The 245603-nt window shown below is 51.1% G+C and overlaps 1 protein-coding gene across 1 annotated transcript; it reads left to right on the top strand.

Moving 5' to 3' along the window:
• The first annotated feature begins 60510 nt into the window (after positions 1–60510).
• NKAIN1 (sodium/potassium transporting ATPase interacting 1) lies at positions 60511–241099 on the top strand. The gene is made up of 7 exons (XM_077838166.1): positions 60511–60564; positions 203366–203503; positions 207478–207558; positions 216819–217016; positions 220798–220858; positions 232206–232287; positions 240952–241099. The coding sequence occupies exons 1-7, from the start codon at positions 60511–60513 to the stop codon at positions 241097–241099; spliced, it is 762 nt and encodes a 253-aa protein (XP_077694292.1).
• The last annotated feature ends 4504 nt before the right edge of the window (positions 241100–245603 follow it).

The raw sequence follows: 245603 nt of genomic DNA, 5'->3' as shown, positions 1-245603 counted from the left end.
ACAGGAAAGGGGGGCCTGGCAGAGCTAATCCCCAGACCACCAGGAGGAGGCACTGTCCGGCGGTGAGCAGAGCATCCTGTCGCAGGCCCATTTTCCCTGTGCACTACTGGTGCCTGGTGGAGTAATGCGGGAGCAAACTGCCTTAAAGTGAGGGCTGCATTATGCACAATAAAACTGGGCCATAAACATTAACAGTGAGGGGGAAACTGCAGGGATCAAGTTGCCAAGAATGAGGCTTATCAAGCACCTCTGACCAACTTCCCCATTGTGCAGGTTTGGGGGATCTGTTAGACTGCAGCGTCCTATCCTTTACCCCATCCCCAGTCTGCTTACCCCAGTTCACAGGAACAGCTTGCATTACAGCCCCATGTTCTTAGAGGTGGTTACAGATTTTAATGAAACAGTGTCAGAAATCCCCCCTGAATCTCTTGAAAAATGCAGTGGGTCAAATTTATCCCTAGGTTAATTCTCCTGAAGCCAGTGGAATTAGAAGCCAAGGGTCTGGTTTGCTAATCCTTGATTATTACATTCACATCAAGTTGAGGGGAATTCAGCACAGACTGGATTGTGTGTGCTTAACAACACCATGAAAGTTGTTGGCTGTATGTGCATCTTTCATTGAACACTTCACTGTAGACAGCTGGAGGGGATGTCTTAACATGTTAAGTATCAACTTTGAAAGAACTACGTTCCCTGGAACCCCATGTTCAAATCCTGGTAGGACTAGTTTCATGCTGGGGTAAGGAATTGGGTTGGCTTCTGATCCCACACCAACTTCAGACGGATGGAGCAGGAGGAAGTGAGAGTGCAGTTGGGCTCTCTTAGACAAGATCTTAAAAAACTTAAGTCCTATCTGCCCTGGGTGGAAAGTACAGATCCGAGAGCACTTTCCCTAACAGTAGGTATTTGCCCTGGTGTGAGGTCAAAAATTTCCCTCCGCTCCTACTGTGCACCATGCTGTGAACCTGCCTGCTGTCCTCCACCTCAGAGGTAGCTGCACTCCAGTGCTGCTGTTTCCCTGGGCCCCAGGTCTGCCATCTCACACCATTGTACTTTGGGCATAAATCAGGGGAGTTACCCGTGGGGGTGAGTGAGAGGAGAATCCGACTCCTGGATCTGTTGGGATGAAAGGCTCTACAGAAATGTAAACTAATGACCCTTCAGACACAGAAGCAGGAAGGGAGAGGGTAGGCGGGGAAGATTCATTTTGAACTCTGCATCATATTAAATAGCATGCACTGAAATGTACGTAAGTTAGGGTTATGAATCCATCCATCATGGGTGCAGTGTGGAGCTGGAATCCCTGCTCAGGAATTACAGCTGATCTCTAACCAGTGATCAGGAACAGTCAACATGGATTCACCAAGGGCAAGTCATGCCTGACCAACCTGATTGCCTTCTATGATGAGATAACTGGCTCTGTGGATATGGGGGAAGCGGTGGATGTGATATATGTTGACTTTAGCAAAGCGTTTGATCTGGTCTCCCACAGTATTCTTGCCAGCAAGTTAAAAAAGTATGGTTTGGATTAATGGACTATAAGGTAGATAGAAAGCTGGCTAGATCATCAGGCTCAACAGATAGTGAGCAACTGCTCTATATCTAGTTGGCAGCTGGTATCAAGCAGAGTGCCCCAATGGTCCGTCCTGGGGCCGGTTTTGTTCAACATCTTCATTAATGATCTCGAGGATGGATTGCACCCTCAGTAAGTTCATGGATGACACTAAGCTGGGGGGAGAGGTAGATAGGCTGGAGGGTAGGGATAGGGTCCAGAGGGACCTAGACAAATTGGAGGATTGGGCTAAAAGAAATCTGATGAGGTTCAACAAGGACAAGTGCAGAGTCCTGCACTTAGGACGGAAGAATCCCATGCACTGCTACAGGCTGGGGACCGACTGGCTAAGAAGCAGTTCTGCAGAAAAGGACCTGGGGATTACAGTGGATGAGAAGCTGGATATGAGTCAACAGTGGGTCCTTGTTGCCAAGAAGGCTAACAGCATATTGGGCTGCATTAGTAGGAGCCTTGCCAGCAGATCGAGGGAAGTGATTATTCCCCTCTATTCAGCACTGGTGAGGCCACATCTGGAGTATTGCGTCCAGTTTTGGTCCCCCCTACTACAGAAAGGATGTGGACAAATTGGAGAGAGTCCAGCAGAGGACAACGAAAAATGATTAGGTAGCTGAGGCACATGACTGATGAGGAGAGGCTGAGGGAACTGGGCTTGTTTAGTCTGCGGAAGAGAAGAATGAGGTGGGATTTGATAGCTTCTTTCAAATACCTGAAAGGGGGTTCCAAAGAGGATGGATCTAGAATGTTCTCAGTGGTAGCAGATGACAGAACAAGGAGCAATGATCTCAAGTTGCAGTGGGGGAGGTTTAGGTTGGATATTAGGAACAACTTTTTCACTAGGAGGGTGGTGAAACACTGTAATGCGTTACCTAGGGAGGTGGTGGAATCTCCTTTCTTACAAGTTTTTAAGGTCAGGCTTGACAAAGCCCTGGTTGGGATGATTTAGTTGGGGTTGGTCCTGCTTTGAGCAGGGGTTGGACTAGATGACCTCCTGAGGTCTCTTCCAACCCTAATCTATGATTCTATTCCTTCGATGATGCACATTGCTGGTGTCCCTTCCTTGTTACTATCATTGCTGAACAACAAGAAGGATGCAATCACTTGCTCTTCTTAGCTTTTAATAACCCTATTATAAACTTCCCGGGATTATTGTTTATATATATATATATACACACACCCAAGTGTCAGGGGAAAGAGAGAGATTCAGCTGAGAGCAGCTGCTTTCCCAGGCTTATTTAGTAGTGATGATATGATAATCCTGCGGGTTTCTGAATCATCTTTGTTTTTAAAAAAGCTTTTTCATAAACGCCAGCGCAAGCAGCTGCAGAGCCTGCAGCATGGAGCTGAACAAACCGGAGCTGAGCTGGGAAGCTGTGAGAGGGAGGTTTCTCTCCCTGCTGCTCTGGCTCAGATAAATTTTGTTGTTCAGCTAGACTTTTCCCAGTGGCTCCATAAAGGGGAAGCAACATACCTCTCTCTTGTGTCAGAAACAGCTGGCCTAGTAGCCTTTCCACCACAGCAACCATGGGATATTCTCCTGGGTTAGGCTGTAATCTGATATTGAGTGGGGTGTCCCTTCTCTCTTCACCCACTACATCTGTGCACATCAAGAACGCAGTTTCAGACTGACCACCTTTTTTTCAAAGAGGCAAAGGCCTGGAATAGCAGCTGATGTCAGCAGTGGCTCCCTGGGGCGGGGGGCACCGGATTAGACAAGCAGGGGGTGCTATGCAGCAGGAGCGAGGGACATTGTCAGAGCTGTGTCTGGTGGTGGGTGCGATGTCCCAGGAGAGAGGTTCAGTGTGTCACAGCGGCTGTGTGTGCAGGACCTTGAAGAGCCGCCGGCCACGCACTTGTTCACATTACAGCCAGTGGGTGCGGTCGGCGCTCTTACACCAGAGACCGGAGAGAACAGCAGCAGCAGTTTAAGCTGCAATGGCGATTTTCCCTGTGGGTGAAAATTTTACTATTTCATACAATGGAGAGATCTCGGACTTCCCGGCTGTCCGGCCAGGGGAGAAGCAGCACTGAGATTTGCCAAAGCGCACACGGGGTACATCTACACTGCAATTAGACACCTGTGGCTGGCCTGTGCCAGCTGACTCGGGCTTGGGCCAAGGGACCACTTAATTGTGGTGTGGATGTTTGGGCTTGGGCCCAAGCTCTGGGACCCTCCCATTTCGCAGGGTCCAAGAGCCCAGGCTCCAGTCTGAGCCCAAACATCTACACGGCAGTGAAATGGCCCCTTAGCCCGCGTCAGTTGGCGTGGACCAGCTGCAGGTGTCTAATTGCAGTGTAGACATACTCATGGAGAGCACTGGGCAGGGCCTGGTGTCTTGCAGTGGAATGAGGGAGGCAATGTATTTAGTTATTTGACGTTGTTGTTGTTTATCTTCCCATTGCAGCCTAGTGCTTGTTCCACACAGTGCAGTGAAACACAGCATGGATCTTGCTCCAGTTCCCCAACACAGATCAGTGTGAATGGAAAAAGGAAAGGATGGCAGTGGGAGGTGATTTGTGTTGACCTCCACAAACTCCCAGCAGGGCCAGGGATACAGATGGCATTGTGGCTAAAAGACTGAACGGGGAGTCAGAATTCCTGGGTCTCATAAAATCATAGAATCATAGAATATCTGGGTTGGAAGGGGCCTCAGGAGGTCATCTAGTCCAACCCCCTGCTCAAAGCAGGACCATCCCCAATTAAATCATCCCAGCCAGGGCTTTGTCAAGCCTGACCTTAAAAAGTGGGATTGTTTAGTCTGTGGAAGAGAAGAATGAGGGGGGATTTGATAGCTGCTTTCAACTACCTAAAAGGGGGTTCCAAAGAGGATGGTTCTAGACTATTCTCAGTGGTAGCAGATGCCAGAACAAGGAGTAATGGTCTCAAGTTGCAGTGGGGGAGGTTTAGGTTGGATATTAGGAAAAACGTTTTCACTAGGAGGGTGGTGAAACACTGGAATGTGTTACCTAGGGAGGTGGCGGAATCTCCTTCCTTTGAAGTTTTTAAGGTCAGGCTTGACAAAGCCCTGGCTGGGATGATTTAGTTGGGGATTGGTCCTGCTTTGAGCAGGGGTTGGACTAGATGTCCTCCTGGGGTCCCTTCCAACCCTGATATTCTATGCTTCTGTGATCATCCAGATCATTCATGAAGATATTGAACAAAACTGGCCCCAGGACCAACCCTTGGGGCACTCCACTTGATACCGGCTGCCAACTAGACATGGAGCCATTGATCACTACCCGTTGAGCCCAACGATCTAGCCAGCTTTCTATCCACCTTATAGTCCATTCATCCAGCCCATACTTCTTTAGCCCATACAGCCCATACGTCTGTCGGGGCCTTTCCTGCATGATCTTGGGCTAGTGGCTTAGGCTGGAGGAAGCTGGGCCAGCGATAGCCCTGCTTTGCCATTTGCGCTGCTCCATGCTCCTGGCTTTCCTGTCCGAAGACATTTGCCCCTTGCCACCCCTCCCCGTCATGCAGTGAGGAACAGGAAACTGTTAGTTTAAATGCCTGTCGCCTCTGCCAGTTCTGCTCTGGTCCCACTCCATTAACTCCACTGGATCTTCTTTAGTAGAGTTAGGAAGCTCAGCAGACCAGATCCTTTCACAATGGTGAAACTCAGGAGAAGATCTGGTCCGCTGAGCTTCCTAACTCTACTATGCGTTTTCCCGATTTATTGCCAGATTCGGCCCTCTCTGTAGCTGCCTCTGATCTAACTGTTCATACATCCCCATCCTCTGTGTAAACTGGTCCAACCGGCTGTAAACTCCACCATCAGGGTATGGCACTATCTCTGCTTAGCAGTGTTAACCCTTTGATTTTCGGAGACATCTCCTTGTCTGGAGACATCTCCTTGTGGATGGAGAGATCTTTATGAGCTCCTGCCGATTGCAAAATTACTAACTCAAGTGTGAGAGCCAAGCCCCCAAAGTTTGAGACTGGTGTTTTTAAAGATCCCATTATTTGTAAGCCAAAAGTTTGGGTTCTTTTTATTGGCCTTCTGGGTTTGGCACCTGTTGGGGTCATGTCTCCAAGCTTTTCTCCTCCGCCAGTTGGGCTAGAAACTTCTCCTCACATGGGTAATGGAAGCTGAAATGTTCTGATAATCCCCTGACTCCAGAAGCTCAGGCTTTAAGAAGAACACACACTATTGTGAGTCTTGGGATAAAATTGCAAGAGTTAGTGAAGCTGGTTGGGTGGCATCTTGGGTCTTAGCAGCCGCTTCACTGAAATTGGAAGAAGCTTAGGGGATCCAACGTTAGAACCGCCGGTGGTTAGGAATCCCGGTGGAAAATGTGGGGCGGGGGCAGTTTGGCAGGCAGGCAGGCTCCCACTGGCTAGGTGGTAGGAGCTAGGAGAGCTGCTATCCTATTGAAATGGATCAAGGCTCCCTGGCCGGAGCCCTTGGTGGCAGGATGTTATTTAAAAGCCCCGCTGCAGTATACAGCTCGAATAGTTCAGTCTCCACTACACTCCCAACCCCACCGTGTCCCACAGGCCCACCTTCCCCAACCAGAGGGAAGTGGAGGACTTGGGGGGACACCTGACCCATACCCCACATTGGGCCAGCAGCTAGGATGTCTCCTGGCAGTCTCAGGAGTGTGGACCAGCAGCTGCTCCTCTACGCCTGGCCAGCTCTGCTGGGGCCAAGGCCTTGAGGGGAGGCTCCGGGCCGCTGTCAGTCAGGTCTGGGCCCTGCCTGTGTGCATGGGTTCCTTGGGCACCCTCACAGGGCTGCAAGAATGTGCAGGCCACAAGGGCAGCAAACCCACGGAGGCTGGGAGCCAGTTCCAGGAACTTCCAGGGGCAAGGAGCCACTGCAGAGAGCAGCCCCCTTCCATTAAACCAGGCCCCTGTCACCTCTGCCTCTGCTCTCCCCTGCAGGGTACTCAGGCCCAATCCTCAAAGGTATTTAGACACCTAACTCCTATTGGTTTAACTGGGAGTTAGGCACCTAAGTACTTCTGAGGCTGTGGGCCATAGTTCTACCGTCCAAAAGCCCCTTGCCTAGAACAGTGTCCACCTCTGTCTAATCTGACTGCTGCACATCTGAGAGGTCCCTGGGGCAGGGCTGGGGGGCAGACAGCATGCGTGCTCAGAGGCTAACTTTCTTCTCCACCCACTGTGGATGCTTCCACAGGATGTGTGAGAGCAGAAGAATAAACCCCACAGAGGAGGCTGGGCCACCCAGGGTCGCAGCTAGCCAGGGGCGAGGGGAGACGGCTGCCTCCCTCACAGAGCCCAGCTGCAGTTGCATTCTATTATCCTGGCAAAGAATCGCCCCTCTCAGTGTGCGCCCACCTTGGATTGCATATGGGGCTGCTGCTATCACCTCTGTCTGCATAGGTAGCGGTGTCTAGGGGGTAGGAGCTGACACACAGATTTCCTGTTTCCAGCTCTGCCAGCAACTCGCCAGGCAGCCTTAGGCAGGGGAATTAAATTCTCCTTGCCTCAGTTTCCCTATCTGTAAAGTCGGGGAACTAATAATCCTTCCCTTCTGCCCAGGAGGGTTGAGCAATTTCATGGATGTTTGCTATATGCCAAGAACTCCTTGTTGGGAGGGACAGTGTATTTGCAATCATTCTATAGCCTCTGGCCCTTTCCTCGACTCTGGGCTTTTAAAACCAGGGAAAGCTTTGGGGGGTGGGGAGGTGAGGAGGGACTCACTGGTCTTGTCTAGGGTGGATCTGTCCTGGTTGGTGGGAGCGGTATCTGAGCTGCACACATCCGCCACATCCCAGATGGGTGCCAGAGGGAGCCGCGAGCCCTGCTGCAAGAGAGGAATGCCGGGAGAGGTTTAGCAGAAGCGGCGGCCTCAGCTAGATGTGTCCAAATGCTGCATCTCTGCTGGAGGAGCAGGCGGTGCCATGGGGAGGGAATTGGGGTCACGGGGCACCCAGCTGCACTAGTAGCTGAGCTGTTCTCATTGCCCCTGCCCCCTTGAGAACTGCCACAGGGCAAATGGGGGCTTCCACCTCAAGGAGCCAGGTTCAAACCCTGTGCTGGTCCATCACTGACAGAGGTGGTGAGTCTCATGCTAGTCCCTAGTGGTCAGATGCCCACCTCCAAGCTGTGAGTGCAAGGAGGGTTCACACAGCCAGCTCCCCACTATTTGCCGGCTAGCAGCAGCGATTGTTTCTTGCATCAGTGAATCATTCACGAGTGGATAGAGCCAGGCCTCCACTTGGGAATGATGGACACAAGTTGTAGCTATCACCCTTCTCAAGCCTCCTTATTCTGTCCCTTGCAGGGTATAAGTAACCTCGGGAGGTGGAGGAGGAGACAGGCTCCTGTGCTAGTTTCACTCCGATGTATTGATCATTATGGGAACACTTAGGCCCCATTGTGCTAGGTGCTGTACAGTGAGAGACAGTCCCTGCCCCCAAGTCCGGACAGACAGGCCGGCCAAAGGCAGCTGTATTATCGCCATAGGGCCGCTGAAACACAGAGAGGGAGGTGACGTATCCTAGGTCACCCAGGAGTCTGTCAGAGTTGAGACTTGACCTCCAGTCCCCTGAGTCCCAGCCCAGTGGCAGGCTGGTCAAGCCTGGAGCTGACAGTGTCTACCAGGACTAGTCTCCCAAGTGCCCACTCCCTCTCCAGCTTCACCAGCCCAGCGGAGGAAGGGCACCATCCACCTCTAGACAAGAAGGCTATTTGCTGCTTCCTGCTACTGATCGCATTTGCTCCTGGCTCCGAGGGGCTGAACAGGTGCTTCCCGCCCCCGCACTAGCCCAGGCTCAGCCCTATGCTGCTATCAGGGCAGGTTTTGTTTCCAGAGTTGCTCTGTGATCGTTTGGGGGTGGCGGTGGGGTGAGAGAGGCCATTTTCTAAAGCAAATGGAGCCCTAGGAATGGTCACACTGCGCGCCCCATTTACACACTCCTGGGTGGGAATTTAATCCTGGTGAGATGTAAGTATGGGTTGCAGCACCATTGAGTTTTATTAGCCTGGGGAAGGGGAGAAGTCCTTGAGTCCGAAGCCATCATTTGTCGGGGTGCCCTTGCGAGCCAGCCACCTCCACAATAATTACCACTGTAAACCCACCACAGCTACCCAATAAACATGAACAATGTGCCTCTTCCTAATGAAATCACACAGCTGGGGACTGCAGCGTCACTCAGCTGCAGGAGCCCTGTGCTAGTCTCTGAAAGGCTGGCGATCAGGGGGGTGCTGGAACAGAGCTGGCGGAGTCAGGGCCAGCCAGACATTGCCCAGGTGAAAGCAGCATTCACAACACGTCACGAGCCAGAGGGGCAACCAATGGAGCAGACCCAGCTCAGTGGACACCGGAGCTCCTGGCATGTGAGACCCCATCCTGGGCCAAGCTGCTTTCTGGGGACCTGGGGACTGCACCTCTGGGCTAGTTTTTAATCTCAGTGAATTCAGTACTGGCGAAAGGTGCCGAAGGATCAACAGCCCTGAGGGCACACGAAGCAGGTACAGCACAAACTCTGTCCGTGCAGGCTCCCCCTGCCCTGCCAATATGCCCCACACCAGAGCCAGAGGGATCCCTGCTAGGGTGACAGGCTAGGGAACACCCGGTCGAAAAGGGACCCTGGTGGCTCCGGTCAGCACCACTGACTGGGCTGTTAAAATTCCGGCTGACAGCACAGCAGGATTAAGGCAGGCTCCGTGCCTGCCCTGGCTCTGTGCAGCTCCTGGAAGTGGCGACATGTCTCTTGGCTCCTAGGCGGAGGCACAGCCAGGGGCTCCTGCGTGCTGTCCCACCCCAAGCGCCAGCTCCACAGCTCCCATTGGCTGGGAACCTCAGCCAATAGGAGCTGTGGGGGTGGTGCCTGCAGGTGGAGGCACTGTGCAGGGCTGCCTGGCCACTTCTGTGCCTAGGAGCCAAGGGACATGCTGCTGCTTCCATGGAGCCACCTGAGGTAAGTGCTGCCTGGAGCCTGCACCCCTCACCTCCTCCCGTGCCTCAACCCCCTGCCCCATCACTGAGCCCCCTCCCACAATCAGACTCCCTCCTGGAGCCCATACCCCAAACCCGCTCCCACGCCCCAACATCCTGCCCCAGTTCAGAACCCCCTCCCACAGTTTGAACCCCTTGGCTCCAGCCCAAAGCCCCCTCCTGGACCCCAAACTCCTCATCCCCAGCCCCACACCAGAGCCCGCACCCCCAGCCCAGAGCCCTCACCCCTCCCCGCACTCCAAGCCACTGCCCCAGCCTGCAGCCCCCTCCTGCACCGTGAATCCCTCATTTCTGGCCCCATGCCAGAGCCTGCACCCCCAGCTGGAGCCCTCACCCCCTCTTGCACCCCAAATCTCTCCCCCAGCCTGGTGAAAATGAGCAAGTGAGTGAGGATGGGGAGAGTGAGCAACTGAGGGAGGGGGGATGGAGTGAGCAGGGCGTGGGGCCGCAGGGCAGGGGCGAGGCCTTGGAAAGGGGCAGGCCAAGCGTGTTAGAAAGTTGGCAACCCTACATGGGCCTCTCTGCTGAGTCTGCGTTTAACTACAGAGTGGCACTTTCCCAGGCTTGCGATGAGGCAAGAGTCCTGCCCCGCAGCGTTGCCAGGGAGCTCCAACCTGTGGGGCGAGGCAGTGTGAGCAGATGGGTGGAGGTGCAGAAACAGCTGGGCCTGGCCACCACTAAAACCTCTGGTCAGTATGATAATGTTGCCTAGGGGTCTGAGTTCTCATGACACTTTTATTCCGGAAAAAGCCTAGTGTAGACACAGTTACACTGGCCAAAGCGCTCTCTTGCCACTACAAGCTGCATCTCCACTAGGAGGCATCGCAGGCAGAGCTGTTGCCGTATAACCCTGTATCTGTATAGCTGGGTAAACCTGGCCTGGCTTTGGAGGAGAGGGAAGGCTTAGCCCATGGGAAGTGGCATGAAAGGAGGTGCAAAGCCAAGAGCGGAGATGCCCAGAGGTTTGAATGAGGGGTAATGAAATGTTCTTTTACTTCTTGTATGAGAAAAGGGCAGAAGAACTGGACTGAGCTTGTCCTGATTGAGAGGGTTACCGCTCAGTGCTTAATTTTTTGCCAGGCCTGAGCCCTGGCACATCTAGGCTTGGCAGTTCATAGCCTCAGGACCTTTGGGCTTTCCCCATTAGTTATGAAAGTAAAAAACTTGCTTGAGCCCCGGCACCTCTTTCATTACAAATTAAGCACTGGTCACCCTCAGCTGAACTGCGCTCCCTAAGCAAGAGGCTTGAATGGCAGATCCCGTTGGAGAGAGAGAGAGCAGGTGGAGACAGGGGTTTTGCTTGGTGATGTGGGCTCTGCCTAAAAGTCACAGGCACTATTTGACCTGCCCCTTTCTCCTGTTTAAAGATAGAGCTTATTAGGCTCCATAGAGAGTCTTTTGGTTTTGTTCAGTGACCCCTAGAGCTGAAATCACCTCCTACCCTGTGGGGGAGAAGGTACCTGGCTCGTTCCTCCAGCTGCTCGCCGCTCGCTCTGGCCGCAGTTGTTTGTCGTGCCACCATTCACTCCACCACTCCATTGCCGATGGCCTTGTGCCATCACCTTCTGCTGCCACCAGCCCCTGTGACCTCTGAGTCGGTCTCTTGAGGTTTCACCAGCTCTCAGTGCGGGTGTGGTGGGTTGGATCACAGAAACCCCTTTGGGAAATGCCATCTGTTCAGTTTTGACAGTCTCTGAGTGTTTTCCTGGCCAGCTTAGGACTTCAGTGCCCTGCCTGGTTTAAGCCAGACACACTTGCCTGCCGCAAACACAGCCCCAGGACTGAACCACATCCTCCAACAGCTACAGGCTTAACTGAAAACAGCTTAAGAAGTGTTCCTGTCTCTAACACTCAGATGCCCAACTCTCAATGGGGTCCAAACCCCAAATAAATCGGTTTTACTCTGTATAAAGCGTATACAGGATAAACTCATAAATTGTTCGCCTTCCATAACACTGATAGAGAGATATGCACAGCTGTTTTCTCCCTCCCTCCCCCGGTATTAATACATACTCGGAGTTAATTAATAAGTAAAAATGATTTTATTAAATACAAAAAGTAGGATTTAAGTGGTTCCAAGTAGTAACAGACAGAACAAAGTAAATTTCCAAACAAAATAAAATAAAACACACAAGTCTATGCCTAACACAGTAAAAAAGTGATTATAGATGAAACCTCGCCCTCAGAGTGTTCCAGTAAGCTTCTTTTACAGACTAGGCTCCTTCTAGTCTGGGTCCAACAAACACTCCCACCCCCATGGTTACTGTCCTTTGTTCCAGTTTCTTTTAGGTATCCTTTGGGGGTGGAGAGGCTATTTCTTGAGCCAGCTGAAGACAAAATGGAGGGGTCTTCCAGGGGTTTAAATAGACTTTCTCTTGTGGGTGAACACCCTTCCCTCCCCCTGTGTAGAATGCCAGCTACAAGATGGAGTTTTGGAATCACATGGGCAAGTCACATGTCGATGCATGACTCAGAACTTATAGGTAGCAGCCATTGTTCACATGCTACTTTGAACGTCCTCAGGTAGACTTCTTATGTGGATTGGAGCCTTCCAAGATCCATTGTCCATTAAGTGTTTCTTGATTGGGCACTTAACTTGCAAATTCCTTTCTAAATGTAAGCAGAGTCAGAATGAGCTCCACCCTGACATCTGATGGTGAGGTGTGGCAAGTTGTGGAAAAGAACTTCAGGGGCTGATCTCATTTGCATAGGCACACCCACCCCGCCTAGAATGAGGCCATAGCTGCCCAAATGGTCACTTTGGCTCTTGTGGGATCCCTAGTGTCTCTGTTATTTGGGGCAGGAAGAATAAATTGTTATTACCCTGATTATGGGAACTGAGCTTGGAACTGTACTTGGCCTTTTGTTATGATGGAGGGACTCACCATCAACTAAGTAGCACTCACTAGGCAAGGGACATGGGTTCTAAAACTCTGTGAATAGAGAGGGCTGGTGACATTCATTCATTTGTACCTGGTGGTGCGCACCCCTTTGTGAGGGCCTGAAATGCCAATTGCATCTCTGTCTCTCTCCGCTGTAGAATATCATAGCTAAATTTGGGTCTATTAAAAGTCTTGCTACAGCTACTGTGCTGAATTTGCTTTGGCCTTATGGTGCACCAGCATTAAGGCTCCCACTACTATGAGCTGAAATCACTGAGCACTGTGTCAAGTAGTGGGGAGCTAGAAGATCTAGAGTGCAGTGGTGCTGTTTGTGGCTAGGCTGGCGGAGCATTTGTGAGACGCAGAGCAGAGCAGAGTGGAGCTGTTCATGGCGGAGCGGAGCCCTGTGGGGCAGTCAGCTTCAGGTCACGTAAGGTGCCCCTTACCTCTTCTCCCCCTCCCCCCCCACACAGGCACATATTTAGCCAGACTGGGGAGTAGCACTCTGCAGATGAACTTTTGAACTCTGGGGCTGGACTTTTTGGACTTTGGGTGATTTGTGGATTGCTGGACTCAAGAGATGTTTGGGTTCTGGGACTCAAGAACCCGAGGGAAAGGATGTGGCCCAATTTGCTGGGGTGGGTCTTTGCTCATGGTTTGGTTAATGAACACTAGTTGTGGTGTTTCCCCAATTTAATGCTGATGTCGTTTACCTCATGTTATTAAAGATTCTCTGCTACACCAAGACTCTGTGCTTGCGAGAGGGGAAGTATTGCCTCTTTGAGGCGCCCAGGGGGTGTGTAAGATTTTCGCAGGTCACTGGGTGAGGGCTCGAGCCAGTTTTGCATTTGCTTTGATGAGAGGGAACCCCTGTGTACTGAACCCGGCCCTTGCTGCTATCAACTTGGCCTGGCAGAAGGGTTACATAAAGAAGCTGCCCAAATACCTTACTAAGGTTACTTAAAATCAAACAAGTACACAGCCAATATTAATAACTTTAAATACAAAAATGATATATGCACACAAATAGGAGGAATATATGCAGTAGATCATAACCTTTACAGAGATATGTTACACGGCATATGTAGCATAAAACGTATTCCAGTTATGTCATATATACATTCATAAGCATATTCCCATAAAACATTATGAGGTGCAACGTCACAGGGGGAAACCTCACAGTGAGTGCAGGCTGGGCCAGCAGTGTCTTCCACAGAAATGCTGTCCCATTGCACGTCTAAGAACATAGACCTGATTATCACTTGGATCAATCAGAAAGAGATCCACTGAAAACGTACTGGAAGAAGCAAAGACTTTAGTTCAGAAGTTGACCAACTAAGGCACTTATATTGACTCCTTAAGTGAAGAGGATAAGAAGTGTTTGTTAAACCAGCTGAAAAAGTAAAGTACACAGTCTTGATTCTTACAAATCTAGAACAGCAACTTCTGGATTCTACTCAGCCTCCATGTAGGTTTTACAGATGCCTGTCTTATAAAACACCAGCAGTTGAATGGAGTGGAGTGGAGTGGAGTGGGGCACTACCTGCAATGGGGTTGCTATGTGATCAGGTCAGAATAGAGAATTTGAACACAGAGTGGAATATCATAAGAACAACATAAGAACAGCCATACTGGGTCAGACCAAAGGTCCATCTAGCCCAGTATCCTGTTTTGTGACAGTGGCCAATGCCAGGTGTCCCAGAGGGAATGAACAGAACAGGTAATCATTGAGTGATCCATTCCCAGCTTCTGGCAAACAGAGGTTAGGGACACCATCTCTGCCCATACTGGCTAATAGCTATTGATGGACCTATCGTCCATGAATTTATCTAGTTCTTTTTTGAACCATGTTATAGTCTTGGCCTTCACAACATCCTCTGGCAAGGAGTTCCAGAGGTTGACTGTGCGTTAGTGAAAAAATACTTCCTTTTTTATGTTTTAAACCTGATGCCTATTAATTTCATTTGGTGACCCCTAGTTCTCATGTTATGAGGAGCAGTAAATAACACTTCCTTATTTACTTTTTCCACACCAGTCATGATTTTCTAGACCTCTATCATATCCGCCCCTAGTCGTCTCTTTTCCAAGCTGAAAAGTTCCAGCCTTATGAATCTCTCCTCATACGGAAGCTGTTCCATACCCCTAATAATTTTGTTGGCCTTTTCTGAACCTTTTCCAAGTCCAATATATCTTTTATGAGATGGGGCGACCACATCTGCACACAGTGTTCAAGATATGGGCATACCATGGATTTATACAGAGGCAATATGATATTTTCTGTCTTATTATCTATCCGTTTCTTAATGATTCCCAAAATTCTGTTCACTTTTTTGCTTCCCGCTGCATATTGAGTGGATGTTTTCAGAGAACTATCCACAATGACTCCAAGATCTCTTTCTTGAGTAGTAACAGCTACTTTAGACACCATCATTTTATATGTATAGTTGGGATTATATTTTCCAATTTGCATTACTTTGCATTTATCAACATTGAATTTCATCTGCCATTTTTTTGCCCAATCACCCAGTTTTGAGAGATCATTTTGTAGCTCTTCGCAGTCTGCCTGGAACTTATCATATGACGAACAAATGAAGATTTGACTTCAACTTCTTCTTTATCATCCCTAGTGATTTGACCCAACCTTTGTGCTATGTTTCCTGGGGTGAAAGAAGTAGGAACTCATCCCTGTTATTCCTAGTAACAACAGCTACAGTTGAGCGTTCTATTTCCTCATTGAATAATGTTAAGAATGAGAATATCCTCTGCTTATTGTGAACAGCTGGGGCCCAGTTCCCCTGCTGGGATTCCAGAAAAGAAAGTGACTCTTGAGGGATTGACTGGCAATGAGTGAGCCTTTTAAGGTCCCCACTTCAAACATAGCCTAGGCTGAGAGAGTCTGAAATGTATGACCAGGAGATGGGTGCCCAGTGTGAACTGAGTTGGAGGGTTCTCAGCCCATTTCCTAGGGGTTAAGCATCTAGCTAAGGTAGTTATACAGCAGTCTCCATTAGCAGAGTCTCCCAAGTTGTAGGCAAGTACCCAAACCACTGGACCATCCTTCCTCTGTACAATGGTTACATCACAAAATCCATCATCAGAATTGGCACTAATTATCTCTCTCACACTTCCCCCATCCTCCACGCCTTTGTTGACAGTCTCAGCTGAGAAGCCAAGGACTGAATGAGCCCTAGTGACTGAATTCCCTTTGTGCCTGGAGGGGGTTTCTTCATGGGAAGGGTGAGGGACACTGCTTTGGGGCTGAGGAATGGGAGCTTGCATTGACCTGCCTGCTGCCTGTGCTCTCCAGAGCTCTCGAACCTGCACTAACATTCACATCCAAGTGTAATAACCTAAATACACTAATCTGGATCTAAGATGGCATAAATGTTAAAAACACTGTAACATGAGTCTTATGATTGAAAAGATGACTAATTAAATCAACTCATTAAACCTCAGCAGCCCCTTGAGAAAGTGAAGGATATGCAGGGATCATTCACCCACTACTGAAATGCAGCCACCCCTAGTGTGGAGCACATCAGCTGTGCAGCAGCACACAGCATCACTACACACCAGATGAGGACAGGACATAGAATCCTGTATCCAGTCAAAGCTGTAGGCAACTGTAGGTGGGCAGCATGTAACGACCCAAACTGGAATTTGGCTAGGACACTGAGGTTACAGAAAGCGCCATGGGCTTTAATGACCACAGGTGACTGGGACTCTTGGTATCATGTTTTTCCTGAAAGATGCCTCCTCCCGCAGGAGTGTGCCCCTGACCACATGCTGGGGAGTTGGTCAGTACAAGGAACAGTGCTGCCTACTGACCCTCCATCCCACCAGTGCGTTCAACTCTCGGGGAATGGCTCCATCCCACTTCAAGAACTGAAGAATTGTCTCCCAGCCTCTGCCAAGCAGCCCCCGAAATGGATGGTGCAAGTCCAAGAGCAATGTATGCAGAGGAGGGGGACAGGCTATTTTACAGGCCAGGGGTCAGTTTCTGTCTTAGGCACTTCTCTTCTCTTTGATCAGTGCTTTCCCGGCTCTTATTTGCATAATCCTTATGTAACCCTTCTGCCCGTCAGAGTTGGCAGCAACAAGGGCCGGGTTCAATATCTAGGGGTTCCATTCCAATAACAAAATGCAAACCGGCTCGAGCCCCCACCCAGTGACCTGGGACAAATATATACCACCCCCGCTGGGCGCCTCCAAGAGGCAATACTTCTCCTCTCGCAAGCACATAGTCTGAGTGTAGCAAAAGCCTTTTAATAACAGAGAGAAACAATGTGGCATTATGTTGGGGAAACACCACCAACAGGATTCATAACACAACCCATGAGCATAAAAAACCCACCCCAGGCAAATTGGGGCATGCCCCTTTCCCTTTGGTTCTTGAGTCCAGCAACCCCAAATCACCCAAAGTCCCAAAAGTCCAATGTCCCAAAAGTCTCTGTCCCTGGTCAGGGCAGCCCCAGAGTTCGAAAGTTTATCTGCGGAGCTTTACCTCCCAACCTGGGTGGAAATGGGACTGGGGTAAGAGGCACCTTACGTGATCTGAAGCTGACCGCCCCATAGCGGCACTCCACTCCGCCAGCCGCCCCACGAACTCCTTCGCTCCGCTGCGCTCCGCTCCGCCAGCCGCCCCACGAACTCCTTCGCTCAGCTGCGCTCCGCTCCGCCAGCCGCCCCATGAACTCCTTCGCTCAGCTGCGCTCCGCTCTGCCAGCTGCCCCACGAACTCCTTCGCTCAGCTCCACAACCCACAAGCAGCTCCTGCCATCCACACACTGCTCCGCGTCGAACTGCTTCACCAGCCGTCCCGCAAACTGCTCCACAATATATCTTCAGGCTCCCCCACTACTTAACACAACACTCAGTGATTTCAGCTCTTAGGTGAATTCAGCTTGTAGTAGGGGAGCCCTAGTGCTTGTGCACTGTCAGCCCAAAGTGAGCTCAGCAGCCTATAACTAGACTTCTAATGAAATCAAAATTAGCTCTGATATTCTACAGTGGAGAGAGGAAGAAGTGCAATTAGCATGTAAGGCCCTCACCAAGGGGCCCACACCACCAAGTATTAATACTTGTCCCCAGCCTCTCTCCATTCACACAGTTTTGGAACCCATGACCTTTGCCTAGCGAGTGCTACTTAGTTGATGGTGAAACCCTCCATCATAACAAAAGGCCACGTACAGTTCCAAGCACAGTTCCCATAATCAGGGTAATAACAATTTATTCTTCCTGCCCCAATAACAGAGACACTGGGGATCCCACAGCAGCCAAAGTGACCATTTGGGCAGCTATGGTCTCATTCTAGGCGGGGTGGGTGTGCCTATGCAAATGAGATCGGCCCCTGAAGTTCTTTTCCACAACTTGCCACACCTCACCACCAGATGTCAGGGTGGAGCTCATCCTGACTCTGCTTACACTTAGAAGAGGGAAGGAGTCCTTGTGGCACCTTAGAGACTAACTAATTTATTTGAGCATGAGCTTTCGTGAGCTACAGCTCACTTCATCAGATGCATACCGTGGAAACTGCAGCAGACTTAGAAGAGGGAGCATCCTCACCCAGCCCTGTCAGAAGATCCCCCTCTGGCAGGAAGCAGCCAGGCAGTGGGTTGTCAGTGCTGAGGGGCTGCCTCGCTCCATGGAACTGGGACAGGAAAGGGGCTCAGCTCAGGCTGCCTCCTGAAAGCATCTTGCCTTCTGCACAGGGGCCAGAAGCTGCTCCCCCTGAAACCGGTGGCAGCGTTTTGTGTTACCCGCCACCAAGTTCAGCTGTGGACACGAGGGCAGCCATAAGTCAGCCTCCAGCCCTCCTTTCCCCTGGCCCTTGCGTGTGCAATGGTCCAAATCCCAGCCCCTTCTCCTGCAGAGGGCACTGATCCACATGCAGATTCTGCAGCTGGAGAGCTGGAGAGGAGGGATAGGACCCCACAAGGGGTATCCAGGCCTGCTGCCTGCACTACAGAGCCTGTGTTCAGACTGGGCCCAGGCCCGGGGCAGGGCTGGAATAATCTCCTGAGAGTCAGCAGCAGTTACCGTGGCAATCCCCTGCCCCCTGCTCTCTTGCCAGGCGCCAAGACTGGTCCCTATGTAGAGTGTTCAGGAGAGAGCAGAGCGGGTGGGGTCAGTGCCCACGATCTGGGATGTTTCTCCCCAAACTTGTCCTCAGTGTCTTTGGTTAAGAATCGCTGGGTTGAGGGGCTCCCGCAATCTGCTCCCAGACTGAAGCGTTTGCCCGCAGGAAACAAGCCCCTTGTAGGCAGGGCGTGGCAAGGACAGGTTAATGGACTTGTGACCAATATACCAGTTACTATTATTCTGACGGGCCACCGGATGGTGAGCTTCGTATAGACTGGTGCTTCTCAACCTTGCCAGGCTAGCGGCCCCTTGATGGAAGTCAAAAATGTTCGCGACTGAGTGGGTACAGCTTGTACGTTTGCTATAAAAGCATAAAAAAAATGTCAGTCATAATAATGCTTAGCCCACTTCATTTATGTTTGTGTGTGTTTCAAGGGTTGACAGGGAGTACTGGACTTTGACAGGTCAGGCTCTGTGCTTTAGATTGTAATAAAATGCAGATTTTCTTTGCTTTAGATTGCAATAAGATGTTCAATACCTAGTAACCTCCTGATTGCCTTTTGTGACCCACCCTGGGGGTCATGACCCACTGGTTGAGAAACCCTGATATACACTAACTAATAGAGCTGGTTGGAACATTGTCAACTGAAGTTTTTCACCAATATGCTGTTTTGTTGAAATGTATTGATTTCAATTAAGTTTTTGACAGGAAGGTTTCTGGTCATTTCCAGAGAGAGAGAGGGAGATTGACAGCCTGACCTTTTCGGTCCAAAAAATGGATGTTTCGACACAATTCCATTTTGCGAAAACATTTGAAGGTTTTGTTTTCAGTCCAATGCGGAACGAAAACAGATGTTGACATCTCAAAAGTTGTCACAAAATGGAACTGCCGTTCTCCAGCCAGCTCTGCTAGCTAAAGACACACGTTTCTGTAGAGAAATTGCTTATGTTGCACCTCTCTGATTAGCAGTCTCAGAGAAGAGCTCTGAAACTTTTCTTCCTCATGGCTTTGAGAGTGCTGCACTTCACCAAGCTTGCAAGGCCAAATTTTATTGACACAGACTTTTGCCCAATGTAAATGGTAGGCTAGCTCAGACCAGTACATTCTGCAGTACTGATCAAAAAGTCCATGTGGGGCATGACCAGCTTAGTTCACATCTAAAAGTTAGGTTTTGTAGGACTGGATTTAGAAACATTTTCAAGAATGCGATTTCAGTGGAAACTTGGTTTTTAATAGTTTTTAATGTAATTTCCCTCATGCTATTCACAGTGTTGCTAACTCTTGTGATTTTGTCATGAAATTTCTGATATTTGCTGTTTTTCTAAAAGCTCCAGCCCCTGGAATCAGGTGATTATGTGAGAATCTCAATTTTCATTTTTTTAAAAGAAAGTTTCTCGCCCTGGTGTGAACTTGAAAACGTGACTCCCTAAAGGCTCAAAATGCAGAAGGCCAATAAAAAGGACACACACACACCCCGTATTATTTTTAAAATCTCATGATTATTCAGGCAATCTCATGATTTCTAAGGGGGCTGGCTCATGATTTTGAACATTTGGAGCACAGTGCTGCTACTGGAACCGCAAAGGCAAGAGCACTGTGATAGGACAGGGGACCCAGCAAGTGATATTGTCTAGTAACTAAAGTGAAACTGGACACTTCCATGTGTGAGATGGATGGAAATAAAATGAAACAAAGAGTGAGCAGCAGACTTGGGCAAAACTCAGGGTCATTTTGATTTTGCAAAATCTTGTTAGTTGGGGGTTAGCTTTGCAAAGCCAAAGAGGGAGGGGTAATGGGTGGGAGAGGGGAAGGCTGCAGCTTCTCTTGTGGGCTGCATCTGATATCTTATCTGATATTCCCTCCCCCCAGATACATAAATAAATAAATTCAGGCAGTTCAGAGAAAAGGTTCTGGTTTGGGTCGAATATATTAGGGACTAGAGCCACGTCTGGTGCAAAGCAACGTAGCTCCAATGAAGTCAATTAGATCAGTTTACACAGTTCAGGTTCTGGTCCTAGGTATTAAAACCCCTTTCCAGTTTGCAGTCTAAGGGGCATCGTAACACAGGGAAAGACAATGGACCAAATCCTGCACTGAATTACTCCTATGGAAACCTCTTCCAGTGCCAGGACTTGGGTGCAGGCAGAGGAATGATTAGACACTGTTAGTATTTCAAAAAGAAAAGGAGTACTAGTGGCACCTTAGAGACTAACCAATTTATTTGAGCGTAAGCTTTCGTGAGCTACAGCTCACTTCATCGGATGCATTCAGTGGAAAATACAGTGAGGAGATTTATATACACACAGAACATGAAAAAATGCGTGTTATCAATAGCAGACCCGACTGGAAAGCATCCAGAACCCCTAAATATCAGCCTCTCCTCCTCTCTTCCTGGTCTCTCTGTTCCTTTTAAATTCAGATTCCTGTTGCGCTGGTTCCCTACATTCCTCCTTGGAGCAGAGCGCTATACACCAGTCCACCTCGCACGGCTGTCTGCGAGCAGAGATATGTCTTGGCTGTCATCCCAACCAGCAGCAGAGAAATCTCCAGGGCATTACAGCAGAAAACTGTTAAATGCATAATCCTGGTGCAGAGAAAATTGTTTTCTTAAACAGGTTTATTCCTTGAAGGGAGGTATTTGCTTAAGAGATTTTCCACTATAAATTAAATCTGTCTTGGGATCCAGATAAACTGCCTTTGTGAAACAGAGTTAGTCCCTGCAGAGACTGGCTGCCGCTATCTCCCTGCTGCTTCAAGGGACCTGGCTCTTTGGCCAGGATGAGCTGGCATTTCAAACCGAACACCCCCTCTCCCTTGGTATTCTTCCCCCTCTGTCGAGGGGCTGAGTACGGTCCCTGCTAGGGCTGGGTCTGATGCATGCATTGCATATGGGTCACAGTTGGAAGGGTAGCTGGCTTCTGGCCTCCTGGCTGTTCTGCTTCTCATGGGGTGGGCGGTATAAACAGTTCGCCCCCTCCTCCCAGCTCAGTGGGGCAGTGACTGAAAGGTATCTGTTGGTTTCATTGCAGTCACCCGGCAGTGCCCATGGCTCCCAAGGGAATTACTGGAGAGTGCTCAGTCCTGTGAGGTGTGCTCTGAGTCGCTGCAGGTGGCCTGTCGCAGTTCCCATGCACTGTCCGTTCTTCCCACTGGAACCGCTGTGCAATGTCTATGGTTCTTGCTGCAGTCACTCGACCCGGCCCATTGGAGCCACAGCCCCGACCTTCAGACCCAGTGCGGCACCCCGGCTGCCACCCCCGCCTCAGAGACAGGGAAGGAGGGAGCTGATATGGAGCTTGTGCAGCTGCTCCTGGTTAAAGGAAAAGTGCTGCCTTTGCGGGACCAAAATCTAAACTGCGATGGGCAACCCGGGTTTGGAACAGAACCGAGCACCTCAAGTCTGTGCCCATTTCGAGAGCTGTGACATTCCCATCTGCAGGGCCAGGAGCCGCTTGTGTCATTGGAACTGCTTGACCAGAGCAGACCAACCGTTCAGCTAGGCCAGATTCTCTCCCCATTAGTGTCCGGTATGAGATGCTTCAGAGGAAGGTGCAAGAACTTCTCTTGTGGACAGTTATGGAATAACCTGCTCATAGAGGAAATTCCTTCGTGACCCCAGGCAGTTGTGGCTGGCTTATGCCCTGAAGCAGGTGGATTTATAGCCCTCATAACTATTGCCCTATGCTCACAGTGGGTATTATTGTTCATATACTTGTCTCATTCTCTTCAGAATCCTGCTAAGCGCTTTGCTTCATTGCTGTGCAGTGGCAGAGAGTTCCACAGGTTCTCTATGTGTATTGTGTCAAAAAACATGTTTTTACTCAGTTTAAAGTTTGTTGCTGTTCAGTTTCAGTGAACATCCCCTGGTCACATATCACAAGAAGCGCTGACAAGGCTCGCCTTTGGCAGTGCCAGTCATTTCTTCATCTCTCCACAGGGGTTTGGTGACAACTCAGCCCCACCTGACTGGTAGAATTGTAAAACTCGGTGGAATGTTAAACTTTAAAAAACATAATAAAAACCTATGACCTCTTGCTGGGGATTCGGAAGCGTTGGGTCCCTTTTCCCCTCCCTCGCACCTCCTCCTTTCTGTGTGGTCTCTGGGCTGTGGCCATGACCAGCTGCAGAATAATTTAGTGCCATGTTGGCAGCCCATTCCCATGTGCTGCCCAAGCCCAGCTTGTGACCCAAGAGGTTTGGGGAAATGTCCAATCAGATTCAAAGCCGGTGTGAGGGGTCGGCCAGCCAGATAGCTGCCTAGGACACCTGGATATTTATGGGGACCCCCCATCCAGCCTCCCCCCTCAACCACTCTAGGTAGGAGCAGCAGGGACAGCTGGGAACTGCTGCAGCAAGTAGCTCAGGCCTGGGCCAGCGCCTTGCACAGAATTTCCCTAAGGTGGGGGGAAGGGCTCTATCATTTTAAGGGAAGTGGACCAGCAACTGCAGCAGGGGACAGGAATCGTCATAGCCAGCCCGCCATTCCTATGGCTCTGTGATAGTCGGCCTGTCTCAGCGTGGCTTTAGGGAGGCGTCTGCCCCTTTCTGGGCGCCCACTTGTTTCTGCACCAGAGGGGCTGGCTGCTCCCTTTGGAGACACATCAGGTGTGTGGGGGAGACAGGGTTGTTGCCTAGGGCGACAGAGTGGCAGCCCTGCCAGCAGGTGGGTATTTCCCAGGCTGCGAAGGGCCCACGCCGATAATGCTGCTTTGCCAAGGGAGAGGCATTTTCTGCTGTAAATAACTCACCGCACAATCCTACAGGGGAGATGCCAGTGACACATAGCACTTGTGCAGTGACCCTCCCAGCAGCTCTCCCAGGCAAGCAAGCGAGTGTTGTTAGCTCCAGTTTACAAATATGGGCACTGAGGCAGAGCGGGTAGGCCATGTGCCCCAGACTCCGAGGTGACTTCAGCCGCAGAGTGAGGACTAAAACCCAGGTGCCCAGCCTACTAGTCTCCTGCTGTACTCACTAGACCACACTGCCTGGCCATGGAGCTCTGGGAGGAAGGGAGATAAAGTTGGCTCTAAAATGTCCCTTGGAGAAGGGACAAGTGAAAGCCACAAAGGGCACAGCTGAGGTACTCGGTGGGATTGAAAACTGGCCAGAAAAAGCAATGGGGGCTCCAAAGCAGGGATCATCTCATGGGGCCCATGGCGGCATAGAGTAGAGCTGTCTTTCAAGATGCCATCTTGAGCTCCAGAATCTTCGCTGCCCGTTAAAAATAACAAAGGAAGTCTCTAGCCGTTAGAGTTGCAAATAGCCTTAAGGAGAAGTGAAGTGGGTCTGATCAATGCAGTGACATCTGCCTGAGTCTGCAGAGAGCCTGAAGCAAGAGCAGTCAGAGGGGTGACCTGCCCTGTTCATCTCAGGTGCCCGGCAATGATAATTTTAATGTCAACATTATTAACGATCTCACTACTGATCACAGCATGGAAGGAGGGGAGGGACAGGGCTGTTATGAAGACATGCAGAGTCTATTCTGAGTGACAGCTCATTTTAGCAAGCTGATTGAGTGGTGCTTGGGAGAGATACCAGCATTTGTATATTTATCCCCAGTCCAGAAGAAGCCAAGTCCCAGGAGCCCTGCAGTGCAGCCAACCTCAAAGTTTCAAAAATCATGAGATTGTTTTTAATGCCATGATTTTTGGGTCAGAAAAGACTATCACACTTTTTGGGACTTTTTTGATTTATGAACTCCCCCGGCCCATCACCCGTGTGTGGGTGACAATAGTGTTGCCCTCTCCCAAATGTATCGGGTAAAGGGATTTTGGCCACTGCTGCAGGAGCTCTCACCCCACATCCGCCCATCCCATACTCAGCAATTAATCCTGTTCCCCAATCTCCAAATCTATCTTGTCTTCCCAGTCCCCACATTAGTTCTGCCCCATCCCCCCACCCGTACATCTGTCCAGTCCTCTATGGCCCCCACATTTTTGCCCCCCAGGCCCCACTCAGTTCCCAGATCAATTCTGCCCTCTCAGCCTCAACTCTGTTTTTCCTGGGGCTCTCCCCTGGCCCCGGGGGGCAGCAGTGGCTGTCAGGAACAGCATGGGAGTGCCACTCACCTGCTGCAAACAAATCTCAGCCACTCCGCTTCGAGGCCTAAGCATTGCACAGCATATTGCCCCATGCCTGCAATGGGCTGTGGAAGCTGATTCAGAGCCATGCAGGTGATCCCACTGAGCACCCATTCAGGGATACGCCAGGGGTGGGCAAACGTTTTGGCCCGAAGGGGAGGGGAGAGGAGGGCAGAGGGCTCTGTGCACTGCCCTCGCCTGCAGGCACCGGCCTCCGCAGCTCCCATTGGCCGAGAATGGGGAACTATGGACAATGGGAGCTTCGGGCGAGGTACCCGCCGGTGAGGGCAACGCTGAGCCCTCTGCCCCCCTCAAGGGCCGCAGGGACGTTGTGCCGGCTGGTTCCGGGAGCGGTGCGGGGCCCATCCTACGGGCTGGATCTAAAGCCCTGATGAGCCTGATCCAGCCTGCAGGCCATAGTTTGCCTACCCCTGTGCTAAGCGTAAACAGGCTAAGCAATTGCTTCAGGCCCAAGCAGGTGAAGGGGGCCGCAATGTAGGACCCCCTTTCTGGGATGCCACCTGATGTACTGGGATTTCACTGAGCCTCCCCTGCTCAACCAGCCTGGGTTCCCTCTCCCTGATTTGCCAAATTAGGCTCTCCGGCTTCTTGCAGCGCACATGCACACGCACACACACACACACACAGATAGGGCCACACCCAGCTGCAGACACAGACTGAAGTCAGCTCTGTGTGAGAGGACTCCCCCAGCACTCACATGCACACTCCTTTTTGGGAGATAAACCCAAAATAATACTGTCTTGCACTGTATAGAAAAATCTGCACAGCGCAAGCTCATAAAAATCCTCCCTCTTCCTCAACATGAAGAGAGATATGCACACCTCTTGACCCCTGCCCTGTTAGAAATTGCATAAACTGGGTTTTATTATAAAGAAGTTTATTAACTACCAAAGGTGGCTTTTAAGTGAATACAAGTGATACCAGACAGAACAAATCAGATTATTAAGCAAATTAAACCAACAAGCAAACTAAGCTAGTTTCACTAAAGAAATTGGTTACAAATAGTATTTCTCACCCTAGATATCCTTGCAGGCAGATTACAGAAAGTCTTGAAAGGCTGGTGCACTGGTCTCCCTCTTGAGACCTGAGGTATTATTACTCACAAGCTAGATGCCCTTCCAACTCTTCTCCCCTCAGTTCAGTTTTTGCTTCCATGTCTTTTTCAGTGTTTCTTTGGGTGGAAAGGGAGAGGAGAAGCATGATGATGTCATTCTCCTGCCTTATATAGCTCTTGTGTAAGGCGGGAACTCTTTGTCTTCTAATGGAAAACCACAGACATTCCAAAAGGGGAGGAGGGGTATCCAGCACCAGGTGACTCAGACCCCGCATCCCCTGTCTCACCCCAACCCCCTATCCCAGCCCAGACCCCACAGGGCAGCACCCAAACTTCCTCCCAGAGCCCACCCCCTGCACCTCCTCTTGCAACCCAACCCTCTGCCCCAGCCCAGAGCCCGCACCCCCCACCCAAACTCCCTCCCAGAGCCTTAGGTAGGTGTGGGGGGGGGGGGGAACTTGGGCACCACCATGTGACATGTAAATATCTTGCAATGCCAGCTACAACAGTGCCATGCAAACACCTGTTCTCACTTTCAGGTGACATTGTAAACAAGAGGCAGGCAGCATTATCTCCTACAATTTGTAACCAACCTTGTTTGTCTGAGCGATTGGCTGACCAAGAAGTAGGACTGAGTGGACTTGTAGGCTCTAAGTTTTACACTGTTTTATTTTTGAGTGCAGTTTTTTTTGTACATAATTCTACATTTGTAAGTTACACTTTCATGATAAAGAAATTGCACTACAGTACTTGTATTAGGTGAATTGAAAAATACATTTTTTTGTTTTTTACAGTGCAAATATTTGTAATCAAAAATAAATATAAAGTGAACACTGTACACTTTGTATTCTGTGTTGTAATTGAAATTAATATATTTGAAAATGTAGTAAACATCCAAAAATATTTAAAATAGATGGTATTCTATTGTTTAACAGCGCAATTAAATTAATCGCGATTAATTTTTGTAATCGTTTGATAGCCCTAGTTTATTTAAAAAAGAAAAAAAGAAAGGTGAGAGTTAAAATTGGTTAAAGAAATTAAATACATACAATAATTGCAAAGTTCTTGGATCAGGCTTGAAGCAGTGATGGAATAAACTGATGGCTTGTTAAGTTTCTGGGTGCTTCCAGTAATTAGAAGGTCCTCTGTCCCTTGGTTAGAATGCTCCCATTAGTGTAAGTCCATAGTCCAGAGATTATAGCAAGAAAGAGGCAAAATGGAGCTGTTTTCAGGGCCTTTTATAGCTTCTTCCCTGTGGAGGGAAACCCATTGTCTCAATTTGTGGAAAATATGCCCTTGCATGCGTTGATGAATCAAAGCAGAGGCCATTACCCAACTAGAAGGTCCACAGGAAGGTCCATCAGGTATAGATAGGCTTCTTCCATGGTCCACTGTGAGTTAAGTGTTCTTTGATGGGCCATTCAACTTGAATAGTCCCTTCACAATGTGCTGACTCAATACCTTGTTACCCAGAAGCAACACATTTGAAATACAGGTATAGGGCAAATATTCATAAGTTTAGATATAAAAATGATGCATGCATACAAATAGGATAATCATACTAAAAAATCAGAACCTTTTTATAGATACCTTACATGACATACTCTGTACAAGATTTGTTGCAATTATATAACAGTGGTAGCAACAATGAGTTACATGGTCATATTTTGATCATCTAACGTCACAGAACCATTAGGAAAGGGATAGATGGTACGACAGTAAATTTCATAATACTACTATGTAAATTCAAGGTACACCCACCCCTTGAATATTGCATGCAGTTCTGGTCGTCCCATCTCAAAAAAGATACATTAGAATTGGAAAAAGTACAGATAAGGACAACAAAAATGATTAGGGGCATAGAACAGCTTCCACATGAGAAGAGATTAAAAAGACACAGACTGTTCAGCTTGGAAAAGAGATGACTAAAGGAGGATGTGATAGAAGTTTATAAAATCATGACTGGTGTGGAGAAAGTGAATAAAGAAGTGTTACTTACCCCTTCACAAAATACAAGAACTAGGGGTCACCCAATGAAATTAATAGGCGGCAAGTTTAAAACAAACACACGCACAGTCAACTTGTGAAACTCATTGCCAGAGGATGTTGTGAAGGCCAAAAGTATAACTGTATTAAAAAAATAATTAGATAAGTTCATGGAGGATAGGTTCATCAATGGCTAATAGCCAAGATGGTCAGGGATGCTGCAGAGAAGCTGGGACTGGATGACAGGGGTAGATCACCTGATAAATTGCCTTGTTCTGTTCATTCCCTCTGAAACTTCTGGTACCAGCCACGGTCAGAAGACAGGATATTGGGCTAGATGGACCATTGGTCTGACCCAGTATGGCCGTTCTTATGCAGTGTCCCCTAGAGGATAGCAAACCGGGCAATTTCTGTGAGCATGCAGGGACAGGGTGGGACAGGGCAGGAGCACTCTGAGGACTCGGCGGTTGAGGTGGGCCTTTCACGAGCCTGCACAGAGAGAGTGAGCTCTGTGGAGGCCTGGAAGACAAGGCATGTGTTGCCGGAGGCTGTTGGTTGCAGGGAGCTGAACTACACCAGGCACGGAGAAGACTGCTTCATGCTAAGAGCAAGGGGTGGTGAGGTGCCTCACAACTGTGGGTACCCTCACTGCCTCCTCTCCCTCTGGCCCAGTGTGGCACTTCGGGGGGAGGGGAAAGCTCCTCCACTTGTGTGATCCTGTCTGTCAGGAGCCCTCTCCCCCATGTCACTCTCCCATTTCAAATCTCCCCTTGAAGAGCTTCCTTTCCCCTTTGGTTTGTGGCTGGCTCTGCGGGGAGCCCTTGGTGAGAAAGCAGGGGAAGGTGTTCTGCGGGAATCCATGGTATTTCACTGTCTGCTCAGAGTGCCAGTAGATCTTTAATGAGCACAAAAGCTCAGGGATTTTGGTTCTACAGCTATGTGAAAAGACAGTCCCCAGCAGGACCCAGCAGCTTTGGGTTTATTATTAACCCAAAGAGAAGATGGTGATTTCCCACCTAAGTACTAACCCAACCCCAACTGTGTTTACTTGTGAGTGCTAATAAGAGCATTGCTAACAGTCAGACATTTCAGGAACACAAAGGTAGGAACGTTTTTTCCGTTGTGATTAGCTACACAACCCCTTGATAGCCTGACACACTGTGAATTGCTTCATCATGTTGCCAACTCTGATGATTTTATCCCAAATAACACAATATTTGGTTTCAGAGTAACAGCCGTGTTAGTCTGTATTCACAAAAAGAAAAGGAGTACTTGTGGCACCTTAGAGACTAACCAATTTATTTGAGCATGAGCTTTCGTGAGCTACAGTTCACTTCATCGGATGCATACCGTGGAAACTGCAGCAGACTTTATATACACACAGAGAATATGAAACAATACCTCCTCCCACCCCACTGTCCTGCTGGTATTAGCTTATCTAAAGTGATCATCAAGTTGGGCCATTTCCAGCACAAATCCAGGTTTTCTCACCCTCCACCCCCCCACACAAATTCACTCTCCTGCTGGTGATAGCCCATCCAAACTGACAACTCTCTACACAATGTGCATGATAATCAAGTTGGGCCATTTCCTGCACAAATCCAGGTTCTCTCACCCCCTCACCCCCCTCCCAAAAACCACACACACAAACTCACTATCCTGCTGGTAATAGCTCATCCAAAGTGACCACTCTCCCTACAATGTGCATGATAATCAAGGTGGGCCATTTCCAGCACAAATCCAGGTTTTCTCACCCCCAACCCGATTTGTGCTGGAAATGGCCCACCTTGATTATCATGCACATTGTAGGGAGAGTGGTCACTTTGGATGAGCTATTACCAGCAGGATAGTGAGTTTGTGTGTGTGGTTTTTGGGAGGGGGGTGAGGGGGTGAGAGAACCTGGATTTGTGCAGAAAATGGCCCAACTTGATTATCATGCACATTGTGTAGAGAGTTGTCAGTTTGGATGGGCTATCACCAGCAGGAGAGTGAATTTGTGTGGGGGGGTGGAGGGTGAGAAAACCTGGATTTGTGCTGGAAATGGCCCAACTTGATGATCACTTTAGATAAGCTAATACCAGCAGGACAGTGGGGTGGGAGGAGGTATTGTTTCATATTCTCTGTGTGTATATAAAGTCTGCTGCAGTTTCCACGGTATGCATCCGATGAAGTGAACTGTAGCTCACGAAAGCTCATGCTCAAATAAATTGGTTAGTCTCTAAGGTGCCACAAGTACTCCTTTTCTTCTTACAATATTTGGTGACATTCCTAAAGCCTCAGCTCCTGGATTTGGGTGATTGCATGAGTATCTAGCGCTCATGGTGGTGGAGAAAAGCATGGCAGTGTGAACAGAGTGCTCCATAAAGGCTGAGACACCAGGAACCAAATACCAAGTGTTCCAACTGGTTTTAAACCTCGAGATTTTTAAGCCAATCTCATGATTTTGGGGGGGCCTGACTCATGATTTCTGAATGTTGGGGGCTGGCAATAGTGCAATGTTCATAAATAGAGGAAGACTGGGAGGTAAAGAAAGAGTCTGGAGATAAAAGGGAGAATTGGGAGGGACGCTGTTCATTATGGAATAATAAATGCTTTGCTCAGTTGTGTTTAATGTTGGCTTTGTAGTTTGGAAATAGAAACGTCTTTGTTGGTTTAGCCAACACCAAACTTCCTTCTGTTTCTTATGGAGCTTGTGTAATGACACCCATGCGGGTTGTCAGAGCAGTTTGAGCTTTCAACTCTGAAAGCATAGACCTTTACTACTTGAGCTGAAGGAGTTATTATTCTCCACCGCTTATTCTCGGGTGTGGATCAGCCACGAGAGGGACACATAAGGCATGAGATGAATGGGGCAGTTTGACGTTTACCTATCCACTGCCCCTTCTGCTCTGGGGGATGTTCAGGGGGCAGCTGCAGTGTGGGGAGCCCCTGGGTTCCATGCACGTGTGGAATGGTGCCCATGGGGGTTGTCAGACCTGGTCCAATATTTTGCTGAACAGAACTTATGGAAACTGATGTAATGTGGAGCGGGGCCTGTTTCTAAACAAGGACAATAACTCCCCCGTGGGTGGGAAGGGAGTGAAAGGTCCTGTAATGATCTTGGGGTTCCTTAAATAACAAACCCGTGAAGGAAAAAAGAATCAAACAAACCAGAGAGCTTCTGTAGCGAGGGGCTGCAGTGCACACAGCCATGCTGCGTTCCTACCCCGCCCCCAGGGCACATCTCCAAATTCCCACACTCACAACACTGTCCCTTCTGAGGGAGCGTCTCCAAATCACAATCTTTCATAAACATATCTCTACAGGCCCCTGGCCCCAGCCCTATGGAGCGCCCCCACTTGGAAGCCTGCCAGGGGTGGCCTTCTCCCTTTCAGTCAGCAGTCACTCCTGAGTGACACCAGATTGTGCGGGCATGTTCCTGCCTGCAGCCGGGGACCGTTTGCCGATGGCTTAGGGGGAGCAGAGGGCCCAGCACAGTTGGACACATTAGCCCTCAGCCTTGTGTGCTGCAGCAGAGGCCTGAGGACAGGGCAAGGGAAGGAGGGGCGACTAGGGACGGGCCCCAGGCCCTTCTGCTGGGGTTGCTAGGTGAGTCCATCTCAGGCCAGTTGCGCCCTGTCAGCCTCCCAGGGGAGCTAAATTTGGCAGCCTCAGTGCAGCTTCCAGAGGAAAAGGAATCCAGAGCCCACGTGCCAGCCCACCGCTGGCACCCTCAACAGGTGCTGAGCTTCCCTAGCCCCCAGCAGGCTCCAGGGCCCTTTGGCAGCGAGTGGGGGGGGGAGGCAGGAGTTGTCTTGAGCCACAGCATGTGACTCTGGATTCCAGGCACCCCCAAGTCTGGATCTGGGGTTTGGATCAGGCCCGTCTGCAGAGGAGAATCTTAACTGGTTGCTGCTCAGGCATCCTGCTGGAGGGGGCCAGTGTGTGTATATTGGGGGGCAGGGTAATGTATATTGGTGTGGGGAGAGGGGAAGTTGCCCTGTGCCATCCCTGTTTGCTGGAAATGGGCATGTGTAGGGGGGAGCTTGCCTGGCTCTTGCTTGTGCTGTCCCTGCTCTGTCCCCAGAGGCCTGCCGTCTCCGGTCGGCCAGGCACCGTTCACAGGCCCAAGGCCGTGTCCATGAGTGACGTGGTTCACAGCAAGCAGGCCGGAGCCACGGGCCGAGGCCCCGGTGTCTGGCTCGTCTCTGTGCGGGGACCAGCCAGGAGCCTCGCTCTGGGTGGCTTTCATCATTGCCGAGCTACAGCCGAGCCCCACGGCTCCCGGGCCGGCAGCTCCGGCTGTCAGGAGACTCAGCCAGATCAATAGCGCCGTTTGTTTGGTCTTTAAGCTCAATAAGCAGCATTTTCTCTCTGGCCAAGAGGTCTTGTCACTTGCTGATAACCAGACATTGCGGCTCACTAGCTGGGATGCAAGGGCTCCCAGCTGCACCCCAGAGCACAGCAGGGGTGCTGGGCTCCTGCTTGGTGACAAGAGGAACCAGCCACAGGCTTGTGTCTCACAGCAAATCCCTTGTCAAAGCAGCTGCTCATCTCTCCCGGGCGCCCTTTCAGACAGGATTGACCCCAGGGCCTGGCCACTGGACTCCGGCTGCGGGGAGCCACACGGAAAGGTACCCAGCCTCCAGTGGTGGAAGGGGAATGGGGAAGAGGCCTGTACTGCAGCTTTCCACGCACCCTCTCCTTTCCCGTCTCTCCAGCTGCTGATATGGGGTACGGCTGGGCACTGTATAGGAGAGAGCGGTTTCCAGGCTCCCCCACGCCATTCTCCCCTTCCTGGGATGATGGGCTCTGCAGCCATGTAGGGAGGGGGTTTGCCACCTGCTGCCCACAGCGACAGTTTGTCAGGTACACTCTTCACCCTGGGTATGAGTGAGAGATCGAGGTACGTGGTAAACAGGCCCAGCAAACGGAGGAAGGATGGTCCAGGCGTTAAGCCACTCACCTAGGACTTGAGGTCATTGCATTTCTCTGCCACAGCCTTGCTGTGTGACCTCAGACAAGTCACTGTGTCTCAGCTCCCGCCTGTACAAATGGGGACATTAGCATTGCCCCACTTCACAGGGGTGTGTGAGGGTAAATGCACTAAGGATGGTAAGCCATGCAGGTACCGTGGTAACGGGGGCCTGTAAGTACCATAGATCCCAATGGGCCAGGCCTTGTGTTTTTTTGCTCACCCGAAACTGCCACTGTGGCTCTCAGAAGATCTGAACATGCCCAAGGAATCCTGGCTTAGACCCAAGGTAGCTTGGTCTTTGCCTCCTCAAAGATTCATCCTGCCTCTTGTCCACCAAACAACCTCTCTCCTCCTTTCAGCACACGTCTGCCACAAATCCTTCCTAGTCTGGTCTTTCCACCAGTAATCGATCCACACCCTTCCCTGACTGAGCTTTGCCTCTTCTATCCTATCTGTCTTAGACCATAGGGCCTGTGCCTTGTCCTGCATTTGACAATGTGCTATGAACGTTTTACTGTTCTACACAAATAGTCGTTATTATTATTAAACAATACCACACTTTTCATCGCCAAACTCCTTTGAAACCAGCCACACACAGGGATCCCCACAATAGCTGCCACCAAAATGCAGTCAACTCTGGGGTGGAACATGGTAGTTTAACAGTGCACAGCAACACTGCACAACAGCTTAGGGCAAGAAGTTAGACTGGATACAGTCTTCGAATGCAGGGGGAATTAGAGAGAGACAGAATGTAATTATTCAAGCTGGAATTTAGCCAGGGCTAAATCTACCCTATTGCCAATGTACCACAGCATCATTAATGACTACACATGGTCAGGGCATTGGTTTTAGATCCCATGCAAAGACAGCACCTGCCATGGTGGCAGCCCAGGCTGGTGGTCTGATTCAGTATTGTCACAGAACCTGAAGTACCATCTGCTGAGCCACTGCCTCCAGCAATAACGAGGTGGCCCCTACAGGTGTCCCACCCAAGCAGTATCCTACCCTGGCGCTGGTGAGGTTAGGAGAGCTGACAGGCTCCTAAGAGCAAGGCAACACAGTCAGTGACTGACGGGGGGCAGCAGCCTGCCCCTTGCTGGTAGGAGCAGTATTTTATGATCTTTCTATTTTCTTTTGTAAAATAAAATTTGGCCATACGGCCGCCCCAATAAATGGTTCACTGGGTGACGAAAGAGTGGGGAGGTGGCATGTAAATCCGTCACTTTGATGGGGACTGACGTGGTCCCCAACCCCTCTACAATGTTTGTTTGGAGCAGCTAATTGTACTGAATGAAAGGACGGTAGCAGAAGCTCTGGCTGTCAGGCTGCTCCGGGATCTCCCTCCCCCACCTTCCTTCTCCTGTGCAACTCCCTATGCTCACCTAGCCTGAGGAGGGAGTTCTGCCCATCGATTGCCGTTGTTTCTCCAGAGCCCCTGGAACGAGCGCACTTGAACTGTTCTGGGGATCATTCTGTTCTCTGTTTTTCTAGGCTTTTTACCTACCTGCTTCAGTGAACAGCTCTGAGAGAGGAGGCATCAAATGTGTAATTCAATGAATAATGCAGGCCCCCCCCCTCGTGAGGGGGCCGGTTGGAAGCTGATATATGAGCCGGCTGTTGGCTCTCCCCCCAGACACAACTGGCCAAAGAGGAGAAATGTGTGCTGGGCAGGCTGGATTAGTTAATCATGGCACTGTGGGTTCTCATCCTCCTGGCATTTGCACAAGGAAGCATGGAGCTGAACAGAAAGCAGCCCACTTTAGCTTGATGGGCAGTGGACAAGGGAGCAGCATCCCCCAAGGTAGATGTTAATGTGTCTTGCTATCCTAAGGTATCAGCAGTGACAACATTCAGCCATGGGGAATCACATTACTCGAGAAGTGATGGTCCTCTGATCCCTCCCCACAAGCTCCCTGGACACCCATCCCTACACACTATCAGTCTGCCTCTGCTCAGTGTCCCACTTGCAGTTTCTCCCAGTTCACCCACTTGCAGGGTTTGATGCAACAGAACAATGCTCCCTACCAGGCACTGAGCAATGCAGGGAGTGGTGGCACTATGAATCATGGGGTATGTGTCCAGCGAGCTGTACTGCTGGCCACAGCCAGATCCAGCACCAGTGCAGCTGCAGGGAGTGACAATGCAGTGATGTGGGCATGCTCTCATGGGTCAGGCTATTGCATGTTGGCTAACCCCACGATTGCTTACCCAGTGGCTAACATGCAGTGAAGACAGAGCATTAGTATGTGACTTTGGTCACTGAATCTTCCTGGGCTGCAGTTTAATGATATGGAAAGTAGATATCAGAATAATTACTTACCCCTCAGGATTCGTCAGTGTTTGTACGGTGCTTTGAGATTACTGGAGGAAAGATGCAAAAGAAGCACAAAATATTAGCCTTAAAAGCCCCAACAAAGTGAAACCACATGGGATTTAAATGCTGGTTCTCAAGTGTATCTGAGAAGACTCCCTGCTTTCCTCTGTCTGGCACGTGAAAATCCCAGGAACCCTTCCCGGAATAATCTTCTGGCTATTCTGAGCTAAGTGTGTGATGAGTGAGCTCTCAGCTAGTAAGGTGCCCCAGGACAGACACATTTACAAACTGCTTTGGATTAAGCAGGCTTCCCTGTAAACTGCTGCCATTCGCTTGTTCCCATCGCGGTGTGAGAAGCCGATTACAGGTGCATTGTGATTATATTAGCTCGTCGCCAGCCAAGCTGTTTTCACAAGGATTCTGGTCCAAACCACTTCCAGCTTGAAAGCCAGCTGAACAGCAAGCCCCGATTCTGCTAACCCAGGTGGCACAAAGGGACGGCATGAGCCAGACTGAGGATATGTCTACACTTGGAGCTGTGGGTGTAATTCTCAGCTTCATACCTGGGCTAGCTCTGATCCAGTTAGCATACTAAAAGTAGAACATAGCTCCAGTGATGTGCCACCCTGTCTACATACCCATCTGAAATGCTAGGTAGGTACTCAGGGGGGCCAGTCCCTCCTGCTGCTGGTACTGCCCTGGGCATACTCCATTTTTCAGAGCAGCTGTGGTATGTCTCCTTGAGGTGGGAGTTGTAGGCCAAAAGCTTAATGGAAAGAAATTGTCTCAAATAAAATTGTACTCCATTTTGCTTATTTTGCCTTATACTCCATTTTGCCAGCTTTGAATTAGTAAGAAGAAATTGTTCTGCGTCTATTTTTTGCTGATTGACGACCCTAAAGCAAAGGCCTACACCCCAAGGACGAGCTAAGGAGTTGAGCCAAAGGGACAGACAAGAAACAGCTGTGGATTCTCCTGGAAACAACTCAAAATAATGCCAAACTGAGCAACCTTGAATACCTCATGATTGACAGCTCCGGTGTGACACAGCAAGGTCCATAGACTTGTGTGGGAATTTATCACTATAAAAGAAAGGTGTATTGCCATGGGACTTTGGGTTCATTCTGTATCAACATCAGAGCTTCGAACATATTCGACAGTGGCCCAGCTTCTCTCCCTCCTGTGCAGCTTCAGCTGGCCACTGAAACTGACCGAGCAACTCTAAGGACTGGTAACTATAAAATCCAGCTGCAGAACATTTTGGGGTGTGTGTGTGTGTGTGTGTGTGTGTGTGTGTGTGAGAATGGAAGCATATGCTGATTTTAATGCTTACACTGTACTCTCAATAGACACAGTGTATTGCCTTATCCCCTTTAAAAGATTCCATGTGCTTCTTATAAGCATAACAGAGTCGTGCCCAACGCTTGAAGCAGAGCCATGCTCTGAGACTCAGGAGATGGGGATTCTCCCCCCGGCTCTGCCACTGGCTTACTGGGTGACCTTGGGCAAGTCACTTCCCTTTTCCATGCCTCAGTTTTCCCATTGGTAAAATGGGCATAATGATAGTGGCCTGCTGATGAAGAGCACTGACTAAGATGTGGGCCCTGGATGCAAAACAAGAGATAGGTGCCTAAGTCCCAGTATTAGGCTCCCCTGCGATGCACAAAACTCCCGCTTAACTGTGTAGGTGCCTAAACTCACTCAGTGCCAAAAATTCCCTATGTTTCCACCTCTGGGTATGTGCTCTGCCGCCTCCCTCTAGGCATCCACCTGCCTATCTCCTATCTAGGCCCCAGAGCGATTCACAAACCGGGGAAGACAGGTGATCTTCGTACACAGTACAAGAAAAGAGCATGTTCCTCCTCCACCCCCAAGGGGTTTCATTTTAATCCTGGTTCTTATGAAAGACTGTTTCTTTCAGTAGATGTTTAAGGCACATTGTCTTGCCAAAGCATGTTCATTACTTTCAAACACATTATCTCGCTCCTTATGGTCCTTACAGTCCTCTTCACTCCGTCGGGTCCTTGGGCAGCAGGACAAGGTATTTCTGATGCATTCCTCACTCACCTAGGGACAGTCTGAAATGCTAGACATGTGTTACTGGAATGTGGTGTGGCCACCAGACAAAGGAAGGCCAGGCTTGACATCTGCCAATGAAGACCCACAGCCCCTCGGCCCCTCCAGCCATCCCCTCTCCCACGGCTTTGAGTTTTCACATGCTACCATTCCCCTGCCTCAAGTCTCGTCTCAGAGCACTTAGCAGTGATGCTCTGGGCTAATTGTGGTGTCAAGGTCCATGATAACAAGTGAGCAGCTGGTGAATCATATCAATATAATGGACCAAATTCATCGCTGCTGACGGGCCATTGATTTCAATGGCAACGCTTTGGGGATGAATGGGGGCTAATTTCTCTGGCCTTTGTACAGATCTCTACAGCCGCTCCCTCTGTTCCGCTCTGAATTTGTTAAAGGGGCAGTTTCTTTTCCTTGGGGAGTTCTGATCATAGGCCCTCCTCACCCCTTCTTATTGCAAGCACGTGGACAGGAGAACATTCCATCTCTCTCCACCCAACGACTTGGCTGTTTGGACGGGTTGTCATTGGATGTGTGCTCCAGTTCCTCCCCACCACCAGGGGAATCAAACAGTCTGGGAATGTCCTGATGTTGATGATGCTTCACCCTCATGTAGCACTTTTCATCCAGAGATCTCAGGGCGCTGCACAAAGGTCAGTCTTATTATCCTTAGGGGAAACTGAGGCACAGAGAGGCACACAAGGTCACACTGGAAGTCAGTGACAGCCAGGAATAGAACCTAGATCTCCTGATACCCAAGCCAGTCCACACCGGGGATGGGGTGTGGAGTAGGAGAGGTAGCCTTCGCATGCAGCCCTCCGTTATTATTAAGACAAGAGCCTGCAGTTCATTGTTGTCCATGAGTTAACCCTGGGGAGTGGACACACGCTGGAGCACAGAACTGATGTGCGTGTTCTCTGTGGTGTAATGGCTTTGCAATGCCCACCCATGCCCCAAAGAGCTGAGCAGCACATCCGTACTGGCCCTATGGGGGCATGAGCTAGACAAAGTGGGTGTTTTGAATCCTGCTATACTGCAGATCCAGCTTCTCTTGTCTTGCTGTTCCTTAAATGAAGTCCGTGTTAGGCAGAAAAGCTCTCACAGCCTGGGGGAGGGGGCAGTGATGCAGAGCATCTAGCAGCCACCTTACATATGGAAGATGTGGAGACGTTTGGCAGATGGATGGATAACGCGAACATCCCTGCACAGAGATCTGCTAATGTAAAGGTTGCAAAGAAAACATCAGCAACCCCCAACCTCAAGCTGCCTGGACGCTCCCTGGAGGACAAATTTCCAAGACCCCATGAAATCGGGTTGGCAGCTTATGAAAGATGTAACGCTGTTCCCAAATGGGTCTCATGCGAACACCATAGAAAATTTCCTCTCTGATCTTTTCCGCTGTGTTTGGAAGCTAACAAAGACTCCCCAGTCAGCCTGGGGATGCTGCACATCAGATGACTGGCCCTCTTCCCTTACAAAGGCCAGGTGGGCACCGTGAGCTCTTAACTGTTGAGGAACACCAGGCACTAAGGAAACCACTGAATACCACCCAGAGCAAGGCAGCTTCCTACAGTGTAACATGCATAAGAAAGGCAGGCAACACACCTGATAGAAGCGGCAAAGAGTCCTGTGGCACCTTATAGACTAACAGACGTATTGGAGCATAAGCTTTCGTGGGTGAATACCCACTTTGTCAGATGCATGCAGTGGAAATTTCCAGAGGCAGGTATAAATATGCAAGCAAGAATCAGGCTCGGGATAATGAGGTTAGTTCAATCAGGGAGGATGAGGCCCTCTTCTAGCAGTTGAGGTGTGAACACCAAGGGAGAGAAACTGCTTTTGTTGTTGGCGAGCCGTTCACAGTCTGTTTAATCCTGAGCTGATGGTGTCAAATTTGCAAATGAACTGAAGCTCAGCAGTTTCTCTTTGAAGTCTGGTCCTGACATTTTTTTGCTGCAGGATGGCTGCCTTTACATCTGCTAGTGTGTGTCCAGGGAGGTTGAAGTGTTCTCCTACAGGTTTTTGTGTATTGCCATTCCTAATATCTGATTTGTGTCCATTGATCCTTTTACATAGAATCATAGAATATCAGGGTTGGAAGGGACCTCAGGAGGTCATCTAGTTCAACCCCCTGCTCAAAGCAGGACCAGTCCCCAACTAAATCATCCCAGCCAGGGCTTTGTCAAGCCTGACCTTAAAAATATCTGGGTACATGTCTGACTCTGTCGATCTGTTTCCTTATTTCCTCGTGCAGCTATCGTGGTTTTGAGAATGCTTGGTGAAGATCTTGTAGGTGTTGGTCTCTGTCTGAGGGGTTGGAGCAAATGCAGTTATACCTCAGCGCTTGGCTGTAGACAAAGGATCGTGTGGTGTGTCCGGGATGGAAGCTGGAGGCATGAAGGTAGGCATAGCGGTTGGTGGATTTTCAGTATAGGGTGGTGTTAACGTGACCATCATTTATTTGCACCGTGGTGTCTAGGAAGTGGACCTCCTGTGTAGATTGGTCCAGGCTGAGGTTGATGGTGGGGTGGAAGCTGTTGAAATCGTGGTGGAATTCTTCCATGGTTTCCTTCCCATGGGTCCAGATGATGAAGATGTCATCAATGTAGCGTAGGTAGAGAAGGGGTGTGAGTGGATGAGAGCTGAGGAAGCGTTGTTCCAGGTCAGCCATAAAAATGTTGGCATATTGTGGGGCCATGTGGGTGCCCATAGCAGTAGAAATAAGCTTAGGGGTTCTTTCATGCGGGTCCCCACATCTGTACCCTAGAGTTCAGAGAAGGGAGGAAACCCTGACACCACCTGATAGAGAGCATCACACCCCCCCCAGCTGTTACCTGTTCTTTGGAAGATACCGCTCTGCCCACAATCACAAAGCTTCAGCTATGAGACAAGGGCAATTACACTTGCCTATATCATGAAGAATGCTGGGAAGACAGACGGGAAGCATTAGAGATATACTTAATCCTGCCTCAGTGCTGGGGCATGGACTAGATCAGTGGTTCTCAACCGGGGATACGTGTACCCCTGTGAGTATGCAGAGGTCTTCCGGGGGGACATCAATTCATCTAGAGATTTGCCTAGTTTTACAGCAGGCTACATAAAAAGCACTAGAGAAGTCAGTACAAACTAAAATTTCATACAGACAAAATGCAAAACTTGGAGGTTGGCCAGACAAATCAGACTCCTGAAAGGGGTACAGCAGTCCGGAAAGGTTGAGAACCACTGGGCTAGATGACTTCTTTGGGTCCCATCCATTTCTATGGCTGTGTGATTATCATCCCCATTTTATAGATGGAAAATTAAGGCCCAAATCCTCAAAGGTATTTAGACTCTTAACTTCCACTGGTTTCAAATACCTCTGAGGGTTTGGGCCAGAGAGATCAACTGACCAGCCAAAAGTCACCTTCCTGTACTGCAGCCAGGGCCGTCTCTACCCATACACAAAGTATGCAGCTGCGTAGGGCACCAGGAAATTTGGGGCACCATATTTCCTGGTGCCCTACACAGCTGTGTGCTGCTCCGCCTCTTCCCCATGGACCAGCCCCGCCCCTGCCCCACCCCCCACTCCACCCCTTCCCCTGAGGACTGCAGCAGGGATCGGGACCGCCCTGCAATCACCGGGCAGCAGTAAGTGAAGCAACCTGGCCCCAGCCCACTGCGCTCCTCCGGCTCCCAGCCACGCCACTGGTGAGTGCTGGGGGGCGGTTCCCCCCTGTCCCCCAAGCCCCAAGGCTGGGAGCCAGGGAAGCAGAGCGGAGCAGGCTGGGGCTGGGTGACTCCACTTCCCGCCGCCCCTCACCAGGCGGCAGGAAGTGGAGCGACTCGGCCCCAAACCACTCCGCGCCACTGGTGAGTGCTGGAGGGCAGTTTCCCCCCTGACCCCCAAGCCTGCTCCTCCCCCACCCCCTCATGGAGGCCTGGGGCCACCCCCAGCCCCCCAGGGGGGCTGTGTAGGGCACCAAAATGGCTAGGGACAGCCCTGACTAGAGCCAGTACCAGAACCCAGGGGTCCGAGCACCAATATAATCCCTTATCCATCAGGTCTCACTTTCTCCCATTTTTACCCTTCCCCCCTGCCCCATTCATCACTAATTGCCACAATGCGTGCATTTGGTCCTCTCCCTTTGGATATTGCTCAGAAGGTGCATAATGAATTTGGGTAACTGATAATTTCTAAAATAATGGAAAACAATGGTTTGCTCTATTCCAGGATTAGATTATGTTTAGTCGCAATTTAATTGAAAACTAATTAAATTACATGAGAAAATGAATAGATTTTTTTTTGTTAATTATGAAGTTTGCAAGCTACAAAGGCTAAATGATGATAGGTTTTATAATCTGCAGGGTTTTTAGCTACAGGCTGCGATACGACGACAACTGAGCAAGAATGAAGGAGTGAATGCATTTTAATTTTTGTATTGATTCAATAACAACATGCTGAATAATGGTCCGTTCATGATGGTCCACAGAAATCCACATTGACTGGGAGACAGGGAGCGAATTATATAAAATCAGTGAAATATTAGTTGGAATATACGTTTGTTTATTCATTGATGATGAAACTGGGCCTTTCTGCACAAATATCCAGCCAGATTTTGAAACGTTAGCAGTAGTGCTGGTAGGAATTTATAACTTCCTGTTCATAAGCATCTTTCCCGTTCCTGCTCTTCCCGCCCCCAGCCCTCCTGGGCTGGGATTCAATGCCGCGCCTCCAGGAGATGCAGAACAGAAGTGCAGCCCAGGGCAAAGATGGCTTTAAGATGCCATGGGATCCTGAGCTGCTCCAGGGGCCAGGCCAACCTCTGGTGTAAATTAAATTAGCCCCATTATAGCAGCCTTCGAAGAACAGTGTGCTCTGGAGATGACACCTCCCACCCCCGACATGCCTCTCCCTGCCCCCAGCTCCTGGCCGCTCAGTTCCAGCCCCTCTAAGCTTCCAGAGCAGCGAACAGGAGCGAGGAGAGGGGCCAGAACCCCTCCCTTGATGCTGGCTCCTTCGATGTCTCCTCTTGCCTAAAAGCTGGATTTGTACTGGCCAGGTAAAGCAGGCCCGAGCACAGAATGGGTAATGAGGTCCCGCTGTATCGCTCTGTCATCGCTACGGCCAGAGGCCCATTGGCGTGTACTGCCTGATTCAGCAACACAGCCAGCGAATTCTCTGACCTGCTCCATTCATGGAAACAAAAGCAGTGTGGGCTTGAAACCTGGCACCAGCCTCTCCTGCTTGTGCTGATGGACTCATACACCTCTGCAGCAGCCTCGGTGCTCAAGGGAGACAGAGTCAGCCCGGCGCCACATGGGTTAAACACTCCTGCAAGACACAGGCCATCAATCTGAGCCACAGAGTCGGTTTGTGCAGCAAGGCACTACTCAGCAAGAGGCAGGATGGTGGAAACTGGCTGTAAATAAACCAGCCTCCCCTGTGCTACGAGAGTCCTCTCTACATTAAGATGCTGCTGCGTGTTGCTCCTGCCATGGGCTGTGGCAGCGCAGTAGAGAAATGCCCTCTCAGGAGCTGCCCGAAGAATTGCAGGCAGTGCAGGATCCCGTAGGCAGTGCAGGCATAATGGATCGGAATAAATATCTTTTTGCCATCACCGTAATCCAGAAGGATGGTTTCCCGTCACAGATTGGTTTGCCAATAAATTTCCCCCATCTTGTTCCGATAGGCCGTTTAATGCCATGTATTACAGCCCGTGTTACTCAAATGCCCTGTCCCAGCAACTAACCACCCTTTGGCTATTGTCTCTCCAGTCAAGTTCCTCCCTCTAAGAATCATAGAATCATAGAATATCAGGGTTGGAAGGGACCCCAGAAGGTCATCTAGTCCAACCCCCTGCTTGAAGCAGGACCAATTCCCAGTTAAATCATCCCAGCCAGGGCTTTGTCAAGCCTGACCTTAAAAACCTCTAAGGAAGGAGATTCTACCACCTCCCTAGGTAACGCATTCCAGTGTTTCACCACCCTCTTAGTGAAAAAGTTTTTCCTAATATCCAATCTAAACCTCCCCCACTGCAACTTGAGACCATTGCTCCTCGTTCTGTCATCTGCTACCATTGAGAACAGTCTAGAGCCATCCTCTTTGGAACCCCCTTTCAGGTAGTTGAAAGCAGCTATCAAATCCCCCCTCATTCTTCTCTTCTGCAGGCTAAACAATCCCAGCTCCCTCAGCCTCTCCTCATAAGTCATGTGTTCTAGACCCCTAATCATTTTTGTTGCCCTTCGCTGGACTCTCTCCAATTTATCCACATCCTTCTTGTAGTGTGGGGCCCAAAACTGGACACAGTACTCCAGATGAGGCCTCACCAATGTCGAATAGAGGGGAACGATCACGTCCCTCGATCTGCTCGCTATGCCCCTACTTATACATCCCAAAATGCCATTGGCCTTCTGGGCAACAAGGGCACACTGCTGACTCATATCCAGTTTCTCGTCCACTGTCACCCCTAGGTCCTTTTCCGCAGAACTGCTGCCTAGCCATTCGGTCCCTAGTCTGTAGCGGTGCATTGGATTCTTCCATCCTAAGTGCAGGACCCTGCACTTATCCTTATTGAACCTCATCAGATTTCTTTTGGCTCAATCCTCCAATTTGTCTAGGTCCTTCTGTATCCTATCCCTCCCCTCCAGCGTATCTACCACTCCTCCCAGTTTAGTATCATCCGCAAATTTGCTGAGAGTGCAATCCACACCATCCTCCAGATCATTTATGAAGATATTGAACAAAACCAGCCCCAGGACCGACCCTTGGGGCACTCCACTTGATACCGGCTGCCAACTAGACATGGAGCCTATGATCACTACCCGTTGAGCCTGACAAACTAGCCAGCTTTCTATCCACTTTACAGTCCATTCATCCAGCCCATACTTCTTTAACTTGCTGGCAAGAATACTGTGGGAGACCGTGTCAAAAGCTTTGCTAAAGTCAAGGAACAACACGTTCACTGCTTTCCCCTCATCCACAGAGCCAGTTATCTCGTCATAGAAGGCAATTAGATTAGTCAGGCATGACTTGCCCTTGGTGAATCCATGCCGACTGTTCCTGATCACTTTCCTCTCATGTAAGTGCTTCAGAATTGATTCCTTGAGGACCTGCTCCATGATTTTTCCAGGGACTGAGGTGAGGCTGACTGGCCTGTAGTTCCCAGGATCCTCCTTCTTCCCTTTTTTAAAGATGGGCACTACATTAGCCTTTTTCCAGTCATCTGGGACTTCCCCCGTTCGCCATGAGTTTTCAAAGATAATGGCCAATGGCTCTGCAATCACAGCCGCCAATTCCTTCAGCACTCTCGGATGCAACTCGTCCGGCCTCATGGACTTGTGCACGTCCAGCTTTTCTAAATAGTCCCTAACCACCTCTATCTCCACAGAGGGCTGGCCATCTCTTCCCCATGTTGTGATGCCCAGCGCAGCAGTCTGGGAGCTGACCTTGTTAGTGAAAACAGAGGCAAAAAAAGCATTGAGTACATTAGCTTTTTCCACATCCTCTGTCACTAGGTTGCCTCCCTCATTCAGTAAGGGGCCCACACTTTCCTTGGCTTTCTTCTTGTTGCCAACATACCTGAAAAAACCCTTCTTGTTACTCTTAACATCTCTTGCTAGCTGCAGCTCCAGGTGCGATTTGGCCCTCCTGATATCATTCCTACATGCCCGAGCAATATTTTTATACTCTTCCCTGGTCATATGTCCAACCTTCCACTTCTTGTAAGCTTCTTTTTTATGTTTAAGATCCGCTAGGAACAGGCCTCCACCCTGCTGAGTACAGGATTTCCCTGTGGCTGGCTGCTGGCAGCATTATAGGCCACCTAGCAGGCTGGGGGAAGGGGTAGCCACCAGTGACCGCGGGATGCTGGATTTGAGGGGCCGGAGGAGGGTTTCGGGACCCAGCTGTGAATGTTACTAGGGGTCATGGAGAGATGGTATACTAAGACCTGAAAGCAGAAAGGAGAGATGGTATACTAAGTATACCATGGAGAGATACTGCTGCAGTGGGTTATAGATGAGCATTTGGTTTGTGTCATTTCAGGGACCTTGCTTCTGTAAGCAGGCTGGGGGACCAGTGCTCAAGGGGCAGGATCTGGGGGTCCCTGCAGAGCAATCCGTGCACAGTGCAGAGCTCAGCACACAGGCAGTTGGCAGGTGTGAGCAATACTGGAAAAGCACTGAACTGGAGCCAAGCAGAGACAGATCCACAGCCACTGAAAGGCCTGAGAGGGATTCTTCTTCCCGCATGTCACCCTTCCATCTTCCCAGCACCCAGCCCAGGCTGGGCACCGGGTGGAGAAGTTTCCTGTCAATGGCCAGTCTGGCCTCCCTTTAGCAGAGTGAGGAAGGTTTTACAGAGTTGGGCCCTTGTAGTCTGACCCTGTGATCTTCTCCCTGATTCTGCCCAGTGGTTGCTATGTCTTGTCATCCCGCAACAAGGCTGGGGAAGCCAATGGGGTGGCTTGGGAGCTATTAATGGTAGAAATTGTTGGTATCTCTCTGTGGGAGAACTCAAGCCTCCACAATGAAGGAAAACCATCTTCTGTCACAAGCCAGTTACTGCCCGGTCCCCAGTTGATTCTCCATGGAGAACATGGTTAAGAAGGTTGAGATGAGACAGCTCTGATGCCATCTGGAGACCTCGATCTGCTGCTGGGCCTGGGTGTGATGCAGAGACTGCACCAGCCTCCTTGATCAACAATCTCTCACCATTATCAATGGAAAAAGGTCGGGATCCAGGCTGTTCTATTCAGATCCGTCAATACGATTGACCAGGCAAGCCTGATGACTTGCCCATGAGGTCTGGCAGGAGTGGGTGGAGTTGTGTGCTGCTGGTCCCATTCTTTCCTTGCCGGAGGAGCTCACAGAGCGGTGGGGGGGGGGTCGCTCTGCCACATGGACTCTCTCACACTGGCCTCAGCGGCGCTCTGTCTCCTCAGGGAGATTCAGGACTTTGGGACGCAAGCTCAAACCTGTCTCTCTCGGTCTTCTCCGGGCTTTTCCTGCTCTGCTTTCCTGAGCCCTGTCCAAACTAGGAGCATGGATGAGAGCATGCTGGCTAGAGATGGCAGTGACGCTCGTGGGCAGAGTAGGTTGGGAAAGGATTTCTCCTGCAAAACATTCTGATCAACCTTTGTTTGTTTTTGTCAACATTTTTCTTTGATGTTTTTCAGCTTTTCATTTAACAGAACATCCCCAAAACATTCTTCCCACGCATTTTCTGCAAAAATGGACATTTTTCTGTCAATTTCCATTTAGTCAAAAAAGCCTTTTTCTGTTAAAAAAAAAAAAGTTTGATGTTTGGAAAATTTTTGACCAGGGAGAAACATAGGGAGGTGGGGTGTAGAGGTGAGATCTCCCCCCTCTATTGTTGGGGGCACACCAACCTATGGTGACTCAGCCAAAGAGCCTGCTTTCTTGTAACAGGCCTTAGACCCCAGTCCTTTGCCACAATCAGCCAGATTAATGACAGGGTTCAGAGTAACAGCCGTGTTAGTCTGTATTTGCAAAAAGAAAGGGAGTACTTGTGGCACCTTAGAGACTAACCAATTTATCTGAGCATAAGCTTTCGTGAGCTACAGCTCACTTCATCGGATGCATACTGTGGAAAGTACAGAAGACGTTTTTATACACACAAACCATGAAAAAATGGGTGATTATCACTACAAAAGGTTTTCTCTCCCCCCACCCCACTCTCCTGCTGGTAATAGCTTATGTAAAGTGATCACTCTCCTTACAATGTGTATGATAATCAAGGTGGGCCATTTCCAGCACAAATCCAGGTTTTCTCCCCACCCCCACCCCCAAACCACACACACAAACCCACTCTCCTGTTAGTAATAGCTTATCTAATGTGATGACTCTCCTTACAATGTGTATGATAATCAAGGTGGGCCATTTCCAGCACAAATCCCGGATTTAGCGGGGGGGGGGGGAGAATAGGAAAAAACAAGGGGAAATAGGTTACCTAGCATAATGACCTAGCCACTCCCAGTCTCTATTCAAGCCTAAGTTAATTGTATCCAATTTGCAAATGAATTCCAATTCAGCAGTCTCTCGCTGGAGTCTGGATTTGAAGTTTTTCTGTTGTAATATCGCAACTTTCATGTCTGTAATCGCGTGACCAGAGAGATTGAAGTGTTCTCCGACTGGTTTATGAATGTTATAATTCTTGACATTTGATTTGTGTCCATTTATTCTTTTACGTAGAGACTGTCCAGTTTGACCAATGTACATGGCAGAGGGGCATTGCTGGCAAATGATGGCATATATCACATTGGTAGATGTGCAGGTGAACAAGCCTCTGATAGTGTGGCTGATGTTATTAGGCCCTGTGATGGTGTCCACTGAATAGATATGTAGGCACAGTTGGCAACGGGCTTTGTTGCAAGGATAGGTTCCTGGGTTAGTGGTTCTGTTGTGTGGTATGTGGTTGCTGGTGAGTATTTGCTTCAGGTTGGGGGGCTGTCTGTAGGCAAGGACTGGCCTGTCTCCCAAGATTTGTGAGACTGTTGGGTCATCCTTCAGGATAGGTTGTAGATCCTTGATAATGCGTTGGAGGGGTTTTCGTTGGGGGCTGAAGGTGACAGCTAGTGGCATTCTGTTATTTTCTTTGTTAGGCCTGTCCTGTAGTAGGTGACTTCTGGGAACTCTTCTGGCTCTATCAATCTGTTTCTTCACTTCTGCAGGTAGGTATTGTAGTTGTAAGAATGCTTGATAGAGATCTTGTAGGTGTTTGTCTCTGTCTGAGGGGTTGGAGCAAATGCGGTTGCATCTCAGAGCTTGGCTGTAGACAATGAATCGTGTGGTGTGGTCAGAGTGAAAGCTGGAGGCATGTAGGTAGGAATAGCGGTCAGTAGGTTTCTGGTACAGGGTGGTGTTTATGTGACCATCGTTTATTAGCACTGGAGTGTCCAGGAAGTGGATCTCTTGTGTGGACTGGACCAGGCTGAGGTTGATAGTGGGATGGAAATTGTTGAAATCATGGTGGAATTCCTCAAGGGCTTCTTTTCCATGGGTCCAGATGATGAAGATGTCATCAATATAGCGCAAGTAGAGTAGGGGTGTTAGGGGACGAGAGCTGAGGAAGCGTTGTTCTAAGTCAGCCATAAAAATGTTGGCATACTGTGGGGCCATGCGGGTACCCATAGCAGTGCCATTGATTTGAAGGTATACATTGTCCCCAAATGTAAAATAGTTATGGGTGAGGACAAAGTCACAAAGTTCAGCCACCAGGTTTGCCGTGACATTATCAGGGATAGTGTTCTTGACGGCTTGTAGTCCATCTTTGTGTGGAATGTTGGTGTAGAGGGCTTCTACATCCACAGTGGCCAGGATGGTGTTATCAGGAAGATTACCGATGGATTGTAGTTTTCTCACTTTTCTGAAGTGCAGAGTCCTGCACTTGGGATGGAAGAATCCCATGCACTGCTACAGACTAGGTACTGAATGGCTCGGCAGCAGTTCTGCAGAAAAGGACCTAGGGATTACAGTGGACGAGAAGCTGGATATGAGTCAACAGTGTGCCCTTGTTGCCAAGAAGGCCAATGGCACTTTGGGATGTATAGGTAGGGGCATTGCCAGCAGATCGAGGGACGTGACCGTTCCCCTCTATTCGACATTGGTGAGGCCTCATCTGGAGTACTGTGTCCAGTTTTGGGCCCCACACTACAAGAAGGATGTGGAAAAATTGGAAAGAGTCCAGCGGAGGGTAACAAAAATGATTAGGGGACTGGAACACATGAGTTCTGAGGAGAGGCTGAGGGAACTGGGGATGTTTAGTCTTCAGAAGAGAAGAATGAGGGGGGATTTGATAGCTGCTTTCAACTACCTGAAAGGGGGTTCCAAAGAGGATGGCTCTAGACTGTTCTCAGTGGTAGCAGATGACAGAACAAGGAGTAATGGTCTCAAGTTGCAGTGGGGGAGATTTAGGTTGGATATTAGGGAAAAACTTTTTCCCCTGGGAGGGTGGTGAAACACTGGAGTGCGTTACCTAGGGAGGTGGTGGAATCTCCTTCCCTAGCAGTTTTTAAGATCAGGCTTGACAAAGCCCTGGCTGGGATGATTTAGTCGGGGATCAGTCCTGCTTTGAGCAGGGGGTTGGACTAGATGACCTCCTGAGGTCCCTTCCAACCTTGATATTCTATGATTCTATGATTCAGACCCACTAGCTTGCTGCAAACCCAGACCCAGGTCTGAACAATGTCCCCTGACAGCTGTAGGCTTAACTGAAAGCAGCTTACAGAAGTGTGCCTGTCTTTAACACTCAGATGCCCAACTCCCAATGGGGTCCAAACCTCAAATAAATCCATTTTACCCTGTATAAAGCGTATACAGGGTAAACTCATAAATTGTTCGCCCTCTATAACACTGATAGAGAGATATGCACAACTGTCCCCCCCCCCCCCGCCAAGTATTAATACATACTCTGGGTTAATTAATAAGTAAAAAGTGATTTTATTAAATACAAAAATTAGGATTTAAGTGGTTCCAAGTAATAACAGACAGAACAAAGTGAATTACCAAGCAAAATGAAATAAAACATGCAAGTCTAAGTCTATACAGTAATAAAAACTGAATACAGGTAAAATCTCACCCTTAGATATGTTTCAATAAGTTTCTTTCACAGACCGGACACCTTTCTAGTTTGGGCACAATCCTTTCCCCTGGTACAGCCCTGGTTCCAGCTCAGGTGGTAGCTAGGGGATTTCTCATGATGGCTGCCTCCTTCGTTCTGTTCCGCCCACTTATATATCTTTTTCATGAGGTGGGAATCCTTTGTCCCTCTGGGTTCCCACCCCTCCTTCTCAGTGGAAAAGCACCAGGTTAAAGATGGATTCCAGTTCAGGTGACATGATCACATAGCCTGTGAGACCCCCCCAAGCCTTCATTCCTTCCAGCCTGACTGACAGGAAGGCCTGCCTGCAAACAGAGCCATCCACAGTCAATTGTCCTGTTGATGGGAGCCATCAATATTCCAAACCACCATTAATGGCCCACACTTTGCATAATTACTATAGGCCCTCAGAGTTATATTTCATATTTCTAGTTTCAGATACAAGAGTGATGCATTTATACAACTAGGATGACCACACTCAGTAGATTATAAGCTTTGTAATGATACCTTACAAGAGACCATTTGCATGAAGCATATTCCAGTTACATTATAGTCACACTCACTAGCATATTTTTATAAAATCGTATAGACTTCATCACACCCTCCATTTGGCATGGCTTGTGCTTAGGGCAGTGCCTCGTCCTAATGCCAGGACATGGGATCCCAGCTCGGAGCCCCAGAGAGAGATTTACATGTGACCGTGGGAGCACACATTCAATTCCCACGCCACATACTCTTGGCTGCCCATACGGACACTCCCACACCCAGTCTCTCTGTCTCCTTTTTCACGGGCTAGCATTTTAGACTCCGGCATTGCTTCTGACTGGTCAGAGCAGCAAACTGGATGTCAGGACTCCTGGGTTCTTTTCCTGTCACTGACTCGCTGTGTGACCTCAGTCGTACACCAAGGCCAACGTTTTCAAAAGCAGCAGCTGATTTTGGGTGGCCTAATGGGGATCCCCAGGGGTCCAGGGGATGTGATTTTAAGAGATGCTGAGCACCCTCCACTACAGCTGAAATCCAGGAAGACTGTGGACACTCAGCACCTCTGAAAATGAGGCTCAGGTGTCTCGGGGGACACCCGGATTCAGGGCACTCAGAAGCAGGAAAACGACGGCTGTTCTGTTCACAGCACACACTCAGGTTGCCGCTTCTGAGGTAAATGACTGGAGGACAGCAAATGTGATGCCAATTTTTAAAAATTAAAGAACCATAGAAATTGGAGATGAAAGCAGCCTCTGGTCATATTCAGCCCTTTTTAAAAGGGCTCCAGAGGTGATCTCAGCCTGACTTCAGTACCGGGCAAACTGATTGAAACTATAGTAAAGAACAAAATTGTCAGATACACAGATGACCATAATTTGTTGAGGAAGAGTCAACATGGTTTTTGTAAAGGGAAATCATGCCTCACCGATCTACTAGAATTCCTAGAGGGGGCCAACAAGCATGTGGACAAGGGGGATCCAGCGGACATAGTGCACTTAGATTTTCAGAAAGCCTTTGACAAGATCCCTCACCAAAGGCTCCTAAGCAAAGTAAGTTGTCTTGGGATAAGAGGGAAGGTCCTCTCATGGATTGGTAACTGGTTAAAAGATAGGAAACAAAGGGTAGGAATAAACGGTCAGTTTTCAGAATGGAGAAAGGTAAATAGTGGTGTCCCCCCCCAGGGGTCTGTACTGGAAAGAGTTCTATTCAACATATTCATAAATAATCTGGAAAAAGGGGTAAACAGTGAGGTGCAAAATCTGCAGATGATACAAAACTGTTCAAGATAGTTAAGTCCCAGGCAGACTGCAAAGAGCTACAGAAGGATCTCTCAAAACTGGGTGACTGGGCAACAAAATGACAGATGAAATTCAATGCAAAGTAATGCACATTGGAAAACATAATCCCAACTATACATACAAAATGATGGGGTCTAAATTAGCTGTTACCACTCAAGAAAGATCTTGGAGTCATTGTGGATAGTTCTCTGAAAACATCCACACAAGGTGCACCGGCAGTCAAAAAAGCAAACAGAATGGTGGGAATCATTAAGAAAAGGACAGATAATCAGACAGAAAATATCATATTGCCTCTGTATAAATCCATGGTACTCCCACATCTTGAATACTGTATGCAGATGTGGTCACCTCATCTCAAAAAAGATATATTGGACTTGGAAAAGGTTCAGAAAAGGCACCACTGACTTCCTGAGGAAAAGGCCAAAAAAATGATTAGAGGTATGGAATGGTGCAGGACTCTGCACTTGTCCTTGTTGAACCTCATCAGATTTCTTTTGGCCCAGTCCTCTAATTTGTCTCTAATGTACTCAATGCTTTTTTTGCCTCTGTCTTCACGAACAAGGTCAGCTCCCAGACTGCTGCACTGGGCAGCACAGCATGGGGAGAAGGTGACCAGCCCTCTGTGGAGAAAGAAGTGGTTTGAGACTATTTAGAAAAGCTGGAAGTGCACAAGTCCATGGGGCCGGATGCGTTGCATCCGAGAGTGCTAAAGGAGTTGGCGGATGTGATTGCAGAGCCATTGGCCATTATCTTTGAAAACTCATGGCGATTGGGGGAGGTCCCGGACGACTGGAAAAAGGCTAATGCAGTGCCCATCTTTAAAAAAGAGAAGAAGGAGGATCCTGGGAACTACAGGCCAGTCAGCCTCACCTCAGTCCCTGGAAAAATCATGGAGCAGGTCCTCAAGGAATCAATTCTGAAGCACTTACATGAGAGGAAAGTGATCAGGAACAGTCGGCATGGATTCACCAAGGGCAAGTCATGCCTGACTAATCTAATTGCCTTCTATGACGAGATAACTGGCTCTGTGGATGAGGGGAAAGTGTTGTTCCTTGACTTTAGCAAAGCTTTTGACACGGTCTCCCACAGTATTCTTGCCAGCAAGTTAAAGAAGTATGGGCTGGATGAATGGACTGTAAAGTGGATAGAAAGCTGGCTAGTTTGTCAGGCTCAACGGGTAGTGATCATAGGTCCATGTCTAGTTGGCAGCTGGTATCAAGTGGAGTGCCCCAAGGGTCGGTCCTGGGGCCGGTTTTGTTCAATATCTTCATAAATGATCTGGAGGATGGTGTGGATTGCACCCTCAGCAAGTTTGCAGATGACACTAAACTAGGAGGAGTGGTAGATACGCTGGAGGGTAGGGATAGGATACAGAGGGCCCTAGACAAATTAGAGGACTGGGCCAAAAGAAATCTGATGGGGTTCAACAAGGACAAGTGCAGAGTCCTGCACTTGGGATGGAAGAATCCCATGCACAGCTACAGACTAGGGACCGAATGGCTCGGCAGCAGTTCTGCAGAAAAGGACCTAGGGATTACAGTGGACGAGAAGCTGGATATGAGTCAACAGTGTGCCCTTGTTGCCAAGAAGGCCAATGGCATTTTGGGATGTATAAGTAGGGGCATTGCCAGCAGATCGAGGGACGTGACCGTTCCCCTCTATTCGACATTGGTGAGGCCTCATCTGGAGTACTGTGTCCAGTTTTGGGCCCCACACTACAAGAAGGATGTGGAAAAATTGGAAAGAGTCCAGCGGAGGGTAACAAAAATGATTAGGGGACTGGAACACATGACTTATGAGGAGAGGCTGAGAGAACTGGGGATGTTTAGTCTTCAGAAGAGAAGAATGAGGGGGGATTTGATAGCTGCTTTCAACTACCTGAAAGGGGGTTCCAAAGAGGATGGCTCTAGTCTGTTCTCAGTGGTAGCAGATGACAGAACAAGGAGTAATGGTCTCAAGTTGCAGTGGGGGAGATTTAGGTTGGATATTAGGGAAAAACTTTTTCCCCTGGGAGGGTGGTGAAACACTGGAGTGCGTTACCTAGGGAGGTGGTGGAATCTCCTTCCCTAGCAGTTTTTAAGATCAGGCTTGACAAAGCCCTGGCTGGGATGATTTAGTCGGGGATCAGTCCTGCTTTGAGCAGGGGGTTGGACTAGATGACCTCTTGAGGTCCCTTCCAACCCTGATATTCTATGATTCTATGACTTGAACAGATCAGGCTTTAAAAGAGCAAAATACGGATGGTTTGGCAAAGAGGCGACTAAGCCATTTGCAGAGATCTGCAGGATCCGAGGCGGGAGAGAGATTGTCAAGGCCAGTGCCAGGGGCTGCACTGAGGAGCAATGGGACGTGAGAAGGAAGGTTTATATTTAATGGTACAGAGTGAGATCCATGAGGAGGCTGCTGGGAAGAGGTTCAGATATTTAAAACTTGGGTGGATCAAGCTGTAGTGACAGGATGGGTAGCTGTACTCAGCTAGTACTTGTGGTGGGTTGCAGACAGCTGGCTGCTCACATGTGGCTGGCTCCTCCTCCTGGTTCCCAGCTGCTAAAAACACAATTCCATGCATCCCCCACCTTACTTCTCCATGGAGGCAATCGCTGCATTTGTGGCAAGGGACATTGTGTAGCTGGGAATGGGAGAGGAAGTGCTCAGAGTCTTCTAGTTCCTCAGAAGCGAGCTACACAGTGAAAAAGTCTGCATCCCCCTGCTGTAAGGAACAGTCCTGCCCTGGCAGGTGCTGGGCTGGATGTGACCAGAGGCTGCTTTCATCTCCAATTTCTATGGTTCTTTAATTCTCTCCCTGATGTGGGATCTGAAAGCAATTTTTTTTAAAAATTAAAGCTTTGAAGTTCACCTTTAAAATCCATTCCCCGCCCGAGGCTGCACATTCATCACTGCTCCTCCTCCCTGGGTGCATTAGGACTCATCTCCAGGTCTGCGTAGAGACGTGGCCAGGTACTGGATGAGAGCATCAGCAAAACTGAGGCTCACCCTGTGGGTAAACTTCTCCTTTTCAATCACCAGAGGTCAGTAATGCTACTGTACAGCGCAGCTCGCAGCGCTCAGGATGCAAGCCAAACTGTACGCTGAGCAATGCCCTTACTGAGAAACTGCACAAATGTGGAGCGTTTCATCGGTCCTGTCTCCAGTGCCTGAGAAAGGAAAACAAACTAACAGCCAACCTCCCTCATCAAAGCAGCCCAGGCTTTACCCTTCCTACACACTGGCAGGGATCAGAACTAAGGGGCACCTGGCCGCAGGGCAGAAGTTGCCCGAGAAAGACAGGAAAGTGTCCTCCACTTTTGTGTGTAAATGTGTGTGTGTGTGTGTGTTGGGAGGATATGAGATTGGGATTCTATTCTTGGGCTTCACTGCTTCACATCCACCCCCAGGTTCGTTCAGGGAAGATTTCATCTCCATTTCTTTCATCTGTGAGACAGGCTCAGCTACACATACTGTTTAACCAGCGAAAGAGATTGAATCCAGGGACCGTATTTGCCTTCAAAATGGAAAGCAATGGAGCAAAGCGATAAGCCTGTTTCATGGAGAAGGGGCTTTGAAATAAGGCCACAGAGCCACTGCCTTTCTCCTCCATACACAAGCGTAACTAGTTATCCTGTAAGCAGTTAAGAGAAATAAACAAGGGGAATATAAATAGATGCCAGGAATAGCAGGTGGCAAGACACATGTTGTGTGGACTAACAGGCCGTTCCTTCTCTGGCAGTCTCCATTTCTCAGTCCTCAGGTGCATTCGCACTGAGTTTGGGGTATTTAGAAGCTGCCATCATTAAAATTGCTGCCCTGTTATTTTGTCCTTTGCAATAACAACCCTAGCTCTCCTATACTTAGATTTTTGGCTCTTTGGACAGGGACCATCTCTTGGTCTGTGTTTGTACAGCCTAACACAATGGGTTTCTGGTCTAAGACTGGGATGCCTAGATACTCCAGTAATACATATAATAAATGATGATAACAATGATGAAGATGTAGCAACTTCACTGCCCTTCCTGTGAGACAGGGCACTGGTACTGGTATCCCCATTTTAGAGATGGGGAAACTGAGGCACAGAGTGGGGGCAGCTGGGTTTGTGTGCTCTCAAAGTAGTGGGTTTGTCATTGCCATGGGGATGGAATGTCATTTGTTTGTAATAAAGTGTGAGCTTAAAAGGCCTCCTCCCCAGCCTCGGACCCACTTCAGAGCTCTCTATTCTTTTGGACCAGGTCCGCAATCCCGTATGACACAGGCCACTTTAAGTCTTGGATTAAATGACTTGCCTGAAACCCCACATTGACTTGGTTGCACTAGGACTCGGACCCCAGGGTTCTGACTCTCGCGGAACGAAGCTCTCACGTTTACCATTCCTACAGCACTGTTGGTTCTGCCAGGTGCTCAGGCAATGGGTTCTAGAGATACAAGTTTTGACCAGGACCTAAGGGAACAGTCACCTTTCCCCCCTATATCCTTGGCCTCTATTATTGCTGAACCATGGCCTGATTGTGCATCAAGGGCCTGAGCCTACAAACTGCTGAACACCTCCAATTCCCATTAACTTCTACAGGAGCTGAGTGTGCTCAGCACCTGGCCAGATCAGGACCCCCCGCCCACCCCACAAAAAAGGCCCTTTCTTGCCCTTTACTCAGCTGGTTTGGTTGTACGGCCATGCAGTGTGGTCACAATGCAGAGAAAGAGGGAGAGAGACAGTTTGTGCACAGTTAGCCTGGGGATCTTGGCCAAAGTCCAATATAGGTTGTTACCTTCAGCCAGCATAAACATTTCCCCATAGTTATGGGTATTTGTGTATGTCTAAACTCTTATATAGCGTTGCTGTGAGCTGATAAACAGCTTCTGTGCTTCACCCCAGAGGCGGCTGCCCTTCTGCAGTGGACTGATTTGGGAAGCATCTCCAAATCTTGAGTCTGAAATTCGAGATGCCCATTACCTTAATCTGAAATGAATCAATGAAACTAAGTAAAGCATCCTGTTAGAAACCGGAGTGAAGAAGTCAGTCCAAAGGTTATAGGTTTATTTCCTTCTGAATTAGACATTCTCAAGGCCTTCCGCAAATGAAGCATTCTTGTTCGCTGAAGCATTCTTGTTCGCTGTTGTTACCTGCTTTAAAACCCCTGCCCCTCCCCAAAAGGAGATGGCCTTGAAATTCTAGGGTTCCTTTGGTGCCAGTGTGTGACTGTTCCCCTAATGAGCAGACAGCTGAAAGCAACGCTGTCATCTCCCGTGCGACACATTACCATTTGAAAAAGCCAGCGATATTAAAAAAGAATGGCTTTCCACAAACAATGTGTCTTGTGTACATCAAAGCACTTATCATCACAGCTTCTTCCCATCTCCATGAATGAATAATGTGACCCTGATTTAATTTCCTCCTATTATTTCCCCCATAATTTGCATGTCATCCATTTTCTTCTTCTCAACATATATACATGTGTGTGTTCTGGAAGGAGGTTGGGGGTTGGAAACCAAACGAGCAACAAAACCTGGATCCCTTTTCCCCTCATTTACAAATGAAGTTATCTCCTTGCCTTCCAGTTAAGTGGCTTGACATGGTATATTGACCTTTTTAATCTAAAATTGATTCCTCACAACACTTCCCTCTCCCTCCACCTGGTTGAGAGCTGGCCAGAAACCCCAGTGCCATTGTGTTGGATTTATCACTTTTATTATTTTATATCAGGTGCCTTTTACATGATGATGATTAGAAGCTTTCATAATCTTACAGTGCCTTACAGGGTGAGTTGGGAAGGGCTAGTTGGGAATTGCTCAAGAGGATGGACTCTTCAGTCCTTTTTCACCCACAAGCAGAGGACCGGTGCAAGGCCTATGTACCATTTACATCTCATGGTCCTCGGCCTGGGGGTGAATTTCCACCTATGAAATAGTACTTACTCCCATCCCACTGAAATCCATGGGAGTAATAATAATAATACCTAGTGCTTTTCATCAGTAGATCTCAAAGCTCTTTACAAAGGAGGTATCACTGGCTCCATTTTACAGAAGGGAAAACTGAGGCACGGAGGGGTGAAGCGACTTGCCCAGCGGCTGTGCCAGGTCTCTTGCATCCTAATCTAGTGCTCTATCCATGAGGCAGCACTGTGCCTAGCTGGATGTGAGTTCCAGCTATTCCCCCTGAGTAAGAGTTGCAGAAACAAACCTATAATATTTACTCGCTTTCAGGCATTTAATGAGGAGGCAGGTTGATGGGATGCAGATAAAGTGGCTCTGTGGCTGGGTGATTGCTAAGAAGAGGGATAGTCTTTCTGGTATATGTATCAGCGGTCCATTAGGGGCCTGACCCCACAAGCGCTTCGTCCTCTGAGTAGTCCTTGCTGATGCAAATAGTTTCCCTGAGGCCAGTGAGGTTCCTCACATGAGTAAGGGTGTGCAGGGTTAACCCTTTGGTGGACCTCAGTAGTGTTCCATGGGTTTACAACAGGGGTCTGATTCAAATCCCCTGGAAGTCAGTGGAAAAATTTCCCTGGCTCCAGCTGAGGATCTGGCCCATTGTTTCTCTGATTTATTAATCCTGGACGTAGGACAGGTGGTAGAAATTCTGTTAAAAAACAACTGTGACATGGATGAACTCAATCTTGGTGTAAAGAAGTTATTGCTGGTTTTTTTTTGAAAAGTGTATATGTTCACAACTAATGATTTCCTCTCCACTTCTCATTCCACAGGAAATGGAGAGGAAAGGCAGTGTTTTCGCCCACTAAACCTGCCCCCTTGGCCTGGCACTCTCATGTGCCATCTGCAGTTTACTGCTCTCAGGTTGATGCCCACATGATATTTTTGTAGTCAAGTTTTTTCACATGTAGAAGCTGAGCCTTTTACATGCAAAGTGCATTTGGGCATGCAGAGCGGGCTGCTAAACCACTCCCGTACACAGGCAAAAACCTCTGTGTGTGTGTGTGTAATGGCTCCCTGCATGGGTTATCGGCAGGGAACCTCAGCCCTTACCAAGCACCACTTGAACTAGCAGAGTAACTCCATTAGCCAGTAGCATTAGTGGGCTGTTATCCTCTAACACACCAGCCACGAGACTCGAGAGTATGACATGGCACACACTCTGCCTCTGTGTTACCCCTGCCAGCCTGCAGGTAACATGTTAGGCCCCCATCTTGCAAACACTTAGGCACATGGATCAGTTTATGCTTATTAGTCCCAGTGAACTCAGGTGAGTAAAGCTACTCAAGAGCACAAGTCATGTAGCATTGAGGCCTTGCCTTGGTTGGGGAATCTCTGAAAATCTAGAGCTAATGGTGTGAGGTGGGCAGAAAGCTGACTTAAACCCAAACCAACTATTCTGGTGTCTTTGTCCCATATGAAGTTTAAGTGAGAGTTTTCTAAAAGGATGTAGAAGCACCATCCTATGGACTCCTAGCAAGACCCATACCCCTAAACCCTACAGTTGGCTTTGAAAACCTCCCCGGCTCCCCCTAAATCCTTTCCTTTTAAACAGGACAAATGACAGCAGAATTGGGTGTCAGACAAATGAGTTTTATTCATCCTGACTGCATGGCTCCCATAACCCAGAACTGGTGGGCTTGGTTTTTCCCCCCAACCATGGTGCTGCAATTTGTAGGGCTGGGAGGGGAGAATCAAGAGCATAAATCAAGAGCATTTTTTTGCAAACCCTTGCTCAGTGACCTTTGTGAGCTCTGTCTCCTCTGCAGGAAATTTACAAATGCAGGGCTGATGACTGGGAAAGGAAGTAAAGTCGACAGGATTTTTCAGGGGGATTTCCATAGATATCTTTTTAAAGGGCTAACCGGATTTCTCTTACCTACCAATACTGGCCAATATCAATGGTGATTATTTGCTCATAGCACTACAATCTATTTGGTCTGCACCTCCTTATCAAATAAATCCAGCTCCTGAAACTGACCAGACAGTCCTGCCCCCCGGCTCTGAGTATATGGGGGCAGAATCCTTCATTTTGGATGATGTTTGAGGCAGTTTTAAAAGTCTCTGGGCAAGCTCCTCCTCACGTTTACACCAATGTAAATCCATTGCCCTCAGGGGAGCTGCTGCAGCATTACCCCAGTTTGAGATCAGAGTGAGGCCTTCTCTTAGTAATGAAGGCTTTTGATCTCACTATGCCCCTTTCTCAATGAGACAGTCACAGCACCATTTTCAAAAACCGGTTGCTGATTTTGAGTGCCTGATTTGCAACACCCAGAAAGCCTCTCACACAAAAACAAGTGGCTGCTTTGGGAAATGTTTGGTCTTAAAAATCTCCTTCTTTCCAACTGTGCCAGCTGGATCCAGGATTCATCCTGTGAATGAGGATCTGTACTTAAAAATACAAAGCGAGATAAGCAAACAAACAAAACCTCATATCCGCACCATGCGTTTCTTTAGTAGCCCAGCCCCTCAGATGCAGACAGGGCTGAAGTTCAAGGCATGCGGAGCTTTTGTTACACAGAATGAAGAGGAAGAAGAAATCCATTCAGGTGCAGAGTGCAGAACTCTGGTCTGGTCTCTCCACGCCCTGAGAAGAGCCAGAGCCACGTGGTCCTAGAGGGAAAGCTGCTTGAATGTATTATTTCCCCAGCTTTGATTGTTAATACAGCTCTGAGCCTGGCTTCCTCCTCTGCCTCTCCTGCCTTTTCCAAGAGCTCTTCATTTTTTGCCCTTCCCTTTCTTTCCCTCTCCCTAGGGGCACAAATCCTGGTTGTGTCAGGGGGTGGGGGGAACAATAGAAGGGGCTTGAGAGCTCCAAGCCAATCTTCCATGCAAAATTGTGCAAAGCAAGGAGAGCTGCTTCTCCCGTCCCCCCTCCCCACCTCGCTCCTCTCTCTCTCTCAGCCATCGCAGAGCAGCTCCTGGGAGATGGATGGCAACATCTGATCATCCGCTGTTGTCCCTGCGTCTTGGAAATGTGGCAAGTCCAGACAGAGCTGTAGAAGGAAGGGGTGGGGGGACAAAAATGCCCCTTTCTGAGCCGCTCCTGCTTCTATGCTATCCTGGCAGCATGCAAAAGCCAGGAGTGCTGCTGTGAAGCAAGTACTGGGTCTGGCAAAGGGCTGGAGACCAAGGCGTGCTGCGGGTTTCCTCCTGATGCTCTCTGAGGGGTATTTTTATTGGCAAAGGGAGGATTGCTGAAGCTGGAGGAAGACAGCGCTCATCCAGTGTGGGGAAAATCCAAGGCTCCAGCCAGGAAACCATGGGGAAATGCAATGGACGATGCACGCTGGTTGGAGTCTGCTGCCTTCAGCTGGTAAGACCAGGGTTTGTGCCTGCTCATCATGCTTTATTGTGCTTTGTGGCTAGCTGTGCACTATCATATTCACCACTCTCTCTGGGATGTGACCTTGCTGCCAGGCCAGGCCAGGCCAGGGGCGGTTAAATACAACCCTGCAAAATGTGACCCTCTTCCCCCACCCTGAATCAAAGGCGCTCCGGAGTTGCAGATGGAACCCTCTCGGAAGCAGTTTTCTGTATTGTGTGCTCAGTGCCTTGGAGTCAGTTTGGAGCAGGTGGGATCTTTGTTTGTAACTGAAATCTGGCCCCTTTGCATAACTGTCACCGAGGCTTTGGGTCCCAGGCTTCCATGCTCAGAACCTCTTATTTTTACCTGCCAGGAAAATGGCAGGCGCAAAACTTAAGCTAATACTTTGTGAACTCTCTTGCCTGCTGATGGGATCAATCTGACTGCACAGAGGGGCGGGTAGTTTTGGGAGGCACACATGTTCTGGAGAGAGCCAAAGAGCAAATAAACAGATCTCATTTTAATAGGATTGTTGATATTTGCAATAATTATATGTCGTGCTTTTCACCCTGCGCAGATCAATCTTAATCAGCCTGGTGACAGTGGTACAGTATCAGGGGCCAGCTGATGCAAGCATGTGGGATATCAGGAGGGTTTCTGATGAAAGGAAACTCAGGAAGGTAATAATTAATTATCCAGGCAGTTTCCTGGACAGATGGGAAACTCAAATGGAGAAAAACACCTTAGAATTTGGATCACCTCTGTGGCAATCCTGGGATTAACAGAGACTTGCCCAGGGCTAGGAAAATGGGGAAATTCCAGAGATTTTGGCCAGTCTGCCTGCAACATTGCTATTGATCACAGCAGGAATTTTACAAGATGCCTAATATCCTGCTTGCAGTAGGTATGGTCAATAAAAAGCATTGTTTACAAAGGCAATGTAGCCAGTATATATCTATGACAGCAATGTTGTGAGGTTACGTTAGCATTCTTGCTGCATTATTAGTTTTTCATCCCAAGGGGTTGTGCAATAGACACTGAAGTAGTGAATGAATTTTAAAATATAAGGAGAAGCCAATGTCTTCATGGTAGGTTATGGGAAACATGAAAGTGAATCATGTAACAGTGATGTCTAATAGCTGGTGATTGTCTGGGAGGCTTACCTGGGTATTGTGTGCAATGCTCTGTGACACAATGTAAGACAGAAAAAGGTTTCTCATTAGAGTGGAACTTACCAGTGATGCTCCAATTAAAGTTCTGTCATTTCTATTAGAAACCACCTTTTCTTTCCCGGCCCATAAAACTTCCTCCCTCATGGCATTTTGCTCTGCAAAGTCTTGATCTTAGATTTGGCATGTTCATTATAAAAATGATGCGTGAATGTCTGTGTGCGGTTATGACAAGAGTACAAAAAACCCACCTGGATATTTTCTCTTTGCTGGGGTCAGTTCCCTTTTCACCCATCCAGGGCTCCAAAAGAGCATTGCTGGTGTTTGTTTTAGGGTCAAATTTTACAGGTTGTTAAAGGGAGAAAAGGGACCTAGACAAATTGGAGGATTGGGCCAAAAGAAATCTGATGAGGTTCAACAAGGACAAGTGCAGAGTCCTGCACTTAGGACGGAAGAATCCCATGCACCGCTACAGACTAGGGACCGAATGGCTAGGCAGCAGTTCTGCGGAAAAGGACCTAGGGGTGACAGTGGACAAGAAGCTGGCTATGAGTCAGCAGTGTGCCCTTGTTGCCAAGAAGGCCAATGGCATTTTGGGATGTATAAGTAGGGGCACTGCCAGCAGATCAAGGGACGTGACCGTTCCCCTCTATTTGACACTGGTGAGGCCTCATCTGGAGTACTGTGCCATGTTTTGGGCCCCGCACTACAAGAAGGATGTGGACAAATTGGAGAGAGTCCAGCGAAGGGCAACAAAAATGATTAGGGGTTTGGAACACATGACTTATGAGGAGAGGCTGAGGGAACTGGGATTGTTTAGTCTGCAGAAGAGAAGAATGAGGGGGGATTTGATAGCTGCTTTCAACTACCTGAGAGGTGGTTCCAGAGAAGATGGTTCTAGACTATTCTCAGTGGTAGAAGAGGACAGGACAAGGAGTAATGGTCTCAAGTTGCAGTGGGGGAGATTTAGGTTGGATATTAGGAAAAACTTTTTCACTAGGAGGGTGGTGAAACACTGGAATGCGTTACCTAGGGAGGTGGTAGAATCTCCTTCCTTAGAGGTTTTTAAGGTTATGCTTGACAGAGCCCCTGGCTGGGATGATTTAGTTGGGGATTGGTCCTGCTTTGAGCAGGGGGTTGGACTAGATGATCTCCTGAGGTCCCTTCCAACCCTGATATTCTATGATTCTATGAAAAGGTTATACATTGTAGAGGGGGAAAAGAAATCCATCTGCGCTCTGAGGGTTGGAAAAGATGCTGCTATGTCTGAACAGTAAAACTTTATGCTGGCCAAATTTGGGCCAAGGTTTCCAGCAGATGTATTTCGAGTGTGTCCCAATACTGCGGCAGTGAAACCAAGAATCTCCCACTGGTTTGAGGTGAAAATCCACCCATCCCTTAGAAGGAGATCTTCAGTAGAGATTTACCCCACTGACCACACAGGCTCTGTCTCAACCAACCTCTGTTGTTTATTGGGTAATTTAAGAGACCCATCGTATATATTTTAACCAGGACCAAGATGGTTTGGAAAGGCATTGTCACGTACCTTGGTGATACATGGTTTTAAAACTGATCCCAGAGGAAGGCTCCAAACAGGGAGTGATCTTTCTGAGATGCAGCGTTCAGGAACAGTGGGGTGAGCTAAGGACAGCGGGTGATACTTACTGACTGTACGATCTCTGTTGAGACCTTAATGTGGTTGATTTAAGATCTCAGAGAAGAAGTTAGGAAGGGCTGAACTCTACCAATGGCCATCACCAAGGTCCATTGCTGGAAGCCTCTGGCCCAGCTCCTGTTGTGAGCCCAGCCTCCACCTAAGATAGAATTGTGTGGATACACTCAGCTGGCCCTTCGCAGTGCTCTGGAGGAAGGTGAAATACTCCTATGTCCTGTGGGGGAAATGTCTTCTCAGCCCCAATGAGGAGCTGCTTGCTGCGGGAAGGCCCCTGTAAGGGATGAGCCCCAGATCCTCAGCACACAGATCAGGAATCAGGGTGCTGTTCAGGAGGCTACAAGCCACGTGAATGGCAGCTGTAGTTTCCAGAGCAAACAGACTAATTAATGTCATGGGAGGTGCTGGGAGCTTTGCCGCCCGGAAGCTGGACTGGTGACGTGGTTGCTAAAGCACAGCTGGGTTTGGTTTTGCAAAAGGCAGTCCATTGGGTTTTGGCTCTGGCAGTTCAGACTGGGGCTTTACTCAGTCCAGACCCGAGAGTGCAGGGGGGAGGGGCAAGTGCACGCATGGTGCTGGCGGGTGCCCAGCCTCGTTGCTAATTATCTGATCATGTTTGTTCGTTATCAAAGGGTCCCGAGAGAAGGGGGAATTGGAGATGAACGCAGAAAGCAAGATGGCCCACTGATGCAGCAGCTTGGCCCTCCTGTGGCTAAGGGTGATGGGAATGTGGAGGCAACGGAGAGCCTGAGCAAGAGGGGGAGATGGAGGAAACCAAGCAGGACTGTGGAGTTGGAGGGAGAATAACGAGGTCCCCTCTCCTCGCCCCCATTGCTGAGAGGCTCCTCACCATGCTGAGGTTTCCATTCGCCCAGTTCACGAGGGGGCATGGGAAAGTAAACCGCCTCATTGTGTTACGATCATACTGCTGCTCTGATTGGCCCAGAGTAAAAGATGGACTGTTTGTCCGGTGCCTAGCACCATGGGGTCCTAGTCCAGGACTCGGGCTCCTAGGTACTACTGTAATACATCTAATAAATACTAATCATGGATTGGACAGCTGTCCCCCTCACTGCCGAAGAGGGTGGAGCAAAACCAGTGGCAAGTGTCAGATTGCAGGAGTGACAGAAATGATCTATGTGCTGAGGATTTGGGTGTGAGCCCTTCGGGAAGGGACCGTCCATACAGAGGGTGCCCCAGCACCAAATATGAGCTCACAAAGACAGAGCGAGCTGGCAGAGGGGAAGAGACAGAAGCCGGAGAGGAAGGAGGATGGCTGGCCTTGTGGATAAGGCTCTGAACAGAGAGCCAGGTTCAATTCTTGACTCTGCCACAGACTTCCTGAGTCAGCGAGGTCAAATCATTTACCCATTCTGGCCTTGTCTTGGCTAAGATTTAAAGGTGTGGTTGCCTTGGGTGCTATATCTCTGCCCATTTAGCTTGGGTTTAGGGCAGTGTGTTTGATATCGACTTTGAAAGCATGTGTTAGCTAGCGCATGCTAACATCAGACTGGAAATCCTATTCCACACCCCGGCTCTGGGCCGCTGTTCTCCATGTATAAAATGGGGCTAACAATTCCACCCCTACCTCACCGGGGTGGTTACAAAGGCAGGAAGCTCACAATGCTGCAGGATGCCTTCCTGCATCGCAAATAGCTCTCTCTATAACTCCAGCTCCTCGAGTCTTTATGTTTGATGTCACTAATTTCCAGGGGGTACTAGATTTGTGCAGAGTGGGGCAGGGAACAAGTGACTTCCCGCAAAACAAGGGACATTTGAGAGGTCAGCTCCCGAGGGCTGTGGCGGGGCTCAGTTCACTAATGTTTAGGAGATGCTCAGAGGCGGTGGTTCTGTGAGCACCTGGATAGACACAGTGGTGATTGGTGCTTGCCATAAACAGGTGAAAGGAGGGGAACTGGGATTGAAAATACACTCAAGAGTGACTGGAGGACGATGAGTGGCTTGTTCATTTCATTTTTTAAGTAATGAAATATGTAGCCCATCTGAATTCCCTCTTAGCTGCCCCAGCCTGGGTTTTATTGTGTGTGATATTAATCCTCCCCTATGGTGTTTTAACCTCTGCCTTGTTTCACTGAGTCAGGTTTGGTGCTGATGGCCTGTGATCTACAGGAGGTCAGAGAGATGGTCTGGTGGTTCCCGTAGGTCTTAAACTCTATAACTCATTGTTGCTATTATTTAAATCTTACTCCCTAACTGATTTTGTTTTCGCTATGGTAACATACATGTTGTTATTGTAATTAGATGGGAGTTTTTACCTGACAGTGTTTTGCTCACTTTCCGCTTCCCAAATGACATGGGAGAATTGGACTTTCCATTTGGTTAAGCCATCTAACTACTCACCAGAGGTCTAAAGCGCAGCGTTTTGTCAGTGGAGGCATCGGGGGTGAGGCAGGTGAGACGCAATGCATGGTCTGTTGGGTTGCATGAGGAGATACTGTGTGCTGGGGGAGAGGCCATGCCCTGGAAGCATTCACCCAGGCTGTGAAAGTGATTGCCTGGCTTTGTCCCCGTATGCCTGTGACGGCAGAGGTCACCAGGTGTTGCTGTCATAACTAGTCTTACAAGTTGTTTCCCTTCAGCATGCCAGCAGGGGACAGTCTTGGAAGAAATGCTGTATTGTTATCAGTTTTGTGACGTGAAGTTTTTTCATGGGGAGCTGTTGCAAGCAGCAACAGGGCTTGTTCTCTGCCTTTCTCCTTCTATTCAGAGCCAGTTTTTGGGGTATAGCTGCTCCCTGGGAACTAGGCAAAGACATTTGAGCTGAGAGCCCGACAGAAAGAATTGCCTACGATGCAGCACAAGTCTGTCTACCTGGGCTGGGAATCACATCTCCCAGCTGCAGTGTAGCCAGCTCTCCTCCAATGGGAAGCATAGGTGCCGACTTCCACTGTTCCCGGTGGGTGCTCAACCCCACCCCTGCCCCTGCACCGCCCTTGCCCTACCCCCATTCCACCCCTTCCCCAAAGCCCCCACCCCCTTCCTGCCCCCATTCCACTGCCTGCCCCCAAGTCCCCGCCCTTGCCCCGCCTCTTGTCTGCCTCCTCCCCTGAGTGCGCCGCATCTCCCCCTCCTCCCCACTCCCTCCTGGAAAGTCCTAAGTGCTGCCAAACAGCTGTTTGGTGGCAGGAAGCGCTGGGAGGTAGGTGGAGGAGCGGGGACGCAGTGCACTCGTGGGGGAGGAGGTGGGGCGGGGGGGAGGGGAGCTTGGCTGCCGGTGGGTGCAGAGCACCCACTAATTTTTCCCAGTGGGTGCTCCAGTGCCTATGATGGGAAGTCCCGACATCTGCTACATAGCGCCTTCCACCCATGCATCTCAAAGCACTTTACAAAGTTCATTAGGCCTATTTTGCAGTTGGGGAAACTGAGGCCCAGAGAGGTGAAGTGACTTGCACAGTTGAAGTTACCGGGAGCTGTGGATGCTTAGCACCTCTGAAAAGCAGGCTGCAGGGTCTCATGATGGATGCAGAAAAAACAGGCACCCCAAATGAGAGGTCACTTTTGAAAACGGTTATGAAGCTATTTACTGAATATGAACAGTTACCCAGGGCAGAGAGGCACTGTGACTCAGGGGAGGTGGCACAACAGCTGGAGTTAGGGCTTGGGTCTGTGCTAGCTCTGCCGCTCACTTGCCATGTAACCCTGGGTAACGTTCCACTCCCTGTCTCCCTGTCACTGAGAAGCAATTAACGACACTCCCCCACCTTTGTAAACTGCTGTGAGATTAAGAGGTGAAAAGTACCAGGCTTTATCATGGGGGGAAAATTTTAAATAAAAGGCAGAGGGCGAGAAAGCAGACAGTTAAGAGTAAAATACATAATACATTGTTTGGGCAGGAGAGGAGATGTGACTGGAGGGGACTGGCTCGAGAGAGTTAAGATCATGATGAGTGTAATGAAATCGAAACTTGTGTTGATGCTGTCCCAGAATTATTCAAGCACACGGGGTCTATGAAATGAGTGATAAGCAGGAGCACTTCTTGGTGCAGCTGCAGAGCTGAATTCACTCAAGGGGGTGGGGTTGGCTGGTTCTTGGTTGCTCATTGGATTGGCACTTAGAATTTAAACTGACTTAAAAAAAGAAGAAGTTGCTCGCCCTCGTGAATGAAAAGAAGCCCTGTCCACCCTGCCCTGATGCTGCGCGCTCTGCGTGTACCTGCTCACAGAGACAATGGCTCCGCTGGGCGTGGATGCTCCTTAGCCATTGCAATGGAGCGTGCTGACTAAAGCCTCCTGGGGATGACTGAATGCCAACACCATTGATCAGCCTCCAGGCCAACCGGAATTGTGGGCGGAGCTGAGAAAGAGTTCCATCGCTTTCCCTCTCATATCCGAATTGACTATTGTTGAGTCCAGGGCTGTGGCTGGGAAATGTTATCAACATGATGAACTTTTGCAAGCATTGGCAGATCTGCCAGCTCAGGCAAAGGAATCGAATTTCATGCTTCCAGGTCTGTCCTGGTGACAGTGGTCCCAAGTGCTTTTCCACTTGTCCATGTGCTGCTCTTTGTCCTTGTCCAGGTATGTGAGATGAGGGCTTTCATCATCTCCTGAAGTGTCACCATTGCTGGAGACAGGATACAGTCCTTGTGTACCCCAAACTCCCAGTGAAGTCACTGAAGCTCTGAGTACATCAGGAAGAGGTTTTTTCTTTCTCTAAATTCTAGGATCAGGGCTCCTGCATAGATCAGTGGTCTGCCCAGTCTGGCTAGTAGATCTAATAGCTCAAGGAAATTCTATCTGTTGCTCCTGAAAAAAGTCTAAAATCAGGCAGTATTTTGAAAGGTGTTGCCCCATTCTGGCTGGGTCACTCAGTCCAGTCCCCAGCCTCTGGTGAGTGGGGTATGCAGCGTTTTTTGCTTTAGAAGTATCAGTTCCTTTGCCGTCCGAGGAGCATTCAAGGACCAGATTGTTAGCTGTAGTACCAGATAGAATGGGCAGGCCCACCCGAGTCCTAGGCCCAGACACCGCAGTGTGTCCAGAGCAGCAATTCCATTTCCTGTAGGACATTCCCACTTCATTCCCTGGAGGGTCCCTGGGCTAAGTTACTTCCTGTTCAGATTGATACCAGCAAGGTCTGCAGACTGTTGGCAGCCACAATCAGTTGGTACTTTTTTTTAACCCACCCACAACTGAGGGCCCCCATAAGGGTTGTCCTTAGGGCCTGAGTCTGATCTCACACACGCTAGTGCAAATCAGTAATAACTCCACCAGAGTCAATGGAGATCCATCGGTGTAAAACTAGTGTGAGAGCAGATGGAGACCATGATTTGGGCCAATGGAACAGAGCTAATCAGACCTTCGTTGCTAATGAGGAAGTGCATTGTCTGGGTCCAAGGGATGCAGCCTAAGAAAACTCCAGGTACCAGCAAGCCCTGCTGCCTCTCAGTGATACTCACTATAGCCACTGCTTCCATCCTGCCCCTCCCACCAGAGGAGAAAAAAACTACACAAGCAGCCCTCTAATGACTCCCCAATGGCACTCTATTAATCTAGCAGGTGCTCAAATCCTGTGGCGATGGGCATCAGTCCAATCTGTAAAATAAGTTATTACTAATTGTATTACAGTAGCAACAAGTGGTTGCAACTGTGATCCGGGACCCTTTATGCAGGGTGCTGTACACACACACAGAGCGAGAGACATTCCCTGCCCCAAAGAGCTTACACTTTAAATAGGGAGAGAAGACAGAGGTGAGACGTAACTTGCGCACAGTCAGATGGCAGGAACTGGACATAGAACCCGGGTCCCCTGGCTCCTTGGCCAGTGCCCAGTGCACGGTAGGATCTGCTGCGTCCAGCTGGTGAGATTCTGGCTGCAGTGAGATGCGCCATTCATGGAGCTGCACAAAGCACAGATAGAGCGCAGGCTGGAGGGCAGAGGGGGGCAAACTACGGGCCACATCGGCCTGCAGGGCCCTCCTGCCCGGCCCCTGTGCTCCTGGCCCGGGAGGCTCGCCCCTGGCCCCTCCCCTGCTGTTCCCCATCCCCCGCAGCCTCAGCTCACTGTGCTGCCAGCGCGATGCTCTGGGCTGGGCGGCTGCGAGCTCCTGGGGCCTGACCCGGTGCTCTGGGCTGCGCGGCTGCGAGCTCCTGGGGCCAGGCCTGACCCGGTGCTCTGGGCTGCACGGCTGCGAGCTCCTGGGGCCAGGCCTGACCCGGTGCTCTGGGCAGCGCGGCTGTGAGCTCCTGGGGCCAGGCCTGACCCGGTGCTCTGGGCTGCATGGCTGCGAGCTCCTGGGGCCAGGCCTGACCCGGTGCTCTGGGCTGCATGGCTGCGAGCTCCTGGGGCCAGGCCTGACCCGGTGCTCTGGGCTGCGCAGCTGCGAGCTCCTGGGGCCAGGCCTGACCTGGTGCTCTGGGCTGCGCGGCTGCGAGCTCCTGGGGCCTGACCCGGTGCTCTGGGCTGCGCGGCTGCGAGCTCCTGGGGCCAGGCCTGACCCGGTGCTCTGGGCTGCGCGGCTGCGAGCTCCTGGGGCCTGACCCGGTGCTCTGGGCTGCGCGGCTGTGAGCTCCTGGGGCCAGGCCTGACCCGGTGCTCTGGGCTGCATGGCTGCGAGCTCCTGGGGCCAGGCCTGACCCGGTGCTCTGGGCTGCGCGGCTGCGAGCTCCTGGGGCCAGGCCTGACCCGGTGCTCTGGGCAGCGCGGCTGCGAGCTCCTGGGGCCTGACCCGGTGCTCTAGGCAGCGCGGCTGCGAGCTCCTGGGGCCAGGCCTGACCCGGTGCTCTGGGCTGCGCGGCTGCGAGCTCCTGGGGCCAGGCCTGACCCGGTGCTCTGGGCTGCGCGGCTGCGAGCTCCTGGGGCCAGGCCTGACCCGGTGCTCTGGGCTGCGCGGCTGTGAGCTCCTGGGGCCAGGCCTGACCCGGTGCTCTGGGCTGCGCGGCTGTGAGCTCCTGGGGCCAGGCCTGACCCGGTGCTCTGGGCTGCGCGGCTGCAAGCTCCTGGGGCCTGACCCGGTGCTCTGGGCTGCACGGCTGCGAGCTCCTGGGGCCAGGCCTGACCCGGTGCTCTGGGCTGCATGGCGGTGGCGGGACTGGCTCCAGCCAGGTGGCACGGCTATAGCGCCGCCGGCCACCGGTGCTCCAGGCAGCGTGGTAAGGGGGCCGGGGGCAGGGAGCAGGGGGGTTGGATAGAGGGCAGGGGAGTTCAGGGTGGTGGTCCGGGGTGGGGGGTTGGGGTGGTCAGAGGGCGGGGAACAGGGGGGTTGAATGGAGGCAGGAGTCCTGGGAGGGGCAGTCAGGAAGGAGGGGAGGGGTTGGATGGGGCGGCGGGGGGCAGTCAGGGGCAGGGGTTCCGGGGGCAGTCAGGGGACAGGGAGAAGGGGTGGTTGGATGGGGCAGGGTTCCCAGGGGCAGTCAGGAATGAGAGGAGTAGTTGGATGGGGCGGCGGGGGACAAACAGGGGAGGAGGTTCCGGGGGCATCAGGGGGTGAGAAACGGGGTGGGGGGGCACAGCCTCCCCTAACCAGCCCTCCATACCATTTCTGAAACCCGATGTGGCCCTCAGGCCAAAAGGTTTGCCCGCCCCTGCTGTAGGGTGAGAGGATTTCCGGGGGCAACGAAGCACAGTGTTCTTCCTGGGCAGCTCAGCACGGCTGTGCTTGGCACCTGCCACGCCCAGCGGTAAATGGCCCCACGAGATGCAAGGGCTTGTCCCTGATAAGGGCCTGCAGCACAGCTGCTGCGAGTGCCGTGGGTGCAGCTGGCTGAGCAGAGGCAGGCGGGACATGCTCTTTCCTTGCCAGTTTGTGGCAGCCCCTCGGGGTGACTTGGATCCAGTGTTTCCTTTGTCTTAGTTTCCTTTTTAGCTGGACAGAAAGAAATCACACCAGCCAGGCCCCTGCCCCTCCCCTCCCAGACAGCCCCGTGAGCCCATCTTGAGGCCAGTGTGTCACATGTCAATCCCAGGCTGGGACGGGGCTCAGTGAGCTCTTGCGGCTCATAACCTAGCTCCGTTGGGAAGGCCTCTTTGGCCCCGTTCCAGCACATGATCCGCATGGTGAGCAGTCTGTGGGCTCGGCCTTCCCTCCTTCATTCCGTAGGCTCCTACCCTTGGGAGGCTGGGGGCAGGAGCAAGGATTAGATGGGCCGCGCCTCCTGACTGGCGTGGGAGGGCTGCTGCTTTTGTGGGCACAGCTCCCCAGACAGCGGGTAGCAAAGGCAGCGTGGCCGGCACACAATGCACTGTGATGAGGCCTGCAGAGCTGTCACTGGGCTGCTCGGAGGATAATGCGGCCCACTCAGAGCGGGGACTCCGGGGGGGATCATGGGACGGCTTGCTCTACGTCACTGGGTGGGAGAAGCCTCATCACTTCTTCCTCCCTCACGTATAATAACCCAGCCCTTCCCCTCTCTCCTGACGCCTGACCCTGCCCGGTCTGTAAGTGCCTCCTGCTTCCATTGCTGTCACCTCCTCCTAAGGACTAATACGACCAGTGGATGTATAATCAGGGGAATCTCGCACAGGGCTAGGGAGGTTACTTTACCTCTGCATTTGGCTCTGGCGTGACCACTGCTCAAATCCTGTGTCCATTCTGGGACCCACGACTCCAGAAGGGTGGTGATAAATGGGAGAGGGGTCAGAGAAGAGCCACAGAATGATGAAAGGGTTAGAAAACCTGCCTCCAGGAGCTCCAGCTATTTAGCTTAACGCAGAGAAGGTTTGGGGTGACTTGACCACGGTCTGTAAGTACCTTCATGGGGAACAAATATTTGGTGATTGGCTCTTCAGTCCAGCAGAGGACGGAGTAGCCTGAGCCAGGGCAAGTAGAAGCTAGACAAATTCAGGCTAGAGCTAAAGGTTACATTTTTCTAGTGAGGGCAATTAACCATTGGAACAACTTGTCAAGGGTCATGGTGGATTCTCCATCACTGACAAGTGGATGTTTCTCTAAAGCTCTGCTCCAGTCAGACAGCAGTTAACTCCGGAAAGCCCTCTGGCCTGGGCTATATGGAGGGCAGGCTGGATGGTCGCATGGTCCCTTCTGGCCTTATAATCTGTGAACCTTCTCTGCCCTCCCTGTTACCCACATCTCTCCCCTGCCCTGCTGTCCAAAATGATCTCCCGGGCCCAGCACTCAGACCCTGCCACTTCCCTCTGGGCCTCCCCCTTTGTCAAGTTCAGACTTTCCTTTGAGGCCTTGCCCAGCTCTGCCCTGGCCTACACCGCAGCCCGTGTCTCCTGTTGGGCTCCCCAGCCCTCTCCACTCTGCCAGCAATTCCAGCCTTTCCCCCTGTGCATTTCCTTCCCCACTCCTGTGGCCTTCGCTGGGCACTGACTGCTTCTCCCATCCATCATCACCAATCCTGTTCTCATGCAGACCCCTTCTAAACCGAAGCACACTGCCCGTGTCAGCTAACGGCACTGCGTCACCCTTTCACGGAGCCGTCCCAACCTGCGTGGACTTATGCCCCCTTGCCCGTCCTCACCCCCACAACACCCCTGCACATTACTCTCGCTCTGTGGCTGGCTCTGTGATGTGAGCTATTTGGTCTCTCTTGCTCCATGGGCAAGGGTCCGTGGTCTCAGAAACCACCGCTGCATCTGGCCCTGTTGGCAAAGTGGCTGGGGCCTGAGCAGGCTGGGCACACTGAATCCAATCTCCCCTTTCCCTTTCTGGGAGATGCTTAGAGATAGACCAGCGGGAAGTGTGGGGAGGGCTAGATTAGTGGTTTGAGCATTGGCCTGCTAAACCCAGGGTTGTGAGTTCAATCCTTGAGGGGGCCATTGGGGATCTGGGGCAAAAATTGGGGATTGGTCTGGGTTGGACTAGATGACCTCCTGAGGTCCCTTCCAACCCTGGTATTCTATGATTCTAAGTAGTTGCAGGAGGATGGGAGAGACCTGCTGGGTCACATGGGCCCAGCTAGAGCCGGAGTCTCCCCTGGGGAGTGTAATGAGCCTGCCCTTTGCCCCAGACCTGCTCTCCCTCCGGGCTTCCTGAGCCCATTTCCCTTTCCTCCGGTACCTGCTCTTCTGGGGGGCGAGGTAACCCCCCGTCCTCCGACCCCCGGCACCTAGGATCCACGTGGGGATGCCTAATTGAGGCATCGGGTGCTGACAGAGGAAAGTGCTGCTGGCCCTGTGGTGCCTCCCTGGACCTAGCACCCATTGGGGCTCGAGAAGCACCCAGGCCCACAGCTCCAATGACCAGAGAAGCTGGCAAATCCCCTGCCCTCCATGGTTAGACAGCGACTGTTCACACCATGCAGTAGCCCCTGTTGAACACCTAGAGGGCCCCCAAAAGAGGGCTGGGGCTTCTCCGGCCTGGGACCTGAGACCCTTTTCGTTCATTCTTCTGTCACAGGCAGTTGGGTGCCCCAGCAGGCCCCCTGGCCAGGGCTCAGTCTCTTTGGGGGTCCCTCTGTGCTGCCCTTCAGTGCCTGCCGAGCTCCATGGCTGCCACGTGGCTCCTGCCAACCGCTGCCCCTCTGCTCGTCTGGTGCCCAGCTGTGACACCATCGCTGGGGCAGCTGCTCTCACCACCGAACTGCAGCCAAGCACCTCACTCCTCCCAGCTCCCCGGCATGCCTAGCCCCACTCTGGCCAGCCGCCCTCCTGAGAGCCTGCCCTAGCGCTCCTCGGCGCTGCTCAGAATATGGCCATCGCAGCAATGTCAGCATCCGCTCCACACCTCTATACATCTCAGTCTGTGTCCTCTTGTGGGCTCCCTCTTTCTCTCCATGGGCCTGATCCTGCTTCCACTCCCCCCGGCTTGCTAGCACATCCCCCTGACTGCCCCGGGTTCACTCCTGATTCAGGCTCCATCAGGCGCCGCACGGCTCTGCCTCTCCCCAGCTGGGCCTAGCTCTGGGCTGGACAATGCTCCCGACTCACACCTAGCCGGTCGGAGGAATGTCAGGCTGCCCCCGCTCTGGACAGCTGGGCAAACAGTGAGCGCCTGCCGTGTCGGTATGGCTGACGCACCAGGAGGGAGGAGACCACCTGCTTCTCGTGTCCCCAGGAAGCTTTTGTCCGTGCGCAGTTTCTGTGGCAGCCAGTGCATGACTGTGGGGCATGAATGGTTGCAAAGAGGCCCAGGCCCAGCACTGCCCTGCGGCTTCAGGCTCTGCCCCGGTTGCTTTTCCCCATACATTGGAGGGGGGCAGGGAAGAAGCCCAGGCTGAACTCTATATGTGGGTTTTCAATTACACAATTAAATGCACAATTAGGTATAATTACCAGTGCTCAGAAGCCGCGACTGTTCATAATAGGCATGTAATCTACTGCAGTCACTGTTTATACTGCTCAGCTCCGCTCCCTAATGATTATGGAATGCTTTCACATTTGCATTGTTGCCATGGAAATTGTGTTGGGAGCTGACAAATGGCATTATGGATGGATGGCCCTGAGATTTCTCCACGCCACATTCTTAGCCGGGCTGGGGCATGAGGCAGGTTCAGGGCTATTCAGAGACCAGACGTTGCAAAGGGCCAAGAGATCTCTGTGCCATGGTCACTGGGGTGGCAGGAAGCAGAGCTCACACACTTAGACTGAAGAGATTGATGGCACCGTCAGCTCAGAAAGTGGGTTCCCAGGAAATTCTGGGCAGGAGGACACAGGGGTTATGTGGAAAGACCCTTAACTTCAGCAGGTGCTATCAGTGTCATTGGTATTAGCCACAGTTGGGGTTACGGTGCCCAAGAGAACATACAAAAGACACATGGCCGGCCATATAGACAGGACTACAATGTGTGTGTATAGATAGACAGATAGATAGGGGTATATGGGGTTAGACAGATACACAGATAGATAGATAGGGTGTATGTGGATAGGAGTGTATGGGGATAGATCATAGATAGATAGGGATGTATGGGGATAGATAGATATATACACATTTATGTATGTATTATTTATATACAGATGACTTGATGGTCTGCTAAAAAGGCTTTATTGGCATGTGTTTGGGAAGGGCTCATTACCCTTGAATGGTGACAGTATGAATGAATATGTAGACCCCACCCCTGCCTGTATGCTGCATGCTCCAGAAAATCTCTGTTTTAGAAGCTTTATTGACACCGTTTTTGTCTCCTCCCCCTGTGAAGTCTTTAGACTAATGTATTATTAAGGAACCTTTAAAAATGGCCAAAAATAGCATTTCTCTACCTACTGCTGCCATGGCTTGAGGGTCTCAGAGCCAGGAATCTCCCCTCTCCACTGTGATTGGTAGAAGGCTCCTGTATGTAGCTCTGGGGGCTGTGAGATCTCAGGGTTTAAATCTGCTGCCAGTGCAGGATGAAGTAGGAGGCTGGTGACGTTTGGGGGAAATTTCACTCTTCAAGGGAATAAGGAAGCAGCTGTTGTTATTTGTATTACAGTCAGACCTACAGGCTTTAGCCAAGATCAGGTGCCCACTGTGCTGAGTGCTGCAAGATGCGTAGTCAGAGACAGTCCTGGACCCAAAGACTTTCCAGCCTCACTAGACAAACGGTTCTCGCACCATTCCCTGGTGACAGGGACAGATTTTTAAACAAGTGACTTTGCAAGAAAAATGTGTTCACTTTGCCTTAGGGAGCCCGTGCTATGTGCTGGATAGAGCAAGAAAGAGAATGTTAGTACTCCTGGGTTCTATTCCCAGCACTGCCACTGACTTGCTGTGTGGGGCAGTGATGATGGGGTGCTCACCCCACACTAGCCCTGGAGGGGTTAATATAGGCAAGAGAGGTCAGTTAGCTATTGTCTGCACCTGGAGGCTAGGATGCCATGAGGCTTAACTGGGGAAGAAGCTCACCTTGGCAGAAACAGGTGGGGCTGCTATGAAGCCAGGGCCCCGCAACAGGGTGTGTGTGGCTGTGATGTGGAAGTAGCAGCCTGTAACAGGCAGTGTAGGAAGCAGTCCAGGGAAGGAGCAGCAAGTGCTGGGAGAGTAAAGCCCTGAGCTGCTGGGACGAGGGTCCCTGGATTGGTGTAGAGGATGGGCCCAGGTTCCCCTCCAAGCCACAAGGGGCATGCTAGAGGAGCCTATCTGGGGACTGCTGGAGACATCTGCGAAGGAGACTTTGGTAATACCCCGGAAAGGGGGGAACACCATGGGCTAGGCCATGGAGAGGAAAGTGCTGTGGCTCCAGGAGTGTGAGAGAGGCGTGTGAGCGGGATGATGGGCTGAGCAACCGCAGGACAGGGCGTGGGACTATGTGGCAAGCTAATTCCCCCGATGGGCCACTCGGAGGCAGCAGAGTGGTATGAGAGTGCGCCCTGGTGCAGGTGGCCTGGGAGAAAGCAGAAAAGTGCTTGTCTGAAAACTTATGTGGGTGCTGGAGGCGGGAGTTGACAGCTCAGTAGCGAATGAGAGCGGGTAGGTGGGGCAGGGATACACCTGGAAGGACCTTGAAAGGGAAAACAAGCTGCTTGGTTTTGATGTGAGAGGGAAGGAGGTGGCCAGAGACAGGACTGGATTAAACTTTTGTGGGCCCTGGGGGCCCCCTCCCCACTCTGCCCTGAGGCCCTGCTCCACCCAGTTCTGCCCTGACGCTCCACCCAAGGCTCCACCCCCGAGTCCCTGCTCCACCCCCGAGGCCCCGCTTTGCCCCGAGGCCCCACACCCCCCACTACCCTACGAGGCCCCACTCACCCTGCTCCCCCACACTCTGCCCCGAAGGCCCTGCTCCCCCCTACTCTGCCCTGCAGACCCCGCCTCCCCCCCTGCTCTGCCCATGCTACGCCCCCAGGCCTCACCCCTAATCAGCCTCTTACCCCCGAGGCCCCGCCTGCTGCTCGCAAGGCGGAAGGGTGTGGAGAGACGTGAGTAGGGAGCCGGGCCTCGAAGGGAAGAGGTGGAGTTGGGCCTCAGGGCAGAGTGCAGGCAGAGTGGGGCGGGCAGGACCAAGGGGGGTGCTGAGGCCCCTTCTGAGTGTGGGCCCGGCACCATTGGTGCCATTGTAAACCTGGTACTGCCCGGAGAAGAATGCAAACAGAGGGGTGACGTGGTCAAAGTGACAGGCCACGACACTGGGCTTTGCAGCAGCTCTCTGAATGGACGTGAGCGGGACAAGACGGCCTTTGTCCCGGCCAGGGAGACGATTGTTGCTGTAATTGAGCTGCGAGATGATGAGAGCGGGATGGGACTTGTAACTGTGTGGATGTAGGAGAGGCCGTATCTCAGAGACGTTATGCAGAAGGAATCAGCAAGTTTTAAATGCAGCCAGCCCCTGAGAACCTAGAGAAGGGCCTGAGTCGAAGGTAATGCCCAGGTTGCAGGGCTGAATGCCAGACAGCATGATGTTGTTGTCCACAATGCCTGAGAAAGGAGGTAACAGGAGGGACTTGCGGGGGAGATTAGGAGCTCTGGTTTAGCCACCTTGAGCTTGAGCTGATGGCTGGACCCCCCTAAGGGGATCTGACAAAGATGGACTGAGATTTTAGTTTGAACAGCAGGAGACAGGTCTGGAGGTGAGAGGTAGATTTGTGAGCCAGGAGTTGAACTTGTGTTTGTGGATGAGATTATGCAGAGATAAGGTGGAGAGAGAAGAGAGGGGACCAAGGCCAGAGCCCTGTGAAACTCCACCCAAGAAAGCTGGTGGGGGGTGAGGAGGATTCTCCCAGGGAGAATGAAGGGGCAGTTAGAGAGGGAGGGGGAGAACCACGGAGTCATGAAAGCCAAGGGAGGATATGGCCGACTGTCTCAAAGGCAACTGAAGGTCAAGGAGGTGAGGATTGGGAGCACTGGTTCTGGGCTTTAGCGAGAAAGAGGTAACTGGCGACCGGCTGAGGGTTTCAGTGTAGGCCAGGGGTGGGAGCTGGACTGGAGAAGGTCTAGGAGGGAACTGGGCGGGAGGAGCTCCAGACAGTGATTGTAGACAGCACGTTCAATGAGTTCAGAGAGGAGAGGGAAATGGGGCCGTAGTTGCAGAGGCCAATGGTGGGTTTTCTATTGTGAGGGGAAGAGCCAGAGGAGAGGGCAAGGTTAAGAAGAAGAGTAAAGGAGGGAGATCAGGAGATGGGATGGGGTCACTGGAGCAAGCGGAGAGGTTAGCGGAGGAAAGCAGACAAGAAACTTCTATGTCTGTGAGAGGGGAGAAGGTAGTGAGAATTGTAGGAGGGAAGGAAATGGGGAATCATCATCCAACGGGGGTGTTTCTAGAGGGGTTCTCAGGGATCTGATCCCAGTCAAGTGCTAGTCAAAATTTTTATGAGTGAGCTGGAAGAAATTATAAAACCTGTGCTGGTAAAATTTGCAGATGACACAGAAACTGGTGGAGTGGTAATTGATGGGGACAGGTCAGTTATACGGGGCTGATCTGGATCAGTTGGTAGGATGGGTGTTTAGAAATTAACACAGCCAAATGCAAGACCACACATCTGGAACCCGTGCATGGTGCGGGACTGTATGCTGGAGAACGGTGACTCTGAACAGGACGGGGTCATAGTGGATAACGAAGTGAACATGAGCTCCCAATGTAGCTAAGTGGGTGAATGTGATCCTTGGATGTAAAAGCAGGGGAATGTCACGTAGGAGAAGGGAGATAATATGACCTCTGTACATGGCATGGGGAGACCATCACTGGATACTGTGTTCAGTTCTAAAGTCCTCACTTCAAAAAGGATGTTGAAAATTGGAGAGGGTCCAGAAAAGAGCCAAAAGAATGATTTGAGGTTCGACAAACGTGCCTTATAATGAGAGACTAGAGAAGCTCAAATAAGTTTATCCAACAGAAGGCTAAAAGGTGACTTGATCACGATCTACAAATTCCTATGTGGGAAAAAATTTCTGATAGTAAACGGCAGAAAAAGACGGAACAAGATCCAATGGCTGGAAGCTGAAGTGAGACAAATTCAGATTAGAAATAAGGTGCCCGCCTGTAACAGCAAGGGTAATTAACCACCGGCACAGTTTTATCTAGGGATGGGATGGATTCTCCATCACTTGAATTCTTTAAATCAAGACAGCATCTTTCTTAAAGACATGCTACCACTCAGACAGAAGTTATGGGGCTTGATCAGAAATTACTGAGTGAAATTCTCTGGCCTGTGCTCTGCAGGTGGTCAAAACAAGATGATCATAAATGCTTCCTTCTGACTTTTAAATCTATGAATCTACATTCCACCTGGTAGTTTTTTCAGCTCTGATTTCTTGGTCCTTACGTGGCAGAGCTTGGGGCCTGGCTAGTTATCACACACCATTACATTGCTGTGAAAGTTAAGTGTAAGGGTTTTAGAAATTAAAAATGTATTTTATTAGTTATTGGCATGGAAGAACAGCAGTCATGTTTGTTTGTTTTGCCGTGGAGTAAAGCGGGAACTAAAAGGTTTGTGGATCAATAAACATCTTGGCCTGTATCCTCTGCATTTTATTTATTCACCAACTCTGAACTCTGCCTCCTGACAAACTCCTGGGAAGGAGATAATTACTGCTTAATAAAACTAGATAAGAAGCAACCCCCAAGGCGAGGCCTGATTGAGGCAATTTAAGCAGAGAAAGCTCGTTGTCAATGAGCTCTGAAATGCTAGAAGAGGAATTTTTTCCCTTTGCGCAGCTAGTGCATGCAGAAACACTGTTCAGTGGTTAGAAGGGGGTGGAGGGATCAGGATTCCTGGGTTCTGTGCCTGTCTCTGGGAGGAAGTGAGGACTAGTGGTTAGAATAAGGCACTGGGAATTGTGTATCTGGGGATCGATGCCTAGCTCTCAGGGCAAAGTGTGGTTTACAAGTTAGAGCAGGAGGGAAGGAGCCAGGATGCCTGGGTTCTGACTCTGGGAGGGAGCACAGACTGGAGAGTAGGGGACTGGGAATTTACACTCTTGAATCTTACTCTCAGCTCTCGCATTGACTTGCTGTGCAAGTCTTGGGCATGTTGGTACCTGCGTGCCTCAGTTTCCCCAGCTGTAAATTGGGGATAATAATACCAGCCCTTCTGTAGAGTGCTTTGAGATCTTGGTGGAGAAGAGGGGCTCTTACCTATTCCCACTGGGTTTTTTGAGGCTTGCCTGCCTGCCCTGTTTTGGAAGTGGTGCTCAGTGTTCTGGCAAATACCAATTGCACGGTTGTGGGTGTTCGTGTGGGAGGTGCTGTTCCTTCCGACTCCATACTGAACCCAGTGGCACGGGCTGTTAATGCGCTTTGAAACGTGGCTCTGGCGCCAGCCAGAGCAGGGACAGTTATTATGTATTGATTGCTGCAGCGCCTCTTGCAAGCAGGCAGGTGATTTTCCGGAGTGCCGTATGTAATGATTGCTTTACCCAGCAGGGAGACGCAGCTGCCTCTGGGGGATGGGGAGCAGGGCAGGAACCTGTCATTACCCCATCAGTGACTTGGCACAGCGAGTTTAGGACAGGAAGCGATGGCAAAATATTCTCTCCCATTTACCACAGGCCACTTCGTAAGTGCTGAGGACCTTGCTTTGATAGGTCCTCTGAAAGCACAATGCATCTTACCCTGGCTCAGAATGGGTTCAAGAGGAAGAGCGCATCTTATTGCATCACCTGCATGCTGCGTTTCCCTTAGAATATGTCTACACAGCACACTGAGCCCAGGTTCTGACTCTGGTTTAAGCCCAAGCCCCCCTTCCATCCACACACAAATCAGTCTGACTCAGGTCAGCAAGCACCTAGGTCCTAGGAGCCTGCTAGGGGAGGAGAGTCAGAGCCCGAGCCATGCTGAAATAAGGGCCCAAGCCCTGCTGCTTTGCATCCGCAGTTCAAGCCACAGACCTGAGTCAGGTATGGACATGTTAGCACGGCTGGGAGACCCAGGCCCAGCAACTGTAAGCCCGGGTTTACAATGCAGGATGCTGACGCGTGGGGTTGGAAACACCGTGTCCACAAGCCCGGGGCCCGCAGATCTGCGTTTACGATGCAGTGCAGACACACCCTTAGAGGCCTCCCAGCCAAAGACTGACCACCTGAGCCGGTTGGACATTTTTGCATTGGAAACTGCAGCTTTGGAGACGCAAAACGTTTCCCGGAAACAGGTCGATCTTGCTGAAATTTCGTTATGAAAAAAAATTGGACTCAAGCACTTTGATAAGGTGAAAATGTCTCGCCTTGACCTTTTCTTGGGAATGTAACATTTCGATTTTCCCTTTCAAATCGGCTTTCCTTTTTAAAAAAGATGTTATACCCCATCACGTAAGCTAAAATGGGAAGGGAACATTTTGTTTCTGTCGAAATGCAGCACTTCCATTGCCCTAAATGCATCGTTCTCCAGCCTTTCCTGGATGCTGTTCTTTTTTCGTCCTGATTAGAAAGAGAAACAAATGTCAAAACCGCAGATTTCCCTGCATAATGAAAACTCCACTTCCTGCCGAGCTGGACCGCCTCAGCCTAGCCTGCTGGCTCGCTGCTGGGCTCCCTCCACCACCAGAGGCTTTGGGAGAGAACAGAGCCTGGGTGTGAGCTCAGCATGCTGGGTGCTGGCTGCATAGGGAAGGCCAGGTGGCTGGCAGGCTATGGGCTGGCCCTGGCTGGAAAGCTCGCTGGCAGGGCAGCAGCAGCAGCAGGAAATTGGAAGCTCTAGCAGGGGGCAGTGGTGGGGGCCCCCCGGCAGGCGGCTCTCAGAAGTGACTGTATATGTTGCAGCCTGGGGACGGGTCGGTCTGATCTAACCATGTGACAGTCCCAGGCAGGAGCAGGGCATGTGTGATAGGGATGGTAGAGTTGCAGGGCTTGTGTACCCCCCTGGGCACAGCTCGCAGCCGATGGAATCTGTCACGTCAAGGGAGAGCAGCACGAAGAGACGCCAGGGAATCCAGCCCAAGGGAACAACAAGCTGATCCCTTATTGCCCCCTGACAGAGAGACGGATGAGGTTGGGCAGCTGGGGTACCAGCCCCGAGGAGCTCGGGGAACATGCTTACCCCTCCACTGGGCTGCCCCTAGAGGCTGAGTTGGGAACTGCTGGGTTTTGTCATTAGCAGTAAGTGATTGAGCCCTTGGTCTGAGGGTATTTGCTCCTTGTGTTCTGCAGCTCTGGTCAACAATCGTCACACTGACCCATGTGCCCTGGCACTTATTGGACCCGAGTCATGGTGTACCTGGCACTAGCAAATAGCTGAGGGAGATTAGGGCCCTGGGACTCCCAGCAGCCCGTGGGCTGGGGCCGGTTACACTGCAAAGCTTGTGAGATGTACCGGGGTGTATCTGGGCGATGGAGCCCCTGCACTAACACCAGGGGGCCTGAGTCTGGCTCTGTGTGTAGGGGGTGTTTTCTCCTGATTATCCCCCCTTCCGTGTCCCCTGGCTTGCATGCCACCTGTGCCCATGGAGCTGCACTGTGCTGGTCCAGGCCATGTTTGGACCCTTTTCTCCATAGCCATAAGGACTCTCCAATGGAAGCTTGAATTCCGCTAAAATGTCAGGCCAGCCCCGTCTCCTTGGCCAGGGGAAGCTTCCAGTTCACCATGGGCAGGGCAGGGAGGGAGCGCATGGATTGGCCTGGGCAAATGCATGTGTGGATGGACAGACGGACACACACACACAGACAGGCACCAGATGGGCTCATTGCAATAATCGACCCAGGCCTCCCTGCCCAGGTCTAATTATTTCCTTTCAGAATTGGGAGCTGGTGTGTGGCCCTGTGCAGCCAGCTCCAGGAGGGCAGCGCTCATGTCCCCACTGGTGTAACTGGTCTCCAGAGCTCCCTCAGGGGTAGCTCTGTACAGCGAGGGCAGCCTGGTGCTGGAGCTGGCTGTTGTCCCCTCCCCTTGCTCTCCCCTGTCAGTAGGGCTGGCACATGGCTCCAGCATGTTTTCCATTTCCCTGACAAGAGCAGGAGCAGGTGCCAGGGGGAGGGCTGGGCAGGGGACCCTGGGGCCCACGCGAGAGGCACAGCCCCACCACGCATGCCTGCCAATGCCCCTCAGCTTCTGGCAGCAAAGAGCTGCACCCCTGTTGAGACGGCAGCACCGGCCGACTAGCACTTGCCGCTCTCCCAGCTGTGCGAGGAGAGGCATGGAGGGGTGCTTGCAAGCACTTGGGGGTCATTTGACTTCTGTCCTGGTGGGGAGTTCGAGGGGGTTAGAGAGTGGAGGAGCTGGAGGAAGGCTAGCACCTTGGAGCTCCATGTCTGGGGAAGGACGTGGCCAGCCGAAGGCTCGGGTGTGTGTCGGTGGAGGGTGGGAGGGGGCAGCAATCCAGACTGAAACGGAGCATTTTTTATTTTTCTCGCCAAAACGATAAACATCTAGAAAAGCCCCTCTTTGTGCGTTGAACAAAAGATTTTGTTTGACCTGAAACAATTTCTTGGAGGGGGAAGGGGATTGTTTAGTTTTGGGTCATTTCTTTGGTTTTTTTAATTCGCTAAATTTCACGATAAAGCCTAAATGCTTTCCATGTAGAAGTGGCAGAAAGGAATTGCTTTGACCTGCTTCAAGCATTTTTTCAGCCCAAACTGTCAACCGATTTTGACCTGAATTTGCAACTTGTTTCGGTGCCCTGACTGACCCACTGACGTTGGCATGATCCCCCTTGAAATGGGCAGGCAGGAGGCACATTCATGGGGAAGGGAGGCTGGTGTGAAAAATGTCCCATGATAATAATTTTGTCTATAAATCCCCCCTCCCCCCACGCCCCCTGAGGATTCTGAACAACAGTAAATAAGACAATCTCTCACTCCTCAATGAAAGAACGTCTGGCCGCAGCAGTATTATAGACAAGATGGTTAAATTAATCCAATCAGAGCAGAGCAGTCAAGCAATCGTGGCAGTAATTTAAAAATATCTCTTGACAAAATAACCAGAAGATTTCGGCGTTTTTTAAAAGGGAGGAGACATGCAGGGAGATGGGTTTCAGGAGAGAGCAAGTCCCACCGCAGCAAAAGCTCCGTCATTGCCCGAGTTCAGGCACAATGGTGGAGGGCGAGCGCCAAAACCTGCCAGGAAACAGCTCAGAAATCTGTTCTCTGGTGCACCGCGCCTGACAAGCTCATCCGTCTCTGCTGGCTGCTGTCGCCCTCCCGGCCTCGGTTGGCAGATATCCCTTGAATCAGTGCGCCTGCCGTTCCCACCTGCTGATGAGCCAGGCACCAATTAAACTCTCAGCGGGGGCCGGCGCAGGGGATTCAGGAGACGTTGCAAGGTGGTGATAAACGGGACTTGTTGTGCTACCGTTAATTAGAGGAGCCACAGGTCGCAGCAGAGGGCTGCAGTACACATTTCCAGTTGCCATCATTAAACTGCAGGGCTGTGGGATGGGGGATGATGGAGCCCCTCCATGCATGCTAACCGGGTTCTCCCCGGGGATGGATAGTGCCACAACACCCCAGGAGTCAATGGGTGCAGGGGTGCAAGCTCTGGGGTAGAGCTGGAAGCATGAGGCTTTTTAGCATTATAAGCCTGGGGCAAGCATTTCTGTTGCATTGCAATAAATAATTAGCTTGGGCCCCAATCTGGCATTCAGCTCCACTGTCCCTTGATTGGGGATTGCCAGGGTGAAGCCCCAGTGGAATTATAGACGGAAAGAGATGCTAACAAGGCTGGTCTCCCTGTCCCAGTTGAGTGACCCAAGCAGTCCTGGTTGCAGGAGCAGGGCCTTTGGGGAATGTGTTCTGAGAGATGCCAGGGCTACGGTATGTTCTCTCCTGGTTTCATAATCACATCGCGAGGCAAAGATGCTGTTGGGAGTAAAAGCAGACATGCAGGAACATTTCCTCCTCTGTTTTCCTAACAGCCCTCAGCTTCACCACAACGGAAAACAATCGGAAAACTGAAGGGATTTTTTGTCAGACACGGTTGTGACAGGTTGGATCGCAGAAAAACCCCTTGGGAAATGCCACCTGATGTGCCTAGACTATTTCTGAGTCTGTTTTCTCGGCCATCTTAGGACTTCAGTACCCTGCCTGGTTTGAGCCAGACATGCTTGCCTGCTGCAAACACAGCCCCAGGTCTGAACCACGTCCCACAAACTGCAGGCTTAACTGAAAACAGCTTAAGAAGTGTTCCTGTCTCCAACACTCAGATGCCCAGCTCTCAATGGGGTCCAAACCTCAAATAAATCCGTTTTACCCTGTATAAAGCGTATACAGGATAAACTCATAAATTGTTCGCCCTCTATAACACTGATAGAGAGATATGCACAGCTGTTTGCCCCCCCGCCCCCCGGTATTAATACATGCTCTGGGTTAATTAATAAGTAAAAAGTGATTTTATTAAATATAAAAAGTAGGATTTAAGTGGTTCCAAGTAATAACAGACAGAACAAAGTGAATTACCAAGCAAAATAAAATAAAACATGCAAGTCTAAGTCTAGTACAGTAATAAAAACTGAATACAGGTAAAATTTTGACACGGTCTTGTTTCTTGACTTTAGCAAAGCTTTTGACACGGTCTCCCACAGTATTCTTGTCAGCAAGTTAAGGAAGTATGGGCTGGATGAATGCACTATAGGGTGGGTAGAAAGCTGGCTAGATTGTCGGGCTCAACGGGTAGTGATCAATGGCTCCATGTCTAGTTGGCAGCCGGTGTCAAGTGGAGTGCCCCAGGGGTCGGTCCTGGGGCCGGTTTTGTTCAATATCTTCATAAATGATCTGGAGGATGGTGTGGATTGCACTCTCAGCAAATTTGCGGACGATACTAAACTGGGAGGAGTGGTAGATACGCTGGAGGGGAGGGATAGGATACAGAAGGACCTAGACAAATTGGAGGATTGGGCCAAAAGAAATCTGATGAGGTTCAATAAGGATAAGTGCAGGGTCCTGCACTTAGGACGGAAGAATCCAATGCACCGCTACAGACTAGGGACCGAATGGCTAGGCAGCAGTTCTGCGGAAAAGGACCTAGGGGTGACAGTGGACGAGAAGCTGGATATGAGTCAGCAGTGTGCCCTTGTTGCCAAGAAGGCCAATGGCATTTTGGGATGTATACGTACGGGCATAGCGAGCAGATCGAGGGACGTGATCGTCCCCCTCTATTCGACATTGGTGAGGCCTCATCTGGAGTACTGTGTCCAGTTTTGGGCCCCACACTACAAGAAGGATGTGGATAAATTGGAGAGAGTCCAGCGAAGGGCAACAAAAATGATTAGAGGTCTAGAACACATGACTTATGAGGAGAGGCTGAGGGAGCTGGGATTGTTTAGCCTGCAGAAGAGAAGAATGAGGGGGGATTTGATAGCTGCTTTCAACTACCTGAAAGGGGGTTCCAAAGAGGATGGCTCTAGACTGTTCTCAATGGTAGCAGATGACAGAACGAGGAGTAATGGTCTCAAGTTGCAGTGGGGGAGATTTAGGTTGGATATTAGGAAAAACACTTTCCCCTGGGAGGGTGGTGAAACACTGGAATGCATTACCTAGGGAGGTGGTGGAATCTCCTTCCTTAGAAGTTTTTAAGGTCAGGCTTGACAAAGCCCTGGCTGGGATGATTTAACTGGGAATTGGTCCTGCTTCAAGCAGGGGGTTGGACTAGATGACCTTCAGGGGTCCCTTCCAACCCTGATATTCTATGATTCTATGATTCTATGATTCTATGAAAATCTCACCCTCAGATGTTTCAGTAAGCTTCTATCTCAGACCAGACACCTTCCTAGTCTGGGCACAGTCCTTTCCCCTGATACAGCCCTGGTTCCAGCTCAGGTGGTAGCTAGGGGATTTCTCATGATGGCTGCCTCCTTCGTTCTGTTCCACCCCCTTATATGGCTTTGGCACAAGGTGGGAATCCTTTGTCTCTCTGGGTCTCCACCCCTCCTTCTCAATGGAAGGCACCAGGTTAAAGATGGATTCCAGTTCAGGTGACATGATCACATAGCCTGTGAGACCCCCCCAAGCCTTCATTCCTCCCAGCTTGACTGACAGGAAGGCCTGCCTGCAAACAGAGCCATCCACAGTCAATTGTCCTGGTTGATGGGAGCCATCAAGATTCCAAACCACCATTAATGGCCCACACTTTGCATAATTACTATAGGCCCTCAGAGTTATATTTCATATTTCTAGTTTCAGATACAAGAGTGATGCATTTATACAACTAGGATGACCACACTCAGTAGATTATAAGCTTTGTAATGATACCTTACAAGAGACCTTTTGCATGAGGCATATTCCAGTTACATTATAGTCACACTCATTAGCATATTTTCATAAAATCATGTAGACTGCAATGTCACAACGGTGAAATTCACCCCTGTGCATGGGGCTGCCCAAGGCTGAGGAGCCACTAACGGTCCATTTCACCAGGGTTTAAGTGATGCTTAGTCCTTGTGCTGGGCTGAATGTCACCCTTGATGTGGTCTGTTTCTGTTTTCCACTTCACCCAGCTGGGACGGTGAAGCCATTGTGGTTAGTTTCCCTTTGTGTTTATAGTCAGTTTCCCTCTCTTGTTCTCTTGTCTCAGCTCAGTGTGGTGCTCACTGATCTTCTCATGTTATAAGGCAACATACAAATCCACTGACTCCTCATCTTTTGTGGATATGTTTTTTAAAAATCAGAAAACTGTTTTTATTAATATATTTAAAAATCCTTTGTACCAGCCTCCTAGTTTGCACCTAAACTGCCTGATGGTAAGGTAAGCCTAGGACATTCTGGGTGGGGCGTGGAAAGAGGTGCTCTCCATGTTTGTCACCCCTGCCCAGAAAGAACGTTGGCAGAGTTTGGACTTTGGTGTCCTGTCCTCCGTCAGTGGAGACCGACAGGTTGGCTTGGTGGGGGAGGGGAGACAAAGAGTTAAAAAGGGAGGGGCCTGAGAAAGACAATGAGGGAAACCAGAGCTCAGCTCACTAGGTGCTGAATTTTCATACCCCGAGAGCGTAGTTGTACTGAAGTAAGTTAGCAGTGTAGACCTGGCCTACTTGACAGGATGTCTTTAAAAGGGGGGTGGGGGTGGGCGGGAGGGGAACAGATAAAAGGCACAGGCACCACACACAATGCAGAAGAGGCAAAGGGTTTGGGGTGCCATTATCGCGCAGAAAGCCATCAACTGCTCCCCAGGACCATCTGTGGCTGTTGTCATGGTCAAGCTGGAGTCATGTGCAGAGGCCGTGCCCAGCTGTGTTGCTTCTCCTAAGCATCCCGAGGTTCCATGCGCCCTTTAGGTGTGGGCCTGTGCCCGCATTAGCATAACGATCTCTGATCTCCCCAGGCAGGAGCGGGACCTGTGCCTGTCCAAAGCCGGCTTCAGGGGTGGCGCAGGGAAGTCAGTGAAACCACCTGGCACAAAGCACTGTCAGATGCACAAAGGGGGGGGGCGGGGGGGGAAAGAAAGAGACATTCTTTTTTCCCTTCTGTTTCTTTCCGTTGCAGGCATCTTAGGTGTGTTCCCTGGAGCCCTACCAGGTCTGAATGTTAGAAAGGGTGTCGATTTTAAGCTAATGATTCTCCTCTCACCTGCTGTTATAAGAACAAGGACATGCAGAAGGCACTTTCGCAGAACCATGAGAAAGGGGAGGAGATGGAAGGTCTAGTGGTTAGCGCACAGGCCTGGGCACCAGGTGAGGTGGGACCATGGGGGCTACCTGCAAAGATTTAAGACTGTCAAGGGAGGAGTGGAGCAAGGGATCAGTGGGGTGGGACTGAAGTCAATGGAGCGGGTTGATTTTCACCAGCTGAGGATATGGCCCTTTGAGCACCTCTGCTGTCAAGCTCTGTATAAGGGCATAGTTTGATCTAGACCACCCTCCCTGTCCCATGTAGGCCTGCACCCTGCACTGTAGTCCCCAGGCCTTCCTTTAGACTCCTCTGGAGCATCCCAGGTGCCAGGGCTTCCACCCTGTCCTTCAGGGAGTCTAGCCCCCAGCGTAAGGTCTGTCTGCACGTGGAGGCAGGGTGCAATTCCCAGCTGGAGGGGACATCCCTGCGTTAGCTCTGATTGAATGGGTGTGCTTAAAGCAGAGCCACCCCGAGTACGCTCCTAACATCTCGAATGGGGACATCCTCGGGGCAGCTGCTCCGCCGGGCTCTGGGTGCACTCTTTTTGGTGATCAGAGCTAGCCCAGGTGCGTCTCCTTGAGGTGGGACTCACACCCCAGCTTCCTGTCTACAGGCACCCTGAGAGGGCCAGCTCTGTCTTGCTCATGATCCAGGTTATTTACTGAGCCTACGATCCCTGTGTGAGAGGGTGCAATGAACTAGGCACAGAACCTCATGTCCCTGAAGCCTTGGCACCCAAAATTCACCCCTACTCCCTCCCTGGTGAGGGTACATCGGACGGGGAGGTGCAGACTAGTGGCGTTTTCATCACCTGCCTGCAGTGACAGAGGCTTGTTTGCTGTTATCTGAACAAGGACAATTGGGCAGGCAGAGAAGTGGAGGGAAAAGCCCTGCCCTGCCCCCTAATGCTAGGGGCTCTCTGCTGGCCTGGTGGCTGCATTTAAGGGCCCGTTGATGTTTTCTCTCAGGAAAGCTCACTCCTCGGCTCTGCTCAGCTCTGAAGTTGCCTAAAGAGGGAGGCACCCAGGATCAGTGGCTGCTTTTGGAAACCTGCCTGTCAAAGGATCCAAAACATACAGGACTACAATGATCATTGGTTGTCGCTAACTGTGCGAGGGGGTGTCGTGCCCTCCTCCCGTGGCTGCTTTAGAAAGGGGCTAGCTCTTGCACCGCTCGCTCAAATAACCAGGGCCCAAGCTAGGGAGCTGAATGTCCGGGAGCCTCCCCCAGCTGCTGATCTATGGGACAGAGGGGGCGTGGTTAACAGAGAACAGACCCCTTGCCAGGGGGGGTTGTGCTTTAAAATGATGAAAAACTGTAAACTTGGGTGTGAATCACCCAGATCAGTGTGTTTCCCATTTTAGTCAGTTATCGGGCACTCTGCTTGTGCGACTCACCACTTAGCGGGTGTGTGAATGAGACAGCGCAAGAGAGGAAGCCTGAGACAGCACCTAGTTTTGAGAGGCAGGTTCTTCGGGTGCGAGCTATAACAGCTTGTGCTTCTTGCTCCGTAGGTCATCGGTTTGATTCCTGCTGTCAGCCAAGAGGGTCTAAAACTTTTGCGTGAGGTGCAGAAGCTGGGGACCGGATTGCCTTGGGGCTGGAGGTGGGAGCAAAAGCTGCTGGAGCATGTTATCAGCGGCACAGTGAAGGTGCAAAGGAATGTCCAGATCTCCCCCCCATGACTCATGCCTGAGCTGCTCTGGTTCTGGGGGCATGGGGTATCTCCTGCTGCAGTCTGCACTGCTGCTAACCGCAGCTTTGGTGGGCTAACATCCCTCCCATCTCCCGGGCAGGCGGGAACACAATGGAGCAGAGAGCAAAGCAGCCCACGCTATGCGCTGCCATGGCTTGTTCAGTTGCTGCCGGGGAAGGCATCAGACCCCAAAGTTTTCTGAGGCGGCCTGGGCCCATGCACTGCGTCCCTTAGGGCCTGCCTGTCACTTCTGCGTGTTGAGCTGATGCCTGTCCCCTTGTCACAGTGCTCGTTTGGCCTGTCACAGGCTGTTTAAACAATTGAATTCTGCTTCTCCGGCTCCTGCCAGCTTTTTGTTTCCCATGTTGTACACGGGCTGGGAGTTGGCGAGGGCTGTCATCTCCAAGATTCACCCTCCGATGTTCTTGTTAAACCCTGGATTTGTGCTGGAAATGGCCCAACTTGATTATCATACACATTGTAAGGAGAGTGGTCACTTTAGATGAGCTATTACCAGCAGGAGAGTGGGGTGGGGGGAGGTATTTTTTCATGCTTTGTGTGTATAAAAAGACCTTCTACACTTTCCACAGTATGCATCCAATGAAGTGAGCTGTAGCTCACAAAAGCTTATGCTCAAATAAATTGGTTAGTCTCTAAGGTGCCACAAGTACTCCTTTTCTTTTTGCGAATACAGACTAACATGGCTGTTACTCTGAAACTGAGTTGACACGGGGATTCTCAAATGTAACAAGGAAATCGCTCCATGGGCCAGACACAGACAAGCACGCAGGGAAAATTAGCATGTCACTGTCACGCCTCTGGCAGGAGCAGGCATTCCTCGCCCGCTAAGGGGCCAGGCATGCGACTCTGGGAAACCTCATTTGGGTGGGTGGAAGTTGCGTGTTTAAATCCTGGTTGATGATCCTGATTGGTCTTCACACCTGGTGTCTTCGGAGTCACTCCTGCCCAGCCCAGCTCTGACTGTGGCCCCGGTGAGTGGATCAGTTCAAAGTTGTTAGAGCTCTTGGTCCTGCGTGTCCTAGAGAAGGCCAGGACAGCAATCATTGCATTTCCAGTCACGTACCAGGGACCTGGGGGAATCTATATCCCTTGGGGCACAGGGAAATAAAATCTTTAGCAACAGGACCCAGTTCTGCAGCTCAGGGTGGTCTGTTTTCCTCTTCCTGGCTGGGGATGCAACCAGTGATGTGTGTGTAGCTTAGAACGCCAGCAAACCGGTGTGGAGAAGTCCCATTAGCTCCCCTCGAGTCAGCTCCCTGCCTGTGCAGGATAGTTCCCTACAGCAACAAGGGACTACAGGTGGCAACAAATTCTAGTGGTCTGGAAAGCAGGACTTCTGGGTTCTGTTCAGGATTCACGTGACCTTGGGCCAGTCACTCAAACTCTGGCTTTGTCTACGTTGCAGTTAGGCACCCGCGGCTGGCCCATGCCAGCTGATGCAGGTTCGTGGGGCTTGATTTAAGGGGTTGTTTTATTGCTGGGTAAATGTTCGGGATCACCCTTGTCCACATGCTTGTTGACCCCCCTCAAAGAATTCTAGTAGATTGTTGAGGCATGATTTCCCTTTACAAAAACCATGCTGACTCTTCCGCAACAAATCGTGTTCATCTATGTGTCTGATAATTCTATTCTTTACTATAGTTTTAACCAGTTTGCCTGGTACTGAATTCAGGCTTACTGGCCTGTAATTGCTGGGATCAGCTCTGGAGCCTTTTTAAAAAATTTGTGTCCCATTAGCTACACTCCAGTCATCCGGTACACATTTCACAGTGGATGGCTACTGTGGCTTCACTGCTCTGGGACACGAGTTAGCTTTAATCTAGTTAGCTTGGATACGTCTACGTGAGGTCCCATCACACCCCATGATTACTGTGTAGCCATACCCTATAAGGTGCTGTGATTCCCTAGCATGCAATGCCCTGCCAGCCTGCCCACCAACGCTTCTTGGGTCATTTGATTATTATGTGGTGTGAAGACCCTTTGCAGCCATTTCTGCAACCTCTTTAGACTGTAAGTGCAGAGATTACACCTGCAGGGTCCCTGTCTGCACTCAGCCCTTGGGGGTAGGTGGGGCGAATGGATGATCCCTGGGCTGAATGCTCCAGCGCAACGGGTGGTGGGAGAGAGTGAAGCATTGACTGGCTGCTTAATTATCCTTAATTGTGCAACTGTCCTTTGTTCAAGCTGTAGAAGGAATTTGTGGCTTCAGGAATATCCCAGGATCCTCCCCAGCTGGGAGCCTGAGGTCAGATTCTGCCCAGTTAAACAGGGGGAAATACACCATCTCCACCATTAGTAATAACAGTAATGATTAGGGTTCGCCACGAGAGCTATAGATATACACACTGGTAGAGCGGTATGGATATATACACACCAGTATAGCTATACAGTACCATGAAAACCTTCCTGGAGGCGAAGCTGATACCAGCAAGAAGGGACTTTTCCCAGTACAGTTTATACCGATTTGGTGAGTGAAACAAAAACCTGGCCAGCAAAAGCACAATTATGTTGGTAAAATTGCATCACATTAGTGCTTTTGCCAGCACAGCCATGTTCCCAAAATCATACCCCAAACCTACCCAACTATGTCCCAGAATCGTACCCCAAACCGACCCAGCCACACCCCCAAAATCATACCCCAAACCTACCCAACTATGTCCCAAAATCGTACCCCAAACCGACCCAGCCACACCCCCAAAATCATACCCCAAACCTACCGAACTATGTCCCAGAATCGTGCCCCAAACTGACCCAGCCACATCCCCAAAATCATACCCAAACCAACCCAGCTGCGTCCCCAAAGTTGTACCCAAAACTGACCCAGCTATGTCCCCAGAATTGTCCTCAAAGCGACCCACATACATCCCCAAAATCATACCCTAACTCAGCTACGTCCCCAAAATTGGTCTCCTAACTGACCTAGCAATGCCAACAAAACTGCTAACTGTCAATCTGGCCTAACTCTGGTAGAGTCCATGGGCCAGACCCTCTGCTGGGGCAAGTCAGAAAGTCTCCATTGACTTCACCGAAGCTACCCACATTGGTGTAAATGCATAAAGATTGACGCCCTGAGAATTCTTCCATCACCTCCATGAAAATCCTGGTCTCAGATCTGGCCCTCTGGAGGGGGAGAAGTGGCCTCATCTGTTTGCATCGGATGGTGGTTGGTTCATGACTGGAATGTATTTGTGACACTCCAGTATCAACACCTAAGCCGGAAACCAGGTTTTGTGTGGCTGTCACAGGGCTTTGTGGGTGAGCCTGGGAGAAGCTCAGGTTACTCTAACCTCCATGAGGTCCTGGGCAGGAGGTGGAGTTCGTGTGGTCATGGGAATCCCCGGGGACAATAAGTCTTGCAACTCCAACCCCAGGCTTGACCCCGCTCTGCTGGTTCAGATGGAGGAGATCTGGCTTGTGGAAAGGGCTGGCTGGGAACTGTTTTCCTATCTCATGAGAATTTTCAAGATTTTGACATTTTCCCATCCCCATTTGGGACAAAATCAAAACCTCCAAAAATTTTGCAAACGGACAAAATGAAAAAAAATTTCAGTTCTGGTCACTTTAAAATCCCAATGTTCACAATTTTGAAATGTTTCATTTCTAGCTCAACCCTTTTTTTCTTTCTTTTAACCACTTTCAGATGAAATCCCTGAACATTGAACATTTCTAGTTGTTTTGCTTGGAAAAAACCAAAACTTTTCATTTTGAAAATGTCAGAATGGGACATTTTGACAATTTCAAATTCCCCGTCTTCCAACATTTTGTGCGTTGGGAAATTTGGCCAAACTTCTTCTCAGCGTATGTGCAACGTGCCGAGGGTGGCACCTGACCAGGATTCATCACTGAATTTGGTCCGCTGGTTGGATCATTAGCTTCCCCGGGCTGGGCATTGACCCTGTGCCGCAAAGATTTGGTTCAAATGAACCAGCGTTTGTTGGTGAAAAAATGGTTTGTTGTTTTCCTGCCCAGCTCCGTTGAGGGTGGTAGAAAGCCCAGAGCAGGATTTGAACGTCACAAGGGTTGTCTGTGCCACCTCACCACTGGACACTAGTGCGGAGCTAATGCAGGCCTAACTGCTTTGGCCATCTCAGGCTCTCTAACATGTCGGAGCTGGAGACCTTCACCTGCGAACTTAAGATGGATGGTGCTTGTCTCCTTGAATCCTGGCCTTCGATTGCTTGAGAGTAATCATTGCCTTCCCTGCTCCCAGAGGAACAGGAGAGCAGAGAGATCAGCTGGAAGTCTCTGAGGCAGGACTGGCCGTGCCCTGCTTTGCCTACCCCTCTGTTGTAACTGCATGAGGCATCTTCCCCTTAAATCCCTGTATTTCACCAGAATATCCGTAGAAATATTGCACCAGATCTGTGGCCGCCTTCGATTTCACAGCTGTCACTGGGCTGCACATCACAGTCACTCAGAATGCCATGGCAACAGGTACAACAGAACACAGGTCTTGCACAGAAAGCCCAGCCCCTGCCACCGGCAATGTAGGGGCTAGGATACACAGCTGAGCATTCTGATCCCATCGAGCAGAGGGAGTGGTCTCTCTCTCTCTCTCTCTCACACACACACACACATGCACGCACACAGAGTTCATTACAATATTGCTCACCTCTTGTTTTCTAAATTGTCCCACGTGGAGGCAAAAGCAGCCTCACTGCAGGGTTTTCTGCCCCTGGTCCTTTCCATGCAGCGCACCTGGCGCCAGTTCTCACGTGCCCTGTCACGTTAGTGAGGTGGGTTTGGGCCAGGCCTTGCCGGCATCAGGTCCGACTGTGCTGAGCTTTTCCTGGCAGCAGCCTGGGGTTTCGTCTGTTGGAAATAACGAGTAAGTGACCTCCTGCCCGTCTTGTCAGGGCAGCTTCTGATTATCGAGCTGTCCGTGGCACTTGTCATCGCTTGACAACTGAGCCGCAGCTGCTGCAGGGAGCTGCTGGTGCCTACAGATGAACCACAAGCTCCAGGACGAATGCACCTGGGATGCTGCACTCCAGCCAGGGCATCTCGACCCTGAGCAGACCTGGCGGATGGAAGGGGGCTCAGGGGCTGGAAGGGTAGATGTGTGGGGAAGGAATAAAAGAGCTGATCTAAGGGAGACTGAGCAGTTTGCAGATATCCAAAGGGTGGGAGCCCCATGCGCTGGAGCGTGTGATCAGCCCACAGAATGTCACACCCTGACCCAGGCCATGGGCTTGGGCTGATTACACCTGCCATCCCAAACCCAGTTGCTATTGATTGGGAGCGATGCTGCGTCTCCGCAGGGGAGTTTTGCCAGCTCTTGCGGAGAAGCCTTTGTTATTGGATTCACATAACAAGCACTGAAGCTGAAGTTTGGCATATGATTTTCTTATGAAATATTAATAAAAGTTCTGACAGCCGCTGGTGGCCCCGGGGTCTGCCTGGCCAAGCTGCTGTCCCTGGGGATCTCAGCTGCAGATCCCTCTGGGCTTGATTTATCTGATTGTCTTCCAACATGTATCAACAAAGATTGATGCAGTTTGCTGAGGGGGTGGGCTTTTGATGGCACTGAGAGCCTGTCTCTTCTGTGGGGCTTGGAGAGATTCCTGGGACACGTTTCATAGAAGTGAGGCTGTGTCCTTGGTCAGATTTCCCTTCCTTGCTTGCTGTGGTGTCATCTGCCACCATTCCTCTTGTGTCTAGTGCCTGATTGTCCCATCACACTGATGTAAAGCAGGAGGAACTCAAGGGAGTTACACCAGCCTACGGGGGTTGTGAGAAGAGACTCAGACTCCCCTGGCTAGTCAGTACTTTGTGCGGGGGCTGGATGGCTGGCTTTAGTGTAGTGAATAAGGGAAAGCCCATTTGAACCTGCGCATCAGAAAGAACACCAGGGAAGGAGCTTGCTTTGCCTGTATCTACAGCCTGCGTTTGTCTTCTTAATGGGAGCTCCACACTCGCTGATACAATAGACAGAAGACTTCCGTGTGGTGTATATGACCTGGCATGCTCTTACACAGAACAACAGAGTCCACGCATACCATGACGTGTGTCTGACCAAATCTTTTGTGTGAAAACATTCATGTAAGTTACATTGTGAGTATACATCCACACTGACACCCACATGCCCGGCTCCTGCCCTGGCCAGCACTCTGACACACCCAGCCGCAAAAAGACACATCCCCAGACCCTCCCACCCCCACCCCTGCACACCAGTAGAGACTAGACATGGCACACATATCACACACACAAACACTTACACACACACAGAGGCCTCTGGGTTTATTAGTGGTGCAAGATCAGATTTCTGAGGTCACCAATAAGCAGGGGAAGGGGTGTGTGGGGCAGTTTAAGCCTAAGAGCCCCCTTGGCTAGGAGAGTGGCAGGGGGAGCAAGGGGCACCTGGCCAGAGTACGACCTGCCTGAAGGATGCAAGAGAAGCCTGAGAAGGGGGTTCAGCCTATACAAGACCGAACGGGTGCAGCGGCCTGGCCCATCTCTCTGATAACCCGCCCGCCCACAAAGCCCAGAGGAGAGCTCCTGCCTAATTCCCCTGAGCCAAGATTAAACTTCCCCTTTTAAGAAAAATACCTCTGAGTACTGGGCCCATAATGCACTGACCTCAGGCGCCCTACAGCCCCAGGCTGAGCCAGCCCTTTCAGATCCAAGGGGTCCAGAGAGGCAAAACTGCACTGTGCCTGGAGGAGCTGGGTTCCCCTGGGGGCTCCATTTCCCTCTGCCAGGCGCTCCCTACAGTGCAGGGGGGGTTCCCGGCCCGGCCCAGTTCCGCACATTGGTACTGGAATCTCACAGGAGCCAGCTGCTCCCCTAGATCATGGCTGGAGAGATGCTGTTGGGCTAGGCAGATCTGGGTGTGAGCCGGCAATTCCCACGCTCTGTGAGGCCGTGCTGCCCGTAAGCAGCTGGCTCCAAATGCCGGCTAGGGGAGTGTGCCCCTCCTGTTCCTCCAAGCCAAGGACAGACAGGTGAGCTTGCAAGGCAGCTGCTCACCGCTGCACTGGGTCACATCTAGTGCTCCAGAGTGGGGGTGGGAGGGCAGGTACCATAAACTTTGTAGCCCTCTAGCTTCTTCCTGTCTAAGAGCTAGGAGAGAACTTAGTGCAGCACCGACAGCCAAGGGCTAACGGCCTTGAGTTCTGGGTTCTCGTCAACACCAGGCCAATGACTCACAATGTGAACCTGGGCCAGGGTTGTCGCTCCTGTGCCACAGTTTCCCCATCCCTGAAACAGAGGTAGTGCTCCTTCCCCACCTTCGTAAGGCCCTTTGACTCCTTTAGATAAAGGCTCTTTGGCCCAAAGACCTTGAATCTCATGTAGGCAGCAAAATAAACAAATGGACTGGGCCAAGAATGGTCTGTGTTGGGGGTCCGGGTGGGAATGTGGTTATTCGGGGTTGCTGCTGGGTGCTGAGCCCTTGGGAATCTGGTCTGTGTACGTGCAGAACAGTATTTGACAGTAAGTGCCTTGGCCATAGAGAGGGTCAGGATTAGGTCCTGATTCCCAGTCATGCTCCCTGGCTGCTAGTTGTCATCCTGCCCTCTGGTGATAATTATCTTTAGTATGGTTCATTTCTGCCCTCGCTGCTGTTCCCAGGCACTGCAGCCCATTGTAATAACAGGGACAATAAAATGGACCCTTTAAAAATAACGACAAAGCAAGGCAACATGTGAAGCAATGAGCCTTCCCAAGGAACTGCCCCAGAAGTAATTCCACGCCGGGGTGCGTCAGGGCCACTGTCACGTGGCATGACAGGCAGACAGGCAGGGGTCAGAGAGCCAAAGGAAGGAGAGGGGAGACCGATAATAAATCATGATTAGGGCATGGAGAGCCAGCCTGGGTTAATGAGGTTAAGATCTGTACCCTGAGGCTAATGGACTTGTTAGCCAGGTAGAAGATGCCTGTGTGAGAGGGGGAGAGAGCCTGGATGGAGAAGCATCTACCAGTGCAGAGGGGAAGGCACGGCAGCCTTGTTTCTGGACCGTATTGAAGTCCAGGGGACCAGGCTGTGGGGCCTAGTGGATACAGCACTGGTTTCAGACTTTGGAAACCTGGCTTCTATTCCTGGCCCTGCTGCTGGATGACTATGAGCAAATTAATGCCTCACTCTGTGCCTCAGTTTCCTCATCTGTAAGGTGTGGGTAATGTGATGAACTCCTGTGGAAAGTGCTCCATAGGAGATAGGTATTATTGTTATTACATTCCACCACTCTAGTTTCAGTCAGATACAGGCTATTTCTTCGCTTCCTGCCGAAAATGATTGTGTAGCATTGCTGCGCATGGGTAAAAGGTCACTTTATGTTCCGGCCCAGAAGTAGCTGCTTTTTAGAGATCGGGTAAGGGAGGTGAGGTTCTTGAGCTGCCAGCAGGATATCACCCTCTTATTTCTGGGGCTCTTCTTATCCACGTAGTGGTGGAGCGTTCACAAGATCCAAACCAAAGTGCTTGGAATAGTGAAGGGAGGGGAAAGGAATGAGAGAGGACAGGAGCCCGGGCACCAAATGTCACCTCTCTGCTCATGTGTAATAATGGCCCAGATTAATTGTGCTCTTCAGATATTCTCTGTAAATGTCAACTCGGGAGGCTTTATCCCCTGTCCTCATTAATCCCCAGCTCCTGTCTTGCTGTGACACTAGCTCCTCCCACTGCTCCGCTCCTCGTTCGTTTCAGAGAAATGCACTTGGGCGTGGGTGTGTGGGAAGAGTGACGGCTTGGCTGGAACGGCAGCCTGAGCACCTGTCAGCTCCCCGCGAAATATTCCTGGCATGCTGCTGGCGCTTTCACAAATCCACACCCAGGTGGCAGGTGGATTTGCCTCTTGGCCTCTGTGCAATGCTTTAGTCGCGGGGAACGTGCAGGAAGAAAAGCTCAGCGAGTGGGTTGAGTGGACAGCCGGAGAGCCAGGCTGCGGGTGACGCAGAGCGGGCGAGTGAGTGGAAAGCAGGAAGGGGGGAGTACATGCAGTGGTTGATTTGTTTGCTGGTGAACTGTCAGGGATTTGAGCGTGCACAGATGACTGGTGAGAGGGTCTTTCGGGTCCCAAAGCCACCACGAAAAGCAGCGACAGGAGGGTTCAGTTGGCAGCCGACAGCCTTGCGTTATCAGTGGTGGTGAAATCTCAGCCTGGGGAATCCCACAGTTCCCAACCTAGGGAATCCTGTGGCCTGCCTCACTCTGTGTGTCCTCGACATGGGGAATCCCATAGCAAAGCCCTGCTCTGCGAGCTCTCAGCCTGGGAAAGGCCTTGGAGCACCCTGGAGTACCTCGGAGCAGGGCCATTTGGTACATGCCTTCCCAAAGGTGCTGATTGATTAGGAAGGAGATTAAACCCTCTCCCCCTCCTGATTCCTGCACCAGCCCTGAGTCCCTTCATCCTGGACCCTCAGCCCGGCCCCTGGCTGCTCCTATGCCTGCGCCATCTGTCTGAGACAACCCAGCTCCCTCCCGCAGAGGCGGATGTGTTTGGAAAGCTGATCCCCACGCACTGGTGCCCTCTGATCGGGAACCCCTGCTCTGTAATCCTGCCTCCAGGCTTCCGCTTCTTGTCCTGTTCTCTTCTCTTCTCTGCAGCCCCAGGTAATCGCTGCAGCGTCCAGACAAGCCGGTCTCCATTGCTCACTTCCCTGCCTCCGGGGTGATTTTCCATTAGCAGCACTTGCCACTTAGACAGGGGAAGGATTTTCCACTAGCAGAAGCTGCGGCTTTTGGATGGAATTGAAAGGAGAGAGGGCCGGGCGGTTAGGCCAGGGTCCAGGCTGGGGGTTCTCAAACAGCTCGCTTCCCTACTCTAGCTCATTGCTTGAAATCTCGGCCAGGTCAGTAGCTGTGCCTGGTACCCCGGGTCTGGCAACCTGGATGGAATGAGTTTGGTAGGTCTCAGTGACGGGTGGCTGTTCCGAGAGCGCGGCATCTGTACGTACAGGCGGTGAGTGACTGGAGAAGGGGCAGGCAGAGGGCGCTGGAGAAGGGCTGTAGGGTGCCTGGGTTTGTTGCTGGCTTTGGCTGTGACACTCCTTCCGTCAGCGTATGACTGTGTCTGCATCACAGCTGCCAGCTCGGCTGCTTGAGGGCCCCTTGCTGGCAGCCTCAGCAAAGAGGCCAGTGGGTTACTGAGTGGCTTCCCCTCACCCCCCGAGGCAGGTGGCTGAGGCCCATTGGCAGGGCAGCTTGTGCTGCAAGGAAATGGGCTGGGGATCAGGTGCCCTTTGCCAGCCCTTTAGCTCAGTCGCTCCCTTCTGCAAGCCCCCGTGCTCTTAAAGGGAACTCACAGAAGTGACGCGCCTCCCCCCAGTTCTGTTACCCCTGGGGCATGTACCCCCCTCTTGCTGTACCATGCGGCGCCTCTCGCAGTAGAGAGGAGACTGGGATTGGCTGTAATGAAGCTCTGGGGGAGTCTTTACTGGGGCTGCCAGCCGCAGACAAACCCTATGGTTCTCCCCGGCTGGGTGCTGCACAGGGTTCCCCTAAATCCAGGCCTGGACCGAATAGTCATGGGAGGGAGTGCTGACCACACTCAGTCACTTCCCAGCCATATTCCTTGGCAAGGGTACTGGGGGAATGGCATGGGAGGAGGAGGAGCTGTGTACCAGGGGCTGCATCCCTCCATCAGTGGAGGGAGCTGGAGCCTGCCCTCTTAGGAGCCCTGGCCTTTGCGGGGGTCGTGTGACACAGGCTGGGCTTTGCTGCAGTAAGCCAAGCTGCACGTTATCCAGCAACCCAGAGGATATTGCACCAGCCCCTTTTATGTCTGTTCCCAGCACGGTGGTGAGGATGGTACCAGTGCTGGACAGACACCTGCACCTGGCTGAGCCAGAGGGGCAGTCACAGGGGAGCCCCCGCCATCCTGCAGCACCCTCGTGCTAGCTGTTGCTGTGGTCACTGCCACTCTGCTAGACAGTGAGCCGTGGCTCCCGGGTGGTGGCGAGGGGCAGTCGTAGTAACAATCTCCTGTCTCCAGGTGGCGTCCTCTCCCCCAGAGGCAGCTGCAGCCAGCTGGACGAGCGATCAGCCAGCCCCACAAAGGGGAGGCTGTTAATGATGTGGCTGTGGGGCGGGAGGGGTACCAACCTGGACAGTGAGGGGGGTAATTAGCCCCTGCAGGGGAAGCCTAAAAGCCAGGCCATCTGGCAGAGCTGGGCCAGAGCCTGCCCCTCAGGAGCCCCAAGGGCTGGCATGTGAAAGCAGCTGTAGCCAGCTGCCCTCGCGTAGTGTGCTGAGAAGCTGGTTGGAGGGTGAGATGCTAAGGGCCAATGCCTGGCCTATGGGGTCACTGCGCCTCTGCATGGCAGGTGCCTTCTCACCCCCTGCACCCACTACCTTCCTTCGTGAAAGAGCCTTTTAAAGCCATTTTTGTCCTCCCTTAACCCTTTTCTCTCCAGACTCTGGGGCAGATCGGCCCTGGGGTGAGCAGAGGCAGGCAGTGCACGTCACTGGAGCTGCCATGCTTCGCAGTGCCGTAGGGGTCTCTCGGCTCCTCAGCTGCCGTGCTCTGGACTCTCTCCCGGTTCCCAGTGTCTTTCCTGGCCTATGATTCCCAAACCAGAACTCAGTCCTGAGTTGATTGTATAGCTGGGAAATGCAAGAGCCTAGTGTGACGGGTTGGATCACAGAAACCCGCTGGGAGCTGCCACCTGATGTGCAAAAACTACTTCTGCCCCTGCTTTCCCTGCCAGCTTAAGACTCCAGCACCGTGTCTTGCTGAGCCAGACACACCAGTCTGCTCCAGCACAGACCCAGGGTCTGAAACACTTGCCCCAAAACTGCAGACTTAACTGAAAGCAAGTTAAGAAGTGTTCCTGCCCTTAACACTCAGATACCCAACTCCCAATGGGGTCCAACCCCCAATAAATCCATTTTACTCTGTATAATGCTCATACAGGGTAAACTCACAAATTGTTCGCCCTCTATAACACTGATAGAGAGTCATGAACAGCTGTTTGCCTGCCCCCCCCAAGATATTAATACATACTCAGGGTTAATTAATAAGTAAAAAGTGATTTATTAAATACAGAAAGTAGGATTCAAGTGGTTCCAAGTGTAACAGACAGAACAAATTGAATTACCAAGCAAAATAAAATAGAACATGCAAGTCTATGTCTAATCAAACTGAACACAGATAAAAACCTCACCAGTTCCAGTTAGCTTCCTTTTACAGACTAATCTCCTTCTAGTCTGGGTCCAACAATCACTCACACCTCCTGTAGTTACTGCCCTTTGTTCCAGTTTCTTTCAGGTATCTTTGGAGGTGGAGAGGCTATCTCTTTAGCCAGCTGAAGACCAAATGGAGGGGTCTCCCATGGGCTTAAATAAACTTTCTCTTGTGGGTGGAGACCCCCTCCTCTTTCCTATGCAAAGTCCAGCTCCAAAATGGAGTTTTGGAGTCACCTGGGCAAGTCACATGTCCATGCATGACTCAGAACTTACAGGGGAGCAGCCATGGTTCACATGCTTCCTTGAATGTCCTCAGGTAGACTTCTTATGTGGATTGGAACATTCCAAGATTCATTGTCCTTTAAGTGTTTCTTGATTAGGTACTTAATTTGCACATTCCTTTCTCCAGGAACTGACCAAATGCTCTACTAAAGTTATTTAGGTTTCAGAGTAACAGCCGTGTTAGTCTGTATTCGCAAAAAGAAAAGGAGTACTTGTGGCACCTTAGAGACTAACCAATTTATTTGAGCATGAGCTTTCGTGAGCTACAGCTCACTTCATCAGATACATACCGTGGAAACTGCAGCAGACTTTATATATACACAGAGAATATGAAACATATACACAATATACACAGAGAATATGAATATAAAGTTATTTAGAAATCAAGCCATTACACAGCCAATATTCATAACTTTGAATACAAAAATGATACATGCATACAGATAGGATTAATAGATTCAGTAGATCATAACCTTTACATAGATATGTTACATGGCATATGTAGCATAAAACATATTCCAGTTATGTCATATATATTCATAAGTATATTTTCATAAAGCCTTATGGGGGGCACTGTCACACCTAGGAATTGCCAGATTGCATCACACTGGTGGGCCAACCAGTCCAGGGTCCTATCCCAGCTGCTTCGGAGGCAGGTGCAGAAATGCGCACTGTGAAGAGTCATGCAATCACCTGCCCACATGAGAACCATCTCTTGGACCCCAGGCATTTAGTGTTTGTTCATGCCCTGAAGCAGCTGGGTTTGTATCCTCTCTCTTTTTTTTCTCCTATCTAGAGTAGCTCTGGATGTTGGGATCCTTTTTTGAATCCTGGTGGGCTATTGGCATTAATGATATCTTGTGGCAATGAGTTCCATAGGCTACTTACAGCCACCATTTTCTGTAATGATCCATTGACGATATACAAAACTGAAGGTAACTAGAAGTATCTCTTTGGATTTAGTTGGGCAGCTGCTGAATGTAATAATTGGTCAGCATCCTGATCCATAGAGCTTCACGTTTGTCTCGCTGCCCTGAGCCCAGGTGCCCACTCAGAGTCCCCTGCTAGCATGCGTAAGGTCTCCCGGAGTCAGTGCTCGAGGCAGGAAAGGAAGCCAGCTCTCTTGAGTGGAGCTGAGCGACATTCGTCAGACAAACCTTGTTTTCGGGGCAGAATGCAGATTCAAGGACCCAGTGGGATGGCACGAATTTGTGTCAAATTTGCCAGAATGTTTCAGTCAGAAAAAAAAACCCTGACAAATTTCAAATGTCTCCGTTCAACGTTTTCCGAACGAAACATTTCGTTTTTTTCAATTCAACTTGATGTTTCGTTTCAGTTTTTAAAAAACATTTTAAAATGTTCAGAATTGAGTCAAAATGTTTGGGTTGACTTGAGACACCTTTTTTTTAAACCTTTTGATTCACTACATTTTTTTTTTTTTAATTTTCAGTTTGGGCCAAAATGATTAAAATATAAATATACTGGATTTGCCAGAGAGACGAAGAATCCATTATTCACAGTCCTGCCCTGAGTGCCAGTCAGGTCCATCCATGGACCCACGCCTGTCCTATCATAGAATCTCAGGGTTGGAAGGGACCTCAGGAGTCATCTAGTCCAACCTCCTGCCCAGAGCAGGACCAATCCCCAGTTTGTGCCCCAGTTCCCTAAATGGCCCCCTCAAGGATTGAACTCACAACCCTGGGTTTAGCAGGCCAATGCTCAAACCACTGAGCTATCCCTCCTGCTGTTCCTTAGCCACCCATCAACCCCTCTGGAGTCCGGGGGGATGTGGATGCACATGGAGTGCAGGATCGTGCCCTGGGAATTGGAATATATTCTAAACAGACCCTCTCTCTGCTCTCTGCCCCCACCCCCGTTACCCATGTGCAGTGCCACTGAAATCCCTGCAAGTGGAGTGTGACTGCTGGCTTGGGTTTATTTAAAGGGATGGTGTAAGGGTGGGGGGCCCACAGCGTTGCCTCCCCTCTCCCCTCACTTTGGATCTGGTTCCACAGTCTGTAGTTGTCCCTATCTGTGTTTTTAAAACAAATGATCCAATGTATTTAAAATCTAGGGATGGAGTCTGCCCCCAGTGACCAGCTGAACAAGAACAAACCAGTTTGCGTAGCCAAGTGACCTGGAGAGACCCTTCAACAACAGACCAGTGTGGGTGCCCTGTGCTCCTGAGCAAACCTACAATGACAAATCAGCATGCGTGCCCTGCATGTAATAACAGACTCATCATGGGCACAGCCCAGTGCTATAGTGGTTCTGAACCCAGGGGTGCACATAGAAAGCACTAGCAAAATCAGTACAAACTAAAACTTCCTTCAGACAATGACCTGTTTATACTGCTCTGCATTTTCAGCGGTGCTCACGCAGTGCGTCGCGATCCCACAGTGAGTCGTGGAGTCACCAGGGCCAGTGTTAGACTTGCTGGAGCCCAAGGCAGAAAGCTGAAGCCTGAGCCCCACTGTGTGGGACTGAAGGCAAAACCTTCATTTTTAAGTGAGATAAAACTTAGGGGTAGACAAGAGAAATCAGACTCCTGACAGGGGTATCATAGTCTGCAGAGGTTGAGAACCACAGTCAGAGAGCAGCATGCGTGCTACCAGTCTCTGCACACACAGTGTCCAGAGGGAGTCAATTTAAGGAATCTTCTCTCCGTTTTCAAGTTTCCCAGGGGCTGGTGTTAGAACTAACGGTGTGTTCAGACAAACAAGCCCTCCCAGGCCACGCGCATGCTGCTGCAGCAGAGCTAATTGAAAGTGTTACCAAACCCCCTTCATCTTCCTCTCCTTTCCCCGGTGGGGCTCAGGGGCGCATTGTGATGCCTGATCAAAGCGGGCAGGTGCGGGGGAAGCGCTTTAAGTTGGCTCTGTTTACTCAAAGCCCCGGTGCTTCGTTTCGCCAGTGCAGCTTGTTAAGCCGGCTGGATTTCGTTGCACCGAGGCCTGTTTTAGGGGCAGCGGGATCAGTGGGATATCTCCTGCTGGAGCGGTCTCCATTGGCTCTCGGGAGCAATTATTTTTAATTCGGCTACCTGCACAAAAGGCTGGCACGTGGGAGAGGTCGGGGGCCGCCTCCTGGGGAGAGAGCACTTATCAGACAAAGCGAAATGAAAACTAACACTAGGGAAAAAACCCCAAACCCAGCACCATGAATATACATGGGGCACCCGGGGCCTGTTGTCTCTCTTCCGTTTGCACTTTGGTTCTGACTTTACTCAGGGTGTACCGTAGCAGGAATGCCCCCTCCCGACCCACCTGTGTGCTGCCCCTCACTCCAGGGCCAAAGACCTTGTCACTCCTTACAATTACCCCACTCAAAATGGTGACCAAACCAGAGCTCTGTCAGATCCCAGGGGCATGGAGCAAATCGCTAGGAATGTTCGGAAGAGAGCCCAGGAGTCCTAATTCCCTCTCCAGGGCACTGCAGGTGTTTCTTTGAGCCCACAGCTAGAGCTAGAGAAGACATCAGATATTGGTAGGTGAGCTAGCCAGCCCTACGGCTGGGTCCCGACAGTCGCCCATCGCCTTCTGCAGGAGCAGCAGTCCATCTGGATGGCGAGTCACTGAAGAACAGCTAGTGGGATGACAAGTTCTCTTAGTGATTTCTGTTGCCATCTTTAGTTATGGAGTCAGTGGAAGACACTAGGGCCTGGTCTACACTATGAGTTTATGACAGGTTTCAGAGTAACAGCCATGTTAGTCTGTATTCGCAAAAAGAAAAGGAGTACTTGTGGCACCTTAGAGACTAACCAATTTATTTGAGCATAAGCTTTCGTGAGCTACAGCTCACTTCATCGGATGCATACTGTGGAAAGATCTTCTACACTTTCCACAGTATGCATCCAATGAAGTGAGCTGTAGGTCACAAAAGCTTATGCTCAAATAAATTGGTTAGTCTCTAAGGTGCCACAAGTACTCCTTTTCTTTTTATGAGTTTATGTCGGATTTAGCAGCGTTAAGTCCGAATTAACCCTGCACCCGTCCACACAACGAAGCCATTTTTTCGACATAAAGGGCTCTTAAAACTGATTTCTGTACTCCTCCCCAACGAGGGGATTAATGCTGAAATCGACATCACCGTTTCGAATTAGGGTTAGTGTGGACACAATTCGAAGGTATTGGCCTCCAGGAGCTATCCCACAGTGCACCATTGTGACCGCTCTGGACAGCACTCTGAACTCAGATGCACTGGCCAGGTGTACTAGAAAAGCCCCGGGAACTTTTGAATCTCATTTCCTGTTTGGCCAGGCGAGCTCATCAGCACAGGTGACCATGCAGAGCTCATCAGCACAGGTGACCATGCAGTCCCAGAATCGAAAAAGAGCTCCAGCATGGACCAAACGGGAGGTACTGGATCTGATCGCTGTATGGGGAGAGGAATCCGTGCTATCAGAACTACGTTGCAAAAGACGAAATGCCAAAACATTTCCAAAAATCTCCGAGGCCATGAGGGACAGAGGCTACATCAGGGACGCAACACAGTGCCGTGTGAAACTTAAGGAGCTCAGACAAGCGTACCAGAAAACCAAAGAATCAAACAGACACTCTGGGACAGAGCCCCAGACATACTGCTTCTACGCTGAGCTGCATGCAGATCTGGGGGGGGGCCGCCACCACTACCCCACCCCTGTCCGTGGACTCCGATGATGGGGTACCCTCTGCCATGGCTGAGGATTTTGCAGATGGGGAAGATGAGGAGGAGGAGGAGGATGAGCTTGGGGAGAGCACACAGCACACCGTTCTCCCTGACAGCCAAGATCTTTTTATCACCCTGACTGAAATACCCTCCCAACCCAACGAAGCCGGAGAAGGGACCTCTGGTGAGTGTACCTTTTTAAATATAATACATGTTATAAAAGCAAGCGTTTTTTAATGATTAAGTAGCCCTGAGGACTTGGGATGCATTCGTGGCCAGTACTGCTACTGGAAAAGTATGTTAACATGTCTGGGGATGGAGCGGAAATCCTCCAGGGACATCTCCATGAAGCTCTCCTGGAGGTACTCTAAAAGCCTTGCAGAAGGTTTCTGGGGAGAGCAGCCTTATTCCGTCCTCCATGGTAGGACACTTTACCATGCCATACTAGTAGCAACTAATCTGGTATCATTGCATGACAAAGCCTGGCAGCGTATGGTCCCGGTGTTTACTGGCATTCAAGCAACATCCATTCTTTATCTCTCTATGTTATACTCAGGAGGGTGATATAGTTCATGGTAACCTGGTTGAAACAGCGGAATTTAATTAAGGGGACATTCAGAGGTGCCCGTTCCTACTGGGCTGTTTGCCTGTGGCTGAAAAGAAATCCTCCCCGCAGTTAACCACGCGGTGGGGGTGGGGGGGAGGATTGATGCTGAGCTGTTTGTGTTTGGCTAGCAGGGATCTTCCCTGATACCAGCCAGGCGGTGGGGGGAGGGGAAAAGCGATCATCCCAGAGAATTGGATGGGGGAGGAGGTTAGTTTGGTTTCTGCTGCTGCACGTTAACAGGAAAACTGCAGCAATAAATGGCCAACTCAACGGGCTTTGCTTGGTATGGGAAAGGAGGGGGCTGTTGTTATGAAGGTTGCAGAAGCCGAAAGACTATGACTTACCATTGCTGCCTGCAAGCCGAATTCTGTTGCCTGGCACTGCGTGTGTGATCTCTAACATCAAAGCCACAGACACTCAATATAAGATGCAAAATGCGACCTTGTACCAAAATCACATGTGCTATGTAATGTGAACAGTGTTGTTCACCGTGAAAGAGTATAGCCATTGTTCTGTAAAATGTATCTTTTTAAATACTTCACTCCCTTTTTTCCTCCAGCAGCTGAAAATGTTTCAAGCATCCCTCCTCCATCCCAAAGGCTAATCTCAGATAAGGCAGCGAAAAAAACGCACACGCGATGACATGTTCTCTGAGCTCATGCAGTCGTCCGGCACTGACAGAGCTCAGCAGAATGTGTGGAGGGACACAACAGCACAGTACAGAATGGTGGCCGATGAAATTGAGGAGAGATGGTGGCAGGAAGATCAGAGGAGGCAGGAGGCAAGGCTGGGGCTACTGCGGGATCAAACGGACATACTTCGGCGTCCAGTGGAGGTTCATAAACGGCAGCAGGATCACAGACTGCCACTGCAGCCCCTGCTTAACCGCCCTACCTCCTCCCCAAGTTCCATAGCCTCCTCACCCAGACGCCCAAGACGCCCAAGGTGGGGGAGGCTCCGGGCACCCAACCACTCCACCCCAGTGCACAGCCCAAGCAACAGAAGGCTGGCATTCAACAAGTTTTAAAGTGGCCTTTTCCTTCCCTCCTCCCCTCCTCCCACACCCCACCCGGGCTACCTTGTGAGTTATCTCCCTATTTTTATAATCAATTAATAAAGAATACATGTTTTTTAAATGATAGTGACTTTATTTTCTTTGCAAGCAAGCTGTGATCGAAGGGGGGAGGGTGGGTGGCTTACAGGGAATTTAGAGGCAACTAAGGGGGTGGGTTTTCATCAAGGAGAAACAAACAGAAGTGTCACACAGTACCCTGACCAGTCATGAAACTGGTTTTCAAAGCTTCTCTGATGCGCACCGCTTCCTGCTGTGCTCTTCTAACTGCCCTGGTGTCTGGCTGCACGTATTCAGCGGCCAGGCAATTTGCATCAACCTCCCACCCCACCATAAACGTCTCCCCCTTACTCTCACAGAGATTGTGGAGCACACAGCAAGCAGCAATAACCATGGGGATATTGGTTTCGCTGAGGTCTGAGAGAGTCAGTAAACTGCACCAGTGACCCTTTAAACGTCCAAATGCACACTCTACCACCATTCTGCACTTGCTCAGCCTGTAGTTGAACAGCTCCTGACTACTGTCCAGGGTGCCTGTGTACGGCTTCATGAGCCAGGGCATTAAGGGGTAGGCTGGGTCCCCAAGGATAACTATAGGCATTTCAATATCCCCAACAGTTATTTTCTGGTCTGAGAAGTAAATCCCTTCCTGCAGCCGTTTAAACAGACCAGAGTTCCTGAAGATGCGAGCGTCATGAACCTTTTCCGGCCATCCCACGTTGATGTCGGTGAAACGTCCCTTGTGATCCACAAGTGCTTGCAGCACCATTGAAAAGTACCCCTTGCGGTTTATGTACTGGCTGCCCTGGTGGTCTGGTCCCAAGATAGGGATATGCGTTCCATCTATAGCCCCACCACAGTTAGGGAATCCCATTGCAGCAAAGCCATCTAGTATGACCTGCACATTTCCCAGAGTCACTACCTTTGATAGCAGCAGCTCAATGATTGCGTTGGCTACCTGCATCACAGTAGATTTGCCCACTCCAAACTGATTACCGACTGACTGGTAGCTGTCTGGCATTGCAAGCTTCCACAGAGCTATTGCCACTCGCTTGTGAACTGTGAGGGCTGCTCTCATCTTGGTATTCTTGCACTTCAGGGCAGGGGAAAGCAAGTCACAAAGTTCCATGAAAGTGCCCTTACGCATGCGAAAGTTTCGGAGCCACTGGGAATCATCCCAGACCTGCAACACTGTGTGGTCCCACCACTCTGTGCTTCTTTCCCAGGCCCAGAATCGGCGTTCCATGGCATGAGCCTGCCCCATTAACACCATGATCTCCAAATTGCAGGGGACCGTGGTTTTAGAGAAATCTGTGTTCATGTCCTCATCACCGCGCTGCCGTCGCCTCCTCGCCTTGTTTTTCAGGTGCTGGTTCTGCATAAACTGCACGATAATGCGCGAGGTGTTTACAATGGTCATAACTGCTGCGGAGAGCTGAACGGGCTCCATGCTTGCTGCGCTATGACGTCTGCTGCTGCTTGGGCAATCCAGGGAAAAGGGCGCAAAACGATTGTTTGCCATTGCTCTGACAGAGGGAGGGGCGACCAACAACATGGCTTACAGGGTTGGCTTACAGGGAATTAAAATCTGGCTTTGCGAGAAACAGAATGGCCCTCAAGGATAGAACTCAAAACCTCAAGGATAGAACTCAAAACTGGCTTTAGCAGGCTGTTGATTTCACAGAAGGAGGGAGGAGAAAATGAATACAAAACAAATCTGGTCTATTTCTTCTTTTGATCCACTTCATCTATCTTTATACACCTTGCTGGCAGCAGACTGTGCAGTACGACCGTTAGCCATCATCATCTCCTGGGTGCTTGGCAGAAGACAGTGCAGTATGACTGCTGGGCATCATCATCTCCTGGGTGCTCACTAAAAGACGCAAAAAGAAAAGGAGTACTTGTGGCACCTTAGAGACTGTGCAGTAGGATGCCGGTAGGACTGAATCGCCATGAGATGAAACTTAAAAGGGAAATGACCTGGCTGAGTCACTCCCGTGTTTGCCCAGGCACCCCTGACCTCATCGAGGTCGGTTAAAAGAGCACTCTGGACTACGTCTACGACGGCTACCAGTCATACTGCACTGTCTGCTGTCAAAAGGCAATGAGCTGCTGCTGTGTGGCAATGCAGTACCAAGTCTGCCAGCAGCCAGGAGACATAGGGTGGCAGTGAGCTGAGCGGGCTCCATGCTTGCCGTGGTATGGCGTCTGCACGGGTAACCCAGGAAAAAAGGAGCAAAATGATTGTCTGCCCTTGCTTTCATGGCAGAGGCGGGGGGCTGACGATATGTACCCAGAACCACCCGCAACAATGTTTTAGCCCCATCAGGTATTGGGATTTCTACCCAGAATTTAAATGGGCAGCGGAGACTGCGGGAAGTCGACGGTTGCCTCAGTACTGTGGACGCACTCCGCCGACTACATGCACTTAGAGCATTTGTGTGGGGGGGGACACACTCAACTGTATAAAAATGCTTTCTACAAAACCGACTTCTATAAATTGGACCTAATTTCATGGTTTGGACAAGGCCTTAGTGCCCTGGACAGGGAGCCAGGCCCAGAACTGCTGGGATCTTCTCTTTAACTCTCCTGTGACTCTAGACAAGTCACCCCCGCCCCTGTCCCACCCCATAGTTTCTCCAGCTGGAGCATGGGGACACAGGCCGCGGCGAGATCTGCGGAGGGATTGTTGGTATATAATTGGACTCCTCTGCAGTTCCCCATCCGTGCGTAGGTGCAGGGCACTGGCACTGGGGCCTCCGCCTTTGCATGCTGCAGTTTCAAAAGGCCTCCAGACCCTTCACCAAGAGTCACCGAGCACAGAGGGCAGGTTCGCACCCTGCGCCGGATAAAGGGGATGATCCAGCATCCCCTCACATTGACCCAGTGTGACATCCATCCCCAAGCATCACTGGCATGTCTCCAGATGGCCGATGGTCCGTCACAGTTCATAAGGCTACATACATCACTGGCAGCGGGGTCATGACACAGCACGAGAGGTTGATCAATTTATCTCCTAAAGCTAAAAAATAGATAGGAGCTGTGCTACATTCCGCTGCTGCACAGGAGTCACTCACCCAGCACTGAAATGCAGCCACTTTTGGGGTGGAATGCAGCAGCTGCTTAACAGCCATAAGGCAACGTCTCTGGCCCAATTTCCCTATCGCTACTCGGGGCTAATGGTACTGACCATTCTTTGTAAAGTGCTTTGGGATCTATAAATCAACCTACTCAGGGTTATTTATTAGAAGCAGCCACCAGGAGGCTTTGCCTGTTGGTCAATAGAATAACTGATGCCTATAATTCTCAGGCTCCTGTCTTGCAAACAGAGCCTTTCCCAGCAGTGTGTGATGTTCCTGTAAAAGACAAGCAAGTCTAATGATTGGCTGGGAAGCCCGGGCACCCTGAATCACTTGCATGTTCAGACACTTAATAGAAGGCTCCTTGTTCCCTTTCTGAGACCAGATTTCTTAGAGTCCCTGCTGGTGCCCAGCACCTGAGTCACCAGCTTTGGGGAAAGGAGGAGCTGTACTGAAGTCACATCCCTGCAATCGCAGCCTCCTCGGAGAAGTTAGGACACCAGTGGGTGTCATTTGCATTTTGCCACCTGCAATAAAAGCTCTGACAAGGAAACAGGCTGGAGGCTCTGTGATTGACAGGACCACCCTGCAGAGCTAGTGCTCCCCCAGACCTGCTGATCCGGGGACTCTTCATTTTATGATGCCCTCTAGCTGGTAGCTGTAGAAGCTTCTTATCCTCTTATGTGGCCAGCCTAGAGAGGGGACATGTAGTCCAGGCTGACCAGTGGCCCAGCTCAGCTTAGTGTGGCTCTGCCGCTAATGTACGGTGTCGTTCTGGGGAAGTCTTTTGAGCAGGGGGTTGGACTAGATGACCTCCTGAGGTCCCTTCCAACCCTGAGATTCTATGGTTCTAAGTCCCTTCACCTCTCTGTTTCATTTAGAGCTGGGTGACATTTTTCAAGTACAACACTCCTCCCCCCGCCCCCCGCCCTTTTATTTTTTGGCCAGAAAATGAAGATTCAAGTTGACGGAAACAATTTGCAAATTCAGCTCGATTTTGGCAAGTTGTTCCAGTTGGGGAAAAAAAGAGAAAAAAAACCCAGCAAGGTTGAGACGGTTCGTTTGAGCCCTTCCAAACCGGAGCGTTTCCCCTTTTCGTGCCGGGAAGACGGCTGGTTTGGAATTTCCCTCCGTTTTCTTTGGAAAGGGCGTTACTGATGGTTTTAAGAGCTTTGGAGTGGAAATGAGCGTCTCAGGTCTGTGCCGACTGAAACGTTTCGCTTGCCATGAAGCGAAACCTTTTTTGATTTTCCGTTCGCTGAACATTTTAAAACGGTTTTGTTTTGAGCTGACCTGAAATAGTTTTGTTTGGTTTTTCAGACCTGCACCTGAACCAAATACACAGCTAGTTGGAGACACACGGTTTTAGCCCCACCTCTGTAAAAGGGAGAGGAAAATCTCTAGTGTCTCATTCTTTCTTCGTGCTCCCCTGTCTGTCTGTAGCCACGTGCTGGTTTTTGCCTTATCCTCAGATTGTGAGCTGGTGGGGGCAGGTATTTTTGTTCTATGTTTGTACCGCACCTAGCACAGTGGGGTCCTGGTCTGTGACTGGGGCTCTTAGGTGCTACTGTAATATAAATCAGAATAAGGATTCCCTACCTCACAGGAGTGGGAGAGCTGTGAATAGAGGTGGCTGAGCAGCCGAGAAACCTGCTACTAAACAGAGTGCTGAATGAGAAACCAGGTCTGGATGGTTTCAGAGTAACAGCCGTGTTAGTCTGTATTCGCAAAAAGAAAAGGAGTACTTGTGGCACCTTAGAGACTAACCCATTTATTTGAGCATAAGCTTTCGTGAGCTACAGCTCACTTCATCGGATGCATACTGTGGAAAGTGTAGAAGACATTATATACACAGAGACCATGAAACAATACCTCCTCCCACCCCACTCTCCTGCTGGTAATAGCTTATCTAAAGTGATCACTCTCCTTACAATGTGTATGATAATCAAGTTGGGCCATTTCCAGCACAAATCCAGGTTTTCTCACCCTCCGCCCCCCCACACACAAACTCACTCTCCTGCTGGTAATAGCCCATCCAAAGTGACCACTCTCTTTACAATGTGTATGATAATCAAGGTGGGCCATTTCCAGCACAAATCCAGGTTTTCTCACCCCCCACCCCCCTTTTTTTTTCCAAAAACCACACACACAAACTCACTCTCCTGCTGGTAATAGCTTATCCAAAGTGACCACTCTCCTTACAATGTGTATGAAAATCAAGGTGGGCCATTTCCAGCACAAATCCAGGTTTTCTCACCCCCCCACCCCCATACACACACAAACTCACTCTCCTGCTGGTAACAGCCCATCCAAAGCGACCACTCTCCCCACAATGTGCATGATAATCAGGTCTGGATGCTGGCCTGCTCACAGCCCATTGTGTCCGTGTCTCCTGAGGACTCGTGCGATCAGTGTTTTGCTTGCAGGAGGCCTCATCTGAAGCAAATCTGGGGGCCTGATGCTGAGATTCATGCAATCAAGCTGCAGAATCTGGCTCGTGCCATGACAGAAGAAATTTGTTTGGGGAGCATGTAGTTTGGCAAGCTCAGTGCCCTCCAATCAAGAAACAAAGAGGCCCGGTCATGTGACATCGGTGAGAAGTCAAAAAGCTTAGACAGGTGAAATTCATCCCTGTGCAGAGACATAGATTTGTCACCTTCCTAATTGCTGGTACTGGACCCCTGAGGCCCCGTCCCCTTCCTCACCCCTTCCCCCGAGGCCCTGCCCTGCTCCACCTCTTCCCCCAAGTTCCCGCCCCCATTGCCACTCCTCTCCTCCCTTCCCTCTCCCCATCACTCGCTGAAGGCAGGGTCTGTCTCGGGTTAGGGTGAATAGATGTCCCGATTTTACAGGGACAGTCCCGATTTTGGGGGCTTTTTCTTATATAAGCTCCCATTACTCCCCACCCCCTGTCCTGATTTCCACACTTGCTGTCTGGTCACCCTATCTCGGTTTAATGAACCGATGCCTCCCCAAGTTAACCAGACTTTTGGTTCGGGTCGGGGATGCCATTTAGGGTTGCCAGGTCCCCTTTTCGACCAGACTTTCCAGTTGAAAACCTGGCCACTGGACACAGAAGCCAAGAAGCAGGCCGTCCCTAGCAGAGAGCCAGCACAAGATTTGTGGGGCCTTGGCGTTGTGTTGTCTCTGTAGTGTGGTGAATTCCACCCATTAGAGAATCACAGCTGAATGCAGACTCGGGCTGCTGCACTCCAGTAGGTTTGTACTGAGGATCTGTACGATTCTGAATGTTATGATTAGCATTACTATTCATTATTTGCACTACCAGAGCACCTGGGAGCCACAGTCAGGACCAGGACCAGGACCCCCTGGTGCTGAGCTGTGTACAAACAGAACTAAAAGGCGGTCTGCATTGTGAATGGCCAAGACTAACAAAGGGATTCATAATAAAATCCTGATCCATTTGCTGGCAATCGGCTACCAGCCAAAGGGTCAAACAGACCCTTGGTGAAGAGCAGGGTGTAAGGGGTTATTGGCTCTTTGTAAAGCCTTGGTACGTGCTGCTGTTATTGTGTCGGCTTTATGCGCTGGGGTAAAGAAAAGAAATAATTGATTAATGAAAACAATTTTTATGGAGGCTGGAGAAGTCTTTAACGAGCTCCCATCCACTGCAGCTGTTAATTGGTGCTTTTAATAACCTGTTGGCGGTTACATGGCATTCTGCTTAACACACCTTATTAAATTTATGCTTTTATTAATGGGGAAGGTGGCGTCATGTTTAATAGCCAATTGTTATTTTGCTAGCACACAGTAACTGTAAAAAACACTCTCAAGTTTTATTAGACCAGTTTCCATTAATATCCATATTTAATATGCCAATGCAATTGGTTTTTCTTTGTATACAGACATCCATTTCCAGTGTCTGTCATCCCCACACTGCAGCCCTATTCTAGTGCAGTGGTTCTCAAACTTTTGTACTGGTGACCCCTTTCACATGGCTAGCCTTTGAGTGCAACCCCACTTATAAATTAAAAACACTTTTTTATATATTTAACACCATTATAAATGCTGGATGCATATGTTTGGGTTGGAGGCTGACAGCTCGCAACCCCCACATGTAGTAACCATGTGACCACCTGAGGGGGCCCAACTCCCAGTTTGAGAACCCCGGTTCTAGGGCACACAGCCCAGGGAGTGAAACAGACAACTAGAAAGCAAATTAAAAGAGACCCAATATCTTAGACGTCACAGGCCTGATGCAGGAATCTCTGGGTGGAATACTAGGGCCTGGATTATGCAGGTGCTCAGCTGAAGCTAAGGGTTCTGTCTAGCTATAAATGGTTTGTATAATGGACTGAGCAATAGCTGAGATGTCAGGAAATTTGGGTTCAAATCCCAGCGCTGCCCCAGACTGGGTGTGTATCTTTGGGCAAGTTGCTCTTTGGCCCAGGCTCCTGCCCAGGGTTGTAGAGGAGCATTGCCCCACTCAGCATTGCAGGCGCTCCCACCCACCTCCTGGGAATTAGGCATTAAATACCTGTAGGATCTGGACTGAAGAGCAGCACAGCTCTTCCTGTATTAGTGGAAAAGAAAAAATACAGAATGCTTCCTGTATTAGTGGAAAAGATTTTTCTGGTGCACTGGAGGAAATCCACCTCTCTGGGAGGAGGTAGCTAGGTCAACGGGGAAAGAGTTCTTCCATCAACCTACCAATGTCTACCCTGGGGGTTAGGTCGACCTGTCTGCGTTGCACAGGGCAGGACATTTTTCCCAGCCCTGAGTGATGTAACTAGGTGGACTTAAGTTGTAGGTGTAGACAAGGCCTAAAATGTCTCAGTCCCATTTTTGGAAGTCTCAGGCCTGGTCTGCAGCTAATACTAAAGGCTGGTCTACTCCAGAAAGTTGGATCAACCCAGCTATGTTGCTCAGGAATGTGAAAAGTTCACACACACCCGTCCCCCAGGGGTGCAGTTAAGTCAGCCTAAGCCCCACTGTAGCATGAGGGTAATGGAAGAATTCGTCTCTCGACCTAGCTACTGCCTCTTGGGTAGGTGGATTTACCACAGCAGTGGGCAAGGTAGGAAGTGCCCACGTGACAGTGCTACAGAGGCACAGTCACAGCCGTAGCTGCTCTAGTGCAGACTCCCCAGAGTCTCAGTGAAAGTGGCCTTTAGGCTCCCAAGAGCCCGTCTTTCAAAGGTGTTTAGGGCTTGTCTACACTACAGGGGTGTGAGTTCTAAAGCACTCGAACATGTTGTGCATTCATTGGTCTCGTAGACCATGCTGGTGTGCTTTAAAGCGCACTAGAGAGCCTGCAGTGCACACCAGCAGGGTCTACACAGACCAATGAATGCGCAGCATGTTAGTGCACTTTAGAAACCGTCCGCATAGAGCCCATCTCCATGCCATGTAGACGAGCCCTGAGGCAACCAGTGAATCTCCCAGGCTCCTAGTGGGATAGAAAAAAGCACCTAAGCAGTTTAAGTACCTAATTCCCATTGAAAGGTGAAGGGCAATGCCTAAATACCTTTCCAAATCTGGGCCTTAATCTCCGGGCCTCGGGTGCCCTTGTCTAAAATGGGAGAAAACGCCCCTACCTCCTGATGTGGCTTGGGGGTGATGCTCAGTCCCTGCTGGGATGAGGACCCTGTAGAGCTTGTTACTGTCCCAGGCCACAACCAAAACTCCATGACTGGTGAAGGGTCAGGTAGACTGAAAACCCCTTTCCCTGTTCCTAGCCCGTTGTATTATTGCTAGCACAGGCCAGGGAATTGGTGTTTCAGAACGTATCTGTGGTTAGGGCTGCAGGGTCCCTTTGGCTGAGGGCATGTGCATGGGGAGCCTGGTCAGTGGGAGACGGGGATTTTACGGTTCAGGGTTTCCATAAGTGAGGCAGTAACTCCCTGACACCTGGAGGGAAATAACCCGAGCAGAGTGGAAACGATTGCTCCCTGCTCCTCTTCCTGCCCATGGGCAAGGCATCCTGCCTTTCAGACCTGTGCGGTTCAGGGCTCTAGAGGATGAGATTGTGCTGATCTCTATGGAAGGTGGTCAAACCACACATGCTTTAAGCAGCACTAAGTACTATATAATGCCTCTTATCTCAATGAACATGTGGAAGAAAAATGCAATCTTCACTCTTAGGTTGTTTGCAACAAGTCAGAGACAATTTATTCTCAAGCAATTGCAAGGGGGAGAATGTGCATGGACAGGGATTCCCCCTTCCTAGGCAGGTCTCTGCCTGATAAACAATTAGGGCAAACATTTTATACCGTTTGTTGCATACAATAATGATCAACAGCTGCGTCTTGTTTACACATATTCCTTCCTGATATCTCACTTTTCTCAGCAGTTCCTGCTACAGTCTGCGTTCCATTCTTATCCAACACAAGGTTAAAACAGCAGCTCTTTCAGTTTTTCCACTCGCTTCCCACTCGCCCAGGCCCTGCCTTAAAGTCTCGCGTTATTAGAGTTAGAGTGAGCCTGACTCTATTCCTGACTCTGTTCCTAAGAAAACTAAGATGTCTGCGTCCAAATCCCCTTTTTTACTTCCACAAACTTTACAGACCAACCACCACTTCTGCCAGTGAAATTCAGCCCCCTCTGGAGTGGAATGGAACAGCTGCTAAACAGCCACACAGCAATGTTGGTTAGAGGTCATACTCCCCAGCACTGAAATGCGGCCCCCTCTGGAGTGGAATGCAGCAGCTGGTTAACAGCCAGACAGCAATGCTGGTTAGAAGTCATATCCCCAGTCCTGAAATGCAGCTTCCTCTGGAGTAGAACAAGGTAGCTGTTTTACAGTGCACAGTAATGCTGCACTGGGGTCACTCACCTAGCACTGAAATGCAGCCACCTCTGGAGTGGAATGCAGGAGCTGGTTAACAGCCACAGAGCAATACTGGTTAGAGGCCATACCCCCCATCACTGAAATACAGCTGCTTCTGGAGGGGAATATGGCAGCTGCAATGTTCCACAACAATTCTGAACGGCTAGCGAAGAGCAGGAAAGCCAGGGGGATATAGAGACAGACAGCAATTACCTGCATTGGCTTTTGGCCAGAATTCTGGGGATGATTTAGGGGGAAATGCCAGATGGAATCTTTACTAATCTATTAAATAATAATCATTAATACCAATGGTACCTTTGATAGATGCCTTCATCCAGAAGGACCTCCAGCTCCTGCCTCCTCCTCCACAGCTGCAGCAGGGCCCCATCCTGCGAACCTGTGTGGCTCTGATGTGGACAAAGCGGGAGGGAGCGAATTTGGGGTCTCCAGAGAGATTCGTGTCATGGAGACACTCAGATGTTAGGGTGAGGAGCGAAGGTGTTCACACTTCAGAACTGTGACCAGGTGTGGGGGGACATTGTGTGCCCCACTGTGCAGGCGAGGAGTGGGGCCAGGGCTCCATGACTGTACCTCTAGCAGCGTCTGCAGAACATCTCCGCTGGGGGCTCCCCACTGCTTGACCCCCCATATGCTGGCTGCAGGCACGGTTTGCAGGATTGGGCCCTAAGAGGGATCCCCCATCCTGTGTTCCATCCCAGTACACAGCTGTCCATTCGCCCTGGATCTCCCCATGCTTCACAGCCAATCACCCTCACAACACCCTGTGTGTCAGGTCGGGGTCACCCAGCTCGGGGGTGGAGTCCTGTCCTGCTCAGGGGGTTGGCAAAGGAAGGGGAGGCACATAGCAGCTCCACCTCCTCTGAGCTCCAGGCACCAAATAGGGCCTGGCATAGGCAACTAGACTTCCACAGAGCTGGTAACACAAAGACCCGCAAAGACACAGCCAGGCCATTCATATGGGGAAGCTGACCTGGCGCAAAACCATACTGGCCCCAAGAGAACAAATGACCAGCCCCGACGGGACCTATCCAGAGCCCTGCTGGGCAGGTCATTTCCCAAGCGCCAAGGCCCAGTGGAGCCAGATTGTGAGCTGAGGGCAGGGGGAGCCTTAAGCCCAGCTGGCCTGCCCAGTGCAAGGGCCAGGGACAATAGCAGTCTTTGTAAATAGGGGGTACAGAGGCTGCTTCCTCTGTGTGACCCAGGGTGCAGACTGTCTCAGCGGGAGCAGGAGGAGGTGTGGGCATGGTCCCAAGGAGCACATGGTAACATCCCAGAGCTCTGGAAGGACAGAGCCCATGTGCTGCCCCTTACCCAGGGCTGTGGGTGAGTGCTACCATCTTGCCTCTATTCCTAAGCCCCCAGCATCTCTGGCACAGGGACAGGCCTGGCGCTGCCAGGCTCCATATTTAACCACTTCCTACTGAATTATCCTTTTGTGTTCTGCCCATGTCAAGATTTATTGACCCACCAGCACAGTGTCTACCTACAGGGGCCATCAATCTCCCCGGCTGACAGTAACTCGCACTTAATACATGCATATGAAACCCGTAACGACTGTCATGCCGCGTATTAAGTGGGTTGAATTAGAGATGTGAAAAATGAACCAAAGCAGCTGAGCCCAAACGGTGAGTGAGGGGATGCCGGCGGATTGCGGCTGACAGGGAGCAGATGGGGTGCGGGGGTTATTGATGGGGTCGTTAGGAGGAATCCATCAGCAGCCCCAGGCCCCTAATTCCTGGCATCCGGGTTGGATAAATTGGGTGACAGCCCAGGCAGGAAGGGAAATCGGCTCCTTCCCTTCAGCCTCCATCCTGCGGCTTGTTTCCAAGAGTTGCTAGGAGCCTTTGACCCCTGCAGGCTCCAGTGGCCACGGAGGGCGCTCTGTCATTTTCACCAGTAGCTCCTTACCTCTGAAGATCTGAGTTCAGAGTATCTTTGTCACTTTGGCAATGCCTGTTTGGCACCCCGAGCGACCAGAGCAGGCCAATCCCCGGCAGTGCCCATGACTGCTACAGCAGCATCAACTCTTGCAGGTGGGAACAAGCCAACCCTGAATTTAGGTCCTGGAAGGTAACCACTGAGATTCTGGCCTTTTAACTGTCTGCAGAGGGTGTTTTAAGTTGCAGTTTGCCACAGTTTTTGGGTACCCAGTCGGGACGGGAAGGCAGCTTTTTATAACATTGTATGCTGCTCATGCACCTTACAGGGTTTTCAATACATAGTATCATCTCAGGGCATCAGTGCAGCTGGCTCAATGGAGACCTCCGCTCTATGGTCAGCTGTGTTCCAAAAAGCTGACAAGTTGTTGGGATGCATAAGGGAGAGGCTGGAGAATATTCTCATGCCTTTATATAAGTCAATGGTGCAGCTCCGTTGAGTACTGCAGGCCTGAGCAACCCATCTCTCAAAGGATATTGAATTGGTGGGGAGCCAAGGAGGGGCGATGATGAGTTACCTAGGGAGGTGGTGGAATCTCCATCCTTAGAGGTTTTTAAGGCCCATCTTGACAAAGCCCTGGCTGGGATGATTTAGTTGGGGTTGGTCCTGCTTTGAGCAGGGGGTTGGACTAGATGACCTCCTGAGGTCTCTTCCAACCCTAATCTTCTGTAATTCTATGTAACAGAAAAGCTTTTCTCCCAGCTGTGTGGCAGGTGTTTGAGCTAGTGTGGGTCAACAAAACCAGAGTCTGAATCAATCTGCAGTGTTGCCAACACTGGTGACTTTATCTTGAGTCTCACGATCATAGGAGGTTTCTTAAAACTCCAGCTGCTGGGATCAAGAGAACCTGATTTCCACTGGGGAAAAAAGGAAGTTTCCAGCCCTCCCGATGGCCCAGAAAAGCTGGAAAATGTGATGTGTGTGCACCTTAAACGCGCAGAAGCTGAATGCAAAACGGATCGTTTTTTAAAAAGCTCATGATGTTAAAGCCAGTCTCCTGATTTGGGGGGCCTGACTCCTGATATGTGAACTCTTGGGGTTGGAGGTACTGAATCTCATGAAAAGCCCCTCCCTTTCTTGATCAATCAGGTTTCACCTCCTTGGCCATCATGATGTTATAACTAGCGTCTTTTAGAGTCTTCCAGGAAAACAGGGTAGGCAAGACCTGAATTGCTAATGGAGATGACAAGCAGAAAACATCCCCCACCCCCACTAAACACACACACACACACACACTCTGTGTGTCGCAAAGAAGCAGGTCACAAGCAACCCCCATTGATTTTTCTCCGCAGGCCACCTTTAACACGATGCCACAGCAACCTGCTCCCAGCAGCATCCACTCCTGTGAGCAGGAATGTCTGCATCAAACGCTCCGAGGTAATATCCCCCGTGGGACCCGTTGGGAGCACGCCTTCCACCCGGCTCTGTGTGTCTAATAACTGGCTATGCCATTGCTCCGCTCCCTCCTGGGGGCAGTCGAAGGAAAACAAACACAAAGAGCTTTCAGCTTCAGTGCTAATGAGGAAACCGCGTTGTAGGCGGCCCAACGGCCTGCATCCTGCCCTCCGCCATCCTACTGGAGTGCTCACGTCCTCGTGCGCCATATGGGTGCCCTTCGGAGGAGTGTGCAATTGACAAGCAGAGATAAGTGCTCAGCACTGGCTCTGGCAAGGCAGTTAAGCGAATGGAAAGAAAAAGAAGCCGTCATATCACGGCTGTGACCATAGGGGAGGCCGATCTCATCAGCACGCTGCGGCTCTCCCAGCACCTTTGTTGTCTCTTTTCTGGGGCTGACGTTAGATTGCTTTCCAGGCAAGATGCTCAGGCTGGGGTTTTCAAAGCGAGTTAGGGGCCCAGTTTCCACTGAAATCCAACGGGGGTCAGGGTCTTACGCACCTTTGAAAAGCGCAGCCCTGAGCCTCAGATCTGATCAGCTGTAACAGGGATCACTGGCAATCCCCAGCCAGCCTGCAGCTCATGGTGAGTTGTGCAGGGAATAGAGCTGGAGAAACAAAGAGCTGGTGGGGCTAAGGTGGACAACACCTGCTTTGAGAAGGTCGGGAACTGTATCTGGGGGGGTTAGGGGTTGTTTCTGGCAGCCCTGCCTCTTATGTCTCCGCCAGTTCCCTCTGAGCTACGGGGCTCCAACACGATGCCAGGCGCGGCTAGCAGCAGCTTCAGAGCAGAGGAATTTGTGCAAGGCTGCTCTTCGGCAAGCTGAGCCCCCGCTTCAGAAGCTGAATGCAGCTGTCTCCCCCCCCCTCTCCCCCGCAGACCGGCCAGGGGTGTATGCACCATCCACGCCCCCTGCAGAAGATGTGCCCATTATTAGCAGTTGTCATAAAGACAGCTAGCATTCCATACCCTCCCTCCCAGGAGGCATGCCTCACAGCATGGGAAAGGCTGATGTAGCTTTTTGCGTTCTGGCCCTCACTCTCTCTTCTTACATGCTTTGGGCAATTAGTTAACACTGATGCAATCAATGGGGCATCTCACACCTCTCCGAGCTATTGGTTCAGGCTCTCTGCAGACTCAGGCAGACGCTCCTGCATCATGTTTTCAAGGGTTTCTTCATGAGCAGAACAGCTAGAGACTTTTCCTTTAAATGAAAGCTGGGCATCTGGAGAACAATTGCAAGGTCTGTCTAAGTTCCCAAAGCAAGTCCTTTGTGCTCCCGAGAGAGGCTCTGGAGAAAGGAAACACTGAGAGAGAAATGCCTTGTTAACGCAGACTAATGCCTGGCTCAGGGCATGTGCATGCACTGCCCTCTACTGAATAGAAGAGGAAGATGGAAGAGCCATACTGTAGTGCACGGTTTCAGAGTAACAGCCGTGTTAGTCTGTATTCGCAAAAAGAAAAGGAGGACTTGTGGCACCTTAGAGACTAACCAATTTATTTGAGCATCAGCTTTCGTGAGCTACAGCTCACTTCATCGGATGCATACTGTGGAAAGTTTAGAAGATCTTATTATATACACACAAAGCATGAAAAAATACCTCCTCCCACCCCACTCTCCTGCTGGTAATAGCTTATCTCAAGTGATCACTACTTTAGATAAGCTATTACCAGCAGGAGAGTGGGGTGGGAGGAGGTATTTTTTCATGCTTTGTGTGTATATAAAAAGATCTTCTACACTTTCCACAGTATGCATCCGATGAAGTGAGCTGTAGCTCACGAAAGCTTATGCTCAAATAAATTGGTTAGTCGCTAAGGTGCCACAAGTCCTCCTTTTCTTTTTACTGTAGTGCATGGCTTTCATTTGCTTTCTAGAATCTGAAAACCCACATAAGCTATGAGCCCTGATACACGGCCCACGACAGTTCGGCTCTGTGGTTCTGGAGCAGAATCCGTTCTATCCTGCAAGGGTAATAAACTGGCCCAGCATGTCTCCCTCTAGTGGTGGCACCAGATTAACTACAACAGCTTGCTACCTGCAGCTAAGAAGTTTACATCTGTAGTCCTGCTGGTAGGGTCTTGTGCTTTTCAGGGTTTGGTCCCTCCTGTTGTCCTGTTGGACACACACAACGCACAGTCAACCTGTGGAACTCCTTGCCAGAGGAGGTTGTGAAGGCAAACTCTATAACACAGTTCAAAAAAGAACTAGATAAATTCATGGAGGACAGGTCCATCAATGGCTATTAGCCAGGATGGGCGGGAATGGTGTCCCTAGCCTCTGTTTGCCAGAAGCTGGGAATGGGTCACAGGCAAATGGATCACTTGATGATTACCTGTTCTGTCATTCTCTCTGGGGCACCTGGCATTGGCCACTGTCAGAAGAGAGGATACTGGGCTAGATGGACCTTTGGTCTGACCCAGTCTGGCCGTTCTGATGTTCTTACGTATGTCAGGTTGTAGGCATGGGTGGGGTAGCTGATGACTGTGGTGTCTGCACTGCGTGCCTGTGGAGTCAGCACATCTCATAAGGGCAGGAGTCCTTTCCTGGAGCGGGGAAGCCGGGACGGCGGGTGCTGTGTGCTGTGCTATGATGAATGTCTCGTTTCATCTCTGATCACGTTGCCAGGGAACCATGCAGCGCAGTGACTGGCCAAAAGGAGGGGGAAAGGAATCCCAGGTTAAAAAGTAGCCCCTTCTGGTGTTCAACAAATGATCCCTCGCTGCCGGATAGTGCAGAGCGCAGCAGCACCAGGGAACGTGCCTGTCCCTGGCCTGCACAGGCAGGGCTGTCACTGAGAGCTCCAGGGGCTTGGGACCTCTGGGAACAGGGCGCAGGGAAGGGGGCTGATGGCATGCTAGGCTACAGTGGGAGGGCTGGAGCTGACAGGTTAACGACAGAGCAAATCGTCCACTTGGTTGTTGCAGCAGTGAGCTAAGTCTGAGAACTAGAAAGCTGAGCCAGCAGATACAGCGGAAATATGACAGCATTAGACAGGCAGCTGGAGGAGGAGTATCACCTGGGAGCCAGGGCTCCTGGTTCTCTTTCTGACTCTGGGATGGCCTTGCTAGTGGTTATTAGGGGGGAGAGGGAGAGGATTCCTGAGTTCTGTCCCTGGCTCTGCCATTGACTTGCTCTGTGCCTGGAGCAAGTCACCTCACTGCTCTGTGCCTCAGTTTCCCTATCTATGGCATAAGGGTGATAAAACTGACCTGTCTTGGAGCCTAGTTAATGGGCCAAAGCCTGTCCCTAGGAAAGCGTTCTGTACAGTGGGGAGTGGTTAGTTCTGAGCACTGATCTGGTCCCATGTTTCCGAGAGGCTCCCAGACCCTCAGACAGAAGGGTGATAGCAGAGTGATGTGTTAATAGGGTGAAAGCTTGAGGTGCCCGCCGGGCTCGGAAGCACAAATAGGCTTCGCTCCTACTAGCTGAAGGAAAACCCAGCACAGGAACCCAGAGGACCCCTGGTGTGTACCGGGGGAGCTTACTGCTAGCACTGTGTGCTGTGGGGTCTGCATAACCACATCTCAATGGAGCAGTCCCTGTTCCCAGCTGGGGGGCAGCTAGCACTGGTGCCTTCCCTGCATGCCATCTGCAGGCATCTCCTCTCGCTGCCAGCCCCACTGAGTTCAATTGGCTCATCCTAGTGGAACAGACCAGGATGTGGTCCGGCATCGCCGAGCGCCTCTCTGGAGCACTGAGATACCAGCTAGAAAATCAAAAGGGAGCTGAACTAGTTTGCAGACATAGGTGGGGAGTGAAGGCCTCTTCCAGCCAACCTCAAAGGAGCTTTTCAGCGGCTGCCTGGCTACGTGAAAAGCCCCCGTGTCCTTGGGAAAGGGCTGGGCATTATGGCTAGAGGTTATGGTTTGCATTCTGCGAGGGGCTACCTATCCACATGGTGGTCAATGGGCCTGATCCCCCATGGGTGTAAATCACTCCCTGATATCAATGGAGCTACACTAATCTGGCCCACAGAACCTGCTCCAAGCAGGATAAGACACGGCTCTGGATTGAGCTCTCTGTTACCCTAGTGTAAATCTGGAGTAAGGCCATTGAAATCAGTGGGATTACACAGAGTATGTCAACACAACAGTGTCATGGTGTAGGCGCTGCCTACAGTGACAGAAGGGCTTTTTACATGAATGTCCCCGCGAGGCAGTAGCTAGATTCTTCCATCAACCTAGCTGCATCGACAGCGGGGGGTAGGTCACCCTACCTATGTCGCACAGGCCAGGACATTTTTCACAGCTCTGAGCGCTGTAGCTAGGTCCATCTAATTTTTAGATGTGGACCAGGCCTTAGTGCAAAACTAGTGTAAGGGGGAGGAGAATCGGACCCAGAGAGTCAGAAAATGTGAATGTAAATTCAAGTGTTACCAGCTAAACTGAATGGGCAAACTGCAATGATCACTGCTGCCCTATGGATAAAGTCCAGCTATACTGTTATGTATGAATTTGTATTGCCGTATTGCCCTGCTCATGGCCCAGGACCCCACTGCGCTAGGCGCTGTACAGACACAAAACAAACAGCCTAAAGAGCTTCCCATTGAAGTGTGAGAGAGGAGAGAACAGGTGGAGACAGACAGGCTGATGGGGGAGCACAAAGAGACAATACTGGTCAGTACAATAGGCAGTGGTCTCAGTGTAGCAGCAGTGGGGTCAGATTTATTTTCGGTGTTCTGCTGGAAGGTGTGAATAGCTTCTGCCCAGTGGGTCTTGGAGCTATAGACAATTACAGTGCTGGTTAAAGTTGGTGGGTTACTAAGCACCTTTCATTCAGGCTACATTGAAGGAATAATTAAATGTCCCATTGTGTAGTGACAGCTGATGCAATCCTAAGCCACTGCCCAAGGCAATGGGCCACATGGCGAAGCTGATCAGAAGTGAAGCTGTGTGGGCGGCGGGGTTTCCCTGGGACTAATTGTGAAATGCAGGAGCTAGGGGATTGATTGATTGCAGGTACGTGTAATCTGAGGGTATGTCTACACTACGAAATTAGGTTGAATTTATAGAAGTCAGTTTTTTAGAAGTCGGTTTTATATAGTCGAGTGTGTGTGTCCCCACAGAAAATGCTCTAAGTGCATTAAGTGCATTAACTCGGCAGAGCGCTTCCACAGTACAGAGGCTAGAGTCGACTTCTGGAGTGTTGCACTGTGGGTGGCTATCCCACAGTTCCCGCAGTCTCCGCTGCGCATTGGAATTCTGGGTTGAGATCCCAATGCCTGATGGGGCTAAAACATTGTCGCGGGTGGTTCTGGGTACATATCGTCAGGCCCCCGTTCCCTCCCTCCCTCCGTGAAAGCAAGGGCAGACAATCGTTTTGCGCCTTTTTTCCTGAGTTACCTGTGCAGATGCCATACCACGGCAAGCATGGAGCCTGCTCAGCTCACTGTCACCGTATGTCTCCTGGGTGCTGGCAGACGTGGTACTGCATTGCTACACAGCAGCAGCAACCCCTTGCCTTGTGGTAGTAGACAGTGCAATAGGACTGGTAGCCGTCATCGTCATGTCCGAGGTGCTCCTGGTCGCCACTGTGAGGTCGATCAGGAGCACCTGGGCAGACATGGGCGCAGGGACTAAATTTGGAGTGACTTGATCAGGTCATTCTCTTTAGTCCTGCAGTCAGTCCTATTGAACCATCTTATGGTGAGCAGGCAGGTGATACGGATTGCTAGCAGTCCTATTACATCATGTTCTGCCGGGCAGGCAAGAGATGAGGATGGCTAGCAGTCCTATTGTACCATCTTCTGCTGAGCAGCCATGAGATGTGGATGGCATGCAGTCCTTCTGCACCGTCTGCTGCCAGCCAAAGATGTAAAAGATAGATGGAGTGTATCAAAACAAGAAATAGATCAGATTTGTTTTGTACTCATTTGCAAACCCGCCCCCCGTCTAGGGGACTCATTCCTCTAGGTCACACTGCAGTCACTCACAGAGAAGGTGCAGCGAGGTAAATCTAGCCATGTATCAATCAGAGGCCAGACTAACCTCCTTGTTCCAATAAGAACAAGAACTTAGGTGCACCATTTCTTATTGGAACCCTCCGTGAAGTCCTGCCTGAAATACTCCTTGATGTAAAGCCACCCCCTTTGTTGATTTTAACTCCCTGTAAGCCAACCCTGTAAGCCGTGTCCTCAGTCGCCCCTCCCTGCGTCAGAGCAACGGCAAACAATCGTGCATCTGAGTTGAGAGTGCTGTCCAGAGCAGTCACAATGGAGCACTCTGGGATAGCTCCCGGAGGCCAATACCGTCGAATTGTGTCCACAGTACCCCAAATTCGACCCAGCAAGGCCGATTTAAGTGCTAATCCACTTGTCAGGGGTGGAGTAAGGAATCGATTTTAAGAGCGCTTTAAGTCGAAATAAAGGGCTTCATTGTGTGGACGGGTGCAGGTTTACATCGATTTAACGCTGCTAAATTCGACCTAAAGTCCTAGTGTAGACCAGGGCTGAGAGACAGGAAACTGGCAGACAGTGAGAAAGGCAGCCATGAGTGTGGCCCTGAGAGGAAGCTGGGAGACAGAGCTCCTTGGGGCACATATTGTGAGCAAGGAAACTGCCTCCTGTTGTGTGTTCCGTCTGCGTCCAGGGGAACGAGACCTCGAGCACATTATATGTAAACATGAGAACAGCCATACTGGGTCAGACCAAGGGTCCATCCAGCCCAATATCCTGTCTTCTGACAGCGGATGTTGCCAGATGCTTCAGAGGGAATGAACAGAACAGGACAATGAGCAAGTGATCCATCCCCTGTCATCCACTCCCAGCTCCTGAAATAGCAGGCATGTTGGCAAAGCAGATTTAAGGCACCCCAAGGCACCCAAGCAGTCTTCTCCCCAACAGTAGCACACCTCACCTAGACGAGTCTAAATCGTCAGATGCTGAATGCACCTAAGAGAAAAGTGATCAGTGTATAGAGAAAACTTCATGCCACCTAAGTGATGCAATCAGCTGCTGTGCCTTCAAAAATATCGTGTGTCCAGGTCAGTTTGCAGGCTCCCAACCAGGAGGCAATGGCCAGAAGCTTCGAGGTAACTCTTAGCTGAATGAAAACTGCAGCCTGGCCTGATCCTGGGATTTTCTAGGAGTATGAGTATGACATAAAGAGCGTCAGAGAGTTGGGCAGTCTAGGTGCCTGACTCCCCTAGGTTCTTTTGAAAATCCCAGCCTCTCTGGCTTAGGTTTTGTAAGTCTCTGCTGTTCGCAGATGGGATCCGTGGGGCAAGATGATGGGTGCTCAGCTGGGCTGGGAGGTACCTCTTGTCCCCCTCTTCTCAGAGGCAGCAGTCACCCCCCTCCAACCCTGCCAGCTCTGCCAGCTCTGCTTTACCTCTTGCCTCTGGTTGGTCTCTGGCCACAAGATTCAGTCAGCAAACTCTCTTCTTTGCTTGTCTGTCTGCCAGGGCCCTCATGCTTCAGGGAGCAAAGCTGGCCACCAGCTGTGGTCAGGCAGAACCACCAGCTCCCCATCGTGGCCATAATGAGCTGCCTGGGCTGAATCAGGCCTGCGGGCAGATAGCTGAAATTATAGAGAGGTAAACAGTTTTTGCAAAAACTTTGCTGACTTTTTCAAAGTTTTGTGAACTTTTCGAACAGTCTGTCCAGATAGTTCATGTGTGCCCAGGACTGCCCTCTGCTGGATGGAATCACAAACACACAGCCGTGTGGCAATGGCCTTTTCCGGGCAACAGCACTGCCCTTTGCGGTAACTGGCAGGGGTCTGCCATCTCAGAGCCACCTCCCTGAAGTCCTGACTGGCCATTGGTTTATTGCAAAGTAATATTGCCCCGCTAGGTGCATTGGCAGGGGCAGAGCCTTCCTCTGAAGCATCTGGCTCTGGCCTGTCTCAGGCCACAGACTGCTGGGCTAGATGAATCCCTGCCTGTTCCTCAGTGGCATTTCTCATGGCCCCTACAGCCCCATGGAGCTGAGAGAAGAGCAGTAAAATTCCAGCTGGCTTTCAAACGCGAGAGCTGTCCAGAGCGTTTGTGTTCCCAGCTCTGGCTAAGACTAAGTGAGAGGACTCAGCGGATTTCACAGACACCTTCCCCAGGTCAAGGTGCCTCTTCAGAATAATCCGTTAATAATTCTTCCGGCATGACAGCTCCTGTTTCCAGCTCTCACTCAAGCGGAGCTATTTATTGAGCAGGCAGGGAACGACAAGGCCAGAGAAAGGAGCTGGAGGCGGGGTGGGTGTCACCGCATGGAGGTGAAAGGTCAGATGGCAGCCAGGGGCCACTATGACCATGCTGCTGGAAGGATCCCACATCCTCCTGCAGTGGCATGTGGCTGATGAATGACACTGCTGTAAGCAGCCATGCATTGGAAATCTCTGCCTCATTCCATCATGCACAAGCCTGGATAACAGGGTTGTCCATTTTGGTTGGATGTATTCCTGGAGGTTTCATCACTCAACATAATCTTTAATGGAAGATTAATCTTTAATTCCTCGAGACTCCAGGACAATCCTGGAGGGTTTGCAACTCTACTGGATAGTCAAGGGGAAATTCCATCAGACAGCCCTCTGTGCCACCGGCCCATCTGGGCACCCTCCACAGCTGACCATTGTAGATGCCTTGGCTAGCCCGTCTGTTTCTGGTCTACCAGCCTCAGTGTGCACAGGAACATCTCTGGCTCTAGGACTTAAAAGGGGATTTTGTTGCTGAGCGGCTAGGAAATGGTTACACTGGAAGGACCGCAAACACACAGCCGTGTGGCAATGGCCTTTTCCTGGCAACAGCACTACATTCCCCAGGCCGCAATATGATCGGTTTTCCTTTCTCCAGAGTGGTAGTGAGAGAACCAATAAACAGTGTGTCCACACTGCAGTTAGACCCCCACCACGGGCAGGGCTTGGGCTAAGGGGCTGGTTAGTTGCAGTGTAGATGTTCGGGCTCGAGCTCTGGGACTCTCCCACCTTGCAGGGTCCTTGAGCCTGGGCTCCAGGCCGAGCCCGAACAGCTACACCGTGATTAAACACCCCCTTAGCTGAGCCCCTTAGCCCCAGTCAGCTGGCATGGGCCAGCCGCGGGTTTTTAATTGCAGTGCAGACAGACCTGAAGTCTCCTAAGTGTTTTGTGGAGGGTGGTCGGCTACTGCTAGATTCCAAGGGTCAAGATAATAAATAAAAAATAACTCTGGACTAGACAGTCATGCTGAAGTCATAAACAATCAGAGCGAGCAATATGGCCGTGTTTATTGTAACCCACTGGTGTGGGTGTTGCAATAGAGAGCATTAGCTCAAGCTAGAGCAGCTCTTGGTTTTAGCTCTGGAGACGCCCAGTTTAATCCCCAGTTGGCCAAGAGGGCAGGTGGCAGGTTCACACAGCATGAACATGCAGGGCTTGGTTCTCCCCCTCCCACCGCATGCTTTGGGTGGCCATTTACATGGATGTGAAATGCCACTGCTGGGCTGAGTACACGGAGAGCCGTGAGGTAGAAAACTTTACCCCACATCTCCCAGGTGTAAATGATGACACAAGGTGCACTATGGCCTCTCCCTCTAGGTATTGTGTGGCCTGTGTCGGGGGGAGGGGGGATGTTATTATCCCCATTGTACAGATAGGAAAACTGAGGCACGGATCAGGGCAGTGATTGCTCAGTAGCTAGCTACACTGGTGTCTCCAGCACACCCAACAGCCTGGTAATGGTCCCACAAAGAGACGGCGGTGGGGCTGGCAACTAGTGGTGGAACTGAAAGTAAGATCCCATATCCAAATACTGAGGCTGCAGAGTGCATGGGGCAGCTTGGCAGTGGGGGCCTCCTTGCGCTCGTCCAGTCCCAGGCCAGCTGTTTCCTGGGCTGGCCTGGAGTGACTCAGAGCACCTTTCAGGGGGCAGGTGAGGCGGCTGGGAAACAGCAGAGCATAGAGAAGACCTGACCAGAGTCCTGTACTTAGGACGGAAGAATCCCATGCACTGCTACAGACTAGGGACCGAGTGGCTAGGCAGCAGTTCTGCAGAAAAGGACCTAGGGGTTACAGTGGACGAGAAGCTGGATATGAGTCAACAGTGTGCCCTTGTTGCCAAGACGGCTAACGGCATTTTGGGCTGTATAAGTAGGAGCACTGCCAGCAGATCAAGGGATGTGATCGTTCCCCTCTATTTGACATTGGTGAGGCCTCATCTGGAGTACTGTGTCCAGTTTTGGGCCCCACACTACAAGAAGGATGTGGAAAAATTGGAAAGCGTCCAGTGGAGGGCAACAAAAACTGGGCTTGTTTAGTCTGCGGAAGAGAAGAATGAGGAGGGATTTGATAGCTGCTTTCAGCTACCTGAAAGGGGGTTCCAAAGAGGATGGATCTAGACTGTTCTCAGTGATAGCAGAGGCCAGAACAAGGAGCAATGGTCTCAAGTTGCAGTGGGGGAGATTTAGGTTGGATATTAGGAAAAACTTTTTCACAAGGAGGGAGGTGGTAGAATCTTCCTCCTTAGAGGTTTTTAAGGCCCAGCTTGACTAAGCCCTGGCTGGGATGATTTAGTTGGGGATTGGTCCTGCTTTGAGCAGGGGGTTGGACTAGATGACCTCCTGAGGCCCCTTCCAGCCCTGATATTCTATGAGTCTATGATTTTTACAGGCCCTGTGCTGGCACCAGAGCAGCTGCATTGGGAGAATTTGGGCCCAGGAGTCCTGCCTCCCAGCAGTAATCTCTAGAGCACACTGTCTGCAGAGCCAAACTCCAGCAGGGCCAGTTTCCTGGAGGACGGGGAGACATGGAGGATTCCCTTGCACAGTGTTGTGCCATTGGGAATATTTGCACATTACGTGTGGGGAAAGCCTCTGAGACCTTGTGGTCTGTTAAAGCTAAAATACAAAGCCGAGGCTCCTGAGTTATCCAGCCTGGGTAGAAATGCCCTCTGTCAGCCCATCTAAGCTACTACTTTGCAAGAAATCACCCTGATTAGAAAGAAACCTGCCAGGGTTTATTGTATAAATTCCTTTTGGACAGCCAGCTCCCTTCTTGTGGGCTGTAACAGACTAGACCTGTGCTGTTGTCTGTTAAGTTAATCTCTTAAGCCTGTGTCACAGAAGAGTTCTATCCAGTATTTTAATGCTAAAAATTGGTTAAATGCTGACAGGGACATGAGCGCGCCCTGGGGCTGGAAGCACTGTCCCAGCGCAGTGGCTGAGTGCCCGTCACTCGCAGGTTCGCAGAGCCGCCTCCCACCTTACGCATTCTGGGAGGGGGTTCACCTGGGAACAGCTGCTGGGCTCTGTATGTTCCTACATCTTAATTTGACATCCTGTGCTAAGAACATCCCAGTCCAGCAACTGACTTACTGTGAATTCCGAGGCCTGGTCTACACATAAAAATTAGCTTGACCTAGCTGTGTCACTTAGGGCTGTGAACAATTCTGTGCCCCGAGCACAGCCGTTAAGTCAGCCTAGCTTCCAGTGTAGACCTGGCTAGGTCAGTGGAAGAATTCTTCCGTTGACCTCACTACGGCCTCTCGGAGAGGTGAATTAACAACAGTGATGGAAAATCCTCTTCTGTCGCTGTAGGGAGCGTCTACACTACAGCGCTACAGCTGCAGAATTGCACTGCCATAGCTGTGACGGGTGGAGCTGTGACGGGTGTAATATGGACATGGCCTGAGAGGGGGTTTGGCCTTTGACATGGCTCCTTGTGTGCAACAGCGGGATACTGAGGGGAGATGTTCTGTTCTGTTTAGGTTTCTACCCTGCCCATTGCTGTGGTAGCTGAGGGCCTTGGATCTGTTACCTATCACAGTTGTATCTGAGGGCCTGGTATCTATTGCTTATTGCTCTAGCCTGAGCTAATGCTCTACGAGGCACTTGCAATGCACACACCAGTGGGTTACAGCACATCCATATTGCTCGCTCTGATTGTTTATGACGTCATCATGATTGTCTAGTCCAGTAGCCCATTGCCATGGTACCCAGTGGTCTCACATCAGTCACCCATCACCATGGTTCCCGATGACCTCACATCAATCTCCCATTTCCATGGTACCCAGTGGCCTCACATCAGTCTCCCATTGCCATGGTACCCAGTGGCCTCACATCAGTCACCCATCACCATGGTACCCAATGGCCTCACATCAGTCGCCCATGGCTGCAGCCGCCATGAGTCTTGCACCAGTAGCTGAGGGCCTTGTGTCACAATAGTGTCATTTTCCTAGGCCATGCATGACAATGTGAACTGGCACACCAAGAGTATCTCCACTAGGCAGGTCTCTGGCAGTCTGGAGTGTGCTCCTGAGACAGCCCTTTGGCATAACACAGCTCATCCTCCCTTCTCAGCCAGCTCAGCAACTGACCTGCGCTGATCCCATTTCCCCACCCCCCTGGGCCTGATCTGATCCATTTCCGCTCCATCAGGTCCTGCCTGGCACCACATCTCCCCCTTCGCATTCCTCTTGTGTAGCTCACTCTGTGGCCCTCCTTGTGCCATTTCCCTCCTCTCTGACCAGGCATCCGTTGCCATGGTGATGTTTGAATTTGCTCCCCATCCTAGCTCTGCTCTGAATCTGTGGCTGGCAAATGCAAACGCCCAATGTCTGGGCCACGGGCTGCAATGATGGCACCGATTCCTCCATTTAGATGGAATTCATTCCTGTCAGTAAAACAAATATTTGCAGAGCCACTCCAGGCCAGGGCTGGGATTCTCACTCCCAGTTGCAGCCCAATAGCCCTGGGTGCCACTGTCATCACAGCTCCTCTGCAAGGGATGGTTTTTTTGCTCCGTTTCCCATTCTCATTAGCGCCCTTGTTACTAGGCAGATTCCTCGCCCGATTTTCTTTAAGCCTTCAGGTCGTGGGAGGAGGGACTGCCAGTTTCCATAGCGATAAGGTTGGCTTTAATCAGTATTTCTTTCCTGGGAGAATTGATTGCGAAAGGTGTCCCTAAATAAGTCCGTAAATTGGATTCCCCCACCCCCCATCGGATCATATTAACAGCGTCTTTGGCTCTGAGTCACTATTCAAAATCTGGGGGAAATTACCTCATGCTGCTTGCACAGGTCGGACTAAAGAATTTATCCAGAAGAATTAGCATCGAAATTGCCTGCAGCTTAATCCTTGTCCAAAGGCCCCCTTTTATTACCAGCCAGAAGCGAGGGGGAAATCTCCCCCTTGCTATTCAGCACCGGGCTCTGCAGGGCAGATAGCTCCAACGGCTTTGAAATCAGCTCCCTTTCCAAAGGGGTGGGGGACCCGTGCACAGTCAGTGGGTTCAAAGCCAGCAATGGTTACCCCCTGACGCCTACGATCAAGAGATTGAATCTCACCTGAGACGCACCGGAGCAGCTCACAGAGCCCCGCTCAATGGAGCGCCTTGAAATGTGAATGGCTGGCAGGTGGACTGGAATTTGGATGAATGGGCTCATTGCAGTTCCCATGAGTCAAAGGTCATTCGTAGCCACTTGTGCTGCTCCAGGGAATGGGCAGGGGTGGCCTGATTGGAATGAACCCTGCCCCGCACAGCTGCCCGACCCCTGTCATACCAGCTCTGGCAGCAGCAGAGCCTTGTATAGCACTGGCGGGGGGCGGGGAACGTGCTTTCAAGGGTCACAGTGCAGTTGCAAGGGGCAGGGGCAGTAGCCTGGAAGCAAAGATGCCTGGGCGCCACACCGCAGGGCTAATCAAAAGTAGATCACTGCATCTGATAAACGGCAGGGGAAGCCCAATAGGAATATCGGGCTCCAAACACCATCCTGCGGGAACAAGGTTTGTCCACTATTGGACCCATTCTGAGGGGAGTAACCCTTGAGGCAGGCAGGTCTCTCCTAGTCTGCTGTATCCCCAGCAGGGGCGTGTTAGCCTGGAACATGGAGGAGCTGCAAAATTACACACAGGTAGCTCCACTCCAGACTTCTCCCAAGCCCAGCTCTGAGCAGAGGCGCCCAGCCGAACTGCTCTGCTCCTTGCATGTTTTGCTCTCCCTTCCCTCAGACATGCTTCAAAGCTGTGTTCTTCTTGGCTGGGGTGGGGGTATGTGTCACTCAAATTCACTGCCCTGCCTCCCCCAAGCCAGGAGACCAATCAGAGCCAAGATCATAGAATCTCAGGTTTGGAAGGGACCTCAGGAGGTCATCTAGTCCAACCCCCTGCTCAAAGCAGGACCAATCCCCAATTTTTGCCCTCGATCCCTAAATGGCTCCCTCAAGGATTGAACTCACAACCCTGGGTTTAGCGGGCCAATGCTCAAACCACTCAGTCCTTATCTAGGGCTCTCCATCTCTCACACCAGCCCCCTACCGGCAGGGCCTTTGCCTCTCAGACAGTGCAGCAATGGAGATGTAAGAAACTGCCCAAGCCAGACACTGGGTAATGATCCTGGGGTGAGGGCAGCTGCATGACCAGCCCCCATTTGGCCACATATTTCACCTCAGCCATGTTATTAGCCTTGTTCCCTTCCCACCTCTCCTATAACAGTATAGTCATTTCTCGGAGCACTCAGCTCTCTTGATATATGAGGCTGCCCTGGCAGGATAAATTCTCCACCTGTGTCCTTGTGGTGCATCATCTGCCGTGCCCTCCTGGGTTTTTGTCATGTCCCACCAGCCTCACTCAGCATCCTCCTGACAGGCTTTGTCTGCACGAGGGACAGCTTGAGACGTGTCCTGGGCCACTGACCGTGGGAGCAGGGCTGGGAGCAGGGGGGCCAGTTAGGAATTTTCCAACAGAAGCTTCCAGCATTGGAAAATCCTGGTTCATCAAGTCGAACAGTTTCACACACTGGCATCGATTTGAATCACATTTTTGATGAAAATGTTTTGGAACTATATGACAAAAATATCGACTAGTTTACTGAGTTTTAACTTCGATGTTTCATTCTGGTTTAAAATTTCATCCCGACTTTCCCGTCTCATTTCATCTTTAGTGTTATATTTTTGTTTTTTTCCTGGGATACTCCTACCCTCCCTCCCCCTGCCTTTCCCTGCAGCAATGGAGTGAAATTAGAATTCCAAATGACCTTGAGTGGACTTCTGAGATGGGTCAAAAAAGGTCCTGAACATTTCGGTTTGACGTTTGTGACCCCAAACATTTCAAAAGTAGCAAAACCTTTTGGTTCCAAATGTGTTGGAATCACCGAAATGCAACGTTTCGAAGTTTCTAAAAAGAAATCTTCCTGGCAGTTTGGCCCTACAAAACATTTTAAAAATTGTCTCTTTTGTCCTGATTTGGGATGGAAATCCTGAAATGTTTCATGAAGTGGAGATTCCATTTTCCAGCCAAGTCTGTCAGCAGCCAGAAGGCCCCATTTAGGCCTTAGGGGGCGTCTATACTATAATCACAGGGTGTGAATGCAGCTCATGTAGACATACCCCACCTAGCTCTAAGCCAGTCAGCTCGGGTACTGGACGGTCAAAACTGCTGCAGCAGGTACTTCTGCGTGGATGACATTGGGAGCAGTTACACAGGGCTCCAGGCAGGCTTGTACAGCCTGTGGCCTCAGCTTCACTGCCCCGCTACCTGAGCTAGCCTGATTAAAGCTATGTCTAGTCAAGCTGTAATCACACCCTGTGTGAAACTGGTGTTTCAGGCCTGCTTTAGGGACACAGCCAAGGAAGTGAGTCAGGGCATGTCTACACTTACAGCGCTCTAGCGGTGCAGCTATTCCACTACAGCTATGCTGTATGTTACCCAGGGCTTTCTAAATCCAACACTCTCAGTAACTTTACTCTTTGTGAGGCGGTATCAGGAAATAAATCACTGGAGACACAGCACAGCTGGCTAATGGATGGCGCAAACAACACAAACAAAAGTGATTTCTCTTCAAGCCTTTACTTTATTAGTCTCAAGCACCCCCACCGGAGTGCTTTTACTCAAAGCTTCTACTTTGTTTAGTCGCAAGCACATACAAATGCAATAGGTTAGAGAGCACCCCACATCAATAGTTATCCCAAGTGTCTGGAGTGGTCTCGAGTGGTCAACGACAGAATTCCGGTGGCCAGCCTTCCGTCTGCCGATGGGGACCTTCGGACAGATACACAGCAAAGTCCGCTCGACCCAGACCCCAATTGCCCTTTTATTCTTAGAAGTGTTCTATAGCTTATCAATCAAAACCAATCAGCAAGCAAGAAGCAAGTGTTACAAACAAAAAAATCATACCACTAAAAAATCCTGTTAGGCAAGCACTTTTGAGCCGCTAGTCTTGCCACTGTTTTTCCCTGTTACCACAGCCCTAAAGATGTAGCCAGGCTTCCCGCTTTTCAAAGACGCACTCCCTCGCAATTTTTAAAAGAGATTTTATCAGGAAGGCAGGCAGGATCATGCTCACTTCTTGTGGTTGCTCAAACCCCCTCTCGCCGGCTTGTCTAGTTATGCTAAGGGAGCTGCAAAGCCTGATATCTAGGTGCTTTTTATTAATAAGCAATACAATTGATATTCCATTCCCGGTACTGGCAGTGGCCTGGGCATCCTGCTGGCTGGCAAAATCATCCCTAACAGCTGCAGGGCATGTGGTGAAGACGCTCTATGCCGGTGGGAGAGAGCTCTCCTGTCGGCATAAAACCCCCACCTCCACGAGCAGCCATAGCTGTGATGGCAGGAGAAGCTCTCCTGCTGATGGGCGAGAGCTGTGCACACTAGCACTTATGTCGTTGTAGCCATACCCTAAATATTAATGACTGAATAAAGGGAAACCCAACGGGAGTCCTTCCTACCAGGATGTAGGATAGGACGCAGCCTTTGGAAATGAAAGCTGGCCCCTGGTGTTTACTGGGTTATCTCAATGCAAGTCAGATTGGCAGAGACCTTGGGGTTTTTTGCCTTCCTCTGCAGCATAGGGCATGGGTCACTTGCAGGTTTAAACTACTGTAAATGGTCAATCCTCTGTGACTTGAAGTCTTTAAATCATGATTAAAGGACTTTAGTGACTCAGCCAGAGGTTCTGGGTCTATTATAGGAGTGGGTGAGGTTCTGTGGCCTGTGATGTGCAGGAGGTCAGACTAGGTGATCATGATGGTCCCTTCTGCCCTTAAAGCCTATGAGCTTTTACCCAGGCCCCCCCCCCCGCAGGCAGTGGCGGAGGGGCAGGGTCCACACACACGGTTGATGGTGATTTTATCCGCGCTGCGAGTTGATCTCATTTCTGCCTGTTCCTGGATGTCACCAGCCTCTGCGAGTCCTGGTAGCCTCATCCCTGGCACAGCAGCAGCAGCCCATTATTATCTGGGGAATTAACGGCAGCCAGGAGTTATTTGTTTCCATGCACTTCAGAGAGCTTCATGTTAATCTGGTAACGAATGCAGGGCTTGCCTGGCTAAGGAGAAGGACTTTTCCCCTTCTCTGGATTACTGCATGCCATGCTCTGAGCTGCTGTTCTGGATGGGTTGATGCCATGAGCTCACAGGTAAGGACAGGGACCCAGACACTTGCAGGGATTATCAAATGGGAGTGTTATTCCAGGCAAACTGGCACGGAAGAAGCAGAGAACCCGAGCCCTCCTGGCTGGTGCATTGTGAGAGCTGCACATCGGGGCCTCTGGGCTGGGACTGAATGCGGCATTGGCACATGGATGAGATGGCCTCGCAGCCACGGCATTCTGGGGCACTCACCCCATTGCTCTGTTCAGTTCAGGGGGGCAGGAAGACTCTTCATCAGCCAGCAGTGAGAGTCACTGAGCTTGTGTAACCTCCGGGGGGGTTGGTTATCTGGTTCCCCCCCCCCAGCGTCCAATCCAGACGATGTGGGTCTGTAACAGCCCCAGTTGCGCTGCCTGTCTCATGCTGTGGAGACTCAGGTTCTCAGCTCTGGATGGCTCCGGTTTGATTCCTGATCTCCACCAGGGTGGCAGCTATCACCCTACCCAGTGCTGGGAGCAGTGGCCTGGCCCAGGGCTGAGGGCCCCAGTGTGCCAGGTACCTGAGTCACCTTCAGCTGCTCAAAGGCAGAGACACCCTCGTGTCGTGGGGAGAAGCCCACCCCAGGCCGGGGGGAAGGGATGCAGCTGGCCTGGTGCTGCCCTGAGCCATTGTTTTCATAGCAAATACGGACCATTTTTCATTTTTTTTGGAAATTCGCTGCATTTTTTTTCTTTTTAAAATGAAAAAGCTTCCCTCTGAAAATGACGGGTCCCTCCCTACATCCCTCTGAAAATGATGGGTTCCTCCCTACATCCCTCTGAAAATGATGGGTCCCTCCCTACATCCCTCTGAAAATGATGGGTCCCTCCCTACACCTTTTCTCCCTTTCCCCGCATCCACCCCTGTGCTGGTAGCACCATGGGAAAATGGAGAGGGGAAAAGGGGGGAAGCCCAAACACCAAATGGTTTGCATGAAGCAAACGTTTTCTTGTGAACACGTCTGTGCAGGAAAAAAGGCCATTTTCACGGCCAAATGATTTGGAAGGGAAAATGCAGCTGCAGTCTCCTGTTCTGGGGCAATATCTGGAGCCCTGAAGCCGAGGATGAGGAGCCCAGGGTGTAGACTGCGGCTCAGAACAATCCCCAGCTCTCAGGGCACTTTTGATCAGGAGATCACAAAGACCTTTGCGAAGGACGTCCAGCTCATTCGGCCCCGTTTACAGAGCAAGGGACTGGAGCCAGCAAGAGACACTGGCACTGGTTTCACAGGTCCCTCCTGCTGGAGCACCCTTCGGACACCATCCTGGGGATGCCCAGCGTTCCCCGCCCCGGCAGCACCCACACTCCGTCCTCCCAGTGGGGGAGGCTGCAGTCAGCCGTCCCTTCTACGACTGCCCAGTGCAGACTACGTCTGAGGGACACCCTGGGTGGTGATAAGAGCTGGGCAAAATGTTTTGACTGGACCTTTTTCGGGGAAAATATGCAGATGGCTCGATGGATCTTATCTGGTCCCCATTACCTGAGCACCTCACCATCTTCAACGGCTGTTTGGTCCCTGATCCATTTCAATAGCTCACAAAGCACCAGGCCATTTACAAAGCAACCTACTGAAAAGGCACCCGGTGTGGGAAGTTCTTATGGCCCATGGCTCTAAACGGTCCTGATCCTGCTTCCACTGAAGCCAGTGGTGACTCTCCCATTGACTTTCAATAGAATAGGATCTGGCACCACCTGTGTTTTATTGATAACTTCCTTGTAAAATAAAATCCAACTCCTATTAATAATTTGAAAGCGCCTTCCTCTGTCATGCAAACGCAGGACAAATGACCTCCTAGGCAGCCTGTGGTAATGGTTGCACAGCTCAAGGAGAAGGCTGCATCTCTCCCAGGCTTAGACAATAATATTTCCTGCATTATCACTGGTTATCGGGCTTGCCATGTGCTCTCATGTGAGATCACTGCTCTTTGAAAGCCAATGGTAACGGGCTCACTCCTGCACCCACTGTAGCCAATGGCTAAGGATCCAATTATACGATTCTCTCACAGAGGGCACAGATTCCATGACTTTCCAGGACTTCTTCTGGGGTAGGGCTGGAGCAGTTCTAAGCCCCGGGGCTGCTGAAGCTGCGGCCGGGTTTGGGTCAGCCCCCCTGGCAGCACTCTATTTGTCCCCCCTCCCTGGTATTTTTAGTCAGGGACAGGTCATGGACTACAAAAATTTACAGAAGCCCACAACCTGTCCCTGACTTTTACTAAAAATACCTGGGACAGAATCTTAACCTTACCAATGTCTAAACTCCCATTACACAGGATAAATCTTGTTCTCTGTGTCGGAACATTTCCCATCAGCAAACTGTGCTGGATAATTTCCGGAATCAAACATAAATTCAGCATGGACCTGAATCGACTTCCTAACGTCCCCCAGATCTGAGCAAGTCCAGACACAGGGGGAGTTCACATCTGGGACTTTGGGGACACATCCCAATGTTTGTGGCTCTGGACAGAGTTTGACAAGAAGTTTGCAAAGCACCAAACAAAACTACTAATAGACTTTGCAAAAACGATGTGAGCAGCTGTAGCCAGGACACCCTGATGAAGCTGGTTTGTCCTGGGGGGACATATTCATATAAGTGGCAGCCCGGTGATACACTACAGACAAGGCGCTTGCTGAGTGATATTTACACTGGCAAGTATAGTTGTTTGCACTGAGCTGAAGTGACTGCTTTACAGCCAGGGAGAGATCTGGGCTCTGGTGCTGGGAAGTGTCCGGGCAACAGACATAGACCGAAGAGGAGCAGCAGCTGGATGAAAGCGAGGCCTTTGCTGGATTGCTCTCGTGTCGTATGCGTACGTAGGGGAGACCTTGGGAAAGGGAACGGGCCCAGCAGCGCAGTAGGCCAATGTAAGTAATTTCCCCACTCACACAGCAAACTCCTGCGGTGGCATGGGCAGAGCCTGATTCTGATCTCCCATGTCCTGGTTTGAATCCATTGCAAATGCCTCCTTGCCTTGCATTTGGGTCAGCATTTACACCTGTGCAATGTAGGAGTGAAAGGCTGCCAAGCCAGGCCTCTTCTCCCATGCTGGGGCTACGGTTTCATACCCACTTTTCCTGGTGCAAATCACTTCACCAGGGGAACAGCAGTCAGAACCAGGCCCATGCACCTTCTGCCCCCTGCTGGCAAAGAGGAGGAAGTGCAGGACTGCTAAACATTTCCCATTTTAGCAGCTTTTAAAGTTTTTTGCTACTTCTTAATTAATTCTCAGCATCTAAGTGCTCGCACCACTAACCTGCTTTCCACTGCGAGTGTCTGACTTAAGCATGTGCCGCAGCTCATCGTACTTAATTGAAGCGTTTGATTAGTCACAGCTTTATTTACACGGAAGCTCATTTGTCTGGAGCTGGCTTTACCCTAGAGAGTGGAGTTTCTGCTGAAGTTTCATAGAATCATAAACTATCAGGGTTGGAAGATACCTCAGGAGGTCACCTAGTCCAACCCCCTGCTCAAAGCAGGACCAATCCCCATTTTTTGCCCCAGAACCCTAAATGGCCCCCTCAAGGATTGAACTCACAACACTGGGTTTAGCAGGCCAAGGCTCAAACCGCTGAGCTAGCCCTCCCCCCCATCCTGGGCTCTCCTGCCTTGGAAGTGGAGCTGGTTCTACCAGCGGTTGCTTGTTTCATGTCGTTAATGTGGGTTCAACTCCCCTCCCCCCGCAAACGCTTCTTTCCCCCCTTGCTCCGAATCAGACAGCGGGCAGGAAGGAAGGGCAGATGTGTGGGGGAAGGCACATCTCAAGGTCTTAGGCTGCTCCTGAGCATAAGTCATTGTCCCCCCAGGTGACTAGATCATGCATAGGGGTGATGAGTCTGCTAATGCCTCCCCTGCAACAGAGCTGGTCCTGTAGCTCAAGTGGTAAAAGCTCCTGTTTTGAGCTGTGGGTTGAATCCCTGAATGCTGCCAGGCCAGCACTGCTGTTACATAAGTACTGGCTCCATGTATCAGGTGGGATTAGCAAAGCCAACAGCAGCTCTTGAGTGCAGGTTCTGTCCCTTTAATTATCTTCCTGAACGTGGTGGCTCCGCAGGCTGACACTTTCAAGAGTGACTAACGGTCTTAGGAGCCAGACGTGAGAGCCATTCGCAGGGCCTGCTTTCCAGACAGTGCTGAGCACCCATCCTCTGGCCTCCTTAGTGTGCCTCCAGCTGGACAGCGAGACAACCGCAGTCAGCAGCTCCTTGGCCCCGACCTGGGCTAGCCGAAAAGGGGCGCCAGGCTGGCCAGTGAACTAAAATGGCATATGCAGGTCCAAATTGGTCTGGACAAGATTTAACCCTTGGTTTGTTGGGTTGGCAAAGTGGCTTCCTGGCCAGCTGGAGGGAGTGTGAGCTGAAGGTTAGAACAGGGGTGTGGGTGTCAGGATTTCGGGGTTCTCGTCCCGGCATTGGACAAGGAGGCTGTCACATGGCCGAAGTGGAGCGTAAAGAGCACTTCTGGGTTCTGTTCTTAGCTCTGCTGTGAGACGTTTGGTGAATGGTGTCACCTTCCTTTCCCCAGCAGGAAAATGAGGATGATGAGAGTAGCGACCTTCCTCCTGTGGGGTTGGGACCTTTGTTGGTAAGAGGGAAACGCTGCTATTTATGCCTGGGAGTCTGCGTAGCCATCCCCAGACCCTGGTCCTGGAAGCCACGTGGTTCGCACTAAAACAAGCCGCTTTGCTAGACATCGATGGAAGCAGCACTCCAATTACCGCAGCTCAGTCACGGGACAGTAACCGAACCAAAGACCCTCCAGGGCCCTGGCTGTGTCTGGGGCGCAGCAGGGGCAAGCTGAGTGCATAACCCTCCCCAGAGAACGGGGACAGCTTATGCCAGTCCCCAAGACCCCTGGGAGGGGGACAGAGTGGCCTAGTGGACAGACTCCCCTGCACTCTACGTCTACACTGTAGTCAGAGGTGTGATTGCCTCTCAGGTAGGCGCATCCCAGCTAGCGTGCTTCTCGCCAGCATGACTGAAAACAGCAGTGAAATGGGCTTTAGCGCAGTCTATACAAGCCTGCCTGGATCGCTGGGGACACACTCTGGTTGCTACTTGTGCTACCACATCTTCACTGGTATTTTGAACTGCCTTAGCAAGAGTAAAGCTAGTATGGGTACGCCCGCGAGCTGCAGTCCCACCTCTGACTGCAGTGGAAACATACCCTCGGAACTACACTTTGCCTTTCCTTTCTGGGGCGGCGACAGCCCCTGCTTGCAGCTTCTCCGGCTTTGTGCCTCGCTTGATTGCAGAACCCATGTGCTGTTGCATTCTGTAGTTCTACTGGAGGGCATCCCTTCCCCTGGGCCGTGTTCTGGCTGACTGGGTAAAGAGCCCCGGAAAAGTCTGGGGTCTGCGTTCTACAGCACGATCAAACACCTCAACACTTTCCAGTTCATGGGAATTTGAAACCATCTTGTGTTGTTGGCCCAATTCTCTACCTCAGCCAGGGGCGTCCCAAGACTAGGGATACCCCCCTACCAGCCCGGAGCAACTGGGACCAACTGGAGCAGAACTTAAATTGCCATTTGCTCCCAGACCAGAGGGTAAGCAGACTGCAAACTCACCAGTCAGAGGCAGTCAGACGTTCTGCTCCTCCTTATAATATGTGGATAACCCCCTGAGGTCAGTGGAATTGCACATCTCTCTCTCTGTGCCTTCGTACATATCTGTCTATCCATCCTGTATCCCAACCCCTGTTATTATAATCAGAATGAGCCCCAGAAACTGCAGCCTTCAGGATCTATGCAGCAAACCCCGTTTATAATCGTTCCATCCACCCAATGAGCTCACAGAACTTTACAGAATTTAATGGATGGAGGCTTTTAACCCTCTGATGAGGCAGTTATTATCCCTGTTTCAAACTGGGGAAACAGAGGCACAGAGAGGCCACAAGGGTTGCCCCGCATGGGCAGCGGATTTCCACTCGACATGCATCAGTGGCACTGAGAGTGGATTTAAGTTTAGTGGCACAGGCAGGTAAGTGCATCTCAGCGCGGTGACATACTCCCTACCCTGTTCCTTTTCCCCTGGCCAGTGAAAACACAGGAACGATGGTAATACGCAACACTTGCCTCGTGTTTTTCCATTGTCACACTTGATATTAAGGTTACATTTATAAATAGTTTATATAGTTAATAAACGCTCACTAGGTGTTTCAATAAATGGACAATCAGCCAGCAGTAGATTGCTCATAACCATCTTGCGATGGGGTGACTAGGCCTAAAGGCCCCCTGCTTGAGGCCTCTGGGTTCTGCCACCCCCATCCCAGGAAAGGAGCAGTGAAAGCCGGCTAGAGTGGCTGCAGGGGAAGCAGCCAATCAGGGCCCAAGAGGGCCATATAAAAGGAGCTGCAGAACAGAACAGAGGAGAGCAGCAGTTAGTTGCTGCTTGGAGCTGGAGAGGAAAGGACTGTGCCTCTGCTGGCAGGGACTGGGGGAGTGAGAGGCTCCTGTTTGGCTGCTAGGACTGAGCCAAAGACAGTTTACTAGCAGGGACCAGGGGAGCAATGAAAGAGCTCCTGGCTGGCAGTCGGGACTGAGTAGGGTCTGAGCCTGGGGAGGGCCATAAGAAGATAGTGTCTCTAGGGAGGAAGCCCTGGGGATATGGCCCCATTCCAAGGCTGGACTACTTAAAGACCAAAGCCAGGGAGGGTTAGAGAGACACACCAGAGGGGTACTGAGAGAGGCCCTGGTGGACTGTATACCCCAAAAGGGGTCTGTTCTGGTTAACATGCAGACAGTGTGTGTGACTCGGCTGGAGGGCTGCCATTGAAAAAAAACACCTGAGAAACACCGAAAAGGGTCACCAGAACTGAAATAACGCAGACACACCCAACCAGAGGGGGGGCTCATGAGAGGGAGGTGCCGACCCCATTACACATCTCTGGCACCTTCTGCTGATGTGCTTGTAGCCGGCTAAGCACACACCGCCTGTGGCCGTGTCGTGCCTGTCACAGCTAGCCATTCTCTAGTGACCCTTTCTAAATAGACTTGTGTTCTGAGGCAGGTCCTTTTGCACTTGTGTATCTTGGAGTGCTTTACCAAGAGGGGTCAGTGCCCTTAGCCCCCTTGCACAGAAGACAAGGGGAGCGTCTTAGCCAAGCTCATGCAATGGGCTAGTGGCAAAGCTATGACCAGGACCCAGCAGTTCTGACTTGCCGGGCCGGGCCCCTGTCCACTAGACCACACTGCCTCTTACTGGACTGGACTGACGGGAAGGGAAATATTCTGGCTCTGGAGGGGAGTCTAACTCCACTCCCCTTTCATGGCTGCTCCTGAGAGCGAAAAAGAGTCTTTGGCTGTACAGCCACAGATCTCAACCAGCTCCGCTCTCTTTCCCTTTAAAAGCCACTTAAGAATGTTCGCTGGCTCTTCCCATCTGCAGCTGACTCCCCCGTGATTCACCTGTGGCCTGTGGTCTGTGCAGCTGTGAAGGTCAGGCCGGTCCAGTGTAATTGTGTAGCAGGGAAGTGTGCTCAGCAAAGTGGCAGGCCTAGATTCATTTCCTAGGATGCCTGTGTAATATTTTGGGGATCACCCAGACCAATAAGGGGTTCTGTCACCACCTGCCTTGGAACTTTGGGTGCCTTAACATGATGCTGCTATGGCTCAGCACGCCGAGACCAGTAGCCAGCCCACAAACACACAGTCCCACCGTCTTCCGCCACCTAGTTATTTCTTGCAGGGCATCCTCAACAATCCCCTCTCGTCCTGAGTCCCCCAAATCCGTCTCCCCGAGCTCTGAAATACCTGAGACTCAGCCTATTCCTCTGTGGGTCACCACCCCTGAAGGTGCGAACGCGCGCCCCAGCTATCCGCTTCCTTTGGCACACCCATGCCCCAGGGTTTGCACAACAGAGACCAGCTTGAGGGAAAGAGAAACAGTTTATTTACTAGAAAAATCCTAGATTCAAAGATGAAATAGTGAGGAAAAGCAACACATACAGGTTGAACCTAAAGAGGCCATCGCAGGCTTTATACATCTACATTAGCTAAATTCCCTTTTCTAATCCCATTACCTATTGCCTCTGGACGGTTTCCAGAGAGGATCCAGCCCCCTGCTTAGATGCTGGCCCTTTAGCTTCTGGATAGTCTTCACTCCCCAAGCCCCGCCCCTTCTAACAGGTTTGCAGTCCCCTGCCCCTTTTCTGAGACTCTTGTAATTCATGGTTACACAGAGCAGGGAGGTTTTCCAGTCTGGGGTTTTCATTTCAGTTTCAAATTGTTTCAATGTTTCCCCATTAACTTTAATGGCCCAGCATTGTCTCTTCTTGGCTGGACAATGCTCAGAGTTTGGAGCCTGGTTCCATGTGAACACCTGGCCTGGGAGGTGCTGTCTCTGCCTGACTGCCTCCCCACACTGCTGGGAGATGATGCTGTGGTTACAATTACAATTTTCTACACATACATACAGGCATGTATTCATAACCATAACCTGGACACAGACCTCCTAATGACCACCAAGTTCAGGACATTACAAGCTTTCGTCAAGGACCTTACTTGCCTTATTTTGTATACACAAAAACATTCTTTACATCCAGTTGATTCATTTGTGGGTTTTGCGGGGGGTTCAGATTCTCTGCTCTGCCCGCCAGGTGTCTGGACCCTGATTGTCACAGCCTGGTACAATTCAGTCAACCCCCACTTTGCAACCCCCAAACTGGCTGCTGTAGTTTGAGCATCTCTCCCTGCGACTGGCCTGGGAGTAGAGCTCTGCAGTGGGACTGGGATCCCACGGGTCCCTCAGGACCCGCTGCCCTCACAGCAGGAGTGGGCACCATGTACTTTGTTGTGGGTGGGATTGGGTGGGCAAAAAAAACAGACTGCAGGAATTTGGGGGAAAACACAATGCAAGTTGAGCAACACCTGCTGTTTACATTGACCTTATTATTGATCACTTAGTTTGAGCTTCTATTTAAAATTAATTTCTATCAAAAACCTCGTGCTGTGAGCAGTTTTTCCATTAAATGTTTTTCAAAAAGCAATAATTATCCTGACATTTAAATAACTTGAATGGCTGGTTTCAAAGTTCTAAAAACAGTGCTTAAGCAGTTTAAAAAATTCCAGATTTTTTTAACAACTTTGTATAAGAATTTTAAAAAGCCTGCACCTCTTAAGGCAAAGCGGTGGTGCAATTTGTTTTGATGTTCTGTGTGATTGTTCTGTCTGATTGACGACAGCAGTTTGTCATCAATAGCATTTCAGCAACATAACGCAGTTTTTCTTTATTTTTCAAAGAAAGGTTCTAATATTTAAATATAAGCGAGGGATAGAAATAGATTTAATGTCTATTATAACAGGAGTTAAAGTATTTTTACAAGGTTTAAGCATGTTTTATTCTTTTAGTGGTAAAAATTGTGTCTGAATTCCATTTATATTGATAATATATTAACCAACCAGGTTTTTTGTTTGTTTGTTTCGTAGCATGGGGAAATCTGTCTCTCTTGCGGGATTTGCAGGATCTAAGGTTTTTGCAGGTGGGAGTGAGATAAAAATGCAAGAAACAATGCTGGAGGAGCAGGTGGGAGTGGGTATGGGGGGAGGGGGTGGGACGGGAGCAAGATTAAAAAAATAGCCCCACACTGGAGTGATCAGGAAGGGGCTGCCAGGGCTCTGCTGCCCCTTGGCGGATGTGATCAGACGTATGGGACTGATTGCATCTTGGACCCAGGAATCAGGAATTTGTAATACAGCCATCAGCCTTTCAGACTGTCTGTAGCAACCTGGGTAGGCTCTGCCCAGGTGTGTGCTGGGGGAGGGGAGAGGTGAGGAGCCAGTCCCCGATCCAGGCCGGTCCTGCCCAGGTGTATACTGTAGTGGCAGGGGAGGGGCTAGTTCCTGATTTGGGCCGGTTCTGCCCAGCTGTTTTCTGTGGGGACTGCACGGCTTAGCCCAATGACTTACCTGGGAGTCTCGTGCCCAGGCCGCCCCGGGCTTTTCTCCATCCCTCAGTCATGTTGGCTGGAGCTACAGATGTTCCCAATGTGGGAGGAAAACCTCTCTGCTCCGCACAGGGTGTGGGTCAGGTGGGGCCCGGCTGAGCAAAGAGCAAACCTGTCCCAAGAGGGGATGCTGCTGTTGTGGACCGAGGGCCAGGGCTGTGCAGGGTGGGGGGTAGGACAGCCACCCTCTCAGACATGTTGTTAAGGCAACAGCTGTGGCTGGCTCTGTGTAGGTGAGAGTTGGATACAGCGCAGCTGCTGCGAAGACAGGTGCTCGTGGGGCTCAGGTCTAGTAGTAGCAGAATGAAATGATCAGGGCAGTTCTTCTGCATGGAGACAGGTCAGTCCAACGGGACTGGATTCTGCCTGGACGCAAACTGGCTCTGCTCCCAGATCGATCGGTCAGAGGACAGCTCCGTGCGTAGCTGAGGCTCTCTGCTGAACCATCTGCTACTGTCTCGTGCAGGGGCACTGCACTGCCTCACCCCATCCGCAGCTGGCTGCAGCGGGGAGCATACCAATCTAAGCCCGATGAAATCCCCTCCCAGGGCCTGATTTCCCTGGGAGATACACTAGGAATTGTTATAGCAGGGAGCGTATCGGGGGGATATCTGGAGACTAGGCCCTGGGTATAGAGCTATTCATGTGTATCTTGTCAGTCGGAGGACAGCAGTGGCTGGAGATCACTCCTCCTCCGCCGAGGGTCGCCCTGCCCGCCTCCCTGCCCCGGGCTTAAGTCCCATCCGGCCACCAGGTCACCCCGCCATCGGATGGTGCAGAGATGCTCCAGTGCTGGGCACCTCGGAAGCGCCTGAATGCTGTCTGCTTGGTGGCCTCTGTGAAAGGCATTGGCCTGAGTCCAGGGCAGGCAGGAGTTCAGGTTGCCAACCTGTCTGCCAAGCTGTCATCCCAGCTGACACCAGCCTGTCTCTTCCTCCTTGGCAGTCTCAGCCCATGAGCCAAGGGGCCTGACCTCTTCGCTCATGAGTTCTCCAGGGCAGGGCTGAGTCACAGGGTCAGGGAAACTTGCCCTGTGCTGCTGCAGGAGCTGGGGGCTGAGGCCTGAGGGTCAGGTGGGCACTGTTGCCAGCAGCGAACTAATTTCAAAAGAAACAAAAAGGGAGCAGGGGCTCCCAGATTCTCCCCCGCCCACATGTCTTCATTAGGGGCAACGGATCATTTGTCATTGGCGGAGATTTTATTGGGCCTTTCTTATGGACCAGTTGATGTTTTGCTACCTGTCAAAGGAGGAATGGTGCAGTAGTTTGGGTACCAGCCTGGGACTGCGACCACACTGGTTTGAGACCCTGCTCTACCACAGGTTTCATGTGTGACCTCAGGTAAGTCCCTTATTGCCTCTGTGCCTCAGTTTCCCTTCAATAAATGGGCATAAGAGCAGTGCCCTGCCACACAGGTGTGCTGATAAATATCTTGTGAAGTGTTCAGATACTACAGTACTGGGGGCCAGAGAAGGACCTTCGATAGAGAGATAAAAGCACCCAGCATGCTGGGTATTGTCCCGCGATGGTGCCTCTGTCTCTGCAAACGCCTCCGTAGCTTCCCTTCAGCCTCAGGCCGCGTCTCTCAAACAAAACCCACTGCTGAGTCCGTCACACCTCAGGCCGGTGGCAATGCCTGTGCGGGCAAGTGCTGCACTGTCTGGGGGTGGGCCCCTGAGGCCAGGACTTACTGATTGGCCACTAGCCTCCCACCCATCCCCAATACCATCAGCCTGGTACTGCATCGTCCCACCAGCCATAGGCTTCGGGGTACTTTGTGATGGGGAGATTGTTCTTACCCCATTGGCTGCTGGCCCCTCGTCACATCTGCTCTGCTGCTGTCGACTGTTAAGGTACCACCACGCTCCCTGGGCTTAACCTGGAGCACCAAGACAGGGCAGGTGCCTCGGTTTAGGGAGATGCTCAGCAACAGAAAAGGTGGGAATAACCTAGCTCCTGGAGAAGACAGAGCCACTGGAGAGACAGAGGCCCTGTCTACTCCCATTAAACTAAATCAGTGCAACTCCCTTGTTGGACAATTCAATCAGTTTGCAAGAGCCTTCGATCAATTTAGCTTAAGTTGATTCCTCACCAACTTCAGCTCAGTAGGTAGAATGAGAGCTGCATGAAAGATGTTCAGTGGAACAGTTTTTTTGTCAGAAAACTGCAGTTTTGTTGACATCGAAATATTTTGCAAAATTTCAACTAAATTTTGGGAGGAAAAGTGTCAAAATGAATCACTTTGACTTTCTTGTTTCGATAAAAACAGTTTGTTTTGACTTTTGCATTTCATTTAATCTTTGATATGATATAATGTGAAATGTAATATTGAGATATTTTATGTATAGAGTATATTTAATATCGTATAATTCCAGTTATCTGGAATCCAAAAATCCTAGTCTTCCAGATCCACAGTGTGGCCCCCATGTAGCCCTATGTTAGTTAATCTCTTCAATTTATCCGAATGCCCAGGAGTCTGAAAGGTTTGGATGTCTCCCTGGCCATTTGGCTAACTGGAACAATACTGTATTAGAGATACTGTATTATCATATTTTGACATTATCAGAACAAAAGGATTTGACATTTTTGAGCCAAAACATTTCAATGGTTCCCAATCAATTTTGTTCAGAATTTTTGTTCTGTGGTCAATTTTGACATTTTGTCTTCCTGGTCTGATTCAGGATGAAAACAGGTTTTGAAATGTCGGAATGTCCCAGGGGATGGAAATTCCATTTTCTGAGCTGCTCCAGTGCTGACACCCTTACACAGATCTAAGTGTGCACCCAAGGGGGCTGCAAACCAGCTGAGTTACATGCATAGATAGTGACGGAGAGCCAGCTACCTAGCTATCTTTACTTTGAGTTAACGTGACACGACATTGCCGTAGTTCCTGCAGAGCTCAACCATATCCCTCCCTGGAAGCACTGACCCTGGCAGAATCAGGTCCTACAGCCACCCTACAGCAGGGGCCATTTCCCCTGGGGGTTTCCCTACAGTCCTAGTGGTTTGGAGCTTAGGGTGCCAGGCATGCAGATACCACCTCTGGCCACAGCTTTATCCCTAGCTGCACCAGGCTGCAGAGCAGGAACTGCTGAGGAACCGTGCTAGGTGCTGTACAAACAGAGCATGTCTCTACAGCCAAAAGAAACCCCATGACTACGAATCTCAGCGCCTGGATCAACTGACTCAGGCTCACAGGGTTCAAGTTATGGAGCTAGCAATCGCAGGGTAGACGTTTGGGCTCAGGCTGGAGCCCAGGCTCTGAGAACCCTCCCCCCTCTGTGCTACAGAGCGCAGGCCGCAGTCCAAGCGTCTACGCTGCTATTTTAAGCCCTGCAGCGTGAGCCCCGCAGGCCCAAGTTAGTTGACCTAGTCTCTGAGACTCGCTGCCATGGGTCTCTTTTTGCTGTGTCGATGTACCTATACTGTAAATGAGACAGAGAGCAGGTTGGTAGCTAGCCCAGGAGAGCTAGCTAGCATGGGAGAGTGGAGCCAGCCTGTGACTATTCTCATGCAAGACTTAGGTATCATGCGTACATTTAAGGGCACAGCATTTCCCATTTACTTAAGGAACCAAACCTTGGTGGTGTATTCCCAAGAACCAGGGCTGTTCTCCAGCACAGTTCCTAGGAGACTGTTAGAGGGCTTTCCCTTCACCCTCTCCCCTGGTTCTTTTCACGCAGATAGAAAGCAGAAAACCAGAAGTCCAAAGTGCAGGCAATGAGATGTTTATTGGGGTTGGTTTCCAGCAAGCATGGATACCATAACCCTGTCGCCTCAGAGCCGTGTTTCCCAGTGTTTCCTCCTCATCAGCAGGCATAATTATACCTGAAATGCACACCCTCGGTCTCACCCCTTACAACTGGTCATGTTCCATTTTAGGGGGTTATGGGTCTCGGGTCTTCATCCCACCTCTTTTGTATCCCATGGAAGGGGTAAGGAGCGAGGTTGTGCTACGGTCAGGGGTAGGCATTTCTCTGACCTTTTAGTATTTTACTTTCCCCCCAATCCCCTGCCCCTCCCAACTGGTTGCTTGACCTTGCCTTGAGATAGGTGCTCATATCACAGAAGATTAGGGTTGGAAGAGACCTTAGGAGGTCATCTAGTCCAACCCCCTGCTCAAAACAGGACCAACCCCAACTAAATCATCCCAGCCAGGGCTTTGTCAAGATGGGCCTTAAAAACCTCTGAGGATGGAGATTCCACCACCTCCCTAGGTAACCCATTCCAGTGCTTCACCACTCTCTTAGTGAAATAATTTTTTCTAATATCCAACCTAGAGCTCCCCCACTGCAACTTGAGACCATTGCTCCCTTTTCTGTCATCTGCCACCACTGAGAACAGCTGAGCTCCTTCCTCTTTGGAACCCCCCTTCAGGTAGTTGAAGGCTGCTATCAAATCCTCCCTCACTCTTCTCTTCTGCAGACTAAATAAGTCCAGTTCCCTCAGCCTCTCCTCATAAGTCATGTGTTCCAGCCCCCTAATAATTTTCGTTGCCCTCCGCTGGACTCTCTCCAATTTGTCCACATCCTTTCTGTAGCGTGGGGCCCAAAACTGGATGCAATACTCCAGATGTGGCATCACCAGTGCTGAATAGAGGGGAATAATCACTTCCCTCGATCTGCTGGCAATGCTCCTACTAATGCAGCCCCAGATGCTGTTAGCCTTCAGGGCACACTGCTGACTCCTATCCAGCTTCTCGTCCACTGTAATCCCTAGGTCCTTTTCTGCAGCACTGCAACTTAGCCAGTCAGTCCACATGCCCAGTAATACTTTAACTGCTCTTATCTGTTCCTATTATACGAACAAATCCATCTGGCCAGGCAGAAGCAACACACACAGTGTCTCTGTTCTTTGTTCACGGGTATTAGTAGGAATGTAAGAATGTAATCAAACAGGCAAGCAAAACTCAAAATAATATCTCAGGTGAAAATACAGGCCAGAATCCTACATTGGCACTAGTTCTCCTAACAGAGATGATTGACCAAGTCCTACAGCAGGCTCTACAGATGGCAGTTTGGGCTGTGGGGGTCCTCTAGACACAGCTTTTCTAGGTGGCCTTTGGAGAACTGTCCCAAGTACAATCTGAGTGCAGGAACATAAGGAGATTTGCAAGAGGCGAGAGCCTTGGTGAAACTCCAGGGCCTGGGTCTGACAGTGAAACGGCTTCATACGTACGTGGAGCTGCTTGGAAAACTGAGATGATTTTCTGCAAAAATGTCCATTGACTCCTTAATCCAGATTTCCATCTTTTCTTGGTTTGTTTTGTGGTTTTGGAAAATTATTTTTGATGCAAATTTTCTGTCTATGTATCTTCTCTGGGCCTGATTCTGTTCCCCAGCCCACCAGTGTAAATCAGGAGTACCCCATTGCTATCAGTGCAGTTACGTTGGGGTAGAACTCGCATCGGTGAGAGGAGAAACAGGCAGCTCCAGCACACCTTGGTCTCATTGTCTCTTGGCATCACAGTCATAGCTGGATGCACATTGGAAATGGATGGCTGTGATTTACTCTTTCAAACGAAATTCTTCCTGCAAACACCATTGCCTCTCAGTGGCTGCCTGCTTTCTCGGGGGCTGCGCTCGTTCGTACATTTCTTGGCAGTGTTCAGCTAAGAGCTCTGTATGGAAACTGCAGCGTCTAGAGAGGCTGCTCTCGGGGAAGGCTATTAATAGAAGGGTTTATGGGCAGTGTAATTTCCACCTTGTCTCTCTAATGGACAGGTTTGTCCTTTTGCTCAAGTATTTATGAAGTAGGATCCAGATTGCTCTTCAGAGAGACCCTTCAGAGTAATCCGGGTGCTGCCTGGGCCCCGGGACACTGACAGCATTGGGGCAAGGTAGCTCTATGTGCACTCCCTGTGGCAACCGTGCTGATTCCCAAGGCAGAAATGGGGTTTCCAGCAGCTGCTAGGCTGCTGACCAGAACAGCCAGAGGCAGCTGAGTTTCAGTGGTAGGCGAATTATCCCTTGCATAGAAAGGCCAAGGAATGGAAATGTTACTGGTCAAGGTTCTGTGACTTGCTATACTTAGTCCTAGGGCAGTGCCAAGAAAGTTGCCCTAGACTGAGACACCACTAACAGTTTATAGTCTGATATTTCATAAACTCTTAGGGAATTAAATGCATGTCTTATGCCGCTGAAAAGCTGGCAATCTCGGCTTTCTGATGCCATATGACGTCTGCTTCTAGGCCTAGCACGTCATGAAATATTGATCTGAGAATCAATTTTAAAATTATGTTCTTACAATTACCATCATGCACTGCTTTAATTCCAGTGTAATGTTAGTGAGCACTACCTTGAGTGCTGAGAGAGCTCGTAACCAAAGCTTGATACCCACTGAGTTCAGAATACTGTGTGCACCTAACCCAGATGGCTGCTAACCTCACAGTACAATTGATGGAAAGGAAACTAAACAAGATTGTAATCCGAATGACATGACCGAGAGTTTCAAAAACAGCTAGTTAGTGATTTTGGGCACCCAATCTGAGACACCAGAGCAGGCCTTGGTTTTCAGAAAGTGCAGAGCTCTCACCTTCGGCAAATCAGGCCCAGGCTGACATGCCGTGTGACCTCAGACACATCACTTCACCTCCCTGTGCTCTGAAATGGGGACAGCTTCCTACCTCAGAGAGGGTCTTAATCTCTGATTCATTGCTTGCCTAGCACTTTGAGATCCTCTCAGGGGTGTTGCTGTAGAGGTTGAAGGTTTTACGTTGAGGTTATCCCGAGGCTTGGTTTCTCAGAGCCCCCTCAATGCGCTGACTTTGGCATTGCTCTGTGAGGTGGTTGATGACATTGCAAGAAAGCAGCTGGCGCTATGGACAGTTTCCTTGCTAGGGAGGGCGAGAGTGTAATCAGAGCTTCACCTTGTATTGGAAATGGAGACGATCTGGGGTAAGATTTTTAAAACCACCTACGTCCTGATTTCAAAAGTGACTTAAGAATTTAGGAGCCTAACTCTCATTGACAATCAATGGAATTTAGATTCATAAGTGCCTCAATCACTTTTGAAAATGAGATTTAGGCTCCTGGCTCAGTTAGGTGTGGCAATGCTGGGCACAGTAACACCTAAAAAGCTTTAAAAACCTGAGCCCGGGTACCTGTCTGAATCTTCAGTGCCTTTGTAAATCGGGCCAAAGAGCCTATTGTGGCAAATGGCCGGCACTACTATGATGGGTCCCATGCTTTCTCTTCTTGGGGATGGAGGGGGGGTTCAGGGCACCGTTTCTCAGCCCTGATCTGGGGTATCAACTGTCCCACTAGTATCCCAGAGAAGGGGAGTGGAGAGGGAGGGACCCGGGTCCGCCCTCTACTCCGGGTCCCAGCCCAGGGGCCCTAGGGGTAGCAGCAAAGCACTTGAACTAGCGATTCCTTCCCCTGGGCCACTTCCCTCTCAAGCCCTTCAGCTTGTGGGGCTTCCTGCCCTCTGTCTGCTTGGGCCAGGTTTCTCCCAACCCCTTGTGTCTGGGGAGTCCCTCTGCTCTACACAAGCCGGGTTTCCCTTTCCCTAGGGTCTTGGTCTTCTGGCCCGCCACAGCACTTCTCCAAACTCTCCTCTGCTTCCCTTCAAACTGCTCTCTGCTCCAGCACCAAACCCCTCTGCTTCAACTCCTCCAACCTGCTCTCTGCTCCAGCACCAAACCCCTCTGCTTCAACTCCTCCAACCTGTTCTCTGCTCCAACACCAAACCCCTCTGCTTCAACTCCTCCAACCTGCTCTCTGCTCCAGCACCAAACCCCTCTGCTTCAACTCCTCCAACTGGCTGATTGAAGCAGGGGGGTTTTATCAGATGACTGGCTTCAGGTGCTCTAATTAATCTATAGCAACCTCTCTTCCCTCTACAGGGAATAAGGCTCTCGTCATCCTGGAGCTTACATATCTCCCCTCTATCACCCTCCTGCTGCCCTCTGGCCATGCCGTATCACACTATGATGGTTTTGAAACTCCTACACCTGGGCTTTTTCGGTGTGATCCTCTTGGCTAACGGAGTTGGTCTGTGAAATAACCCCTGGAGACGGAGGTGTGTGCTTTGAGAGCGAATCGGGATCCTGGTAGTTCTGCCTTTGATGGATGGTTTATAGCCCCTCTGAAGAACATTCTCTCTACATCCCCTGGTCAGTTGCTGAGATTCCTCCCTCTCTTTTACCCATGGGAAGAGGCACCAAAGAGACAGACCCACTTTTCCCTGTTATGTTTCACCCTGTGTCCAGACACACTAACTGCATTAGGGCTGAATGAGGAACAAACAGGGAGTTGGAAATTGCGGGGAGAGGGGCTCTTCACAGCCAGATAATAGACAATTTTGTTTCAGTGACTGTAGAGCTGGTGGAAGGTCCCTGGTTTCTCGGCTGAGGCTGCCGGCCGCAGGACTGAGTGTCCTGGCTGCAAGAGGTTCATGTGTCACCACCTCCCCGATGCAATCTGGGAATCAGCTGTCACACATGAAGGGCCAGCCTGTGCCTCTGAGCTGCCCCGCTCAGGCTCTGGGCCTTCGCTTCCTCTGACCCCAGCAGTCCTGGAGCTGCAGGCACCAGTCTTTGCCCCTGCATTATTATTTTGTAGCGCCAACCCCTGATCTCAGTGGAACTGGGGGGCTCAGGGCAGGGGCTAAGGGGCCTGGATCCCTTCCCCTTAGGAGGCTGGCTCAAGTCCTGCCCAGGCAGGCGGGGATTGGATGCTATTGTGTAACCCCTGGTGAGTGTGTGTTACAGATCCCGCACTGTGCCAAGCCGCAGAGGGTCCCAGTCTGTTACGGCCCCCAGCTGTGGAGCGATGGCTCTTCATCTCACACTGTAGACGCTTATGGTTTTAGCTGTGGGGGTGCCTGGTTCTTCCCCAGCGTGTTGGCCAAGATGGCAGCCATGTGTGCCTGGAGCCTGTCATGATTTCCATGAAAGGAATGGCCGGCACTAGGCATGGGCATATGGGAATGGCCAGCGTGGGGGGCTGGGTAGTCGGAGTGGCCAGCGTGGGGGCTGGTAGTCGGAATGGCCGTCGTGAGCAGCTGGGTAGTCGGAGTGGCCGGCGTGGGGGCTGGGTAGTCAGAGTGGCCAGCGTGGGGGCTGGTAGTCGGAATGGCCGTCGTGAGCAGCTGGGTAGTCGGAGTGGCCGGCGTGGGGGCTGGGTAGTCAGAGTGGCCAGCGTGGGGGCTGGTAGTCGGAATGGCCGGTGTGAGGAGCTGGGTAGTAGGAATAGCCGGTGTGGGGGCTGGGTAGTCGGAGTGGCCGGCGTGAGCGGCTGGGTAGTAGGAATGGGCGGCGTGGGGGCTGGGTAGTTGGAGTGGCCAGCGTGGGGGGCTGGGTAGTTGGAGTGGCCGGCGTGAGGGGCTGGGTAGTCGGAATGGCCGGCGTGGGGGCTGGGTAGTCGGAATGGCCGGCGTGGGGGGCTGGGTAGTCGGAATGGCCGGCATGGGGGGCTGGGTAGTCGGAGTGGCCGGCGTGGGGGCTGGGTACTAGGAATGGCCGGCATGGAGGCTGGGTATTAGGAATGGCCGGCGTGAGGGGCTGGGTAGTAGGAATGGCTGGCGTGGGGGCTGGGTAGTCGGAATGGCCGGCGTGGGGGCTGGGTACTAGGAATGGCCGGCGTGGGGGCTGGGTAGTCGGAGTGGCCGGCGTGAGGGGCTGGGTAGTCGGAGTGGCCGGCGTGGGGGCTGGGTACTAGGAATGGCCGGCGTGGGGGCTGGGTAGTAGGAATGGCCGGCGTGAGGGGCTGGGTAGTAGGAATGGCCAGCATGGGGGGCTGGGTAGTAGCTGGCATGGGGCACTGAGAGCAGCTGGCACAGATCACACGGGTACAGCTGACACAAGGCACTGGGCACCTGGGAGCAGCAAGCATGGGTGGCGCAGTGGCTGGCATGAGGCACTGGGCATGCAGGAGTGGTTGGCGAAGGGTTGCCGGGGGCTCATGCCTTCCTTCTCTGGGTGACCCAACCCAGCCGCTCCCATGCCAGCTCGCCCGGAGCTCATGACACTGGGAAGGTGGGAGTGGCTGAGATGGGGCATCAGGCGTAGAGGAGGAGCTGGCACCGGGACCATGGCAGCTCCCTGCCTCCCACAGAGCTGCCCATTTGCATTATTAATTTGAGCCCTACCCTGGCTCCTGGGGCTCAGCGTCTAGACAGACAGAGCATCCTAAGGAGCGGGTCGCCTGGCCGGGGCTCCGGGCTGCAGCCATCCCCATGGCAACGGCCGGCAGATCGAGCAGGCAGAGATTAAAAAAATAAAATAATAAAGTTGGACAAAGAGCAGGGGGGACACGAAGGGGGATGCTGGCTAAGAGCAGGAGGGAATGGGGATTACCCAGAGAGGCTCCAGGGTCGCTGGGCAGCTAATCCCCACAGCCCAAGGAGCTCCGCTGCACGGTTCAGAAACCCCCAACTCAGTCGCTTGGCGCCTTGTAAATAATGCGGTGGTGGAGGCCTTAGAAATGCCAGAGATATGCAGGAGAGAGGGAGTGAAGGGGCTGTCCAGTGATAGATAGATCGATAGTTGGGCTGCCAATTAATCGCAGTTAACAAGTGATTAACTCAAAAAAATTAACTCGATTATAAAAATCAATCACGATTCATTGCAATTTTAATCTTTTTAAAAAAACTTTAAATTTCGGATTGCAAATATTTGCCCTGTAAAAAGATAAATAAAAGAAACAGTAGTTTTCAGTTCAGCTCAGACAATCTCTTTATCGTGGAGTGCAATCTCTTTATCGTGAAAGTGCAATTTACAAATGTAGAATTATTTTTTTTAACCCAACTGCACTCAAAAACAAAACAACGTAAAACTTTAGCGTCTACGAGTACCCTCAGTCCTACTTCTTATTCAGTCAGTCACTCAGACAAACTAGTTTCTTTTCATTTACTGGAGATAATGCTGCCTGCTTCTTATTTACAGTGTTACTTGAAAGTGAGAACAGGCATTTGCATGGCATGGTTGTAGGCCTCACAAGGTATTTACCTTCCAGATATGCTAAACATTCGTTTGCCCCTTCATGCTTTGACTTGTTTATCTTTTTTACAGTACAAATATTTTCAATAAAAATAATAATATAAAATAAGCATTCTACACTTTGTATTCTGCATTGTAATTGAAGTCGATATATTCTGAAAATGTAGAAAAACTTCCAAAATATTTATAATAAATGAACATTGGTATTCTATTATTGTTTAATAGTGCGATTAAAACTGCGATCAATTGCAATGAATTATTTTAATCTTGCGATTAATTGCAATTAATTTTTAGACAGATAGATAGGGTGTACGGAATAGATCAGGGGTGGGCAAACTATGGCCCGTGGACTGGATCCGGCCCGTCAGCCATTTTAATTCAGCCCCCAAGCTCCCGCTGGGGAGCAGGGTCTGGGGCTTGCTCCACTCCGGTGCTCCAGCCAGGGAGCCGGGTTGGGGGCCGCTCCATGTGGCTCCCAGATGCAGCAGCATGGCCCCCCTCTGGCTCCCACGCGTAGGGGCGGCCAGGGGGCTCCGCTCTGCACCCTGGGAACTGCGACCAATGGGAGCTGCAGGGGTGGTGCCTGCAGATGGGGCAGCGTGCAGAACCGCCTGGACGCGTCTCCATGTAGGAGCCGGAGAAGGGACATGTTGCTGCTTCCAGGAGCCACTTGAGGTAAGCGCCACCTGGAGCCTGCACCCCTGAACCTCCCCCGGCGCGCCCAACCCACTGCCCCAACCCTGATCTCCCTCCCACCCTCCTGCACCCCAAACCCCTCATCCCCAACCCCACCCCAGAGCCTGCACCCCCAGCTAGAGCCCTCACTTGTGGCCTTGCCTGGGCAACTGATCCAAATGGATAGATCTCACTTGGGCTGCAGATCCAGGGTGCAAGGAGAAGTGGGTCTGGCTCTAGGTGGCTGGGGTCTGTCCTTTTCTTTCTGCTGGGCAGACCCTGACGATGATGATGCCCATAGGTTAGGAGGGCAGCTGGCGTGCTCTCTGGGGAGAGGTGCAGTAAAGTGCTTCCCACGGCCCAGCTGCCCGCCCAGCCCTGGTGATGGAGGAGTCGTTCTCCTGACACTGTGATTCTCCCGCCGCTCTATCTAGCCAATCTATCCAGCTTCACTGTAGTATCTGGATACCTGGATACCCATGGCTCACTCCTATTTTCCCCGTGAGTTCCTGTTCCTCTCCAGTGGCCACCTCTGTCCTTGAGGAAGGCAGCTCCCGGGAATTGAGCCATGGAAAATCTGAGCTTGTCCAGGAGGAAGGGGATGGAAGTGTTGCAAAGGGTTAAGGCTGCACGTGACATCTGCAGCTCAGTGTGAGATGGCCGGGCCCAGTGCAAATTCTCCCCCCCCCCGCCCCTTCCCCGATTGATTGTTGCCAGGGAGGGTGAAGCATGAATGGAATTAGCCTGGATCTTTGGGAGACGGTTTGACACCGTGCCACACGGCAGATTGATTTTGAGTGTCAGACCACATGGCACAGAGGGAGAAAGCAGGGGAAGGGGCTGGCCCGAAGGCCAGAAGCCCAGTGTCTGACAGCAGCTCAGGCGGGAGCAGGCAGGTGGGGAGGGCATGGTAAGGCTCCCATTTGTTCCCTTCATGCGTGATCTGGAGGAGCCATCTGATCTCACTGCCAAAGTAGCCAGGTTTTCTGTTGCACACACAGCCCGTCAGAGGCTGTAACTGCAAGGGACCCAGGAAACACACGCAACATGCTTGGTGCGTGTGTTACCACAGCACTCAGCATATTGGAGACACTAACAAACTCAGCTTCATAACATCCCCGGGAGGTGGAGGGCAGCAGATTAGCCCTGGTTTGCAGATGGGGAAACTAAGGCACAGGGAGGTAAAGGGACTCACACAATGCCAGGCAGTGAATCAGTGACAGGCAGGAGTCCAGACTCCCAGGCTCCTGCTCTAATTAACAAACCACACTCCCTCCAGGAGCCAGGAACAGAACCCAGGAGTCCGAACTCCCAGAATCCCCATTGATCCCTTGTGTCCCCTTTGTGGGGAGCAGCAGATGGGAGGGGGTCAACATGCCCAGTGGGGGAGAGGAAGGAGGGTGAGGAGAGCAGGGCGAGAACATGCGTGGGCATGCTCAGCCTTGGTACCCCAATCGTGAAGGGCCTGATTCTGCTGCCCTCACCCCGCTGAGTAGAACCTTACGCTGCAAGTCGTTCTGTCCATTGCAGCAGGAATATTCCATGGGAACAGAGGCAGCCGCTCCACCTGCAGGGTGGGCCTGGTTGCTCGTAATGGACGAATGGCCCAGCAGTCCTGCAGACAGCACTTCCTGTCCAGCAACTCCAGGGTCCTTTGCAAAGGCGTAGGACACTGGGACTAACCCTTGGACACTGTGCCCAAGAGACAGTCACTCCGTGCCCACATGCGGCCGGAGAGCAGGAACCCGGGAGGGGAAAGGAAACTCAGACACATGAGAGAGATTAATAAAAGTGATCCAGAGGCTAGACTGCTCACAAGCTGGCAGCCAAGGTTAATCATGAAACTAGGCAAGCCCGTCAAAGGCCGATGCCCCCTCTCGGCACTTCGTCTCTCTTCTAAAAATCAGCGAAAGCTGCCCAACAGCAGCTGCTTGCAACCCAAATGGGTGTCCGTGGACTCGCCCGGAAAAAGAGCACGACGTATCAAAGCTGCCCAGACAAGCACAGATTCAACAGCTACTAGGCAAAGTCTCGCTGTCTAGAGAACAAAATGGCCTCTAAGCCCTGTGATGGGAGAATCCCAAAGACTTGGTCTGGCTCGTTCCCTAAATCACCCATTGTTTCATGTTCTCTGTGTATATAAAATCTCCCCACTGTATTTTCCACTGAATGCATCCGATGAAGTGAGCTGTAGCCCACAAAAAAAGCTTATGCTCAAATAAATTTGTTAGTCTCTAAGGTGCCACAAGTCCTCCTTTTCTTTTTGTGGATACAGATTAACACGGCTGCTACTCTGAAACCTGTTAGCTGACCCTGTGGACACTCCCCGAACCCTCCCATGGCAGCCTGCAGCCCTCTGGCTGTGTCTTGGGAGCATGTGTCAGCTTTGTGTGCAGGCGTGAAAGCATGACATGCCTTCTGTACTATGCCCAGCCTAGCCCTGAGACCCAGGAGCAGGAGCCTGGGATCCTTTTGCTCCAGCGGTAGAGCCTTATACTATGGAGCTGCAGGATCAGGATCCTAGGCCCGCTCCCTTCCTTGAGTGTGCCTGTGTTTGTACACTGACTGCCCAGCACTGGGGGAGGCCCACAGATCAGCCCCCTCCTCTAGCATCTTGTGGGGGCAGCCCACTCTCCCGATCCCCACCCAAACTTTTTGTCAGCCGTGGGAGACAAGTCTTCACCAGCATCACGAGCAGCAGCCTCTAGTGGCCAGAAATGAGAACTGCAGTGGAATTACTTCCCCCAGTCCCGTGACCCGGGGCAATCGCAGGGACCCCAATGTGCAGGAGGTTATATCTGACTGATATAACGATGCTGGCCCAACACCCAGCGTAGACGCAGCTATGCCGACAGAAGAATGCTTCCATCAATATAGCCCCTGTTGTTCAGGGAGATGGGGTTCCTACACTACGGAGCTATGCTGTCCCACCGTAACCAAGCCAGTGTAGACATACCCACAGTCCATGAGCTAGAGAGAATATCCTTTATTAGAGTCACCACAGCTGAGTCCTGTCCTTCTCCAGTGAGACACCCAAAGACCGTACGTGTCCCCTCATTTCAGTGGGTACTTTCCCCACTGCTGTGATGTACAAGTGCCCCCCCCCTGCCCACTCCCCAATTAGCTTGCCTGACCTCACAGACCTGCAAAGCTTTCACATCCTGCTTCTCAATGCCTTGCTGCACAGTAAATGCAGGTTTCCTTGGCTAGGGGGCTGGAAAAGCAATCTGCCTGCAATTGTGTATGCACGGCTGTTTATCATGCCCTCCCCACCTCTCTGGTCCTGGGGAGCTGGACGGCACATTCCTTTAATTAGGTTGTGCAATTACGGGTGACAGTCTGCAAATGCTTTCGCAAATTGGAAGTGGGTCAAGAATTTGTTTCCAAGTCATTAAATGAAGCCCCTGAGATGGCAATGCTGTTTTCACCTTGTTAATAGTCAATCCACTTACGCGCCATCATTTCAATAGCAGTCAATTTCCCTAAGTGGAGATGTGTCTGGTCTGGGGAAGGCTGCTAGGGGCCTGGTTAAAAGAGTCTTTGGGAGGCTGGAATAAGAAACTCTCCCCATCTTCCCGTAGCATCCCCTGACTGAAACCCAATTGCAGGAAAGCCCCTTATGTTCCAGGGGTGAAGGAAATTGAATTCAGTGCAAACTCAGACCCTCTGCTGTGCAGAGAGCATAATGGGGCTCTAAGCCCACCCCCCAAACAGCTCTCATTTTACCCCAGGAATGAGGGTATTGATTCATATTGAATGGGGCGCACCCCCCCCAGTTGCAGTGCTCTCGATTTCCCCCTGCCAGAAAAGGTTGCAAGAACCTTTTATAATGAAAAGTGGTAGGCAGCCGAAGTATAGGGTTCATTATGAGCCCCCCTTGTATAGCTCCAGTCCTAAATACTAACCACTAGACCAGAGGTTCTCAAACTGGGGGGCCTAGGGGAGATGCAGAATGTATTCTGAGAGAGCGTCAGAAGCTTTAGGGGAAAAAACGTACCGCGCACGTTCAGAGCTGGGCGGCTGGAGAGCGGCAGCTGCTGGCCGAGCACCCAGCCCTGGAGGCAGTGCTGCCGCCAGCAGCCGCAGAGAAGGAGGGGCGGCAATGCCATACCTTGCCACCTTACTTCTGCGTGGCTGCTGGCTGTGGTGCTGCCTCCAGAGCTGGGTGCCCAGCCAGCAGCCCCCGTTCTCTGCTCTGCCTCCAGAGCTGGGTGCCCAGCCAGCAGCCCCCGTTCTCTGCTCTGCCTCCAGAGCTGGGTGCCCAGCCAGCAGCCCCCGTTCTCTGCTCTGCCTCCAGAGCTGGGTGCCCAGCCAGCAGCCCCCGTTCTCTGCTCTGCCTCCAGAGCTGGGTGCCCAGCCAGCAGCCCCCGTTCTCTGCTCTGCCTCCAGAGCTGGGCAGCTGAAGAGCAGCAGTTGCTGGCCGGGCACCCCAGCGGGGGGGGTCGGGGGGCACATAAACTAGTACAGACACAAAGAAGGGGGGTGTGGTCTAATAAGTCTGAGAACCACTGCACTAGACCATGGTGCAAGTGTAGACGGACAGGGCTATAGAATAATAACGTGCACTCACATAGCATTTTTATCCTGGTTTTACAGATGGGGAAAATGAGTCATGGATTGATTAAGTGGCTTGTCTTCAGGCACAGGAAGTGGAGACAGAGCTGGGAATAGAGGACAAGAGTCCTGAGTCCCAGCACCCTGCTCTTTTGTTAGACATGCTGTGCTCTGCCAACATTTCCATGAGATGTGTGTCCGCAGTGCTGCCTTAGATCTCCTTCCGGGTGTTTTGTGGGTGTTTTATGGGTAGTTTTGTTCCTTCAGTGTTATGTACAAAGCACAGGCAGAGACCCTGGCAACGCAGGAACCAGGGAGTGCTGGGGAATGTCATCGAAAGTGCTGCTCCTCCACCAAATACCAGAGATTCCCACCTCGCCCCTGCCTGTGGGCCAGAGGCTGGCTATGCCCAGGGCATACAATCTGCAGAACTGATCAATCAAGGGTGATAATCAGCAGGCAGGAGTCTGCAATTAGTGCAGATGGAGGCTGCTGGGAGGGGGCTAGCTAGGAGGAAGGGATGGTGCTGGGGCCATGCTCCTGCACTAGATGTTTAAGGAACAGCTCCTATTGTGGATGAGAGGCAGTGTGATGAGTAGATAGCACACTGGGACTCAGTGGATCTGGACTCTGTTCCTGCCTCTGCCACTGCCCTTCTGGGTGACCTTGAGCAAGCGTATCTGCCTCAGTTTCCCCATCTGTAAAATGGGAATCATGCCACTGATCTCCTTAGTGAAGTGCTTTGAGAGCGACTGAGGAATAGTGCTGTATGAGAGCAGGGTGTTATTGCTGCAGGAGCACAATGCTCACCACCCCAGGGCTGCTTTCCCCATCTAGCCCTGCGCAGAGCTGGGCCCATCAGGACAGTGCACTCCCAGCATGCTGCATGTTGTGTGAGCTCTCTGCGTGGGAGGGATGAAAGCACCGCTCCAGCCTGCAGCTCCCGGCGCAGCTGTTCCCTATGGCTTAGTGAAAACAGCCCTGCCCTGCAGGAGACTGCTGTGGATGGGATAGCAACTCTCAAAGGGGAGAGACTTGCCAAGGGACTGTGCTTTGGGCGGAAAGGCCGCCCCCCCCCCCGTGCCCCACTCCCACAGCCTGGCAGGTGGCAGTGTGTGGGGTGCAGGCCCCGTTGGCTCTCGTGGAGACATGGCACCTGTGGGTTTCACGACAAAGCCACAGGGGTAATGCCACCAAACTTGTGCTTCTTCCAAGAGGCGGCCCGCGCCACATGGAGATGTAATGACTGGTGGGCCTGTGTCACCTCCCTTACTGGATGGCATGAGACCTGCTGCTGGGTGTGTGGCCATGTCACCCTCTAGTGGCTATGAGAACTACAGCTCAGGGAGAATCCCCTTACCCCGTGACGTGTTCGCTTCCCACAGGATCCCCTGATCCTTCTGTCCTTCCCTGGCTGCCCCTGGGCTCCTGGCAGCGCAGGTAGCTAGGATGAAGGACAGAGCAGGGAGATGGCTCTGGAGAAGCCTGTTGTGACGACCCCAGGCAGTGGCAGGCTCCGTGCCCAGGAAAGATCCGTCACTGTGACAGGCATCTCACTGAACGAACGGTTACCACACAGGGTCTGAACCAGCCAGCAAAGCAGCTGTAAAATGTCTTGTAAAGGGCAGCCTTGGGAATTCTTCTGCCAGCTCCTTCGCCTCTAACGAGAGCCGGGACTTGCTCATCCAGTACAGGAGGCGCCGTCTTCCCCCGGCTCCTTGTCCTTGCCCTCCTTCCCCATGATGGGTTTCAGAGCAACAGCCGTGTTAGTCTGTATTCGCAAAAAGAACAGGAGTACTTGTGGCACCTTAGAGACTAACCCATTTATTTGAGCATGAGCTTTCGTGAGCTACAGCTGCTGCAGGGAGAGGAGAGGCTGGGAGCCGCTGCCGAGATGCTGCAGGATTCCGCTCCAGCTCGCGGGGGCTGCTGGGGCGACAGCCCAGGTACAACGTGGACAGTGACCACACAAGCCCCGCGCAGTCACATTTTTGCCCCAGCGCTCGACTCAGCACATCGCATTGCGGCGGGGAGTCGATGTGGGCCCATGGGCAGGCGGGTTGCGTTACTCAGGAGATCTGACATCCCACGCTGTTCCCAGCCACCTACTGGCGCCCGTGATCAGAGCATCCCAGCCTGTTGAAGGGTGTTTGCTGCAGGCAGCAGCAGCAGCCTGCGGGGGACAGAGGGCCCACTGCAGACACCGGAGCAGCAGGGGAATTGCCCCGGTGCGCTGCAGCGAATCCATGGTGTGAGGTTGAAAAGGCAGGGCTGGGGCAGGATCCAGGCATCCCAGCTGCCCGTTTCATGGGGGCCTGGCATCTGGTCCCACCAGCTTAACCCTGTGGCAGGGGGAGGATCTGCCAGCCCCACTGGTGCTCATTAGAGCATGCCAAGGTCTGAGCCAGTGCTGCCATTGCAGGGAAGGGAGCCACTGGCAGCCCAGCCTTGCCACGCTGCTGCCCCGCTGCCTCGGCAGGCAGTGATCATTTCACTGGGGATATTTCTCTGAAAAGGCCTTGCTGTGATGCCTCACCACATGCCCTGGCGTGTGAGTGCCTGACCTCCACACCAATACATCAGCACCCAGGGGTTAGAGGAGAAAACAAATCGATATTGATACCCTGGGCGAGCTACCTGCATGAGCCCCACGGCCGGCCCCGGCACTTAGCTCCACCCCTTCGCCTGACTTTGGTGGGCCCAGGGGGATGGGAGGACAGTCAGGAGGACCAAGACCACATCCTGGGGGCCTGCCTGTCGCCCCTCTGGCTGCTGGTAAAGAATCAGCCCTGGAAGTAAGGTTAGCACGATGCAATCAGGTCATGCTGCAGACTCATAGGGCTTGAAAGGCAGTGTGGTCCAATGGATAGAGCACCTGCCTGGGCACACGAGAGGCCTGGCTTCTGGTCCAGCTCTGCCACTGATCAGCTGGGTAACCTTGGTCAAGTCACTCCCCCTCTCATTGCCCGTTTCCCTTTCCACTTCTTATCTACTCAAGCTCTTTGGATCAGGGACTGTATCCTACTATATGCGCGTACAGCACCTAGCACAGTGAGCCCTGAGGTCAGCTGGGACCTCTAGGTGCCATTGTAACAACCCTTGGTGCCAGTGCCAACAAGGAGCATTGGGTCCATGTCCTGGCGGGTTACCCAGCTGTCCGCCCCCAGCCCTGCTGGCTCAGATCAAAGCTCCAAGGCTCTATCCCCAAATCAAGAGGCTGGGGGAAAGAGAGGAGATGGTTGCTTTTCGCTTGGCGGACAGCAATTCTTCTATTTGCTGTATTGCCCTGTAGAAATTAGACCTCGCTCCTGGACTAAGGCTCTGGCATCATCACGGTTTAAACGTGATCTCTCCTGGGCTTTGAAAGGAGGAAGGTGAAGTGCCAGAGTTTGCATAAGAGATAAATGATGCTGGGTGCTTTTGTAGCACAAAGATCTTTGCATACCAGACACCGCGGGGGGGGGGTGGTGGTGTGTGCATGTGCGTGTGTGTGCGTGTGCATGTGTGTGCGTGAGTGTGCGTGCGTGTGCGTGTGTGCATGTGTGTGTGTGCGTGCGTGTGCGTGTGTGCGTGAGTGTGCGTGTGTGCGCGTGCGTGTGCGTGTGTGCATGTGTGTGCGTGCGTGTGTGTGCGCGCGTGTGTGTGCATGTGTGTGCGTGTGTGTGTGTGCATGTGTGTGCGTGTGTGCGTGAGTGTGCGTGTGTGCGCGTGCGTGTGCGTGTGTGCGTGAGTGTGCGTGTGTGCGCGTGCGTGTGCGTGTGTGCGTGAGTGTGCGTGTGTGCGCGTGCGTGTGCGTGTGTGCATGTGTGTGCGTGCGTGTGTGTGCGCGCGTGTGTGTGCATGTGTGTGCGTGTGTGTGTGTGCATGTGTGTGCGTGTGCATGCGTGTGCGTGTGTGTGTGCGTGTGCGTGCGCACCCCTCCGCTCACAAGCAGAACCGCTCACCTGTGCATCATAGGCCCAGTGCTGCTAAGCAATCCTGGCACTTCTGCTGTAGCTCAGTCCTGGGCTCCCACCACACGAAGCCCCGAGTTACATCCCAGCTGTTGCCATGGAGTTGTGAGGGACCGTGGTGTGCAGCAAAGTGACAGCTGCGAAGTCCCCGGCACGCAAGGATTTTATTGGCCAAGCGATGCGAGCTCTGATGCTCAGTGCGATGGCATGTCTCCCACGCCTGGTGCACCCCCTCGATGTAACGAGGCCAGGTCAGCACCGTTCCCCCCAGCCAGGGCTGAGCTCGACTACTGCCTGCCAGGTTTTACAGCGAGTTCGTGATCTCAGCCTCAGGCTCCGGGTGCTGCGCCCACCCCTGGGGCAGGAGTCGAGGTGAGCAGACTGTGGTGCTAACTGAGCCAGGACTTCAGCCTCTGCCACTTGCTGTCTCAGCCCGAGGGGCATGCAGCGTCTGCTGAACTGCTCATTGATTGGCGCCTGGGGAGAAGGTTCCTCCCCTGCCATCTCCCCTGCAGCCCCTTCCTCCTCCCCCTCCATCCCTGCCCTCCATGGCCAGCCACCAGTGGCTGAGAGGCATGTGTGCCCAGAGCCCACAGGCTGCTCATCCTTCTGTCTCGGAGTTAAATGGAGCCCCTATGAGTCCCTTTGTGCTTCCTCCTTTGATCTCGGCAGTGCCGGTGACTGCCAGCAGCTAGGACTTGGCTGGCACAGACATGCCGCCGCAGAGCATGTGGTAAATCACAGGCACAGGTGTGCGGCTGCATCAGGTCAGGGCAGGTCGGCAAGGGGCTAGGGAGAACTGGAGGGGCGACAGCGTCTTTAATTTCAGAATAAAACATGCTTTCTACCAGGGCCTTAAAGGCGGTGCTCATCCCAAGGCCGGCAGTACGGGGCAGCATAGCCCAGGGGATAAGGTCCAGGACGCCTGGGTTCTATTTCTGACTCTGCCACTGACTCACTGAGTGGACTTGGGCAGGTCACGTCCCCGCTCCTTGCCTCAGTTTCCCCCTCTGTAAAATGGGGCCAGTAAAACTCCCTCACCTTTGGAAAATGCAAAGTATTATGCTGCTGCAGTGTCAGTGAAGAGGGGATCCAACTGTACTACCCACCATGGGCAGAGGACTGTACCACCCGGCACAGATTGGTGGGTGTTTCTAAGACGCCCAGACACCCAGCAGCTCCTCAGCTGACACAGGGTGACACCACTGGGGACAACAAGCCCATGGACCTGCTCCCTGCTCCAGTGCAGTGGAGAAGGCAGTAGCACTAGACACAGGGCTGACCCGCCACGTTTGGACCTGGAAGCCAATCTGAACAGCGCTTCGCTTCAGGGGTGTTTGGACCCACGGTTCTGGTTTGGTCCAGCAAGTCTGGACCTTGCGCTCTCCAGGGCTCAGGTGTGTTCAGACCTGGGCCCGTCTCTATCAGGGGAAGATAGACACTATGAGGATAACACCTGTTTGTCCTCTGGCTGAGCACGGGACAGCGGGGAGACAGCTCTGTCCTAGAGATCCTGGCAGCGGGGAGGCTGGTTGGATTCCTGGGGGCAGGAAGCAGGCCCCGACTCAGCTTCCCAAGGCAATAGCCTACCATCCCAGAGCCATCTTCACTCCAGCAGCCTTTCACCCCCTCAATGTCTCAGCCCGGCCCGTGGTGAAGTGACTCTTCCCAGCCACTTCTCGAACTGTTGGGGAGGGCTCAGGCTCATGGGCAGGGCTAGTGGGAGGAAGCTACCCCCTGTCAGAGGCCCAGACCTGGCTCCTCTCAGGATGGCTGTGGAGCAGATCTCGCTTCATTAGTGCCAAAGACACTCGGCCCCTGCCATCTGCTCTGTGTACGCAAATCACCCCAGTCCTCTCAGCAGTGGAGGAGAGTTCTTGGCAGCTAGCCGGCCCCCTCTCCTGGCCTGTGGCTCTGGGATCTCCAGCAGGACGCCTAGACGGGCTGGCGGATTGTGGCCCGCTTTGAGACCCTCAGCTCTTTGTGGGGAGTTCCTCCTTGAAGGCCAACCAGGCCCAACAAGGACTTTCCTCCAAGCCCCTGGCAGTTTGGGGGTTAACCCCAATCAGGCATGGCAGTCTGCTGTGACTCCTTATGTAGCTTCTTCCGTGGCTCCAGACGGGGCTTTGCTGTGGACAAAACTACATTCAAATGCGGCTAAATGAAAGGAAGTCCCTGGTGAGCCCAAGGCATATGGTGCTGGAAATGAAATAGCCCAGCTGAAGGATAATGGCCCATCAGGGTGCTATTAATCTGTGGGCTCTTCTTGTGCCAAGCAGCAGTGACAGTGCGGAGGCGAACGAACGACTTGGATACAGATGGGCTCCCACAACGCCCCGCCGCATTGTTCCAACGGATTTAGGGATAATGATCCCGCACACCCCGACAAACACACGGCGCTGCCAAGATCAAGAGCAGCAATCCCTGTAATGTGGGAGATGCTTTGCCCAGGGCGGTTCTCTCCTGCCCCGGCTCTACCTGGGCTGTCACCTCTGGGATCAGACAGAATGAGGCCTGCTCCAGACCCCTCTCCTAGGAGGTCACCTCTTGAGATGAAAGTGCTGGCCCAGGGTGGCACTGAGCGCGATTTGCTCCAGACTTTATTAGATCATCCGACTCCAGGTCCTTCAGTGGTCATTCCGGACAGCTTTCACCATGCGCGTGTGCGTCTGTACATGCCTGTGCGTGTTTGTGTAGCTGTGTGTATACACGCATGTGCATCTGTAAATGGGCCTTAAAATAGACCAAACAGATCCCCTGGACATGAACATTTCTGGGATTTGGGGGTGTGCAAAATATGGATCCTGATAAAGTGCACACATGCACAGAGACACACTCACACACACACATGCACAAAGTGTAGATCCAGGTCTGAGTGTCCGGTTTTTGACATTAAAAGTCCAGTTGGCAGGGCTGAAAGGCTCCCTACCTGGCTCCACGTGGCTCCCGGAAGCAGCGACATCTCCCTCTGACTCCTAAGGGGAGGGACGGCTAGGGGGGCTCTGCGCACTGCCCCCACCCCAAGTGGATGCGGGCAGAGGCAGCGCACACTGCATAGAATCGCCTGGCAGCCCCCATGCCTAGGAGCCGAGGGACGTGTCGCCATTTCTGGGGAGCCCCCCGAGGTAAACGCCGCCTGGAACCTGCTCCCCACACCCCCTCTCACATTCCAACCCCCTGCCCCAGCCCAGAGCCCCCTCCCGCACCCAAACTCCCTCCTGGAGCCTGCATGCCACACCCCCCCGCACTCCAACCCCCCTTCCCCAGCTTGGATCCCCCCCGCACCCTGAACCCCTCATTTCTTGCCCCACCCTGGAACCCACACCCCCAGCCCAGAACCCATACCCCCTCCCACATCCCAGCCCCTTGCCTCAGCCCAGAGACCCCTCCCACATGCCAAACCCCTTGGCTCCAGTCCAGAGCCCCCTCCTGCACCCCAAACCCCTCATCCCCGGCCCCACCCCAGAGCCTGCAGCCCCAGCCAGAGCCCTCATCCCCTCATGCACCCCAACCCCCTGCCCCAGGCTGGAGCCCCTCCCACACCCTGAACCCCTCATTTCTGGCCCCACCCAGGAGCCTGCACCCCCAGCCAGAGCCCTCGCCCCCTCCCACACCCCAACCTCCAGCCCCAGCCCCGTGAAAATGAGTGAGTGAGTGAGTGAGGGTGGGGGAGAGCGAGAAACAGAGGAAGGGGGGATGGAGTGAGCAGCGGTGGGGCCTCGGGGCAGGGGCGGGGCAAGGGTGTTCGGTTTTGTGCGATTAGAAAGTTGGCAGCCCTACTCTCGCTGCTGACTCTGGGCTCTGGATCAGGCCTCATGTGGATTTCTCCCATGGGCCAACAGCAGGAAGGCAGCAGCCCTCCCCAGGTTAGTGAAGAAACTGACAGCCCATCTTTCGCTAGGAACCGTGCCGGAGAGTCCTACTAGCCACGTCCAGACAGAGGATCCAGCCTGGCTGTGAAAAGCTCCCCCCCTCCCCCCACCATCCTGGGCCGACTGGAGGACTCCTGGGGAGAGAGTGGGTGAAGGGGCCCTGCAGTTCTAGGGCGCTGGCTCCCGTCTCACCCAGCTCTGACTCCGAATGGAAATTGGTACAGTCTGGCCCGTGAGATGCTTTGGGTTGTCACGAGCCCTGTTCTGAGGGGGAATGCCCATGACGCCCAAATACCGCTGCAGTGGAGACTAATTGGCTCCCTCGTTGGCAAGCTCTGCAGAGGCCAGGGATTGAACGGGCCTCTGAGACTGATCCCCCTCCTCCCATCCCTGGAGGGGTCCCCTCCACATGCCTCGGAGGAGGATATTGGTAGCTGCTAGCCCTGTTGCTGCTCTCGCTGTCCCTGTTCTGTGCACAGAGAAAGCCCATCCCTGGAGCCATCATACACTCTCAGAGCCCTCTCTTAAGAGGGGGAACTCAGTGATGATTCCCGAGACGGGGGAGCAGCCAGCCCCTAGCTCCTGGCTCTGGGTTGGAGTTACACCGTACTGATCCAGGATGGCTATTTATTCATCAGTGGCCCAAGCTTTGAGTCTGCAAACATGACGCCTGTGTGCGTTGTGTCTTCCTGAGGATTCCTTTGTTGCCCTCTGAAATTTAATGAGCCTCCTGGCTCCAAGCGGCTGCTGCTTCTCCTTCGTCAGCAGGTTTTGCTGATGTTTCTGGATCTTGCTCACCCAGCCTTTGATCCAAGAATTATGGCTCCAATTAACAGCAAGGAAACAGGCTCCCCCCCACCCCGCCCTCCCATGGGATCCATCGCCTGCCTCCAGCCTGGCAATATTGATGGAGGGAGGTGGTGGCTCTGACCAGCCAAACCTCTCTGCGAAGCTCCAGTCAGAACTGTTCGGGGGGAGCGGGAGCGTTATACTCTTGCTATCACATCGCTCCTGTCCCCTGGCTCCCCCTTCCCACTCCATTTGTGGGCCAGACTGTTACCTGGTTCACGAGGTCTCTGTGCGTGTGTGTTTGTGCGTGTGTGTGTGTGTTGCAGCAGCAAAATACCTTTTAATACAGAGGGAATCTCTGGCAGGTCAGGGGAGCGGGTGCAATGTGTGAACAGCAGGCTTGTTCCACTGACTCCAAACAAGAAGCAAAGCAAGGCTGGCCCAGGGCTTAGGGTGCTACTTGGGAAACCTGCATTCAAGGCCCTGTGCGACGGGGCCAGCCCCTTAGCCATTGTCCTCCATCCGGACAATGGGGATAATAGCGCTGCCCTGCCTCCCAGGGGTGTGTGAAGATCAAGACATTCAAGCTGGTGAGAGGCCCAGATACTAGGGTGACGGGGCCAGATAAGACCCTAACACAAGAGGTGGGGTGATGAAATACTGAAGGGCAGCCCTATGGGACTGTAGCATAACTTGGTGTGAAAATGAATGTGAAATTGGATCTACTCCTGGTTTTGTAATTCTATCCCCCTCTAACAGCTAGAAGATAAAGCGTAGCCGCCAGACCCCCGTGGCCTCCAGGGCATTTGGGGATCATGAGGTCAGTTCTGAATGTTATGATGATTTGTATCCCAGCAGGGCCTAGGAGCCCTCGTCACGGACCAGGCCCCACAGGGCGAGGTGCTGGATGGAACCAAGGGCTGGTCAGCAACCCGAACGTCTTCCCGTGACACATTCCGAAAGGCGACTGCCTGGTTCAGGTCTCCCGGGAGATGTTTCACCTTTTCGGTTTGAACTGACATTTCAAAATGGAGAGGAAACTTGTCTTTCTGTTGCACCCGTTGGGCTGGTGTCACAAAGGTGACGCAGCGACCATCGAACCCGCAAGGGGAATTTCCACTCTGACGGGAAAAATCGTTGATGTTTTCCTGCGAAAAACACCTGCTCTGCCGAAATGGTATTTTCCCCTGGAAAATGTCCCTTGTCACAGATGTGGACTTGCTGGGTGTGAAATGTGACCTGTCTGATCATGTGACCACTGGTCTGTCCTGCCCTGTTCGCTCTGGTGCCCCTCCCCTGCAAACACAGGGATGTGGGTGCCCATGCCTGCCCCACCCTCGAGAATGAGCAATGGGGGGTTGAAAGTGATGCAATTTCCCTGCAGTCAGCCAGCCAGGGGCATACTTCCAGGTCCAGAGATGAGTGGCACATGCTGGTGGCTGCATTTCCTTTCCCTCCTGTTTGCTCATTTCCTTTTCTAATTACAGGAAGATGCTACTGTGCGTACAAGCTGGCTGCTATCTAGGTGCGTGTGGCAGGAGCAGGGCCAGAGATGGGAGCTGCTCACACCGCTGAGCTGGGCCAGCTTACAAGGAGGCCAGACATCCGGCCCTCAGCACGCAGTGTCCCAGGCTGCCCCACTGAGGGCTCTCCTGGCTGCGCTCAAACGTTAACAGAGCCGATGGGCCGCTCATGCAGAAAGCTCTTTAGTAACTGGCCAATTAAGCACAAGTGTGTGCGCTCCCAAGTGCAGGTTAGCCTAGCGTGAAGAATACCAATGAAGCAGGAAGGTGCTGGGGGGCAGGGAGGGGACCACTCGGGCTCCCCTCAACAGGGACCCCTGAAACATGCCCCCTCCCATGCCACAGTGCAATCCACTCCTTTCGTTGTCCCCTCCCTGCACAAAACTAGAACCCCTCTAGGTCCTTACCTCTTCTCCCTGGCTTGTGTGATCTATTGCATCAGAGCAGGGCACCTGTGGCCAGGACTCCTGGGTTCTCCCTTTGTCCCTGGGTGGGTGCGTCATCTTGTGCTTGGAGCAGAGACTGGGAGCTCTGGTGCTGGAGCTGGACGGCTGTAACGCCACTGCATTGGTGCGTCCTACGTGGAGGGAGAGGGTTTTTCCATTGATGTGGTTAATCCACCTCTTGGAGAGGGGGGTAGCTAGGTCGACCTAGCCCCATCTACACTGAGGACGGGAGAGGTTAGGTCACTGGGGACGGGGGAGGTTAGGTGCACAGGGCATGACGTTTTTAAGTATCGACCAGGCCACCAGAGTGCTGTCCAGTGATTGGAGCAGGGAACTGTCAGTCAGGACTCTTAGAACCAGATTTCTTGGTTTCTATTCTTTCTAGCTGGTAAGGGAGGTGGAAGCAGCATTGTCTAGTGGTTAGAACAGAGGCCTCGGAGCCAGGACTCCTGGGTTCCCTTCCTGTCTTGGGCACTGATTCAGCAAGGTACGTAAGCACCTCAGTGGTCTGATTGACTTCGGTGGGACTGAAGTTAGGCCCGTGCTTAAGTGCTTTGTTGTGCCGGGGACCTTGTCATTGATTTGCTGGGTGCCTTTCAGGAGGTCACTTCCCCTCTCTGTGCCTCGGTTTCCACACCTGTGGAATGGGGATAATCAGAGCCCCATTTGGGAGTTGCTTTGAGATGCTCAGAAGAAAGGGGCTAGCAAAGTGAAGCCCTGCCATGGTTTGTGTCTTTTTTGCTGGCTTCCTCTCAGTCTGGTTTCCAGCTCACTGTCTCATGGGCCATCACTAGCCGGCCTCCAGCCCATGTGCGGCTCTTCCAGCCAGCCACACCTCCTGTGTGTCCCAGGACATTTCCTGTGTGTCCCAGGGCATTTCTTGTGTAAACCAGGCGGGGGAAGCCGCTGAGCTGTGAAGCAGCTGGCCTAGAATTTACTCACTGAAGTGTCCCAAAGGGGCCGCACTAGGGAAAGGCCTAAATTATTCACTCCATTTAAATTCATTTGCGTTTCCCTGATGTCAGAAATGCTCAGCCCTTTGAGTCTGCCAGAGCCAGGGCAGTCTGAATATTTCATTGCAGGGAGCTGGTGGGACCAGCCCTTGTGAACAGAGGGTCCTATGGCCCCACATTGCAGGTCCTATGGCCCCACCCCCAACACTGTAGGGTCCTATGGCCCTGCCCCACAACATTGCAGGATCCTGAGCAGCTGAAGTTTTCCTGCTCCCTCTTCCCCATCCCATCCCATCCCCAAAATGTTTTCTGGCTCCTGAGGGCAGGGGAGGCCTCTGCCTGCCTCCTGCAGCCACTCTGATTGGCTGCCCTTTCCCCAGGGGCGGGGCGAGTTATACAGGCACAAGCCTTGGCAAGGCTGAGTAGCTGACAGCGTTACTGCAGCGTGGGGTACTCCAGGGTTAGCATTGCTGCAGCGTGGGGTACTACAGGGTTAGCATTGCTGCAGCGTGGGGTACTCCAGGGTTAGCATTGCTCTGCAGCGTGGGGTACTGCAGGGTTAGCATTGCTGCAGCGTGGGGTACTCCAGGGTTAGCATTGCTCTGCAGCGTGGGGTACTCCAGGGTTAGCATTGCTGCAGCGTGGGGTACTACAGGGTTAGCATTGCTCTGCAGCGTGGGGTACTCCAGGGTTAGCATTGCTCTGCAGCGTCGGGTACTGCAGGGTTAGCATTGCTCTGCAGCGTGGGGTACTCCAGGGTTAGCATTGCTCTGCAGCGTGGGGTACTCCAGGGTTAGCATTGCTCTGCAGCGTGGGGTACTCCAGGGTTAGCATTGCTCTGCAGCGTGGGGTATTCCAGGGTTAGCATTGCTGCAGCGTGGGGTACTGCAGGGTTAGCATTGCTGCAGCGTGGGGTACTCCAGGGTTAGCATTGCCGCAGCGTGGGGTACTGCAGGGTTAGCATTGCTGCATCGTGGGGTACTCCAGGGTTAGCATTGCTGCAGCGTGGGGTACTCCAGGGTTAGCATTGCTGCAGCGTGGGGTACTGCAGGGTTAGCATTGCTGCAGCGTGGGGTACTCCAGGGTTAGCATTGCCGCAGCGTGGGGTACTGCAGGGTTAGCATTGCTGCATCGTGGGGTACTCCAGGGTTAGCATTGCTGCAGCGTGGGGTACTCCAGGGTTAGCATTGCTCTGCAGCCTGGGATACTGCAGGGTTAGCATTGCTCTGCAGCGTGGGGTACTCCAGGGTTAGCATTGCTCTGCAGCGTGGGATACTGCAGGATTAGCATTGCTCTGCAGCATGGGGTACTCCAGGGTTAGCATTGCTCTGCAGCGTGGGGTATTCCAGGGTTAGCATTGCTCTGCAGCGTGGGGTATTCCAGGGTTAGCATTGCTCTGCAGCGTGGGGTACTCCAGGGTTAGCATTGCTCTGCAGCGTGGCGTACTCCAGGGTTAGCATTGCTCTGCAGCATGGGGTACTCCAGGGTTAGCATTACTCTGCAGCGTGGGGTACTCCAGTGGTTCTTTCGGGAGACAGCTACTTTCCCACCAGGGAGATCCTGAGAAGTAGCGAAAGAATAAGAGAAAAGGTGGGAGGGGGGAGAAAGAGAGCTAGGTGGGGAGAGGAGACGGAGGGGATTAGAGCAAAGGATGGAGAAAGAGGGATAGTGGCTTCTGTTCCCGGCTCAGACACTGCCTCATTGTGTGGTTGGGGCCAGACTCTTCCCTTCTCTGTGCAGTGATAACGGTGCCTCGCAGTTACAAGACCAGAGCTGGGCATTTCAGAAAGTCTGCCCATATTGTGCTTTCCATTGGTAGGTCTCAAACATTTTATAAATAGGGGTCACTGTCATTAGCCTAATTTTACAAGTGGGGAAACTGAGGCACAGAGAAGGGCAGTCACTTGCCCTGGGTCGGTGTGAGGCGTAGAACGCAGGAGTCCTGACTGCCAGTCCTAGGAACTACCTGTTAGATCATGCAGACTCCCACATGTGATTGCGATTACCTACGGGGACGTGAACCATTAGACCCAATGTCCTGAACAAATTCCATTGTGATCAATTACCTGTATATTCTGCCTCCTCCCAGGAAGGGATGAGCTGGGTGAGCAGGGAGCACATCAGCTGGAGGGGGGCATGGCAGCTTCAGGCAGATGAACAAAGTGGAGTGAGCTGGGTTTCAACAGCCGTCACGCTGTGGCAGTTGGTTTGCTCTTTTATTTATAAAGTACATAAATACATAATCATGTACCTTAAAAAATTGCTGCTCTTTTCTCCATAGCTGCCATCGTCCTTGGAATTGGAGTAAATACAGGCGGGCAACTTTTAAACACATGGAATTAGTTGTGGGGAGGCAGGGGAAGGAACCAGCACATTATTTATCTGTTTATCTGAGTGAAATGTAGAGCTGCGGTCCCATGAATGGCACGGTCTGTTAGGCAATGATGATTTACATCACCCTAGGACTGGAAGGTTCACAAAGAGCTTTGACAATGACATGGAATCGTACACCCCAGGGAAATGCAGCCACCTCTGGAGTGGAAAGCAGCAGCCCTTTAACAGCAGATAATAGTGCTGCTCGGCTGTTTAGGATGAGAGGTGAAGGAAAATCTGGATGGTAGTTGAAAATGCTGGCTGGATTTACATCAGCGGGCAGTAATTGCTCAGAAATGGCATTTGTGTATCAGGGGGAACGGTGGATCTTTTGCACCCAAGGCTGAATATATGTATCTCATCTGCGAGGCATCACGTCCAGGACATCCTGGCGTCACACCAGGCATGAGGCTCAGCACTGGCTCATGGCACGGACTCATCCCCACCTTCCCTGCAGCAGCCAGCTTTTTCACCAAAGTCTCTTATCCGGCCTCTGACCCAAGCCAGCTTGTGCAATTTAACACAAGCTCAGTAGAAAGGGGAGGTGACACACATGTGGGGCAGCTCTAGAGATGAAAGGGCCAACCCCCTGGCCTGCCTCGCCACGTTTCTGGCACAAGTAGACATGCAGCTGGAACTGAGGTAGAATGGTTACTAGGGCTGCGGATTCATCTCGGAAAGTCCCAGGTTATTGAGCGTCCTTGCTGCCCCAGGCAGGCCCCCGGGGTCTGCGAGAGCAATGGCTCTCTGTCCCGCAGATCAGACCATAGCTGTGCTGTATCAGGGCCAGAGTGTGCCAGGATAGCCTGGGCTCTGTTGTGCCACCGCACAGCTGAGCAGTCCTGCTGGCGCCCGTCAGAGGGCAGTGTTGCACGCACACTCGGTGGTGGGTTCATTGCCGTGTTCACGCCCTGCCCCGCATGGTGCCCACCGACAGGTGATGCCACTTTGCCCGCCCTATGCTCCTGGGAATCCTGATACTCCGAGATTCTCAGGTGAGACGGGACCTGTCTGACCATGAGCTGCTGGACAGCACAGACCTGGCCCAAAACACCCCCTAGAGCAGAACTTGCAGGAAAACATCCCATCTTGATTTAAACATTGTCACCACAGCCCCTGGTAAATTGGTGAATTACGCTCATCGTTTTAAATTGATGCAAATGAGCACAATGGGGTAGGGACGATTGGCCCTTTCTGGGATGCAAATCACAATAGACTGTTCCATTTCCCCTCCCTGCTTCCTGGGGGTGGGGGTTAATCCAATGTTTTCCCCCCTTGAAGCGAGAGTGCCCATTTCTCTGCTGCTGGTTAATTATTGAGGCTCCTGGGCTGTGATAATATATTTATGCATCTCCGTCGGCGCCCCTGTCATCCCGATCACAGCTCAGGCGAGAGGACAACCCTCTTGGGGGGAGGGTCTTGCCTCAGGCCGGGTGAGGGGTGCTACGGGCCAACCGCCCTTTTAAGAGCAGAGCTCCCGGGGGCAGGGGGGGAGGAGTGCATTGTGGATGCTGGATGTAGGGGGTCTGTTGTGCAGCAGGCCCAGATGTGGGCTTCGCTATAACAAAGAGACCCCTCCCCCTCCAGAGATTCAGCAGGACGAGAGTGCTAATACATAATGGATAATAATGCTCTGCATTAATGCACCAGGGATTTCAAAGCACTTGGAGAATGTAATCCATGGAAGCCCATGAGGTCAGTAGGTAAGAGCTAAGCATCGCTTCACCCAGCACAGAAATGCAGCCATCTCTGGGCTGGGACACAGCAGCAGTCTGCCAGCAACAGAGCGACACTGAAACTGCAGGGGAAATGCAGGGAGGCAGAAAGTGTAGCCACTTGAGGTGGAAGGTGTCCAGGACAGCCCGGGATAACACTGAATCTCCTACAAAATGTTCCATGAGCACAGCGGGGGTGGGGATAATTAGCCCTTGTTGGGCTAACAGCATTGGGCTGTTCCATTTCCCCTCCCCGGGGGTGGGGGTGGTGATTCAAATGCTTTTCTTACGGGGTCTTTAATGACCAAAGGGGGTCAGGTGCGGTCCACAGCGCAACAGCCTTTAGCATCCCTCTGGGACATTGGTTCAGTACTAGGAGGAGAGCACCCCCTGCTGACTCTCCTGCAGCACCTGCAGGGAGGTGCCATCACTCTGAGACCAGGGGGTTTCACCAAGAGACCCCCAGGTCTCTGCTCTGGCTATCAGGCTGCTCCCCAAGGAGCAGGGGCCCTGAGTCCTGGTGCCATATGGCGCCCTAGTGTGCATGGCATCCTACAGCAGGCCCCCAGGACAGCTTCCCCTGCTGGGCTCCTGCCTGCAGCAGTATTAACCGTGTGGAGATTCGGCAGCAAAGTGTCTTGTTCTTCCCCTTACTGGGGCAGGTCCTATCTGGAGAACAGCCCCTGAGCAGCTAGCTGTTCCCCCTGAGCAGCTAGCTGTTCCCCCGGAGGCCTCTCATCCACCTCCTGGCCCAGCCAATGCAGCTTGGTGGCGGAGCGGAGCAGGTCCCAGTTCCAGAGCCTCAGAACACAGCACCAGCCACAAGGGCAGGGGCATAAGGGGGACCTGCCAGCCCCAAACATCTTAGCCTCCTGTTGGTGTCTTCTCAGTATCGCTGCAGGATTTGAGCATGCTCACCCAGCCCCCTCCCTTCCTTATGTGGTTGCATCCCTGCTTTGGGGCAGGGGGCAGCAAGGATCGGATCCTCCCCAGCTCTGAGCTCCATCAAGGGACACCAGGGAGTCAGACCCACTGGAGATCCCTAGCGGCACACTAGGGCAGGCGTCCGTTTGCAAACCAGTGCCGACAATCCCACCCTTGGGTGCTATTCACATTACAGGCCCTGCTGCTGAGACAGTGACTGTTTGCTGGACTACGGCTCCTGTTGACAGGTGCCCTCCAAAGGCAAATGATGCCCGGGGATCTCCTGGCCTCCAGCATTTGTGCCTCGGTCTGACCGCATCAAGTCTGGGCGACTGTGAGCTGGCAAAAGAGAAACGGGGTTTCAGGGACACTCGGGGCAGTGTGATTGACAGGCTGTCATGCTGTTGGATGACTCCGCCCACTGCCGGGGTGGTACCAGCATTTCTCCTGCCGCATCCAGCCCTGCCACACTCACCTTCCTTTCACTCTCATTGCATTATGGGCATCAGCCACTGCGGCAAACGGACCTCACTGGCGAGTGTGTGTAGGACAGGCCTGTGCCTGGTCGGCAGGGGCTGAGAGCTGCGACAAGCTCAGCCAGGGAGCTGTATGTAGGTCAAGCTGTAGCCATTCACACTTTTAGCTCCAGGGTCCGCCGTTCAATCCCTAGTGCCTCGGCCAAGAAAGTGGTCCCCTAAATGGTGGCAGATCAGGCCTGGAGGGGAATCATGCATGCTTGCCAGTGGTAGGGTGACCAGACAGCAAATGTGAAAAATCGGGATGGGGGTGGGGTGTAATAGGAGCCTATATAAGAAAAAGCCCCAAAAATTGGGACATCTGGTCACCCTAGCCAGTGAGTTATGCAAACGTTTTGAGGAAGAGGGGTAGGACTAGCCCCTCCCCTTTGTGGCTAGGAGGAAGAGGAATCTTGAAAGTATTGGGGATGAAATGGAAAAGGTGTCAAAGCTCTGGCCTTGAAGGTCATTCTGGGCCGATTGCACATGCACGGAGAATCAAAAGGCGAACAGCCCTTAGGGCACTGTGTGTTGTGCATGTATGTGATAGGCTGCCCTCTAGTGGGCAGGCCGCAGATAGGATAACTGACCTACAGCTAGTACCACCCTGCATGGTCCCTGTTAGTTCAACAGCAGCGACTGTGATGGCCACAGTCCTGATTGCAAGGCCGAGCAATGTGGGTTTGTGCGGCCTCACTGGCGGGTGTGTCTGTTGCATGTCAGCTCCTTCCAAATAAGCCAACGTGTGAAAAGGGATCTGGCAGGACAGGAGGATTGTCCATTTTTTTGCCATTGGAAATGAATTTTCCTGGCAAGAACAACTGACACAAATCGTAAATCACCAGCGCTGACAGCTTCACCTCCCAGATTAGCCTAATGAGGCTCCTCGCAGCCCCATTAAACACCGATCTCCACAACGTATGCCCACAGAGAGTTCAAAGCTGGCTGGGCCTTCCTCACAAGGCCCTTCCCTGGAGCAGTTTAAAGGCACAGTGCAGGCAGGCTTGAGAGCCACCCTGCTGGGAGTCTGTGACCGCTTTGACTCTAACAGGCATCAGTTTTAGGGCCCGAAGGAGGTAGCATGATCAGCTAGTCCAGAGGCGTCGACGCTGTGGGTGCTCTGGGTCTCAAGCATCTATTAAAAAACATAGGGGGTGCTCAGAACCTGCAAGGCTGGATTAATTGTTTATTAGCCCAGCACCTGGACTGTGGCCCCACCCTCGGCTCTGCCCTTCCCCCGCTCGGCCTCTTCCCCCCTGGCCCTGCCCACTGCTCCACCCCAAGGCCCCGCCCCCGCCCCCACTTGACTTCTTCTCCACTGCTTGCCTGGGGGGAGGGGGCGGAGAGGAGCACCCACCAGCCAAAACAAAAGTCAGTGGCTGTGATCTAGTCTGGCCTCCCTAGTCTCTTCTGCCCCACACTACGTCACTTCAGAAGCTAGTGCCCCAGCTACTAGGCCATAGGAGCTAAACAAAGGACCTTGTCCATATCACAGCTTGTCCACAGTACAGTATGGATATAGAAGCTGGATATGAGTCAGCAGTGTGCCCTTGTTGCCAAGAAGGCCAATGGCATTTTGGGATGTATAAGTAGGGGCATTGCCAGCAGATCGAGGGACGTGATCGTCCCCCTCTATTCGACATTGGTGAGGCCTCATCTGGAGTACTGTGTCCAGTTTTGGGCGCCACACTATAAGAAGGATGTGGATAAATTGGAGAGAGTCCAGCGAAGGGCAACAAAAATGATTAGGGGTCTGGAACACATGACTTATGAGGAGAGGCTGAGGGAACTGGGATTGTTTAGTCTACGGAAGAGAAGAATGAGGGGGGATTTGATAGCGGCTTTCAACTACCTGAGAGGTGGTTCCAGAGAGGATGGTTCTAGACTGTTCTCAGTGGTAGAAGAGGACAGGACAAGGAGTAATGGTCTCAAGTTGCAGTGGGGGAGGTTTAGGTTGGATATTAGGAAAAACTTTTTCACTAGAAGGGTGGTGAAGCACTGGAATGGGTTACCTAGGGAAGTGGTGGAATCTCCTTCCTTAGAAGTTTTTAAGGTCAGGCTTGACAAAGCCCTGGCTGGATGATTTAATTGGGGATTGGTCCTGCTTTGAGCAGGGGGTTGGACTAGATGACCTCCTGAGGTCCCTTCCAACCCTGATATTCTATGAATGGCCTGGCTGCACCATTGTGCTGTAACTTTTCCGCCCCATCGTAATGATCTGGAGTCTCTGGTTCTACCTTTCCATCGCACACAGCTGCGGCACTCAGCAGTCGGGAAAGATTCAATCCTTCTATATTAGAAGCTGCAGTACCTAGAGTGAGATGTCTGTCTCGTGTGTTATTACCTAGCAGGGTGGCATTTTCTTTTATCTCAAAAATACAGGGTCGAATTCAATAAAAGAGCAAAAATTGCAGCTGGCGGGCAAAAGGATTTGTTGTTTAATAAAGTGGCTCCATTGGGACTGAGGGATGGGTGGTCCTGAGAAACCTATTCCCCTGCAGTAATTAGGTTTGAGCCCATCTCTTTCCAAACTCAACTGTGCTGGGAAAGCTCCAGGGAACAGCCGGGATGTTGCAGCAATCAATAGGTGGTGCTCTTCCCCCTCAGTCAGCACTGAGAAGAGATGAACGGAGCTGATCTGCATAGAGCCCAGGGAATTTAGATTCTTCTTCTCTTAAGAGTGAAATCCCACCTTGTGCAGAGGGGCGGCATGTGGCCTATGCACCACTGAAGTCCTTCTGCTGACCCTCTGCATGGGAGTGATTTGTTACACTTTGGGATTTGATCATGAGCAACGGAGGGTTGTCTCCAATGTGTTGGTTATGGGACTGTATCAGCCAAACGGTTCCTATGAACAAGGCTCAGTTTAGGCATTGAGCATGAGCAGCACATTGCAAGTATTCACTGTCCAAGCCATGTTGCTTAGTTCGGTTTGGATATGGCGGTCACGTGTCATGTTCCTGCCCCCTCCCCATGGGAAGAGCAGAGCTCATTTAGAATCCAGTTTCCAAGGAGAATAGCACTTGCGTTTATGAGATCAACATGCGCTTTCCACCAGTATTGGCTTCAAGGTTGCCATTTTGTTAAGGCCCCCTGCCAGTAAACTCACTTAGCAGAATAGTCACAGGGAGCAAAGATGAAAGGGATGTGAATTGGGGGAGGGGGATTTCTTTTATTTGAGGGAATATTTCCAACCACGTTCTAGTGTCCCAGCATTAGGGTCAAGTATTCCAAAGTGACCTCGAAAGCCAGTGAGACCTAGAGCTCGGCTCCACTCAGAAAGTTACACCGGAATAACTGTGCCGGTTAGGAGTGGGATTCTTTACCCACCTAGAGCTTGCAGACGCTAGCAAATTTTGTTGCTTTTACTAGATTCATATAGTTAACGAAGCAAAAACCCCTCGTGTCCACATGGTTATACCAATATAAAAGTCCTCATGCGAGTATTGCTTATAGTTGTATTCCGTTCAGGAAGGGGAATAACTATACTGGTTGAAGGAGGCCCCTTTATACAGGTATAACCGGGTCCACGTTAGAGATTGTACAGCTATACTGGTAAAAATCAAACCTCTAACTGAAATAGTGATGCCCGTATGATTTGTCTAGTGTAGCCCAGCCCCTAGGTGTAGAGTACAACTCTGGCATAGGAGCCCTGGTCATGCACCAGGGCCCCATTGTGTTAGATGCTGTACAGACACAGAACAAAAAGATGGTCCCTGCCCCAAGGAATTTGCAACCTGCGTATCAGACAAGAGACAACAGATGGAGACAGCCAGGCTGATGGGGGAGCACAAGGAACAATGAGACATGGTTGGTTGGTATGATGGGCAGTGGTCTCAGCACACCAGCGGCCGAACCATTCTCAAGCTTTTTGTTGCCGTTGTGCCAAAGGAGAGATCTAAGAAGAGATCTGAAGGAGGGCAATGTGGCCGCTCTGCAGCTGGTTAGAGGGCACTTCTCCCACGTGTGGGGAGCAGCGGGGGAGAAAGCACCCACGTGCTTGTTTGAAAGTTCACCAAGTGGGCGATGGAGGCTGGCGTTGTGGCTGATCGGAGGCAGGAGCTGACATTTCAGCAGTGAATGAGAGACAAGAGTGAGGCTGGGGAGATGCCTTGAAAGCGAAGAGAAGCCGCTTATGTCTGATGTGCTAGAGAAGGGGGTGGGGGGAATGGAAAGAGAGGGGTGGGGTGACACAGTCACAGCGCAGGGCTGGGGAAATGATCTTTACAGCAGCTTGCTGGATGGGGATGAGCATGTCCAGACTGCTTTTGTCAAGGCCAGAGAGAATATAGCAGTGACTGAGACTCAGGATGACAAAAGCCTGGATGAGTGTTTAATCTGTGTGACGGATAGAAAGCTGTATCTTAGAAATCTTACGCAGACAGAATCTGCAAGAGTTAGACATAGCCTAGCTGCGAGGATCTCAAGAGATACGAATCGAAGACAATGCCCAGAGTTATGGGCCTGAGTGACAAGCAGGAGGGTGAAATTCTCTCCGATAGAGGAAAGTTATTAGCTGGGACGGCTTGGGGGGAAGATTACGAGCTTTGTTTTAGCCAGGTTGTGCTTGAGCTGATGGCTAAACCCCCACAAGGAGCTGTCAGGGAGACGGGCTGAGATTTTAGTTTGGACAGGAGACAGGTCTGGCGTGGAGAGGTAGATCTCTGAGTCTTCAGTATTGAAACGGGAGTTGAATTTGTGTTTGCAGATGGGGATGTATCGCTCTAAATACACTGGTACAGTTAAAGCAGCAAAGCTGCATGTAGGTAAGGCCTTGGGCTCCCAAATGCCATATCACTTTTGAAAATAGGACTTAAGCCCTTTTAAAAATACTGCCCCGAGTCCTGAACCTATGGCTTAGGAGGATGCTGTGTTTCCTCTGACGAGCTGTAAAACTGAGGGCCTGGACACCTGTGGTCTTTAAACATCTCCTGACATCTGCTGCAAGATATGGGAGCATTAAAGGGACAGTGTCTGCTTCAAAATCACTTTTGTCTGTAAGTTTTGCACTACCATTATTGTGGGTAACATCTACAATCACTTTAACTGGAAGCGGGGAGAGAGAAGAAAAAATTCTCCCCCCCCTCCCCCCGGTTTCCTTTCTACAGGTGACAACATTTTGCATGGAGTCAGTTTCACTCTGTTCCCTGTGCCATTAGTTAATTAGTGTTCCCTGTGCAACAGGAAATAGAAAAACATTCACAATAACAGGAACATATGAAGGTAAAAGCACAACAGTTGGCAGGGGAGCCTGGGGGCCAGTGTCATAATTGAAACGGCTTTTGATTAGATTTCAGACACTCTGCTCCAACTCAGATTAGTTAATTTCATTCCAACTGCCTATAAGTCCCTCTCCAGTTTGGACTGGGTAAAGTGTTATTCATTTCCTGTCATTATCTATCTCTCCTGCAGCGTTGCCACATATTCTTAACCAGCTGCCATGTTCCATCCCAAAGGTCATTGCATTTCAGGGGTATGAGAAGTGATCCTTATTTATCTGGCCTGTGAAATGCTTGGGTCCCTTTAACCTAGCAGTGCTAGTTCCATTATTAGAAATGGATGTGACGCATGAAGCTTGGATCCAGAGCTGGGGGTGGTCTTGGGGCCAGTTTTATTCAATATCTTCATTAATGATCTGGAGGGTGGCGTGGATTGCACCCTCAGCAAGTTTGCAGATGACACTAAACTGGGAGGAGTGGTAGATACGCTGGAGGGTAGGGATAGAATACAGAGAGCCCTAGACAACTTAGAGGATTGGGCCAAAAGAAATCTGATGAGGTTCAACAAGGACAAGTGCAGAGTCCTGCACTTAGGATGGAAGAATCCAATGCACTGCTACAGACTAGGGACCGAATGGCTCGGCAGCAGTTCTGCAGAAAAGGACCTACGGGTTACAGTGGACGAGAAGCTGGATATGAGTCAACAGTGTGCCCTTCTTGCCAAGAAAGCTAACAGCGTTTTGGGCTGTATAAGTAGAGGCATTGCCAGCAGATCGAGAGACGTGATCGTTCCCCTCTATTTGACATTGGTGAGGCCTCATCTGGAGTACTGTGTCCAGTTTTGGGCCCCACACTACAAGAAGGATGTGGATAAATTGGAGAGAGTCCAGCGGAGGGCAACAAAAATGATTAGGGGACTGGAACACATGACTTATGAGGAGAGGCTGAGGGAACTGGGATTGTTTAGTCTGTGGAAGAGAAGAATGAGGGGGGATTTGATAGCTGCTTTCAACTACCTGAAAGGGTTCCTAAAAAGGATGGAATTAGACTGTTCTCACTGGTAGCAGATGCCAGAACAAGGAGTAATGGTCTCAAGTTGCAGTGGGGGAGGTTTAGGTTCGATATTAGGAAAAACTTTTTCACTAGGAGGGTGGTGAAACACTGGAATGCATTACCTAGGGAGGTGGTGGAATCTCCATCCTTAGAGGTTTTTAAGGCCCAGCTTGACAAAGCCCTGGCTGGGATGATTTAGTTGGGGATTGGTCCTGCTTTGAGCAGGGGGTTGGACTAGATGACCTCCTGAGGTCCATTCCAACCCTGATATTCTATGATTCTATGGTCTTCGGGCATCAGGCGGTTTGGTTTGGCCACATTGTAGACATAAGAACTACGCAGAAAGTTTGTACCCAGGCCAAACTTCCCAGAAGTTCAGATGTGGTTAGAGCCAACGGGGTTGGTTCAGACCTGTCTAGGATATAAACTTGAGGATTTTATCATTGGCCTTGGCAGTTTCTGTCCCTCACAAGTGCTATAGATTCTACCCCTGAAGAGGTTAATTTGTCAGGGAGAGGGAACATTGGGTGAGTATGTCCTTCTTGACCCCTGCAGCCAATCTTAAGCTTGAACTTAGCTTGCAAACCTATAAATGGGCCGGATCTGTGCTGAGCTCCCATGAAAAGCCAGCGGACATGGCAGGTTCTCAGGATCTGACCCTGTGTGCTTAAAGATCATAAACATATCTAGTCCTTTTAAAAACCCAGCTCTAACACTCACCATCAGTCTAGGCCAGGGACAGAATCTATGACCATGGCTGCTCAACGTGCCTCTTGCAACTCCCTCGGGCCCTGTAATAGAGAGCAGAGACTCCCGGCACCTGGACCTTGTTCTTGTCCGATTCCATTTTCTGATTAAAATAAAATCATTGCAGCAAACACATTTCAATTAGCAGGGACTCCAGTGCACGTCTGGTCCTGACTAATTGATATGACTTGCTGCAAGGAGAACTTTTGGGCTGATCAATAAACTATAGAGCATTTAATTAAGAGGGAGCCCTAAAACTTGCTGCATTGATCAACTGCAGGATTATCTTAATTAGCAACTGACTGGTGTTCGACTCCGCTGCTCTGGAACCCTGCACGGACCCAGGAGATCACCTTCACTGTCAGAGCTGCAGTAAAAGCAGAAGATGGACAGTGGGTTGTAAATCGGGGCTTTCATAAGGGGTTTGAGGGTTGGGCTGTCTTTCAGACCATTAATAACCTATGAAGGGAAAATGGGTTTGGTGGGAGATCCCCAGCTGCCTTTTCCAGACCCAATATGCTCAGCACATCCAGATCATGTTCCGCTCACGTGCAGAGCTCTGGTCCAGTGTAGCCTTTAGAGGCTTCCCTTAGCTAGGCAGGATACTAGAACTATAACTATGCTCGTTTCTGCCTAAGCAGGCTGGGGTGTCATGCCACACGCCTCCAGGGGTCATCAGCCAGAGGAATCAAATCTAGAGTCTCCAGGTACAAGCCACTGCTGCCCGAGCTGAGAGACCCGGCTTATTAGCCAATGCAGCCCCAGGCCCATGAAGCTTGAGCAGTGTCCCAGCCACCACTGGATGAAGCAGAGCTCCACCCTGCCCGGGGTGTGGGTTCCATGCTCCAGATTCAGCATGGGTATAACTCAGCTTCAGTCCAGTCCAGGGTCACTTCATTGGCTTAAGCAGAGTGACTCCAGGGATGAGTCTGAGCTCCATGATCTCACTCAGAACCATAGAAATCAGAGAGCAGGAAGGGTTTAGGACCCCTATGCTCTGATCTGTGAGGACCAAACCAAGGGGATGCCCAGACACTAAGGACAGAAGGGACCATTATGATCCTCTTGTCTGACCTCCTGCAGAACACAGGCTGGCAAATGCCCCCCACTGCATCCTGCAGCCGGCCAATAACTGTACTTCAATTACTGACATTGGCGAGTGTTTACTCCAGCCATGTCTGGCAGGTCCCAGGCTCCCACCCCTCCCTTTCCAAGGCTCTTACTGCTTGGAAGGTTTTCCTGGTTTTTGGCCTGAATTTACCATTGCTTTATTCCACCCCATTATGCCTGCTTCCACCCTCACTCACCCTGAACAAACCAATGAAGTTTATATGTGACTCCGCCACCCTAGCCATGGTCCAGTGATATTATAGCCGGTTACCAAGTCCCCTCCCCTTAGCCGTTGCATGGTAACACTGTTTAGTAGCATGCTCCATTGGTTAGCGTGCTGGCTCAGCCGTCTGCAGCTGTGTCGTCTCTTCCCAGCTCTTCCACCGACCTTGGGTGAGTCCCGCTGCCCATCCTGTGTTGTTATAAGCTCTGTGGGGCACTATGTGTGTCTATACAGCACCCAGCCTGATAGGTCCTGACCTCAGGAAGGATTTTTATGTGCTGCCATGCTAATAATGGAATGCAAATCAAACCAAAGCATCCGTCTTATTGCTGAGTCATATAGCCAACATGCAGCTCAGAACATGGACACGCAATACTTAATTTGTAGTATTAGACAAACCTTAATTACTCTGCTGTTCTCCACAACCACACTGCTCCTACACCACTGGGAGAGGGCCACTTTAACAACACCTGTAATCCAGCAGAGTGACCACTGGGTTGGGAAAGAAAGAACTTTAGTGCCTCTGCAACTGATTTGCTGTGTGTCCTCAGGCCAGACCCTGCTCTGTGCCTCAGTTTCCCCATTTTTAAAATGAGGATAATGATACTTTACCTCCCTTTGTTGAGTACGTCGAGATTTGCAGCTGGAAAACATTCTGACCCCGATTCTCCATTGCCTGTGTCATCATTTACACCTGTGCAACGTGCTCTTCAGTCAGTGGTAATAAGTGACATTCACTTTGCATGTGCGAATGATGACACCCGGTGCCGAGCAATGGAGAATCTGGCCCTATAAGCATGCAAAGTACAGAAATTCTATACCATGCAATCATGTTATACAAAGGCTCATCTCTCCAGGAATAGCAAAGGGAGCACAGAAAAACCCCACAAGTTTTCCCCAAGTCTGCTGCAGTGGGAGATTTGCCCTGGAAAACCCCTGGATGAATTGCTCTTGGTAGCAGCTCAGGCAGGCATGCCCCATCCAGCCAGAGATGACATAGGGATGTGTTTTGCTCCCAGCCTATGTGCCTCTGGTTCCTGCTGCATGGAGGAATTATTAGCACCTGTTCCAGAAATTACAGGACGCTGTCCCCAATTTATGACATCAGCCCAGCATCTGCCACCTCCGCTTTTACAGGACATAAACAGGGGGATGAATTTAAAGCTGCCCAGAGCATCAGTGAGTTTAGGACTGAGTGAATATACGCAGGAGGATGTGAGCTGTCGCTAGGAAGAAAGGATTTCCTGGAGAGCTAGATGGTAACTTACTAGCGGAAATCTCTGTCGAAGGAGCGAGGATGTTCGAGATAAATGAGACCAATTTTGCAAAAGAATGTGTTCTACCGACGGGATGAAATTCAAGCCAGGACATGAGTGGGTGTGGAGAGATCTGAAGTCAGTTGGAATAATACATCTGCTTGCGCTGGATTTGACCCACTGGGGCAGATGTTAAAGAAGCTCCACATGGTGGGAACAGATTGGAGGCTGAGCTCTTTAGAAAGTCTGGCCATAATTGGCACAATGGGAGGTGCTGAGTGCTTAGAAATATGGCCTGCTGCGTTTATCCATCTAAAGGAGCAAATATACCAGGAGTTTAACCCTGTGTGGAGATCGTTAATATATGACACTGAGGTCTGTTTGGCTGTGGGCGGAGAGTGTTACAATAATGTGACACTGAAGTGATAGGTCAAATTGGAGATTTTGATTACAAACCTAGCGAGGGTTAATTACCTTACCTGTATGGTTGGAGTGTCTGGTCCCATCTGTCTGGCAAGAATTTTCACCCAACCTATCCTGCATTCAGAATGGCCAAACTCTGGGCCATAGGCCCAGACTTGCCCAGCACAGTGTGGGGCGTTTATACCTAAGGTTGTCAGGTGTCTGGTCGAAAAGGGACCCTGACCACTCCTGTCGGCACTGCTGACCGGGCCACTAAAAGTCCAGTTGGCACAGGGCTGGTAAGCTCCCTTCCCGGCTCCGCATGGCTCCTGGAAGCGGCCATCATGTCCCTCCAGATCATAGGTGCAAGGGTGGCCAGGGGGCTCCGCATGCTGCCCTCATGCCGAGCGCCAACTCTGCTGCTCCCATTGGCCGGGAACTGTAGCCAATGGAAGCTGTGGGGGCGGTGCCTACAGGCAGAGGCAGCGTACACTGCGCAGACCCGCCTGGCCCCGCCTCTGCCTAGGAGCCAAGGGACAAGTCGCCGCTTCTGGGTGCCGCCTGAGGTAAGCGCCACTGGCAGCCCGCACCCCGAAACTCCTCCCGTGCCCCAACCCCCAGCCCTGAGCCCCCTCCAGCACGCAAATTCCCTCCTGGAACCTGCACCCTCTCCTGCACCCCAACCCCCTGCCCCAGCTCGGAGCCCCCTCCTGCACTACAAACCCCTTGGGCCCAGCCCAGAGCCCCCTGCTGCACCCCAAACCCCTCATCCCTGGCTCCACCCCAGAGCTCACATCCCCAGCCATACCCCTCACCCATCCACACCCCATAGGGTTGAAGGCTACCAGCTCGACATACCGCTGCAGGTGCTGCCCCCTCTCCCACCCCAAATCTGATTTTGTATGGCTGCTGATTCAGCCGGGATCCCAGCACCTCCGGCACCTAATTGCTAATGGCCACCCTTGAACCTGCGGCAGGTTCAGCTGCCATCTCTGTACTGGCAGGCTAGCAGCGACATGGCTCTAATCTCACTCCCAGCTCATGGGGGCGGAGGGTGAAGCCGCGTCCGGACTCTGAGCAAGGTCAGCGTCACTTGGCGTCCTGGGGGCAGGGGATGGAGACTGAGCACTGCTGGGGATTGTGAGCTGCGGGGGTCTCAGGCAGCAGCTGAGAGGGTCCCTACCAATGTCTGCTCCTGCTAGTGGGGAATGTGTTTGAGTCCCACTGCAGTGCCAGGTCGGATGTGCCAGCCTGGAGCAGGCTGCTGCTCATGATCCCACCCTCTGCTGCAATTAGCCAGGGACAGCAATAAGGTCAGCAGCTCCTGGGTAGAGAGCCTCATCTCCCCTTCTCCCTCTGCCTGCATGGGATGCTGCAACGCCCACACCAGTCTCAGGTCCCCCAGGCATCATTTGGCTGGACAGCTCCACTCTGCCCAGGTGCAAGAACGTGGCAGGTTCTGCAGGGTCGGGGCTCCCCAGCCAACAAGCTCCCTGTCCCTATAGCATGGTGGAGCTAGCCACAGAACTGCCTTGCTTTTGGTCACTGTGGGCTATCCCTGGCCATTGCTGAGGACTCAGCTTGGCCGCAGGGGCTGTGGCCATGTTTTGTTTCACTTCACCCTGTGCAGGATGCCATGGGGGTGATTCATGGGGACAGGGCACTGGACTGCATCTCAGGAGGCCTCCCTGTGTTGTATTCCCAGCCATGCTGATGACTTGTTTGGTGCCCTTGGGCAACTTGTGCTCTGCCTCTATGCCTCAGTTTCCCCATCTGTAAAATCCAGGCAATACTGCACACTCACCTTTGAAAAGTGCTTGCAGCTTCATGGATGAGAAGTGTCATCTAGGAGCTGACTACTCCTTTTATTAGGCAGCATATTACAGAGCAAGCCAGTCACACTCGCTAATGAAGACTTTATATTCATCCTTTGTCTGTTATTTTCCTTAATCTTAAACAGACTTTAGCCAGGCTGAAAGACACATGCTTTGCTCTTGGTGTTGTAACTGCACTGCACACCACTCAGCATTTACCTGCCAGGCAGATGCACTGGAAAAATTTGTAGATGCAATTAACAGACTTCACCCATCCGCAGGGAGACTGTCTCATTAGCTGCTAATTTTGCCTCTCCCTGTAATGAAGAGGGATTTTTGCTACATGTTTCAATCACACGCTTCCAATTTCCCTAGAAATCTCATTTTGCCACCTTCAAACTGTTCCAGCTTGACAGCCTGGAATTAAGGAGTCCTGCTGAAATGGAGCCTGTACTGACCGCATGTAAGCATGCTCACCTAGTCTAGCTGTTCATAGTGAAATCCCTCAGAAGCCCTTCCTAGCTCCAGCCCCAGTGTCAGAGGCTTATGTGATCACCAAAAGCTAGCAGCCTTTTGGTCTAGCTGCTTGCAAGCAGCTCTGTCAGCAGCCCCCAGATCGATGGCTGGCTATAAACCAGCGAGTGCCACGCTCCTTGTATCATTTATTATTTACATTCCTCAACTGAAAAGATTTACAGCCCGGTTGTGTTTCCGACAGCCCTTTCCTCGGCGAGTGTGAACAAGGCAGAAGTGAATTTGGCTACAACGCAAACAGCCCATGCAGCCCTGGCTGTGCGTGGCCGTTTGGCATGAGAATGCTGGTTTGTTCCACCACCTGCAAGGTTGCTGAGCATCCGTTTTCACTGAAATCTTAGTCGCGCCTGCCAGGCAATGCAGATGCAATACACAAGGCACATGCCACGCCTGGGAGGATAGTGCAGGCTAGTGGTTAAGGCAGCCAGGCCTCCTGGAGTCTGTTCCTTTCTCTGCTACTGGCTTGCTTTTTGGCTCTGGGAAAGTAACTTCTCTTCCCTGTTCCTTGCTTTTGCCCAGCTGTAAATGGGAATAATACGGTGTGCCATTCTACTGCACTCTGTCAAGAGCCAGCTGTATGAAGAATGCCAAACAGAACATTGCCCCATGCAGTCCCTGCCCCATGCATTGACAGTCGCAGATACTAATGGACTGAGGCATTCATTAAGCCTCAAATAACAAGAGTTAATCTACCTCGTTCCTTGTGAGACAGGAGAGAGTTACATTTTATGGATGGGGAAAGTGAGCCTGGAGAAGCGGAGTGACCAGTGCAAATCAGCAGCAGGTCTAGGAAGAGAACCCAGGAGTCCCCACTCCCAGCTTCCTCGTCAAGCCATTAGCAACGTTCCCCGGTTTGTGATGATGGGGACTGCGATGGGTCTGGGACAGGGAGAGCCTGGGTTGTGGTGAGTTAGCAGTGTGTGGAGAGAGAAATCCAGTGGATTATAACCTCCATTCTCACTGCAGCCCGGTACCAAGATGAGTCTGGCCCAGCCCTGCTTGTGAATAATCCCAGGGAGTTCCAGGACCCAAATGCACTAAGTCATTCCTGGGCATGAGCCTTTGCCAAATTGGGGCCACAATGACTGGTGCACTTTAACCACAGCTTGGAAGAATTGTGAGCAGGCAGCCCAGCGCCCAGAGGAGACAGGCCAAGACGCTGAGAACAGCACTGGGTGTTTGAATGCCCAAGGAACATGGCTGATTTGCCAGGCTGGAGGAACCCTTTGTCTCTGCAATAGGTCTTTGGTGGGGACAGGCCTGCGCTGTCACCCTCTTTGACAGCTGCTTGGCTGTGCACATCTGGCTCTGTGCTCCTCCGGCAGATGTTACCACCCTGCCCCTCCCTGCAGAACACAGGATGGGTGAGTAGCTATGTTAACCCATCAGCTCAAACAGGGGACCCACCACAGCAGAGTCAACTTGGGCTTGAAATACCTGGTTCTGAGAGCAGGACAGGCAATGCAGATTCGTTAAGAGTTGCTTCTCTTACGCTGTGCCCATTCTAAGTGCATATTGGATTCTCCTAAGGAGGAGCATCATGGAGCTGGGGCTTGGATCCCCTTGGGGACCTGCCTGGGGAGCTAGAGAAGTGGAAGTGAGGGTGCCAGCAGCCTCTGGGGAAAGGGAGAGGAGCCACAGAGTGGGCGGGGGTGGTGGTGTCTGGGGCCAAAGGACTGAGCCAAGATGAGAGTGGCTGAAGGTAGATGGGGCACTGGCAGGTTTGCTGACCGGTGCTGCAGCCGAGAGCAGGATCAAGGATGATACAAACAAGGTCAGGGCCATGGCTGGAGCCAGGCAGGGGAGTCAGGTTTGGGGAGAGGGGTCAAGCCCTCCTGTCTGAGCAAGGCAGCTCAGGCTTATTCTCGTTTCTACTCCATGAGTGCCAGAAGCTCCACACGAGATGAGGGCCCCAGGCTCTGCCCAGACACATTGCAAGCAACAGACCCTGCACTGAAGCATTTGCAAAAGCCCTGATCCAAAGCCAAGTTAAGACAATTGACTGAATCTCTCTGAAGAGTCTTTCCAGGGGCTCTGGATCAGGCCCTGCACAGAACAGACAGAACTACTGTCCTGGTCAAGATTCAGTGACTTGCCCAAGGCCACACAAAGTCTGTGGCAGAGCCAACCGTCCCGATTCTGTATCACAGAGGAACTTACAGGCTCCAGCTGAGATCAGGGCCTCCTCACGCTGGGCGCTGCACGAGCACACAGCGGGAGCCAGTCCCAGCTCCCAAGAGGTCCCCGTCTGAAGGGGAGACACAGATAGGTGAAGTGGTTTGCCCATGGTCACGTAACAGGTCAGCAAAGAGCCAGGAATAGTACCCAGCTGCTCTGAGCCCCAGACTCTACCCACTAGACCCTGCTCCCTTTCCAGTTGGGAGTCACTGTTAAGGGGATGTGAGTTCCCTTCCCCCACCTAAGACTGCCACCCCTCCAGTCTGGGTTTTGGCTTGTTTGTCCGGGTGCCATTTGACAAGCCCCAATGTCTAGTTTTTTTAATCTGTCGAGGGAAGGGGGAGGCGGAGAAGGGGGCGAGGCCTCAAGCGAAGAGGTGGACTCAAGAGTCCCATTTCCAGCCATTAGAAAGGTGGCAAGCCTACCCCCACCAGCCCAATCTTCCTTCCTCTCAAATGAAGCTGCAAATTAACCCGTTCCAGGGAATGTCCCCCATCACCATGGAACCCCAATCACTGGTTAACATTCCGCTCGGGGGTCTGCTCACCAGGCACCACAACCAGGATCAGCTGCTGCTTCCTCACAGACCCGTTTCTCCAGGCAGCAGAGTTCATTTCTCACCTTGGATTGCTGAGTGGGGGAGGAGGGGCACTAAATCCCGGTAGCCCAGCTGATAAAGGTACCCCTAACCTGAAGCATAAATAACACTTGTTAGCCAGTGACACACGCAGTTCACTCAGCCCATTAAATGCAGCAATCTAAAGCAATACAGCTTGCGTCCCTCCAACTAATGAAATTGGCCAGTGCTCTGTGTTGATTTTTGTCTGAGTCGTTTTGGTTTGCAGTAAATTCTCCTCAGCAGCACTGTCCCTGATCATTCCCCCGCTGAACTTCACTTCGCTTGGAGCAATTGCCTGGTAGGGCCACTGAGAAGCAAGAGGGGATTTGGGGGCTCGTGTCCCATTGGGCTTTTCACGATAAACTCATTGTTTACTGTACAGTTATAATTCAGCTATAGAAAATGCTTACTCCAGCCAAATGAGGTCTGAGAGGTGGGGAGGTTTGAAGTGTTGGATTGAGAAGTTATATGGGGTGCAAAGTAACAATAACCCCTAGCCTCTATTCAGTGCTATTCACCAGAAGTGCTCAGAGCACTTTACAAAGGAGGTAAACCTGATATTACTGGGGAAACTGAGTCACAGAGCGAGGCAGCAGCTTGCCCAAGGCCATCTAGGACTAAGGTGGGAATAGATCCCAAGAGTCCTAGTACAGTGTGCTGTCCACTATGCCATAATGCCTCCGTGTATAGCTTGCCAGACACGTAATATAGCTCCATACAGAAACACATCAAAGCCTGTGATACTGAGCAGGGTAAAACTGGGGTGTAGTGAGATATACCTGAGAAAGCGGAGAGACAGAACTGGACTCTGATGCATATAAATGTAAAGAGGATTCTTTATTGAGGCTGCTGGACATAGACAGACCCTGTGGTTCTCCCTGGCTCCTAATGTAACTGCACAGGGTCTCCCTTAGTCCTGGCCTGGACTCAGCTGTTATGAGAACACTCCAGCACATGCGACAGATGGATTTGGTTGGAAGGAAAGTGCTTGAGCAGCATCTAGTGACCCCAATGTACTTCCTCTTTCAAAATGGGCTGCAGAGAAATGCAAAGGGAGAGCCTTTGATGTACTGCCCGCTCCAAGCGTTCAGAAATCATCTCTGGCCCCAAACATTCATGAAATTGTCTTCAAAATCGTGAGATGAATATGTTTCTGTACTTTTAAGGTTCTGAGCCTTTAATGTTCATATTTGCCAGCTTTTCTCTGCAGCCACAGGGGCTAGAAACTTGGGGCCAGGTCTACAAAGGGATTTAGTAGAGATATAAGCAGGAACTGGAATTGCCATTTCATGGGAAGTTCTGCCATTTCTAAATTCACTTTCATTTCAGATCAGAACAAAATACAAAGAATTTTGAAATGTCCTGCAAAGTGAAATGAAAAAAAAAAATCATTTTACGTCAATCAAAACCATTCATTGTTACTGTGACATGTTTCAATTTTTAAATGTTTTTATACTAGAAAATAAAATAAAATTTAAAACAAAAAGTGATTTTGAAATGAAAAGTTGAAATGGGCCTTGCCAAAAATGTCCAAACGGAAGGTTTCAACCCTATGGAAATGCTTTTTTTAAAAACAAAAATCAAAACAAAATTTCATTGAAATTGACATGTTCCTGCTGGTCGTTTTGGTTTCTGTGAAATGGCATTTTCCCTCTCGGTGCTGACTGGGAGTTACAGATGTGCCTATAGGAGTTATGTACCTACCTCCAATCAACTTTCAATGTGAAGCAAGCCCCCAATCTGCTTAGATGTTTGTAAATCTCACTAGATGCCTGGCTGAACCTTTAAGTGCTTAAATACCTTTGCAAAGCTGGCCCTTACTCTTCTTAAATGAAACGGAGAGTCTCTCATCTCCAACCCCCGGACTTTAAAAACAACCGCAAATTTGAGACATGTGATAAAATTGTGGTAACAATGAGGTTGGGCTAGAACTGGGAGTGGTCTCTGTCAAGCAGTAAAGGGGTGAGAGAGATCCTGGTAGTTAATTTAATCCATCTAGTTGATCGTAAATAGGGAGCTGCAATTCATTCCTGGACACGGTAGCAAAACCCATCTGAATAGAGCCCCTGGGCAGAACTGCCCTCATGCTTCTCTTTGCTGAGCAGACTCAGCAAATGCATTGCATGATCTGCATGCAGCATATTCACTGGGACAGGTTTTTGCAGCGGAAACCTCTTTGCACCCTATTACTTCATCACCAAGAAAAGCTCTTTGGTTCCCTGTTAAGGGTCTTGTTATTTATTATTTGTATTGCAATAACGCCTAAGGGCCACGGACCAGGGCCTGACTGTGCTAAGACCTGTACAGAACCAGAAGAATTGTGTTTTAAGAGTCTGTTCTCTGCGTTTCCTTGCTACCTGATGCTGTATGTCATTTATGAAGCAATGCAGGAGGTTTGCAATAAATTCCATGCAGCTCTGATAGACTTGGGATGTGTGTGGGTGGATGTGCGTGTGTATTATATACCACTAGTTCTCCATTAGATCCAAAATTGTAAAGTCTAAGCGTATTTTCTAGAGCTGACCAGAAAATGACCCCCAGCCCCAAATGTAGGTTTTTGGTTTTTCAATGAAAATCCATTTTTTTTTTCAAAAGCGGGGGGGGGGGGGGGGGCTGGTTGTGAAAATTTTCATTTTTGACATCACCCCTTTTTTTGAATGAGAAACATTTTTGTGCAAACAATGTTGACCGGCTCTAAGATTTCCTCATGTTACAAACCATAGACAATACAGGGAAGGGTAAGTTATTTTGCAACTGGCTGGAGAGACGTGTGCAGTCCCTTACACAGAGCTAGCTGCTCCTGGGACAGTTGCCGAATAATAATAATAATCCCTAGCTCTTATATACCCCTTGGCATCAGTAGATCTCAAAGGGCTTTACAAAAGAGGCAGTATCGTTGTCCCCATTTTACAGATGGAGAAACTGAGGCACAGAAAGGGGAAGTGACTTGCCCGCAACTGCATCCCCCTAGTGATGGGGTTGATCCAGACACTTGCATTTAAAAATCTCAGGCTGCAGCTCAGGGAAACACATTTCCAAATGCCCCTTTTCACTCTAGCACAGTCATGGTCGAGATCACTGGGTATCAGATGCTCCTGCCCCACATAATTGAAGGCTAAGGCCCAACTCCTGCCACTTTTTGCATGCAGGCACAGCACTCCTCCAGGATGCAAGAAATTGCACGATCATGGTTTCTAGCTTTTCAGCCAATATGTATAAGCGTCAGTGGGGACACTTGGATAGAGAGATAGAGACACAAACCCAACACCAAATGCCAGGAATCATGGCCAAAAACCATGAGATTGGCTTAAAATTAGTAAAGTATTTATTTTCCTTGCACACGGGTATTTGAACCTTTAGGAGTCATGTTTTCAAGCTTTTCTCTACAGCCATCATATGTATATATATGAGAGATGTGATTCCCATCTAATGCCGTGACTCCAGGTGCTCGGGTTTTAAGAAAAACACTAAGTATCTGGTGATGAAATCAGGGAGTTGGCAATGCTGCCCCTCTTTCAAACCTTATCTAAAATGAATTCTGTAACTAAGGATAATAGGCCTGAAGCCAATAACAAAAACAGAGCTAAATAAAGAATGGAATAGTAGGCAGAGAAACAAATACTGAGACGGTCTTTAATTTTGCATGCATTCAGAAATCACTATGCAATATTTAAAACTGCATCAAAGCCTTATTTATGATTATGACAGACAAGTGCCATTAAAAAATCATGGTGGTAAACAAAGAGAATTCTGTACACAAAGAGCAATGAATCATGAAGTAACAGACTGATTTGGAGGTAAAGGTGGCACAGTTTGAATTTTCTACTGTCCCGGAAAGCCACTGGACAAATACCAGCTGTTCTTTTGTATTGATTTCACAGAAAGTAAAGGAGGACTTGTGGCACTTTAGAGACTCACCAATTTATATGAGCATAAGCTTTCGTGAGCTACAGCTCAGAGTTTTTATCAGTCTGGGCTAGGAAATTTTCCCTGAAGCAAATTAAACTCAGGGATGAATCTGGCCCCGGCAGTTCATTCCGGGTTTTCCCATTCGTCTGTGCCAAAGAGGCGAGTTCAGCGAGAGACCCTAGTGCCAGTGCACTGGATGAAGCTGGGGAGAGCAACTACTCCTCCAGTGCTGCAGAGAGTTGAAGGACATTTCAACAGAAGAATGAACTGAGCTAAACATGACAAGTCTCACTTCCATTATTATCCCCTTGTTTGAGTCTCCAAAGCCCAGCCCTACTCTTGGCCTGTAACCTAAGTCACAGGCTAATGCCCAAACCACTGTAGTCTCTGTACTCTGCTCTGCTGCCTGTGGGCCCAGACCTGCTCCCAAGATAGCTTTGCCATTGTCTTCACCAATACCATAGATGGGGTGGTTCTGAGATGGAACACAGCTTCCAGACCTCCTTACACACCTCCTGTCCCGCTGACAGGGAGAGTCCTTCTTGCTATTCAATGCAATTCACTGCAGGACAAACCCCATCAGATGGCTCAGAATCAGAAAAATGGCTCCGAGCCTCTTCCATCATTGCGGAAGTTTGGACCCTGATCTGAACTTCACAGCTCTGGCCCATCCCTCTGTCTCTCACTGCCACTGTCAAGCTCCAGCTCCTTTCCCTGCAACCAAGAAGGACATTCTGGAGCATCCTTCTTTGCCATCAGCTCAGTGTGTCTATGCACCTGGCTTGCTGCTGGAGAGCTGAGTGTGAAATGTGCCCGGAGAGAATGAATTGCCAGGAAAGTGTCACAGACTCTCTGCAGTTCATTTTTATAGATTCATAGATTCCAGTCCCAGAAGGGACCATCACAATTATCTAGTCTGACCTGTATAACTGTATAACCTGGCTGACATGGGCCAGAGAACTTCCCCCAAATCATTCCTAGAGCAGAGGTTTGAGAAAAAACACCCAGTCTTGATTTTAAAATTGCCAGTGATGAGGAATCCACCACGATCCTTGGTAAATTGTTCCATTGGTTTTGCTATTCCAGTTTTGCTAGGGAGGCACTTGCTCACAGTCTCTTAACAAATCAGGAGCCTGTGGCCTGCAGTTCAACATGGGGAGAGGTTCCTACCTGCTGAGCCTATGAGCTCTTGGCTACCCATTCCACTGACTCAAGTCTCCCCAGTCCCTCCTTCTCCAACTCCAGCTGGTGATTATTCCTAATAAAACCTCCCTGCCATGATGTATTTGCCAGACGCTGGATGATGAATCATGCAGACATTTCAGTCTATTGTAACTAATTGTCCATGGGATTTCCCATTAATTACATGATACTCTTTGCCTTTAATGTCCCACGAGCCGCTGTGCAATGAGTAATTCTCTGCTCTGTCCCCCTTTGTTCTTTTCCAGATAGCAGCGCTGGAGAGGCAGATCTTCGACTTCCTGGGCTATCAGTGGGTGCCCATCCTGGCTAATTTTTTACACATTATGGCTGTCATCCTGGGCATCTTTGGGACCATTCAGTACAGATCCAAATACCTCATAATGGTAGGTCCAAGAGGCCGACTGGTGCACCCTGCCTGCTAGTGCATCTCTTTTACTTCTAGCACTTTGGCCAGCACTCCGCGGGGCTCACTGCAAATACTTTACTGCTTTACTGCTTTACTGCTTTACTGCTCGGGGGCTATTGGCTGGCACCAGCCAGCACTCAGCAGTAATGATGATAATTTGTAGTGGCCCACATTTGGCCAAGGAGATCCATGCCTGGAGAGGCCCTGCATGCCCCTCGAGAAACGGGGAAGTCAATCACATCTGCATCACCATCCCCCTCTGCTCAGCACCCTGCTGAGGGCTCGTTGTGATCCTCATGGAGGAGAGGGCAGGACGGGATGCAGGCCAGAGAGCCTGTGTGGTCCCGGAAAGACTGGTCAAAAGCAACAGAAAGATCCCTCCCATTGGGTCACAGAGGCAGCTTGTCGCCAGCTTCGTTAATACTAAGGGTCCCTGTGTATATATAAGGGTTCCCAGCAGGCCTGCCCCTGTCTGCTATTATGAAGTGCTGTGCGACCTCACCTGGCTCTGTGAGCTGCTCCAGCAGGGAGAGAGAGCCCTGTATCAATGCGGAAGAGAGAAGAGGGGGCAGTGGAGGTGGCCAGCCTGATTGGAGTTTCATTGAACATTTAGGATTCAACCCAGTTCATTAAGGCTTTTCAGTCCTTACAGTGGCCATAGGTGCAATTTTGATGGACCCCAGCTGAGTTAAAGTGAAGTTCTGAGTGACCGTAGGTCAAGGTATGATGCAGTTTCCAGTAACTGCAGGCCACGTTATGGTGCAGTTTCAGGTAACCCCAGGCTGAGTTAGGGGCAGTTTCAAGTGACCGCCAGGCCAGGTTATGGCTCCATGTGGGATCTGCTGTTTCATTTGGTTTAGACAGAAAACTGGGTGAAACTGGCTGTTTGAGCAGAGTCTTATTCTGAGATTTGAGGTTCACTTGAAGCTCAGGGAGAGTGACCCCCTTGTGAACGGCCACAAAGAAAATGAGAAAAGATGGGGGAGTTTGGGGGAAGGAAGTGACAGGAAGGGGAAGCTGATTGAATGTGGAGCAGGGTGGGAATGAAATGGGGGTGAGGTTTTCCTTCCAGAATCCCTCCCCTGTGCCCGCTCCTGGGAGTGGGCGGCAGGAGCAGAGGTGCTGAAGAAACCAGCCACACAGCAGCGCAGATGGTTGAAAAGCTGCTGGTGGAACGTCTGATGCAACGAAATGAAACCGTTTCATGGGCACAGACTGATTCTGCTGAAACGTTTGATAAAAAAACCCACCACCTTTTATTTCGATAAAGTCAAAGGGCTCGGATTGCACCTGATTGTTGGGACTCTCATGTCATATGATATTGAACTCCAAGCTAGACAGTCAAAGTGAAGTGTTTGGACTGCAGAACAAGAAGCTATGGTCTCAAGTTGCAGCGGGGGAGGTCTAGGTTGGATATTAGGAAAAACTATTTCACTAGGAGGGTGGTGAAGCACTGGAATGCGTTCCCTAGGGAGGTGGTGGAATCTCCTTCCTTAGAGGTTTTTAAGGCCCGGTTTAACAAAGCCCTGGCTGGGATGATTTAGTTGGTGTTGGTCCTGCTTTGAGCAGAGGGTTGGACTAGATACCTCCTGAGGTCCCTTCCAACCCTGATCTTCTGTGATTCTATGCTGAGCTTTGGTAAGTTCATTTTGCCGTTTCGTGGGAAATTTCCACCAGCCCCTCCTGTGCAAGCCACTTTTTACACGGGTGCAACGCACCGATCCCAGGGATTTGCCTCAGTGCGGGTGTACTGGCAGAGCTACCTCAGGCTGGTCTACACAAGTAAATGTCCTTCCCCCAGAATAGTTTAAACCAGTTCCCCAGTGCAGGGACCTGTTTAAACTAGGCCAGCACAACAATTCTTTTGCCAGTATAAATTGCATCTCCCCTAAGGGGGGTTCACTGGTACAGCTATATCAGCAAACCCTTTCTCGTGTAGGCAAGGCCCCATATAAATAATCCCAGTGCTGACAAGCCCCGAAGCTTTCTTAATGATGCTGTAATTCCCAGCCAATTACCTGGGAAATGTGGTCAAAAGACTGTAGCCAGGGCCAAACATCAGCTAATTCATCCTATCTAACTCTCCCACTTGTCTGCCCCAGGGGACAGTTCAGTTACCATGATTGTTGTTCTACATGGTGTGAATAACTATGCAAGGCCCTGGGAATCCAGACTCCTGGTTCAAGTGACAGCACTGCCCCTGATTTGACGGATGGACTTTGACAACTCACACCAACTCTCCATGCCTCAGTTTCCCCACCTGTGAGACAGGGAGAACAGTCCTTGTGTAATGCACAAGAGGAAATGGGAGGATTTTCCCAATGTCTGTGAAGTGCACCAACATCCTTAGATGTCAGGTGCTATGGACTTGCATGGTATTTTTGTAGAACAAGTTCTGTTCTCAGCTGCACAAATGCAATTGCTGCAAGATGATTTCCTCTGGTAATAATATCACACTTAGCTCTCAGAATCTGTAGATCTCAAAGCACTTTACAAAGGAGGGTAAGATTTATTATCCCTACTTTACAGATGGGGAAACTGAGGCACAGAGCATATCAACAACTTGCCCAAGGTCACAAAACAAGTCTGTAGCACAGCCAGGACTAAGGGCTGAGGTCTCTTGTTCCAGCCCATGGGTTGCACTGCCTTTCTCTGCTGGCGCTCTGAATGACAGCACCATAAATGTGACATCCTGCCCTGTACGGTAGAATTCACAGTCAGTACACACCACAGTCAGTGTCTCGTTCTGTGCCAAAGAGCTCTGGAGAAGCCTTGAGCATTTCCTCTCCCGTCCTATTCTGTACTGGGCCACCTGGTGAGAAGGTGGAAATGCCTCTACAGGGGCAAGGTTGGTAAAGCTGGGCTTCAGCACTGATTTTAATTACTGCAACCACTTCTTTATCATAGGGGTTTTCTGCTTTAACCCCTCCTGGACCCTGCTTGTGATCACCCCACACCTGGCTCGGGAGGAGTGGATGAGTGTGTTTAGTTTGACTTTGTCTGGTCTCTGTCCTTTTAGAGATGGGCCTGAGCTTCAATGTTCAGATCCCATTCAGGCTTTCCCTGAAGTCTGGGAGCATTTAGATGGGAGAGGAGTCGATGCTGGGGGAGAAGGTTGGTCTAGAACCCTTCTCTGGTTGATTCAATTGCAATTTATTAGCATAAAGCGTAAAAGCGAGTAGCTTAATCTAGTATCCTGAGTCCTGACCACAGATCTGGGAGCCAGGAGATTTCATCTCTGATACTGACTCATTGTATGACCTTGGGCAAGTCACTTTGCTTTGTGTGCTTCTGTTTCTCCATCTGTAACAGGGGGATAATAATACCTATGCACCCATCCTGGAAGTGTGTGTGTGGCATTATATGGTTAATTAGTTGATATTTGTAAGGTGCTGCAGGTATGTGATAAATTATAACAGATTTTCACTTCCAGAGCCCTGCATGCTTTTGGGGCCAACAGATTACAAACACTGAGCCTGATCACCTTGTCGCTGCTGCTGGTTTAAATCAGGAGTGACCCCACTGAAGTTTGGTGTAAATGTGGTGTCCATGAAAGCAGAGCTGGGCCCATTACTCATTAAACAATGCATTTGCTTGTGCATGCTGGGTAGCTGCAGGCAGCGATAAGAGCCCATGCTCCAGCCCAGGTTCTGCATGCCCAAACACATGGTGCAGGCAGCTGTCTCTTTCTGCAAGGCCCATGTGCGTAAGGCCTGATCCAAAGCCCCTTGAAGTCAGCAAAAAGACTCCCCTGGACCTCAGTGGGATTTGGCTCAGGGCAGAAAGCGGGTGCAGGAGAAATCTCAGTGCTGTTGGGTCTCCTTCAAATGCCCTGCCCGAGGGCAGAGCCCCCTGGCAAAGTCTCACGCCACCCAGCTGCTTTTCTCTCCTGCTGCTAAGGGCCGTTTTGCCCTTCTGCATTTCTGAGCCTCTGTCTCTTTCTCTCCCCAGTACGCGGTGTGGCTGGTGCTGTGGGTTGGATGGAACGCATTCATCATCTGCTTTTACCTGGAAGTTGGACACCTGTCACAGGTAATTACCTCTCTAATGGCACTGAGCGCTGGCTCCTCCAGAGCCATTGATCAGCCTGGCATCCCTGCCTCTTGGGTTTCACATCCTTCCCCTTACGTCTGGTATTCCTCATGCACATGGAGGTCATGGTGCTGGGGAAGAGCAGCGCTGGGGAGGGAGGGCGCAGGGCATCACCACTTGTGCCATTGCAGCTGCTTACAGGTTTGCAACTTTCTTTCTTTCTTTCTTTCTTTCTTTCTTTCTTTCTTTCTTTCTTTCTTTCTTTCTTTCTTTCTTTCCATCGTAGCACTGCAGAGACTGATGAGCCGATAGCTCTGGCTTGGGGGAGGCGGTGGGGCTAAGTGATCTGCATGTTTCCCTCAAATGCAGCTCAGCTGCTGTTCGAAGGACGGTGTAGTGAATTGGGCGTTGGACTGAGGCTCTGGAGACTGGGTGTCCTTGAGTGACCTTGGGGAAGTCACTTAATCTGCCCTGTGCCTTGGTTCCCTATCTGTAAAGTGGGATGATACTTCCCTACTGCACAGCGGTGTTGGGAGGATAAAGTTCTATTGATGGTGGGGGACGTGCTCAGACTCTGTGGGAATAAGGATTTAGCTGCACCTCAGTTGTCACCTGCAACATCACCTGGCCTCCGCACACACAGCTCTGTTGGTGTCCCTCGGCCCTGACTTGCAGCACCGCCAGCTATCCCAGTCCTGAGTTGCAGCTGGTCAAAACATTTCCAGCGGAGCATCTTTCAGTTGGAAAACGAGAGACAAGGTGGGTGAGGCAAAATCTTTTATTGGACCAACTTCTGTTGGTGAGAGACAAGCGTTCAAACTACACAGAGCTCTGGGGAACCCTGAAGAGCTCTGTGGTGCTCAAAAGCGTGTCTCTTTCACCAGCTGTGTGGGTCCAATAAAAAATGTTTCCTCCCCCTCCTTGTCTCTCTCAGATCCTGGGACCGACAAAGCTACAGAGACAGTTGGAAAGTGGAGAGTCAATGAATTTGGAATGTTTTGCAGGAATGTAGCGATTTTGTCAACATTTTTGTGGGAAATTAACTAAATGTTTCATTTCAATAAGGTCAAAATGATTTCTTCCGACGTAATCATTTTGACTTGTATGGTATGTTGGATGAGCCAAAATAATAAAGTCAAAACCTTTTAGATTTTGAGAAGGTCAGAACAAAATATTTTCAGAATATTTCTTTTTGTAAAAAATTCTGAGATTTCAGGTTTTCAGCCGAATTTAGGGTGAGGCTGAATTTCAAAATCTTGGAATTTGCTGCGGGATGGAAATTCTGGTTTTTGGCCAACTCTATTCTGAGTCTCTCTTAGTGGAGCTTTGTGGCTGTGTGGGGAGGGGGACAAGGATTGTCTGGATGAATATGCCAAGGCTCCAAACTTGGTTTCTACTTTTAACCTCACCAGATTTGCAGCGGCTGGGGTGAAATCCTGGCTCCACTGAAATCAATGGGAATTTTGCCACTCACTTCAAAGGAGTCCAGATTTCACAGAATCATAGAATCATAGAATATGAGGGTTGGAAGGGACTCAGGAGGTCATCTAGTCCAACCCCCTGCTCAAAGCAGGACCAATCCCCAACTAAATCATCCCAGCCAGGGCTTTGTCAAGCCTGACCTTAAAAACTTCTAAGGAAGGAGATTCCACCACCTCCCTAGGAAACACATTCCAGTGTTTCACCACCCTCCTAGTGAAAAAGTTTTTCCTAATATCCAACCTAAACCTCCCCCGCTGCAACTTGAGACCATTACTCCTTGTTCTGGCATCAGCTACCACTGAGAACAAGTCTAGAGCCATCCTCTTTGGAACCCCCTTTCAAGTAGTTGAAAGCAGCTATCAAATCCCCCCTCATTCTTCTCTTCCACAGACTAAACAATCCCAGTTCCCTCAGCCTCTCCTCATAAGTCATGTGTTACAGTCCCCTAATCATTTTTGTTGCCCTCCGCTGGATGTTTTCCAATTTTTCCACATCCTTCTTGTAGCGCGGGGCCCAAAACTGGACACAGTACTCCAGATGAGGCCTCACCAATGTTGAATAGAGGGGAACGATCATGTCCCTCAATCTACTGGCAATGCCCCTACTTATACATCCCAAAATGTGATTGGCCTTCTTGGCAACAAGGGCACACTGCTGACTCATATCCAGCTTCTCGTCCACTGTAACCCCTAGGTCTTTTTCTGCAGAACTGCTGCCTAGCCATTCGGTCCCTAGTCTGTAGCGGTGCATGGGATTCTTCAGTCCTAAGTGCAGGACTCTGCACTTGTCCTTGTTGAACCTCATCAGATTTCTTTTGGCCCAGTCCTCTAATTTGTCTAGGGCCCTCTCTATCCTATCCCTACCCTCCAGCATATCTACCACTCCTCCCAGTTTAGTGTCATCTGCAAACTTGCTGAGGGTGCAATCCACACCATCCTCCAGATCATTTATGAAGATATTGAACAAAACCGGCCCGAGGACCAACCCTTGGGGCACTCCACTTGGTACCGGCTGCCAACTAGACATGGAGCCATTGATCACTACCTGTTGAGCCTGACAATCTAGCCAACTTTCTATCCACCTTATAGTCCATTCATCCAGCCCATCCTTCTTTAACTTGCTGGCAAGAATACTGTGGGAGACCGTGTCAAAAGCTTAGCTAAAGTCAAGGAACAACACGTCCACCTCTTTCCCCTCATCCACAGAGCCAATTATCTTGTCATAGAAGGCAATTAGATTAGACAGGCATGACTTGCCCTTGATGAATCCATGCCAACTGTTCCTGATCACTTTCCTCTCATGTAAGTGCTTCAGAATTGATTCCTTGAGGACCTGCTCCATGATTTTTCCAGGGACTGAAGTGAGGCTGACTGGCCTGTAGTTCCCAGGATCCTCCTTCTTCCCTTTTTTAAAGATGGGCACTTCATTAGCCTTTTTCCAGTTGTCCGGGACTTCCCCGATCACCATGAGTTTTCAAAGATAATGGCCAAGGCTCTGCAATCACATCCACCAACTCCTTTAGCACTCTCGGATGCAATGCATCCGGCCCCATGGACTTGTGCTCGTCCAGCTTTTCTAAATAGTCCCGAACCACTTCTTTCTCCACTTCTTTCACTCCATGTCTCCAGAATTGAAGAGCTGGTGTGTTTCTCCTCCGCCATCTCCGCCCTTCTATGTCTTTTCATCTTCAGTGCTCCACTCGCTTCATATTACAACCCATGAAAACTGCAGACTTCTTCACTGTGTGTCCAGTGGCACCAATTCCAGGCATTGGAAACACAGTGCAGACTTCAGAGCAAGGGACGGGTTGTGGGCAGATGGGCTAGAGTCCAGCGTCACAGGGCTGGAAGGTCTCTGCCCCTCGGACTCTGTGTAAGAATGTGAATGACGCCCTGGCGGGTGGACGAGCACGCTGTGCAGCAGGGAAGCCCAGGAGCCCTGGACTGCGCATAGTGGCTTGTTATTGTCGGGTCTCTCCTGAGCACAGAGCGGCACACGCTGGCTTTTGGGGTAGCTCCTGTAGCCTGTACAGCACTCGCCGGTTTGTTTTTGTCAAGCTGTCTGTAAGGGCTGGGCACTGCCCCCAATTTTATTATTAATTATGATGATTACTACTGTAGAGGCTGGGAGCCTTAGTTATGGACCAGCACCTCATGGTGCTAGGTGCTCTACGAACATAGAACAAAGATGGTCCCTGCCCAAAAGAGTTTCCGGACTAAGAATAAGACAAGAGACAACAGATGGAGACAGACAGGGGAGTACATGGAAACAACGTGACGATAATGGTCGGTATGACAGGCAGTGGTCTCGGTCCAAGGGTTGCTCATGAGTCTTGTTTTGGTCACTATTTTTCTCCTCACAGGTTCTGGGTGTGATGGTCTCTCCTCATGGTATTTTGATCTCCTCATGGCATGCAGGCACCAGTGATTTCTCCTCCCAGTGATTTGTATGCAGCGTTATTTTCTCATGATGGCTGCTCCTTGCAACTCTTTCTTTCTGGGGCATTCTGGTTGCTGTACTTTTGTCCAGCAACAGTTTCTCCTCACACGACCCATATTGTGATTCTTTCAGACCAGAGATGGTTTCTGCTCCCCAGGATTCAACCTACATGATTTCACGCCATGCTGGTTGTTTCCACCCCACATTGACATGACCCCGGTGCTCGCACCTCAGAAAGAGCAATTGGGACATGCTGTTCTTTGGTGCTCACTGATGCCTCTTCTAACGGCATCTGGAGAGCCACCAAACAGGGTCACTCCCACGGGGTTCTACAGGGACTCATTTCTGGGTTGCAGGGAAGGACAGCAGCATCTCAATGGCTCTAGAAGAGCCCCCAAGACAACCTGCTCACCATCAATGGGGCCGAGCCGTGCATTCCTTCCCTGTGCCAGGACAGCACCTGCATATCTGACTGGCAGCACGCATGGAGGGAGGCATACAGAGTAATCTCCCATGTAAACACCATGCAGGGCGACTGTTGCTTCTTTATCTCTTCAAAACAACCAAGGTGCTCCCTCCCCAGCCTGCCCTGAAAGGCAGCGAGTGACACCTTCACTAAATCTAAAGGGATGTGTGCATTTAGTGGCAATGGGCGAAATCACTCTCTGAAACACCAGCTCCATTTCCCCACCCGACAGAGATGGATAGCGCTGCTGGCTTTCCATTCTGTTACTTAGATCCATCAGCATCCCAGGAAGGGCAGGGTGGCGAGGGCGATGGGGTGGGCGGCTTCGGAAGGGAACGAGGCTGCAGATTGGAATGTGGAGTGTAGGGGAGCAAAATTAATGAGACTGATTAATTGGGAATTTCAGGGTGCTCGTTAATCATTTAGCGCCGCCTGAGTTTATGGATTGCATGAATCCGACAACACAATTTCGTAAGCCAAGGCTGCGGCTCTTGCTGCAGCTGCTGCAGGATCCATCCGTGCATCACTGTAGTGAGAAACAGGCGCTTAACAGGCGGTTACAGCCAGAAAAGGGGCCGTGTACAACTAGCTCCGTGTCACTCAGCGCAGTGACTCCCTGTGCACCTCTGAGGCCTGGGCTACACCCAACTGCTTTGCCGGCACAGCTACATCAGGTAGGGTCTGTCGACACTCCAGGGACTAGAGCGCTGTAGCTCTGCCGGCACAACCTCCTAGTGTGGACACAACCTGCAGGGATGGAAGGGGTGGGGGAACACCATGGAATCATTCATCCATCGACCTAGTTGCTCTACACTGGGGGGTCGGTCTGGACCTCAGGCTCCAGGGGCCTGATTCTCTTGTGCTTTGTACCTAGTGTCGTTATTTACATCAATCAATGCAAAGTGGGCGTACGACCAGATCCCAATGGTAACATTTTGCTCTGCTTTAAATGACAGGACAGGGCACAAGGCAACGGAGAAACAGGCCCTGCGATCTCACAAAGAGGAAAAGGAGCGAAGCAAAAGTGCAGATTGTGCAAAGATGTGGGACTGCTGCTGTTTGCTCGAAAGCTCTCAGCCGTTGGAGCAATAAATCTCAGCAAAACCGTTCTGATAACATGAAATTATTAATAAAAGTTTGTGTTGTTAAAATTAATGGCAGCAGGGAGAGCTGTAAACTGGTGTTCAGAAGAAGCCGGGGAATCTTATGCTGTCAAAGAGCTGGAATGCAGAGAAACAGGCAATGCGTGCCCAGAGACCAGGGTCTGCTCCACACAGCCCCCATGTGTCGCTGCAGGATGCCTGGAGTGGGCATTCCTCTCTTTTGACAACCGCCAGAAGATGCTGCCAAGATAATATTTTGAAGTTTTTAAAATCCAGGTTTTTCATGAATCCCTCGTAGATGTTGGAAAGTGAAATTTCTCTTTGTGGGATTTTTTCCTCTCCCGCAGACTGACCCACTGTTTTGTTATCGTAGGGCTGCCTATGAGCACTGGGCTGTGCAGACTTGGGAGCAGGCTAGAGTTGCCAAGGAGCCTCAGGAAGTGCACCTGCCGGTTTGTTATTGTAGGGTTGCACTGGGGTGTGGAGACGGGATGCTTGTTTGAAACTCTCTGAGCCTCCTGAGTCTACAAACCTGGGTTATTGATCCTCTTTGCTAAAGAGGTGTCACTTCCCTGAGATTTCTGCTCTTTCCACTTGTGCTTGGGCTGTGGCAATCTCTCTTGCTCTCTTGTCTCTGTCTCGTTCTGTGCGTAGTTGGCTCTTCCAGTTTCAAGTCGTGGATGGGGCAGGCTGTGCAGAAGCCCAGCAGACATGGAAACCAAGCTCACCAAGCTTTCCCAAACGTCCCAAACATTCGGTGCCTATTGTGGGCATGTCAGCTGCATCTGCAGAAACATGAGGGGCCCTTTGGGCCCTCTTTTATGTCCCCCAAACGGCATTGTTGTTATTATTATTAAATAATAAAAAGAACCCCCTAGCTCTTATCTAGTGCTTGTCATCAATAGATCCCACAGTGCTTTACTAAGGAGGTTAGTATCATTTCTCCATTGTACAGATGGAGAAACTGAGGCACAGAGGGCTGAAGTGCCTTGGTGAAGGTCGCCCAGCAGCAGAGCGAGGAATAGACCCTGGGTCTCCTGTGCCCAGTTGAATGTTCTGTCTTCAGGTGTCCCTGTCTATTAGTCTCCCACCTGTTGCTTCTTGGGAAATTATTTTGTTTCCCCCATGAAAATTTTCAGTGAAAATGAGAAAAGAAAAAAATCTGCTTTTTACTGAAAAACCAAAACACTGACTGTGTGTGTCTGCGTGTGTGTGTGTGTGTGGCTTCTGACAACCCAAAACCCAAACTTTTGGCTTTAAATCAAAAATGTTGCCAACTCTTTTTGGTTGCCAAAAACTTGGGGGGGGGGGGAGGGGAAACCTTTTTTTAAAAAATAAATACCCATTTTTTGGTCAAAAACTATTTTCTTCACAAAACAATCCTTTTTGACAAAAACCCTGACTTCTGTCACAAAAAAATTAAAAAGTTTTGTCAGCGCACTGTGGGGCTGCTCTTTGCCAAACTCCCCTGGGTCCGGACCCTGCCGTCGGGGTTCGGTGCTCCTGGCAGTGCTGAGAGAGACTGCTGTGGTTTGCTCTCAGACGCCAGCAGAGCTGGGAGATATGCAGGGTACTGAAGTGGCTCTCTGCTCCCGAAGCGGTGCAGCCACTCTCCCCTGTGCGCTGGATGCTGGAGAGGCCTCTCTGCTTTTCGGGGAACCTGCCCACAGTAACGCTTTCAGATGCGAGCGTTCCCTGCGGCTCACCCAAAGAAAGCATGGCTGCAGGAGTGCTAAGTCTTTAAGTCCGATCTGTACTTCTGCTCTGTAAGCAGGGGCAGCTGTGTTGATCGTGCTCTGCGTTCATCTGGTCACTCCTGGAAGGGAGCCCCGGCCCACGTATTGCTGGCTCAATTAAATTTCAGCTTTGCATCTTGCAAGTCTGCTATCAGGCGGGTGCAGACGCTGGGCTGGGAGGATTAGAGGAGCAGCATCTTATCCTTCCAAGCCATGTCTTGCAGGGGCAGGCCTGCTGTGTATGAAGCAGAGATCTAAAAGCTCAGGGAGATCAACCATGGAGAGCTCCAAAGCATGTCAATGGGCTTACCAGGCAGAGACATCCAGGAGCAAAGCCTTCGTGGTGGGGGTCTGTTTGTCTGTCTCACTGGCAGTGCTGCCCAATGCACTCAAACCATGCTGGGGAGAAGGAGAATCCATCTGCATCTCAGAACCAAGAAATGGACCTGGCCAGGGGCTTTGCTGGAGTGTTATGGTGCTGGTTCTCCAGGTGCTGAGTCCATGTGTAACCCACACACCTTCTGGGGTGGGGCTCTGTCCCATCTAGTGGCACCGAGATGACCTAGAGAGAGTTAAATGAGTCTGCTCTACATCCTGAGCTAAGAGCCAGTTGACTTTTAGCTCCCTTGGTAGAGGCTCATGCACTAAGCTCCAGAGGCCCCAGGTTCGATCCCACCGACAACCAGGGTCTGTCGGGGTTACACATGCTCTGACGATCTTGTGAGTTTCACATGGTGTAGCCAGTGCTGAGAGAACCTGCAACAGTCCCGTTGCACGTCAGGAGATACAGGTGCTGCTTGTGCAAAGGAACCAGTCCTGGGGCTTGCAAAACCAGGCTGGGATCCCACAGGAACCTCGAAGATGCCGCAGCGTCCTCAGCTCAAGCGCTTGCAGGCACATGTGATTGTACAGCATGCAGCTGCCCTCTCCTGTGCTGCTGTAGCCCTTTGGGAGGACATGGAAGCACAGGGCTGGCAGGCTGGAGAGACATGGGGCTTAGTCCTCAGCTGGTGTAAATCAACAGAGCTCCATGGAAGTCAGTGGAGCTCCTCTGATTCTCGTCCCTGCTGTGCCTTAGATTTCCGGTGTGGCCTGGGGCAAGTCAGCTAACTTCTCTGGACCAACTCTGTGCATAAGTAACGTGTGTGAATGTGGAGTCACTCCAGGGAAGTAACTCTAGATTTACACTGATGGGACGGAGAGCCAGTTTCCCCATTTGACAGGGATTATAAGGCTAAACTCCTGAACCGCTCTAAAATGCTCTGAGATCCTTGAATAGAAGATAGAAGATGCTAGAGAAGGTCCAGGGGCGCTGCTAATTATTAATAAATCAGATTGGTGATGCAAGGAGAGACATAGTAACGATGCGCTATACAAATATGATTCATCGTTCAGTGCAGAAGTACGTGTGGACTGTAATGTAACGCCACGCCCCGTGGGGCAGGGTGTGGCATCAGTGGGGTTAGAATGTGGGATTTCTGGATCTTAATGCATGAGCCACTGTTGCCTGCACTAAAAGGCCCAGGTCTGCTGGCTGATGCTGTCGCAGGCTCATCAGCCCGTCCGCGACCCAGCCACTGCATGAGGGGACAGAGCACTACACTGAGTGTCCCTTCCCCTGTGAAGCCTTGTTACTCTTGGTGCTGCTTTGGGGAGTGGACCTGCAGCTCCTACTGACTTCACCAAGAGCTGGGAGGGCTCCATACCTCTAAAAATCAGGCCTTTGATGGTTTGTTTTGGGTGTCATTGTCTCCATATGGAGACGTGGGTTCGAATCCCATTGCTGACACCATGTAGCAATTACAGAGACCCAGGACACCATGGTCAGGGTGAATGCAGGACTGTCTTTATTTTCTGCTTACAAAGATCCTTACTTCCTTGCTGTGCGCTTCCTAGTGGTCACCCTGAATAGAGGCTCTAAATGTTCAACACCATCATACCCTGGGAACTGGGAGTGCCCTCTCCTGGGGAACGGTTCCTATAGAAAGGGGGTGGCTCACTCTGTGCTTGTGTTCCCATGTTCCTCTCCCATAGGACCGGGACTTCATCATGACCTTTAATACCTCGCTGCACCGCTCATGGTGGATGGAGAATGGGCCTGGCTGCCTGGTGACGCCGGTGATGAACTCAAACCTGGCCCCCGAGGACCATCACGTCATCACTGTCACTGGATGCCTGCTCGATTACCAGTACATCGAGGTAGTGAGCAGCGCCATGCAGATATTCCTTGCGGTAAGGGGATCCAGATCTCGTGTCCCTCCCATGTGATTCCTGAGGGTGCTAGAATGAGCAATAGCAAAGATCCTGGGCCTGATGCACATGCTTTGACTCCATTGGAGTTACTCCTGGTTTCAGGTGAGAAGAGAATCAGGCCCAGTGGTGTAAACCCAATGTAACAGCACCAGAGTAAGGTCTTGGTGTGACTGCAGCAGGTGTAGCCATACCCGCGATAGCTTGGGTCTAGCCCCCTCCAATAACAACAGCAGTGAGATCACAGCAGCATTGGCGGCCGCTGCTTGAGTAGGTATCCGTGGTCCTGGGTGCGTGGGACTAGCCTGTGCCCCCAAGGCTTCACTGCTGTTGTTACTCAACCTAGTTGATCAAATCACAGTCACACCTGTGATTGCAGTGTAGACATGCCCTAAGTGGGCCTGACACTCCATTACCCTGCACTTGTACTCTAGTGCAAAGTGGGTGCAAAGAGCTGATCTGCAAACCTTGCCATGGGTAGATTCCTGTGTTCCCAGATGGCTACACCCAGCGCAGGGCAATGGAGAGCCAGCCAGCTCACTGAGAACATATCCTGATCAGTCATCTGTTCCTGACTTTCCTAGAAATTATTGTGTACCCTTGCTAGCACTGATTGGCTGTAACACTGCAGCCCAGAGTCAGCTGTATTTCAGGGGTTCCCTGTCAGTGGGTGCAGGACCCCTACAGAAATACAAAGTTAGCATTATTTATGAAGGTGGAGGAGGCTGAGACATGGGATTTGGGTCTGAATCCAAATTTCCCCCAAAGTTCTGGAACATTTGGATTCAGCATGTTCTAGTTCTGGCCCATGCTAAAGCCAAGCTCAGAACTGAATCTGGATCAGAACGTCCCCAAAAGACAAAGGAGACTTTTCCCTCCAGATTTGGGATTCCAGGCCTGTCTCTATTAATGATCCCCTTTAACTGTGCATAATGCAGCTGTGATTCCATTCAACATAAACCAACAGGGTGAAGTTCGACACACCAGGATGGCCCCGAGAGGAGGTCGCACTCTTAATGGATGTCCAGTAAAACTGGACAAAGTGTTATGCGTTTTTTTCAAAAATCTTTTTTTTAGAAAAAAAAGTAAAAATCCTCTATTTCCACTCAGCTGCGATGTACCATTCAGGGGGCCATGTTATTGTATGATGCCCTCGCACCTGTGACACCCACAGAAACCACTCAAGGAGCTGAAATGCTGTAGAGCCATCAGCCCACAACCTCAAAGGTATTTAGGCGTCTCACTCCCATTGGAATCAGTGGGAGCTAGGCACCTAAATCGCTTTGAGGATCTCTGGGCCACCAGCGCTGGATGAAGTCATTTCAATCCCTTGCCGCTCCCAAAAGCCACCACTTAGAGGCTATTGGGACCATGTTATTTTCAAAGTGAAATTGGGAGGTGTGGTGGGAACTGGTGCTGATCTTTAAGAAATACTAAAAGAGCAATCCTGGTGTTCTTATCGTAAATTTATCTCTAGTGTCTAGTTAAATCATGGAATGAATAATAACAAGAGGTGTGGCGGAATCACTTAAAGATCTAGGGTGAAATTCACCCTTATGCAGAAGGCCATCACAAAGCACACTTAAGTCCTCTGCACCTGGTAAATTTCACCCTAACAGATAATGGAGCCATGAGCCTGGGTTATAAACTGGGTTATAAACTACCAACTTCGCTCCTTTCCCTTTGGTTTGAATTGTAGAAGGAATGGAAGAAAGGAATGCAGCTGAGGCACTAATATATCGCGGGGAGCTAATCTGGCACATTCCAGCTGGTGACCTCCCAGTGTGTTAGCGTACATTAGCGCCGTGTGCTACAGAGGAGATGTTGGTAATATAATGTGTCATATCAGCTCCTCTCTGGGCTGGTGGTGCTCGAGGTGTGAACAGCGGAGGAGCAGAGCAGATGACTCTGTGCCTGAAAAGCCCCCCGGAAATGTGATGTTTTGTGTGTGCGAAATGTTGACTCAGAAATCATGCTCACAATGAGAGCCAACAAAAGAGCTGAGCGACACATTCCCAGAACTGTGTGGACTGAGGCCACTGCTCTCATCTCCCTGTCTGGCAGCTTCCTACACCAGAGGCTGCTAGTGAGTTGTCAACAGGCAGAAAGATGCCAGGAGTTTAAGCAATTGTGAATGTGTCCTTGGCTGGGCTGGAAGCAGAAATAATTGCCGGAGAGACACAGAAAGGGGATGCTGGAGGGGAAGGTTTTAAAGGAGAGCTGCAAGGCAGGTTTAAAAACAGGGGTGCACTTTTATTGCACACACACAGCCCTCCCCCATGTCCCGATTAATAACTGAAGGGCTCCCTCATGCAGCCTCATGAATGACAAGCCCAATAAAATAAAATAAAAGGTTGAGTGCATCAAGTGCTGATTCACGACACTGCCTGGCAATGGGGGAGCTGGATGGAGCTGGCAACAGGGTGGACCCAGTCCTAGTGGAACACCAAACATCTGCCAGACATGACCTGGGCTGGCTCCTACCAGCCTTGGCAGCAGCAGTCTTTGGTTGGGGGTAGGGCCAGGACTCAGAGTGAGTGGGAATGGGTCACGTGAGCTTTGAGAAGGGCCTGCTTCCCACCAGCCTCTGCAGCTTGATGTCTCCGAGCTAATGGCAGGCTTCCTGTCAGGTCAGGTGGCCTCTCATGCAGGCAGGGTGTGTGGCCTGGCAGGGTCTGCAAGGGGAACAAGGCCAGAGATATCTCCCTCTGCATAGTACCTGCGAGTTCAGTCCCAGTTTCCAGCACACACCTCCCACAGCAGCACCGCTTGAGAAATCCACTCCTGCCTTTGCCATGCCATGGAGCAAAGTGCATCTGGTGCTGTAGGCCACCTCTGAGGACCCTGGGGTCAGTGACGGGACCATCTTCCATTTAGTCCAGGACCCCAGTGCTTTGTCCAGTCCAGGTGTAAGTGACTCAGGCAATGGGGCCTCCTGCAGACAGAGCCCATGAAGTGCAAATATTGGAACCAAAGAGAGCTCCACCTTTGTTCCCCAGTTCCAACTTCATAGAACAAACTGGAGGGATTTGAAGTGTGGAGGGCAAGGGCAGACCCCTTCCAGCTCCAACAGAGCCCCATAATCCTGTCCCAAAAGAGCTCTCCCCAAATGCTGTCACCACCAGTACGGACTGATGTCACAGAACCCTTCTGGCCAAGGTGCTAGGACATATCCCTCCCACTCACCTGCTGAGCGCTTGTCTAAACATACAAGCTGAGCTGGTTTGTCTTAAATTGGTTTCTGGACATCTCATCAGAGGCCAGGACTAATGCCATGTGATTTAGGTGACCTGTCACCTGCCATGAACAGAGTTGAAAACAGAGCCAAAGGGTAAAATTCGTCCCATGCAGAAAACCTGCACCAGGCCTATGCACCATTTACCCTTTTGTGCAGCACCTAGTGCAATGGGGCACCATTCTCAGTTGGTCCCAGACCACTGCCATAATAAACATGGTTAATATTAGTTAATCACACTTTAGCCCACAGGGCTGAGGATGCATAGGTCCGTGCTGGCCCCTCTGAATTTCACCCAACAGGAACAGATTGTGAAATTGAAATTTACGAAGAAATTTGTAACCTTCTAAATCTGTTTGCAGGTAACTGGTGAGCAAGATAAGGAGATTAAATTGACTTGATAGATTATTCGCTCTGGATAGTCTGCCCATGTCCACTGCTGCTACTTCCGACCCTGGCTATCTGTCTGGTTTCACATGTCTCGAGCTCCAAATAATTGGCTTTTCTCTCTGTGTTTTTGTTTTGAAGCTCTTTGGATTCGTCTATGCCTGCTATGTCAGCAAAGTGTTTATGGAGGAAGAAGACAGCTGTAAGTGCTTTTGCTATTAGTCACAGAGAGTGAGCGGCAGCATTGCAAAAGAATCGGGGATAATGTGGTACATTGGTTTGCTCAGCCAGTGCTGGGCACAGCAGAAGTGTCGGGATTAATGAAGGGGAAAGGGACCATGCTCATTTTCCTCTGGGCTCCACTTCCAAGGAGGCTCCAGTTCCAAAGCTGAGTCCTACGCCATCAAATGACAAAATCCAGGATCCTCACCTTTGATCTGTTCCCTCCAGCCCTCCCCCCAGACTCCTCAGGTTTAATGATGCCCTGTCACAGGGTGACTGATCCCTTTAAGGGGAGATGTGTCTAGCCCCACAGTACGACTGCCTCCCTCGCTGCAGGGCCAGCTGATAGCCTGAAGAGAACCTGCTCCCTATAGGGGCCAGAAAGAGAGAACTAGCGGCCATCGGTTATCGAGAGCCGTTTAACTAATAAATGATGGCGGGAGGCCAGGGCCTGTCCCAGATTCTGGCATGGGGTTGCTCCTGCAACACCTCCTGTTGCTCTTGTGTGGTGTTGCCCGCTGGCATACATGCCCATTGAGGAAATGATTCCTTGTTTTTCGGTAGCACCTAAAAGCCCCAGCCAGGTTTGGCTGCTGCATGCACATGGAATGGAAGAGGTCTCTGCCTCGAAGATCTTACAAATACAAATAACAAGACAGACAGTCAGATATGGACAGACAACAAAAAAGCAAAAGTGCAGGCCTTGTGAGCTCCAGCATGATTTCTTCCCCATTTCCCCCTCGCAAAAATGCCCCTTCCCTCACCTTCCCACCCACCAACCTTCCCCATCCCCAGCATTCACCACAATCTGGATTCCCCAAGCACTGGTTTATCAGGAAGGCAGTGTAGTCTAATGGTAAGTGCAGGGAGTCAGAGCCCCTGGTTTCTATTCTGCAACTGACTGGCTGTGTGATCCTGTGTAGGTCATGTTGCTCTATGGTTTAAGCAGGAATTACAGTCTACGCATATAGATTTATATGCATAGTCCTAAGGCAGGCTCTTTGCACAGCGTGGGTTTCATTCACTGTGCCCCAACCCAAAGCAGGGAGGTTGGCTAATAAGACAGCTGGTTCAATCAGTGCTGTGTTTGTTAGCTTAAAAGAGAAATACAATGGGAAAATGATAGAACAATCAAGTGCTTGTCAGAATAAGCCTTCTGGGCCAATCCTCTGTCCTTTGATCAATCTTCCACTCCAGCTCTGTCTCTGATGAAGAGGCTGAGTGAAGCTACATGTTAATGATACACAGGATGTCCACAGGAAGCACCACCATGGCATTAGACCCCAATCCAACGCCCATGGAAGTCAGTGGGAGCAGAAGGCTTATTTCAAGGGGATTTGGATTGGGCCCCTGGCGAGGGACTGCCCAACACATGAGCAGTGTGCAGGATAAGCACCCTTCTGTTTTTCCTCAGCTGACCACGTTCCAGATTCTGTGTCACGTTTTCAGGCCTGGAGATGACAGACGGCTAAATTAACTGATCAGTGCGAAAACCTGGACATTCAGTTCACTGCCTTTTAAAGCCCAGTGCTGTGGTGTCTGGCGCAGCAAAGTGCCACCTAAAATATCAATACTGGGCGATAAATAGCAGCTGAAGACATGGAACTTCCAGCGTATTTTTGTCTGTAGCAGGATCAATGTTTATGCACCTATTCATTTTGGAGACTTCTCCTGTAAATCTCAAACACTTCCTTTTATGAGGGGAAGTGGTTTGCTGATGGATTTGGATTCTGAGCAGAGGTGTGGGGATGCCTGGAGTTCAGGATTTTAGAGTTAGTAGGAGCGACTTTATAGCATCCGGGAACCTTTGGCTCTGAATAAAAGCATGGGTGAAATGTTAGCCTGAGTGCAGATCAACCAAAGGAGTCTCCCACCTGATGCCTTCTGGGGGCAGGGTCTAACCACAATGAGCTAGGGTGGTGCTGGACATGACACCATGCAGTCATGGTCAGCATCATATTGACTAACTCTGCTCTTCCCAGCTGAGTCTTAACACAAGAGGGTTTTGTGGTGGAGATGAGCCTTCAGGGAGAACCTGGGTACAGAGATTGGCCACATGCCATGCTCTGAACAACCCTACCGCCAGCATCACAGTTGTTCCGGGGACTGTATGCTGAACCAGCTCAGCTATGGGTCACCTGGATGCTCTTTGGGGATTCATGGATTAGAAACATGTGACAGCTGCTAGTTACGTCACTTAATGTGCTTCTGGAAAGTCCTCAGATCCTGTGGTGATGGGTACCATATATGAACCTGAATAGGGGAGAATAGAACCAAAACCTAAGACCTCATCCAGGAGCCTAATCAGTTCTGAGTTCATGTAGGTTCTCTTCTCTCGGCCTGAAGTGCCACTTACTACGTGGGCCACCATGCTCAACACCAGCTGACTCTTCCAAGAAGTGGAAGGCATTGGCACTGTCCCATCTGGAGGAGGCAAGGGCTTGAAGCACTGTAACGAGATGCCACAGCAGCAGCCACAACCTTCCAGCCAAGCCAGCCAAGCACAGATGGAAAAACACAAAGCCATCTGCGCTAATGTGTCACCCGGGCATCCAGAAGCAGTCAAATGTCCAAAATGGCCCTACTGAATAACACCCAGAATGGACGTGATGACAGATTGCCGAAACTCATGCTGGTCTCAAATAGTTCAGCATAACAATCATGTTACTATAGGACTTGGGGCCATAACTGTAGGTTTTTATTAATCTGATACAAATCATATGAAATGGTGTTGGTTTTGTTATTGTAGGTCTTTGCATGATGGAGAAAGGTTTTCAAAAGATAGAGATGTTTACACACACAAGTGCTTTTAGCAAACCTTTTTCTACAACACGAAGACCTACAAGAGCACCGAGGAGCCCCCAGCTAGGCCAATACAAAGGATTCATCAACATAAAGAACACAGGTCTTTCTAGCCATCAGCAGAACTTTGGCCAACCGTTCATTCCGAAAGGGTATGTCTATACAGAGCGATACGGCTATGCCACTGCAGCGCGTCTGGCTAAGATGCTCTATGCCGACAGGAGAGATCTCTCTTGTTGACATAAAAAACCCACCTCCACGAGCAGCATAAGCTAGGTCGGTGGCATATGTTCTCCCACTGACAGCACTGTGCACATGAACAGTTATGTCAGTGTAACTTATGTCGCTCCAGCGGGTTGAATATTCACCCCCCCCCCGAGCGATATAAGTTTTGCCGACATAGGCTGTAGGGCAGCATTTGCTCCAGTATTACAGGCCTTATCAGCCCTTCGTCCCAGTTTTGAGGGAATTTCTTAACAGCACAGGCTGTTATACTGCTCTTTCGTTGCAGGGAAAGGGGGATTTGGGTTCATGAAATAGGGATAATTGTGGGAGCAGGTATTTCCTTTAGAAGTTTCATTGCACATTGCAGTTCTCTTATGGCTCGCCTCCAGGGGGCATTAGTGTGCGGCAAGCCAGGGTGTGACTCTTTAGCACAGTCACTTGCTGCACAGTAATGGTCCTCGCGGATGCTCCCCCCGCGCACTAAAAGCTTCGGAGTGCGCTTCGTCCTAGTCCCGTTTCCAACAGCAGCAGGCCAAAGCACAGTCGCTGTGCTTTGGCAGTGTCTGCACGTGGCGTCACTGCCTGGCACACTGCACGTTCACATCCCATGTAGCAAGCCCTTGGCCACCGCGTCCTGTCATTCTTAAACAGCTCCCATTCCGTAAGTGTTGGAGAGCCTCCCAGGCTTTGACACAGGGCCCCATTTTAGAGATGAGGCACAAAGACACATGCCCGGGACGTTTGTGACAGAGCAGGAATTGAACTCCGGTCAGTGCTCTAACCACTGAAACATCCTGCTTCTCCCCTGGCTTCCACCAGAGTAGGCTCTTTTACCTGCTTCGCCCTTCTATGCACTACTCAGGTACAGTAAATATGGAATATTATCTTCTCCTAGCCAGCTTTTGAAATGGTAGCAGCAGTACCAGCGGGAAGAATAGTATGGGAGTGGCAGTACACTGTGCAGAAAGACGGATACCCACAGAGCCATAATCACAGATTGTTACCGATCCAACCTACTCCATTTATTTGTAACCCAACAGAGGAAAGGAAATGTAAGCACAGCTATGGGAGAATTTTTTTAAAAAATCTATTTCATTTATTTCCATTGAACAATATTGCAGACAGCCACATACAAGTGCTGAGTGCTCAGCCAATAATTAAAGGTACAATCACACTGATAACCATCCAGTGGCATTTACTACTCATCTGCAAATCATTAATTCCAGCCAGTTGACAGCATCGAATAATGAAACGGAGACAGTGATTTACCGCAGCCAGCCAGTAAATCAAACAAAAAGCCCCAGCAAGGAACGTCCCCACAAACCACATCAAATAAGTGACTCGTGTAGGAGGCCTGTCACTGATGAATTCCTTCTATTTTATGTACTCACATGGCTCCCATCACCATATTATGTGAGTGCCTCCAAATCTTTCATGTATTTAGCCTCATCCAGCTCTGTGAGACCCTGTTATACAGATGAGAAATAGAGACACAGAAAAGCCAAGTGACTCGCCCAAGGCCACAGAGGAAGAAAGAGGTGGAGCAGGGATTTAAACCCCAACCTCCCAAGGTGCACAAACCACTGTGCCATCTTTCTGCTTGCTTTAGCTGCCTTCATGTCATCATCCAAGGTTGCTACTGCAGCAAAACTCAGTCACCACGTTCTTAGACCTCTCCCAGTTTGTAACCAGATTTTTTTCTGGGGGTTAAGTCCCCATCGCTTCCCCTTAGAATCTCTGTCTGCTAAATGTCCCTGACGCAGGGCTGCCTAGGGTATGTGGGCCACACAGCATCCTGGTGGGAGCTCTTTTCCCAAGCACAGCCAGCTGTGACAGGCTGAGGTCACTGAGGCAAGCATTCATTCACACCTTGGTGCGGTCGTTTCCACAAGACGTTTGGATGCTGGCACTTTGTGTTTGGGCTCCTCGCACTTTAGCTGCTCCATTGCAGCACCCCAAGGGGCTCCTGAAACCCTCTCTGCAGCATGCTGGCCAGGAAAGCAATGGGGGGGAAGGGAGTACTTGGCACCCGTTCAGGGGCAGGCTCAGATCATATAAGGTTGTCAAACTGGGAGGGGTCGGTCCTGGGTCCAGTACAATTCAATATTTTCATTGATGACTTGGATACTGGAGTGGAGAGTGTGCTTATAATATTTGTAGATGACACCAAGATGGAAGGGGTTGCAAGCACTTGGGAGGACAGGAGCAAGGGAGATTTAGGCTAGTTAGTAGGAAAACCTTTCTAACTCTAAGGATTGTTAAACTATGAAATAGGATTCCAAGGGAGGTTGTGGAATCACCATCAATGGAGGTTTCTAAGACCAGATTGGACAAATACCTGTCGGTCTAGGTTTACTAAGCCCTGACTCAGTTCAGGTGGCTGGACTAGATGACCCCTGGAGGTCCCTTCCAGCCGTACATTTCTATGATTCTATAATGGCCGCCTCAGGAGACCCAGGTTTCCAAAATGGCTGCCCAAACTGCATGTGCAAATCCCACATTTTGCCATGAGTGCACAAGCCTCATGTATGGTTTAGACCCTGCTGCACTGGGGAGACTGGGCCTCCCCTCCAATCTCCCTTTGGCCATATTTCATATCGCTGTGATTGTGAAGGAGGGACGAGCAAGAACTGCCCCCAGATTCAAAGCTGATCTGAAACTTCAGACACTTGAAAAAGTTCTGGTAACTTTGGACTCTCCCTGTGGTTCCGCCAGCCCACCTTGGCGATGTGTCTCTCCAAAGAGATTCTGAGAAGCATTCCAGCTCTTGCTTGATGATCCAAATGAAACCTTCGATTCTGGCTGTCTCCACGTACTAGTTATAGTACCTAGGTTAGCAGTTACTAACTGTGGTGTCTAAGGCCTGGTGTACACTAGAAGATTAGGTTGGCTTAACTATGTTGCTCAGGGGTATGAAAAATCCACACCCCTGAGCGCTGGAGTTAAGCCAGCCTAAGTCCCTGTGTAGAGAGTGCTAGGTTGACAGAAGAATGCTTCCATTGACCTAGCTACCACCTCTTAGGGAGGTGGATTATATGCCCTGACGGGAGAAGCCCTCCGGTTGGTAGGGTTGCCAGATGTCTGGTTTTCGACCAGAACACCTGGTTGAAAATTGACCCTGGTGGCTTTGGTCAGCACTGCTGACCGGGCCATTAAAAGTCCAGTTGGTGTGGGGCTGGCAGGCTCCCTACCCGGCTCTGTGCAGCTCCCGGGAAGTGGCTGGCATGTCGCTCAGGCTCCTAGGCGCAGGAGCAGCCATGAGGGCTCTGTGCGCTGCCCCCGCCCTGAGTGCTGGCTCCACCGCTCCCATTGGCTAGGAACTGTGGCCAATGGGAACTGTGGGAGCAGCGCTTGCAGGTGGGGTCACTGAGCAGAACCACCTGGCCGCGCCTGGTGCCTGGATCCAGAGGGACATGCTGGCCACTTCTGGGAGCCACCTGAGGTGAATGCCACCCGGAGCCCACCCACCCCTTACCCCAGGCCTGAGACCCCTCCTGCACGCCGAACCCCTCGGCCCCAGCCCAAAGACCCCTCCTACACCCCAAACTCCTCATCCCCGGCCCCACCCCAAAGCCCAAACCCCCAGCCGGAGCCTGTATCCCCCTCCCACACTCTAACTCCCTGCCCCAGCCTGTAGCCCCCTCCCATACCCTGAACCCCTGATTTCTTGCCCCACCCCAGAGCCTGAACCCCCAGCCCAGATCCCGTACCCCCCTCCTGCATCCCAGCCCCCTGCCCCAGCCCAGAGCCCCCTCCCACACTCCAAACCCCTAGGCACCAGCCCCTTCCTGCATCCTGAACCCCTCATTTCTGGCCAACCCCAGAGCCCACACCCCCAGCCCAGAGTCCGTATCCCCTCCCACACCCCAAAGCCCTGCCTCAGCCTGGAGCTCTCTCCCAAACTCAAAACCGCTCAGCCCCACCCCTCAGCCAGGAGCCCCCTCCTGCACCCCAAACCCCTCATCCCTGGCCCCATCCCAGAGCCCACACCCCCAGCCGGGCCCTCATCCCCTGCCACACCCCAACCCCAGCCTGGTGAAAATGAGCGAGTGAGTGAGGGTGGGGGAGGACAAGTGACGGGGATGGAGGGGTGGAATGAGTGGGGACGGGCTCTCAGAGAAGGAGCAGGGCCTCAAGGAAGGGGTGTTCGGTTTTTGTGCGATTAGAAAATTGGCAACCCTACCCATTGCATAAAGTGTCTACATGGAATGTGCTACAATGCTGTAGCTAGAACTCGGCAGTGCAGGAAGAACTGGCTCAGCTGGCCTCTAACATTTGCTTAATAGAGAAGTATCCAAACCTGGGTAAACAGAGGCACATTGGCACCTTGCTGGGTGGTGCTTACAAAAATGAAGCAGACTGCAGCTGCCCTCCTCTTTAATTACAAAGCCATGCCCAGAGGAGACAACGGGTCCCAGAATGCATTGAATTGGCAGATGTTCAGACCTGTAGTCACTGTGGGCACCACCTCTGCTGGACAACCACGGGCCACATCCCAGAGCAATTTGACCCTGGCTTTGGCCACCTCTGCCTTAGTATCAGCACAAGAGTGAATTGCTTCCCAGACCTCGTTAGGGGAGGAAAGAGATCTACATTCCGGCTCGCGCTCTGCATTTTCCTTCCACCAGCATTTCAAACCGATGTAGTGGAAAATAAAAATCTCCATGTGAGATTGGACACCGCCTGTTGTAATAAGTTGCTTATGTATATTGAGATTTGGCAAGGAGCTTATCTGCCTCCGCTGTCTTTGAACTGTGTTTGCATTCCACACAGCACATGGCATTCAAACAAACTCATGCATTCAATACACTTTTAATATTAATGCCACTGTAGCTGAGATTCAAATGCATCTTTTTAATGGAATATCTTATTAGATTTGGAAATGGATGGATGCCGTCAAAACTGAGAACTCGTTGAATATTAAGTTAGAAAGACAAATAGGCCTGGAGGATGGCCCCCTTGACTTTTCACTCTGATTTCCAGAACACTAATAGGATAATCCATGGCATTCAATGGTTCTTAAATTATTTATATATTTATTTCCGGGAGATCGGCCACACTGGCCCTCTCGGAGTGTCTCGGAGGCTCCGCTTTGCAGGGAGAGAACCTAATTTGGTTAAATACAGTTTCTCTGTCCAAAAGCTGCCTTATGTTCACGTTGGGTAGTGGAGTGGCTGCCCACTTTGCAGGGGATTCACAGACATCTCATACTTAATTCCTCCCAAGGATGTCCGTAGGAGGATTTAGGTGCCAAGTGCATAGAAAACTTTGAAGTATAATTCCTCCCCAGCATTTCAGCAGGAAGAATTAAGTGGCAAAGCTGAGAGTGATTATAGGAATAACAGTGCGGCTTATTTTGCCGTAGCACCACCAGTAGGCGTTATCGCCTGGCGCTCAGCCTAGAGAGACAATCGCAGGCAAGAGGGGAAAGGGAATTTGTCAAGGGAGATTTAGAGGGATGAAGCGACTCAGTGATTCAGAAACAGCAGTGGGAAGATAGCTCCAGAGAGATGGAGCGAATTCAAGGGACAAAGGGACCCTTCCTGCCCCTTGCCCCAGATGTGAAGAATCATTGGGAGGGAGGTGAGGGGGCTGGAGTGAGCAGCTCGGGGAGTGGGTGGGTGTAAGGTCATTGGTCAGGAGGAGCAAGCTCTTGGGCAGTTCTGAAAGCCAGGCAGGCAGTTTTGTACTGGAGTCAGAGAGGGATGGGGAGGCAGTGAGGGGATGGAGGGGAACACCACTGAAAGTGTCCGTGGCTGGAGGGAGGGAGAGGAAAGCAGTGAAGGTGACCGGAAGGGGAGCAGGGGGTGAGCAGATGGACAGTCGGCGAAGTTGCTGGAGGATGAGGGGAATGCATGGCGAGTCAATAAAGGGATGAAGGGATGGCTAGGAAGCCAGGGTACGTGACAGAGAATGGGGATGAGCCAATCCTGGGATAAGACACTGCATCTGCTTTTGCAAACTTTGAAGAAAATGGAGCCCTTTCCCCCTCTTGCCTCAAGAGCCCAGGGCTGGTGGATCGAAACCCTGCTGATCCAGGACAAAAAGCAGAAAAGGTCACCCTGAGCTGTGATTTGAAACAACCCGGGGGATAATGCTGGCAGTATTGCCCCAGGGCAGGCAGCATTGTGGGTGGGAGAGGCAATCCTCCTGCACTGGATTTTTCAAATAGTCACAGTCCCTCATGAAAGTGTCCCTCTTCAGGGGTGAATCGGCTCCAGCCTGGAAGTGCTAGCACCAGCAGGCACCACTGGGGGTGCTGTGATTACTAGAGAACATTTACCGAGCCACCGAAATGTACACGGCGCTTTGCAGATGACAGATAAAGTCATGTCTCCTGCCTTCATTTGTAAGTGCTTTGGGGCAGGGACTGTCTTTGTTCTGTGTTTGCACAGTGCCTAGCACAATGGGAGCCTGATCCATTGGGGCTCTCGTCGGTGCTCCTGCAATATAAATAATAAATAGTAATAAAGAGCCTGTCATCTTCCCTGTCTTCAGTAAGGAAGAGTGGCTACAGGAGAGGGATGGGAGCCGGGATTCCTGGCTGTCCTCATAACTTCCTTTATGAGCTGGAAGAAAATCCTTCCCCTCACTGTGCCATGTTTAACATGGGCATACTGATACCAGCCTGCACTGCAGGGTGGGGGATTAGCTTAGTGACCATCTGTAGAGCGCTTTCAGATCCTGGAAGTGGCTAGATAAGCACAAACTGTGAGTAGCAGGAGAAAGGTCTTGACTGAGTAATGAGATTTTTGATAGAATAACGCTTTCCCAGCCTGCTCTACAGACTGCATCTGCACTCACCCCCCACCTGGGATTTGGCTTTATTAACACAGTCAACAATCAGGTAACAAAGTTCAGGTCAAACCTCCTCCCAGTCGCTGCAGCTCCTCGGAGCTCCTCCTTCATGACTGCTCGGCCTACATCCTAGATCCTCTTGCCCCAGAAAATTCCTCCCCTGTATCCAGGGGGGTAAGGAGCCACCTACCTTGGTAAGTCAGCAGAATTCACTTGGCCCTTTCCCAGCAGGATTTGCACTTGCCAACAGTGCCTGTATGTATGTGTGTGTGAGAGAGAGATGGAGGGGGGCGTCTGGCAGTCGGCAAGCAAACACTGCTAGCCTGTTAGCAACACAAAAGAGCAATAGTGCTTGCAAACATTGGGCAGAAAAGATCTTGACTGAAAAGATTTTGCCCACCTAGTAATAGATGCCCACATTGCAGGGGGAGCAGAAATCCAGGTCAAGATGTGCTCTGGGGAGCTGAGGCCAGCAGTCTGCCCACTTATCCAGGTCCAGTGTCTCCCCTCAGTACGGCCCACTTCCCATTGCCTCTGGACACCGTGTGTGCCGAAAGCTCTCCTGGTTTGCACTGGAGGCAGGCCACTCACTTGGCATGTTTGCATGTCCCTTCTGCTCCAGAGTAGGCCCACGCATTGTTTATTCTGGCAAGTGCCCCCCGGGGCTCATAGACCAGGTAATGGACTCTAAAACAATAACCAGGCTCCTTGTATTAATGCTGTCTGAAGGGGGATTAATCTGTCGGAGGGAAATCACAACCATCGCAGAAGTGAAAACTGATCTATTGGTGTCTGTAATTCCTCTAAATTACACACTTTAAATGAGACTTAAATCACCCATAATTCTCCTTAAATGCCCACTTTGGAGACAACAGTAGGGTAATTTTACCCACTTTGTCCAGCGTGAAATGCAAGGTCTATTGTCTTGAGTAGAAAAGAGCCGGGGGGATCTTTTTAAGTCAGTCTGGCTCTTCCTGCATTTATCTTCCGTCTGGGCAATGGGAAGGCGGCTGGGACACACATACTGAGCTCACAGGCTACGTGCTCTAGGCGCACGAATGCTGGGCCGGAGTCTCCTCTCGCTTACCCTGGCTCTCCTGCTGGGATGCTGCACTGACTTCCGTGGGGTCACTGCAGATTTCCACCGCTGAGAGAGAGGGATCAGGCCCCGGGGCCTCCTCCAGGCACCAGGGGACACGCTCGCATGCCGATGCACTCTCTGCCTGTCATGCATTCACGCAGTCCGACACGCTCTGTCTCCGACACACACCTTCTCCCCCTCAGCCACTCAGCACGAGCATGGAGGGACCCTGCTGGCTGACCCCATTCTGAGATGGTTCCGTTGCTGGGGGATTGGGCCGTTAACCTAGAGTGGGGGCGGGAGGGCAGAGAAGAAGGAAGGAGCCTAAAATCCACTGCCCTGTCCCGCTCCAGCCGCGTCTCCCTGCAGTAGCAGCCGGAGCCCCTGCTGACACCCACCTTCTGTTCTTTCCTCTCCCCAGTTGACTTCATCGGAGGATTCGATTCCTACGGCTACCAGGCCCCACAGAAGACGTCACACTTACAGCTACAGCCTTTGTACACGTGAGTCTCACCCGCCTGCCCACGGGGACGCGAGCGGGAGCGGTGAGCCGGGGCCGCTGTTCCGCGAGGGGCGGGATGGCTCCGGGGACCGTCCAGGGTCATCACCGCGGCGCTGCAGGAGCAGACTGAGTCCTGGCCACGGCGCAGCTGCTTGTGGGCGGGCAGGCGATGGCTCGGAGCCTGGCTCCTCGCAGGACACAAACCGCCAGCACAGTTGGCACCAAATGGCCCCCTTAGCAGAGAGTCCTGCACAGGACTTGGTGACCCAGCTGCCCTATGGTCCCTAGAGGGGCTCTCTGCACATCTGGGTGGGGCAATGTGGGGAGCAGCATGCCCTGCCCTGGCCACTCCGGAAACCGGGGCCTGGTCTCTAAGGCGAAAGGGGGCGCGGCTCTGGGGAGGTCGTCCCCCCGAGGACAGCTCCCTTCAGCATGCCCAACTAAGTGCCAGTGTGTCTCGTGCCCCCCTGCTGGGCTCACCGACAGCGGGGCGAGCTGCCCTGGGCCCCTTGGGAAGGAGGTGAACGCAGTGGCTCCAGAAGCCAAGGCACCAGAAGGGACATAGGCCACGGCCTAGCCTGAAACCGCACAGCCAGATGCCACCCCAGAACTGAAGGGCTCGGGGAGAATGTGTTGGACATGCAGCCAAGCTGCCGGGGGATTGGCAGGGGAGGATAGAGTCGCGGGGGGGCGGGGTGAGTTCCCCCTGTGAGATGGCAAATTGGGTGTCAGGGCTTCCCTTCAACAGGAGCTGATGCACAGGGGAGGGGAGCCTGAAGTGGATGGGGATCTTCCAGCTTAGCGGTGAGCTAAGTCGGACGGGGAGTGTCTGACTCAGAAGCACGGAGTTGTGCTGTGGGAAGAGATATACGGAGACCCTCACTCCTATGAGTGAGCAAAGGCTGAGTGCTATGCTGACTCACAGCCCCCCTGCTTGTCCTGTCTTGAGCCCCCATGCAGCTGTCCCAGCCCAGCTCAATCCTCACCCACAGCCTCCTGTCCTGAGCCCCCACACAGCACTCCACTTACAACACAGGCAATTTTAACCTGCCACCTCCCCAGCTGCTCTAATCCTGGGTTGTTTCTATTAATTGAACACTGACAACGTTTGATCAATAGAAACAAGATCAGACTCATCACATTCATTTTCACTTGCGATCCAATTTGATTCTGCACTGAGAACCCTAGAGGTGAAAGGATGGTGCAGAAAACCCCGCTGCACCCCCTCTTTCCTCTCTATGGCTTTCCACTCTTCCACTCTGCAGCCACTAGGCCTTCTAAACACTGAATATTTTCCAGTGGGAGCAACATCTCTTCAGATAAGTGCAATTGACTTTCCCCCCTGCCCATTTAAGTTTAACTAGATAATGCTAAAATGAGATAACGATGCAAAATTTAAAGGGATTAGCCTCATTCGGGCTTTGCTAGCTGCCAAAAATTAATTGTGTTTTAAGTCTTGTATGTAAATTCAAGGGCATGCAGTGCAATTATATATGCAGAGAGGAGACGGCCATGAGACAAATGCATCCAGAGTGCTGCTGTACCCTTCCTCAGCGCTCTGTCAGAGACGTGCATTTTCACATGCAGTATTTACTTCTCCCTTTCCTCTGACCCCATCTCTTGGCTAGAAAGAGAAGTGCCCCAGAGATCCCCTCACCACAGCAGATGAATAGGGGGATGGCTATTGCAAAGGGGGCTGCAGCATAAATATGGGAGGGGAAGGAATGGGTGATGGGGTGTGAAATCAGTGGAGCTATGCCAGGGATCGATTAGCTCCTGGCTCCCAGGAGTGAGATGGCAGAGATTGGAGAAGCGTTTTCCAACATAAATCCTACATGAAGGCTTCTACCAGGCTTCTGCGACATCTCTGCTTTGCTTCCTAATGCTAACGTTATTTTAGACTATAAGCGCTTTGGGGTAGGGACTGTTATTTACTTCATGGCTGTACAGTGCCTAGCACAACGGGACCCAGCCAGGGTGACCTGTAGGCACGGCTGCAGCAAAAATGTTGAATCATGTTAAATAACTTGGAAGCCTGCAAACTACTGATCATCTGTCTCGTAAATCCCTATGTGATGCAGCTACTGGAAGGGGCTGTGGCAGGGGAAGCCCTAATCAGCTCCTGCCACAACCAGGGGAAATGGGCAGGGGCTGGCCCACTATCTAGGACTGGCCTGGAAACTGGCCACACCTGCCAGCCTCGTTAACAGGGGCTAAAAGCTTCCGAGGGAGGAAGCCTGCGGCGGGGGCAGGCTCAGAAGGAACCAGCAGCCAGCTACCCTGTTGCCAGTGAGGTCTGTGCTAGGCCAAACGTGTACATAATCTGTAAATAATTGGAGCTTGGTGGTGAGGATTGGACACAGGAATAAAGAGCACCGGTGTGGCACCAGCTGACTCATTAGGGAGCGGGCCTGGAGGCTGAACTCAGTGGGGTGCAGAGAGCACCATGTTACAGGGACCGAGAACCACAGTGCTATAGAGTACATCCGTCGTAAAGCAGTTGCCCCAGTGTGATGCTAGGGGGTGCTGTGCTGCCCTGCCTGTGGAGATGAGAGACCCAACGGGATATCAGACATTCTCTTCTCAAGGGAAAATGTGATCCTTGGCACTTGGCCATGGTTTTGCTGGCTAAGCAACCCCACCAGCATGGCTGTTGTCATTAAGTGAACAGAGCATGAATCACGGGGGTTACTGACCCAGCTCAGTGTGGTATTCCACAGCAGTAGCCGACATCTGATGGCAGAGGGGGCCTATGAACTATTGTCAGAGGTGAAAGTAAGTCAGTACGGTACAGTAGGTGTACCGGCAAGAGCCAGTAGGCCGTGCCAGACCGGACCGGCTTCCCCAGGCTGGCACTCTAAAGAGTCCCAGGCTCCCCACAGCAGCCGGAGCCCCGGGCTCTTTAAAGGGCTGCCTGAGCCCCACTGCCGGAGCCCCGGGGTAGCGGCGGCAGGGCTCCAGCGGTGATTTAAAGGGCCCGGAGCTCCGCTGCAGTAGCGACGGCTGGAGCCCAGGGCCCTTTAAATCGCCCCTGAGCCCCGATCTGGGGTTGATTTAAAGGCCCCGGGGCTCCCAGCTGCAGCCAGAGCCCTGGGCCTTTAAATCTTGATTTAAAGGACCCGGGTATTTAAAGGCCCCGTCTCTTCTGGTTGAGCCACGCCTCTTCCGGTAGAGGCCACGCCCCCGCTCAGGTCTCCGAAGTACCGGTAAGTCCTTTAAGTTACTTTCACCCCTGACTATTGTGGCAGTGCTGAGAACAGATTCTGTGTTGGCTTTGGGGCAGTTAGTCAAATGAGCATCCGCCGACTTTGGAGTCAAGTGTGTGTTTCTTGGAGTTTGTAATGAGGACTGAATTTCTTTGTAAGCAACCAAAACAGCTGCCTGGCTCAGAATGACAGCAGTAGAGCATTGTAGTAGGGCTAACCGGGGATCAGGACCCCATTATGCTAGGCACTGAACCATTATGCTAGGCACCAAAATGCACAGAGCACCCTGGAATTCTGCTTCCTTTATCCTTCAGTGAGCTCTTGGGCTGGTCAGTAGCCAGTATGTGAGCAATGCCCCACCTGTATTTTTACATAGCGTGTTGTGGTGTTATTGGGCAAATCCTTGTGTGACGACCCAAAGCACTGAATTCAATGTGATTTGGCACCAGTGTGAAGGGGCCGGAACAGGCCTGGATCCCCTGTGTTCCACAGTCAAGGGAACGGTGTTTTACAACAGGAAGTAGTGAATTGAATTTGGCGGGATTCACCTGCAGCTGTCTAATGACCTTCCTGTCTTGTGCCAGTCCCCGGGAAGAACAGCAGGGAGGCGCAGGGAGCACACGATGTCCAAACAGCTCTCTCAACATGGAATGATCCTAACACATTCTTGCAAAGATGAACCAAAAGGCTGGCTGGGGGTTTTAAAGATGTTTATGTTTATCTCAGATTAAAGCCCGAGAGAGCTTTCTCCTTCCCCGTTAGGCTTTATTGCCATCAAACAGTGAGCAGGGGGGATCTTGACAGTTCAGCTGAGTGGCTAAAAGTCAGAATCCAGCATCCCCTTTCGGTTGTTTTGAAGGCCGACTCATTTATGCCACGCTTGGTCAATGCTGGATCGATTGCTTCAGGCTGGGACTCAGTGATGACCCCAACCAAAAAGCAGCCTGCTATAAGGTTCCCCAAGATACCAGAACAGCAGCATCCTGCAGTAATTGCCCAAAGCCGGCCGTATCAGTGCTACAATGTTTGGGAACACTACCTGCGATTTCTGCAGCGGTATTTCATAGGAGTTATTGAAGCCACAAGAGTTACAGGGAACTCCAAAGCTGATAGCACTTAGATGCTTTGGTGATAGGTGCTACAGAAAAACCTCAGCTAGACAGAAAGGCCTTAATTATGTTTTGCTATGGCTTCATTTCTTTACAATGTGTAAGCCAGGTGCTGGGAGCTGGTCAGATTTCACAAGGTCAGCAGGCCTAGAAAAGCAGTGGCTGTGTGTGATCCTGCTTCAGCTCTGTGTGGACTCACTTAAGTCTCTTCCTCCTTTTCATTAAGGTTAGAGGTCGCATGAGCACCATGTCCTGACCGGTTATGATGCTGTGTTGTGTCCACTGCAGAAAAATGAGCTCCACACACTTGATTTCTTTAAATTTCCATCAGCTCCAGGCCGCAGGGCCCTTGGTTAATTTCAGACACATCTCCCCCTGTAAATACAAAGCTTTGGCTCCTCAGTTCTAATCCGTTTTTTGAAGACACAATTAAATCAAATTGCGCATTGCTGTGAATGGCGCTGACCATTACTGTTGACACACGAGCTGCCCAGAGTGTGGGAAAGCTGATAGGAGTTAAATGGAGAATTAGATCCACTGCGCTGTCTATGACTCGCCTCCCCTCATCTGCACTGAATCGCTTGGGAAGAGCGTCAAGCACAAGGTATTTTCCAGTCCCGCTGGTGGCTTGGTGCACTCCAAGTCACAATGTCATGGTGGGGCATCCCCACCGGACAGCAAACGCCTGCGGGGATTTAGGCTAAGGACTCGCTGCTCATCTGGTGGTTCCAGGATTTCTCTGCTTTTCCTGTCTCAGTGATGTATCTGAGCACCTCTCATGCACGAATGGCTTTAGTCTCCTGGTGCCCCTGGGAGATGGGGAAACACACGGTCCAGGTTTCCCTGGGCCTCTGACTGCCAGAAGCTGGGACTGGATGACAGGGGATGGATCTCTCAACAATCGCCCTGTTGTGTTCATTTTCTCTGAAACATCTGGCACAGGCCACTGCTGGAAGACAGGATACCATTGGTCTGACCCAGAATGGCCATTCTTATGTTCTTATTATGTCCATTGTATGGATGGAGAATGGAGGCATCAGAGACAGGATTCATCCCTGGGCTGGCATCTGTGCCTGTCCTGTTCAGAGGCAGCTGAGGGCCCTAGCCCTGGGTCTGGCAGCACTGAGGTCCCTGTGGCCCTTTGCAGGGCCGCTCCTGCTACCTCCCTCTTCCAGGCCACCGCTCCCTGCTTCTGTTCTGCCCAGAGCTCCCCCTGCACCCAGGGCTGCAGCACTGTTGGGGCTATCATAGAATCATAGAATATCAGGGTTGGAAGGAACCTCAGGAGGTGATCTAGTCCAACCCCCTGCTCAAAGCTATGTCTGAGCAAGGGTGGGATCTCAGGCCTGCCCTACAGCCCTTGGCACCAGCCTCGATACACAAAGAGGTGAATCAGGCCTGTGGAGATTCAGTGACTTGCCCCCAGTCACGCAGGAACCCTGTGGCAGAGCTGGGAACTGACCCACTCCACCGCCTTACCCACAAAGCCAGCCTGCCTTTCTTGCCTGTCCAGAACGGTTGTTAATCGCAATCAGCAGTGACCGGCCCTGGTTTTAAGACACATGCGTCATCGGCGCTAACAAATTGCTCAGATTTCTAGCCCCTCTCACCCAGGTGGCCTTGTTGGGATTCTGCCCCCAAAACAAACAAACAAACCCCAACGTCATGAAAGGTTTTCCCAAAATGCACCTCAACGAAACACAGACTCTTGCGATTCGCCCTGGGAGCAGATTTAGTCCTCACTTATTAATGGGTCCATGTTGCACAAAACCAAAAGCTCGCAATTCTGCAAGCAAAATGCCAGGCCATACTAACCGAATCCCCGGACAGCTGGCTTACTAGGCTTGCCACTCTTTAGGACCTGCCCTTGGAGACTGACACGCCCTTACCAGCTTACTTCTTTTTTCAGAACCAGGCCCGTTTCGAAGTTTCAAGCAAACGAATGTGAGTGAGCTACAAACCCGCTTGATTGGTGCTGAGTGGACTGGCTGGGAAGGCCGGGCTTTTAAAAATAGGCAACATTCTGAATTCATCTGTTCTGTGTTCCATGGTTTTTCTGAGTGTGGTGTCTTCCCTCTCATGTAGGGCCCCGCTAAAATGCCAGCCAAGACTTCGTAGGGATGGAACGAGCTGCTGGTGACATGGCGAGTGGGAGAGTGGTAGCCAACGCCAAACACGCCAGTGCAAATTTTGGCCAGGGATTGTCAACCTCCTCCACTTCTCTGTGAACTGCCGCAGAGCTCTTTAACCCAGAGCCACCCAGCACCTGTCCTGAGGTTTCCTCGGGCTGATAAACACTCAGGGATGTATCGAGAATTCAGCTCCTCTCTGGACAGTGGGGCTGAATTGGCCTTGGTGGGAGCTCGCCCTATGATTCTAGAGGGAGCAGGCAGTCTACACCTGAGGGTTAGGCCAGTGAGTCACCCTCTGTTGACGCTTCTGACATCGGGCAAGTTGCTTTTTCAAACTAAGTATTTTTTTGTTAGTTTCATAACTCGGGAGCAGACCGTGCACATGCCCAGTCAGGGCAGACACAGCTTTGCCACCAGCCCTGTATTAATAACAGTCATTATTGCAGGGTTGCGGGATTTGACCGCAGTGCCCCTGCTAGACATACCTCATCTGGAACCAGCGTCCCTCCCAGCCCCCCAGCTGCGTCTCCGCCTGCCTGCTGACTTACTGCGTTATGCCTCACTTCAGTCCAATACCAGAGAGCCAGTGGAATCCTGGTGCCATTGTCCCTCTCTTTCTGAAGTGGTCAGGACCCCATTTCTAAACATGGCTGCCTGGCCTGCCCCTGTAACCACAAAGCCCCAGATGTGTGTGCAAAAGCCTGTGAGAGCACACACGTGTATGTGAGAGCTGAAGTGTCCCTAGTGTTTTAGCACAGACTGGACTTGGTGTTAGTGATTCTCAAGAGGATTCTTCCTGGAGGCTGCTGGACACCAGCAGACCCTGAGGTTCTCTCTGGCTTCCAGCCTTTTCTGCCTAGTGCCGCCACACAGGGTCTCCCCTGGCCTGGGCTCCGTCCACACGCATGGAAGAGGTGGCTGAGGGCACTATGGAGGCAATCGATGTGTATTCAATTTAAACACCCACCTTTCTATGTGTCTGTGAGGCTGTGTCTACACGACAAACCGCAGAGCAGCAACTACGGCACTGCCCAGTAGACACATCCCACAGCATGAAAGGGGGTTTCCATCGCTGCAGTAAATCCACCCCTCCGGAAGGCATACAGAAGAATTCTTCCGTCAACCTTGCAGCATCTCCAGTGCAGGTTAGGTCAACCTACCTACGTCACACAGGGCGTGACATTTTTCACAGCCCTGAGCGATGTACCTTCCTAGACCGACTTATGTCAGAGCTGTGAGGAGAGCCGAGGGAGGCCCAGATTTCTGGGCTGACTCCCCATGCTCCAGGCTGTCCAGCCAGTCAGGGTCCATTCATCTGCCACTTCCAATTCTCCCTGCCCCGGCTGGTTTGCTGGCACTGTCCCAGGGCCAGATGCTGCAGAGGGCAGCTTGCATAGGCTGTCAAGAGGCTTTTGCAGTCAGTGAGGTCATGGACCGCTACATTCTGGGATATTGTTAGTGAATCAGGAAGGGAGGGAAGAACAGGAGGAGGGCAGAGAGACTTTGTAGACCCCCAGTGCGCAAACACAGCCTCCTCTGCCACTCCAGCTCTAGGCTCCCCCCCACAGCTCTGCCAATGCACCAACCTGCAGAATCTCTCGGCTATTCCAGCCCTGGGCCTCTCTTGAGTACAGGCTACCCATCCTGATGAAGGCAGTGATTGCTTTATGATGTTGATAACCATTCACCCGAGTCCAGATTGAGAACCCCAAACTCATTCCACTGATGACCTACAATCTAAGTATGACCTACTACCTACAAATAGCCTAAGCCCCTCAGATACTATGGAGAGGAGGGCAGTATAAGAACCTGAATACATGTCATTGGGAAGCTTGCCAGTCCCAGGTAGACACATTGTCTTTTTAAAGCCATCACAGCCTGGCCTGAGGCAGAATCTCAGAGCAGCCAGGACATACTGTGACATTCCCTCCAGGTGCATCATCAAACAACTGCCTGACCATGCCCATGTCCCTAGCCATGGTCTGTGACCTGGCTCGCCTGCGGAGCAGCTGGGCTTCACATGCTCACAGCAGCCTCGTGTTCTGAGCACCCAGCACATTAATTCCCTGAGACATAATTACTCCTTGTATTATTTACAGTGAGGCATGTCGGACTTCCATCATCTCAAAAGCAATGTTGGTTCAAGCTCATTTCATCCAAATAGACCGGCTCTGGATGGTCGGGCTGAGAGACGTTTCTCACCCTCTTTCCCGGGAAGGCGCATTCCCAGCGAGCCACTCACCCACCGCTGCAGCCTAGGGGAGCTGGCCTCTGACAGCTTCTCCGGAGCCCAGCCAGACATGATCCCTCTTTTGCGCTCAGGACTGTGTGGGGAGAAGCTCCTTGAGAAGCACAAAGAGAGCTGAATCAGACTGCCTCTGCCTCAAGGCTTCCACGGCAACTTGACTCTTCCCTCCGCCCCTGCACCGAGGCCAGCCCTGCTGAAGGGCACTGCTCTGGGCGGCCCCCTGCACCCCCCCCGCCATTCTAAACTCATGAAGGCTCCCAGCATGTCTGCGAAAAAGGTTAGTCACCGTAGCCCTCTGTTACACGGAGGCAGCGTGACCTAGTGGGTTGAACACTGGCTTGGTATTCAGGAAACCTGGGTTTTATTCCTGTCACTGCCACTGGCTTACTAGGTGAGCTTGGGCAAGTCACGGCCCCGCTCTGTGCCTCAGTTTCCCCATCTGTAAAACAGGGATAGTGATTCTGACAACCTTTGTGAAGAGCTTTGAGATCTAGTGCAATGCACTATTGAAGAGCAAGGGATTATTATTTTACAGGTGTGGAAGCGATCAGAGAAGGCAAATGACTTGCCTGAGATCACATATGAAGTCAGTGGCACACAGCTGGCAATAGAAACTGGTGTCCTGAGGCTGAGTCTGTGCTTTAACCACAAGCCCATGCTTTTAAACACCAGCCGAGCACTTCGTTAGCAAACTTGATTGATCAGAGCAGCCTGCGAACAATGCCATGCCGAGAAAATCCATAGAGTTTACAAGGCATCCACTACATGATATGAATTTGCATTAAACCATCTCCCTGCTATGGCCTGAAACAATCTGTGACACAGTGAGGGCTCTGCAGGGGCCCTTCCATCAGCTCTGATTAGAAACACAGAGCCAATTTCTGCTCTCGGCGACACCGCTGGGAATGCAGAGCAGCTCCACTGCACTGCATAGAGTTCCGCCGGATTTCCACTGCTGTCTCTCCGGGCAGAAGCTGGGCCAGACACTTTAAAAAATAAAAATCAACCCGAGAAGAACTGGCTGGAGTAGGTTTAACCCTTCAACTGCTGGTGTTTTCCAGACTCTGTTCCTATGCCCTTCTCGCCCCAGGCATGCACAGGACCGTCACATACACCAGCCTCCACCTTCTGTGTGTGATTGTGGACTGCTGTCTCCAAAGGGCACTGCAGATGAGGATCTGTGAGGCTCCTGAAATGTACCATGTCCATCAGCGCCAAGCCATTCCCAGGAGTGTAGGAAGGCCCATGCTGGATCAGACCTGTATCCCTCCCAACAGTAAGCAGCTGTGGGGTGATTTTCCCCTGGGAGAGTTTCTTCCAGACCCTTAAGAGCCAGCGAATGAAGCAGGAGATTCTTTCCAAAACCTGCTCGTTACTAACGCTGGACATTTGCATTCTGTCCAGTGTACCCCGCAAAGAGCTGATATAATTGGCCACAGTCCTCCTTTCCCAAGTGCCCACCACGGGTCACAGACCCTGGTCATCAGATGTTCAGCTGCATGTGTGTTCTCCTTGTGTGTTGTCCCAGCTCTGTGCAGACAGCTGGCACAGTAGAGCTCTAGGGAACCGCCCAATGACCACAAGATCCATTAAGGTGCGAAGGCGCCCGGCCAGGTTTACTGTCAGCAAAGCACGGTCCTAGCTCCCTGGATCAATGTCTACAGTTACACTAGCACGGATGCCCATGGCAATGGACGCAGCTCAGTCAGTGGCAGGACTTTCCACTGCCCCCTTGGCTGGACAAAGACACTCCCTCTGAGATACATCTTTATATACCAATACAAACAAGTGACGTATCACCCTCAACATATCGGGGTGCCACCCTCTGATGTATTAGGGCGCCACCCATTGCCTTGTACCTATACGTTCGATCAAAACATCTCTATTCATCATGCTGTCATCCTGACCTTATCCTTAAGCTGGGTCAGCATGTTCCTGTTATCTTTGGGGAATGTGTTTATCGCGGTGTTCTGGTACCACCCTTTTGGAATGTGCTTGCATGAGTGTTTTGTGCCTAGCTCCTCTTAGGAATATGTGTTTTTACAGTATCAGCCCTACACGTACCAAATTCTGTGAGCAAGGCCTGCCTCTTGTTCACAACTTAACTTTGCTTTATATAAGCAAAGTTTTGACTACTTTAGCTCAGGCCTCTGATACAAGGGCTTATGTCTCAGGCTGTCTTTCTACTCCAGCCCCTACAGTAGATCCTGCCCTCAGTTCCCAGGAGGATTCCCATGGGTGTAGATGGACATTACACTCACAGAGTTATTGCAGACTGTGGGCCATAGCGCCACAGGCCATCCTGGGAGCTGAAGAACTATCATGCCCCTTATTTCACAGAGGGGGAAACTGAGACAAGAGAAGGGCTGTGACTTGCCCAATGAGTCAAGGATGGAGCCATGTCTGAAACCCAGGAGTCTTGACTTCCCATCCCCTACTGTAACCACTGAACTGTGCTCCCTCCCAGTTACAGGGCTTGCTGCAGCAGCACTGGAGGGTACTAGTAAGAGATATATAGCTGTGTGTAAACGGATAGATGCTGTAAATGTGCGACATACATATACAGGAGAGAATAGACTAAAGAGCGCTGGTGCCTTCTCAGTTTAGTCTGAGTGGCTCCGGATTTGCATTAACGATGTGCGGGTAGGTGGTGAGGACTGTAATGGAGAGGAAACTTACGCTATAATAAAATTGTCAGTTCCCATTTATAATCTGGTTAGCAGACAGTGCAGTGTAACCAGAATCTCCATAAATCTGAGCGTCCTGTGCAGGGAGCAGTTTAATTCTGCCTTTGGTCTCTGGGAAGGGCCTTTGCTGAGACGGATCGCATGGGGCAGAGCGCTGGAGGGTTCATCTTTCACTGTATGCCAGCCGATGTCCTTGTCCGTCCTCGCTGCACCTGGAGTGACAAAGCATCAAAGCAAGAGAGCAGGCAGGGAGGGTTTCAAGTGGCACCTTCAAAGCATGAGCTCAAAGCACAGAGCTGCAGTTCTAGGAGGCAGTGATCAGTACACAAACACCTTTTGCCTCTGGGTTGGTCTCTGAACTACCACTGAGTGGAATCTGGCCTGGGTGCTCTTAGCTCCTGGGCTAGTGCAAGCTGCTAGTCCTGCCCTACCTGGATCAATAGCAGGAACTGGACTTGTGACCTATAGATCTAAAGGTTGAAACTCTTATTGCTGGAGCTAAAGGATAGCGGTGTTACCTGGAAGCAACAACAGACTCATAAACCACTTATATGGCCCAGCCACTAGAGGGCAACAAAGACCTGTAATGTCTCACGTGGCGCTGTGCAAGGAAATCGTAGACTCACAGAAAGGTGGGGCTGGAAGGGACCTCAAGAGGTCACCAAGTCCAGCCACCTGCGCTGAGGCAGGGCCAAGTAAACCTAGATCCTCCCTGACACAGGTTTGTCCAACTTGTTCTTAAAAACCTCCCATGACGGGGATTCCACAACCTCTCTTGGGCAGCCTGTTCCAGAGCTTACCTATCCTTACAGCTAAAATGGTTTCCCTATGAGCTAACCTAAATCTCCCTGGATGCAGATTAAAGCCCATTACTTCTTGCTCTACCTTCAGTGGACTTGGAGAACAACTGATCCCCATCCTCTTTATAGCAGCCCTTAACCTATTTGAAGACTTATCAGGTCCCCCTTCAGTCTTCTTTTCTCCACACTATACATGCCCGTTTTTTTAACCCTCCCTCACAGGTCAGGCTTTCTAAACCTTTTATCAGTTTTGTTGCTCTCCTCTGGACTCTCTCCAGTTTGTCCACATCTTTCCTAATGCACAGCACCCCGGTAGCTGGGGAAAGGCCAGTCACAGAGGAGGCAGTGCGGCTGTCCAGAGGAGCTGAGGCAGGGGGTGTGGCTCTTGCCAGGGGGTAGGCTGTTCTCCTGGGTCTCTGCAGCACCCCAAACCCCTGCACAAGATGAGGAATAGTGTGGGGATTGCATAGGGCAGCACAAAACAATGACCGCTCCACAGGAGTGGCTCTGAGGGAGCTGCAGAGAAGCAGCCTCTCTCTGCGATGAGGAGGTTCTCTCCTTTTCCACCCAGAGGTGACTTTCCTTCCTGTTGTGACTTTCCCACTGGACCCCTCTCACGGGGACACAGGCTCCTTCCCCCTACTACAGAACTGATGCTCACATGAGCAGGGATCTTAGCCCAAGGCCCCAGGGCCAGAAGGTTCTGATCAGCCTCAGGGGGCTTCTGGGTACAGGAGGAGATGGGCCCAAGCAGTGACCCAAGCTGAGATCACACCTGTCACATCCAGTCCAATATCCCTCTTCCTGCTGTGCAGATCAGGCCAGCAGTCCAGGTTCTCTGGCATTCTGCCTCTACCTATGGTCAAACCCTGATGCTTCAAAGGGAGCTGACACCCCCTTGGCCCTATTCCCCGACCCCCATAAATGCACCTAGCCAGTTCTGCAATGCTGCACCTGGAGGGCTGGTGGGGAATCCTTCCTGACTCCCCAGGGGGTACGCTGATGCCCAGAAGCTTGAAGTTTGAGAACCCCAAATGCTGGAGTCAGCATGTGCATTCTGGAGCAGGTTCTGTTCCTAGAGGGAATGCTGTCCCCACTCATCCACCTACGTGAGCTTCCCGAAGGTTTGATTTCA

Source organism: Eretmochelys imbricata, chromosome 19 (genome assembly GCF_965152235.1).
Source record: "Eretmochelys imbricata isolate rEreImb1 chromosome 19, rEreImb1.hap1, whole genome shotgun sequence".
Lineage (NCBI taxonomy): Eukaryota > Metazoa > Chordata > Testudines > Cheloniidae > Eretmochelys > Eretmochelys imbricata.
Note: the sequence above shows the minus strand (reverse complement) of the source record. Positions and strands in the feature narration are given on the sequence as shown.

Coding starts and splice junctions, on each gene's coding strand:
- NKAIN1 (XM_077838166.1), top strand. CDS start 60,511: ATGGGGAAATGCAATGGACGATGCACGCTGGTTGGAGTCTGCTGCCTT. Junction 217,017..220,797: donor CCATGCAGATATTCCTTGCG/GTAAGGGGATCC, acceptor TTTGTTTTGAAG/CTCTTTGGATTCGTCTATGC. Junction 220,859..232,205: donor TATGGAGGAAGAAGACAGCT/GTAAGTGCTTTT, acceptor TCCTCTCCCCAG/TTGACTTCATCGGAGGATTC.